This window comes from Chelonia mydas, chromosome 26 (assembly GCF_015237465.2).
Source record: "Chelonia mydas isolate rCheMyd1 chromosome 26, rCheMyd1.pri.v2, whole genome shotgun sequence".
Classification (NCBI taxonomy): Eukaryota; Metazoa; Chordata; order Testudines; family Cheloniidae; genus Chelonia; species Chelonia mydas.
This window is the reverse complement of record NC_057859.1, coordinates 11,272,482-11,540,120: the sequence shown is the minus strand read 5'-3', so window position 1 is coordinate 11,540,120 and position 267,639 is coordinate 11,272,482. Positions and strand designations below refer to the sequence as shown.

General features: G+C 47.5%; 7 protein-coding genes, 1 long non-coding RNA gene and 1 other non-coding gene across 28 annotated transcripts in view; 4 read left to right on the top strand and 5 right to left on the bottom strand.

Annotated features, from left to right (window-relative positions):
• The first annotated feature begins 63,688 nt into the window (after positions 1–63,688).
• On the top strand, positions 63,689–77,943 carry LOC102946713 (low molecular weight neuronal intermediate filament). The gene is made up of 4 exons (XM_007065484.4): positions 63,689–64,492; positions 72,654–72,971; positions 74,051–74,175; positions 76,137–77,943. Exons 1-4 carry the CDS (start codon positions 63,770–63,772, stop codon positions 76,390–76,392), a joined length of 1,422 nt encoding a protein of 473 aa, XP_007065546.2. The 5' UTR covers positions 63,689–63,769; the 3' UTR covers positions 76,393–77,943.
• Positions 77,944–82,198: 4,255 nt separating this feature from the next.
• LOC102946939 (aldo-keto reductase family 1 member B1) lies at positions 82,199–134,324 on the top strand. 11 transcript variants are annotated; one of them, XR_006287606.1, is made up of 13 exons: positions 82,310–82,781; positions 83,408–83,506; positions 93,065–93,094; positions 116,594–116,761; positions 118,674–118,790; positions 120,056–120,133; positions 121,673–121,789; positions 123,368–123,474; positions 124,385–124,472; positions 124,685–124,768; positions 125,655–125,743; positions 127,881–128,054; positions 132,137–134,324. XR_006287606.1 is itself a non-coding variant. In XM_043536496.1 (12 exons), exons 1-12 carry the CDS (start codon positions 82,728–82,730, stop codon positions 127,918–127,920), a joined length of 1,050 nt encoding a protein of 349 aa, XP_043392431.1. In that variant the 5' UTR covers positions 82,310–82,727; the 3' UTR covers positions 127,921–128,333. The 11 variants fall into 11 exon arrangements, 9 of the variants coding, with proteins under 9 accessions (XP_043392436.1, XP_043392435.1, XP_043392434.1 ...); XR_006287605.1 differs by having other exon boundaries at positions 131,387–134,324; XM_043536496.1 differs by lacking the exon at positions 132,137–134,324 and having other exon boundaries at positions 83,429–83,506; positions 127,881–128,333.
• A 53-nt stretch (positions 134,325–134,377) lies between these two features.
• Positions 134,378–149,807, bottom strand: C26H2orf42 (chromosome 26 C2orf42 homolog). Its single transcript, XM_037886518.2, has 8 exons — positions 148,964–149,807; positions 146,084–146,194; positions 145,640–145,744; positions 142,096–142,200; positions 140,038–140,145; positions 137,105–137,205; positions 136,095–136,257; positions 134,378–135,053 (listed from the first exon to the last, which is right to left on the bottom strand). Exons 1-8 carry the CDS (start codon positions 149,805–149,807, stop codon positions 134,845–134,847), a joined length of 1,746 nt encoding a protein of 581 aa, XP_037742446.1. The 3' UTR covers positions 134,378–134,844.
• On the bottom strand, positions 146,104–184,353 carry TIA1 (TIA1 cytotoxic granule associated RNA binding protein). Of its 9 annotated transcripts, XR_006287604.1 has the most exons (15): positions 184,018–184,233; positions 175,619–175,715; positions 175,052–175,150; positions 174,480–174,534; positions 174,274–174,306; positions 172,905–172,992; positions 168,870–168,945; positions 167,661–167,769; positions 166,688–166,783; positions 166,507–166,591; positions 165,721–165,844; positions 165,006–165,148; positions 159,151–159,247; positions 157,368–157,629; positions 146,104–146,194 (listed from the first exon to the last, which is right to left on the bottom strand). XR_006287604.1 is itself a non-coding variant. In XM_043536491.1 (13 exons), exons 1-13 carry the CDS (start codon positions 184,041–184,043, stop codon positions 149,768–149,770), a joined length of 1,062 nt encoding a protein of 353 aa, XP_043392426.1. In that variant the 5' UTR covers positions 184,044–184,233; the 3' UTR covers positions 149,660–149,767. The 9 variants fall into 9 exon arrangements, 6 of the variants coding, with proteins under 6 accessions (XP_043392426.1, XP_037742447.1, XP_037742448.1 ...); XR_006287603.1 differs by having other exon boundaries at positions 157,368–159,247; XM_043536491.1 differs by lacking the exons at positions 146,104–146,194; positions 157,368–157,629; positions 159,151–159,247 and adding an exon at positions 149,660–149,798.
• On the top strand, positions 179,053–206,634 carry PCYOX1 (prenylcysteine oxidase 1). Of its 2 annotated transcripts, none has more exons than XM_043536489.1 (6): positions 179,053–182,824; positions 191,050–191,256; positions 201,465–201,639; positions 202,598–202,809; positions 203,216–203,368; positions 203,756–206,634. In XM_043536489.1, the coding sequence occupies exons 1-6, from the start codon at positions 182,698–182,700 to the stop codon at positions 204,412–204,414; spliced, it is 1,533 nt and encodes a 510-aa protein (XP_043392424.1). In that variant the 5' UTR covers positions 179,053–182,697; the 3' UTR covers positions 204,415–206,634. The 2 variants fall into 2 exon arrangements, with proteins under 2 accessions (XP_043392424.1, XP_043392425.1); XM_043536490.1 differs by lacking the exon at positions 179,053–182,824 and adding an exon at positions 187,895–188,088.
• On the bottom strand, positions 184,545–184,615 carry TRNAG-CCC. The gene has a single exon. It is a non-coding gene; the product is annotated as a tRNA-Gly (tRNA).
• A 1,630-nt stretch (positions 206,635–208,264) lies between the features above and the next one.
• On the bottom strand, positions 208,265–210,403 carry SNRPG (small nuclear ribonucleoprotein polypeptide G). The gene is made up of 4 exons (XM_007065469.4): positions 210,262–210,403; positions 209,662–209,684; positions 208,882–209,006; positions 208,265–208,461 (listed from the first exon to the last, which is right to left on the bottom strand). The coding sequence occupies exons 1-4, from the start codon at positions 210,291–210,293 to the stop codon at positions 208,411–208,413; spliced, it is 231 nt and encodes a 76-aa protein (XP_007065531.1). The 5' UTR covers positions 210,294–210,403; the 3' UTR covers positions 208,265–208,410.
• Positions 210,404–211,402: 999 nt separating this feature from the next.
• FAM136A (family with sequence similarity 136 member A) lies at positions 211,403–218,018 on the bottom strand. The gene is made up of 3 exons (XM_037886233.2): positions 217,834–218,018; positions 215,339–215,479; positions 211,403–213,626 (listed from the first exon to the last, which is right to left on the bottom strand). Exons 1-3 carry the CDS (start codon positions 217,918–217,920, stop codon positions 213,438–213,440), a joined length of 417 nt encoding a protein of 138 aa, XP_037742161.1. The 5' UTR covers positions 217,921–218,018; the 3' UTR covers positions 211,403–213,437.
• A 49,113-nt stretch (positions 218,019–267,131) lies between these two features.
• LOC122463878 overlaps positions 267,132–267,639 on the top strand; it is a 3,668-nt gene continuing 3,160 nt past the window's right edge. The window contains exon 1 of the long non-coding RNA XR_006287583.1: positions 267,132–267,639. This exon is cut by the window's right edge and continues 322 nt beyond it. This is a non-coding gene — a long non-coding RNA (uncharacterized LOC122463878).

Genomic DNA, 267,639 nt, shown 5'->3' with positions numbered 1-267,639 from the left:
GTGTGAAAAATCAGGACGGGGGTGGAGGGTAATTGGCACCTTTATAAGAAAAAGCCCCAAATATCGGGCCTGTCCCTATAAAATCAGGACATCTGGTCACCGTACCTCAGACTGTAGTGTAGACATGGCCAAGTGTTAACTTCCTCTCGGAAAAAAACATTTTCTACATGTTGGTACTGGCTTCCCACTGGGAAAAACTGGAAACCGGTCAGCGAGGAAAACTAGGCCCTGCTCCCCATTTAATGTCTCAAATGCGCCTGCAGGAAAAGCGATTTCCTAACTGGAAAAATCTCAAACGGGAATTTTTGCATTTTCATTTTTGCAGGAAAAATCCTCCCTTTTCAGCCCCGTTTTTTAATTTCCTCCTTAAAAGACCCACTTTCACTGTGCTGCCTAGACTGGACCAGCTCCTTGCCTGATTTTACTGGGTCCACGGGTTGAGGAGTTGACCCAGTGAATTATGTTAGGGATTAAATAAAAATCCCTAGTCGTTCCCTGTCCCCCAATTTCTGTCTAGTTGTCTGCCTGTCCTGAGGCTGTGAGCTCCTTGGGGCAAGGGTCATCCCTTCTCAAATATCTGGAAAGCAGCTAGCACATCATGAGTAACTAGTGGGGCTGAGTGTCGAAAGGAATTCCAGTTGGCAGAGGACTTTCTCGTTTGTCTTTTCAGTCCGAATTAGTTTTCAGTCCACACTTGAAAACCCCAAACGCTGAAATTCTCTGAAAGGGAAGGGAGCCCTGGGGCAGTCTTCAGTGGAAGGCAGCAGGTGGAGTTAGGCTGGAAGCAACTCAGCCACATGGACAGTGCACAGAGTTTCATAAAGCTCAACTTCACCCGCATTCGGCTGCGTTCTTTGGTATGCTCATGGTGGGATGGCCCTGGATCTGTGCAACCTGGAAGCCCCGGGGTAGGTTGGCTGGTGGGTGAGCTCCAACAACCCCTGCCTCTGTTCTACTGGAACGTCAGGAAAATCAACAGCTCCTGCACAATGTTTAGATTGCACCGATTTGGCAGATTCTCACCAAACAATGTTTCCTCCAAACTTTTCCAACCAGCTCTAGTAGCTACCATGTGCTGCTAATCATCTTTTGTACCCACTTCCCCTTCCAAAGCACTGGCGACAGCCAGAGAGTAATAACAAAACAGCTGCTCAAAGACACTGAAAAGAAAAAAAAAAACCATCTGTTTCAACCCGCATTTCTCTCTGTTCCAACTGGGAGGGAGGGGGATGGGGAAATGTGGGTTGAACAGAATGAGTTTTTGATCAGGTTGCTACGTGGGGGTGGTGGTAATGACCCCGCAGGCCTGACCCATAGGGGACACGCATCTCGCCTTCTGGTCATGTGATGCCATTTCTTCTTGTCACCGCTGTTCCCTCTCAGCTGTGCGTGGGTGCGCGCGCACACAGATCCTAAACCCCACGCACATGGAGAAACACCGCGCGCACAAACATTTGCACAGAAGCACAATTTGCACAGAAGACATTTTTTGCGCACACGGCCTGTCAAAAATGAGAGGGAACGTTGCTTGTCCCGTGATGTCCAGTCTGGCATTTTGTTTTTCCGCTGGTGAAAATAGACACAGGCTGCCTCTCTCTCTCTTTTCTATGTTTAATGCCAGCCCATTGCATGCTCCCAAAACATAATTGCTGACTTAGAAAACTACATAAGGAGGGCCCTACTGGGTCAGACCAAGGGTCCATCTAGCCCAATATCCTGCCTTCCGACAGTGGCCAATACCCGGGTGCCCCAGAGGGAATGACCAGAACAGGGAATCATCCAGTGATCCATCCCTTGTCGCTCATTCCCACCTTCTGGCCTAGTGACACCCTCCCTGCCCATCCTGGCTAATAGCCATTGATGGACCTATCCTCCAGCAACAATAGAAACTCCCCCTTGCATTTTAACACAGGAAAGGGATTATGAGAGCACAAATATGTGGGACAGCTTTTCTGAGTAGTTACCTGTACACGCCAGAAGGAAAATATTAACACCTCATTGAAACTGGCCCCTTTCACTGCAGAATGGGAAATTCTTAGTTCCCAGGAAAAACAGACTTGGAGACAAGGTGTTTAGGAGCAAATTCTCCTCTGCTGGTGTAAATCAATTCATGCTGATAGAGCTATGCTGCGCTACACCAGCTGAGGATCTGGCCCACTGGGGTTACCCTGGTATAAGGGAGGACAGTATCCCGCCTATTAAAAAAGCAGGCGGGATATGGGTGCACATTGATACTGAGAGCAGACTTCATGCATGGCTTCCTCACATAGAATCATAGAAGGTTAGGGTTGGAAGGGACCTCAGGAGGTCATCTAGTCCAACCCCCTGCTTGAAGCAGGACCAATCCCCAATTTTTGCCCCAGATCCCTAAATGGCCCCCTCAAGGATTGAACTCACAACCCTGGGTTTAGCAGGCCAATGCTCAAACCACTGAACTATCCCTCCCCCCTGGTCAGAGCAGCGCTAACTTGCGTAATCTGCGGTGTCTAGGAGCCATTACTAGGCCCAGCATTAAGCACCCACATGTATTGACAGCTTTCCTGACCCACTTTTCCTAGGGCATGCCCCATGACACCCCGGTCTGTTGGCAGTCGTGGAAAGCCTGTTGTGGAGTGGAACTCCATACAAGAGTCTAGTGAGTGGCTTCCACTCCTGCAGCTGGCACTCCTTAACTTTCTGGTGCCCGTGTTGATGCTGCACTGGCATGAGCAGTGCTGGGAACTGGTTTGCGGTAGCTGTTGATGGGGGTAATTTGCTGTCTTCTGCTTCTCAAGGGGAGATTTGTATTTCTCCTTAACCTGGAATAAATCCTCCAGACTGGAAGCACATGCCTTGCTCTCTTCCAAAACCACGATAACCGCGCCGAGCATCCACGAGCCCATGCAGCATGCTACTCGCTTTTTAGCTGACAATTTGAATTGTCTTGCCACACTATCTCTAGCTGGTCAGGCAGACCTCTGGGGCCTGGCGTGTCCTGTTGCTTATTGTGGTTCTACACTGGTTGAGCTCCACCAAAAGCAGTGGGAGCCACTCCCACTTTATCCTGGAGATTTGGGCCCCGGGTACTTACAGCTGGGATTTTCAAATGGTCTTAATGGAAGTAGGTGCCCAAATCCAATTGAAAGTCAGTGAGAGCTGGGTGCCTAACTCCCTTAGCTCTCTCGAGAATCCCAACCCCTGCCCGACAACCCGCATCGCCGTAAGCTCCCCAGAGCTGGAGTTAGAAGCTGCGCTCTCAAAGCTCTGTACGTGCAGCTCACATTCGCTCTGGCTTGTGACGTTCGTTTCCCGGGACAAGTGGACACTTGAGTCCAGCTCTGCACCGTGGTTTCTGCTCTTACACCTGGAATGTGGCTTGGGGGCAAAACACTTCCGTGGATCAAGTACTTAAATATCAAATGACCCGACTGGTGTGTGCGTACGCACCACTTGTGCTCCCAAATTTGGGGGGGGTTGCACCTGCCGAGGGCTGTACAGACAAATCTGCCAGTGTAAATAGAAAAGCGGAGCTGAGGCCCCTTGAATAACACGGCATGATACTCACTTCCACAGCCAGGAAACATAGCATAAGGAGGAACCCTTAAGTGGACTTAAAAACAGTCTTAGGGCATGGAGCCAGGAAACGGAGGGTGGAGACAGGTAGCATGTGAAATGCCACAAGACACAACTGGGAAGGCTTGAGCCAGCTGTGCATATAAATGGCTTTTAGAAGAGGGTATAATTTCTAAGGTGGCCAAAACCGGCTGGCACCGCTGGAGGCCAAGGTGCGGTCAGTGAATGCAAACAAAGCCAGGCTGCATGAAGAGACAGCGCGGGGGTGGGGTGGTGGTCGGGCGTTTGTATCCATAGCCCATTTGGGCACTTGTGCGGCCTCTGGTGTATTTAGAGACGGGGCCGACTAGTAGCGCTGAGGATCGCTAAATGGGTGAATATGTGTCTCAGAAAGTCTCGACTCGGCATAACAAGCGCGCCCACCGTCCTCTTCCCAAAATCAGGGGCATTGTCCAGGCAAACCATCATTGTCAAGAGCTGGCTCTTGTGGGTCCGCTGCGCCCTCTGGGATGGAACTGGCATTGTTCCCCTGTGGGTCATGGGCCCTACACTGGTAACAGCTGCAGTCAGGTTTCTTTCAGCACCAATGGTAGTTGAAGCCAGATGAAATCAGATAGGAAATAAAGCATAATTTTTTAACAGCGAGGGTAGCTAACCAGTGGAACTACTTACCAAGGGTTGTGGTGGATTCTCCTCACAGGCAATTTTTAAATCAAGACTGGATGTTTTTCTGAAAGATCTGCCCTAGCTAAAACAGGGATTATTTGGGGGAAGTTGTATGGCCTGTGTTATGCAGGAGGTCAGACTAAAATAGATGATCACCCTGGTCCCTTCTGGCCTGGGAATCTGTGCATCTATAGGGCCCTGTGTTTATGGTGTGGGAGCCAGGCTTCTATCCCCACCGCTGTCAGGAAGTTCTGGGTGGCCCTGCTGTCCAGCACAGCAACACCCACAAAATTCTTAAGTGGCCACAGACATAGGCGCCAAGTCCATGGGTGCTCCGGGGCTGGAGCACCCACAGGGAAAAATTAGTGGGTGCTCTGCACCTACCGGCTCCCCACCCTGCCCCACCTCACCTCCGCCTCCTCCCCTGAGCGCGCCGCGTCCCCGCTTCTCCACCTAACTCCCAGCGCTTGCCGCCGCAAAACAGCTGTTTCGCAGCATAACAAGCTCCGAGAGGGAGGGGGGAGGAGCGGGAACGTGGCACGCTCAGGGGAGGAGGCAGATCCGGGGCAAGGATTTGGGGAAGGGGTTGGGAGGGGGCAGAGTTGGAGTGGAGTCGGGGAGGAGCCGGGGGCGGGGGGGGGAGTTGAGCACCCACCAGCGCCAGCAGAAGTCGGCAAGGGAGCTGGGTGGCATAATGGGATGATGGAGTGCCTGGCGTAGTGACCTGGCACACAGCTTCACAACACCACTCCAATTTGGCCAGTGTGGGATCCTTCCCTCTACCCCTACACTTTTGCCATCCTTCCAATGTCCCTGCTTCAGGGGCACTAACCACTAACTCCATATGGCACCTCAAGGCTTTTTAAAAACCAACATGAACGGCTTTCGATACAGATAATGGCACCTTAACTCCTGCTAAGCAAACTGGTCTCTGCTGGTGGTACTTTAACTACTGTCCACAGGGTGTGGTCTGTTGGGCTGAGTTACCTTAGACAAACTCAGAATGAAACCTAAGCTTTACCCGCTCAGGTTTCTTGTTTAAAAGCCAGACTCAGACCAGGAGTCTGGCCTCCAGCTTATCTCAAGGTATTCTCCCCACAGCTGTCTGGTATGTGACAGACGTGCCTACAGAGAGGAATGAAATATTGGCTAATCAGCGGTGAATCAGCTGCTGCGTGTTATCATGTAAGCTGCAGTCTCCTCTGGTTACAGGAAAACATGAGGGGAACTGTGGTACATGTCACCTTGATTGCCCTTATCAGAGAAGGAAAGGAAGCTTGCGTTCTCTTAGAGATCCTTGTGTTTGTGTGCCCCATGTATGCTATTTTTCTCAGACGTGTATAATGTATATATAAAGATGCTATTAGATTTTTGGAACTGGTTTAGAAAATAGATTTTCAGCATTTTCATTTCCCAGATCTTGTAACAGGCCCCATTTCATTTTTTGTGATGCTCGGCACGACGGTTTTCTGAAGCGGACGCTACCTGCTGACCGGCAAGCCCAGTGTTTGGTAAACAAACACCAGAACGTTTTGCTCACTTCTGCACTTCTGTTTCACAAAAGCTCCAACTTCAAGTCTACAGCTCTTCTGTGAACTTTTCTTGAGGAGAGCTTTGTCAAAAAATGAAAAGGACCCCTGGCTCTACTTATGGTGTTCGTCTCGCAAATCAAGGTGAAGCATGGGGTTGAATGGTCAGAAGAAGCCTGTGACAATGTCCTGTCTTGCATGCACCTAATTCTTAATCTTGCTGTGAGTTTAAGAAAAATAGAGAAGTTTCTCATCTAAATGGAAAGCCTATAAAGACATTGCCACTGTTCCCTGCTTAAGGAAAGTATGGTAGTTTCTCTGTCCTTGGGTGAATATTTCAGCCTTTGCAGGCTGTCCTCCGTACAGAACTTAATTAAGAATGAGGATTGTCTACTAGAAACCACAAGATGAGACAAAGGGTAAAACTTTTCAAAAATGCCCAGGCCCCATTTTCAAAAGTGGCTGAGTGCCCATGTCACTTTTGAAAATGGGACTTAGGTTCCTAAGTCTCTTATGCACTTTTGGAAATCTTAACCCAGGACATAGAAATTGTCATAATGAGATCCAATTCATCAGCCCGATCCGCCCAACTGAAAGCAATGAGTTCATGCAGCCATTGAACTCTGCCTTCTTCCAACTAGAATTCTATATTTTGGGACCCGAAGGAGCATCTTCTAAAGGTATCCTTCATGGCAGTCTTGCCTCTCTCTCGGGCTGCTGCTGCAGAGAATGAGCAACTGACTTCAAGCCGACGCAGAACAATCAGATTCCTCTCCAGCAAAACTAAGGAAATGTCCCCAGCTACATCAGAACAGCGGGCAGACATGTGCATGTAGCTAGCTCACCTGTGTCTCATTTCCTGCCCCAAAGACTTGCAGATAGCTATTTGCAATGAGTTCATACTGATGATAAAATCCACCCAGATAACTGATTGCCCCCTGCTGCCCCTGATCCCGTTGTTTTCAGGTCACCAGATGGTGATGTCCCAGAGCTCTGCAGTTGATAGGATTCACGATATTTCTTGTCACCCTGTAGGACAACATATATTTTTCAAATATTAACAAACAAGCCAACCCTCCCTCTTTCTATAGAGAGGGAAACTGAGGCATGGCAGGTGACTTGCCCATGGGACAAAACTGGGAATAGGACCCAGGCCTCCTGCTGCCCATTTTAGAGCCCTGTTCACTGGGCCAAAGTGCATCAGCTATTTTGAGGGGGGGGTGTCAGGCAGTTCCTGTAGAATATTAGAGCATTTTGGAGACTGACTGGTGCTGCTGGAGGATAGACCTGTAGCCAGGAATGCATGTATAGATAATATCAGTGACTGCCGTCCATCTGTCCATTCCAGCTAAACAACCTACAGGGAAACCTCCCTGCGGCTAACGATAAAGCAGATTGCCAGCAGGCTCCATATGCCAGCAAAGAGATTGTCCACTAGCATTGGGACCTTCCATTAAGCCTCAACCCAACATTCCAAAAATGTATCCAAGAAACTAAAACCTTCTGGAAATGAGGGACTTCTAAGGTTATTGAAGCTCTGGTCATTGCAGGACTATTACCTATAGGTATCGAGTGCTTTGTCCGGTTTCGTGTTGAGTATTGTTATGGGATGGGGTTTGGGTGACTTCACAGTGTGGCAGCTGCCAGCTGGTGCTTGCAAACATCTGAGATATAGGAAATCTCTTCATGGAATGCGGTACCTGGCACTCACCCAGTGTGATCTCCACCCCTCCACCTCCACCCCTGTTATCTGCTGGTCACTGCCCTTCCATCTTTTACCTCTGGCTGCGTGGGACAGTAAATCAGTTTCACTTGCTGGTCCCTTTTCTCAGCAGTGGGTGGGTACTGATGTTGGAAAGTGACGCCCACGGTTGCTCCAGGAATGGATAGGCAGTCTCAAAGTCCAGAGGTGGGGCATTTGGTTCACAGAGCAGAGTGCCTGCTTACTACTCCTCTGATTGTGTTCCCTTCTTGCCAACACACTGACAGTAAAGCTGGGATCATTTTCCTCCTATCCAGCTTGTTTTAACAAAGGACAATAAAAAATGAAACTGGCCTAAAGCAAACTTCCCCACCTACTTTGGATCTAAGCACCCCAAATCGTAGTACACATGGGGAGAGGGACTGAGAAATGTTCCGTGTCTGGATCACTGGTGAACCATGTAGCAAGGGGGCAGGCTGCCGGTGGCTGACAACCAATGAAGGAGAAAAGCCGGATACTCCAGATTTACACAGGTTCAGGAAGAGAAACTCCATTGAAGCCAGGGGCGACACCCGTGTAACTCCAGCAGGCGAGAGGAGATTAAACTTGGAGCGAGCTGGATGATGCGAGGGGGCTGTGTCACTGTGGGATGAAAACAAGCAAAGGCAAATATGGGGAGATCTGGTCCTAACATTCTGTGATGGAAGCACTTCCACGCATGGTCCCCTTCTTGAAACTCTAGCACAGCAAGATGGCAAAGAGGAGAACAGTGGATGATCCACCATCGCCTGTGTTCTCCTGGAATCCAAGCCAGTTCAAGCATCTGAGTAGAGAGGGCCAAATTCTTGGCTGGGGTCAGTGGGCCTGATCCTCAGCTGGTTCAAATGACAGCAACAACACTAAATTGTTTGACAATTAGCCTGGGCCAGAACCTCAGGTGGTCCAATCTGGCCTAGCGCCACTGAAGGCTTTTAGGAGATCAGAGTCCTGGGGGTCAGGGAAGACACATCACTGCTTCTAAGGGGGAAAACATCTTAGACGGCTGGTAGACCATAGTATATTCTGCCTAATCTCTCTATACTTACCCCTATCTATAGGGAGAGCAGGTCATTTGGAAAGACCCTTCTTCTGCAGAAGAGAAGAGTGAGGGGGGATTTGATAGCTGCCTTCAACTACCTGAAGGGGGGGTTCCAAAGCGGATGGAGCTCGGCTGTTCTCAGTGGTGGCAGACGACAGAACAAGGAGCAATGGTCTCAAGTTAGCAGTGGGGGAGGTCTAGGCTGGATATTAGGAAACACTATTTCACTAGGAGGGTGATGAAGCGCTGGAATGGGTTCCCTAGGGAGGTGGTGGAATCTCCATCCTTAGAGATTTTTAAGGCCCAGCTTGACAAAGCCCTGGCTGGGATGATTTAGTTGGGGATTGGTCCTGCTTTGAGCAGGGGGTTGGACTAGATGACCTCCTGAGGTCTCTTCCAACCCTAATCTTCTATGATTCTATGATTCCTCCCCCTGTTTGGAACAGTAGCTGGAGATGCATCAAGAAGGAGAGTCACGTGTTCATATTATGCTTCCCCCCTTCCCCCATCCTTTCAGGGTAAAGGCCAGCACTTCAACTACGTGACTTCTCCACACAGCAGACTCCTAAACCCATGAGATCAGGAGTTTCCTGCCCAGAGATGTCATGGGGTGACTGTAAAAGGGGGAATGGATAGAGGCAGTTCTTCTTGAGAAGCTGGATCTGCGTCACACTGATGTTGCAATGCCTGTTTGTGCAGCCCTTGGAAGGTGTGGCGCGTGTGACTGAGCTATTAGGTGTCATCTTGGGCTCTCAGAGCAGCTGCTGATGTTCCTCCATGTCTGGTCAGTAGCGATCCCTAGTGACTGCTGTGGTTCATCGGTGGAGCTGCCAGATAGGGTGGAAGGATGAGTAAGGAGCTGGAGTGGAGATCCAGGGTAAATTCCAAGCTCTGCCACAGACTCTCGATGTGGCCTTGGGGAAATAGTGTCCCCTTTTTGCCGCAGTTCTCCAGCTGTAAAATGGGTACAATACATACACAGCTAAAGTTGTGATGTTAAAATTGTGAGCTGCTCAGATATTAGAGAGATGTGGGCCTGCTAATACCTAGCAAAGTACCTACCTAAGTACCAAAGTACCTAAGTACCTACCTAGTACCTACCGTGCTCCTGTTTGGTTTAAACTACGTTTCCAACCCAGTGAATTTGCCATGCAGGACAGCTGTACCGCTCTAAATTCCAGGTTCTCATGTGTCTGTGTCTAAATCATAAAGAAATCAAATCTTCAGGAACGATTTAACATCTTTAGTCACGGACACATCTCCTTAAAAGATCCAAACAATTACCAGAAAATGTGCACCCATTACACGTATTTCTGGTTTGGCGGCACAAGCTTTGTAATTATTGTTCTGGTTCAGACCCAGACACAGTGTGGCAAAGTATAAGGGTGAGGGCAGCTAACCATGGGAACAGCTTAACAAGGGATATGGTGGATTCTTCACCATTTGGAGTCTTTAAATAAATCTTGGCCGTCTTTCTGTTCCACCACAAGCTAGTAAGGTCAATGCAGGAATCACCCTGAGTGAAACTCTATGGCAGGGGTGGGCAAACATTTTGGCCTGAAGGCCACATCGGGTTTCCGAAATTGTATGGAGGGCTGGTTAGGGGAGGCTGTGCCTCCCCAAACAGCCAGGCGTGGCCCGGCCCCCGCCCCCTATCCGACCCCCGCCTGCTTCTCGCCCCCTGACAGCCCCCCCGGGACCCCTGCCCCATCCACCTCTCCCTGTCTCCTGACCGCCCCTGGGCCCCCCGCTGCCCGATCCAACCAGCCCTTCTCCCTGCCTGCCCCCGGACCCCCCACTCCGCCTGCCCCTCGCCACCCCATCCAACACCCCCCCTTTCCTGATTCCCCTCCCCGGGACCCCTGCCCCCATTCAACCCCCCTGTTCCCCGCCCTCTGACCGCCCCGACCCCCATCCACACCCCCGCCCCCTGACCACCACCCCAAACTCCCCTGCCCTCTATCCAACCCCCACTGCTCCCTGCCCCATTACCGCGCTGCCTGGAGTACCGGTGGCTGGCGGTGCTACAGCCGCACAGCCGAGCGCACCAGGACAGACAGCCACAACGCCCGGCTGGAGCCAGCCACGCACCGTGCAGCACAGAGCACGGGGTCCGGCCGCGGCTCTGCAGCCCCGCCGCCCAGAGCATTGTGCCGGCAGCGCAGCGAGCTGAGGCTGCGGGGGAGGGGGAACAGCAGGGGAGGGGCTGGGGGCTAGCCTCCCTGGCCAGGAGCGCAGGGGCCGGGCAGGAGGGTCCCGCGGGCCGGACGTGGCCTGCAGGCCGTAGTTTGCCCACCTCTGCTCTATGACCTGTATTATGTAGGAAGTCAGAACAGGGATTGCCAGTCAGGATCAGACCCAAGGTCCATCTTGTCCCGAGTCATATCTCTGACAGTGGCTGGCACCAGATATTTCAGTGGAAGAACCCGACGGTGCATAAACATGGGATAATCTCACAGTTTGGTCTCATTCATATTTTAGGTAGGCAGAAATTGGTTTAAGCCCTGAAACCTGAGATTTAATATCCTTTCAAAATATGTTAGCATTAAATGTTATATAACTTTGAATATTCATATTATCCTTCTAAGGGTCCAATCTTTTTTTCTTTTTTTTAATCTTGCTGAATTCTTGGCCTTGTCTCTTTCCTGTGGCAATGAGTTCCACAGTCTAATTCCACTTCGTGTGGGAAAGTTGCCATTTATCAGTTTCAAATTTGTCACCTCCTTAATTTCATTAACTGTCCACTTGTTTTTGTGTTATAAGAAAGGGAGAAGAGAAGCTCCCCTAGGTGATACAGATTAGATTCTCCTAAAAATTCCCTCTCAGCTTGATCCATAAAACAAATGCGTTTTCTCATCTCATCTACAGCACCGGCCTCATTTGGACTCCTTTTTATAATGTCCCCAAGAGTCAATTGTAGCTATCCCTCCATTTTGAAGTGCACCATCTAGGGGTCCTGATTAGCATGGGTGGGAAACAATTTTCCCATCCTGGGCTAACTGTTGAGATTTTTTTTAAAGATCCTGTTCTGCATTAGGACAAAACAGACTTCTTGAAATTTTTGAGACAGATCTGTACCAGAATAGCCTGTAGCCAGATAGAGCATTTGCCTGGGATGAGGGAGGCACATGGACTCAAACTTGGGTCCCCTGTGTCCCCAGTGAGTGCCCTAATCCCCAGACTAGTGGCTATTGTGGGGTGGGTGTCTTCTGTGGTTTTGACCAGAAATCCCATTCTGAGAACCCTTCCGAGCAAAAGTTTAACTGAAACCAACCCTTTCCCCTGGAAAGTTTCTATTTTGATGCATTGACAATTTCCGATGGAAAAACTATTTCATTCATTCATTCAAAAAATCCCCACTGGTTCTAGTCCACATCCTGCAGCCTGATCAATACGGGTGGACCCCGGTGCCGACGCACCACTCCATTGGCTTTAAGAGACCTCAACATGAGCAAAAGGACCTGCCTGCACAGAGCCCCATGACAGTCTGCAGGTGTCCGCTCATGCCAGTCGTTGCCTGGGAGTGAAACTGAATAGCAGCCCGCTCTTCTTGCTGTTTCCTTCGTTTTTCCTCCGCTACACGGACGGGCTCCGAAAGCACATTACAGCCCGAGGGTGTGTTAGACCAACAATCTTCGTCCTCTCACTATGTACTGGGCTAATTGCTAAACCAAACAGCAGGTGAGCTTGTTGCGATCCAGATGCCAATGAAATCTGTAGGAGCACTGCCATTTCATACAGGGTTTGAGGCCCCTGTATGAACTCACTCGACTATTTTTGGTCCTGGACTGCATCAATATTTGCAGGGAGAGGGAGGCCAGAGCAGCTGGCTTAGGTACACACTGGTTTGGAGGGACATTCCTTTTATTTTTTGCATGCTACCGAGGAAGGAGTTGTGATGAGTAGCCGAGCCACCTAATGACTCATAAAGGTGTTTCCTCCCATTGGGATAATGACATATAAGTAGGGTTATGGTTTCCTTGTTTTATTTTTAACCTGTACCTAGGCCCTTCCCACCAGATCAGCCCACTGATGATGGAGCCCTTTCTTTGTAGCCAGAAACAGACGGTGCCGTTGGATTGGCTAGTTCAGCGTTAAGGGATGGAGGCTAGACCAGTTCTTCGACGTGGTGTTTGCTGAGGGATAAGGAATGTGGGTGGTTCTGCTGCGGGGGAAATAACTTGCTGTGCTATACAGAGTGTATGACCTGTTGCTTAGAGCAGGAATCTAGGAGTAAAGAGATCCGGCATCTAATCCCCTTTCGGCTGCTGAATGCCCTTGGGCAAGATGCTTAACCCCGGTGCCTTCTCAGCCTGTAAAAGTGGGGGTTGGTGAATAGCTAAGTCAAAGAGCTCGGAGTTCACTGGTGTCTTTCATACATGCACCCTCCTGTTGTATACGGGAGCTTGAGTTTCCATTAACTTATTTCAAATCTATCTTTGTACGGCTTCTCTTTAGAGACCGAAGGGAGGGTGGTGCACAGCAACAGGCCTGGACAGAGTTGGTTCAAAAAGCAAGCACTCCTTTACATATCTGGTAAACCTGGGTTTATCAATTGCTGGACTTGGGTCTCACAGCCATGCTAAAGCATCCAGGCTGCACTACACCGACCTTCTGACTCCGGTCTGCAGCTTGAGTGCGTCCTCACTGCAAAATGACAGGGTTTGGACCAGAGTCTCAGCTGGACTCAGGGTCTGGCCACCTCCTCGCAAGGTTCTAGGACCCGGGTCTGGACGGCTTGCTGAACCAAGTCAGACTGACTAGTGTGTGGATGGAAGGGGGCCTTGGACTCAAACCTGAGTCAGAGCCTGAACTTAGAGTGGGGAGTAGACATACTGTATGTGTGTGTGTATGTTGGGTGTGGGGGGGTATTTCCCCTCCCTCCCCCCTTGTGTGCATGTCAGTATTTCCTTGTCTTCAGCTTTTAAAATGCCTCCCCTTAATGATGCAAGTTAAATGTCAAACGAGGTGACGGATAGCACTTCGTCCTACACACCTTGCTTTGGAAGGGAAGTGGTAATCACCTGATGGTGTCAATTGCCTACGAAATTACTCATCCCTTCTGACAGTCAGGACAGTCTCCTACGAGAAACCCAGTTAGTGTTTGGGTGAGACAGCCGCTGGATGAGGCAGTGTCTTGTTTGGTTCACTTGCAGCACAGCGAGAGGAGAGAGATCTTAACCTTAGAGGTCATGCGTATGCATGAAGAGAGGACTACTCACCCCACGGTTCATGACAGTTCATGACAGCTTTGAGTACACACCCGACTGAATGGCATTAATCATCTGTCTGTCATGCATACACACGGCATCAACAGGATTTGAACGCAGATCTGAGTAGGCCTCAGGCTGCTTAGCTTGTGAGACGGGAGTGGGCCTGCTCAGTATTTGGTTGGGTCACTGAGGGAGAGGCTGGGTGTTTCTGGCAATGGTGTAAATCATTCAATAGCGGCGCTCTGCCCTCTAAGTAGGTGTCAGACCCTTACCTCCACTCGGTGTCCTAAGGGTATAACTACACTGCAATAAACAAAAAAAGCCAGTACCAAGTCTCAGAGCCTGGGGCCAAGAGACAGAGCCAGTCACAGACTGGCATCACGCTGACTTCAGTGGGGTGATTTCAGCGTCACACTGATATAATGGAGATGGGAATCTGGTGCTCAATGTGGCATAAGAGGAGCATCCCCAGTACGTGGCCTCTGGGAAAGGCTTCTTTGGGCTACAGTCAACAGCTTCCTATAACAAGCTCAGGCATCAACATAAAGCTGAGCCCTGTTCTCTGCGTTCAGGGAGCGGGCATTGACGGTGTGGCTAAATGGGTCATGGCCTAATGAGCATACTGGCCTTAAACCAGTCAGGGGTGGGGAACTCACCGATTCCAACCCTTACGACCAGGCTGGAAGAAATTTAGCTGTGAAACTCTTTTCTTTGTCGGTGTATGTGTATTATGAGAAGATTGTAAATTTAGGGGCCTACATGCTCTGAGGGGGTCCGTTTTCATCCCCCAACAGACCCCCTCAGAGCTGTCTGAGAGGTTAACATGGACATTTGTGTGTGTTGAACCAGAAAACAATTTTGCCCTTTATAGGAATTGGATAGTCTCCTTTTAAATTGTTAGGTTTCAGAGTAATAGCCGTGTTAGTCTGTATTCGCAAAAAGAAAAGGAGTACTTGTGGCACCTTAGAGACTAACCAATTTATTTGAGCATGAGCTTTCGTGAGCTACAGCTCACTTCATCGGATGCGTACTGTGGAAATTGCAGAAGACATTATTATATACACAGACACCATGAAACAATACCTCCTCCCACCCCACTCTCCTGCTGGTAATAGCTTATCTAAAGTGATCATCAAGATGGGCCATTTCCAGCACAAATCCAGGTTTTCTCACCCTCCGCCCCCCCACAGACAAACTCACTCTCTTGCTGGTAATAGCCCATTCAAAGTGACCACTCTCTTCACAATGTGTATGATAATCAAGGTGGGCCATTTCCTGCAGAAATCCAGGTTCTCTCACCCCCTCACCCCCCTCCAAACACCACACACACAAACTCACTCTCCTGCTGGTAATAGCCTATCCAAAGTGACCACCTTGATTATCATACACATTGTGAAGAGAAGGTCACTTTGGATGGGCTAAACCTTGCATGGTTACGTATAGCTAGTAAATGGTTATCAAGACACAGCCATGTCTGTGGCTTCTTCATATTTAACTTGTGTAAAGAGCAAAGAAACCCAACAACGGGTGACCAGGATGGGGAAAGGTGGAACAGAGTGACTGGAGATGCCAAGTGAGACCGACCCCGTTGGAAATGTTCTTTTGGCTCTGAGCAAAGGGAAAAGTCCTGTTGGAGACGCCTTCCCTTGTTGTCTGGTGACTTTGGAAATGTCGTCCGTGGGGGTAGCGTGGCATTTCCGTTGGCTGCCGTGTCAGAGGCCAAAGACTTACGTAGGCTATGAAGGCTGGACTGCTTTTTCTATCCTTCTAGGGTCGGGAGCTGATTTGCGGAATCTCTTGTTCAAAGCTCCAGATGTTCTGCTCTCTAGAGTGACTCGCCTCTGAGCTATGACTGTGCGTGCATGTCTTCTTAAAAGGGCCAGATCCTTCGCTGGTGTCCATCGATAGAACTCCATGGATTCCAATGGAGCCATGTGCAAATTTACACCACTTGGGGCTCTGCCCTGAAGGTGATGTTGGCCTTATCCAAACCCCAGGCGGCTTTGTTCCTTTCGAAAGATGTTAAGCAACAACTTCCGTGACAGAGGATTGGCTCTGGCTTGTCAGATGAGATTGTTGCCTCAGTGTTGCAGATGTTGCTTCACACGCTTTCAGAAGTGTTTTTGTTTTTCCTCTGTCTCACTGATAGTTGGGCTGCAGAAGAGCGGCTGCTTTCAGTGACCTCACTGTGAGTTAGAGGTGCCGTCGGAGAGGTGGAGGGAGCCTGAACCAGCTGACTAACCTCCATGTCAGTCCCCCTCCCCTCCCTCCACCAGCTTTCACATTCCTCCTCCAAACCAGTCTCCAATCCCTTACCCAGCCTGGATTCCAGACAGGCCTCCACAGGGTCCTGGTGGGGGACAAGGTAGAGGGATGGTACATGGGACTAGCAGACTCCTTTTCCAGGAAGGGAGAGCCATGCATGGAAGTTCCTCTCCAAGCGCAGAGCTAGGGGTGCAAGCCGGTCCCATCTGCAGACCTTTCATGGATCCTTCTCATCACATAGCTGCAGATGCAGCTCCATAACTTGGCCAGCTACCCTGCCTGTGACCAGTGGTCTCAGTTGTGTTCACGGCCGTCTGCTCTGCACTAGGCTCATGAAACTCTAATGTCACCTCTGAACCGGGTCTACCAGAGAAACAGACAAGGGTTCCATCCAGTCTGGTACCCAGTGCTTCATATGGGATGTGTTAGAGGGAGATGTAAACATAGAAAACTGTGAAATACCTTATCAAAGGAGAAGATGGATTTGTTCCTGATCACCAGCTTATCCCTTGAAGCATGGAGACCAATAGCTCTTGTAAGTCTTCCTACTGTATAAATGCTGAATCCATTCCTTTGAAAACTCATTAAGCCATTTACCCTGTGGCATTGAGTGAACTGTCGCACTGGGTCTCTGAACGCTTCTGGTAGTGAGACGAGATATTCCTAGTCATCATTTAAGAGACAGTATCCGGCACCTAACACAGTGGGGTCTTGGTCCATGACTGCGACTCCTAATAGCTACAGCAATACAAAAAAGTCTAAACCCTTGGCAGTGTAAGTATTATTATGGCCCACATCCTGAGATCCTTGACCCGGATATTCAAAGGGGACTAGTGACTTTGGGGCTCAACTTGGACTCTCTAAAGGGCCCTGTTTCAGAGGGAGGATGTTCAGCGCTTTCTGTGGAACAGGCCTCTGTATCTCCAGTTGAGCGCCCAAAACCATGAGTTTGGAAAATCTGGCTCATTGTCTGTGGCAAAATGCCCATTGGATGGACCCCATTTTTGCTCTTGGTTAAATAGATAGCAGGAAACCCACGGGCTTAAATACTTCCTTGGGACTGACATCAGTGTGAATGAGAGAACAATCTTGACCTTCTGACTCCAAATGGAGTTGGCTTGAGTTGCGAATTGCTGGAACGTGGACGCATGAAAATAAACCTTTTGATCTCTCAGCTAGCGAGAGTGCCTACACACAGCTAATTAACTCTGGCTCGCAGTCAGATGTGTTCAGAATTAAACGGGCATTAATGGAACCGCACAAAGGTTGTATACAGAAGAAACCTTTTGTTTTATTTGCTATAGAGGTTCTGAAACTTTCTGCAAGACGTTTTAGTCAATTGTATCTAATGGGATTTCTTAACACTGACCCAGGCCAGCTTCAGCATTGGCTCTGCTTATTCCTGATCAGTAACGCTGTTATGAGCTTGAGTTTAGGGCAGGATCATTTAAATTAGCGAAAGGATCTCTCTGTAGCTTCACTTTGATGATTAACAGCAAGCATTTGGAATTTTCTTCCCCCCGAGGTACCAGCAGAATCAAAGGGGTGTGGACTAATAAGAAGAAGGGGTGTGGTCCAAACACTGACCTGGGAACCAGGAGCTAACCGCTTCTAGTACTGACTTTCCTTTTTGGCCGAGAGCAAGTGATTCAAGCCCACGCTTCCATATAGGTCCATTCATTTTGATTGTCTCCCTGTCTGGGGCCCCAACTTGAGATTCAATAAAGGAATTTCATGTTGACCATCCCAAAACTGAGGGATCTAAATTGAGTGGCCATGGCAGAAAATGTTGGCGTGGGTGCCTCTGCCTCAGTTTCCCCATCTGTAAAATAGGGAGAATAGCACTTGCCTACTTCGCATGGGGTTGGCATGATGAATCGCTTTATGGTTTGAATGCTAGCCAAATGTGGCTTCAAAGAGTTTGGTTGCCTCATGTGCTTGCAATATTTAGGCTCAGGAAGTTACTGTTTTACATTTTTGTTGTCGTGAGGGACACTGGGTTGCCCCCTCCCACACACACACACACCACTACTGGATCAGTTGTTGGGCATCCACTATGCCTACCTCACATGATCAGCTGCCTGCACTTTCATTGTACTCTGATTCCACTCAAGAATGTTTCTTGCCCCTACAAACAACCTACAGTCCTTCTATGAGTAACACATCTGGAGGGAAGCTGGATAGAAAAGAGCCCTTGCCCTGCGACACTTGGATTATACCATAATCCCTGATGCTTTGTGGAGACATGCAAAAATATAGCTGGAATTGAAGGGGTTTTTTTCCCCCCCACCGACACCATTGCGGTTAGCTCTGCTGAATGGGCAGCGAGATAGTTTAGCTGCAGAATGGAAATGTGCTGTTCAGGAAAGACAATAAGACAAGGTCTCGATAGGACATAGGAATGCCCATTCTGGATCGGACTGGTGAGCTCAGTTTCTGTTCATCATTTGTGGGGGAAGAATAAAACCGTTCGCAAATGAGATGTCTGGGCGCATCTTTGATTTAAAACTAACAGGGCCAGATCCTTGGTCAGTTCAGTATTGGCCTGTTTATGCCACTGCAGATTAGATCCCCCAACTTGCATGTGCATTAGCAAGCTGCCATGAGAGGCAGCAAGGTCTAGTAGATGGAGCGCTAGACTGGAGAGTTGCGTTCTAATCCCCATTCTGTCACTGACCATGGTTAAGTCACGTCCCCTCTCTGTATCGGTTTCTCCCTTCTACAGTCTTTTTTAGACTGTAATCTCCTTGGGGAAGACACTGTCGCCTGTGATGTCAGTACAGCTCCTGGCATGATGGGGCTCTGATCCTGGCTGGGGTTTCTAGGCCCTGCCATCATACGACAGATAAATTGCCAATGCAGCCCTTGTTGCAAAGTTTCGGCTCCCCTGCGACATGAGTGAGACGACACTGCTTCGTTCGGTGACATGCATTCAAAGCAGGCCTAGTAGCAATGAGGACACTTTACACCCACTCTCGAGAGATCCGAACGTGGCAGCAAAGCTCCCCGGCTTTTGAAATGAAAGCAAGCAGCAGCCACGTCTAAAGGAAACCCACATGTTGGCAAACCACCAGGCGGAAACACAAACAAAATGACACTGCAATTATCCGCTGCCAATCTCCTCCTCTACGTGCTGCGAAACTTGGCTCCCAGGCTGCCTCCCATCCTGCTTTAAAATGTAAAACTATTTTTAAACTGGCTGAATCATTTTTCGAAGCTGGAGCTCGGCCCAAAATAGATCCACTTCTCGGAGTCTGAGACAACCCAAGCACACTGGCCAAATTCCAGTCTGGGGAAACACATCGTGCCCACCTAAAAACTCCAGTCCCATGGTTTCAACTCGAGAGGGTATTTCTCTGGCCTTGGGAGTTGTGTGGTGTCTGAGTTAAAGGTGCGGTTGGGATGGTTGCTTCACAAATGCATAGTAAGATGATGTTTGCACTGGAAAGCTTGCAAGCTATGGGCTTGCTCCTGCAGGCACTTACAATTGTTCTTGTATCTTGCTGAAGTCTTGCTCAGGTCCTGTGATCAAGAAAGCGTTTCGATGGGCATGTGCCGGACAGCAATGCTTTCCTGCATGAGGGCCCAGGTGAACATACCTCTCCAGGCTCAAATGCAGGACACTGTGATTTAGACCCCAGATGACAGAGACAGACATTCATGCAAGAAAACTGAAATATCTGTGGGATTCCCTCTTCCTGCGTCAATAACTCTCCATAACTTCTGTTTGTCTCTCTTTCTGAGTAGGACACTGGGGTGAAATCCTGGCCTCACTGACGTCAAGGAGAGTTTTGCAATTAGCTTCAACGAGGCCCAGATTTCACCCTAAATCTGTGTGGAGCCTTGGAACTGTGAGACCCTGAAAACGAGGGTCATTGGAGACTCGTGTGGACATGTGTGCGGGATTGGGCCCTAATTTAAGACTGATGGGTGTAACAAGCAATGCGGGAGGGAAGATTAAGGCAATGGAGATGGGAATTCATAGATTAGCCATGGGCCTAAGGCAATGCTCATCGAAGTTAAGACTCAAAGAGCTCTGGATTTGTCCCCATGAGCACAACTAGCTGGTCTTGAATCACCTGAGTCGTGAATCAAAAGTCAGCGGCTGTTTGGGTCTGTGGATAGGATCTAGCCCAGCTCTGCCACTGCCCTGCTGCGCCCTTAGGTAAGTCTCTGCCCCTCTCTGCCTCAGTTTCATAGAATATAGAATCATAGAAGGTTAGAGCTGGAAGGGACCTCAGGAGGTCATCTAGTCCAACCCCCTGCTTGAAGCAGGACCAATCCCCAATTTTTGCCCCAGACCCCTAAATGGCCCCCTCAAGGATTGAACTCACAACCCTGGGTTTAGCAGGCCAATGCTCAAACCACTGAGCTATCATCAAAACAAATCATCTCACACCCTTTATCTAAAGTGTTACCCGTGATGCTGGAGGCCTGATCTGCGCACCCCCATGTACAGTCGACTGATTCCATTGGCTTTTCAGGAAGATCAGCATTCTGCTGGGTTAGGTCAGTGTCAGATAACTCCGCTTGGTGTTGAGTCATTGAGAACACATTAGCAAGTGCTTATGCGGTAGGTAGAAAGGGAGAATGTCTCTCTGCGTAGACCACTGGGCTGGAAAAAGAAGAGGCATGGGGTTGTGTTTCCAGTGGTGGCTTTGGGCAAATTGTCTTCCTCCTCTGCTAACAATCTTGGCCCACCCTTTGGGTAGTGGGGTGAGACCTACAGATGGACAATCCAGATCACAGCTGAGCATTATTAGCAACAAATGCGGGAGCTTCTCCTGAAATGTGCTCATCTTGGTCTTCCTCTTGGAATATTAAAGCCTGCCTGCAGATGCCTCTTTAAAAGAGAAGTAATTAGGGTCAGAGCCGCTCCATACGGGTTTACAACCCATGAGTCACTTTTACATGGGTTGTTTTTCACACCGCATCAGCATGCCCCACGTGCGGCTGGTATGCAATCAGGAAGTGGCGGTTTACGAGAATTGATGGGGCTTTTTCTTCTAGAAACAAACAGCATCAGCTGATTTCAAAGAAATGACTGAGGAAGGGCTGGGCCTCCTCTATGATGGTACAAGGGTTGTTTACAGTAACAATACCGAGCTCACAGCCTTTTTCATTGGTAGATCTCAAAGCGCTCCACAAAGGAGGTCAGGATCATTATCCCCATTTTACAGATGGGGAGTCTGAGGGCCAGGGGGAGGACGTGCAGTGAATTGGCCAAAGTCACCCAGCAGGAGAGCTGGGACTCGTCCCAGTCATGTGCGTTATCCAGTACACCATACTGTCTCCCTTAAAAATGTCTTGTCCCACAGAGCAGGTGTGAGAGATGAATAGGTCATTTTTGCTGTGTCACCCTAGAGCAGCTCACTGAAGCCAAGTGGAAGTTGAGTCGCAGTGGTGTAACTGAGAGAAGAATATGGTCTAACATTGGCCTTCGGGGGTGACAGTTACAAGGAAGCAGAGAGTCCTGTTCCCTCTTGACGCTCCTGGCCATGACTTTGGCTCATCTAAAGCCAAGACCCGAGCCCGGTGATATTTTTTGGCCAAAACTTTTTTTGCTAAAAAATGCAAATTCTGGTTGACGGAAACATTTCAAGAATTCATATTGACTTTTGGCAAATGGTTTTTGTTTTTTTAAGGGGGGGCTAAGACCACAAAACAGAGCAGGTGGTCCGGCTGCCTACTTTTACGCAATAGCCAGGTGGCTAGGGCATTCACCTGGGAGAGGGGTGACCAGGGTTCAAGTCCCTGCTTCAGAAGAGGGGTTCAAACCTGGGTCACCCCATCCCAGGAGGAGGCGGTGTTTGTGTCACTGCCACCTCTATTGGGGGGTGCCACCTTGATTTTATGAATCTACCCCAAAATTTCATTTGTTTCATTAAAAAAATTTTTTTTTAAATGCCCAAAATTGAAACAAAACATTTCAGTTTTGACCTGAAATGAATTTTTTTCTCCCATTCTGATTCACCGAAAAGTCTGAAATTTCAGTTCAGGGTTGAACCAAAGCAAACTTTTTATTTTATTTCATTTTGTTTTTTCAGAACGGCTAGTGAACCGAAAAAAACCCAGTTGTTCACAGAGCTCTGGGTAAACCAGTTCCTAAAGAATCCATCCCAGAGCCAGGGTCTTATCTGGGGTAAATCAGCATAGCTCTACGAAGTTAAGTGGATTTGCACCAGCTGAGTATTTTGCCCTCCTTTTTTGAGTGACGTTTCATTGGGCTGTTTTATATCCAGTTTCCCTTCCCAAGTTTGAAGAAGACTGGTATCTGGCTTGAATTACAGCTGGGAGATTGAGCCCACGTGCTGTCTGAGATCTTGGAAAGTCTTCCTGTTAAATTCTCCTAGCCTCTTTATAGGTTTCTAGGGCACTAGAGCTGTCTATTAGTCAGACACATTCAGTAGTGTTACATCAGTCTATGAAATATCTCATTTTGCCTGTCAAATCACCAGCTGCATAAGCCAAATGAAAACAAATCAATGACATTTGGTTTGGTTTGGAAAAGTTCCCTTGAAGGCACTTAGACCTGGATCCACAAAAGTGAGGTAGGTGCCTAAGTCCTGTTTTTAGGCTACATTGCGATCCACAAAATTCCCATTTTGCTGCCACCGAACCTTGTAGGTGCCTAAACTCGCTCGGCTCTGAAACAGACAGAATAACAGTTTCCCTCGACGCCTGTGTTCCTGCTCGCTATGTATCCAGCACAATCATCTGCTAGTAACAACTTCTGGGGAGAGCTGGTCAGAAAACAGAATAGCAGCCCTGTGGGGAAATGCTGACATTCTGAAAATTTGTTTTTGTTCCAAATGGTGGTGGGGGGGGGGCTAACCAGAAATTGGAAATGTAGCAGAATGGAAATTCCAAAATTTTTTGATTCTGAAGCTTTTTGATAGGGTAAAACCATTATAATAGCAAATATTCAATATATTTTATATATGGAACATTATAATTATTGTAAGTCAGAACTATTTGTTTTTACCTTGATTAAACAATTAATTTCCATGTAAGATGATGTGTTCCCCTGAAAGGATTAAATCTGAACAAAACTGCTTTTTCCAATGGAAAGTGGCTCCATCGACATTTTTTGACTCTCTCTACTTCTGGGCAGGAATGACCTAGGCTACTAATCAAACTGGAGATTGGGGGCCAGATTCTTCTAATTTACATCACCCGTAACTCAGCTAACTTGGAAAATGCTGATGAAGGCAGAGCAGAATAAGCCCTTGGAGGTCAAACAATGCTTTGCACTCTTGGAGTCATAGAATTTAAGTCCAGAAGGGACCACTAGATCATTTTTCTGACCTTCTGTGTGTCACAGGCCATCAACACCACCCAGCACCCGCTCACTAACCCGACACCTGCAATGAGACCAAATTATTACAGTCCACAGGAGACTAGAGCATTATATGTCACAGGCAGAGAGTAGGAGGGACCGAGGTGCACCAGCGCTCAAGGACCCTGCAATGGCAAGGAAATGATTGTGAGATATACCTAGATAATCCTGGCAAGTGACCCACACCCTGCAGAGGAAGGTAAAAAAAACCCCAAGGTCACTGCCCGGGGGAACATTCCTTCCTGACCCTCAGTTAGACCCTGAGCATGTGAGCAAGAACCAGCCAGCCGAGCACCTGAGAGAAAGAATGCTCAGTGCCACCTCAGAACTCTGGCCCACCCCATCCAGTGTCCCATCTCCAGTCGTGGCCATCCCTGATGCTTCAGAGGAAGGAGCTGGGGAACAAAAACAGAATACGTTGGATGGGGGGAATACCTTCCTGACCCCTGCCAGTGGCCAGCTGAACCCCTGAATCATGAGCTTTTAGGAACACAAGACATAACCCCAGGGTTCTCAAAGCACTCCTAGCCCTCGAGGTGGGTTGAGGAGACTAATCCAAACTAGTAAGACCCTGATCCAGCAAAGTGCTTAAGCACTTGCTTCACTTTAAGCATGTGGGTAATTCCATTGAAGTCAAACCTGATCTTAAGCCCTGCTCCAGCAAAGCACTTAAGTTAAGACCAAGGATGGCAGTAGAGGGATTGTTTTAAAGTGGTACAAGTGAGTGTATCTAGAAGTCAGGGGATGAAATGGAGCAAAGGGAAATGCAAACTGAACTCAACACGTTCTTGACAGTGGGATCTGCGAGGTCATTGAGCAGAATGCCAAGCACTTGGAAACCCCACTGCTAAGATATGCAAGACTAGACACAAGGACACACACAATTTAGGATTGTAGTATATATGAATAGAGTAGTATCTCTTTAAATAGTCTGAGTTCCTTAGTGGCACTCACCACTTACCATTCCACCAGAAACTAGTCCAAGCCAGCTATATACATCATGCTGGCTGGATCATGTTAATAATCATGTTTGTGTAGAGGAAACATGATTATTCAGGATCCAGCTCTGCCCAGGCCATTCCTGCATATTGTTAGTTGTCACCTAGGGGGGGACCTAGGGGTTACAGTGGACGAGAAGCTGGATATGAGTCAACAGTGTGCCCTTGTTGCCAAGAAGGCCAATGGCATTTTGGGCTGTATAAGTAGGGGCATTGCCAGCAGATAGAGGGATGTGATCGTTCCCCTCTATTCGACATTGGTGAGGCCTCATCTGGAGTACTGTGTCCAGTTTTGGGCCCCACACTACAAGAAGGATGTGGAAAAATTGGAAAGCGTCCAGCGGAGGGCAACAAAAATGATTAGGGGACTGGAACACGATTTATGAGGAGAGGCTGAGGAAACTGGGATTGTTTAGTCTGCAGAAGAGAAGAATGAGGGGGGATTTGAAAGCTGCTTTCAACTACCTGAAAGGGGGTTCCAAAGAGGATGGATCTAGATTGTTCTCAGTGGTAGCAGATGACAGAACAAGGAGTAATGGTCTCAATTTACAGTGGGGGAAGTTTAGGTTGGATGGTAGGAAAAACTTTTTCACTAGGAGGGTGGTGAAGCACTGGAATGCATTACCTAGGGAGGTGGTGGAATCTCCTTCCTTTGAAGTTTTTAAGGTCAGGCTTGACAAAGCCCTGGCTGGGATGATTTAGTTGGGGTTGGTCCTGCTTTGAGCAGGGGGTTGGACTAGATGACCTCCTGAGGTCCCTTCCAACCCTGATACTCTTTGATTCTATGATCTCTTGCTCTTTATCCAAAGGTGCAATCTTGCACTGACTGAGAGAAAGCTGGATGGGGTCTGTTAGGATCTTGTCCAGTTCTAATTCCAACAGCTGCTCATTTTTGTGTTTAAATATGGGGCTGGGTGCCCAGAGCTACAGCCCAGTCAATGGGGACGTGCTGATTTACACCACCTGATGATCTGTCCCTTCGTCTCTGAATCGGACTAAAAACTGAACCTCAAACATGCTCCTCTCCAGTTACCCCAACCTTAAGTTTGGAAGAAATTTGTTATCTGTCGTAGCTGAATGTCTGGATGAAACCGCTTTCAGAGGGAAGTGGTTAGGCCCCGTGTATTTGCATTCAAATGAGCACAAGCAGTGCAGCAGTTGGTTTCCTGTGTTGCCTTTCATGAGCGGATGGAAAGAACGCCCTTTTCAAGTTTGGTGCTTTCATGGTGAACTCTCAGCGCCTGCAATGTTTGCCACGGAGCGTAATCTGACGAAGGATCGCTCTGAAGCATGCACTCTGCAGTGCGGCGGCTTTATGTAAGGAAAGAGGGCAATGCCAACCTACAGCCATCTGTCATCATTCTATAAATATACCGTATGCAGAGTAAATGCACAACACCCGAGCTGCTTAGAGATTCCCATCCAGTCTCACCCAGTGCTCTGCGTGGCAGGAGCATGCGGGAATGTGCCATAGCTTGGGTTATCTGGACCCCATTTGACCTCTCTTCTTTGCCAGCTCTGCAACGTTCCTGCATCCTCAGCTCCAGAAGTTGGGGGTGGTTTAGATCTGGGGTGTTGCTCCATCCTCGCCTCCATCCTCAGGGGGTGTTTTAGATCTGGGATTCTGATCCTGTCTTGCCTTTGCACCAACTTAATGGGCCCGAAATCTGGTTTTGCTTCATTTAAAATGTGACTCCCAAGAGAACAAGCCCAACTCTCTTCAGCTACAGAAGTGTAAATGGGGTGTGCCGGCAGGGCCACGTTCTGATGACAGTTATGCCCGTGTCATCCTGGAGTAACTCTGTTGAAGTCAATGAGCTCACTCTGGATATACATGGGTGCAGCTGTGAACAGAATCTGACCTAAGGGAGTCACAGCAGGGTACGTGCGATCAGAACTGGCCCTGGACGTATAGAATACAGAGGGCTGCCTGTTGGCTGTGTGATTGGCACTGCCGCTGGGCAGCTTTACAGAGCAGTACTGTGTCCAGTTTTGGGCCCCACACTACAAGAAGGATGTTGAAAAATTGGAAAGAGTCCAGTGAAGGGCAACAAAAATGATTAGGGGGCTGGAGCACATGACTTACGAGGAGAGGCTGAGGGAACTGGGGATGTTTAGCCTACGGAAGAGAAGAATGAGGGGGGATTTGATAGCTGCTTTCAACTACCTCAAAGGGGGTTCCAAAGAGGATGGATCTAGACTGTTCTCAGTGGTAGCTGATGACAGAACAAGGAGTAATGGTCTCAAGTTGCAGTGGGGAAGGTTTAGGTTAGATATTGTGGTGCATGAGCTGAGCTGAGAAATGACCTTATGGGCAAAAAAAGCTGGAAGCTAAAGTTTTCTGATGTTTTTGCCTGATAAAGGTCCAGATCCTTCAGCTGGTATAAACCAGCAGAGCTCCTCTGAAGTTGAAGCTAGACAGACTTCAATCAGTTGAGGGTCTGGCCCGGTGTGTTTTCTATGCCTTGCTCGGAGCCATGAAAATGTAAAGCCCTTTATGAAATGGTACGCTTAAGCTCTTGAGGGTGGAAAAGTCTGTAAAGCCAGATTTGATGGCGTGGCATATGCAGTACGCTAGAGGAATAATGATGGATTCTTTCCAAAGGTTCTAGCAAAGTGTTTACCCTGGGCTGGGTGAATACAGTGGCGTGACAAAGAAAACAGAGCCCTGCCCTACACACCGAGTGCGTGGTGAGCTTGCCAGATCTGACCTAACCCTATCTTTTTCCAACAGCAGCGAATGTAGTAACCGAAAAATAATTGCTTCCACCACAGAGTTAACAGGCTGGACTTCACAACTCGGTAACCTGATGCTTCTTCTGTAGAGAAGTGTTCAGAGTCACTTTCAATACTGGGCCAAATTTTGCTCTTGGTTACAACTGTATGAATCTGGAGTGGCTCCCTTGGCTTAACCTGAGCTCCATTCTAAATAGGAATAGAATTTGGCACTCTCATATAATATATATAATATCTCGAAAGCTACGGGGAGAGGGGACTCACTCTGCTCTTCATGATCCAGATTCTCATCTCAGTAATACCAATGTGAATCCATTGACTGATATGAATCAATCAGGATTTGCACCATTGGAAGTGAGCTCAGAACTTGGCACTGTGTGTTTAACTCTCCATCGATGGACCTTTGAATTTACACATTCAAACAGAGGAGAACGGCCGCCTGGCACACGACTGATTGCGGCTATCTTCATTTACCAAAAAAATCTGTTTTCTTTATTAATGTGGTTCCATTCTTATAATTTGTGGGTGGGGGTGGGTTGTCTGCTTGTTTTTCCCTTGAAGTGAAAATGGAATTCTTGCAGAGATCTTGCCCCAGTAGATTTTCAAACGTGATGGCAAATTTGAAATTGCCGAGAGGACTGGGCGCGAAGTCCTGAAACTGCAGCGTGGTTGCAAACTTTTGCATAATCCTGTGCAAAAATTCATGATGGCTCTCATGTTGAGTGGCTTGCCCTTCGGAGCTTTGAAGGGGTATTCCCAGCTCCCAGACTCCAAAATTGAGTCAGGACCCCCAAATACAGAGATGAAAAAGAATCTTTCATGTGTCTTCTGGTTTTTTAAACTTGAGGGTGCATTTGGTCACTGGCGCATCTCAGTCCATCCTGTTCTCTGCTTGTGGCACATAATAGTCTCATCTTCTTGAGGGTTGTAAGACTTTGGTCTCATTTCGATTGGTGGGTTTAGTGTGCAGGTGCTGGGTGGGGTCGGTGGCCTTTGTTTTACAGGAGGTCAGACCGGATGATCTGGCGGTCTCCTCTGGCCCATGACACTCAGGTCAGACTTTCCAGCTCCCCCCCGCAATGATGAAGGCTAGAATTGTGATATTTTACCCCGAAAGCTGAGATTGTCACATGGTAACATGACTGCTGTAGCCGGGGCTTTAAGATAACATCAGGTATTATGAGACTTGTGATAACATTTAGCCTTGTCGACACTGCTAGAAGGGCATTTAGCTTGCAATGCACATCCTAGGGCTGTCGCTGCTTTGGTATGATTTCACTGAGTAACTACCCTGATTCTCATGAGGGTGAGCGCAGAATCCGGCTTTTTGTCTGCTTGTTTCAGTGGAGGGTGGTTCCTTCCAAGCTGCCAGCTGTGAGGCTCTTGGTTTCTGAGCCAGGATCTCATTAGTGGGTGCACCAATTGCACCCCTCGCTCTTGCACCCACCTCTGGATACTTGGGCACACAACTTTTGCATAAGTTAGGCACTGCATTCATGTGCATGCAGTCATGGGCACCTGGCTCTGATATGGTTAGGGGGAGTAGTAACAGCAAAGGGAAGGAGAGGTCAATCCTGGGAACCAAATGGAGCTGTCTAACAAGTTCTAAGCTTGACGTCACCATGACGGATAACGTTCTTCTTTTTACCGATGACTATATACTGGCTTCTCTATTCCTTTAAATGCCGTCAGCCTCTTTTTCCCCCAGGATGTGCTCTCATGTGAGTAATATTTATCAGATGGACACACTCAATCTGTGGTGTTTAGCCATGTATCTGTGGTCCGTACTTGGGTGGGAGGCTTCTAAAGCTATCTCTGGTTACTGCAGCAAGTGGTGTTGGTGACTCAAGCACAGAGGAATCTCCCATTGGAGTCTGAGGTGAACCAGTGCCCTCGTGTGGTGGTGTGCTCCTCCAGGTAGCACCTCCACTAAAAGATGGCAGAACTAAGGTCCTCCTGACTGTTTGTGACCTCTTGTGATGACTTTGGTCGATGACTCTTCTATAAATTCTTCCCAGGCTTATGCCGATTGGCCAACAAGGAATCCACCCACCCATGAGGAGGTGCTGAGCTGTGGACATCATCTCCAGTGTCACTCCCACAAGCCCTATTGACCATCAGCTGCAGAACATCAAGGAAAGTCTGCTGTGGCATTTGCCTGCATGACCATCTGACAAGGGTTCATCCATCATCATATGAGGAGCAGCTTCCATGACTGGCCCACAAAGCTTGTACAGCATCAGCAACCATGGAGGGCAATTTTTTCTGGTTGAGACACTTAAAAAGGCCAAAGTTTAAAGAAGAGACTTATTGGAGGGACTGTATATTCTACTTGCCACAGCAGGAGAGCGGGTGTTGGACTGCTTGTTTCGCCGCTGACTTGCTCTGTGACCTTGGGCCAGGAGTTACTTGTCCAACTATTTAAGAGCTGCTCTGAAACTCAGGCCACTAGCTTTGTCACTCCCCAATATTATAAAATGGGGACAATAAAATTTCCCTGGTTCAAAGGGAACCTCTGAGAAGAGCTCAGTGATTTTTTTTCCGGCAAATAAACTATTCCTCCAAAAAATTTCATCCAGTTCTAGTTCTGAGGCTGATAGGTTTGCAAATGGCTTGGAGAACTGCTAGAGAAGCACAGTGTCTGCTAAGCTTTTTCTCCACTCAGTATCCTGAGCATGTCATTCATTTACATGAAACGTGCCCAGTTCTCCTAGAGGGGCTGAAAAAGCCTCTAAACAACGGGATGACGCTTAGTTGCTCTACTTCAGAGCAGGCCAATCAGATGCTGCTTCCTCATACTGCCTACAGCTGTTCTAAAGTGACAGGAGATACCACACTCCTTGCAGCAATCGCACTAATTATAGAAAATGGGTACTGCAATAAAACTTAAAGCAGAGAGTACAAAATGCCAGGCACGCCTTAATAACACACTTAGCTTTGGGGAAAAGCCAGACAGTTGAAGAGTTCAACTCAAACAAGCTGCCAGGAGTTATAAAAAAAAATATGGAATTTCCCACAGTGGGGAAACAAATAACAGGGTGTTCTTCAGTGAAGAAAGCAAATTCCTTTTATTCAAATAATACCTGGTGCTTACTGGAAGTCTTGTCTTCATTAGTGATCTAGAAGGAGGAGTACAGTAAAACCTCAGAGTAACGAACCTTTCGGGAATGGAGGTTGTTCGTAACTCTGAACAAAACGTTCTGCTGGTTCTTTCAAAAGTTTACAACTGAACATTGACTTAATACAGCTTTGAAACTTGACTATGCAGAAGGAAAATGCTGATTTTCACCATGTTAATTTAAATGAAACAAGCACAGAGACAGTTTCCTGACGTTGCAAATCTTTTTTTTTTTTTTTTGAAACTTTCCCTTTATTTTTTAGTAGTTTATGTTTAACACAGTCAATGTGCTGTATTTCCTTTTTTTGGTCTCTGCTGCTGCCTCATTGCATATTTCCAGTTCCAAATGAGGTGTGTGGTTGACCGGTCGGTTCATAACTCTGGTGTTGGTAACTCTGAGGTCCTTCTGTATTTGGTGCACTGGCATCACTGATCCTTAACGAGGAGGAGCTGCAGAGAAATAATGCAAAGGGATCTGGAAAGCATAGAAATCTTGTCAGCCTGGAAACAAAGTGATCTGAAACATGTCACTCCATCAAAAGGAGAAATCTGGGAAGCAGTAACGCTTTCTTTCTTTCTTTCTTCCTTTCTTTCTTTCTTTCTTTCTTTCTTTCTTTCTTTCTTTCTTTCTTTCTTTCTTTCTTTCTATTACATGGGGTAGCACCTATAAGCCTTGCATTTAGGCACCACTCTTGCAAGAACTCATCCCTCTGTGTTCATCGGGCATTTGTATAGCCCTAGCTGCCAATAATTCTCTTTCCTGCTGGTTCGAGGTTCATGAGGGTGCAGGGCAGGGGTTCCTGATGGTGGGTCAGGAGAAAGCAGCTTATGAAGATCTGGCCCCTAATTAGATGCCAGAACAGGAGAAGAGAGCTCTGCCAATAGTGATATGGAACACACCCCTTCTTCTCTTTTGGAGCAGTGTCCTCGGGTTTGAGACCTCTGCCTTTTCTTTGCTGTTTTCCTTTTGTTTCGGTTGAAGCGCTTTCCAAATGCAGGGTGTGGAAGATGCGGCTACTGCCCCGGGGCAGGGCTAGGTTGTGTCCTTGCCAGTCACACCACTGGATGTAAGCTTTGGCTCTCACCTTTACTGTGCCCATCCACTGGAAGAAGAAGTGCAATTGTATAATGGGCATGAATACCCTTTATATCAGGAACTTCTGGGGCTGTGCCTCCCCTTCTCATGCACAGTAGAGATATGCAACTCCCTGAGCCCCGTGGTTGCATTACATCTTGCAAAACGCAGCCTTGTGGGTGACATCTAAATGGGCATAGACAAAGGATCTGTTGATAGGAAAGGTCAAAGCCCTATAGCCTCTGACTTGATTTGCAAATATCATAGAATCCTAGAAGATCAGGGTTGGAAGGGACCTCAGGAGGTCATCTCGTCCAACCGCCTGCTTGAAGCAGGACCAATCCCCAATATGTGGGCATACCCGGTATTAGAGCTGGTCAAAAAAAGTTGACCACACTTCTGTCGAAAGATGCTGTTTCATTGCACCTGAAATGTTTTGCAGACACATACTGGTTCTGATGAAAACTTTTCCAGGTCTAGGATGGAATGGAGAGGAGAGACCCATCCCAGAATTGCCAGTACCCACAATTGCCAGTACCCAGTACCTTGGGTCTTCCCCATCCTGGGTGAGTGCCCTAACCGCTGGGTTTCTGGGGTGGGTTAGCTCTCATGCTTTTCACAACAAATGTTGAAAAGTCGCTGGTTTTGTTCCGCATCGCAACAAAAACGCGTTTCGAAACCTCAACGTTTTTTGCGCCACGGAATTGTTTTCCAGCCAGCCCTGGCCACAGCTCCCACGGGGTTGGTGTAAGGAGCCCAGGACCCTTTTTGTGCCTGAGTCAAAGATCAGCTAGTTCAGATGGCCCACATGCCAGAGCCTTCCAGTCCTCTGTGCACAACGGTCTACGGAGCACCACTCCCATTCCCAGCATGGCTAGCTCCCTTGCTGTGCTGCCGGTGGTCATGCTTGTAGGACTCCTGCAAGGGGATTATGGGTAACGGAGAGGCTGTTAAAGCTGTTCTGGACTTGGGGTGGGACAGGGACAGTCTCTCTCTTACTGTAGAATGTTGTAGTGATTTATTTAGTATGAGGTAGCACCGGCTTAAAGAAATCAGAGTGGAAGTGGGGAGGGGGTGATATCAGAAAATGGTTGGTAATGTAAGAGCATTTCCCAGAATCTTGTGGTGTTGTCAGGCCAACTTCCCAGCTGACCACAGGGTACATTTCAACAGGCCTGACACGTTACTTACAGCGCGTTACTCCACATCCCAGGAGTGATGCAACAATTATAAGGCCAGAAGGGACTACCAGATCATCGAGTCCAATCTCCTGTATGTCACAGGCCACCAGCCCCACCCAGTGAATGCACGCTACACCCGATAACCAAAAGATTGTAGCCCACAGGAGCCTATTCTGTGCCATGGGCAGAGAATAAGAGGGGCTGAGGTACATCGCAGTCTGTGTTTCTTTTCTCTCTCCCCCACCTGCCCCAGGGAAGTGTAGGGGCGCAATCAGCTACAGCAAATGCCAGCCGCTAGATGGCACTGGCAGATCATCAGCTTGCAGGGGCCTGTGTTTCTGTCTAAGAGGCAAAGGGTCCTGTGGCACCTTGTAGACTAACAGACATATTGGAGCATAAGCTTTTGTGGGTGAATACCCTCTTTACAAGCCAGGTTTATGCTGGAAAATTTTCTAGGAGAGCCATCTCCAGCAGGGCGTCCTGCATTTCCTCCCAAACCCAAACCACTCTGTTTGAGCAACCATCGTTCCCTGGCCCGAGACTCTTGTGTCCCTAGTTGTCAGTAGTTCTCTAGCATCCTGGCTGGACGCTAATGAAGGGACCAGGATTCTGATGGTGAGCTCCTGGTAACAGGTCTTTTTCCTGGCCCTTCCTGTGAGCCTCTTGGTTTGTTGATTGTGCCACATGCTGAAGAATCACATCCCTCTGAGGCAGAGATGGTTCCAGGCAGAGATGGTTCCAGGCACCTCCAGAATCCAGCTACCTCTAGGAACTTCTGAAGGCTTCTGAAGGCTACTTCCACTGGCCTTGTTGACCCCTCCATGTGGGAACCGCTCCAGCTCATGTTCTTTGTTTCGTTCTCCTTTCCTGTCCCATTGTCAAGAGGAGGTAATGGAGAAAGACATGTCACCTTGCAGGCCAAAGGTTATTACTGCTTCAAGTCAACCATTTTTAGATCCCAAAGGCTGGGGAATTGATGTTAGCCCATATAGCATGAAAGGAGGAGTGAAAATCCAAGAGAGAGGAATAGGAAGTGGGGGGAAACTGGCTCAGGGTACTCAAAGTCTCCTGGCCTGTCTGGCGAATAGCCCGTATTTTTCACTTGCCTGGTCTTGAATTACTGGGAGTAGAAACTCACTCCAGCTTCCCAACGATGTGGAGCAGATTGTTCAAGCTCGAGCAGCTCATGAGATATTGGCCCTTACAGTTGGAGCTGGCTGCAAAGTGCCAGTTATTATGGGAAAAAATTCATTTTCAAAACTTTCTGCAAAAATGTGTGTGTGGGGGGGTGTTTCTTGCAAACCAAAATTTTGGGGTGAATTTTTGGCTTTTTGAAAACACAACCCCAACTTTCTCCTGCAAATGAAACCTAAACAATTAAGAATCTTATCCGGAATATTCCATTTGTTTTTTTAAAATCTAAAATGTCAGCCATAAAGATGGTTTCCTGCAAAAAATGTTTGCAGTTTGTCAAATACCTTGATGAGAGTACGTGAATCGTATTAGCTGAATTACTCTTCCGCATGTTTGCTTTGTCCTGTGCTTACAGAATAAAATCTGGGCGGTTGGCCCAGCTGATCAGCCCTGATGGAGAGAGGGATGAAACTGATCACTGCAACTTTTAAAATACATCTTGTGGGGTGGTAATTTCCAGAGCTGCCCACCTGGTATCGTCTCACCAGCACGTAGGGATGGATGCTGTCATAAATATAAAGGGAAGGGTAAACACCTTTAAAATCCCTCCTGGCCAGAGGAAAAACCCTTTCACTTGTAAAGGGTTAAGAAGCTAAGATAACCTTGCAGGCACCTGACCAAAATGACCAGTGAGGAGACAAGATACTTTCAAAGCTGGAGGGGGGGGAGAAACAAAGGGTCTGTGTCCGTCTGTATGCTGCTTTTGCCGGGGACAGAATAGGAATGGAGTCTTAAAATTTAGTAAGTAATCTAGCTAGGTATGTGTTAGATTATGATTTCTTTAAATGGCTGAGAAAATAAGCTGTGCTGAATAGAATGGATATTCCTGTCTTTGTGTCTTTTTGTAACTTAAGGTTTTGCCTAGAGCGATTCTCTATGTTTTGAATCTGATTACCCTGTAAGATACTTACAATCCTGATTTTACAGAGGTGATTCTTTTTACTTTTTCTTCTATTAAAATTCTTCTTGTGAGAAACTGAATGCTTCTTTTCATTGTTCTTAAGATCCAAGGATTTGGGTCTGTGGTCACCTATGCAAATTGGTGAGGATTTTTATCAAACCTTTCCCAGGAAGGGGGGTGCAAGGCTTTGGTGAGGATTTTGGGGGGAAAGACGTTTCCAAACGGCTCTTTCCTAATAAAAAACCCTGTTAGACATTTGGTGGTGGCAGCAAAAGTCCAAGGGCAAAAGGTAAAATAGTTTGTACCTTGGGGAAGTTTTAACCTGAGCTGGTAAAAGTAAGCTTAGGAGGTTTTCATGCAGGTCCCCACATCTGTACCCTAGAGTTCAGAGTGGGGAAGGAACCTTGACAGATGCGTAAAAAGAGCTCAGCATGCTTCTGAAAATCTGGCTGCAGTTGCAGGTGCCAAGTGCTTGCAAACCTTCCCCTTACGTTTCTCTCTTAGAACAGGAACAGCGTATGATGCAGTACCACAGACTTCTAAGCTGTGCTCTGGAGGGATCTTCCACAAAGTAGCTCAGCCTTTCTAGCCCCACAACTGAAACTACTATGGATGGACCTAGCGCAGCTCCTGCTGAAGTCGATGGGTGTGTGTTGCTATTGATTTACATACAGTGTGGCAAATGATCTGCTTGCTAGAGAGGCAGGTGGGATTCTCTCCCAGGCTCCCAGCAAATCTTCTCTGCACGAGGGGGTCCCTCTCAACACAGCCATCGTGGGTCCTCCTTTTGCACAGCAGTCAGCAATATGGAGAAACCACGCTGGCACGGCTCAGTCCCCAATAACTATATTTACTAAGCTATTTGAAGGGACGCTGCCCTATTCCAATACATGACAGCTCCCAAGTTTGGTAGCTCACACTCTTTGAAAGTATTTCATTGGTTCTGAGAAGTCTCCAGTTTGCCCCCCATGGAAATTCCCAGCTGAGAGACGTGAGTGTTTCATTTCTTCTTTGGAATTTCTCCAGCTCTGAGATTTCCCCTGTAAACTCCAGTTCTCGGCAGGATCCTACGTTTCCATTGGGGACGTCCTTTTTCCAGCTTCCATTTTTACTTTTGTTTTCATATTCTCACCTGGCTGACTCAGGTGCAGCTGATGCACCTCACCTGGCATTTACTACTAAGATAACACTCAAAACAAAACTTAATCAGGCAGGACAAGGCCAGTCTAGGTTCAAGGGCAGAGTAGTGACTAGAGCCAGGGATGGAGTCAGGACTCCTGGGTTCTACTGACATTTTCTGACACTCCCCATAGCTGTGAAAATTTAACTCGACACAAATCAAAATGAAGCTTAAAAACAAACCTCAACATTATAGATTTAAATTATTTAAAAAAAGTTTGAAGTCTATCCAGCTGAGTTATACTGAGCTGAGAGGTTATTCCCTGGCACGCCCACCTCCGATCATCACAGATTGCAGGGCTCTGTACGCTCACTAATCTCTCATCTGATTGACGAGGGAGATAGCAGTCTCTCTTCTTGAGTTGTTTATACCTAAAAGCCGTGGGCCGCACGACCTCCTCGGGAGAGATGCCGCTGTTGCAGTGGCCTGTGTTTGCGCAAGGAAACCTCTGGCTTCTGTTTGAGGCTGAAAAAGAAAGGGCCCTCTCCAACTCATGCCGCTTGCATGGGCAAAGGCAACTCATGCACGCCAGCGTGGCAAAAGCTAAGAGGCTGAAATGAAGTCTGCCAATAAGAGGCTGAAATGAAGTCTGCCACTGTGGACCAAGGCTGAAGGGCTGGACTGCCGTCAGGAGGCGTGATTGTAGCCCGTGTAGACGTACCTGAGCTATCTTTGATCTAGCTAGATCAAAGCTAGCTTACTGAATGATAGCAGTGAAGTGACAGCAACCCGGGCAGCTGCCTGGGCTAGCCCTGCTTGCTCAGGACCCTGACTACTTGCTCGCGTGGCTGCCACCTTCACAGCTATCTCGTACAGACGTACCCGAAGTTCTGGGAACTGTCACCCACCCCTATGCAGAACGCCCAGGCCTATGTGCCTCCAAATCCCACGTATGGCTCATTTAGGTGAGTGTAAGTTGTCTAGAGGACTCGTGCTGGCTCTCTGCTGTCCCATGTGTACGTAGTGGGGGGTTTTACAGTTCCGGGGCTCAGTTCCCATATAGTCAGTAAAATCCAGCCATACGTGTCAAAGCAGGAGCTTGCTGCAAGATGAGGTCTCCAAAAAGCCTGGCCCTGATGGCAGGTGCTGAGCGTTTGAACATCTGGCCCTCCAGCGACTGACGGCCCGAAGCCCCTTCTGCCTGCGCCAAGTGGCTGGGACAATGATACCGTACCAATCCCCACGCACGCTGCACCGATATAAGTGACTTCCCCAGCTGCAAAGCAGGAGGGGACTTTGCAGGCTACCGTGTGTCAGTTTCTCCACTGTGCTGGTACAAAGGGATGCAGCGACGCAAGCATCCTCCGTGCTATGGACCACAAGGCTGTGCTCACGTGAGCCGCCCCACTCGCTTCGGTGGGTCACTGCGCATCAGGGAGGCTGGACCCAATCCAGCAGCCCTTAACCCTGGAAGCGCTACTTTGGGGTGAGATGTTGTCTCCATGATCCCTCTGCTGAGATGGCCACCAACAGTGCCAGCTGGGATGGGCAGTTGCCTCTGTGGTTGGGGCATTTGCCTGCTGGGAATAAACAAGCTGACAAAAAGCCATCAGAACCGCACTGCTCTCTGGGGCCAGATGTGCATGGCTGACCTCAAGGCAAAGGAGTAACTTTTTGGGTGGCAGTCTGCATTTTTATCGCAGTTGCCCTCTAGGATTCCCCTGCGCTGACACTATGCCAGCCTCAGAATTCTCCCTTGGACATGGATTCAGGCAGACCCCTTGTTTCACAGGTGGGGAAACTGAGGCATGGAGGTGCAGTGATTTGCCTGTGGTCACCCAGGCCTTGTGAGTCCTAGCCCTTCAGAACACAAGAGACACAATGAAGCCTATGGAATTCCAGCCACCCTTGAAGCTCGGCCGTGGTGAAACCGAACGTTTCGACAGTCGGACTGATGAGGATTAAAACGGACGGTACGGCAATGTGGCATGGAATTCAGATTGCACCTCTGCTCGGAGCCACGTTATGAATGACTGCAGCTTCCTGGCCCAGCTGCTGTCGCAGGAGTTAATCAGGTGAGGCAGAGCAGCTGACGAGTAGCCTATCAGGTTTCACTGGTTGCGGGGAGAAAGAGTCCAGTGTAATTTACTGGGCAGGGCACAGAGTTGTTTGAGGTTCTCCTGTGCTCGCAATTAATTAAAGGAGGCCAGGGTTGCAGCCAGGGGGCAAGAGGGCTTGTTCTCCACCTGCAACTGGCTAGGAGGTTGCAACCTGCCAGATGAGGTGCTCGCCACCGTGTCTCTATCACCGCAGTGAGCTCCAGTTGAAGATCGCTCTGGAACTCCTGCTACCTTGTGACACGGCTGGCTGCCAGCACACCATTGCTCCTTCCCCGGAGCATGTCTCCCCGTTGCTCTATAGACTCCATTGGTTCAGCCTCCAGAGGTCTCTGCGGTTTGTGCCTGGTTTAATCTGAGGTCGCTCCTCTTTCTTCGTGTTATGAGATAAGCTGAGGTCCTTCAGCAGGTGGACCCTGTATGTGTAAGTAGGGGGGCTAGGAACCTGCCATTCTCAGTGGAGTGCCCTTGACTTTGGGGTATTTCTAAGACACCTACCTCCTTGGTATCTTAGACTCGACAAACCACTCCATCCCTCTCCGTCCAGCTGAATTTGTGGCCCTACAGGGCATGCGGCAAAGCTTCTCTCCTAAGTGAGGCTTGTAAAGAGTGGGAAGGGTTTTATTCTCCATGGGATGGGCAATGCTTTCTCTGCCATTAGACTTTTCAGTTGAATGCACCTGTTTTTACTGCTGAGCTCTCCCTCGGTGCATCAGGGTGAATTTCACCTCCAGAGAGCCAGGACCATGTGGTGCATAGTGGAGCTGGCTGAAAAATGCCAATTCGTCGAAAGCAAACCATTGGTGGGAACACATCTCTTTGGACAAATCTTGTGAAAGAACACAGGCAAGGTTCGGAGGGAACTCTGCCTGCTAAGTAGGTTTCAAAACTTGCAAGTCACGCAGGTTTTCCTGCCAGGGCATCTGCCCAGATGCTCTGCAGGCGCCTGAAGGACTCTCCTGGGGTCAGGGACCCCAGAGCTTCTAGCCCCCCTGCTGCAGAGCTGGGGCTCCCAGCTGACCCAGGAGTTTCAGAGCAAAGGCACAGGTGGAATTTTGTTTCAACATTTTCAAAATGAAACAGTCTGTCTTTTAACCACAGGGTCATCCTTCTGTTCCACTCCTACCTCTGTGTGTTTACCCTACACTGATCCAGTGTGGGGAATGACCTATCCAGCAGTTCTCCAAGCCACCACCCTCTCGTTGCTGGAGATAAGAGGGACATGACAAAATGTCCATAAGAAGTGAACCAACCCAAACTAAAATAGGAGGTCCAAGCAATTCCTTTCCTGGAGTGCCCCAGTTCCACGCTGTTCTCTCTGTGTCTATCTTGGACCATAAGTAGCTATCACTGGGGATTGAACTTTGGAGCTTCCAGAACTAACATAGGGCAGGAAGAGGCCTCGAGATGTCATCACGTGCAGCCCCCAATGCTAAGACAGGACCAAGTAAACTCTCCTAGAGCATCTCTGATAGGTGTTTGTCCTCAATGTCCAGGGATTCCACAGCCTTCCGTGGGAACCTATTCCAGAGCTTAACTACCCTTAGAGTTAGAAAGTTTTTTTCCTAATAGCTAACCTAAATCTCCCTTGCTGCAGATGAAGCCCATTATGTCTTGTCCTACCATTGACATGGAGAACAATTGATCCCCATCCTCTTTATAACACCCCTTAACATATCTGAAGACTGTTCTGTCTGCCCTCATTCTTCTTTTTGTAAGACTAAACAGGCCCAGGTTTTTAACCTTTCCTCACCGGTCAGGTCTTCTAAACCTTTGATCATTTTTGTTGCCCTCTTCTGGACTCTCTCCCATTTGTCCACAGCTTTCCTAAAGCCTGGCACCCAGAACTGGGCTCAGTACTTCAGCTGAGGCCTCACCATGCTGAGTAGAGTGGGACAGTTATCTCCTGTGTCTTACATACACCACTCCTGTTAATATATCCTGGAATGATGGGAGTCTGTTTTGCGGCCGCACCACTGTGTCGGTTCATATTCTATTTGTGATCCACTGTAACCCCCAGATCCTTTTTAGCATTACTGCTACCAACCAGTTATTCCCCACTTTGTAGTTGTGGATTTGATTTTTAGCTTGTGAAGTGCTTGGCACTTGTCTTTATTGAATTTCATCTTGTTGATTTCAGATCAATTCTCCAATTTACCAAGGTCATCTAGAATTTTAATCCTCTCCTCCAAAGTGCTTGCAACCCCTCCCAGCTTCATGTCAGCTGCAGATTTGGTGAGCACACTCTCCACTCCGTTATCCAAGTCATTAATGAAAATATTGAATAGCACCAGATCCAGGACTGACCCTTGTAGGAGCCCACTAGATACGCCCTCCAAGTTGACAGCCAACTGTTGATAACTACTCCACTGCAACCTCTTGAGCCCGGGTGCTAATTCCCCTAATGGGGATTTGTAGCAGGCTTTGTAGGGACCCAGAGGGGTTCCCGGGCCATGCACTGAGCAGCGGGTTACTGTCCGGTTTCATACATCAGGCAGATGCATTTGAAAGACTGACTCGTTTGGGGGCAAACCTGTGTCCAGTTCCGATTTCAGCCTGGGACCAGTTTATAGATCTGAGTTGAAAATGCTTGAAACTCAGCAGCTCTGAAAAAGCCTCTTGCAAGGGGAGACTTCAGAGAGTCTCTGAGCCAGTGACTGCAAAGCTCGACCTATGTCAGTCAGAGAACGATGATCTCAGTGAGCTGGTCACCTGCCACACACAGCAGCCTTTGCAGAGAATGGATCTAATCGCAGCTGACAAGACAGAGGCCAGTCAGATAGTCGATAGATGGAGAAAAATAACCCATGAGAGAAGCACCTCTGATATAAGTGAGAACTGCTGCCAGGTGACTCTCTCCCTTTGCTGGGTTGCTGCTGATGGCTGCTGCAGACGGGTTAGTTTGGGGTGTTAGCTTTGTGCTCTTAACATGCCTGGTACAGAGGCTGTGTCCCCTAGCGGGTGCAGGGCATTGCACAGGCAGCCAAGAGATCTGCGATGTGTTCTCCGGACCACTCGGCTGTGTGACCTCGCACATGTCACTTCCCCTTTCTTCCCCTCCCACCCTTTGCTGCCTGGTTAAATCAACACGTTCTATGGGGCAGGGCTTCTCTCCCGTGGGGCAGTGTTTAGCACAGGTGGAGGGGCTGTTAGGAGTGGCACGAAGCTCATTTGCAGTGCAACACAAAGCAGTACTTGGGATGTTCAAATCAGGAAGGGAACATGGCCCCCCCCCCCCTGCTGTGCAGAGGGCCCATGTAAGTTTCCCTGGTCCTGCAAAACCCAGGGACTGCCATATATTGTAGTGGCCCTTTATGTAGGAGCTCTTTTCAGCTATACAGCCTTGACATTCCTGTAACCGGCCACGATCTTGGCTCGTTTGGGGGCAGACACTACCATAATACAAACAATAATTTCATCTGGCTTGTCTTTGACCAATATATAATGAGACCTGCTCAATGAGCCAGGAGATCTGCCCAAGGACCCCTCCCCGTGAGATGCTTCCATGGGATCTGTAATCCCCCTCTATCGGACTGGGCAGTCATCACACTGGTGCACAAGAAAGGAGTCTTCCCTCCCCCTTGTACTTTGCATTCAAGGATCAGCCACCCTTGTACCCCCTGCTCTGCTTAGCGCAGGTATTGCTGTCTGCTGGAGCATGGGGCGAGGTAGCGTCTTAGCCCCACTCCCCCATTCTCACTGGCCAGCAGAGGAGTATGCACTTGAGAGCTTCTGTGGGGCCTGCAAACTGCTGGATCTCCGCTGGGGTGATGCCACTCTGCCCCACCTCCAGCCTGGGAGCATCCCCGCAGGCCTGCGTGAATTGCAGCGGTTGACTGGAAGAGGTGACCCGGCTAGGTTCTCTCCTGGCACTGCCCAGGCAAACATCAGTGAGCGGCCTGCGGGGAGCCTGAAGCAAGGTGGAACGTGGAGCAGAGAATCCAGCCGAGGGCGAGTTTGCCTCCCTGGCAGCTTCAAGCAGAGCGGGCCCGTGCTTGAGCACGAAGCAATACGGAGACCCATGATGTCATTCTCCGGGAGTCGCTTCTCGGGCCACCACTGCAGGAGAGGGCCTGGAGAGTCCAGCCGTGCTGCGTATGGAGCGCAGGGATGCTACGGCATGCGGCTGGCACTTGGTGTTCTGCAGCATAACCTGCTGGAGGGAACTGCAACCGGCTGCCTCTAAGCCTGGTGTTTACTGCTGAGCACGTGGACGCTGAGCGGAGGCTGGGGAGGGGAAGAGATGACGTAATCTATCTCAGGGAGAGCATCTTCAGACTGGAGCGTCTAGCACAAGCCTAATATCCTCCTGAGCTCAGAGGGTCTGTCTACACTGCACACTGACCCTGGGCAAATCAGCCAGACTCAGGGCAGCAAGTACTTGGGGGCAGACACTACCATAATACTAAAGGCACCTTAGAGACTAACCAGTTTATTTGAGCATGAGCTTTCGTGAGCTACAGCTCACTTCATCGGATGCATAGCATATGCTATGCATCCGATGAAGTGAGCTGTAGCTCACGAAAGCTCATGCTCAAATAAACTGGTTAGTCTCTAAGGTGCCACAAGTACTCCTTTTCTTTTTACGAATACAGACTAACACGGCTGTTACTCTGAAACCTACCATAATACTCACATCCTGCTAGGTGGGTGGGTCAGAGCCCGAGTCCCGCTGAGACTCGGGTCCAAGCCCTATCATTGTGCAGCATGAATGCAGCTCAAGCTGCAGACCCGAGTCACAGGGTCTGGACAGTGCGGTATGGACACGTTAGCACGGCTGTGAGACCGGGGCCCGGCAATTGTAAACCCAGTGTGGATGCTCAAGTGCGGGCTTGGAAACTCTGAGTTCACATCCCAGGTCCCATAGACCCGGGGTTACAATGCCGTGTAGATATTCGCTATGTCTGCTGAGCGCTGGCTGCCCAGGGTCGGCTGGTTGGACCCCTTCCTGCAGGCCCAGGGTTACAATGCCCTGTAGATATTCCCTATGTCTGCTGAGTGCTGGCTGCCCAGGGTCGGCTGGTTGGACCCCTTCCTGCAGGCCCAGGGTTACAATGCCGTGCAGATATTCCCTATGTCTGCTGAGCGCTGGCTGCCCAGGGTCAGCTGGTTGGACCCCTTCCTGCAGGCCCGGGGTTACAATGCCGTGCAGATATTCCCTATGTCTGCTGAGCGCTGGCTGCCCAGGGTCGGCTGGTTGGACCCCTTCCTGCAGGCCCGGGGTTACAATGCCGTGCAGATATTCCCTATGTCTGCTGAGCGCTGGCTGCCCAGGGTCAGCTGGTTGGACCCCTTCCTGCAGGCCCGGGGTTACAATGCCGTGCAGATATTCCCTATGTCTGCTGAGCGCTGGCTGCCCAGGGTCGGCTGGTTGGACCCCTTCCTGCAGGCTTAGGCTACATAGCTTTCCCCACAGCCGTCCTGTGCCAGAGTTGGGAACAGAGCCTGGAGCTCAAGTACCGGTCTCGTGCTCTGCTCTCTGGATCACACTGGCTCTCAGACACATGGGATGGGTGAGGGAACCCTCCCGGATGCTCTCTGACCCTCTGCCAGACACACTATTCGCTCTCTTGGGACGCTCCTGAATGCTATTACAGAGCCCAGTCTGCCTCTCTAGCTTCCCCACTACCCAACCCTGGCCCCTCCCCTGGACCAAATCCACCTGGAAGGCTCTGGATGTGACTCCCAGGAAGAGGTTAAGTGTGGAAACTCCTAGAGGGAGCAGACCGCATTCAGGACAACCCCTCTGCGGGTGGGTGAACTATGCAGGATAACAGGGAGGAGATGGCTGCTCCTCAGGGCAGGCCGGGGGATAGGAGGAGACGACATGGTGCCTAGGCCTGGTTTTGCAATGGATATGTTAGGATTCTCACCTGTTGCTATGAACTGGCTCGGAGGGATTGTCTGGTTTTTGTTTTCGCCTGCGCTCTTCCAGAGGCCACCAGTGAAGGGACCCACCTGCGCAGGACATGCTGCCAGCTAAAGGATCTAACATTGGAGGGGTGGAGGGAGACTCGAACTCTGACACTGGAGTCTGATCCCCTCTACATTTTGAGTGGGGGGTGGCTCAAGTCTCTGGATCCAAACTTGCTTCCTGGGGGCCTGGTCCCAGCTCAGGTCTGAAACTGGCCAGCGGCTCAGTATTCCAGTGGGGGTTTGGAGGTGCCCGAAATCACGTGAGATCTGCTATTCTCCTAAGGCTTTGACCCAAGCTGGCTGACAGAAACGTTGACAGAAACGTACTTGTGATGTTCACATCATGAAGGGTGAAATTCATCCCCGTGCAGAGAGCCAGTGCACGGTCCGTGCACCACTTAAGGCCTCAAAATAGCACTTGAGTGGTGCTTGGGCCTTGTGCTACAGGACGAACTTTGCCCTAAAAGAAGAATGTCTGAAAATGCTGAAACGACAGGTGCCTCCGAACCTGGGATTGCTGCTGAGCAAAACGTGTCACGCAATGCCGTAGGTTTATAGGTAGACCCTAACTTGCTGTAAATGGAGTCAGAGCTCGTTTACACTGGCTGAGGAACTGCCCCGCTAAATCTGGTTTTAGTTGTTTTTCTATCTATTAAACACATCCACTTTGTCCACACTAGGTGCACGTACAGGGGCCTTGATGGGGCCTGTTGTCCGGATTGTCTCCTGCCTCTGTGGATACCAGCGTCGACCTCAATGCACAACTCTGCTACTTTTCAATAAACAGTGCGGTTTCCAGGCTGTCAGCAGGAGGCACCATTCGTCTGCCAGAACCAGCCTCCTGCGTCATTCATAATCCTCCTTTCTCACCTGGTCTCCAGGGCTCTTGGCTACCTCATCAGTTCTGCTTTGCGAGAGGGAAGAGGGCTCCGTTGAGTTTTGTATTGCAAACAACGTGCGGCAGATGCCTTGCGTCATTCTGTACAGCCTCAGCGGCAAACAGGTGGATGGAAAGGGAAAAGTGACCTTGAAAGATCTGCTGTTTGCAAGATGCACATTATTAAACAGAGGCAAAGACTTTCCTTTAGGGGGGAACAAGGACAAGCTTTTCTTTTGTGATAAGAACATAACACTTTTCAGAGCACTTTGAGATTCCCAGATGGAAGAAGCTAGTAAATTAGATCTGCAGCAAACACCCCAGTCAGGTAAGTAGATGTTTATTATTCCTGGGGAAACTGAAGCCCAGAAGGGTTAAAGTGACTTGCCCGAAGCTGCAAAGTGAGTTGGAAGAAATATAAAAGGTGAGGTTTTGATCACGAACAATCGCAGGGAATTTGTGGTAAGGAATATTATTAGCCTGGGGAAACTGAAGCCCAGAGGGGTTAAAGTGACTTGCCCGAAGCTGAAAAGTGAGTTGGAAGAAATGTAAAAGGTGAGGTTTTGATCACTAACAATCGCAGGGAATTGGTGGTAACGAACAATGAGTTAGCTTTGTCACCCCGGCCTACTGCCAAGTGGCTTTGTCACCCTGGCCTACTGCAAGTTAACCCCTGAGAGCAGATCAAATGAAAGTGAATTTTTCACTTGAGAAAGGCAAGTGCATTAACCTTGATCAGAATGATGTGCTCCCTAGATCTGCCAACAGGGGTCAGGGTAGGCTAAAGCAAGAATTGCTTGGGGCCGACAAACTTGGCCTTACTGATTGTCTAGAGACAGGGACTGTAGCCAAGTTCGTGCACAAGCGCCAGGTATATGCTGCTAAAGTTACACTCCCAGACCGGGGACCGTTTGAAAACAGGGGTTTTATTATACTTGGCATCCAAAAACAAACACACACAGCTCGCAAGACCCCGTTGCTGCTGCAATCACACGTTGTCTTCAGAGGCAGAGCACAGCACAGCTCAGTGCAACCCTGGCATTCCCTTGGGCGTGCTGCCCAAGCGTCCAGCATGCCTCTGGACTGAGCCATACCCGATGTGATCAGGGGGAGTCGCTGTTTTATGACAGGTTTAACTCTGTGGAAGGGTAATGTGAATGCAGAAGCAGCTTGTTAATAACATCCAAGGGACAGAGCCTCCGCTGGTATAAATCTTCACGGCAGAGCAGCTGCATTAGTTCACATCTGCTGAGTGTCTGGCCCTAGGTTTATAGTTGTTGCGTTATTTGGAGGGAACGGTGGTTGCATTTGGGGATTTAATGACACGTGTTCCCCTCACAGCTCGGATTCTCATCCATGGTTTCCTTTCCTCCCTTAACTCCTGCAATTCCCATCTGGGTGTAAGGAGGGGATCAGTCCGGCTTCCTATGTAAAAGTATCCCCTTTACGCAAGCAGCTATCACCACAACAGTGTCTTGAGAATCCAAGGCTCCAGAGCAGCCATTGATCCCACCCTGAGGAGGGAAGAGAAGGGGTCCCTCTGGGGCAGGCATGAGGCACATTGGTAGAGGCCTGAGGGGGTTCAGTAGCTTGCTGACACACTGAGCATGCTGTCCCTGTTAGGTGGCTTGAGATTTTCAGGTTCCCAGGCTGTCAGTACGGCCCCACTGAATTTACTTACTTCTGCAAGACAAAGGGGGCTGAATCTAGTCATGCCCTGTGGCCAGATCAATGCCCTGACACACTGCGGAGTCTGTTACTCCTTTGAGTGATCCCTACAATTTCAATTTAAATCATGGCTAAAGCCGTAACTGAGAGCGTTTCCGGAGTTCACGGCGGAGGGACACACAACGCAGGTGCTGCAGTGGTTCTGAAAGCAGCCCTCCCTCCATAACCCCCTCGCACCTGCGACACACAGCTTCAAACACGCCTCTGACATTCCCCCAACAAGGGGCGGGGGAGGGCAGAGGCCGGAGGAGAAGATCCGTGGCCTGCAGCGCAGAGCCCTGCTAATTGGCATGAAGCTTGGTCAGAACAGGGAGCAATGGTCTCAAGTTGCAGTGGGGGAGGTCTAGGTTGGATATTAGGAAACACTATTTCACTAGGAGGGTGGGGAAGCACTGGAATGGGTTCCCTAGGGAGGTAGTGGAATCTCCATCCTTTGAGGTTTTTAAGGCCCGGCTTGACAAAGCCCTGGCTGGGATGAGTTAGTTGGGGTTGGTCCTGCTTTGAGCAGGGGGTTGGACTAGATGACCTCCTGAGGTCTCTTCCAACCCTAATCTTCTATGATTCTAGGGGTGCATACGTTGATCTGGCGGAGGTGCGAGGAGAAGCTGAGGGAGTCTAGGCTCCATTCAAGGTGTGGGGGAGTGCAGGACCAGCAATGACGGCAATAGAAAGGCCTTGGGGTCATGCAAGGCGATGCAGAAAGAGGCCAACGGGCCAGATTTCCACATGCACGTTAGCCCTCCCATGTCAGCAAGGAGGTACTGCACCGAACTGAAGAGCCACCACCAGGTGGCCTTTTCCCCCACGGAACTGGCTCTCAATCAGTGCGGCCCTTCCCACGTCCCCAACCCAGGGGTGGCGCTGATGCCTGCCGGCCGCCGCGTGGGAAGGAGGTTGCCTGCATCAAAGCAGAATGAAATGGGGGAGGTGGCATCACCAGCCTGGAAAGGGGGCAGCAGCAGGGGGAGGGAATGCTGCTTATCCAAGCCAGGGGGGCGGAAGGAGAGCGCTCCTCTGTCGACTTTAACCCCTGCGTTGCCGGCACTTTGCAGTGCCGCAGTGGAGATCCTGTCGCAGGGCACGTGCTGGCGTCTGCCAGTCTAGACCCTGGAGTTAATCTGGCCCAAACATTTTCTCTTGTTTAATAACACTTCCCCTTCTCCTTGAATGAGGAAGGAGGGAAGGCTGTGGGCTATTTAAACTCCAGCTGACCTACAAAGTAGATCTATGAGCACTCGACGTTGCTGTAACAGTGTGTACGGCCACGTGGCCTTTCGCAGTGACTATTTTGCTTTCTAATGTTGATGGCACACAGTTATCGCAGCCCGGACGTGCGTGATCACGCTCATGGGGGATAACTGGCCCCATAGCTTCTGATGACCTTCCATCAGTTTCAGAGTAGCAGCCGTGTTAGTCTGTATTCGCAAAAAGAAAAGGAGGACTTGTGGCACCTTAGGTTAGTCTCTAAGGTGCCACAAGTACTCCTTTTCTTCTTCCATCAGTTGCAGCCCACTGCCTGGCAATCAAGACTTGGCTGCGTGCTTTATGCAGGTCTGAGTGCAGCATACATTTTTTACAACATGTAAATTAGGTTTGCTTTGTTCATCCCCACCCCAGCTTCTCCTTGTCGCTATGTAGGAGTTTATTCCCTAATAATCAATCCCTTAGACAACCTCCTACATACTCCTAGGGCCAAATCCTCAGCTGGTGTAAATGGTGTAACTCCATCGATGTACACCAGCCGAGGATTTGTCCCCAAGCCTTTGTTGCAAACTGGCTATTGTATGGGACATAGCAAGCAAGCTGGACAGGATCTCGGTCGACACGAGACAAAAGGATCTGAGCGCAGACACAGTTCAAGCAAGTAATTTCCCGAGCGGTGAGATGAAGAAAGCCATAGGGTGATCAGACAGCAAATGTGGAAAATCAGGACAGGGGGTGGGGGATAATAGGAGCCTATATAAGAAAAAGACCCAAAAATCGGGACATCTGGTCACCCTAGAAAGCCATGATGAAGGCATCATTTTGCTGCATGAAAATGTGGATTAAATGGCACTAAAGGCAGAGAGCAGGGATGTTTGAAAATGGGAATATATGGGCCAGATGGTCAGCGAGTGTAAATCTGTCTAGCTCCACTGACCCCTTTGGGGCTGCTCTGATTGACCCCAGCTCAGGAGCTGGCTATTAAGGTTAGAACAATAAATCCCTGCGATTGTGTGTCCTAAGATTGGCATTATGTCCGTGTGTCAGTACAAGCAGTACGTTGCCAGCACGGTAAAACGATTTCAAAAGCAGCCGCTAGCAATGGGAGTTTTCTAGTGTGCTCAGTAATGTGTTCTTTTGTCAATTCTACCATTGTCCCTGGTCAGATGACTTCAGGGACAGTCACAGAAATGCAGGGCTGGAAAGGACCTCTAGAGATCATCAAATCCAGCCCCCTGTGCTGAGGTAGGACCAACTAAACCTAGACCATCCCTGACGGGTGTTTGTCCAGCCTGTCTTTAAATCCTCCAGTGACGAGGATTCCACAACCTCTCTTGGAAGCCTATTCCAGAGCTTAACTCCCCTTAGAGTTGGAATTTTCCCCCCAAATATTTAACTTAAATCTCCTTTGCTGCAGATCAAGCCAATTACTTCTTGTCCTACCTTCAAGGGACATGGAGAAAAGTCGATCACCATCCTCTTTATACCAGCCCTTATGCCCTTAAGGCATCATTCGTTGATTTTAAAAAATGCATAATTTGCCATCTCATGAAAATGTACAGGAGAGTTAGGCTCTGTGCAGTGTGGTGAACTAGTAACCATTTTAAATGGTAAGTGACGTGAATATGGACGAGACAGGAATTACTTTGTGAAATGATATGGCCTGCGTTATGCAGGCGGTCGGACAAGACTATTGTTAAAAACTAAAAAGGATTTTGTTTAGTGGCAGTTAAGGTTGCATCAAAACACTCCCCCAACCCCGCCAAACCTTAAACTCTAAAAACACAGCCACCACAAGGGAAACAGCCTGTGTTCCTCGCCACGTTCACACTGCCTGTAAACCGAACGGGTAACACACTCCATAAGGATTTGCTTGCTCCTCTAGCAGATACCACAAAGCAATTTGCACCCTACCTTCAACCACACTCTTGAGCAAAACTTTAACAGAGACCTCCGCAGCGTGACGCAGATCATGAGCAAATGTGACCTCTTGTCACACAAGACCTCCAGTGAAGCATCTAAGAGGGAGGAAACCTTGTGCAGCTTAAGCGCCTCTTTGTATTCACCATGGAGCTGACAATAGTGTCAGACACGTCAATTACTCACCCCCCCCGCCCCCCGCCCCTCCCATCTACCTTAGCTGGCCTGGGATTCATCAGTTATTTTCAGTGTCTGTTACCAGGGTAGTGATGTAGGCTAATTAATACAAGTGACGGTGATGATCTGCCTACATGAACTCCTAGGTAGATCACTTTCTTCCTAATGTTCCCCCCCCCCCCCCCCCAGGAATGAGAGTCTTAACAATGTAGTTTTATCTAAGTGAGACCTGTACAATGAGACTGACCCCATATGGTCCTAATAGGCCCTTACAAGGGGGCATTATTCCTGGCATGACTTAGGCAGACAAGGGCTGCTCCTGTGAAGGCTGCTTACAGGCGTTTGTGCTGCGGGCAATGAACAGTTACTAAGGTGGGGCTTTTTCAAAGGAGCTTAAGGGAGTTGGGCACTTAGCTCACATTGGATTTGCGTGGGATGTGGGCAACTTGCTCCGCTCTAAAGATCCCACCCTGAACTACTTGCACCCCCTGGGGAAGCGTGACAACAACTCAGATCCTTCGGCTCTAGGGCAGGGCAGTAATTCCATTTCACGGAGGGTTTTGACATTTGGTTTCATTCCAAGTCAGAATAAAACTCCCAAAATTTCAAAAACTTCCTTGGGATGGGAGCCCCGAACCTGGCAGGCTGCTGAGGATCCATGAGCTCCCAGGGCTTCCCGGCTCCCAGTTCCCCGCCAGCAACTTGGATACGAAGGCTCCCCAGCAGCGTGCCAGGCAGCTTGTCGAGGAGCTAGGCAGGCAAACTGGCAGGGAACCTGCCTGGGCTCCATTGTAATTTTGTCCAAATCAGCGCATCTCTGTGGAATGTTTAGATTGCAACAAATCGCCAAATTTGCCACTCCCTCCCCCAAAATGTTTCATCTAAATTTTCCAGCAAGCTCCAGAAATACAGGCCCTCCCTTTGAGCGGTAGCAGATCCCAGGTCCTCGCTAGTGGGTGCCCTCCCAAATTAATTCATGCACTCCAAGGCAGTGAACTTGCAGACTGGGCACCCCAGTGATGGCTGAGGGTGCTGATCACCTTACAGGATACAACCCCATTGTAGTGCACGGCTGTTCTCTAACAGGTCTCTTGTATACTCATCCAGTAAAGTGTTGATTGCCTTACAAGCATCTTGCCCTCTCGAGAATGGAGGATGTAAGTTGCATAATCTCCCACCATGAATCATTAGTAGGGAGAGGCCCCGCAGCTTCAATTTTAGAGCACAAGCCTCTAAACTCTGAGCTAAAGGAGTAACTCCCTTAGCTGGCGGTAGTTGTAGGTTCTTATCCTCTGATGACCAGCCGTTAGAGAGCGAGATGACACATTTAGCTGATACGTTGCATACCCACTTTTCACCTTCTCTTGAAACATCTGGAAATGGCCCCTGCTCTGGGCAGGATGGCTTGGTATGGTATGACAAATCCTCTGCACTATCTAGAGCTAATACTGATTCTCTTTCCACTCAAGTGAGAGCGGCCTGTAATTTTGGATTCAACAGCCACGTATTTGGCCACCAACAATGCAGCTATATGGTTAAATGAAGACCCGGCTGTCATCCATGAATCATTCCCTGCACTGTAGCTGGGGATGGCTAGTGTAGGAGTCCGCTCTAGTCTAGCTGAAAATTTGCCTAATGGAAAATTACCACTACAAAAGTTATTTTTCCTCCCTTGGTATCCTACTGTTAATTGAACTGTCTCGTTAGACTGACCTCACACTTGGTAAGGCAACTCCCATCTTTTCATGTATTTATACCTGCTCCTGTATTTTCCACTCCATGCATCTGATGAAGTGGGTTCTAGCCCACGAAAGCTTATGCCCAAATAAATTTGTTAGTCTCTAAGGTGCCACAAGGACTCCTTGTTGTTTTGGCTGATACAGACTAACACGGCTGCCCCTCTGAAGCCACTCTCCATAAACATATCTCATCTGTTCACACACAGAATAATCCTGGATTTATTTTACTCTAATCCCAAACAGATAAAAGTCCTGTCTTGTATTCTCTTCTGTGGTTTTTCTCATCCCCTTCCTCTCTGCTACTAGCTGCTGGGAAGTACCGAGACTCTCCCTTGCAATCACAGGAAATTGAGCATGTCATCCCCTGCTTCTGATCCTAACAGATGATTCCAGCAACCACTCCAGCTGCAGCATTAATGCCTGCACTTTGGATTTGACTGTATTGTGGTCGCAGAACTCTCGGTCCTGATTCTAAATCAGCATAAAGCAGTGCCGCGCTTCCTGCTAAATGTGGTTTCTCCCCTTGTCATGTGTGGTGCTCATCTGTAGCATGACAGCAATGCATGTGGCTATCCAGCAAGAATCTCTGAGAGTCCCGCAAGTTGGATGCGTCCCTGAAGTTGCAGGTCCGTCTTCAGGACGGTGCTTGATAGAATCTGTTTGGTCGTTTGTGCAAATGTCTCATTTTGCAACACCAGCTGTCAAAAGCATCATCTAATCTATACGTTCCCATTGCCTTGCCTCCACTTTGTTCAGATGCATGAAGATGACAGTGCTGACAGTTTGCATTTAGTTTTTGCATCTTTCTGCTCCGCCAAACCTTTAGATAGCTGCCAGAATTCATTGCTGCCTCTTACCATCCTGGAGCCAGAGTTAGTCTCGATGTAACTCTATTGCTGGCAGCAGAGTTACACCAGGGATGAGTTTGGCTAATGGACTTTAAACTTGATTAACCAGATCCAGTGCTGATGGAAACAGGTCTGACTCCTACGGATGTGTCTGGGGCAAACTGAGCAGTTACCTGAACAATCATGTCCGGTTACATTGTTAAGTGTGGGTTGGTTGGAAAACTTGTGTAAGTGGAAAAATGGTGACTTCTTGTGTCACGGTGGTGCAAAACAAGTGTACCTTTCAAATCAGGGGGTGGACACGAGATAAGTTAATGGCACTGCTAACTTAGGAGGTGGAGTACGCTTCATCCCTACTAAAACTTGGGGACATACAGGGCTATAACTTAAGGATAAAGAACAATCATCTGTACAAAGATGTGCAGAAAGGGGAGGCTTAAAATTATAAGGGGATAGACTCCTCAGCCGTTCTCAAACAAGCTATTGCCTAATTGGAAGATTCAAATAATGGGTAGATTTCTTGCTGAAGCAATTCAAAAGCATCAGATCTAAAAGGCTCATGGAGACTTACTGAGACCCCAGAGTTCCCCAGTCTTATTAGCTACATTTTAATTATCCTTCATGACATATGCACCTGCTGGGAAACAGCCTTGTTCGTTACCCTCCGTTGCTGCTCAGGAAGGTACAACTGGAGTTGCAAAATTCCTGTTTCCTTTGGTCCTGATCCAAAACCCATTGAAGTTAATGAGGATCATTCCGTTGATTTCAGTGGGCTTCAGATCAGACACTTTAAGGTGATAGTGGCGTACAAGGGAGCTTTTACTCAGTGTAATATTTAAAGCAGGAAGCTCCGATCACATTCATGCATCTTCTTTGGTAGCCCATAGATGCATGAATGTGAAATGAGCCTTGAAGCTGTCTTTTTCGTAGCAATGCCATAAGACACCCAAGAGTTCTGAAGGAACTCAAATGTGAAATTGCAGAACTACTAACTGTCGTCTGTAACCTATCATTTAAATCAGCTCCTGTATCAGATGACCTGAGGGTAGCTAATGTGACACCAATTTTTAAAAAGGGCTCCAGAGGTGACCTCGGCAATTACAGGCATAAACCTGACTTCAGTACCGGGCAAACTGGTTGAAACAATAGTAAAGAACAAAATTGACAGACACATAGATGAACATAATTTCTTGGGGAATACTCAACATGGCTTTTGTAAAGGGAAATCATGCCTCACCAATCTACTAGAACTTTTTGAGGGGGTCAACAAGCATGTGGACAAGGGGGATCCAGTGGATATAGTGTATTTAGATTTTCAGAAAGCCTTTGACAAGGTCCCTCACCAAAGGCTATTAAGCAAAGTAAGCAGTCACGGGATAAGAGGGAAGGTCCTCTCATGGATTGGTAACTGGTTAAAAGATAGGAAACAGAGTGTAGGAATAAATGGTCAGTTTTTAGAATGGAGAGAGGTAAATAGTGGTGTCTCCCAGGGGTCTGTACTGGGACCAGTCCTAGTCAACATATTCATAAATGATCTGGAAAAAGGGGTAAACAGTGCAGTGGCAAAATTTGCAGATGATACAAAACTACTCAAGATAGTTCAGTCCCAGGCAGACTGCGAAGAACTACAAAAGGATTTCTTAAAACTGGGTGAATGGACAACAAAATGGCAGATGAAATTCAGTGTTGATAAATGCAAAGTAATGCACATTGGAAAACATAATCCCAACTATACATATAAAATGATGGGGTCTAAATTAGCTGTTACCACTCAAGAAAGAGATCTTGGAGTCATTGTGGCTAGTTCTCTGAAAACATCCACTCAGTGTGCAGCGGCAGTCAAAAAAGTGAACAGAATGCTGGGAATCATTAGGAAAGGGATAGATCATAAGACAGAAAATATATTACCTCTATATAAATCCATGGTATGCCCACATCTTGAATACTGCATGCAGATGTGATCACCCCATCTCCAAAAAGATATATTGGAATTGGAAAAGGTTCAGAAAAGGGCAACAAAAATTATTAGGGGCATGGAGCGTCTGCCATATGAGGAGAGATTAATAAGATGGGGACTTTTCAGCTTGGAAAAAAGACGACTAAGGAGGGTCTATAAATTCATGACGGGTGTGGAGATAGTAAATCAGGAAGTGTGATTTACTCCTTCTCATAACACAAGAACTAGGGGCCACCAAATGAAATTAATAGGCAACAGGTTTAAAACAAACCAAAGGAAGTATTTTTTCATACAACGCACAGGCAACCTTGTGAATTCTCCAAGACTATAAGAGGGTTCAAAAAAGAACTAGATACATTCATGGAGGATAGGTCCATCAGTGGCTATTAGCCAGGATGGGCAGGGATGGTGTCCCTAGCCTCTGTTTGCCAGAAGCTGGGAATGGGCGACAGGGGGTGGATCACTAGATGATTCCCTGTTCTGTTCATTCCCTCTGGGGCACCTGCCATTGGCCACTGTTGGAAGACAGAATACCGGGCTACATGTACATTTGGTCTGACCCAGTCTGGCCATTCTTATGTAAATGAGATTTGGGCCCAAGAAGCTTCCTGCCCCCCCAGCCAGACACTCTTAAGGAATTCTCCCAGCTGACTTCTATTTCAGTGAGTCAGTGTTAGCTTATAACAACACCCAGCAGTGTAACTACTCCTGATACAACGGCTCCTCGAGTCCATTTCCTAGTTTGCTCGCCTGTTTCTTTCGGTACAATACAATCAGGACTTCTCAGCTTTCTTGTTGCCTTGGCAGCAACAGCAGGATGTGCGAAGCTGTGAAAATGGCAGGTGTCTGTGCGTACAGATTGATATCCCCTCAAACCGTGTGGTCTCCAGCGTGGCTGAATGATCCAAGGCATGGGACTCGGATAAGCCACTCGGAATATCTTGTCTGCAGATTATGGAGTCCAACGCGTCCAAGCCACTGCCTTCAGATCTGCAGGATGGACCTGATTCTCATCTCCCTAGTGCTAAGTACATCTAAATCGGGTGTAACTCCTTTTGCAGTCGGTGGCATTACATAAGTGTGAAAGGGATGTGAAATCTCCGTCTGTTCAAAGCGCTTCAGCGTGCAGTTCATGTCGGCTCGTTGTTCAGACGGTTATTGGCATAAAACAGAGAATGCATGTGAAATGCAGCTGAGGACGGTACCTGACGGCCCTGTCACCTGTGACACAATGCTGTTGTTTGCTTGCTTTCAGGTATTGTCACCAGCAGTGTTTCTCCACCTTTTCGAGACCAGGGACCGGCTTGCTGCGTTCCTTAACTGTGTCAGGGAAATCTCAGGGAGTGGCAAGGAGGCTGCCATGGACCACCGCCAATTGAGAAACAGTTGCCTAGAAGCCAAGGCCCCGTTGTGCTAGGCACTGTACAGATATAGAACAAGGACAGTCCCTGCCCTGAAGAGTTTACAATCTAAAGTGGCTGATGTTGCAACATCGAACTATTTCTCGGCTGGTTATCAACTGTAACCTTGTTCCATTTCAGTGTACTGTTCTCTGGAGGGTATGTGAACTGTAAAGGTAGCTTTCAAGGTGATTATTGTTCCCAAAAAGGACCTGATTACCAGCCCTAAAGGTTCACATCCTCTCTCCCCGTCACTGGTGCGAACCAGATTCCAAAGGATCCAATGATCCTGTCTTAACCCTCCCTGCCATACCCCAAGGAAATAACTGCAATGTGCAGTCAGGCATAGACGGCGTCTTGTTATCAATAATAAAGGCGCAATGGATAGAGCCCTTCCCTGGGATCCAGAAGTGCTGGGAGGCTATCCCCAGCTCTGCCACTGCCCTGTTCTGTGACCTTGAGCAAGTCACTTTGCCTCTCTGTGCCGCCGTTTCCACTCCCCTTTAATCTATCTATCACTTATGCTGTAATTGCTCAGGGGCAAGGACTGCCTCTCATTGTGTGTTCCTACAGTGGCCAGTACAACAGCCCTGATCTCAGCCGAAGCCCGTGGTGCAAATAATCATAATCCGTGCAAGGAGGTGCTAATACAAAGACAGATCCAGTCTTGCTGGTCTTCTTCATCCCTTCTTCCAATATCACTCTCAGGGTGAAATTCACCATGTGCAGGGAGATGGAACAAGTACTATGCACCATTTAAGTCCCGCAAAGGCCTATGCACCACTGGCTTGTGCTGGCCCCGTGCACAAGGTGAATTTAACTCTCACAGCTACAGGCTCTGTCTGTGCCTTTAATCACGGCAGTGGGGTAGGGTTTTGTCCTCTCACTGGTACTTTGAGTCCCCAGGCACTTGCCCTGCCTTTGTTGGCTGTGTGGGAACAGCAAGTAGCTTGGCTGAGCGTTGAAGTAAATATTAAAAAGGTCTGACAAAGCGGAGAGAGTTTTCTTTTGTAACTGTTCCCAGGAGGTACAAATGGATGCTTTATGAAACTGACACTGAGTGAGTATGTCTCTATGAGCAGTGACACAGAGGTCACAAAGTTCTTGGTTGGCAGCCGTGGCAGGTTTGACTCAATATCCTCCCACTGGGTATTTTAATCTCTTCCCTTACTCTGTTGCCACTGCCCCTGCTTGCTTCCACTGTCTGAGATTCCCCGTACACACACACAGACACACACACACACACACACACACTCCCCGAAAGCCCCAGTTCAGTCAGAAATTGTCTCTTTTTCATCTCTATGTAACCATTTCTTGCCCTAAGCCATTGTGTAGCATTGCCTTGAGGTCTTACACACTTACCATGTTCCACCCCAGAGGTGGCTGCATTTCATGGATGGTGACGTGTTTCTTGCATTTACTGATTATCACTTCTATAGTGCAGTAGCACCAAGAGGCTTTATGTGCCTCATCTATGTTAGTTAGGTGTCTTTATATCCCTTCTCGTACCCCCTTCATCTCCACTCCTGGGGCAGCCAGGGCTTGGTGCAAGCTGGAGCAGCCTTGGGACTACTCTGACTTGCTCCAGCAGTAACCGCCCCACAAAGGGGAAGGAGATTTGGATCATAGATGGTAAAACTCTTTGGGATCCCTTGGGAATAAGTGGTCATGAATTAAGCTATTGGATAATATTTTCAAGAGTGACGAAGACTGAGGACCCTCAATCCCATTTTCAGAAGTGACTTAGACACTTGTCACTTCTGAAAATGGGACTTAGGCACTTTTGAAAATCTTACCCATTATCTAATGCCTTATGCAGTATTGAAAGACTGAAAATTAAATGCAATCTTCTAAAGCCAAAAATAGTAATAGAATAGTAAATACTAACCTGTACTTAGAGTGTAAGCTCCCTCGAGTGGGGACTGCCTCTTTGTTCTGTGTTTGTATAGCACCTAGAACAATGGGGTGTTGATCCATAAGTGGACCTCCAAGGTGCTACTGCAATATGAAAAAGTAAAGTTTTGGGAGACATCCTGCTTTAGGGGATAAGCCAAGCACTAGTTAATGGGAATTAAGAGGAACTTGGGGGGAAGGTTATTCATCATTGCCTGTTGCAAGGTTTTCATGCCCCTTCTGCTGAAGGTGAACACTGCTAGAGGCAGGATACTGGATTAGACGGATGCCGGATCCAAACCAGTCCTGCAATTCCTTTGTAAAAACTTCAGCCTGGTTTTGCGGTGCTGCAACAAAATTCCCTGCCTAGGTATCCTTAAAGTCAGCTCTCACCTTGGTGTGAGTGATGCCCGTGTTTCAGTGAGGACACCCTGTCGGCTCCAGGTTTGCGTCTTCCTGAGCGCCAGTCTTAACCGATTCTCTTTATTCTGACAATTTCTTGGCTGGACTCTGATAAGTGTCACTGGAGAAAAACGTGCGTTACCCCAAACAGGTTGAAGAGAACAGGAGTGTGGGCTGTGTAGCTGCTTAGGAGAGCTCGGGGAGTTAGAGGACTGGATGGCCCTGGGGAAGGGGTAATGGACTATTCAGACTTTTCAACCTAGGGTTGCTGGTAGTCATGGGAGCTCATTACCATTTGCTGGCGGTTTGGCTTTTTACGTGAAGGGACTTGGTGGGGCCCCAGTCTCATTCCTGCAGGACAAAGTGGCATTTTCCAAAGCATTCAGCCTCGACGTACCTCAGATGTCTTTGAAGCCTATGGGGCACTTAAACCTGAGATGAGTGCTTTTGATTATTCCATAACCTAAAGGCCACCTCTGCAAGCAACACCTAAAATTGGCAGTCTCAGCAAAGAGGCCAAGGACCGAATGGGACAGACACACTGGACTGTGCAGTGGGGGAGGTTTAGGCTGGATATTAGGAAAAACTTTTTCACTAGGAGGGTGGTGAAACACTGGAATGTGTTACCTAGGGATGCGGTGGAATCTCCTTCCTTAGATATTTTTAAGGTCAGGCTTGACAAAGCCCTGGCTGGGATGATTTAGTTGGGGATTGGTCCTGCTTTGAGCAGGGGGTTGGACTAGATGACCTCCTGAGGTCCCTTCCAACCCTGCTATTCTATGATTCTATGACTCCCACTTAGCCACAGAGAATGGCTCTTCCTGGTCATGGGTGCAGCACCCTGGTAGGCCAGTCTCTACCTGTATTGTAGATAAACAGAGGACTTCTGTCAGCCTAGAAACTTTTAACTCAGCCTAAAGCTTGAGCTAAAGGGTTAAATCCCCTCGCTGGCAGCTGTAGTAGGCGCTCAACCTCTGTTGATCCAGGTGATACACAGAGCTGGCCAGGAATTTTTTGATTAAACTCTTGTTTCATCAGAAAATGGTGATTTGTCAAAACTGAAACCTGTTTGTGGGAAAAGGCTCGGCTTTGACAAATTTCTTTTTTGAAAAATTTTTTGGAAAAAAAAATCAACTTTTGAAATTGTCGACATGTCCTGGTTTGACACTTGTGAGATGAAAAGTTCTGGAGTTTGGAATGACATTTTGTTTCAAAATTTAAGTTAATTTGTAGGTGTTTTTTTTAAAGATGAGGACGAAACATTTCAATTGACACCAACTGGTTTTGGTTGTTTCGGGGGGATTTTCGGTTGGTGAAAAATATTTTGTCCCAATTGACGACAGGAATTTTTTTTTTTTTTTTGGAAATTTTGAAAATTTCCCTGGGTTGGCAAAACAGTTTGCTGCCTACTCCCATGACAAACAACATCCGCCGAGCAGGGATCCACGCTCTCTTGCCCGTGCTGAAGTCACCTTCTTGGAATGAGACTGCAGCGTGTTCACGCTGTGCTGGACATTTTGAGAGCGTGTAACCTTCCATCAGATCTCCAGCATCCCTCCTCCCCAGCGACATGACACAACACACACGTGTTAACAGTACTTTGAGAATCGAAGGCCAGATTTTCCAGCCAGGCTGTTTGAGAAGGTATTCGTTTGCTTCTTTCTGCTTAGGAGGAAAGACGCCATGTGCACACGGCAGTCTGAGGTGTGGTGGCAGTTTGGGCAGATGCTTATGCTAGCCTGACTAAAAATAACTGTGTATACACAGGGGCACAGGCTAGCAACACAAATCCATACCCAGGGCTCCCAGGGGGCTTTTACCGCTTCCGCCACCGCTTGGGTAAAGCTACCCAAGCTGCAGTCACACCTTGGATTGCAGTGAAGACATACCCGCCATCATCTAAGACCATGGGCCATGCCTTTGAGTTAACAATGATGGTTTCCCCTCAGTGAAATCCCAGTCGAATTCCCACATAGCCAAGTTCAAGGGCTGCCTTCCTTTCCAGCTGATTTTTTCCACCGCTGAATGCAGTCGCTTTATGCATTTGAAGCTTTTTAAAAACATCAGTCTGACAGCGAGTGGGGTCATGTCGAGTTGCTGATGTCTCCGGCGAGGGAGCTGTAGTTTTTTTTCCCCCTCCTCTTTTTAAAAAACGCTTTGCTCAAGCGGTATGAACAACACGTTCTCTGAAATACCACACAGTCTTTGGGGTTACGGGGACCAAATATTTAGCAACGGGCTCTCCAACCTGGCAGACAAAAGAATAACAAGATTCAATGGCTGGAAGCTGAAGCTAGACAAATTCAGACTGGAAATAAGGTGTACATTTTTAACAGGGAGGGTAATTAACCATTGGATCCATTTTCCAAGGGTTGTGGTGGATTCTCCATCGCTGGCCATTTTTAATCAGATTGGATGTCTTTCTCAAACAGATGCTCTTGTTCAAAGGAATTATTTCGGGGACGTTCCTTGGCCAGGACAGCGAATTAGATGATCACAATGGTCCCTTCTTGCTTTGGAATCTATGAATCTAGGTTGTGCACCTGTCCCACAGCAGAAAACTCGGAACAGTCTTGTACAGAGAGATGGAGGCTGACGCTCAGCACCTTGCAGGATTCAGGCCTCAAATAACATGAGAGTCCTTTGCTCTTCTTCAGGTCTGTGTGGCTCAAAAGCTTGTCACTTTCACCAACCAAAGTTGGTCCAATAGAAGATATCACCTCCCCCACCTTGTCTCTCAAAGACCCCACCACGGCCACAACACTGTAAACAATATTGAATCCTTCTCCCCTAGGTCTTCTGGCAAAGGTGCCAATGAGCACCAGTCATCTAAGTGCGGTGGATATTTGCCGTCTAAGAACCAACAACTCAATTCATGTAGGTCACCGAATACCCATGAGATCATAGAATCACAGAAGATTAGGGTTGGAAGAGACCTCAGGAGGTCATCTAGTCCACCCCCCTGCTAGGTGATAACAGTTTTTGCTCACTGCCAGCTTGGGCTGGCTCTGATGAACAATTGGCATCTCATTCTGCTGCTAATCCCCTGAGGCCCCCAGCCCATTGGTGTAACACACTGTGCTGTTGCTTATCCGGAATAACACCCAAGATCAGAAATAGAACCAAACCTACTTATCAAGGGCCTGATCCAATGGAAAGACACTCATTTACTTCGGTAGGCTTTGACTCAGGCCCTAAGGGACATGATAAGTGTGCAGAAAAGTGGCTGAACATCCATCCTCTTCAGCGGCGTCTGGCCACGTCCACCAGAATCTGGCCTCAACATGCTAGTGGTTTTGACATGAATGCAGGAGTTACATTTTTATGTGTCACCTAGCAGTGTCTTTATCCTTATGGAACTCTATATCTATTGTATTAAGACCCAAGCTTGTGCCTATTGAAGGCAATGGCAAAACTCCTATTTGATTTCAGTGGGAATAGAATCTGCTATATGAAGAGTTGCAAGTGCTTCCCCCCCTTCTCCTCCCACCCGTGATGCATTGCTTGAGTGAATTTCGATCTCTTTTCCAGCTCTTTGAGTAGCATGAGAATTTAGCTTCTTGCATTTAGCTATGTTTTGCGCAATTCTGTGATCATTACAGAACATGAAAGCAACAAAACTAAGAAATGTTTTGTTCATTAAAGAGGCTACAGATGAAAACTCCCTTCCCCTAATACATCATGGATTTGGCCCATTCCGCCTCCCGTTTCCTCCATGTAAAGAGACAATGTGGATTCTCTACAATCCAATCCTCACAGGGCAGCATCTCTCTTGTTTTTAAATCCTGTGCCTCATCTAAGGGGGAAACATCAATCTACTACACAGGTGCAGCAAATACACCTGAGTCAGCATAAGTGGATGACTTTGGTTTTACCCGATGGACATGGTCTGCATAATGGAACATTGATTTCTGAAATAAAGGTGAAGAATTTAATTGGAAGCAGCCAAGCAGCTGACAAACAGAATGCTCTGCAGGGTGGGGACAAAGCAGGATGAGCAGTGAAGTGTAAGAGAAGGTGAGTGAATCCTTTCTCTCTATATTTTGCAATGGCTCACTTCAGTTTCACGCTGAATTCAGCTAACTTACATTGACAAATCTTCTGTCCTTGAAAACCAGAAATAGATCCGAAGCACTGCTCCTGCGCTTTCCTTGGCCATCAGGTCCCCCACCTTCCCTTCACCCACGCTGTCCCACCTCTCTGTTGCTCTGCACTAGCAGAGAACCAGTAAATGTCAGTAAATCTACCCCTTACAAAATAGGGTCAGAAGGCCGGTCCGGACAGCTGTGTGTGTTCTGGTGTTATCTGAATAAGCAGGCAGAGCAAAGGGACAGCAGCCAATCTGCAAGGCACATGCAAAAACCAAACTGCAGGCTTGACCCTCATTTACATCTGTGTAACCCTGTTGGATCTGGAGGTCTCTTTAAAGCAGAGAGGGGCTGAAACCACACTCTTTCAATCATGATCTCAAACTAGCCCAAACTGCAAGGACTTAGACCTAGGATTTTGGTTCAGCCCAGTGTGAAGAGAGCGGTCATTTAAAGAATTCCAATGGGGAAGTTGGCTTTCAAATTTATCCCAGTTCTAATGCAAAGCCTGCTTCACTCTAAGAAAAGGAGGACTTGTGGCACCTTAGAGACTAATTTCAGAGTAGCAGCCGTGTTAGTCTGTATTTGCAAAAAGAAAAGGAGTTCTTGTGGCACCTTAGAGACTAACCAATTTATTTGAGCATAAGATTTCGTGAGCTACAGCTCACTTCATCAGATGCATTACAATCGGATGCAAGTGAGCTGTAGCTCATGAAAGCTTATGCTCAAATAAATTGGTTTGTCTCTAAGGTGCCACAAGTCCTCCTTTTCTTTTCGCGGATACAGACTAACACGGCTGCTACTTTGAAACCTGTTTCACTCTGGGTCTCAGTCTGTTCTCACAGCAGATAGCCCAGTCTGCATTTAAGCAACCACCGCTGAAAGAGAAGTTGGTCTTAAATGCATAGGCCTACATTTTAAGTGACTGGGTGTTTTGATTGCCTCTGTTTTTGGATTGGCAACACGAGCCACCTTTTAAAAGAAGCTGATTTTCAGAGGTGCTGTGCCCTGCCAGTGGACAGTTCCTGCAATTGCAGTTGTAAGTGGTGACGCCATTCAAGTCAAATTGAACACTCAAAATCACTAGCTGTTTGGAAATCTTGGGCCATAAAGATGACAGGTCAGTGATTTGTTGGGGGAAGGGTCAAAGCTTGAGTAATAGCCCCTCTTCTTGGTCTTCCTTTTCCCATTCCCATCCCCAAGGATGAAAAAAAAAACAACCCTATATGTTCGCTTGCCCCATTCGATCGCATTTTTCCATTCGGTCGCATTTTCGTCAGGGCTCTGCCTGGTCCCTCGCTGACTCTTGCCCTGCGTGAGCCCCCAGCTCTGAGATAGTGGTGGCGTCCCACCCGCATCCCTTCCAGGAACGGCAGCGATCTCTGACAGCTTTGCCTACACCTTCCCTGCTCTCCCCCCACGGCCCACCCCTCCTTTGTATCCTTCACCCTTTCTGGCGATGGTTGCAAGCAGCTGCATCCTCTGCCAGCCCCGTGGGGCCACCTTGCCCAAGCACCCCCCCTTCCCCTGTCAGTCCTGGGGAGACACACACATTGATTCGGTGGCAGGCCCCAGCTGCAGCCAGCACTTGCTGATGGAGCGAATCTCAGGCAAGGAGAAAGGCAAGGGCCTCCCTTTCAGCCCCTTCGCTCCCTCCTCCCTGCCAGGCAGATTTGCAGCTGACTGGGCGTTGTTAATTAGCAGGAGGAAGAGGATTGGTGTTTGCGGGGCTATATAAGGGGAGAGCCAGGCGCATTGGCCTCCCCCCCATTTCTGTGCATCACCCACCCAGCCTCGTCCCTTCCCTGCCTGCATCTCCCCCCAACCCAGCCTCACCATGAGCTACAGCAGCGACCTGCTCTACCCCCCCTCCTCCTATAAGAAGATCTTCGGGGAATCCCCTCGCCTCTCCAGCAGGGTCTACAACAGCTCAGCCGCTCCCCGGGCTGCCGGCTACCGCGCCCCCCATGCCAGGGACTCCTACTCCTCCTCCTCCTCCGCCTCCTATCGCAAGCTGGCCGTGCCCAGCTCCGTGGACCACCTGGAGCTGCTGTCCCAGTCCAGCGCGGTGAGCAACGAGCTGAAAATCGTGCGCACCAACGAGAAGGAGCAGCTGCAAGGGCTCAACGACCGCTTCGTGACCTACATCGAGAAGGTGCATCAGCTGGAGCAGCACAACCGGCTGCTGGAGGCCGAGGTCTCGCTGCTGCGCCAGCGCCAGGCGGAGCCCTCCCGCCTGCAGCAGCTCTACGAGCAGGAGATCCGCGAGCTGCGCTCGCAGGCCGAGGGGCTGCGCCACGAGCGGGACGAGGCGCACCTGGAGAGCCAGCGGCTGGCGCAGGGGCTGCAGCGCCTGCGGGAGCAGGGCCAGGAGGAGGCGCGCCGGCGGGAGGAGGCCGAGCTGGCCCTGCGCGAGTACAGGAAGGACGTGGACCACGCCACCCTGGCCCGGCTGGAGCTGGAGAAGAAGGTGGAGTCGCTGCTGGACGAGATCGCCTTCCTCCGGAAGGTGCACGAGGAGGAGGTGGCGGAGCTGCAAGCCTCGCTGCAGGATGCGCAGGTACCGGCGGCCTGCCCCTGCGCTCCCCTCCCTACCTCCCCCTGCCTGCCCCTGCGCTCCCCTCCCTACCTCCCCCTGCCTGCCCCTGCCCCTGCGCTCCCCTCCCTACCTCCCCCCGCCTGCCCCTGCCCCTGCGCTCCCCTCCCTACCTCCCCCCGCCTGCCCCTGCCCCTGCGCTCCCCTCCCTACCTCCCCCCGCCTGCCCCTGCCCCTGCGCTCCCCTCCCTACCTCCCCCCGCCTGCCCCTGCCCCTGCGCTCCCCTCCCTACCTCCCCCCGCCTGCCCCTGCCCCTGCGCTCCCCTCCCTACCTCCCCCCGCCTGCCCCTGCCCCTGCGCTCCCCTCCCTACCTCCCCCCGCCTGCCCCTGCCCCTGCGCTCCCCTCCCTACCTCCCCCCGCCTGCCCCTGCCCCTGCGCTCCCCTCCCTACCTCCCCCCGCCTGCCCCTGCCCCTGCGCTCCCCTCCCTACCTCCCCCCGCCTGCCCCTGCCCCTGCGCTCCCCTCCCTACCTCCCCCCGCCTGCCCCTGCCCCTGCGCTCCCCTCCCTACCTCCCCCCGCCTGCCCCTGCCCCTGCGCTCCCCTCCCTACCTCCCCCCGCCTGCCCCTGCCCCTGCGCTCCCCTCCCTACCTCCCCCCGCCTGCCCCTGCGCTCCCCTCCCTACCTCCCCCCCGCCTGCCCCTGCGCTCCCCTCCCTACCTCCCCCCGCCTGCCCCTGCCCCTGCGCTCCCCTCCCTACCTCCCCCCGCCTGCCCCTGCCCCTGCGCTCCCCTCCCTACCTCCCCCCGCCTGCCCCTGCCCCTGCGCTCCCCTCCCTACCTCCCCCCGCCTGCCCCTGCCCCTGCGCTCCCCTCCCTACCTCCCCCCGCCTGCCCCTGCCCCTGCGCTCCCCTCCCTACCTCCCCCCGCCTGCCCCTGCCCCTGCGCTCCCCTCCCTACCTCCCCCCGCCTGCCCCTGCCCCTGCGCTCCCCTCCCTACCTCCCCCCGCCTGCCCCTGCCCCTGCGCTCCCCTCCCCGCCCCGCCTGCCCCTGCCCAGCCCTGCGCTCCCCTTCCCTCCCCCCCTGCCCAGCCCTGCGCTCCCCTCCCTACCTGCCCCTGCGCTCCCCTTTCCTCCCCTGCTGCCCCTGTGCAGCCCTGAGCTCCGCTCCCCTCTCCGCCTTCCCCTGCGCTCCCCTCCCCTCCCTGCCTGCCCCCCCCTGCCCCTGCGCTCCCCTCCCCTCCCTACCTGCCCCTGCGCTCCCCGCCCCGCCTGCCCCTGCCCCTGCGTTCCCCTTCCCGACCCGCCTGCCCCTGCCCCTGCGCTCCCCTGCCAAGCCCAGCCCTGCGCTCCCCTCCCTACCTGCCCCTGCCTGCCTCTGCGCTCCCCTTCCCTCCCCTGCTGCTCCTGCGCAGCCCTGAGCTCCGCTCCCCTCCCCGCCTGCTCCCCCCTGCCCCTGCCGAGCCCTGCGCTCCCCTCTCCGCCTTCCCCTGCGCTCCGCTCCCCTCCCCGCCTGCCCGTGCCCAGCCCTGCGCTCCGCTCCCCTCCTGCCCCTCCACTCCCCTCCCTACCTGCCCCTGCGCAGCCCTGCGCTCCGCTCCCCTCCCCGCCTGCCCCTCAGCTCCCTTCCCACTGTTCCTGCCCAGCGCTCCCCCCACGCTGCGCTCCCCTCCCCTCCCAGCCTGCCCAGCCCTGCGCTCCTCTCCTGCCCCTGTGCAGCATCCCCCGGCCCTGGCCACCTCTCCCTGCGCTTCACTCCCCCTGTCCCTGCCCAGCCCTGCCCAGCCCTGCCCTCGCCTCCCCCTACCTCGCTGCGCTCCGCTCCCCCCGCCCCTGCTCAGCATCCCCCTGACCTTCTCTCCCTGCACTCCAGTCCCCTGGACACCTCCCAGCCCTGTGCTCCCCTCCCCCTGCCCCAGCCCAGCCCTGAACTCCCCTCTCCCCTCCTCCCTGCCCCTACCCTTCTCTGCGCTCCTCTCCCCTCCTCCCTCCCCCTGCCCAGCCCTGAACTCCCCTCTCTCTGCACTCCCCGCCCCTACCCTTCCCTGCGCTCCTCTCCCCTCCTCCCTCCCCCTGCCCAGCCCTGCTCTTTTCCTCTCCCCTCCCCTCTGTTCCTGCCCAGCCCCCTGTTCTGTATCCCCCACAGACCAACGCTGCTGCACTGCGGTCTTCCCCCCCCCGTCCCTGCCCAGCGCAGCACTCCCTGTTCTGTATCCCCCCACAGACCAGCACTGCTGTCCCCCCCCATCCCTGACCAGCGCAGCACTCCCTGTTCTGTATCCCCCCACAGACCAGCACTGCTGTCCCCCCCATCCCTGCCCAGCGCAGCACTCCCTGTTCTGTATCCCCCCACAGACCAGCACTGTTGTCCCCCCCCATCCCTGCCCAGCGCAGCACTCCCCTTTCTGTATCCCGCCTTCCCAGTGCTCCCCTTCCCGCAGGATGCCAAACAGCAGCCTCCCCAGGGTGGCACATACCCCCAAGGGCTCGGTGTTCACCTCCAGGATTCAACCACCCCATACCCCCTTCCACCGCCTGCATCCCCAGGTGCCCAGCGCCCTTCTGCCCTCTGCATGCCATGTGGATAGGGCGTGCCTTCGCTCACCCCCAATATCCATCACCCCCTAAGGAGGGCTACACACACACGCAAACCTCCTGTGTGCTGGACAGAGTGTGTGCTACACACACGCACCCCTCCTTCTCTGTGCTGGATAAAGTCTGTGCTATACACACACACGCACCCCTCCTGTGTACTGGATGAGGTGTGTTATACGCTCCGATTTCTTCGCTTCTGTGTGTGCTAGATGGATAGGGTGTGGCATACACGCACAATACTGCCCTCCTCCTCTATGCTGTGCATCACACCACTGCCCTCACCCCCACCCCATAATTTTATACTTCCATAGGCTGAGCATATAGGACTGTTACATACACTCCCCCTATTCTCTTCCTCTTATATATGCTGAATGGATCGATTCTAGATCCTTTGCACTGGGCACAAAGCTATTGCAGTCGGTCGGTCATTGGAAGGTTATCTTTGTTAAGGTAGACATTTGACTGGCTCACCTCATGGTGTTGGATAGCTACAGGATGCAAAGGCACTGTGTGCCGGCATGACCGCAGTCCTCCTTCCCTATACTGAATGGGTAATAGGGTACTTACATCTTCTGCTTTTCTGATTACATTGTATTTGGCATAAGATCGCCTGGAAGGTTAAATCAGCCCCGGATCTCCTTTGTGTTGAGTATTGGATTGTCTCACATTAGACTGTTGGAAGTGTGATTCAGTTCTTTGAATACCATAGCAAACTGTAGCTTGATTACATTATTGCTAAGCCCTGCTGGGAACATAGCATCCTGTGCTGCAGTGCCATGGGTACAATAGGTACCTCGCGCCCACCCTGCAGAGCACACACAATGCCCATCTTTGTGCCTGCGCCATGTGCTAGTGGAATGAAAGGACCGAAGCTTAGAAAAGAAGGAAAGCTCGGTCCTGGCTTCATTCATCAGTCTGCGTTTCAAGTGAAGTCGTGGGACTGTTTCCGTACGTGTTGGGAGGAAAGAATGAAGCCTGCGTAATGCAAAATGTCGCTAACCCACGTTCATTCTCTGGATGCACACGAGAATAGCGGTTATCCTAATGAGCTTGTTATATGGAAGTTTAATGGGCAGCTCAGTGACAACTCTTTTGTCATGATTTAACTGGGAGGGGGTTCGAGCAGGGGGTTGGACTAGATGACCTTCTGGGGTCCCTTCCAACCCTGATATTCTATGATTCTATGTAGGTTTCGTTAATGTCCACTTTTGCAGGGTGTTGTCGGACAAATGTTAAACTGCATGTAAAGGTATTAAAACACCAGATCCATAAGGACAAACCCGGAGCAGCTTAGTGAAGCGGCTTTAGAGCTGCAGTTGCATTATTGATGGAAACGGATGGCTCTCCTGAGCACTGAAATCAATAGCTGGTGCCGAGGTATTGTAATGCAGCCTTGATTATCCAGCTGGAATCATAGAAACATAGGGCAGGGAGGGAGTTGAGAGGTCATCAAGTCCGGCCCCCTGTGCTGAGGCAGAACCAAGTAAACGTAGACTGTCCCCGAGAGGTGTTTGTCCAGCCTGTCCATTGGAGGTTTTACAATGGGGACTCCACAAGCTCCTTTGGAAGCCTCTTCCAGAGCTTACGACCCTTAAGCCTGGCCTACACTAAGGGGGGGATGGATCTAAGATACGCAACTTCAGCTACGAGAATGCACGTATCTTAGATCGACTTAGAATCACTTACTTCGCGTCCTCGCGGGGCGGGATCGACGGCCGCCGCTCCCCCGTCGACTCCGCTTCTGCCTCGCGCCGTGGTGGAGTTCCGGAGTCGACGGCAGAGCGATCGGGGATCGATTTGTCGCGTCTACACTAGATGCGATAAATCGATCCCCGCTAGATGGATCACTACCCGCAGATCTGGCGGATAGTGTAGACGTGGCCTTAGAGTTGCTGCAGATTAAGCCCATTGTGTCTTGTCCTGCCTTGCACATGGAGAATAATTGATCACCATCTTCTTTATAACACCTCTGACCGTATTTGAAGACTGTTATCAGGTCCCCCCTCAGTCTTCTTTTCTGAAGACTAAACTTGCCCAGGTTTTTTAACCTTTCCTCGTAGATCAGGTTTTCTAAACTTTTGTTGCTCTCCTCTGGGGTCTCTCCAACTTATCCGCATCTTTCCAAAAGTGTAGCACCCAGAATTTGACACACTGCTCCAGCTAGGGCCTCACCAGTGCCGAGTAAAACAGAACAGTTACCTCCTGTTAACTGCATCACACCATTGTCTCATGTTCAATTTGTGGTCCACTACAACCCCCATACCCTTTCCAGCAGTACTGCCATCAACCAGTTATTCCCCATCTTGTAGCTGTGCATTTGATTTTTCCTTCCTCAGTGTGGTTCTTTACACTTTTCTTCCCTGAATTTCATCTTGTTGATTTCAGACCAATTCTCCAGTTTGTCAAGGTCACTTTGAATTCTAATCCTGTCCTCCAAAGTGTTTGCAACCGCTCCCAGCCTGGTGTCATCTGCACATTTTATAAGCACGCTTTCCACTCCATTATGCAAATCATTAATAAAAATATTAAATAGTTTCAGACCCGGGACTGACCCCTGTGGGACCCCACTGGATACACCTTCCCAGTTGGACAGTGAACCATTGATAACAATTCTTTGAGTATGGTCTTTCAATCAGTTGTGCACCCACCTTCTAGTAATTCCAGCTAGACTACATTTTGCTAGTTTGCTTATGAGAATGTGATGTGGGACAGTGTCAAAAGCCTTACTAAAATAAAGATATATCCCATCTACTCCTTCCCCCCATCTGCTGGGCCAGTAACCCTGTCAGAGAAGGAAATTAGGTTGGTTTGGCATGATTTGTTCTTGACAAATCTATGCTGGTTAGTCCTTATAATCCTATTATCCTCTAGGTGCTCACAAATTGATTGTTCAATAATTTGTTCTGGTATCTTTCCAGGGATTAAAGTTAGGCTGACTGGCCTATAATTTCCAGGGTGCTCTTTGTTGCCATTCTTAAAAACAGATCCTATGTTTGCCCAGTACTCTGGGACCTCACCCACCCACCATGGATTTTCCCTGAGATGTCATGAGGGACGCAGAATACATTCCGATGACCAAAGCTTTGGCTAATGAAGGGGAATTTTCATTTAATTTATGCAGAGGAAAGTTTGGTTTTATGGCTACAGCGCTGGACTGGGATTTGAGATGAGCTCTGCTACAGATTTCTTGGGAGACTTTGGCAAGTCGCTTAGTCTGACCCTGCCTTAGTTTCCTGTCTGTAATATCAGGACAGTACTCTCCCATTCTTTGTCTCTCTAGATCATAAACTGTCAGGGGTGGGTAGGGAATGTCTCAATCTTTGTATGTACAGTACTTAACCCATTGGGGCACGTAGATATAATTGTGATAATACCACAAATAGATTTTGGGGGGGGCGGGGCAGAGAAGGGTACAACCCTGGATATAACAGGGAAATTTGACTATGGCTGCAATAATCAAGGTTGTGCTGTATTCTCAGAGTGCGTTAAAACCTAGAAATATGAATCTTCTTCCACTTTGTTCTTTCTTGCTTGTTCCTCGGACAGCGGCGTTCAGTCCCTCCTTAACTATGCTACTTGCAGTAAATATATATGTTTTAGTGCTTTGCTAGATTGGAGCCAGGGGGCTCTGCACATTACAGGATCAAGCCAGCATAATGAGGCCACTTCAGCCTTGGAGTTGCATCTGCTTACACTACAGCTGACTTTGACCCAGTACATTCCTGAATACATGAATATTTGAACTTCTCCTAGACAAGGAGCTGAAGCCGATTTCATTTAAAGGGGGACTTTCCCATACATTTGCAATTAGAGGTTTGATTTCACTTGTGACCCCCCCCCCCCCCCCCCGTGTAATGGGGTATTAATGATACTGGCAAATGCCATTCGTTTTGCAGATTTGCTACAATGTCCTTTGTTTGCACGGTTAAACTCCACTTCCGGAATGCCATTCATTTCTAATACATAACTTACCTTCATACATAGGACTAAATCCATTGCGAGAGTTGCACTTGCTTATTCCATATTCTGCGGTCCATGTTCCTCAGTGAGGAACTTCACTGGCTGTATTATAATATGTGCAGGCATCTGATGAGCAAACCCTAAAATGAGCTCCTATATCATGGCCATAATCCACCATCTGTATGAAAAGTCACTGACAGACCAATAACTTTCTGGCTTTCCTAATACTTTGCAGCATACGGCCCTGGGGGTTGTGGAAAACTCTTTCAGTGGGTAAAATCTGTAATCTGCAGAGCTACAGAAAATGCAGCAGGCCCTGGGGGCTGGACTGAGAAAGCAATGCATCCTGTTTGCCCACAGTTCTGTCATTTTTCTCCATCAAATAGGGGAGCAATAAACCAGTTACATTTGCTCCTTTAGATTCAGATTGAACACTGACCGAAGGCCAGCACTATACAGAATTATGCGGAAACACTGGACAATTTAAATAAATGAGTCCTTTCACTCTTGGATGGTGGTATGGTAGCAATACGACAGCACTTAGCAGAGCTGTGTGAAGGATCGAAAAAGAACTTTAATATAAACTATTTTGCTAACCGATCCTGCACAACTTGTATGTCTAAAATAAATGCTGTACCTGTCAGTCTTTGCTCCTCTGATGCATTTCTCTGAACCCAGGTTAATTTGCTCTGTTTGCTCTGAGATATTGGTCAATATCGATCTCTACCAACCTATCTACCTCCCTCCATACACACCCTTTCTTTCTCTATCTACGCACAAGAGAGAATGTCTGTCAATGCAGCTATCTAGCTATACCTGTCCATCTATGTGTCTTTTGCCTCTCTGGTCTTTCTGCATACATATTTACTCACCGTGTATGGCTATATAGGCACGGGGCACGGCAGATGATGAGCTGGTATAAATTGACATCGCTCCACTGACTTCAGAGGAGCTATGCAGATTTACACGAGCTAAGGATCTGATCCCATATAATTTTGTATTTTATAGCTATGCCATGTCACGCACATGTGGAGGTGAGGGTTCTGCAATGTTTCCCCGGCTATGTGATATTCTGTCATGCACCAGTGACTGCCCGCTTCCTGTCCACCAATCCATTTCGTTAGGGCTTATTCCTGCCCCAAGTATCTGAATAATTTGGCTAGCTGCTGAGGAAACCCCACAAGGGCAAGCAACATCTCCCCCTGCCCTCAGGACTTCCCGTGATGGCAGATGAGCTCCAGGACCGTGCATGCCTGTGGAGAGAAGAGCTGTGTAGCACTAAATCCCCTGACTTCATTTCTACCTTTTCCTTAATTCAAAGAGCCTCTGTATTGGGACCGCATGGTGCTGGGCTCCACCGCTCACAAGAGGTGTGGCCCTCCATATGGGAGCCCTTCATCCTCCAGCTTGCTCCATGCAGAGGAAACACAGCTGTTCCATTGTGTCCTGAGCTCTCCGACTCTGCATGGGGGACAAGGGGAAGGATCTGAGCCTTCATTCAGGGCGTGCAACCTAGGATGGCAGGGAACAGCCCCGAGCAGCTTCAGTGTCTGTATTCCTATCCGTTTCCCCAAATTTCATGCTGTATGTGTGTGGGGTGGGGTCCCTTCCTTCTGTGCCCTCTCCAGGTCTCTGTGGAGGTGGACGTGAGCAAGCCTGACCTCACGGCCGCCTTGAAGGAGATCCGCATGCAGTACGAGGTCCTTTCCGCCCGGAACCAGCAGTCCGCCGAAGAGTGGTACAAATCCAAATTTGCCAACTTCACCGAGGAGGCGGCTCGCAGCAGTGACAGCATCCGCCAGGCCAAGGAGGAGATCACGGAGTACCGGCGCCAGCTGCAGGCCCGCAACATCGAGATCGAGGCACTGCGGAATGCCAACGAGTCCCTGGAGAGGCAGCTGCAGGAAGCGGAGGAGAGGAGCAGTGGGGAGATCCATAATCTGCAGGTAGCTGACACTTGCCAAAAGACACTGGCTTCTTATTTGTTTCCAACTCAAGAGCTCACTCACAGCCCTACGCATCAGAGACTCAAGTGGCAAAATGCCAGATATGCATCTAGCAAAGATTATCCTGGGGTTTTGTCTTTCCTGATAGCTTGTGCAGGCCACGCTTTTGGGTGTGTTTGCACTGGGAAGAAGACCGTCCTTACACAGAGATGGGATGTACTTAGCAAACCTTGCACTGAATGGTAGGGGGAGAGATTATGTTAGTAGCATTTCTATAATATCTCCCGCCTGTGATCTTCAAACACTTCGAAAACATTCATTCGCTACCCTGCCCTCCAGCCCCTGGTGAGGTAGATTGTAAATATTATTAGCCCCACATCTCAGCTTGGGAAACTGAGGCGCAAAGCATTCATTGATCTTTGGGGGCCTCTGTTTTTTGGGTGTCCACTGCGGGGCTGATTCCCAGAGGTGCTGGCCTCCTCAAATTCCAGTTGCACCTCCCAAATTATTGGACTTGTTTGAAACTGTAGATCTAAGCGACTTGCCCAAAATCAGGCTGTGAGCTAACAATCGAACCCAGGAGTCCAGGCTTCTAGTCTCCTGATTTGACTATTAGACAAAATAATAGTCACATGAACTCCTTTGGTGAGGTACAAAGCTCATTTGTTAGAACAGCAGATGTCTGATGTGCTGGGGAAGGGACCAGCCAAACGAATGTTTGTTCGTATTAGTAAATGTATAGGATCGCTACTGAGATTTGGGACATGCACTGTATAAACACATAATAAGACAATCCCTGCCCTGAGGAGACTGCAGTTGAAATAAACAAGGCAGAGGTGGGAGGGGAAAGAGAGGTGAAATGACTTGCTCTGCTCAATCAGCAAGTCAGTGGCATAGCCAGGAATAGAAACCCAGTCCAGTCTGAGTCCCAGTCCAGCACTCTAATCCACTGGACCACACTGATTTCTCCTGCTGAGATCAGTTTGAACAACACATCTGGAAGGAGGGGCACTAAAAGCAAATGAGAGGGAACTATTGACATGATCAAAATGTTCTCCCTTCCACTTTTTGTTCTGCAGGAGACTATTAACCAGCTTGAAAATGCTCTAAGGACGACCAAGGGAGAGATGGCTCGCCACCTCCGAGAGTACCAAGACCTGCTGAACGTGAAAATGGCCCTGGATATTGAAATAGCTGCATACAGGTAAAACAATACCAAGAGGCCGCCTTCCCCGGTGGCTTTGGGGATGTTTGATGCTGGCGGTCACACCTCTCCGTTTGCGTAGAGAGAAACAAATACCCGGAAACATTGTACCCCTGGATGTTCTGTAATATTGTGTAGCAATCCAGCTGCGCAGTTCTGTAATGAGAAAAAACAGATTTATTGCATCAGATCCCCAGGTTTGGCTCAGGGTTAGAACTGGTCAAAAGTCGCGCGCGCGCCCCCCCCCCCATTACTCCTATTTACTCCTATCCTCCTCATACACATACACATTTTAAAGTTTCTAGAGATTAGATGATCATAATGGTCCCTTCTGGCCTTAGAATCTGTTAGTCTGACCTCCTGCATAACACAGGGCAGAGAATGTCCCCAAAAATAATTCCTAGAGCAGATCCTTTAAAAAAACATCCAAAAAGGAATCCACAGTAATATGTATTAGGAAACCTAGATCAAAATGCCGTCTGTCTAGGTCTTCAAGCTGGGAGTTTCAAATGACCGAAGGGAGTTAGGTGCTCGTATTCCATTTTAAACAGGAATATGGTATCCAGCTCCCTTATTCACCTTCGAAGATCCCTGACGTATATCCCTGTCATCACCATGTTGCCTGGACACTCGTCTCCATGGCATCTGAGTCGTGCATCACACTCTCGTCAGGGAATACAGAACCCTAAGCCTCTCTTACCCTTCTGCCTCGACAAGTGAGAGCTTTGTGGCTGCTAAACTGGGCATCAGCTCCCTGATGCTCCAGTGTGTGCCTTGCTAACGAGCTCCTCCAGACTCTGCCAGTCCAAATCTGGCCCTGCAGGTAAGAATCCGTGAAGCCCAGGTCCCGAGTTCCGCAGAGACATCTCCCCGCAGCATCCAGTCCTTCTCTCCGGCCATGCTTAGAAATTATGAAGTTTGCTGCCTCCGAAGAGACAGAGCACACACCAGCCTGTTTGGCTGAGGACTAACACATCAATATAACAGGGCTGAGGTGGTTTTGTATAAAACAAGAATAAGTTTAATAAAGAGCACAGATTTAAGTGATATAAGGCAAGAATAAAGAGAAAAAAGGATTAAACAATACAAAAATAACATGCTTTCTAGTGCCTAAAATTTAATTCTAGCAAGCTACATCTTTGCAGAAAACAGTTCCTTGCGTGCAGCAAATTATCAGCAGGGCTCTACCATTCACAGGCTCAGAGGGTGCTGTACCATACGTCCCCAAGTGATGGATAACTAAGGGTTCTTTCCCTTTCTTTTTATAGTCCCGTGAACCTTTGAAGTGTATCTCCATGTAAAGTTTTTCTCCGCTCCTGCTTGTGCAGATGCCAGGCTGTCTCCTTCCTCCTCTGATCAATCTGTTTCTCTGCTTGGCTTAATCACTTGTTTTCCCTTTGATGTAAATGTCTTTCCATTGTCTCTGGCCTCACCTTGCTCAATATGCATTGGGGATGTAGGCAAACAAACAGCCAAGACAGCATTCCTTTGTCAAGGGCAGGCTGCCTCCAAAAGCCTATTTAGGAACATATTTCCAGCACACATCTGTAACGCTATCTACGCGACCTGGACACGCACCCCGCGATGATATTCGTGACCAGCGTGTCACCAGTTTTTATCTGATTCCTTCCAAGACACGGTTTGGCTGGATAGTCTAACAGTGGTGTATGGAGTGTGCCCGTGAAGTAGCTCTTAGGGTCTCAGTAGCCTTCTGTCGATAGTGTGTAGCAAAATGCTGAGCCTGCGGTAAAGGCTGTTCCTTCCTGGGGGCAATGTGCTGATTGATGCCTTGGCCGCTTTCCCATGGGGGGCGGGGCGGGGTGAGGGGGGAGTTCTTGTTGCCACAGCTCAATGAAAACTGATCTGGGGAGGATATTTTAGAAAGGCGAAGGCAGGGATCTAAAATCTCCAGCAGCAGCTTCATTGCACCTTTCTTGGTGTTTCCCTCTTCCCACCCCCAGGAAATTACTGGAAGGGGAGGAAACGCGGCTAAGCACCGTCAGCAGCGGGAACACCTTCGGCCTTGGCTACACATTCTCGTCTAGCCCCTTCTCCGGCGCAAAAGCCTTCTCCACCAGCACGGTCACCGTCAGGAGGGAGGAGAAGCGAGACCTGCAGGAAAGCATCAAGGATCCCAGACTTTCAGAGGAGCCAAAGCCCGCTGAGGAAGATCAGCCCGGAGAAGAGAAGGTCGAAGCCGCCCCAGCCAAGAACTAAACTGGAGTGAAATCACTATGCGTCTCCCCAAGGGGAAAAGGAGTCCCTCACAGGCGAGAGATTATGTTGTGTCCTAATGTAGCCAATTACAGTAACACTGAGCGGCAGCCTTGTCCAGTGGCTAGAGCTCCGGACTGGGACTCAGAGACCTGGGTTCTAGTCCCAGCTCTGCCACTGGCCTGCTGGGTGACCTTGGGCAAGTCACTTCACCTCCCCGTGCCTCAGTTTCCTCTCTCACCGTGTCTATGTAGATTGTAAGCTTCTCTGGGCAGGGACTGTCTCTGGCTATGTGTTTGTACAGCGCCTAGCACAATGGGGCCTCGATCTCCGTTGGAATCTTTGGTGCTACTATAATAATGCTTGTAGAACAAAGGTATGTATGTGCGTCCCCTGCCCTCTCCAGGTTAGACTTCCAGGTCCTCATCCCCTTCACACTGCACATGGTGGTAAAACATTCCAGTGACTTCAGCGGGGTCAGAATTGGGCCCCTACATAAGTGTCCAGGGCGTCAGAGCCCTGACCCCTCGCTCCCACACTCTGCAGTGCACCGTTAGCTGCTCCAACCCCCATTCTCTCCGTTGCAGTTTATAGAGTAGGCTCAGGTGAATGGGAGGTTGGCTGGTGCAGCTAGACGCGCAGGGCCAAACCTTGGTCCCTGTTGAAGTAAATATTAAAACTCCCATAGATTCCAGGGGACCATTTTATTGGCCCAAAGCCTGGCAAACTTGGTCCAGTTGCCTGAAAGGGTTGGGAGCCAAAGCCAGTAAATACCCTATGGAAACCAAGTGGGTGTAAATGGTTTGTTGAAAGGCCCCTAGACACACCTATTATTCAGCAATAGCTAGAGCAGCGTTTCCCAAATTGCAGGTACCACCCTGAATAGGGACGGGACATCAGCAGATGGCGATCCCTAGTGTTCAGAGGACACCCTTTTACGCTGCACAGCGTGACCTCGCACATATGGTGCGTACAAGGTCACGATGCCCGGAGGGCGCCATTTTGCTCTACAAAATGGCTTCCTCCGCACAGTGAGCCCTCACATGCACTGTATGGATGAGGTCACGCTGTGCAGAGGATGCTATATGGCTCTTCAAAATGGCATCCTCCAGGCTGTCTGGGGTTCTGGGAGGAAACAATTCATTAAAATGGGGTGATGCCAGCAAAAAGTTTGGGAACCCTCACTCTACACCTCTTACACCTTGTTCTGCCTTTTCTGGGTCGTCTTAGCTATACCAGCAAACCCTTTCTAGTGTCAATAAGGCCATGCATGACAAGAGGAGAGAGAATAGCTCTGCTTTAGGGCCAGATTCATTGACTCTCACTGAATAGCACCTTACTCCATAAGTGGTCTCATTGGGGTACTAGCAAGGGTATCAGTGTTTAAAAAAAAAAAAAGGGGGGGGGGTATTAAGAATCTGGCCCTTTAAGACAGATTTTCACAAGAGCACACTTGGCATGTTTGATGGTGAGCTTTTCTGCCAATCCGGCCAGGATTTTGGAATTTGCAAATTTAGCCCTTCTTGATTAATAGTGGATTTATAGCTCTTCTTTAAGAAAGCAGGATTTCGGGAGCGTAGGGCAGATTGCATCAGTAATATTTTCTGGGAACAGCCATCTGAAGACGTGTAACATCTGAAACAATGAAGATGTCGCGGAAATTCAGGTGCTGTAATTATGATGCAGAGAGACGGTCTGTAAACACAGTCTGATATCTTTCAGTTCACATCCGGGTGTTATTTGTCTGTCTCTCTTCCAACCCACGAATGTACCCAGGGGGCAGAAAAGAATTGTATCATAAAGTGAATGTTCTGTAGAAAGAACTAGCTTGATATTGGGGGGAGGGATAGCTCAGTGGTTTGAGTATTGGCCTGCTAAACCCAGGGTTGTGAGCTCAATCTTTGAGGGGGCCATTTAGGGATCTGGAGCAAAAATTGGGGATTGGCCCTGCTTTGAGCAGGGGGTTGGACTAGATGACCTCCTGAGGTCCCTTCCAACCCTGATATTCTGAATGTAGGGGAGACCGCAATTGATCGCTGGGAACACTAGAGTTCGGCTTGAGGTAGGCTTAAAACTTTAATCTAGAGCTGGTCATAATGCTTCCGAATTTCAAAACTTTGACAGTTTCAGAATTTGACCTTTGAAGGGGAAAAAAATTGGGGAGAAACTTTCTCCCCATTTTTCAATCAACTGGAGATCGGTCGAAGTGTTGCGTTTCAGAACAGAAAAAGAGAAAAAAATATTTCACACCGTTCTTTTGTGAATGATTTGACCACGTCAGCTTTAGACCGTTACTGAATGCAGATGCCTGGCCTAATCTAGAGTATGTATGTGTAGTGGAATGTAGACTGATCATAAGACAGTGGTTATTGCAAGTGTTCTTTAATAGATATGACATTTTGGATCGAGGTATCCTTTTGCATGAAGCTACCTTTCAGATCATTTGAATGTGACTTTCCTCTTTTTCCATTAAAATATTCTTTGTTTATTTGGCAGTTAAATGAATAGAAAATCGAACCCCCAATAAACAGTGTGTTGGTGTCTGAACAAAAATGTTATTTGCGGCTTGTAAACTCATCTGCATGGCATCCTAGGCCCGATCCTCAGCATGTATCTCCATCAATGTCTGTGAAGCTACGAGGATTTCCCCCAGATGAGGATCTGGTCCTGTATTTCTAAGACTCATTGGTTTAACACATGTGCCGTACTCTAGTCCAGGGACCATGATTTGGTTGTTGGCTTTGTTTTTGTCAGTTTCTTTTCCCATTTGGAAATACTGGGCCAGATCTTCAGCCGATGTAGATCGGCATAACTCTGCTGCAGGCAGTGGAAGCCCACTGATTTACACCAGCTCAATATCCGGCTCTGTATTTAAGCCCATTGCAGAATGTCTGGGTTGGGGGTACATTTCGGCAGCAAGTGCAAGGCCTATGCACCGGTTAAGCCTTCAGAATTGGACAGATTCTTTGCAAAGGGGTGAGTTTCACCCCTAGGCACCGATTGTGACAAAGGAGTTGGGGTGGGAGGGAACAGCATTCAAACAGCAGAATGAACACAATCTCTATATTGTAACACAGGGCACTCACTTGTGCTAGCCAAGCTTTTGGGGGGCTCTCTTCTCCATAATACGGATTACAGGCTGCAGTGTAGTAAGAAGAGCATGTTTTGCTCTTGTTTTTAATTGAATCACGCGGGGGTTGGAGTGGGGGAGACGTATAATTTTAAATCACAGAGGGTCAGGGGAAAAAAAGATTCATGAATTCAAACTAGTTATTTTAACCCCCCAAAATAAGTTGAGAGGTTCTGAAAACTTCTAGCTCCCCCGGGGCTGCCTTTCCCTAGCTGCTTGTGCCACTTTGTTCTTTAAAATAGAGCTGCTGATCGCATAATGAAGTTATGAACACATAGAACTGCCTCGGCACCCAGCAGCGAGCTCCTAGGTTGAAAGGCCTGGTAAATATCCTCTGCCTGCCTCCTCTGAAATCTCCAGTGGCTGGATCCAACCCCTCTGGAAGTTTAATGCTTGGAGGCACATCTAATTTTGAGTTAATGGGAAGACTTCCAGGGGCAGATCCTCAGCTGGTGAAAATGGTCCTAGTGCTATTTGGGAGGCAGTGTTGCCTAGGAGATAAAGCACTGCAACTCACAAGACCTGGCTTCTATTCCCCGTTCTATAGTTGTACCTGTACAAAAACTGCGTGTGTAGCCCAAGCTTTACTCAGGCCGAGTATTACTTAGAACCCTAAGCCTCAGTGCCGGGTCTCAGGATACAAAGCCAAGGGCGTAGGCCCTCTATTAAATTTGCCACCGTTACCTCTCTGCTGTCCGCTCTTCTTCCAGGACTGCTAAAAGGCCCACTTTGTGTGTCATTTCCCCCACTTGTAGAAATGGGAATAATGATGTTATTGTTTTGCCCATCTTGGGAAAGTGCTTTGAGCTCGTCAGGTGAAAAAGACTCTTGGCGGACGTTTGGCTATTGCTTGAATGGCACTTTATGCATTGCACTGTGGTTCCCTGTGAATGGGATTTCAGTATATCTGATCCTACTGTATTCCTCTCCCCATAAAACCTCTACTCCATCATTTACCGCTGCTGGTCACGCAAACTCTTTGTCTAGACGCATCCTAGATATGAATAACGGCAATAGCCTTTGCTTGACCTCTTTATTAGTATAAGTGACTATTAACTGTATTGGATTAAAAACACAGGCTACGTGAATAAAAAAATCCCTTCAAGAGTTTACTTCCAATAACAATCAGGCACCGGGCACTTTCTAGGAACTAACAGAGCAAGCCAGTGGCTCGTTAATCCCCAGGAGGTTATTGCTAATATCATCTGAACATGGAAAAAAAAAGTCATAAGGATTTCTTAGTGTGTATTTCTAAAGAGTTAATGCTCTTTATGGTACATTGCCCAGTCTGATCAATTGAATCATTTCCCAGTATTCAGTTAAATTAACAATTTCCAGTAGCAGTTATCTTTGGGGGTATTTATTGTTTCCTGTGGAACTCAATAAAAAGGATGCGGAACTTTCTGTTAATGAGGCCACTGATTAATTTCATCCTCTGTTTTATTGGATTAAAAGCCTCAGGTACCAAACCATTTCTATTAAAAGCGATATGATTTCTACCCTTTATACAGGTTGGTTTTGATAGCCCTAGGCAGTTAGCAGCGGGTAATGTTACACAAAGCTGCTGTTTACCCTAATGACAAGGAAGGCCACGGCGGTGAGTTTAAAAAAAGCTTCTGTGCTCATGAAATTTGCCGATATTGTGTTATTCAGACATTGCTGTCGAGATTATAAGCACTACCATGTGCTGGAGGATAAGAACAGCTGTTTATTTGAAAGTGATAGGTAAGCATTTGATTTAAATTAGACGGCACTACACTAATAATAGGAGGACTTGTGGCACCTTAGAGACGAACCAATTTATTAGTCCGCTGTAGCTCACAAAAGCTTATGCTCAAATAAATTGGTGAGTCTCTAAGGTGCCACAAGTCCTCCTGTTCTTTTTGCGGATACAGACTCACACGGCTGCTGCTCTGAAACCTACACTAACAATAGTACTTAATAACTAACAATGAAGTCTGGGATTTTCAAAGGAGACCAGTGGAGTTAGGCACACATTGAAAGTCAATCGGAATTGGGTACCTAAAGCTGTTAGGCCCCATGGGAAGCCCCAAACATTTTGCATTTCTAGCAGCACCGTCAGATCTCAAAGCTTTGGTTTCCCAAGGGCTTTGTTTCTGCCATTTCACTGCCTTTTGGTAAAGCCTGAAAACAGGCAGCGACTCAGTCAGGGTTTCCCCCATATCCTCTTTGGAAAGGTGCAGAGCTTGAAAACCCTAACGATGTGTATACAAAGCCCGGCCCAATAAAGGCGGTGGGAAATCACACAAAGGCTCCCTGCAAGCCAGCTCTTCCCAAGGAGGTAATTGGTACAAGAGCCGACAAACAAAGCTTTGCGGATGGCTTAAAACACACAGGACCAGACGCACAAAAGCAGTTAGGCTCCTGACAGCCAGGGACCTTTTAGGAATACAGCAGAGCCCGCTTATAACTTGGTCATAGTGAAATGCTACTTTGTAGTGATGTCCCATGGTGCTTCACGGCATTTCAATGGACTTTGGCTCAAATCCTCAAAGGTACTTCAAGGCGTAACTCCCAGTGGGGAGTTTGACTTTGAGGCTCTGGTTCTTTCATTCCGCTGTGTTCTCATTTCACTCATATTCCACTCTACTAATTCCCTTCCAATAAAGCCATTGGGCAGCTCCTCATGTAAAGTCAATGGAGCACAGCCGGTGTATATCAGCTGAGGATCTGGCCCATCATCAGCTCGCTTAGCAGTGAAATGCTGCATTCGGAGGGGTCTCTCTTCCTGTGAGCTTGCCAGAAGGACCCCTAAATTCTAGGTTTGTCTATAGTTGCTCCTAGACCTGGTCTATGCTGGGGGCCTGATTCTTTGCTGTTCTCCAGCTTGTGCAGTCACTGACACCCGTGCAAAGCGTTACCAGATCAGGCTGGTAGTGTTTTCAATCCACGTTGCACAGGGGTGAATGGCTGCACCAGGTATAGGGTGAGGGAGAATCTGCCTCAGAGAAGTTTAGGGAATTCCTCCCCCACCACTGTAGGGCAGGTGCCGCTCCACTGCCCAAGCCCTGTCTATGCTCCCAACTGTGGCTTGCATTAGTAGAAGATTTCTGTAAAATTCTCAGTAGAGCTGCAGCCCTGGGGAGAGGAACAGCTTTTGTTCCAGCTGTTCTCCCCTGGGAGTGAAAACGTGGTTCCCCAGAGATGTCTCTACAGTTGCCTGCACCCCTTGAGATCTCAAGGAGCCATGAAAAGTCCTGATACTACTCCCAGCATTATGAGGTGGGGCTGTTTTTGTCAGGTAAGGTCTTTCTTTGTGTGCATGGATAAACTCCAGCTCACCGTGCAGATGGCAAAGGCTCTGATCCTGCAAACACTTAAGTATGTGCATAACTTTGCTGTCCTGTGGAGTGTATGAGGGTTATTTACATGATTAAAGTTCCCTATGGGCTTAAGTGTTTGTAGGTTCAAAGTCTAGGGGCCAGATTCTCAAGAGTATTTAGGTGCCTAACCCCCATTGATTCTAATGGGAGTTAGGTGCCTGAATACCTTTGAGGATCTGGACCTAAAGCTTCTGTTAGCAGAGCATTTGCTATCTGGAGTGGATACAATGGGAATGGAGGAAAATAACTGAATTGGCTGGTGATTTATTTTACGGCTGAGATATAAAATTCTAATTAGTGGCCTGCACTTAAAACAATCAGGGGTTAAAGCCCTTTCTGCGTATCAACAACACTGTGTGCACTAAACTCGATTTGATTAAATGTTTTAATGAGGGCGAGACAATTTAGGAACATAGTTGGAGACTTTGGAAGCAGCGGGGAAAATGCCCTCCGCTAAGGCAATGCTGGGTGCTATGCAGGAGCAGTGGTGTAATGACTTGGGAGGCTGATCAACATTGTCATCTGTGATTATCAACCTGATTAGCCTCAGCTGCATTTTGCTCAGGCCCTGGCTGTCTGCAGTAATCCTGTCGTCAAGGAGCTGAGCTTAACTCCTGGGGAAGAGAAGGATCCAGTTTGGCTGGTGAGTGAGATGTAACGCTGCGGAGTCTGGGTCTATAGAAACTAGGCTAGAAAACCCAGATGCAAAGAAGAGCAGTCCTCTAATGCAGAGGAGCAAACGGCCAGGGAAATACAGGTATCTATGCTTATTTACTGGTCTCTTCCTGGAAGGGTGAGATCAGGGGTGTTCTGCTTCTGTCTCTCTTCTTCTCAACCTCCACCCCTCATACCACTTGCCTGGCATCAGAAGTAGTGTAGTCTCTCCTTTATTGCCTGCCTCCTGCAAACCAGGGGTGGGCATGACTGATGTAGCACCCATAGACAGATGTATCATTGACACCCCCATCTGCCCAAAGCTGACCCTCCCATGTGCTCCATGCAGGCAGACCTATGCTTGGCACAACCCCACTGAAGTCAGTGGGGCTGTGCATGGCTGCAGGGGGCTTTATGTATGTGCCAGAGCAGGGCTTTAAGTGTGCTGAAGGGGATATTTCCAGGGGCAGGTACCTTCCACTGCATGCAGCTGGCTCTGGGGTGGAGTAGAGTGGCTCTTCAGTGATGCACAGCAGTGTTACGCAACGGCTGAGAACAGGAAGTCAAGAATACAAATCATCACTCGTGCAAACTGCATGGGGAATTCCAAGGCCAGAAGGGACCGCTGTCGTCAGCTAGTCTGAACTCCTGTATAGCAGAGGCCTTCCCCAAACCATTTCTCGAGCAGATCTCTTAGAACAACATCCCATCTTGATTTAAATATTATCCGTGATGGAGAATCCACCATGACCCTTGGTAACTTGTTCCAATGGTTAATTACCCTCCCTGTTAAAAATTTACACCTTAGTTCCTGTCTGAATTTGTCTAGTTTCAACTTCCAGCCGTTGGATCACGTTAGACCTTCCTGTGCTAGACTGAAGAGCCCCTTATGAAATATTTGTTCCCAATGTAGGTGCTTATAGCCTGTAATCAAGTCACCCCTTACCCTTCTCTTAAAACAACATACCATCTTGATTTAAATATTGTCCGTGATGTAGAATCCACCATGAACCTTGGTAACTTGTTCCAGTGGTTAATTACCCTGAAGTGAGCTGTAGCTCATGAAAGCTTATGCTCAAATAAACTTGTTAGTCTCTAAGGTGCCACAAGTCCTCCTTTTCTTTTTGCGAATACAGACTACCACGGCTGCTACTCTGAAACCTAAATAGCTGGAGCTCTTTGAGTCTATCCTAACGGATGTTTTCTAATCCTTCTTGTGGCTCTTCTCTGAACCCTCTGTAATATGTCAAGATCCTTCTTGAATTGTGGGCACCAGAACTGGGCACAGGATTCCAGCAGCGGCCACACCAATGTCAAATACAGAGGTGAAATAACCTCTCGGCTCCTACTTGAGATTCCCCTGATCATTCATCCCAGGATCTCATTGGCTCTTGTCATGCTGGGAGCTCATGTTCAGAGTCACCACTTCCCAGGATAGAGTTCCCCATCCTGTAAGCATGGCCTGTGTTCTTTGTTCCTAGCAGTAGGCATTTACATTTTAGCCATGTTCAAACACCCATTGTTTGCTATGCGCCCAGTTTACCGAGGGATCCAGATCTCTCTGCATCAGTGACCTGTCCTCAATTCTAGGTGGGCAGGATGAAAGAGGGATTTGGTGAGGGCAAGAGGGGTTAAGAGTTTGATGCTTTTTATAAAGGGTGCTATGGGACCTTGACTAAACAAGTGGGTCTGGGGACCTTTGGTTTCGGTCTCTTTCAGTAATGATGCTGCTGAGGATTTACCTAACACTTTTCATCAGGTCATCCAAAAATGTGTTACAAAGGATTTGTGTTCTACTGCTGGGGAAACTGAGGCATGAAGCAGTGAAGTGACTTGGTCAAGGTCCCCCAGTAGGCCAGTGCCAAAGCTGGGAATGGCACCTGGGTCTCCTGAGTCCTAGCTCAGTGCTCTGTCCACTAGGCCATGCTGCTTTCAGTAGCACACCGAACCACGATACCATGCTGGAGAACTCGTTCACTGTTGACTCACTGGATAGACAGTTCCTTACTGAGACTGGGACTTTTGATAAAGCTTGTATCCCATGGGATTTCAGCATGGAATTCCCTTAGGCTCTCTTGCAATTCCCAGCCTGCGACTACAACCCCACTTCCTGAAATAAACTTCAAACTAAAATGGAAAAGAGAATGTGTGAATGGCACCAATGCAGCTCCGCAAGATTTGTGGATATAAGTGGCCACCTAATCTGGTAGGCTCAAGAGTTTAACGTGGGTGAAATTGCTGGAAAATAAACTAACCGTAGTGGGGGATCCAGTCCTGAAAATGAGATCTTAAAAGGGTTGTAATTATCCTATGTGAAACAATACTAGCTTTTTGCTTTTGTCTCTGGCTACGGTTTATTAACGTTAGGAAGAGAAATCCTGTCTGTAGGCCTGTCGGATCTGATGCTTGCGTTAATGATTACCAGGATGTTATACATTCTGAAATTAACTTTGCAAAGTGGTTGTAAGGAAGTGTGGTAGAAGGCTTAACTGTTACAGTAAATCTCTTTATGCAGAAGCAGGATGCTAGGAAATCATTAGCAATGTCCATAAAACAGGATCCTGTCACTATTCTATTCTAGTCCTACTGTATTGTCCTTTGAGTCACATCTGGGTGATGCTAAACCAAAGTGAAGGATCCCGACTCATGAAATAAAACAACTGATTTTTGCTGAGTGGCAAGATTTCTAGATTCTATGGGCTATTTTCTGACTCATGGGAATGAGAGGTCGGATGGGTTAGTGTCTTTTTCACATAGTCATGTAGCACTTCGTCTAGCTACCATAACTTGCTTTCAGGCTAAGGAAACCAAAATACGAAGAACAAATATAAAGCTTCCATAAAAGAGAGTGTGTATATATACAGTGATTCAGTTTGTAACATCCTGCATCTGAACTGAACTGCTTCACAAAATGGCAGGGAAATTCCTCTGTGTGTAAAGAAGCAGTAGCCAGAAAACACCCAGACATCCTTGTCCAGTTACATAGCTGCCCGCAGCTCAGAATCCCTCTAATCCATCCTTAACCCCCCCAAACCAGGCCAAAAAAGATCTCCTTGTCATTTCTAATTCAGTCCCTTTGACTCCTTAGGGTATGGCTAAACTGCATTCTAACCCCAGGCTCTGACTCTGGTTTCCACCAAGCCTGCTTTCCATCCACACATAAATCTGCCTGATTCGGGTCAGCAAGCACTCAGGACCTAGGTCCCTGCAAGGGCATGGGTCAGAACCCAAGTCCTGCTCTGACTCTGGTCCATCCCCTGTTATTTTGCAGTGTGGATGCAGCTGAAGCTGCAGATCCTAGTCAAGACTGGCTCGTTCAGGATGGCTGCATTAGCACGGCTGTGAGACACGGGTCCAGCAAGTATAAACCCGGGTTTACAATGCAGTGTGGACACTCCAGCGCAGGCTTGGAAACACCAAGTCCACGAGCCCAGGTTCCACAGATTCAGTTTACAAAGCAGTGGAGACAGACCCTTAAAGTCAATACCTTTCTGATACTTCTATGTGTATTTAGTCGGCTGCAAAAATAATAATCAAAAAGCACTTTCTCTTGAACTGTTTTGAAGAAAAGAAGCTGGTTGCAGTTTTGGAAAATTGACATCTGTTCAGGGAGAGGCTCGTAGATCCTTAAGGCCTGAAGGGACATTTGTGATCATCTCGTCTGACCTCCTGTATAACACACAGGCCAACAAATCCCACCTTGTCATTCCTACAGTGGAGGAAATCCTTCTTCTCTGCTAGGTGCAGTTGTTTCACCCACAGCCAATAACCTTTCAGAAATGTGGTGAGGGTCAGGTTGCTTTGCAGAGAAGAGAGGGCTTTGATATTTATCCCATTTATGATTGTTGTTTATTTTTTAATACAAAAAATGGATTCCTGCTCAGCAAGCTCGGGGGTGTGTGTGTGTAAGAGTGGGGAAGGGAGAAATATCACTGAAAGACAGAAACAATTACAGAGGTGATAAAATAGGGGCATGCAGATAATTACACCATAAATCACCAGATCACCGCAAAAGTGAATGGAAATACTGTTCCAGTGTTAAGCAAATGTTACTTAGGGTTTGAAGCCATAGAAAGAGGCTGAGTGGGATTAGGTTGGTAAGAAGATTGGAAAGTAGGTGACAAGGCAGGATGGTCTTAGGGTTAAGGCACGGGAGTGGGATTTCTTGTGTGATCTTGGGCAAGTCATTTAATCTCTGTGCCTCAGTTTCCCCACTTAGAGGAAATATTATGCTAATTCTCCCCCACCCCCATCTGTCTGTCTTGTCTGTTTAGACTGTGACCTTTTTGGGGCAGGAGCTGTCTCTTATTTATGTGATTTTTACAGCACCTCGCACAATGGGCCCCTGATTGCAGTCAGATCCTCCAGATGCTACTGTCATAGAAATAATAGTCGATTGTAGAATACAGTATCTGCCTGCAGACTTTAGATTTGTTCAGTTGGGTCCAATCCTGCCAGTGCAACTCCCATGGCAGTCAATGGGAGGCCTGCGTGTGGAGTGCTTGCAACACAAAGTGGGAAGAACTAGGCGTGTGTAACCCCCTGATGAATGTGTGTGTTATAGTTCGGGGTAACTGTGAGGATAGGAGTTGTTACAGCCCCAGCTTTGTTCTGTAACAGCTCGTGCTTTTAGCTCTGGAAGTCCCTGGTTTCGTACCTGGTATATTGGCCAAGAAGGCAGATGTCACACATGGAATGTGGAATAGAGTCCTTGCGCCAACTCACCATGAATCCTCAAGTCATCCATTCATGGCCCTTGTATGTCTGCCTTTGTGAGATACATCTGGCCCGACGGATGTATGTTAACTGAGGTGGTTTTGTGCACGCTACCCATGTTACCTTAGAGCTGCTGGATTGGAAAAGGAATTGTATTGTGTAAGTAAGCTTACTAACTGCTTTAGTATCCATATGGCAAACGCATTTACATGTCAGAATTTATGGCAGACTGCTTGAAGTAAACGCTCTCTCTCATTCATTTATAATCTAGAATATCAAAAGCTTGAAAATAATCCACTGCAAAAAGGAGTGTAAATATTTTTCGGCACAGCGTAAGGATCCTAGTTGCGATACATGAAACACAAGTCCTGCCACAAGCTACAGAGTATTTGCTGCTAATGCAGGGAATTAAATTTTTTATAAGCCACCACCAATGAGATCATCATCTAGCACTGCCAAAAAAAAAAACCCAGAAAAAACCCACAGCATTAGCAGCAGCAGAATTAGATCACAAATTCAGTTTTGAAGCCCAGCAAATGATTCCTCTGAGTCTGCGTTAATGGCTAGGAAGAGCAGGCTAACAAGGTTAGTTGAGCCATACATATTCGGTTCCCCTTTTTTAGCTTCCTGCTTTCCATTCTCTGCCATTTCTCAAGTTACGCTCAAGCAGTGATTCGTTCAGGAAGAACGCCAGCTGTTTAATGATTTATGATGCATGCAGCATAGTAGCTGCAAGAAGTGCTTGGAAATGAAACCGGGCAGACTTTCTTTCCCTTCCTGTAGTCCAAGGCTCGATGCTTCACTGTGGTACTTCAAATTTCAGGCTGAAGGGTCTCTACTGAAATCAAATGATGATTTCCTGCCTCCTGCGGGCATTGTGAGGGTAAATTATTTCATGCACGGCACTTGAGGTATTGTATTCCACAGCTATTTGGATTTGTTTGTAATGTTTCAGCATTACAGTGACTAGACTGCATGCTTTAGAAGCCGATGCAAACCTATCAAAATGCAGCCTTAGGAAAGAGATCCGGGCAGATGACAGATCTGAGGAAACCAAATGCCGGGCAGTTTAGAGTTACTCAGCAATTCTGTAGCACTTTCTGAGGTTCTTGGGTGAAAATGCTCTGGAAATATTAAATCCTCCCCATCCAGAGGAGGTAGGTTATTATCCTCCTTCTCTATGGACAGGCAATGGTAGTGCAAGGAGTGGGATCCAGGAATCTTGTCTCCTAGTACTGCCCTCTAACCACTAGAGTGTACTCAGGGCCTGACTCAGTGCAAGTCTTTCCATTGACTTCAAATGGGGCTGGATGGGGCCCTAAATGACTAAACACAGGTCTACTGTCTCTTATTACAAACCTCCGTCTAGTGCCATCTGGGGTAACTTTCATCTCTGTTATTGTAATCTAGGCAACAGAGAACTTTATCCATGCTGAAAAACTGCTCCCATATCATTTGCAGATGCCCTTCTTCCACCCTGAGTCTAATTGTCCTCTTTTCACTTACGCCGTTGTGGATCAGAAGTAACTCCAGTGACTTCAGTCCCCACACCGTCTTCCGTATTCAAGTGGTTGTAGGATTAGAATAATAGAATCATAGAAGATTAGGGTTGGAAGAGACCTCAGGAGATCATCTAGTCCAATCCCCTGCTCAAAGCAGGACCAACACCAGCTAAATCTTCACTTCTTTTCCTAAACTGCTGTGCCCTGTTAAAACAGTTGCCAAGGTGCATCTCAGAGGTGGCTGCTGTCCAGTGGTGGACAAAGCAAATCCTATATTGTGCATTTGTAGAGTGCTTTGACATGAAAGGCACCACACAACTGTAATTAAGTAGCTTTATGCTGGCAGTTCGGTAGCTCAAACATGAGGCTCATGTCTTCCATTAGAATGAAGACCGCCAGGCTTTCATCTGAATTGTTGCTGAACAAGTCTGAGCCATAATGACCGATATTTCATTAGCAGAAGTTCTCTAGAGAGAGGCTTTTCAGTAGCTATAGTTACTCTGTATATTAATGGAGACCGGACTTGCAAAGGGGCTATCTCCATTGCAGACTGAGGTTTTAGGAAATCCATCACAGCTCAATTTAACTTGATCTAAGGCAGCCGTCACCATGGAGAATGGATAGACTGGGATCATACCTAGGGATTCAAATTTGAATGATAATGGAAAGGAGGAAGAAGAACAAAGGGGAAGAGGGAAATGAATTTAGCTGTCAAGGCCTGAACATGCTTACTGCAGATTAAGTTCTTTTTGATTTCCTTCCCGTGCTGGTTGCATCTTAAAGATGGATCTGCCACCAGAGAGACTGGATGCTGCTGAAGGAGAGTAGATCTTGAGAGAATAGCTGGCACTATGACCTGTTTGTCCTTGTTGTGGGGTAGGAGGTGGTGGTAGCTAGATACGTAGCCTGAGCTTTGCAACAGTGGACAAAGAATTATTTTATCTTGAATCCGTCTGAATGTTGTTCTGGTTCTCAAATCATCACTGTGGTGAGGGAAGGCTTTTAGGAATGTTTCTCATCGCTGTATATTTTTGGCCAAATAGAGTATTTATTTCTTTGTGGTAGCACCTGAGAGTCCTACACCAAGGCCCGGTACAAATACAAAACCAAGTCTGAGACTTCTTTATGGAGTTACAAAAATTCTTGCTGCAGATTCATGGTCATAAATGTAACACACTGGCCAAGTGTGGCTTTCTCTCCTTCTAGTGTCTGGACTAATTAAAGAGTAGAACTGATTGGGAAACGGTATGCCTATTTCCCTGGAAAAACTTCAGAAGAAACTCATTGTTTCTTCTGAAAACTTTAATGGAATTTCTATTTAAATTTGGTTTTCAGGACCCAATTTTTTGTAAATGAAAAACTTCAACCATCTTGAACAAAGAGGTTTGAGTCTGCTACTGCCTCTGAACAAATGGAGCTGGTCTTTTAGCTCAAACGGTAGAGGTTCTGGCCTTTACATCCAGAGCTCCAGGGTTCAATCCCAAAAGGTGGCCTCCCCAGGGCCTTGTTACATGAAAGGGGGGGTGTTGGTTGGTTGGTTGGTTGGTTTAAATATTGCATAAATGATCTCTCTCGTTTGAATCTAATCTGGTGTCCTATTCATGTCGAGTGGGACACTCTGCAATTGGGACAAAAGGCGTAACTCTGGCCTAACACAGGACCCCATGCAAAGCAGCATTTAGGGAATATAAGGCTTTTTTTCGTAATGACTTCTTTATCACTGCAGTGGACACAGTGGGTCCCCAAAGTGGCTACTACAGGAACGCGCGCACCCACGCTTTGTTGATTTACCCTTTTTCATGCTACCCCGCTGACCCGTTGGACAGCTTCTCTGCAGGAATGCAGTTTGAGACTCTGATGCAAAAGAAAAAGGGGCTTTGAACCGCCTGATAGATGGCTTCTGCTGGCTAGGAATAGGTTATGCTGCTCCTGACCTTGCGAGCTGTGTTGCCCCCCCCCCCCGCCCCCGGGTTCACTGAAGCTTTTGAGATGACGTGGCCAGAAATCCAATTATTCACCCACTAAATCAAACTGCCAGTCTCGGAGAATGAGTATTTCCAATCCGAACGTGTCAGAGCGGTGCGCCCTGGGGACCGACTGCCGGGGAGCGATAGCAAATAGCAAGGCCACTGCTAGGCCTCGCACTTTAGACTGCTCAAAAGTGACTTTTCAAAGGAAGGCCTCTTCTTTTCTTGTGCAAACAGGATTAAGTTAAAGGGAGACGGTTTTAGCACAAGTAACCTAAATAGCAGCCCACTGGGGAAGGTAGCTTGGCTTAATGGGCTGAGCACTAGAGTGGGACTCAGAAACCGCAATTCTATTCTTGGCTCTGCCACTTACTCGCTATGTGACCTTGGGCAAGTTAAGCCTCTCTCTGCCTCAGTTTCCCCATCTGTAGAAAGGATGGGGATGATATTTTTGTAATGAGATCAAGGCATGAAACGGGCTTATATTATTAGAGATCATTGTATCTTAATGTCCCTGAACTTTTGGTGGTGGTATCAATCCAGAGCCAAACTCTGTGGCTTGTGCCGGTCTCTATGGGTATGTCTACACTGCATTGAAAACCCGTGTCTGTGAGACCTGGGCTGGTGGACGGTGTTTCCAAGCCTATGTTTGAAAGTCCAAACTGCATTGGGTTTATAGTTGCTGGCTCTGGGTTTCACAGCCATGCTAATGCATCCATACTACGCTACGCAGATCTTCCCACTCAGGTTTGTGGCTTGAGCTGCATCCACACTGCAAAATTAAAGCATTTGGACCAGAGCTTCAGTGGGATTTAAGCCCTGACCCACCCCTTAGCAGGGTCCTAGAACCTCGGTCTTTTGTGCTTGCTGACCCAAGTCAGACTAAGTGTCAGCGTAAGTGAGTCTTGGGTCAAACCTAAGTCAGAGCCTTGGCTTAGTGTATTGTGTAGACAGACCCTATGTTCTTCTCACTCAATAGGTCATGGTTATCTTTGTGCTAAACTGTTTGGGGCTTCCAGGAACATATACCAAATTCTTGTGATACCCAGTCTGTGTCGGTTGCTTCCTAGCCTGTCTTTATGCCTTCTCTTCCTTTTCTATTCCCTTCGGTACTTTTCAGTCGCAAGTAAAAATAACCAGTCACGTGTACGGTGCAGAGAGCACTCGGTGCTTATGGTTAAATTTTTATTTCATCTGAAAATGATGAGCTAGAGAGTTCAGCCCCAAGTCACACAAAGTAAGGTTTAAAAGCTCCCAGCTTGCACACAGAACCAAGCCAATGCACTACAATTTGAAGCCAATCGGTATGTTTAACCAAAATACAGCATTATTTCTTATTTTTTGTGATTATTTTTGTTTCAGGAAGAAACCGATAAGGAGAAGTACAAAAAGATAAATGACTGACTTTTTTGTGTTTCCAAATACTGTGTGGTTTTGCCAATAGAATTATGCAATTTTACAACTTGTCAAAGCTGCAAGACCAGACAATAGTGTAGACACACATTAGGGGGCGTAAGAGGGGAGCGTAAAAGTAATAAAATAAAAGACCTACATGAATAGGGAGAGGAGGGAACTGGGAGAAAGGGAAAAAGAGGAGGGTTGGGGGAATGTTGAGATGGATCAAAGAATTCCAGATCTCCATTTTTATCCAAGTGTATCTAGAAATAGGGTCCAAATTTCTTCAGAGTAATAGAATTGCTCTCTCTGGAGATAAGCTGTTTCTTTCTTTGGCCGATAGGTCGGACAAGTGTGAATACCATTTCTCTGTTCTGGGCATAAGCGTCCTCTTCCATTTTTGTAAAATGCCTGGTGATCATTACAGCCCACCAGAACGGCGGTGGAGTTAAACCCAACTCAGCAGGTAAAAAAAAAAACCTAGGATATCATTTTTGGCAGAGGTTTGGCCGCTGAAGCTGGGCGCTATTTTAACGTTTGTGTCCCCCTCTTTCTGCAGCTGTCTGATTTGTTGGACAATCCTATAACACACGCGTCAGGGTCTCTTTTTCTTTGTTACAGTGCCCACAAATATCCAAGGATAAGGTCTTTATCTTGTCCCATTTTAAGGGACTACTACTTATAATGCTCTTCAGTTCTCTAGCACTTCAGAGCCAAGGACCTCAAAACATTTTGTAATATCGTCTAAATAGCAAAAATACCAAGACTGCAATGTCACGAGGGGAGTGTGTTCTAGTGATGGAAGCAGGGGACTGGGAATCAGAACTCCTGACTGTTCCATGGACTTGCTCTAAAGTCACGGTTCTATCAATGGGTTGGCTGCTTCTTAAGGAAACTGATTCAATGCTGGAAAATGTTTTTATTTCAAGGGCACACGGCGGCTTTCTTGCTGCAGAATGCTATATATTGACAAGGTCACGGTTCCTCCTGCTTCATTTGATTTCCATTTCTAAAGTGCTTTAACTGTGATGAATGGCAGTGCTGAAGAATGAAATAACATGGTACTGACCCTTTGCAAATGGGAAAGCAAGCCTCAAGGTCGTTGCATCTGAAGCTCTCAGAGATCCTCCGTCCCCCTTCATGCACTGAACTTGCCGTGTGTATGTAATGCCGACAGACTCCGGGCGTCAGCGGGTGGGATCAAACCCGGGATCTCTGGAGCTTAGTGCATGAGCCGCTACCCCATGAGCTAAAAGCCAACTGGTGGTTAGCTAAGGCTGTCGAGCAGACTCATTTTCTCTCTCTCTTTAAGTGGTCCCGGTGTCACTAGATGGGACAGAACACCCCACCCAGAAGGTGTGTGGGTTACGTGTACAGAACGGAACCTGTGGGTTACTGCAATGGAACCTCATGGAATATTAACCAAGGTCCAGGAAGATCACTGGGAGTGAGAGCAAATTGGAAATGAGTTCAGTATGTGGTAGGGCTGCAAAGAAAAGCCAATGCACTGTTCTGCTGCCAGGACCCGATCCAAAGCCCACTGACCTCAGTGAAAGTCCTTCAGATGACCTCCGGCCGCTTTCGCTCTGGTTCTAAAACGCAGGAGCAGCACAGATTGATGCAGGGATGCAATAGCCTCGCTCCCGCTGCTGGGAAGCTGCATCTTGTTCTGGGAACCTCATTACTAGGAAGATGCTGGTGAATTGGAAGGAGTTCAGAGAAGGCCAACAGCCATCTTGATGCATCTTGTGATTTATGAGGCGCTGTGAAGGGGTCCAGTTGTTCTTGTCTAAGTCAGAATCAGGCTGATTTGGATAAATGGGTCTGCGTTTGGATCATCTCCTGGAATACACAATTATGTCAGTGAAATGGAGATAAATCTACATGGGCATGCACATCACTTAAACAAAGAATAGTTTCCCGACCAAACACTGGACCAAATTCCTCCCTGGTGTAACTGAATTGGTTACAATTTTGAAACCCCCCTCAGATCATTTATATTAGTAAGAATGGTCTCAAGCTGACAGATTTGGATCCAGCTATGGAACACACCAGTTTGGGGGTGTTTGGACCTAGGATCCTGTTACAGGATTAAAGGACCTTATTTTCAATCTACTGGTTTTATGACAGTGTAACTCATTTAACTTGTACGGAGTACATCAGCATGTAACCAGCGTAGCAGAGTGGCTAGTCGGAACTGTGCTTTATGGGTCTGAGCCTGAATAAAGGCAGGCCTGCAGTGAAGTAAGCTCTCTGGGGAAAGCTGATCTCCTACTTTTGTGACTGTATAATGTTGTTCTCTTGGCCGGTTCCTAGACATTACCATAATAAACATTGTACAAGCAACTGCCTGCCTTATTCGGATGCACAGTTAATGTGTTTGCTTGCAAGGCTGGCTGAAATAATTTCAACAGAAGAGCTTTCCGGCCTGAGCCAGCAAGCCCGAATCAGCAGGCACGGGAAAGCCATAGGTGTTTAGACATACCCTTTATTCCACAGGCCCGAGCACAATGGGGCCATGAGCAGCATCAGGGCCATTAGGTGTTATGCAGATGCTTGAGCACAGCTGGTTGGGAGGTCTTGTAAAGATAATGCCCTTCATCAGCTAATCACACACCTACCCGCGATAGGGTTTTGGAGCATTCGCTAGAATTGCAAATTCATCTCAGACAAACGATTCCTGTGTCACTTAATATCTCTGGAAATCTTTCTTTGGGAACCACGGAGTTTCAAATCAGCAGTCGCCAGTGCCCACAGTAACAAAAACGAGTGTTCTGCTAATGAATTTCAGCTCGGAGTACAATTATTAGTCTCATTATCGAGCCCTCGCACAGCTTGACTGAAGAATTTTATATCGTTTATAATTTATTTCTGCAGGTTGCTCCAAAGCGCAGTTCCATCAGCTGAAATAAACAATTTAACATTTTTTTCTGAATGCCCCTTGGGTCAGAATGGAGGGGAAAGGATGCTAATGACTTTCATTTCTTCGTGGCACCTCTCAGCCTAAAGGCTAACCGGAAGTACCTCACCAAACAGGCAAGAATTGCTTTGCCCCCTCTGTGAAGTGTCCCCACTTTTCAAGGGGGAGTATGGTTGAAGAGTGCATGTAGAAGCACGCCGACTGATTAGGACAGGACAGGAAGAATGTTATTGAAACTGCAGAGGGAATGGAGAGGAATAAAAAGCCTTGTGGTTAAGGCACTGGACAGACACTCGGGACACCTAGGTTCAATTACTGGCTCTTTGTGTATGACCCTGGGCGTGTCTCTGTGCGCCGAAATTCCCTATCTTTCAAAATGTGGATAATTCTAAAAAGATTGTACGCTCTTGGGGCAGGGACTATATCCTTCTGTGTGCGCACAGAACCTAGCACGCTGGGGCCTTGATCTCAGGCGAAGTCTCTAAGCGCTACCATCAAGCAAATAATAAATGTAAGCAGTAAGAATGAGGCTACCTAACTTGAAATTTGGCTATTGATATTAATAGGAGCTGTAAATGTATGAGGTCAGCAGAATCGTTATGTAGGTGCTGATTCAGGAACCTACTTTAATGCATTCAAAAGCTGTGACGGGCTTTAAGGGCCTTCCTGAATCAGGGCCCGGAAGGTCATGTAATAAACATAATAAAAGATATTTGCAGTGTTGTAGCTGAATTGGTCCCAGGATATGAGAGAGAGACAAGGTGGGTGAAGTGATCTCTCTTATTGGATCAACTTCTGGTGCTAAAAGAGACAAGCTTTCGAGCTTACACAGAGCTGTGTCCTTTGACAGCTTGTCTCTTTCACCGGCAGAAGAGACTCATCTTGTTTATCTCACAATAAAAGACGGCAGACCTCTACCCCTGGATCCTGTGAGATCCACCAATGAAGGCCGAAATCTCTCCTGAGCGCAGCTTCATATCTGAGCCCCGGTCCTCACTCCACCTGGGCTATGTACTCTCTGAACCCGAGCCTCAGTCCATTCCAGATGCATTGCTAAAAATCCAAGCCTTCGCAGCCCGTCTCGAAACCTGCGAATAAATTGGGAGCAGTTGAAATGCAGCCCGTGCCGGAGTGGAAAGCAGTGGCTTTGAAATAATGCAATAACACTTCCATGTTGTTGGTTTATTAGCAACCCTTTTATATTCATATAATTTTATACTCTGTGAGAGAGCCTTTGTAGTAGTCTAAGAATACTGCTGGCAACCTAGTGGAATGCTTAGACAAGTTATACAGTCTCTCTCAATAAACTATCACAATATATGACTATATCTATTCAGTTGGAACAAGCCAGAGAACAATGGTCCCAGGTAGGAATACTCAGGCACAGGCTTGACAGACAATGGGGGAAGCTATTAGCTTCAAGGCTCCTACCTCGTGTTCGCCAATGCTGAGCATTACCAGATCAAAGGGTTATAAGCAGTTACCCTTCGCAGGAATCGAGGGTCAGTTGCCAGGGGCTGGCCAGAGTTTTGTCAACTATCTTTGGCATGGACAAGTTGATGCAGAGAGAGAGAGGCTCAGCAAGGAGTTGATGGGGCGTCAGACTTACCAGGGATCCCGTGTGGAAGATGGGTAGACACCTAGTAAACTACACACGCGCTGTCTGTTTGTTGTGCTAAGATCTGTTTTGTCCTAAATAAATAATACTTGGTTTAGAGAGAGCTGTCTGGTCACTGGTTGCACCTGTCAGTGCTCCGGGAAAAGAAAAGCAGTTTGGACATAAATCAGGTCTGATTTAGCTAATCCTAGTTGATACACTGGGGGGACTGCAACCAGATTCCCTTTACGTGACCCTCCCGCAAAGAGGTGACCGTTTGAGGCCTGAAGGGTGGTGGTGGGGTGGAGGGGTGTCCTCTAAGAGATGGGGAAGGGTCAGCGGTCCAGTAAACCCAGCAACTGTGACAATTTCCCATTACCCCAACCCTGTGTGTGGTAGGAGAGCCCCTATTGAAAGGGATAACCTAAGAGAGAATGAGAACGTCTCTCAAGGGTTTTTTAACCATCCTCTGTGGTTTAATGGAGAGAGATCTCTACTATAGATTTCTACAGGATGGTGCAAAACCCTATAGCGAGAATCCTGTTCCCTCTAAAATTCTTTAAGGTTTTAGAGTTCCTTCTATAGAACCCTATTTTTTCCCGTCCCTATTAAGTTTTATAGGGCTTTAAATAGGGAAGTGGCTCAGCCCTCCAGCAGAGGGGAGGCATGCACAGTCCAATTTGGGAGGCTGAAGATGTAGAAAAGTGTCCATAATCCTGGGGCCATCAGTCTGGGCCCTGGTGTTAACTCGAGCAGCCTCAGGGCTGATTACACGGAGGTTGAATTTTGCTCAATAGACTGAAATAAAATGGCAGTCGATCAAACATCAGTCCTGGGGTATCCGTGACGGTCACCACTGAACAGCAAATGTTACGTTCTACCCAGTAAATACTGCAGTGCTTGGTCTCATTTCCCCCGGGCCCTAGCTTCAGCTGCTGCTAAATATAGACTCCTGCATTGCAGACTGTCTGGTCTGGTTTGAAAGTAATTTTGTTTGGAGTCAAATTCACTCACTAAACTGACAGCCCCATTGGCAGAACCGCCGTCGTGACTAGCCCGCTGCTGGCATCCCTTTAATCTCCCTCGCAGTTGCTCGCCTGGGTCTTATTTAGTAAAGTAGTAAGTGGCTTGCACAGTGGGTCTTCAGTGCCTTCCTGAGTTCTTCATGGCCGCCGTAGTGGCAGAGTTCACTTCTCACCCAAAGGCTTTCTGCCTAGACACTAATTGGTTCATCATTTGTGGCTGCTTAACAGAAAACAGCCAAAAGATTTGGCAGGTTAATAATATTCTGGTAATACCTAGCAGTCCCAGCTGAGATCAGGACCTGCTGGGATAGGGGCTGTGTATACACATGGTCACTGTAATGGCTTCAGCGCAGGGACTGTCTCTTGCTATCTAAGTAGATAAGACAAAGGAAATACTGTTGTCTCCTTTGTACAGGTGGGGCACTGCGGCACCGGGAGATGAGGTGAGATGCAGTATCCCACACAGCAAATCTTGGAGCTGGCCCCAAATCCCAGACCTGTGCTTTAACCAAAAGACCATTCTTCCTCTCTTTATTTGAAAGGGAGCACACCTGCTATCAGATTTTGTCCTTTGATTATTTTTTTTTTTTTTTTTTTTTTTTTTTTTACGTGTTGGGGCGGGGAATCTGGGCTTGCCCCCAAACCAGCGAACAGTGATTGGATCACCTTATTTCATTGTGCGTAGATATGTGGCTTAGATCAGCGTTAGTAACACCTGAGTATATCTGGGATGGGACAGAATCTGAGATACCTCTGAACTCTAGGGAAAGTTAATACCCAAATCTTCAAACTTGGAGGCAATTGGATCTGGAGATTTGGATGGGGACTTTGCTCTAAAGTCTTCTCTTCGGCTTACGTTGATGAAAAGGACTTGGAACCTAGTTCTCCGCTCTTACCTTCGTATAAACAGGAAGAGACTCCACTGAAGTTACTGGGCCTAGTTCTTTCTTTTCATGCCCATCTGTGAGAATTGAGAGTAACTTCAGTAGAGTTAATGGGTCTGATTCATATCTCACTTGTGCTGGTGTAAACTAGGAGTGGTTCCACTGAAGCCAATGGAGTTTTATTGGTGTAAATCAGGGGTTCTCAAACTTTATTGCACCGTGACCCCCTTCTGACAACAAAGTTACTACATGACCCGGAGAGCGGGGACGGAGCCTCAGCCCCACCACCCTGGGTGTGGGGGCGGGGGGGGGGGGGCGGAGCTGGGGAGCCCACAGCCTGAGCCCTGCCCCCCTGGGTGGAGGTGGAACTCGGGTGTTAGCTTCAGCCCCGGATCCCAGCAAGTCTAATGCTGGCCCTAGCGACCCGATTAAAATGGGGTCCTGACACACTCTGGGGTCCTGACCCACAGTTTGAGAACCGCTGGTTTAAATGAAAGAATTTATGCGCTAGATCTTTCATCAGGAATTGGAACTCTTTGCCAGAGGATGCTGTGAAGCCCAAGACTATAACAGGATTCAAAAAAGAACTAGATAAATTCATGGAGGCTAGGTCCATCGATGGCTATTAGCCAGGATGGGCAGGGATGGTGTCCCTAGCCTCTGTTTGCCAGAAGCTGGGAATGAACGACAGGGGATGGATCACTTGATGATTCCCTGTTCTGTTCGTTCCCTTTAAGGCACTTGGCACTGGCCACTGTTGGAAGACGGGATACTGAGCTAGATGGACATTTGGTCTGACCCAGTATGGCTGTTCTTATGTCAACTGCTCCAAATTCCTAGTCTGGCCTAAGGCTGCCTTCCCATATTTGACCTTCCTAAACCCTTCTTGCTAGGGTGACCAGATAGCAACTGTGAAAAAACGGGGTAGGGGGTAATAGGCACCTATATAAGAGAGTCCAAAAAAACAGGACTGTCCCTATAAAAACAGGACATCTGGTCACCCTACTTCTTGTCATTCCTTCTCTTTACAGCCCCAAGCCTAATATATCTACCTGTGGTCACAAAATCCCTTGCATGGAGGAACATTCGGCTTTAGTTCTTTTGGAGTGAATTGATAGGTCTTGCCCATGTAGCTTCTTGGTCTGAGGTGGAACACCAGACCATTAACCTGACTGTACATACAAATATAGCTCAAAACATGGTTTTAGCTGAATAAATTCAATTTGACAAGTGATTAATCCAGAACGGGGGTCTAATTACTTGTGGGATTTAAAAAGCAAACAAATGGAAACATCTGAGGCATTTAACGCCAGCAATCAGGGGCTGAGCACGCAGGGTAATTAGCTTGCATCAGGCGTTCCACCATGGCATTCTAATCTGACTTCCATTGCAGGCTTAAATATGCATCTATACGAATTGCTACACCAGAGGAGTAAATAATAATTTTGTGTGTCAGGCTGGAAATTACAGATGGTTGGGAAATAGTGCGTTGCTTTTTTGGGGGTGGAGGGCTGCCAAAATTTATGACTTGACCAAAAAACCACTTTTCATCACAAACGTTTCAACCAACTCTGCCATGAACGCAGCGCTGGGCGATGAGTCGAGCTGGCTGGCGTTTTCCATCAAACAATTCCCAGTGTGTTGAAACGCAAACTCTTTTGTGGGCATGTACCTGTGTTAATGAAACTGCCATGGGAAAATGGTTTCTCAGGTCCAGGATGGAAGTTTGAGAGCCATCCACCCCAGAACAGCCGTGTGATGAGGGCACACACCTGGGAATATGTGTCCTCCGGGTTCTGCTCTGCCTGATTCAGACCATGGACTTGAGCTTGTGTTTCCTGCATTCCCAGGGAGCTCTCTGACCATTGGGCCACGGAATCTGTGTCTCTTCCCTTTTGGCCCAGTGAATATTTAAATATTTATACAGCGCGGAGCGGCTCCAACAGGAGAGACTAAGACAGATGCTACCTACCAGGGCTATGTGGGAGAATGGAAGAGCAGGGATATGAACCTTGCTTGTCCCTAACCAGTCAGTGTTGGGCCTGAGTCACTGTGTAAATGAGACCTAGGAACCGAAGTCAGCTGGGTGTTGCAATGCAGAGTGGCTCAAGGCCTAAAAGCCTTTAATAAGTTGGGCCTTAGCAACGTCCCAAGGACTCCCAGGAGGTATAGTGGAGCAGGGAATTGAATCCAAGTCCCAGACTGATGTCCTTTCTCTAAGAGGCTAGCCGTGTTCTATTCCTGACTCTGCCACTGACTTGCTGTGTGACCTTGGGAAAGTCACTTCACCTTTTACTTTCCTGTGGGTCAGTCTTATCACTACTAAATACTCCAGTAGGGAGGCAGAGGCTGATTCGCCCCTCACCTGAGCCCTGTGCATGTCAGGAATAACTCTACTGGTGTTATGCTGGCTTAAAAGAGATCTGAGAGAAGGCTTGGGCCAGAAAGCAAGAGGGAGCTACCAATGTTGAGGGTTACCTAACTCACATTGACCAGGCTGCATTAATAAATAACTTGTTTCTAAAATTTTCATGATCCAAAAATAAATGTGGAGAAAAAAAGACTCTGACCTTTTGAAACATTTTGTTTAACTTTGCAAGTGTTTGGTGTTTGTTTTTGACTGGTTACGTTTTTTTTGTTAAACTCCTTTTACTCCAAATGATTTAGATTGCTAAACAAAAAAAGTCCTTTTGAACCAAAAAGCAACAAACTTTTCATTTCAGAAATGTCCAAAGAGGACCAGTTCAAAATGGGAATCTTGTGGAAACTGACCCTGTCTTGTAAGACATTTTGATGACTCGGTATTCTTCGACAGAAAGGCGTTTTCTCCGAAAATTCCCCGACTGTCTCTAGTTTTCAGAACCTTCAGCTGTAGGAATGATGAAAGGGTCTAGGTGACTCTTCCCTTCCCCTCCTGCATTGCTCCCTGTCAGGTGACCCCCCCCCCCCCCGGTAGGATGCTTCTGGAGGGTGTGGGGGGCGGGGGGGGGGGGGGGGTTTGGTTTTTTGGCAGGACAGAATTTTTTTTGTTTTAGCTGCTCCTATAAAGACTTTCATTCCAGGACTCTCAAGGCCGCAAAATATCCTTAAGCTTTCCCATTGGCTGCTCATATAGCCAGTGACTATGAAGGGTGTCGTCATTTTATCCCCTGACCTGTGGGCATGTCTCGGCTGCGTTAGCTGACGCATAAAAAGTCCAGTCCCTGAAACGGTGCCGCCATGTGTCAGGAGCTCCCAGACGGAAACGCTGAAAGCCTTGTGATGAGTTCTAAGACGGTAACGCTGCTCTCTGGGGGCCGCCTACCTTTACTTGGCCTAGGGACCTGGCAGGTAAGCTCCATGGCAGCAATTCTCTGGTCTCGTTCTCCTTCCAGACTGGGCAGGGCGGGATTGATCTACGTTATGCAACTTCAGCCACGTCCGGGGTAGGCAAACGTTTTGGCCTGAAGGCCACATCGGGGTTGCGAAATGGTATGGAGGGCCAGGTAGGGAAGGCTGTGCCTCAGCAAACAGCCTGCCCCCCTCATCCATCCCCCGCCCCCCACTCCTTGTCCCCTAACTACCCCTCCCCCAGGCTCCCTGTCTCCTTCATGTTGGAGTCTGTTTTTTTTTTGGCACAACTGCTCCCAAGCTCTATTCAGACCTAATCTGATGGGATCCAGTTTGCAAAATTAATTCCAGTTCTGCAGCTTTCAAACTTCAAAACCAGACTCCAACGTGAAGCTGCAGAATCGGAATTCATTTGCAAACTGGATCCCATCAAATTAGACCTGACTAGAGCCTGGGAGTGGTTGAGTCATTTCAAAACCTAAACTTAATTTCCCCCATACTAATTTCTCCCTACTGTTACTCGCACCTTCTTGTCAACTGTCTGTAATGGTGTCAAGTATCAGAGGGGTAGCCGTGTTAGTCTGGATCTGTAAAAGCGGCAAAGAGTCCTGTTGCACCTTATAGACTAACAGACGTATCGGAGCATGAGCTTTCGTGGGTGAATACCCGCTTCATTGGATGTATTCACCCATGAAAGCTTATGCTCCAATACGTCTGTTAGTCTATAAGATGCAACAGGATTCTTTGCCGCTGTCTGTAATGGGCCACTCTCTTACCACTTCAGAAGTTATTTTTTCCTCCCTTGTTAATCGATTTATCTCGTTAGACTGACCTCACACTCGGTAAAGCAACCCCCCCCCCCCATCCTTTCATGTATTTATACCTGCTCCTGTGTTTTCCACTCCATGCATCTGATGAAGTGGGTTCTGGCCCACGAAAGCTTATGCCCAAATAAATGTGTTAGTCTCTAATTGATTGCTTAAAAGGCTGGTGGGTCAGCTCTCACAGGGGGCCCGATTTTCCTAAGAGCCCCGTTCTCCTTTAAGCGCATAGATGAAGAGAGAAACAGGAGCCGCTGTTGGCTGAGCGCACCTTAAAGTCGGACCCTGGGCTCCCCCTGCAGCCAGCTGGGGAAGGTGTGCCAGGTGGGCCATCTTTCTGCTCTGTCTCCACCGCACAGAAAGCAGTTACGCTGGCAGCTAGCGAATCTGGCTCTTCAGCTCTGGCTGTAGCCGTCGATGCCCAGGGCATTGGCCAAATCGGCAGTTGGCGCATGCCCAGCGCTCTTGGAAAATAACCCTAATGCAGACCAGATCTTGGGGAAATCACTTAAACTTTCTCCTTGTTTGGGGCAGGGAACAAATTTGTATGATGTTTGTACAGTGCCTAGCACAGTGGGGCGCTGATCTTGGTTAGGGATTCGGGGTGCTACCACAATATGAATCATTAGACTTGCCCACTAGCTATTAAATAGCAGCAAACCGCTGTATATCAAATGGCTGTAAAACTGCTGGAGATCTCTGGCCAAACAGGGTTCTTGCGATACAAAATATTATATCTAACAAGGGAACCCAATGTCCTCTTTCCCCTGCTGTTCGTGTTAAAACACTGGGTCTTCAGCTGGTGCCAGGCTTGTCTGGCGCTATGTTGGGTAGCAAGCAGTGGGCAGTATGTGACCGTCTCTTTGTCAGACAGGCGAGATAAGACCGTCTGCTTAACTGGAGATTTTCAGTGTGCATTGGATTTTTTTTTTAGAAGAAGTTAATTACATGAAAATAATTCAAATTCACGGGGTCTCCCGTAGCCCAATCCATTTAAATTTCCCTACCACGGTGCTCGTAAGAGCTCGCACCGCAAACCCAGCATTGCTCTAAGACCCAATCGTCTTCCAGTGAGCTATATGGACTCCTCGTTGAAATCTCTTGAGTAGCACCTACCGAAAGAACCCTGTTATCAGCAGTCGGAAGGGGAAGGAGAAAATGGAGCTGCTGAAACACAGAATAGCTGGAGGCTTCTGCTGCAATGGGCAGCCCTGGAATAAGGAGCAAACTGGCATTTTACTTGGCCAGTAGGCTTCAGAGTTAACCCACAATTGAGCTGAATGGGGCATCCACCTCTCTTGAAATTATTGCTTTACAAATATTGCTACCTGAAGACTCAGGAAGTCAGCACTGAGGAGGATCGGGTGGGGAAAAGTTTCTTCAACTAAAACTAGAATGTTTTAAATATAAAAGCTTACAGTCCACAAAAAGCTATGGGGCTACTAGCTAACTACTGGCGCGGGGTGCTGGCCAGTATCGCATCAACCTCCCTCCTGCCTTCCACTGCCGAACGTGGGAGCCAGATGACGTTCTGCAAAAGCAGGGAGTCTGTCAAAAGACAGGTAGCCATGTCAGTCGATGGCTGGGAATTCAGCGAGATACCTGGTATACAGAATTTGGCTTTGTCATTCTCTCAAAAGGAGAGTCTCATCTGCCGGGGAAAGGCATACGTCCCCAGTGTCAAATGAGCCATGTTATCTCCTCCCCTTTCTTTATTTTTAGCTTACCATTTTGGACCCAATCCTGTGGTTGCAAGCTGAGGCCCTTAAATACACCACCTGCCACTACCCCTAGAATTCACTTTACACACCAAAATATTCGCACTTTAATAACCCCATAGAAGTGTTTGCCACATCTCCCTTAATCCCAAGGGAGTGGATGACTTATCAAGAAGGTCCGTAAGATTTAGAACTTTGTTGCTGATGGATTGGTAGCTATCTAAAGGATTATAATAATTATTTGGATTATGGTAGCATGTAGAGGCTTTGTCCACGCTTGGGGCTGTATTAAACACTTCTTGTTCCAAAGATTTTTACAATCCAAGGTCCCAGTCTTGCAACTCTGCATGGGCAGAGAGCTAGTGGCTTCCTTGGCGGTCTGTATTGGGCATAGCAGCCCACCGTTTGCAGGACCAGGGCGTAACTAGATAAGACAGGCAAAGGAAGCATTTTCTCCATTTGCAGAGCAGGAGCTGATCAGAATGACTTGCTCAAGATCGCACGGCTGGGGATTGAACTCACAAGTAACAGTTCAGTGCTTTACCCACTAGGCAAGGTGTCCTGTCTTTTTTGGGAGGGTGGGGGTGGTAGGGATGAGTTTGAATTTTTCTAAAACTTGTTTCTTCAGGAGTTATAAATGTGACTAGTTTATGAAATGACATCTTTCAAGCAATTGTATAAAATACTCCTTAGCACATTTGAGTTTGGCTTTTAAAGAATTAGCCTTTGATTGTACTCCAAGTATTTCATTTTTACTACAGCGACCTGGCAAATTAACAATGTTGTTAGGAATGCTTTTCCCATGCTTGTAATTTAAAAAAAAATTTTTTTTAAGAAAGGCGACAAAAACATTACTGGAGTGGAGAGCTTCCTGGAAATTGTACGTTTTATTTTGGTATCAGTTTGTTTTGGCAATTGGGTTTTCAAAGCAGATTCTCTCTGAGGTTAAATTTTGACTGGGAGGCAGTGGAAGCGTGTAGCCAGACAGCCAGCCCCCCCCCCCCCCAGACCAGCATTACTGGGAACACACGGGAGCCAAAACAACAGGGCACTCCAGCACAGCCTTTGAAGCTGTGAGAAGCACAGGTGTGCTGCTACAATGTGCCTCTGGGAACATATACAACGATTAAGCTCACAGCAGGCAGAGGCGCTGTGACAGACATGGCTCTTAGCCCCTACTAAATAGCGTGATGCGCACACACACCAACATCCTAGGTGGGAAAATATTTACCCTGATAAAAGAAATGTCCAGTAGTCGAAACTTATTGTTTCTCCCTTGCAAGTGTGAACTACTCTTGCGAGAGCTGGCGTCACCCCGACAGACCAGCCCCAATTTGGCATAGAAAGGAGAAAGAGAATAAAGGAGTACAGAGGTATAAGTAGGGGACCTACAGCACCATGATTTTTGAGTGCTTTTCACTATCTATCTGCTGGTCAGATAAGTGACAGCCTCCCAAGGCTTCTGCAGCTAAGAGGGTCCCTAAGCCTTGTCCCTTATTCGTCTTTCCGCGGAATTGAGTGACCGATCCTGGCTTGGCACCGCTGGAATCGAGAGATGCAAGGAGGGTAAGAAACACCCACACCTGATCTCCTATCTTTAGCGTACACATATTTTGAAATAGAGCTCTATACTTTGTTTTCTTTTTGTTTGGGATTGTGGCTTCAGTTTTGTAACTTGTTTGTGTGTGTAACATCTCTATATTTAAATAAGTAGGCACTAGCAATTTTGTAACCACATGATTAGAATCTAGTTTAATAAATTTTGGTAACCGTTGTGCATAAGCCTGACTTGTTTTCTCTGGTTTACTGTAAAGCAGCCAACACAATTAAAGAACCTCAGCCGTTTTGGCTATAAAGCCTGGCCATTAGGTGAGAGTACTAAAAGCCTAGCGTTGAGTTGTGCCGCCTCCATGGGGCAAACTCTTGGGGTGCCTGTCAGTCAATCCTGACTGCCCGCTGCGAAGGAGCTCTGAGCTCTAGCAGTTAAAGTCACGGGTGGTTAGGACCTTGGGGCATCCGTCAGCCTAGCCCGGGCTGCCCGCCGCGAAGGGACAGTGCGTCCTAGCGGTTAAAGTCACGGATGGTATAAATGGGCATAGCTGGCACCTCACCAAACATCCCTGGCCATCGGCTAACAAAGCGTCTGCTTGTTTTGCAGTGGTTCTCAACCAGGGGTACGCGTACTCCTGGGGTCATGCAGAGGTCTTCTGAGGGTACATCAGCTCATCTAGATATCTGCCTCGTTTTACAACAAGCTACATAAAAAGCACTAGTGAAGTCAGTACAAACTAAAATGTCCTCTAGCCAATGACTTGTTTATACTGGTCTATATTCTATACACTGAAATGTAAGTACAATATTTATATTCCAATTGATTTATTGTATACTTAGATGGTAAAAAGGCCGGGTTTGTGGGCCTGTGGATGGAGGAGACAAATATTTTTTGCACAGCGCTTTTGATATTTCAACGCCACTTTAAACCAGTTGATTTTCGTAAGGGCTGAACGACCACAGTTCTCACCTGCCGTGTTGCAGAATGTTCCGTATTGGAGATGGATCCGTTCTGTATTGGAGATGGATCCGTACTGTGGGATCCAATTCTGGGATCCAAATGCTGCAAAACTCAAGGTGTTAAGTGTTGGGATTCTGATTCCCACCCCACCCCCCATAGCGCTCATGTGCTGGAGAGCTAAGCAGGGAACGCTAAGATTGGGCAATGCTCCAGTGTAACAAACTAGTGTCATCCCTATACATGTCTCTTTCCCCATCTCCGTATGTCTTTCTGCACGTTCCCATAATCTAACAAACAAATCACTGTAGGAAGGAGCCCGTTTTGCTGAATTTCTGCACACTTGGGTGTGCAGAGCATCCACTGGACGCGAGTTTAAAGCCAGCTGCATGGCCTGCAACTTCTGGGCATAGACCACAGCTGTCAGCTACAAGGTGGTTCTCTTAAAACCAGACCGTGGCACAGGGAAATCTACATGTTTGCAGAAGGGACCAGAATCTTGTCACACCTCTGTGCTCCACGTGGCATGCAGAAGAAGGGGCAGAGAGCTGTCCACGACAGAGCGTGGGCTGGAATTAAAAGTCAAAGAAGCAGGTCATGTATCCCACGTGGCAGCTGGTATCCAGGCCTGCAGGGTCTTGTTCTGATTTGCCCAGCACCCAGCCTGGCGCCCAATAAAGGGGCAGAATGGTGATACACACGCTTAGCAGGGTTTGAGAGTGGTTGAAAATCTTTTGTTGACTCTTTGCTTTGATGAAAAATTGGGGTTTGGACAAAGGTGAGAAATTTCATGGAAAGTGTCTGGAAAAATCAATGTATTTTGAATGTTTTTTTTTCTTGGAAAACCAGTCGTTTTGGCAGAAAACCAAATGGTTTTGCTAACAGTTTTTAGCTGAAGTAATCCCACAAATCACTACCCCTCACCCCCAAAAAGAGAACATTTGGAGAAAAATTGCCAGAAAACTTTTAGGTTTTGGTAGAAAATCTTCAGTTTTGGAGGCTGTTTGATTTTCCTAAGTAAAAATCCCAACATTCACTGGGGATGGGACCCAATTCCCACATAGCTTTAGTTAATAGAGCAGAAGCTCGGCTCCTAAAAGCAGCTTTTGGCTAAGTGGGAGGGTCTTTACTGTTATCGGACCATTGTTCTATCTTGTCTCAAACTTAGCATTTTCCCCCTACCTATTGGCTGACACTAAAATCCCAAATCCACCACCGACAAGGTTTGGAGACACCCCAAGCCACACCGTTTGGATCTCATTTCTTGGCACCGCTTAGATATTTGGCCCTTAAGACACTTAGCTGGAAATCTGACTTGCTATATGGAGGAAGAGGAGGGGCAGTGGTTAGCATGGGTTGTGGCAGACCTAGATTCAATTCCTGCTCTGCTGCAAACATCCTGTGAGAACCTGGGCAAGTTGGCTTAGCCTCTCTGCCTCAGTTTCCCCCATCAGTACAGTGGGAGTAAGAGCACTGCCCTGCCTCACAGCGGGGTTGTGAGGCTAAATATATTAAAGGGTGGGAGGTGCCCACACCCTACAGTGCTGGGAACCAGCTAAGTACCTCTGCTAGATAGCCATGGAAATCACACAGGGTCAAAATCAAATTCCAAGCATGAAAAGATTAATTTAGATGCTGTAGATGACCTATTGACTTCATTTTTTTTTTAAGGCTTACCCATAGAAAGCTTCCTATGCATCCATTACATAATCCCACACCAATACTTCTAATCCATACGTGGTACAAAATGTGCCCTGTTAGAATTAACTTCATATTTGAGTTGCTTAATGCGCAGAGCTGAAATTGCCTGCGGCTTGTTCCCCCGCTGAGTGCCGGGACAGTAGTAATAACATTACACCCATGGAGATCAGCGGAAGGAAGGCAGGTCTGCCCCAGGATTGCCGGGTCTGTGTCCAGCCCCTGCCGGGACTGGGCAGCTGGCACAAGGAAAAGCCACAAAACTAATGAGTAAATGCAGCTGTGTCCCCACCCCCGGCTTAGATTTGCTCCCCTCTCTCCCCGTCGCTAGCTGCGTCTTGGTGAGTTTCCACCCCGGCTTTGGCGAACCTCCATCTTCTGTCTCCTTATCAGTCATTAGGGATCATCCAAGTCTAAGCGTTCGCCCAGCCAGTTGGATCTGAGTAGCGGCTCTCTGGAGGCACCACCAAGTGTTTGGATTACCAGTGGCAGCCCCAGGCGAAGGGGTATGGGGTGCTCCCCCTTCTTCAGTGAAATTTGAGAACTATTGAGAATGGCAAATTCCTCCTTTGGGGGCTTGTGTTCAGCCACGTGCTCCCCCTCAGAGCAGCTCCTTCGAGAGATCGGTGATGGGTCACGCTCCTCTAGGGCGCAATCCAGCAAGATGCTGGAGTGTTCTGGTGAAGGGCTGGTTTCACAAAGGGACTTAGGTGCCTAAGTGTCTCTTTAGGTGCCGAAGACCAACCGCTCAGGCCCACGGACCTTCACAAAATCACGGCCTAAACCCCAGTGGGATTCTCCAGCTAGGATTTCCTCCGCCTATCTCGCCTGCAGGGCCTGATCTGACAGATATGCTCCAAGCACGCCAGACCCACCCACAAGCCACTCAGGCCGCGGTGTGTGTCTGTGTCGACCAGGATCCAGTAGCCCAGTGGCCGGGGCACTCACGGGGGTTGTAGGAGACCTAGGTTTGAAGCCCTGCTCTGCCCGATTTGAAGCAAGGGCTTAAACCTGCCTTTCCCACCTACCCAGTGAGCGCCCTGTGGTGTGGATGCGGGTGTGGGAGGGGTAAAGGGGAAGCTTTTTTTCTTTGTTTTTTTTCCTGAGAAAGGGCTCCGCTCCCAGAGAGGGCTCACAGCTGAGGATCCAGAGAGGAGAGAGACACCGCCCTCTGGCCTGTCACTCAAGTGCCTGAGCCCCAGATCAGTGGGAGTTAGGCACCTGGCTCCCTTTATGGATCTGGGCCCTGCCCTTTCCCTCTGCTTTTCACTCCGAGCTTACGTAGGCTGCTCCCTGCTCAGCCCGTTCGATTCTGAGAACCCCTGTGTACAGTGCCCAACTTTCACCATACTATGCGGGAGGAGCCCTGGCACCTAGCAATTAGCTACTGCAAAGCTCAGCATTGCAGTGCCCTCAGCCCACTGTGAATCTAGCCCCAAATGCTCTCGACTCCCATTGACGTCGATGAGGCTTGCCGGTGCTCCACACAAGCCGGGATCAACAATGTAGGGCCCGAGCCTGCAGCGTGCTGATCCCAAAGCAGCGTCCTCGCCGTGAGTTGAGGGTACAGAGTACGTTCCAAGGGGCACGTGGCCCCTTTCGGGATAAGGCCTCTAGACCAAATCTAAACAAAGGTGGCTTTAATCGAAAGCAACTGAGTTGTCAGGCAGGGGGCTCTGCTTTGAACAAAGCTGAAGCTTAGCACAGAGACCGGTCGAAAGCAGAACCGTTGATCCAGACCGCCTAGTTTTGCGACCCACTGGGCTCCTGGAACTCAGAGCCAACATGAACACATCTGCCTTTATTTCAGTGCCCCCACCCCGCACTCCATGTTTCAGTGTAATCTTAGCCAGTTTCCTCCTGTCCTCTCCCTTTGTGCATTTAAAATCAAAGCTGCTAGAACAAGCGAGAACACAAGCCCAGAAGCCCAAGGGCCTAATGACCAAGGGGCATTAGAGACTGGCGCTAGCTGAACTTCAGTGCTATTGCTGGAGTTCAAATAGAGTTTAAACCCTGCGTGGCATCTCGCTGTCTTTTCAGACAGCAGATTCATGTCGGCTCTGACAACACCGACTCTCACACAGCCTAGCGGCTGGAGCTGTCCCGTCCCCGCAGATATGCTCAATGTTTTGATGAGGCATCCGCCGGTGTATTGCCAGGCAGCGAAGGCAGCCGTGTTCTGGGCTGCAGTTGGGTATTTCTGGGTCTTTTCCGAGGGGCAGTTCAGAATCTGGGCAATGCAATCGTATTTATTTATAACCTGTTACAAATTCCTTGGGCTGCGGACACTCCCATTCTCAGAGTCACGTCTTTGCTAGACTCTTTCAGCTCCGGGTCACTGACTCACTCGAGGTACAGAAGGCGTTTTGTGAACACTAGTCAGGATGTTCCCCTCACGCTCGATCCAGCTGTGGTACGTGATTGTAGTTTACCGTCCGCTGATCCCTCGAGATAGCTCTCTTGAAACAAAATCCTGCTGGAGACCAGGCAGTGGTAGTTTTTACCTTGATGCAGCTAGTTGAGGTCAACCCTCTTCCCCACCCTTCATCCCTCAGGAGTTTACTTTAAGGGGTACAGTGGGGTAAAAACATAAAGCCCTGTGCCTTGTCTCCACTTGGAATTTACATCGAAGTAGCGATCTCTGTGTAAATGCGCCTCTTGCAGTGAAGACATAGCACCGAGTAAACCACAGACATGATGAGATGTGTGGGGAGTGTCCATACTAGCCTTTACAAACATGTTAAGTACCGTTGCCCCCTGAGTCCCAGCACTGAGGAAATTTTCAGCATCTGGCAAGTCTGTTTCAGTTAGGAGGAGAAACTGATGATAGGTATTTGTTTGGTTGGATCCTGTTTTGTTTACAAAGAAGGCACACGCCAGTTTGCTTGTTTTCCCTGAAAACAATTAAAAACAGACAGCAAGCAGTTTCCTGGCTTTCAGTTTCCAAGCCTACCTCTCCAGCAGTTCCAGGAGCTCGCTCTCTCTGCTCCCCCACACAACTGCTTCTCTCTCTGTCGGCTTGCTTTCTGCTCAGATACACCCCCCCACACACACACCTTGCCAAACAATTGCCAGGGCCTAGCTTCTGTGTTTGCAATCAGCGAAGCCCACATGGCTCCGCTTCTGATCTTGCCATTGACTTGGGTGGTGGCTTCTACTGTTATCCGGTATCTGATGACATAAAGGGGCTTAATTGCTCCTTCTTTTGAGCCTGGAAGAAAGGTGCTTAGCACATGCATTGGCTTTAACCAGGTCTGTGATTGTCTATAGATCAAAGATCATTAACATCCTCCACATAACAGTATTTTGAGTTCACTGGCAGTCGATTTACAGGAGGCAGATACTCATTTGAGGACCACTTTCTAGACCCACTGAAGTCTAATGTTTAAACTCCCGTTGACTTCAGTGGTCCTAAGAGAGAATGGAAGTTGCAGAATGAATGCATAACACCTATGTCAGGTGCTGGCTTGCCAGCGCTGAGAAGCACTGTCCTCTGTTTGTTGTCATTGGGTTCAATCAAAGCTATTAAAAAAAAAAATTAATAAATCTGCATTTGCTGTGAAGTACAAGGTGTTCCTACAACTCTGGCAATCCTGACAGCCCAAGTGGCTCATGTGGGATGTGGGCAGGCAGGGTGCAATTTAGAGCAAGCCTCGGTGCAACTGTAACGTGCCCAGGGGGCAAAGAAGCCGGAGTATAAGAGAAGCACCAAGTGTGTAGCGTGATGAGTGGAACTTGAGAAAGAGGGTCAGGTTTCCGGAGGGATCTGGTTTGGGGAGGCATCAGGGGCTTAGCAAGGCATGCTGGGGCATGCACAAACACCGGAGCTTCGGCATGTAACACTGGCCTCTTAGGCACGTTTTGATAAAGTCTTGTCTCTTGCAACTGTGCCCGTCTTCCTCATCCCTTATTGTTAATGGTCAGACCTTACTTGCAAACTGTGAACTGATTTGAGCTAGAATCACTGCAAGCCAATAAACCTGGCAGCTCCTGGTGCCGTTTCAGTCACTTTTCAGAGCACTTGAGCATTTTTGACTTTGAACATCAGTATTTCTTTCTGCGAGCTGGTGGATCTTCTGCTCTTCCCTGAGGCATGAGGCTGAATAAGTCTCTTAACTTGGATCCTGGCTGGTCCAACGGCCAATGCTCTTTGTGTCTAATTCTTCCCTGAATTGTGTCAAGTGTTTGAGATCCTTCAGGAGTGAGTCCTACAGGCTAATCACGCACAGGACTTGCCTATACTACAAAATTGTGCCAACTCAAACTATCCTGGTACAATTTTGAAGTAATACAATTCCCCTATAAAGATCAGGGCAGCTTATTCCTTTTCCTGTGTGGTTAAAACCACACTAAGGTAAAAGGCAAAGCTACATCTTTGTCTGGTCTGACTATTTTGGAAGAAAATTGCACCAAGGAAAATCGTTTTACTGGCCTCACTTTCAAGTGTTGATGAGGTCTTAGTGGGTTGCCCTTCTGCAGCGATAGTGTTAGCCTGTACCAAAAAAAGGAGCCAGGAGAAACTGGGTGGGAGGTTGGATGAGAGGGAGAAAATAAGAGAGAAGGGACTGTAAGCGGGGGAACCAGTTCCGCTGCTTTTGTTCTGAAACTTTTTTGCCAGAGTAGAACCGTTGGCAAATACTTGGATGTTCTGTTCTGTGAAGAAGCTAAAGTCAGCCAGTCAACCCAATGTTTTCACTGATATTTTTTGGATTTGAATTTTTTTTTTTTAAATCCCGCTCTTGTTTTGTTGCTCAACAAATTTGACAGCAGTAGGTTTTTTTCCTTGCAAACGTCTCCATTTCATCCCAAAGGCATTTAAAACAAAACACAGCAAACTTCAAACAGCTGACCCAAAGCCCATTGAAGTCAATGGGATTTGTTCCATTAGGATCAATCCATGAAACTGTTGGCTACTGAAGTGTAAAGAGCGGCCAGCAAAACTGTTCCTTTTGGTAGCCCACTGGGCTACTGTGGTCACAGGACAGATGTAGTTACTCCCCAGCTATGGTCCTTACTTTCACAAAGGATCATTGGTCCTCAAGGCGGTTTTCATGTCTCCGTGCCAGGGCAGAGCTCCGTTTGTTATGGAGGGAAGCGGCTTCCCATCGAGGCCGATCAGGATCAGTTTGCTTTGTTGTGCAATTAAATAATCATTGTAGGTTTAATCCTTTAATAAACTTCCCTGGGACACGGAACGCTTGTGGGGTGCCCCATGGCTTTGTCAGCCTTGTCTCAGGCCTCTGCTGCCAGCAACGCTCACGAGACCCGAGAAAGAGCTGGGAGAGGTAATTGTCTACCTTAATCTCCTTTCAAAGAGGTCTTTGATGGGAATTGAATTCTGATGAAAGACTGCTGGGTTGGCAGCCTTGGAGATCAGATGTTCTCTGTCAGCCCCAAGGGGGAGGTCCAGGGTGGGTGTCGTCTGTGCCAACGCACCATGGCGCAAGCCCTGATCTTGTCGAATAGGTGTTTTAGGATGAGCGGGGGGCGAATTTCCAACCAGGGCCTGAGATCTAAAGCCCAGCATTGGCACACGAGAGTGCAGGAGACGGGAGAGCACAGCTAGAGAGAAGAGCAGGACATTAGGGAGCTGGGAGAGGAGGGGTGGTTTGACTGAGGACTTTAGCAATGTGTTGGCTAGATGGGAGAAGGAGGCAGGGAGTCCACCCGACTGTGGGCTCTCTCATTGGACGGTGCTGTGGCATGATGTACTGAGCATCCGATATCGAGCGCAGGTTAAACGCTGATTGTTTTCAAGAACAAGAGAGCCCAGGCACTACAAGGGGTGGGTGGAGCTGTGATCAATCTACCCCAGGGATCCTGCCTCTTGGCATAACTCCTGCTGGGCCTACACTTCCCCCCATCTGCTTTCCCTTTGTTCCAAGGCAGGAACAACCCTACATAAGTGCCGGTTCATCTGTTTGGGTCGGACGCCGCGGTTGCTCTTTGTCTGCGTGTTCTTTGCAGGCAGGGGCATGCCGGCCTCCACTCTTGGGTAAACGCTTTAATTAAAGCAGGCTTGGTACAGAGAGGGTTCTCGGCGGCTCTGTTTCCCCACACAGCCAGGGTGCGGCTGGGTGTCAGCAGGATGCCGCGGCCCAGATCAGGTGAATATGTTTACAAGGCTGAGTTAATGCTCACGCAGATGTTAACAGCCCATGAAGTTAGCAGAAAGAGGCCCACTGAATTCAGCGGACATAGGATCAGACTCCTTGTTCAAGGGAGAACGTGGTAATTCCCGAAGACTTTGCTGGGGCTGGTAGCAAAGAGAGGGACAATGACTCTTGGCCTATTAGAAGTGTGTGAATGGTTTCAGAGTAACAGCCGTGTTAGTCTGTAGTCGCAAAAAGAAAAGGAGTACTTGTGGCACCTTAGAGACTAACCAATTTATTTGAGCATAAGCTCAAAGTGTGTGAATGTTTATTGCAAACCCATGAAGGGCAAGAGCACGTCAAAACTAATGTTTGAAGTGCCTATGAGCCTATGGATGTTGGTAGTTGGCGTATGAGTCCCCAGGGATTGGTGCAGCAGAGGACAGCCTTGTTATCCCCGTCTGTGCGTGTACCCAAAGCCCTTTTAATCTCCAAGGCAACAAAATATTCCATAAGTCTTGGCTCTGCAAAGTTGCAGCTGAAGCTCTCTTGCCTGGGGAGCTGTGGGACCCTTTTGACAACCGAATGTGGGCTGGAGCACCGCTATGCACCATAGCTGAAAGGTGGCATCGTGGGCACCACAGTGCAATGCTGGGGCCTTGGTTTAACACCGACTTGGAAGGATGAGCACCATGTGTGGAATTTGCAGCACCTAGCCATTCCCTGGGGGTATCTCCTACCCAAGCGTGGACAAGGCCTGGCCCTGGGTTTGGCTTGAGAGATCTCAAGCTATTGAGCATGTCTTTGACTGGTGTAAATCAGTGTAGCTCGTCAGCCCCAGGAGTGTGGCTCGGGGGAAGATTAGATAGCAAGCAGTGATGTGTCTATTGCTTTCTTTGCAGTGTCCCCCGGATGCTGTTCAGGAAGCCCTGCAGGTAGCGTTAGATGCTGGATATCGGCACTTCGACTGTGCTTATTTTTACCAGAACGAGGCCGCGATCGGAGCAGCCTTTGAAAAGACGCTGGGGGAAGGGAGGCTGAAGAGAGACGACCTTTATGTGGTGAGCAAGGTGAGCCCCGTTTCCCTTCCAGACAGAAGCCCAGGATTGCTAATTCTTTCTAAGTTCCCCCAAGACTTGGGATACTGGGTGTTGTGTTTTTTTTCTCATGGCCTCTGCTCCTGGACACATGATACGGTGAAAATTTCAGCCTCCGTTAAATAAAAAAATGATTTCCTAACCCTCTCGGTTATTCACAGAAGCCGCAAAATGAGATCCCCCTAAAGGCCAGAAGGCAAATAAGACCCTATGGCTTTTTAAGCCAATCTCATGGATTCTGGGGGGGCCTGACTCATGAAGGCTTGGTGTTGACTGTACTGTGTGCCTTGTGGATTGAAACACAATTGTCAAAGAGCTGCCATTCCCAGTGCAGAACAACAACGTTATTAAACTTTCTAACGTACTAGAGATGATCGAAAATGGACAATGGGACAGTTTTTTTCCATTGGCAAATACAGTTTTGTCGGAATCTAAACTATTTTGCAGAACCATCTCAATTTTGGCGAAGTTGCAATGGAAAAAATGTCAAAACACATCGTTTCGACTTTCCCGTTTTATTTAACTTCCACTTGCATATTTTTATGTTAGTCCAGATTGTATTATTTTTGACCTGAGCAAACTGAAAAGTTTCAATGTTTCCAAATAGAAACTTTTCTGAATTTTCACCCCACTAGAAATTTCAATTTGTTGGAATTTTCCACAGGATTCAAATTCCATTTTTTGCCCAGTAGTGCTAAGTGTTCTTATATGCCATTTGAGAACACTAATTCTATTGTCTACCTACGTATATACAAACATCTCACTTTTGTGGAGCACACCCATAGCTACTATAGAATCATAGAAATGTCGGGCTGGAAGGGACCCTGAAAAGTCATCAAGTCCTGTCCCCTGCACTGAGGCAGGACCAAGTAAACCTTGACTATCCCAGACAGGTTTTGTCCAACCTGGTCTTAAAAACCTCCAGCAAGGGGATTCCACGACCTCCCTTGGAAGCCTAAATAAATATCTAACCTAAATAGCCTTTCCTGCCAGTTTACCCCATTACTTTTTGTCCTACCTCCAATGACCATGGAGAACAATTGATCACAGTCCTCTTTATAACCGCCATTCACATATTTCAAGACTGTTATCGGGTCCCCCTCAGTCGTCTTTTCTCAAGACTAAGCTTTATTTATGATATTATCTAAGACTCCGTTTATGATGCAAGTAACAAAGACCCATGGTAGGTGCCGACAACAATCAGCAGCAATGAAATGCTAAATAGAAGGGATTTCCAAGCTGGGTGTACCTGAGAGCTGATTGGTCACATGGTGCTGGCTCCTCCTCCTGGTTATTCGCTGAGAAGAGCAGACCAATAGGAGCGGGGACATGGAATGAAGAGCAACATTTGACTTATTGCTCTAAGGCCTGGTGGACACACGTCATTTGTATAGAGTAAAATGCTGGGGAAAGGGATGTCCGTTTTTGATCTTTGAGAGGAAGGATGGTGCTGGGGTGAAGCTCCTGGGATTCAGGAGATATGGCTTCGGTTCCTGGCTCTGTCACACCCTCTCGCTATGACCGAGTCACAGAGTCTCTCTGTGCCTCGGTTTCCCATCTATACAGCTCATTATACTCCTGTTCTCCTACTCTTTCTCTGACCATGCCCCCATTTTACAGAGGCAGCCTGGTCCAGTAGAACAGACAGTGGATGGGGAGTCTAGAAACCTGGGCTCTGTCTCTCGCTGTGTGACCTGGAGTAATGTACCTCCCCTCCACGTTTCTCCTCCCACCCTGTGTCTGTCTCTTCTATGTAAACTGTGAGCTCGGCAGGGCTGGGACTGCCTCTCTCTCCATGTGCGGAGGGTGCCCAGCATAGGGGGCCCTCATTTTGGTTAGGTGCTCCTGGAATGCAACGAATAATGCAACTATCTCCTCTGGGCAGCTATGGAACAGTTTCCACGCCCCGCAGGATGTGAAGCCGGCTTTCCTGAAAAGCCTGACGATGCTGAAGCTGGATTACCTGGATCTGTATCTCATGCACTCCCCAATGGGCTTTCTGGTAAGGTGGCTTCTCACTGAGCTGATGGCATTTAGTTCCCTTTCTTCCCCACACAGCAGTTTACATGGTGAGGAGTCAGTGCAGGACAGAACTGGGTTTCCGTTCGTAATTATCAAGAGGCAAAAGAAGGCAGGCTGGGTTGTCCCTCCGTGGCAGGTCGGCAGCCCCTGAGGGTGTTGTCTGGTTTCCTTTTGCGCTTCTAGGAAGCGTGTTCTCGTGGCTAAAATGTGAAGCTGAGGCTCACAGACTTAAAACACGACCTTGGGCAAGTCACTTGATAGACCCTGGGCCTCAGTTCTCCCTGTGCCGCATGGAAATAATAGCACTGTCCCGCTCCCCAGGGGCAGGAGGTGCTCAGATATTACGGTGATAAGAGCCAAGGTAAAGGTTCTATAGCTACTTGGATGGAAGATGCAACAAGGGCTTTAGAAACGTGGCATAACCGGGCCACGTTGTTTGACTTCCATGGATGGGTGGCATAAACCGATAGAGAACTTGACTCATGTAGGTCCAAGGTGCCATTTGGAGACAATAAAGGATCCCTTCCCTGGCACCTGGAACGCTGCCACCTCTGGGGTGGCACACAGCAACTGTTTAACAGCAAAATAGGTTAGGCTGGGAAATGAAGAAAATGAGAGGATCCAGTTGGAGCTGTAGGGGAAGTTGAGGGCAATCGGGCGCTGGGCATTGTGTTACTGTAGGTGGGCCTCCTGGGTAGGACAGAGAGTCATCCTGATCAATGAGGTTCTCTGGGCGATTTTGGTAAGAGGAGGGGGACCTGTGAGAACACCAGGGTTAAACTCCCTTGGGGCAATTACGCTTACTGCTGACTTGGATGTGTGCCGGCTCGGCAACACCACAGCAGGAGAGTCTCCTAACCACGTTGAGACCCAGCCTCATTCTCCTTTGAGCTCATGAGCCTGGACTGCCTCCCCGTGACTGGAATAGTGGGAGAGGGGTCAAGCAACCAAGCCGGGATATTCGCTCTCTAGAAAAGCCCCCTGCAGACCTCACTGACGCTGCATCATCCAGCTCAAAAAATCCAGTGGCCCTGGCTTTCTTTCGCACTTCCTCCTGTTGCAATAACTCTGACAGAAGTGGTGGGCGTTCCCCGGGGATGAACGGGCCAGCGGGGGTGTTTGATGCCTGGCCGCTCGTTAATTCTTGGCAAGTCAGGTCAACTTGGGGCAGGACTCTCAGCAGTTCCAGAGATGCCCATGGGATGCTTCACCCTAGAAAGTGGCTCTTGGTCTGTTCCCCTGCAGAATATCAACGAGGAGCTAATGCCTCAAAAGGACGGGTTGCTTCTGCAGTCGGATGTGGACTACGTGGACACCTGGAAGGTAAGAGGCCACACATCAGGCCAAGTGTCATGATGGGTCACGAGCAGCGACAGAACCTGGGACCTTTTGCTCCTCATCCCAAGCTGCTACCGTGTGAGCTAAAAGCGCAGTAGTGATGGGATAGGGCAGCTGATCTACATGGGGGTATTTAGGATGGAGGATCCCTTACCAGGGGAAGCCCGGATTCCCACCTCCTGCATGCCTCGGTGATGTGCACCATTGATGGAGACCATAAGCACACAGGGCCTGATCCAAAGCCCTTTCCAGCCAGTGGAAAGTCTCTCATTGGCTTCGATGGGCTCGCCCATAGTGCTCAGCGAGCAGGGAAAGAGCAGCATAGGCTGCCCATCCCCCTCCAGTCGTAACGATCTCCACGGCTGACTCGTGTTCCTCACGTATATTTCCCATCAGCAGCCTCTGCTGTCTGGCTGCAAGAGACAGAGAAGCAAGCTGAATGCGCCTGCCACCGTAGCAATTGGTAATTACCAGCAAGGTTAAGAGCCGCGAGCCGGGGCAGGTTTTTAGTCTGGCTGGAGACAATGGAATGGCCTCATTTAAAATGCACAAAGGCCCCAAGAAGGAGCTAATTCTTCGCGGGAGGAGAAAGGCGGCGCTTGCGTGCCGACAGAAATATTTTTAAACCCGTTCCGAAGGGGGGAGAGAGCTACGATTCCAGTCGGCTCCCGGGTGTCAGAGCCACTGGCTTTCCAACCCAGCTGCCCTTTCCCTCCGGAAATGGGAACGCCCCTCTGGGACGTTGAACGAGTGGCTTTTCTGCTGGGCAGCCCGCTTCCCGAGGGGCCTTTCACCTCCGTCGTTCTGGGCATGTGCAGAAGGCCGAATTCGGGCCCGTCACTGCAGCTCGCCTGGCAAATCTGTCCTGTGTGGGTGCCCAAGGCAGAGGCTGGGTTTTTAAGGCGCTCCGTTCTCGGCACTGCCTGAAGGTCCAGCCTAAGCACATGGAGAGATGGAGATCAGCCCTTTGCCACTTGAATCCGATTGATCACAATCGTCCCAGGAGCTGCACGCCTGCCCTGGGTGGGTGTGGAGGACCGAATGGTGGGCAGGACAATCGGGACCCTCTTCTGCCAGCATAAGTACTGGGGCAGGATCTTCTGTGGCACGTGAGAGCACCAATCCTCTGGGCTTGGTCCATGAACCTGGGCTCACCTCCTCAAAGGTATTCAGGCACCGGTGCCTCACTCCCTTTGAGGATCTGGGCCGACGTCCCTAAGGAGGTGGTGGGCTTTGGGTTAGTTTGACACAGGTGCTGAGCACCCACAGCTCCGGGTGAAGCCGGTGGCAGCTGCAAGCGTTCCAGCACCCCGGCAAAGCCAGCCAGTGCATTGTCACTTGCCCGTTATTCCAGCAGCCCCCTGCGTTTCCCCAGCTGTGTAGGCCCAGCCCATGACCTGCTGCATAGAATCCTAGAAGATTAGAGTTGGAAGAGACCTCAGGAGGTCATCTAGTCCAACCCCCTGCTCAGAGCAGGACCGCTCCCCAACAAAATCACCCAGCACCTCTTTGTTTTCCTGGCAGGCGATGGAGAAGCTGGTGGATGAAGGCCTGGTGAAATCGGTGGGGGTTTCCAACTTCAACATCTCCCAGCTGGAGAGGCTGCTGTCCGTGTGCAGGATTAAGCCTGCCGCCAACCAGGTAAAGGCGTGTGAGTTACACCTGTAACGAGGTCGTTTCCTGTGGTGGTGTAGGCCGCTCCCAGGATATGAGCGAGACCAGGTGGGTGAGTCTCCTTCAGCTCTGTGCAGCTCCGAAGTTTGTGTCTCTCACCTGCTCTGCCTGGAGCAAGGGTGTCTCCGCTCCAGGGAGCGCTCCTGCTTGCTTTGCATCGCGCTGCTTACGGTTGCAAGCAAGAATTGGGAACCTGCAGCTGTGGCATCCTCCGTACTGTGCTAAGCAGGCTTTGGGGGCTTAATGCATCATTCGAACGCCTGGGTTCGCAGCTTGAGCGGAGCCAGAGAGGTTGTGCTCGCTCTTCGAGGGCTTGGCCCCAAAAGGACTCCCAGAGCCCAACCATGCACAATTACCATTGTGGATAAATTGGAGAGAGTCCAGCGAAGGGCAACAAAAATGATTAGGGGTCTAGAGCACATGACTTATGAGGAGAGGCTGAGGGAGCTGGGATTGTTTAGTCTGCAGAAGAGAAGGATGAGGGGGGATTTGATAGCTGCTTTCAACTACCTGAAAGGGGGTTCCAAAGAGGATGGCTCTAGACTGTTCTCAATGGTAGCAGATGACAGAACGAGGAGTAATGGTCTCAAGTTGCAATGGGGGAGGTTTAGATTGGATATTAGGAAAAACTTTTTCACTAAGAGGGTGGTGAAACACTGGAATGCGTTACCTAGGGAGGTGGTAGAATCTCCTTCCTTAGAGGTTTTTAAGGTCAGGCTTGACAAAGCCCTGGCTGGGATGATTTAACTGGGACTTGGTCCTGCTTTGAGCAGGGGGTTGGACTAGATGACCTTCTGGGGTCCCTTCCAACCCTGATATTCTATGATTCTATGCTTGGGACCCCACTGTGCTCAGTCTGAGACAGTCCCTGCACTGAAAAGCCAGGGGTCCAGAGAGACAAGACGGGCGAAGGGGAAACAATCCTGGAGAGGGGGAAATTACTTGCTCAAGGTTAATGGCATAACTGGGAACAGAACCCAAGTCTCATGGCTCTGAATCGCCCCTAAGTAGGTCAAGCTGCCTCTCTAACATGGGGGTAGGGTGTGGCCTGGAGAAGGCTGAGGACCACGGGCCTAATCAATTAGGTTCTGCCTCCCTGCGGCCGGTCCTGTGTCCGTTCTCCAAGCCAGCCACTGTCACTGGCCAACAGCTAACGCTGCAGAAGGAGGCCCCGGGGAATGCTGTGCAGGCAGAAGGGGGATTGATTGGTCCTGATCTGCCAGAAAGCTGCAGCCGGAGCCTTGCTTCCTCTCTCTTAGGGTGTGGAGGAAGGAGGTCGCATCTGATGCTCGGTCCAGCATGCTGGGAGAAGCATGTGGGGCTGGTCAGAGAAGAGGAGGAGACTTGCCCGGGGCAGGAGGGAAGCTCACCTGACCCTGGGGCTACGGGGGCTCATGATATTCAGCAAACCAGGCCCCAGCTTTGGGTTTTCCGATGAAAGCTGCACCCGCTCGGGAAGGACTTCCCGGCCCTTCAGAGCCCGCTCATGAGCACCTTGAGGCAATGGGACGTGGGCGTGAGAGACAATAACTGTTTCTCCACCAGGTGGAGCTGCATCCCTACCTGACCCAGCCCGAGCTGGTGGAGTACTGCAGGTCCAAGGGGATCGTCCTCATCGCATACAGTCCCTTCAGCTGCCCTGCTCTGCCCCGGTCAGTCCAAAAGTGACCTGTAAAGGGAGAATGACCAGTGAGCTAATCAGAGAAGAGGGGGAGGTAGAAGGTGGGGTGTTCTTGCTGCCCCAGAGTCCATGCTGATGACTCGGAAAGCACCCTTCTGGGGACAGTAGGTACCCACAGCTACAGCACAAAGCGGCAGTTCTGCCCTGAACCAGCATCACAGGGCTCAGTGGTGACTGGCAGATGGAGTGAGTGTGAGCTGGAGTGCCTGAGAGGTGTTTCTTCCGGCGGCCACGGCTGCAAACTCAGCTGGCTCTGAGACACAAGCTGGGTCCTTCTCTTCTCGAGCTTCGTGGCCGGTAACCCCGGCCCACCCGGCCAAGGTGTGGCTGAGATCTTCGATACGCTAACTGAGCTGGATTCTGCTCTCTCTCCGGTTTGATTTCACTGGCTTGGGACTTACGCTCGTGTGAGGGGGAGAAGAATCCAGTAGCATTTACTGGATTCATTTATCTTGGATAAATATCAGGGGGTAGCCGTGTTCGTGAAGAAGAAGTGGGGTTTTTTACCCACGGAAGCTTATGCCCAAATAAATCTGTTAGTCTTTTAGGTGCCACCAGACTCTTTGTTGTTTTCTTGGATAAATAGTTAACCAAGAGCCAGGCCGATGTAACAGGGGTCCCTCTGCGTGGTGAGTTCTGGCTGCCACGTGGTGACAAAGCAGGGGAGAGGCAGAGTGAGCTGGGCCAGGGAGGGATGCTGGCTGTTTTTAGCAGCCGTTGTTTGCACAGCAGCACCAATGGGCATTCGTCGACCCTGTCGCTGGCTCAGGGGGAGTGACTGAAACCCTCAGTGCCTTCCCTTCCCCGTTTCTCGAACCCACCAGCCTTCTGTTGGCAAAGGGCTGCCCATTGTTCAGAACTCTCCAAATCTCTTCCCTTAGCCCTACGGGGAAGAACAGTCCGGTGCCCCTCCTGGAGAATCCAACGGTGAATGAGATCGCGCAGAAGCACGGAAAAACCAGCGCTCAGGTGAGGGGGGACAGCACTGGCCCTAGCGGTGTTTGTCTATAGCCGCACGACATCCTATCTAATCTACACGGGGCGGGAGGTGGGGGTAGGGGGTTGTGGGTGCACTGCGGAAAAATGTGTGTGTGTCTGTCTTTTCCTGCTGGCTGTGTGCCTCCTGGCCACCACGCCAGCCACGTACCTTGGCTCACCAACTCCTCCTGCCCTCTCTGCAGGTTCTCATCCGCTTCCACCTTCAGAGGGGCATCGCCACCATCCCGAAAAGCATCACCCCATCCCACATCGTGGAGAACGCAGAGGTAACGGGGATGGCTAGTGAGCCAGGAGCCCTCTTCCGCTCCTGGCGAATGGCTGAGGTGTTAATGTCATCAGAGCGGGGTGAAAAGCTTCACACAAGCAACGGCTGGGGACTTGTACCAAAGCTGAGCTGTACCCAGCAGGATTTGAATGGCTAGTTCAAGGGACCCTTAAGTATTGCTAGGCTGAGGGTTAGCCGCTCTGTTCGGTGATACGTTTGTAGCTTGGAGACCTAGCTGGATTTGCTCCTTGTAGAACACACAATACAGAGCAAGGTCTGGCTATTAAACAGCCTTGATTGGCATGCACGGCCCCCCTTGTGAGAGGTGGGGTCGCGCAGTACCCGGGGAGCCCGTTAACAGAGTTATTTTTAAGCCATCACAGCCATTCTTGTCCCGGCTCCAGCTATGACGATCCGGATGAAAACACGTCCGGGCCAGGGAAGCAGCTGTGGGAATAGATTGTGGCCCGTACATCTGGGGGTGGGATTTTTGTCCTTTCACTGAGGAGTTGAGGGGGTGGCCATGCCTGTTTGGCAGAGCTGTGCTGAACAAATGGGCCGGGCCAGGCACCCAGTAGAAGATCTGCTCTTCACCTCGGAGAGAGAGAGACACGCAAAGTGTCTGGGCCTGTCTGCTGGGGGGCAAGGCAGGGGGTGAATTTCAGCACAGCAACTTGCCACGCAGTAACCTCCCGTGTGCGTGCTGGGGAAGTCCTACGCCCACACCCTGCCATTCCCTGTATCCAGCCTCCAAGGGGCTGCATTTCCCAGCCTTGCAGAATATCCGCCCGCGACTTCCATGCTCTGCTGGGGCCTTGCGTCTCCCTGCAGACCTCCGAGCCCAGAAAGCCCTTGGCTCGGGTTCAAAGGCTGTTTCTTCTGTGTAGGTATATGACTTTCAGCTGACACACAAAGAAATCCAGACGCTGGAAGGACTAAACTGCAACATGCGATTTATTAAATGGAAACTGATGGGGTGAGTGATTGAAACAGGCTCGTCTAACTAAAAAAATGTATCCGTGTGCAACTGTGCTCTTGCCTTCGGGGCCCGGCTAGTGATCATACACAGGGAAGCTTGCAGGCTAGGAAGCAGTGGATGCTTTCAGTCATGTGGCCAAGGGGCTAGCGCACTGGATGGGGATGCAGGAGACCTGGGTTCTATTTCTAGCATTGCCTCTGCCCTGCTGGGTGACCTGAGGCCAGTCACTTCCCACCCCCTGCCTCAGTTTCCCTACAGGCAAAATGGGGATAATGAGCCTTTGCTTTTCATCCGCAGGGCTTCTATAGGAGGTAGATATTGAGTCGCATCTACTCATGTAAGGATCTCAAAGCACCTTCCCAACATTAATTAATTAACCCACAGTGAAGTAGGTAAGGGACCAAACCCAGCAGCGACTGTCCCCATTAGCTTCAGGTGGGGTTGTTCCAGTGTGGGTCTCACCTGTTATAAAGGGAGTTGTTTCCTCACGGATGCTAACCCACTCCTTGGCCAGGGATCAATCACGAAGGTTTGAGCAGCACGTTGAAGATCCAGTGTAATACGTTTGAAGCATTGCGATTGTTTAAGCACGGACCCTATTGGCCCCTGTGCAATATGCACAATCCAGTCTTCCCTGGTGGCAGGGCTCGCAAATCGGAAAGGCCAGCATGGGACCCAAAGAGACTTCATCTGGGTGGAGGGCGGGGTCAGTAGTAGCATAACCTGAGCTAGGAGAATGTGGATTTGATGCTCTCTAGTGGTGATGCATCCGTGGTGAAGCTCACGAAAGCTTATGCTCAAATAAATTGGTGAGTCTCTAAGGTGCCACAAGTCCTCCTGTTCTTTTTGTGAATACAGACTAACACGGCTGCTCCTCTGAAAGATGTTTCAATCAGCCACAGAGCTGGTTAAAAGATAAAGCTGTGTCTGTCTTTCCTTCTGAAAATATGAACAAAATCACCCTGCAGAACTTCTGTCTTTTGATGATAGGAAAATTTAGAAAAAATTCCCCTTCCTCCTCTTCCCTGTTTCCACTGAAAAGAGGGGATGGGCCCCAAAAAGAAAACTTCTGGTTTTCAACAGCTGAAAATTTTCAATCCAATGACATTTTCATTTTGATCAAAAAGCCATTTTTAATTGGGGAGGCAGCATTTTGGGTGAAAAATGCTGACCTGCTAAGGCATGGGTTGTCAACCTTTTCCCTGCTGGGTCCCCTCTCTCATCTAATAAAATCTAGCTCCTTATATAACACTTTTCAGCAGTAGATCACAGAGGCCCAGATTCATGAAGGTACTTAAGCGTTCCAACATCTAAACCCCTCCCTCCTCCCCCCCCCCCTCCCCCCCGCCCATGGTGCCCTGCCAGCAAGTGGAATTCTCAGCCCTAAGCTTTGTGAATCTAGTCCAAAGTGACCTGCTTCAGAGTCCTCCAAGCAAAACCCACATCTCCCAGTCCACTCACCCATGCTGCAGGAAGGGCAGGGGTTTCACAACCAAACTCTGTTGGCGGCCAGCTAAGTTGAGCCTCTTTTCGTCGTCAGAGGTTGATATTGCCCTCGGGAAGTTAATGGGAGTTTTTCTATTGACTTAATTGGGAGCAGGATCAAGGCCCTTATGTCTTTGAATGCCACAGGAGCTAAAAAGCAGGACTGGCTCATCCTTTTAGTTGGAGAGATTCTGGGTTTAAACACCTCTGCTGGCGCAACCCATTACTAGCAGATCCTGTTGCAGGATGGGCGGCTGACGGAACAGAACGCACCAGGAAATCCAGAGAGGGATGGGCTTGGTTTATTTGTGTTTCTTTTAATTAAACTCCTGGGTTAATGCATTTTAAATTAAAGGTTTAAATTCCCTATTTTGGCTATTCCTATTACAGGAGAAGTGGCTGGCTACTGCACTGTATTGCTTCTTGAAAAAGCTTCTACATGGAAGATTCTGAATGTCTGTGATTATTGGAACCTCCATCCTTAGAGGTTTTTAAGGCCCAGCTTGATGAAGCCCTGGCTGGGATGATTTTAGTTGGGGTTGGTCCTGCTTCCAGCAGGGGGTTGGACTAGATGACCTCCTGAGGTCTCTTCCCCCTAATCTTCTATGATTCTGTTATTTACTTAGGCTGTATTTGTCTCTTATTCCAGGATGGACACACACAAACACTTCCCATTCGGTGACAAGTAACTATCGCGGCCTAGAGAAATGGCAAGTCAATCATGGAAGATCCGGTTCCCAGTAAATCAACTGCATATATTGGCAAGCTTTTGAAATGATCCATATCAGCCTCTCAAAATCCTTATGGAAACTTACTAGGCAAGGTAAACTAAAATCTACTTGCCTACCTGTACACCGGGGCTACACCTAATTACGTTCTATTTGCCTATTTAAAATTACATGAGAATGGAGGAGAAGAATTTTACATGGGTGATTTTAAATATCCGCTTAGCAAAGGGAAGGGGGGATCTTGATAAGCTATTTGTTCTCTTGAGACAGTTTCTAGATGTGGGGGTAAAGGATTAGACGCTTCTGTAATGTTCCCTTGATTTTCTTTCAGTAACACAATAAAAACCAGCTGCCCAATGACAGCATTTAGCATTCCCGGGGCTCCGGTTCAAGTCCATGTGTTCATTTCTCAGGGGACTTTCACCAAGCACTGAACAACTGGGATTTTGTTAAACAGCAGACTGAACCAAAGCGCCTTTAACTTGATGCAACCTGGGATTTGCAGTCTCCTGTTCAAAATCTTCAGCAATTTAAATGCTTCAGCTATGTTCTGCCCCGCCGTGTTAGTTTACAGTGCGGGGGTAGAGTCGTACTAACTGGAATATTTCTATCAATTGGAGTCCCAGACGTTTTTACTGTGGGCAGAATGCACCCCGTACTGAAGACCAACCCGATCGCTTCAGTCCCACTGAGGTTGTGCCTATTCTGGCCCCTTACTCCTAACGAAATGGGATTTAAGCGAGGCCTCGCCCGTGTGCTGGGTAGCCCTCGATGCATCGGTGAATGTCTGTTGGAGACAAGAGTCACTGTTTTCACTGCATGTTGCTTACCTTTTGAGGAGCACCCTTTCCCTTCAAGTGCTCCAAACAGGCTAGGTCACTGTATGTATGTGCATAAAGTCAGCATGTTCTGATGGACTGCACAGCGCAGCAAGCTGACCTTGACAATTCACTGGTAACAACAGTTTTGCAGTGGACTTCAGTGAATGTATGGTCAGGCCCAGTATTAACTTTGAGAGACTTAAACCCTTTAATATACATTAGATTTATGTGTATTTGTGTTTTTTAAGATGCACAAGTTCACATGCCTCAGGGGTTACGATACACTAGCCCCTGCTTAGTGTTGGCCGTTCACTTTGTTTGCCAGATGATGATCATTATGTGTGTTGAATGGCTTTAGCATAAATTTACACTCTTAGAATATACGTCCAAAGCGCGCGCGCTCGCTCTGTGTGTGTGTGTGTGTGGGGTGTTAGAATAAAAACAAACTGGAAAGATGTCAGATGAAACTTTCCTATGGACCTAGTTGAAATAACTTGCTTATAATTAGTTATCACGGCTGTTTCACATTGAATTGGAAAGGAAAGGATGCATTTAGATAACCAATACGTAGCAATATTTAATACTTTGCACAGGGCTTTGAAGATGAGATCTCTTTAGCTGAAATCTCACATTTAAACTACCCCTCCAGCGTCTTCAGTTTATGTTACTGTACATTGTTCTTACTGGGCAGTTTGTTTTAAATTGAGAGGTTATTTGTTCCCTTAATTATAACAGATGTGCAAAACCAGCTCTCCCGGTTGCCCTTCAGCCCTGTCTGTTAGTGCCCTCTAGTGGAGTAAAGGTAATTCACTCTGTGTCTAGTCTAAAGTTGAAAAGTTTGAGTAACAGCCGTGTTAGTCTGTATTCGCAAAAAGAAAAGGAGTACTTGTGGCACCTTAGAGACTAACCAATTTATTTGAGCATAAGCTTTCGTGAGCTACAGCTCACTTCATCGGATGCATATTGTGGAAAGTGTAGAAGATCTTTTTATATACACACAAAGCATGAAAAAATACCTCCTCCCACCCCACTCTCCTGCTGGTAATAGCTTATCTAAAGTGACCACTCTCCTTACAATGTGTATGATAATCAAGGTGGGCCATTTCCAGCACAAATCCAGGGTTTAACAAGAACGTCGAGGGGGGGGGGTAGGAAAAAACAAGGGGAAATAGGTTACCTTGCATAATGACTTAGCCACTCCCAGTCTCTATTCAGGCCTAAGTTAATTGTATCAAATTTGCAAATGAATTCCAATTCAACAGTTTCTCGCTGGAGTCTGGATTTGAAGTTTTTTTGTTGTAATATAGCAACTTTCATGTCTGTAATTGTGTGACCAGAGAGATTGAAGTGTTCTCCGACTGGTTTATGAATGTTATAATTCTTGACATCTGATTTGTGTCCATTTATTCTTTTACGTAGAGACTGTCCAGTTTGACCAATGTACATGGCAGAGGGGCATTGCTGGCACATGATGGCATATATCACATTGGTGGATGTGCAGGTGAACGAGCCTCTGATAGTGTGGCTGATGTTATTAGGCCCTGTGATGGTGTCCCCTGAATAGATATGTGGGCACAGTTGGCAACGGGCTTTGTTGCAAGGATAGGTTCCTGGGTTAGTGGTTCTGTTGCATGGTATGTGGTTGCTGGTGAGTATTTGCTTCAGGTTGGGGGGCTGTCTGTAGGCAAGGACTGGCCTGTCTCCCAAGATTTGTGAGAGTGTTGGGTCATCCTTCAGGATAGGTTGTAGATCCTTAATAATGCATTGGAGGGGGTTTTAGTTGGGGGCTGAAGGTGACGGCTAGTGGCGTTCTGATATATGCCATCATGTGCCAGCAATGCCCCTCTGCCATGTACACTGGACAGTCTCTACATAAAAGAATAAATGGACACAAATCAGATGTCAAGAATTATAACATTCAAAAACCAGTCGGAGAACACTTCGATCTCTCTGGTCACGCAATTACAGACATGAACGTTGCTATATTACAACAAAAAAACTTCAAATCCAGACTCCAGCGAGAAACTGTTGAATTGGAATTCATTTGCAAATTTGATACAATTAACTTAGCCACTCCCAGTCTCTATTCAAGCCTATTTCCCCTTGTTTTTTCCTACCCGCCCCCCCCCAGACGTTCTTGTTAAACCCTGGATTTGTGCTGGAAATGGCCCACCTTGATTATCATACACATTGTAAGGAGAGTGGTCACTTTAGATAAGCTATTACCAGCAGGAGAGTGGGGTGGGAGGAGGTATTTTTTCATGCTTTGTGTGTATATAAAAAGATCTTCTACACTTTCCACAGTATGCATCCAATGAAGTGAGCTGTAGCTCACGAAAGCTTATGCTCAAATAAATTGGTTAGTCTCTAAGGTGCCACAAGTACTCCTTAAAGTTGAAAAGTTAGCCCAATCCTGCTCCTCAAGGACACCCTTTGCAAGATAGGGGTCCTACTTACTTGATCCTGAAGGCTGTAGTTTTCCTCCACCTCTTAACTTGAAGGCCAGGAGCCCAGCTTTTCCCATGGTGCCCTAATGCAAAATGTCCTGGGGGAAACCCAGCTCCAACCAGTGTTAAGTACGCACCTTCTTCCCTTATTCCTTGCAGAGCCTGCTTCTTTAGAAGCCAGAAACAGCTTTGTTGGACTTAATTGGATCCAGAACAAGGTCTAAAGCCAGAGGAGTTGCTTTGAAAGGGTCTGATTTGTGACAAATGCAGGAATTAGACTTGTTTACATGGCAAGGAGGACAGAGTTTGGGCAAATGCAAAGAGGCAATTCCCCCTTCTCAAGCACCCAGCATTAACCTTTTAGCCTACAGCCAGATTTAAAAAGGAGTCTTATTAATGAATTAGGGTAACCCATCAGCTAGAAAAATGTCATTCTGGTCACACATTAGGCGCGTAGCTAGTGGTCATCACTAGGGTGGATGGAGATGCTGGAAGTGGTGCAGTTTACCTCATCACATAATGTTTAAAGGTTATCGGGCATCCAACCTGAAAAAGTCATAAAATCACACAAAGGGCCATAACTGGAAGCAACACAGGCTAATTTTGACCAAAATTGGCAGAAAGCTTCTAAATATAATTGATAATGCAACTAGGTACCTAAAATAGTAGCGGTTTAGAACCTGTTTAGCCCCAGGTCACGGGATTTTCTGCATTTCCCTGTCTTTTTTTTGCCTTCCGTTAAAACAAGTCTGTAATCCCATGACAGTAGGAGCCTCTTTGCTCCACGTATTACATCGACATATTTGCCATTATGATCTGAGAAGTTTTCTATCTGCTATTTTATAAATATTGGCTACTGCACCAGCAACTCATGTTAATACAGCGTTCACCGTGATGAAATATTTTCAGGCTATGGTCCACTTTCTGGGCCAACACTGGACCTGTGTCATCTATGATGAAGCAATCTCCTGCAAAGCACGGTTGATGAAATGGAGGAATCCAAATGAATTGGACAATGACCACCTCCAGATGGGAGGCAAGCATTGTGCAGTGAAGTTCATGTGTGATCGAGGCTGTGTGAGGCAAGACGGTGGGTTTGAAGACTCCTTGTGGAAGGCAGCCTCTGTGGTGCTCCAGTCATCAGCCATGCTCTAAGAGGGAACCATGTAACCGTGGCGTTAAAGTCCACAAATGTATGAATGTGTTGACGAATCGACTGAAATGGATGGCACGGGGTGATTCTGTGAACAATAATGCTGTCCCAGAAGATGAAAAAGAGCCAGCTTGGAGAAAATGCAAACGTGCCCAGAAGCATTTGAAGATGTGGAGAAAGCACAGGAAGAAAACAGAGTGCTTTGGGGGGCTTCATGAACCAAGCCCGATCACTCCACTGGCTCATGGACACTTACCTTACAGTACCAGTCTGGGGTTCCTACCCTGCTGAAACTGTTATACTAATGCAGTCTTATTAGGGCTGACAAAAACCTTTCTCTCCCTGTATAATGCAGGCGATAGGCTGCTCACCTAGGTACCAGGCCTGGTGGGTTCAAACCTGCCCTCTACTTCTCATGAAGGACTGTGAACGGGGGCTCCAGGAGTATTGCGTGGTGCCTGATGTATAGGGATGGGGAGCTCCCTTGTTTTTGCCTGTGGAAGCTGTTCCACATTAACTTTTGTTTGGGTGACCGCAAAACCAGTACTCCCACTATAGGCCACGTGCTTGGGTTCTGGGAGCTGCAGCTTCAAATCTGCCCTCTACCTGTGCTCAGTAGGGCTTGGGGCAGGTGTTGAATGCAGCTCTGGTGGGGTGTGCCCTGAACTTTGGGCTCTTGCCTGTGGAAGCTGTTCCACTTTAATTAAATGGGAGTTGGGCCAGCAGCTCCCTCTGCAGTCCAGTGGTTAAGCTATGTGCCTAGGGGGTGGGAGAGGTGGGTTCAAACCTGTCCCGTTGTTTGTATGCCCTCACCTTTCTGTTAGCTTCAACAGGTAAGAGGGAGGTTACCCCCCTCAGTCTGTTTCACATTAATTAAATGTGATTTGGGCCAACACAATACCCACCCTCTCCCTCTAGTCCAGTGGTTAGGATACTTACCTGGGTTGGAGGAGATCCTGGTTCAAATCCCCCAGCTGCCTGTTCAGCAGGGATTTCCTGCTTCCTGGGTGACCGTCCTTTGAGGTGGGCCATCCTTCTCTGAACCCCCCCTCCCCGCTCTTTCTCAAGAGCCCATTGTCTTCTTGGGACAAGGAGGGGATTGGGACAGGAATCGCCCACCTGTGACTCTCCCTGGGAGGTGGGCAGGGAGTGCCCTGGGATTTGCCACAACCTGTGTGTGTATCCTGATCACGGTGGACAAAGTGAGTGCAGGGGGTTTTGCATCCAGCTGCAATTAATCTTTAATTAAAAGAAACAAGAGGCCCTGTAAAATGGCCCTTGTCCAGGGCTATTACCTCATCAGCTAGAGACCCTCTGAGCAGGTAGAGTGGGGATTTGAACCAGGATCTCCTACATGTTAACTAAGCACCCTAATCCCCCACCCCATAGGGGGCTTCAGCAGGGTATGTTGGCCCACTTAATATGCAGTGAAAGTGGAACAAATTCAACAGAAAGGATTAAGGCAGTTCTCCCATCAGATTGGCTCTTAGCCCAGCACTGAGGCCATTCCTTAGAGTGCTGAGGTTTCAAATCTAGCAGAAGAGGGAAGCGAACCTAAACCTCCTACAGCCATTGAATACTTCCTGTTTGAATTTGATTTTGATCCTACCGCTCTTGGTTGGCACGCTTGAGTGTTTTGCACACAACCGAGCTGCCGTTGAATAGGAAACACGTTAGCAGGGCTTGGAGGAGGGGGCCCGTGCCAAAGCTCACTGAGGGCTGTGGAAAGACCCAGCCATCAACAGCCTTTGGATTAGGGCCTAAAACTGGCAGGAGAAGAAAAAGCAGCAGGAGGGCAGTGCATTGCTTTGTGCGGCTGCTGCTCTCTGAAGCAAGTCTTCCGAACCCTTCTGTAGCTCACCAGCCCATCACTGGCATGATGGGCTAACAGTATTGTAAGTCCGGAGAAAGAACGGCCAAAGGGAACCTAGTACAGGGCCTTTTCTCCTTTTCAAATTGCCTTCCTCCCGCCAAAAGAGGTTGAAATCAAAAAGCAGCACCGTTTTCCAGTGTGCTTTATTTAAAAAAAATATTTTAAAGTACGGCATAAAATCAGACACTGCCATGATGGTTCATGTAGTGACACAAGGACCTAACTCCCTTCGTAATATACTGTCTTCTCCCAGCTGTGAGCTGTGGAATAAGTCTGTTTTCAAGGGGGAAGTGACAGAAAGGAACTACACCCCAAAGGTTTCAATGCATCCTGGTGAATGGGAATGCAGAGGTGTGTTCAGTTTGAGTGAAGACTACATGTAAAGCAGCATCAAAATATGCTATTTAGAGAGCAGGTGAGGTGTTTTTCGTCTAGTGTAGGTCCCGTGGCTATTTAGAAATCAGAAAACTTCAGATTTACAGAGCAGTTCAGTACGGAACCCCGTACAAGTTCAATGCTAATAGTGCCCCGGGCAGAGAGGCCACGGAGCAGGGCTGTGCAAACTTAGCTGGAGAGGGGCTGTGTGTTAGGTCAAGGAAAGGTGATGGTGGTTAGAGGGGTTAGCTCCAGGGTCTGTTCTAGTGAAGGGCGTTGCTCCTGGTATTCAGTGGTATGTCCATTCCTGTGATGGCCATATTCAAACTTAATCCTCAGCTCACCAATCTTGGACTGGGGTAAAATATCCGGGATCCACTCAATAGTGAAAGGTGTCGGTTCCTTCTGATCAGGTGATGTGTTGCCTGGGGGGAAAAGAAGCAAGAGGCGGTAGCATGTCAGCTGTATCACTCTAACAATGTATTAGACGGAGGTAATAAAATGACCTCACATACAGGGCTGGTTAAAACTAGGCTGAAAATTAAGGATGAGTAGCTGTGGGTGTAACTGGTCCTTTAGATGGCCAAGTACCCAATCTGTGGGCACACCCAGGCTGCCCAAATGGCATTAATTGTGCCATAATGACAACTGCTTAAAAAATAAATCCCACAAACGCTGGCTCAAAGCAGAATTCCTGGCCGTTTCTGCCACAGAATTAAATCATGTCACCTGAGGCTCCATGCCCCGCCCCTTCATTAGAATAACACTTGCTTTCTTCCATCCATTGTCTTGTCTGTTAGCTTGTAAGACTTTGCGTGGGACCTGTCTCAGGGCACGATTATACAGCATCAAACACAGTGGGGCCTCTCGGTACTCCCAGGATGTAAAACCAGCCCCATTTTGCAACGAAAGGGTTTTCTCAGAAGTCTTTAACAGAACGATGACACGAGTCATGGAGCTGATAGTATCTGGCACTTGATTTCATCCAACACATTTACAAAGGCAGACAAAGCATCACTAGCCCTGTCTGGGGCCACAGAGAGGTGAGGCGACTTGCTCAGATTCAGGCAGGGTGACATTTATCAGCATGAGGCCTGTACGCTCGTGGAAATAAGTGGTGCATAGATCTTGTGCTGACCCTCTGCACGGATGTGAATTTCACCCACAGAGTCAGTGGCAGAGCTGGGAAATTACCCCGTTCTGTTCACTTCCTCTGAAGCATCTGGCCCTGGCCACTGTCGGAAGACAGGATACTGAGCCAGATGGACCATTGGTCTGACCCAGTATGGCCAGAACTAAGGACTCCTCACACATAAATGAATCCAGGGTGTCCCGTCTGTCCCCCACCATGCTCAGACCACTGGATGACAGTTCTCTCTTTTCTCAAACAAGAGTGGTAGGAACTGGTCAGGAGGTAACAGCTGCTTGGGTTGATTTCACTCTTCTTCCCTCTGTTATAAACTTACCAACTTTGAGGAAGGTTTTGAGTTCCAAAGGCCGGATAATCGGCTGCTTCTCCAGGCGACCGTACGTCTCCGCGATGCTCTCCACCTCAACCTTGGGGCACTTAAACAGCTCGTAGGTCCCATCCCGGTTCTGGATGAAGCTGCGTGTGATTTCCAAGGGCATCTTGCAACAGAAGCCAGGCACAGATGATCAGCAGAGAGCCTTAGGGGCCGTCAACCACCACCAAGCTGTATTTGGAACTGACCCTTAGCCTGCAGGCTCTTGGCAGAGCTGGGGCGTGCAGTCTCAGCTTCACAGGTGCCTGCCAACCACCTCTACAGACCCGGAGAGTGGGGGGTAAGCCCATCTGAGCTTACAGTCCCTGCCCAGTGCTCCAGAAGAGAGAATCCACCACCACCACCACCACCAAAGCCCTTGCTTCTAAGCTGTAGGAGTGATTCTGAGTGTGATCCCAGCTGTGGTAATCAGTTAGTCCCTCTAGCTGAGGCTGGAATATGCTCGCCTGATCCCTGCTCAAATGTTCCCACCGAAGGAACTCTGCCAAATAAAGCTTTCCGCTGCTAGAATCGATTGCAGACTTTCCAGCTCAGAATCACTCCGTTGCAAAGCAATCGAGGGCCCCAATTCTGCAAACTCTACGGGCTAGTCTACGCTATACAGGCTTTGCCAGTATAACTAAACCAGCAGCGCCTCCTAGTGGAGATGCAGTTCTTTTGCAGGTATACTTCAGTCACCTCCCGTCCCCGAATGACACAAGCTATACCAGCAAAACGACAATTGCTGGTATAAGCCGAGTCTACATACAGGCTCCTAAATAACAAAGTCATGCTGATAAAACTTGGTTGCACAGATCTGACTTTACCCAGGTGAGCAGCCCCCATGAACTCATGCGTGTGTTTGCAGGAGCCATGTCTAGCTCCGCCCTCTTTCCTCCCCAGCCTGCTGACCTAACCGACTGGGCTCCACGCTCGGTCTTTAGAGAGGAATCAGGAGAACAAACACGCCTTACCTCAGGAGTGTCAAATATTTGCTTGACCTGCAGGATGTTGGTAATGTGCCAGGTGTATTTGGAGAAGGTACCCAAGGGCAGTGCATCTTTCCGGACAAAAGCTGTGAACAGGAAGACCATATTACAGATGCTGAAACCGTAGGGCCACCGCTGTTCTATATCTGATGGCAAACTAATCTAGTAACAAGAGGAGGGAGGCTATTGCATGGGACACGACCAGCATAGTCGAAAAACGCAATTTAGTTGAAACCAAACCAGTTGGATGATGACGACACTGGATTTCTTCCACTGAAAGGCATTTTAAATGAGAATTTGTTTCAAATTGAAATTTGTTTAATTTGGGTTTAATTAACCACAATTTTGGGACGGGCGGATGTTTGTTAAAAAAAACAAACAGATTTTCACACATAACATTTCATTTTTCCATCCGCTCTAGTCAAGGCTGCTGGGTTCTGTCCCTGGCTCTGCTACTCACTCCGTGTGTGGCCCTAGAAAATAACTTAACTTCCCTATGCCTCGTGTCACTCCCCCGTAAAACAGGGATAGTAACGCTGACTGGCTGTACCTCAAACGGGTGCCCCGAGGCTATAGTTCCAAAGAGGGGCAAAGAAACATATTTCTTACAAGATGTTGGTAAACTTGGAACAAAAAATACCCCTGAAGCCACAAAGATAAAATATGAGGGAGGAGCTGCTGAACTGTAACAAGTCTGGGCACTTGAATATTTGCAACAGCACCATGCTAGGCCATCTTTCTGCTGTGACTAAATGCTTCCACGTATTGTTCCTCCTACTGTTTTCTGTGACGGAACCGCACCTCTGAGGTCAGAAACACAAGCTATATAGCCTGGCCTACAGGGATACTGAAGGAGAATGTAGATGCAATACGCTCCGTGTCTAGGAAACCAAGACAACATTGTTTTGAGGCATCTGTGACGCCCCTGAAACTAGTCTCCTGTTGAGGAAAGAACTGACAAGCAGCGTGATAAATATTTACGAAGAGGGGTTTGCCCTTGAACTATTTCACTTTAACATCTCCAAGTAGTTAGACATGAAAGCAAGCCTCAAACCACGCCTGAGAATTAGGTCAGTGTTATTACCTGTAACTTGGGTGTGATAAACTGATCCACGGAGAGGCCAAGCAACCTGCCCCACGTTCATGCAGCAGAGTTGTGACTAGAGCTTGCTTTTCAGACCCAGTGCCCTGCCATTCGACTGCACTTCCTCCTCTAAACATTGTGGGTGGCTAGAGGTTGGAGGAAGGGACTTAAAAACCTTGCCCATGTAGACAAGACCTACCATTTACACCGGTGTACCCTCTCTGAGGACACTCTTATTGCAGCGTAAGAGCTTTTGTGGTTTAGCTTTTCCCAAACCGCACAAGCTAAACCAGAAAAAGCTGCTCACACATCAGAAGAGAGTGTCCACATGGGAGGTTGTATAGCTTTACATTCACACCTTAGATTATATCGAAAAAGCTTTCCCCACATACACAAGGCCTTAGAGGCAGGGAGGTCATGGCTTCAAATTGGCTGAAGCACCATTGAGACTTTGAGCAAGTCACTTGTCAGACAGTTCCAGGTAACAGGTAAGTTACACTGCTATGTCAGCCAGAATGATTTTCAAAAACCCCGTGCATCGTAAAGTCTTTCCCCTCGTCACCTGATTTACTATTCTCTTCTAATCAAGGCTGAAGGCGAGCGAAGATTCACACACAGATGACACACTACAGGCTACTGCCTCCAATTAAGCATTTTTAAACTAAAAGAGCAGGAAAACAGTATTTACACAGCTGTTACTGCTCCGGATGAATGAACATGGTGTGAAATTCACCCCTCAGCAGAGGGCCAGCACAACACCTCAAGAGAGATTGAAGCCCTTTGATTATGAATGAATTCCTCCCACTGGGCCTAAGGACTGTTAGTATGAATGCAGAGAATAGTCCCTGGAATATATGGAGTATTAATTACACTAATGCGTGTTGCTAGAGGAGATTGTTACCATCTGTCACATCAATAATCCACAGCCTTAAGAATCGTAAATACGCATTGACATAGCAGCTCAGAGTGGCGCCGTCCCAATCTGCGGACTGACCACCAATGGGCACTGACCAAGTGGACTGGATTGGAAAGCCACCACTGGCCTTATGTCTGGAAAAGTTATAACCATGTAACTGTAACCATTCCACTGGCCTTATTACAGGGTCACAGCGAGTTTGTGTTGTAACCTTTCACCTCCTGGCTTTGGAGGTTTGAAGTCAGGTTGATACTTAAAAAAAAAAAAAAAAGGTAAATACACGATTTTTAAAGTGAGCGTCAAGTTGATGTGAGGAATTGCCTGGCCCTGCAGTCTGGCCTCCTCTATTCAAAGTACAGGGACAACATGGGCAGTGCAAAGCCTCCCGCACGCTGCCCAGCCACTGTGCTCCACTCTTGAGCTGCAGTGAGCACCTCTACAAGGAGGAGGGGAGGTGGCGTCTGTCTCTGTGGCCCATTCAGTCTTTAGCCTTTCTGCTGGGGCTGGCTGCAGAGATGTCACTTAGTGCCCAGAGGCATGATGGATTTTAGTGAGGTGGGTGGACACTTATACATTGGGAACTGGACAGTCAACTAATTTTACAGACATCAGGTAGCCACGAGTGACTTTTGCTCACTGCTGACCTGAGACAGGTGATCTAGGCTCCATATCCCACCACCAATCCCCAGAGATATCCAGTGGTCCTTTCATTTTCTTTGTAACCTGGAGGAATCACCACGCATCGCAGCCCGGCCAACAGCGTACCCCCAACCTCACCCATAACTTTTTATACCTCACACTCCCAATGCATGGCCCCAAAACACTAAACTAGACAGATTTTTGCATGGAAATCACCAGAGATTACCCAGTGTTCAGATTTCCAAAGGTTTGCGCTTATGAGATCATAAGATCTTGTACCTGTAGTGGAATTAGGCAGCCGTTTCTTTGTGCTTCCTATGGAAATCCTCTGCTGCAGGGCATCGAAGAATGACTGAGGTATATGGAACACCAGTGGCTCTGGTTTGCCTGCACAATAAACCAAGAAGGTTTTAGAGGAGAGAAAAAAGGAGCAGTTTGACTGGAAACAGGTGGTATGGGACATGATATTAATAAATATTCTTAAGTGCTTCTACAAGGATTTGGTCACACTAGCACAAGAGGTAATCAGTTTTGTTTTCCCTTTAAGGTCTTGTCAGATCTCACAAGCTAGGCAGGGTCAGGACTGGTCAGTAAATGGGTCCCACTTTACAATAAGATTCCCTTTACAAATGGTTTATAAAAAGTTCATAAATGATTAACAGGTGTAATAAACAGTTAATCAATAGCTGTAGAGTCCAAAAAGTTGCTTATAACCAACTACAATACCTTCTACTGATGGACTTTTGTACCCATCCATAGCACCTTCCACCCACACCCGTAGCATGCTTCTAACACCATTTTATGAACCCATGTACCAAGTGTGAACAGCAAACGGTTGTAAAGGACTTTGAGACCGCTCTGAATGAAATGCACTAGACTGAAGTGACCTAGTTCTCATTAACGTTTGCTGTAGCAGACCCTGACTAGCCAGGGTGCATCCCCACAATATGGCAACAGTGGAGACGTACAGCCTACACATGAGGTGCCAGTAAGGGATTTTTGTTTTAAAAAACCTAGAACGCCTGCGAGCCGGAGGAAGTTATTCAGCCAGTGGATCGTCTCACAAAACCTGCGCCAAGGCAGATCATTCACCCAGCCCCACCCAGACTTTTCAGCAAGAAACTCAGCGATAAGGTTGGCATTCCCTGCACCTGAATCTCCCGAGTGCTGGAAAATCTTTGGTTGCCAAAGGTCACAATGTTTAAGATCCCAAATCATGAATGGTTAGATTGTCCCGAGTGCTTCCACAGCAAAGCACCCCACTGCCCTGCACAGCCAATAAGGCCTACCTAGATTTTGGGTCCAGGTTAGGTGCAGAGCATATCCCTGTGAGCACATGGCTGGGGCGAGGACAGAGAAGAGCTAGGACTGGGTGGAGCTTTGGCTCAGCTCTACCCGGTGCCAGGTGTCAGAGGAACCGCTAAATGCACCCTTGTAAGGACTGCAACAGCAGCTTTCTTTATTCCAGACACACCTCCTAGAACAAGAGGGGAGCAGGGGAGGAGTCTCCACGGCACAATGCATCCTGAGGCACTGCAGCTAATGCACCACCCTTTGCCTAAAGGCACAATCTAGCCTTAAGGGCAAAACTCATCCCAGTGCAAAAAGCCAGCACAAAGCCTTGTGCAACGACTCAGACCACGTTTGATGTTTACAGCCGTGGTTCTCAACTAGGGGTACACAGAGGTTTTCCAAGGGGTACTCAACTCATTTAGATCAGTGTTTCTCAACCTGGGGGATTGTGACTCCCCGGGGAGGTGGGGGGTGTCATAGGATGGGTTTAGGGGAATCGCAAGTGCAGGGCTGGCGTTAGGGGGTGGCAAGCAGGGCAGTTACCCAGGGCTTCATGTCACAGGGACCCCCGCGAAGCTACGTTACATGCTTCAGCCTCGGGCAGTGGGGTCTGGGCTTCAGACAAGGCTCACAAGTGAAAAACAGGCTCAAGTATCACACTGAAATGTAAGTACAATATTTATATTCCAGCTGATTTATAATTATATGGTAAAAAGGAGAAAGTCAGCAATTTTTCAGTAACTGTGCTGTGACGCTTTTGTATATTTGTGTCTGATTTTGTAAGCAAGTAGCTTTAAAGCGAGGTGAAACTTGGGGTACGCAAAACCAATCAGACTCCCGAAAGGGGGACAGTAATCTGGAAAGTTTGAGAACCACTGGTTTACAAAGAGAATCAAGACTGAAGAAAATCGAATTAAATGCTTGCCCCACCCCAAGCCACATGCTCTTCTCTCTTTGACCCAGCAGATAGTTCAAACTGATCACAACTTCTGCTGCTTAACTAGCAACAAGACAAGATTCTAGGCTCTCCCATACAACACTTACCATCAAATTGGTAATGCATGGTTTGATGGATGCGTTCGGTGACACTGGCCAGCCATTCTTGGAAGGACAAGGTCACCTGTGACTCATCCAGCAGCTGATTACAGGCTAAAAGAAAAGGAAACCCTTCATCAAATACAAATGCTCTCTTTAAACAGAGTGGATAAGCATTCTTCACTTCCACAATGCTGTTCCCAAAGGAAACAATAAGCAGCGAAAGGCCAGATATATGCTGGATTCACACCAGAAGCTCTCTGTGTGCATACATATATATCAAAGTATATTCAGCATTACATTTATCAGACAGTTTCCAGAACTTGATGCCCTTCACTAAATGCAAAGCAGAAATACAGGGTACACAGTATATAAGAGCAATGAATAGCAGTGTTTCTGCTGTGATGAAGAAGACATTGTTTCCATTACACATCTCATTTTCAGGGGTTTATAACTACAGTTGAGTGAATGGTTTCTGACTAATTGTTTTTTTGCTGAAAAATGCATTTTCGGGGTCTAAAACTGTTTCTGAATTTGACGAATAGCCTTGGCTGGGGAAGAAAATTCAAAAGAGTTGAAACATTCTGTTTCAACAGGTTCATTTCAAGCCCGAATTTAAAATCAAAATGTTGTCAGCTTTAAAAAACAAACAAACTTTTGTTTTTAAGGTGAAAAACGCCCAAATCAAAACAAAGAACTCAAAAAGCATTGGTGTTGGTTGACTCAAAACATTTTGGGTCAATTTGATGAAAAAATTCACTTTGTTTCCAGTCGAACCAGATTTCTTCTTCAGATTTTTTGGGGCAGCTCCCAACCTAAAAAGCCATTATTCACTCAGCTCTACAATTAAAAGTCATTGGGGCCCGACAGTTGGCATGCACTGCCAAGTGTTTGTGTAACTTACACACACACACCCCTGCAACCTTACACCTTATTTTCAGAAGTGTTGAGCTCCCTCAACTCAGTGGGAGCTGCAGGTGCTCAGCTCCACAGGAAAATCAGGCCTTTCATATTGCGTATGAACTTTCATATAAACTATATCCCAAAATGAGAGTCGGAACTCAAACCGGCACAGACTTGCAGGTGTGGTTCATTTTACATGCTGTGAGAAATTGTATTGAAGTCTGTGGAACTATACACAGGGCATAAAGTTAGGCAAGCAAGTAAGTATTTGCAGGATTGGGGACATAGTTACATTTTGCTTAACTAAATCCTCCCTGAAATGTCAACTGGCTATGGTGCTTTTTGCTTCTAAATGTCCTAAATGGCTGCGTAGTGTCACTGTGTGCTATTAAACAAACCGCTATAGCCAATCCAGAGTTGAAAGTACTTTCAGTAAAGGGTAAGCAGCTGTTATGAGCTGAGAGAAACCTTGTTACGGGATGAGTTAAAAACCCCATTGAGATTGATAGGTGCAAACTCACACTTCAGTCAACATAACTGTAAGCATAAGCCTCCACCTAAGACAAAAAGTGTGTGTGAACCTGCCCAATGACTCCTATTTTGGCTGAGTATTGTTTCGGGGGCGGGGGGCGAGATGAGAGAACTGAGAACGGACAAAGGCAGAGGCAAAAAGCAGGATAACCAACTAGGAGCCTGTATGAACAGTGTGACCCTAGAAAAAGCTAGAGAGAGTGTTTTTGGGTCTACTGTTGGCCCAAGAGGCTTGAGGACTAGAAGCTAAGAAACTGCTCCTTTTGTTCTTGGTTCCTCTTGCATTCACAGGAGCAGGGCTTTGTTCATTCCTTGTGAATAAACATGACTGCATCAGAAAAAACAGCAGACTTCATCAATGTCTATTTCCAACTGGAACATTCCCAGGGCCCTGAAATCTAAGTAGCCGATCGGGTTAAAAATGGACAAACTCCTCTTACTACTGCTCGTAATCCCATTGGACTGTAGCAGGATCAGGCCCCAAAATAAGAAAAAGTAAGATGCACAGACAAGGAACAAAGATATTTTCAGCTGAGAGTTGATGAGATACAAGAGGGAGTCAGAGATTGCAATAACTGCTTTGAAGCAGAGAAAAGGAAAACTGATTTGTTCAGTCTTTAGCTCTTTCCTAGAAAAAGTAATGAGAGAAGAGTGCTAAGAAAAATCTAACAAACCACTGGCAATCATGAGTTTCAGGTGAATAAGGAAAATGAGTAAACAGGAAAAAAAAAGTTTATTTTATAAGACCCTGATCCAAATACCATTAATGTCAATGGAAAGGCTCTCTCAGGTTTCCATGGGAATTGGATTGAGCTTTAAATCCCTAAGTATCTATCATGGTAAACAGAAATAATCCTAAATATATAGAGAAATAAGCGAGCCTACAATGAAACAGTTCTAAAACATACATGTATAAATACCTCAAAGAAAGCCAGGAGTTATTTGAGTTAGTGGCGTTTGCGCTTGGTGTGTCCCCAGCCAGAACGACAGTGTTGGCTCTCCCTTACTTAAATTACACTGGTGTAGCTCTGCTGGATTTGATGCAATTATACCGGTGTTACTCAGGAGTAAAGGGGAAGAGAATCAGGGCCCCGGGCTTTAGAAGAACAGGAGACAGAACCTGGCTTGTCTTTTTGCACAAATATTTGCCACCCGGTGGTTGTAAAATGCATCTGTTCACTGATTCTGACAAAGAATCATCTCACACAAACATGCAGCTGGGAGACGCCACAAAGACAGTGACAAAGGCCAGAATAAAAGCTCAAGTCAGTTTTCTATTCCTGTTTGGCCAAACTGTTCAGTTTCATCTTAAACCATTTTTTATTTTAGATTAACACAACACTATCCCCTTCACAAATGCTTTTTTTTTTTAAACTCGGAATGAGAAGGAACAAACCCTAGCAGTTACACAAGAGAGTGAGTCAGCACCATCTTTCAGACAGACACTGGTATTCAGGTGTATAATTTTGCCAATATGCAGGAGGAATTACAGAAGAGCAGCACAGAACCATCAGTTGCAATAGATTCATAGATACTAAAGTCAGAAGGGACCATTATGATCATCTAGTCCGACCTCCTGCACAATGCAGGCCTCAGAATCTTACCCACCCACTCCTGCGAAAAACCTCTCACCTATGTCTGAGCTACTGAAGTCCTCAAATCGCGATTTAAAGACTTCAAGGAGCAGAGAATCCTCCAGCAAGTGACCCGTGCCCCATGCTACAGAGGAAGGCGAAAAACCTCCAGGGCCTCTTCCAATCTGCCCTGGATGAAAATTCCTTCCTGACCCCAAATATGGCGATCAGCTAAACCCTGAGCATATGAGCAAGATTCACCAGCCAGATACCCAGGAAAGAATTCTCTGTAGTAACTCAGATCCCACCCCATCTAACATCCCATCACAGGCCATTGGAAATATAGGGTCTGATTTTCATCTCACTCCATTGCAAACCTGGAGTTATTCCAATGGAGTTACATCAGCGTAGGTGAGAGGAGAATCAGGCCCATAATGTTTCTTTCATGGCCCTTGGTTTGCAGCATTTTTCCCCACTCACTAGGTATTTTTGTATTTCTGCTGCTCTTATGGCTGAGTGAAAGAGACCGCAGAAATGAAACTTACCTTGCCTTTTTAGTGAAGATGCAACAGCTGGCTTTTTCAATCCGCTTTTCCTCAGATTGCAGTTGGCCGGATCTTGAGCCAGGAGTGGGCTATTTCCTTGGGTACCTTAGGTTCAATTTAAAAAAGCTTTAGTTTCCAGGCTTTAGCAACATATTCTTTGTAACCTGCAGAGCTAGAATAGTCGCTTCTGATAGTCAAGTTTAACAACTGAGATACCCAGGGGCTCCATCCTTGCACAGGGATGGAATGGACGAGGTGCTTTCCACCTCTAACAACCAGCACCTCACGTGCACTCAGAGACAAGACAGAGGAAACATCTAGTTTCATTGAATCCCGTTAAAAAATCATAGGCTGGTTAGAAGATTCAAATATTCCTCCAAATCAACCATGACCTGATCCAACACCCACTGAAACCCCTATTAAAGAACTGAAATGGTCCCTTACCAGATGCTTCATCTTTTTTCCTCTTTTTTGACTTGGAAGCAGTGGGCTCGCCAGCCTGCACGGTGGATTCAGGATGGCAAACTAACTGGGGCACTATGATCCCTTTGAGACCTGGAAAAAACAACCGCTGAGTCTTTATAACGAATCAATTATAACTAAGCGCAAGGTTAAGGCAACATTCTGGCCCCGATCCTGGAGACATGTATGTGCATGCTTAAATTGACAGACATGCACAATCCAACTAAACTCAGTGGGGCTACCCATGTGTGAGGTCCCTCACCTGAAAGTGCAAGATCTAAACTTAGTCTGTACTTCAAACGTCCCCAGCTTTGTTCATTTCTAACCATTTCTCCCTCTCCACGTTTGGGGCCTGTTTCTGCAAATCCTTCCTCACCACACAAGTAAGGATCTCGGACTGTCAATAAGCCACATACCCAGAGTTCAGCTACGCTGAGTTACAGGTGTGAAAAAAATAAGTAGCAACTTTTAGAGTGAGAAAAGAGCTTCTTTCCCATGTGTACACAACTGTAAGAATTAGAAAAACAAATGGGAAAATCAAAAGGAATACAGACATGGATAAGATGTCAGTGTGAGCTTGGGTCTCCATTGCCTCTGTGTGCAGCGGCTTTTCCTTCAATATTAGCGATCCTAACTAATATCAAACCACAACACACTTCTGTACGGCTGGCACAACAGCTCCCGTATTCAAGGCAAGATTAATTCACTCCCAATGCAAACAGGGACAACTCTGACTCCAGTAGGAACGGTACATGCTTGCACCAGGGTTAGCTCATTCCAAAACATTTGGCTGAAAGGATTGCTTTGTAATTTAAGAGGTAAAGAACTCAATAGACCAATTTCTCTCATGGGGTAGCGCCACCAGGTTAAATGGTGTTACATGAGAGATTAACCTGGCCCAGTATGTACTCCTTGGCAAAGTGGTGGTGGAAATGGACATGGTAACAGCTGAACAATAACCATAATACCTTGCACTTCTTTACCACTTCTCACCCAAAGATCTCAAAGCACTTCACTAGTTAAGCCCCAAAAGTTATTAGGTATTATCAGTTCTATTTTATAGATGGGGAAAGTGAGGCACTGATGGGTTAAGTGACTTGCCTCGGGTCACACAGCAAGTCAGCAGCAGCGTTAATGCGTGTTAATATACTTTGGCCAGTTAGAGCCTGGTTCTGATCATACACCAATTTCACAGCACCCAGCAGAATGCGACCTTGATCCGTTACTGGGGCTCTCCCCTGCTCCCCAGTACAAACAATAATTTACACTGGTGTAGCGCCAATGCCTGATCTTAATTACACTGGCATAAATCAGAATTAGTCCCGTAGGGCCAACATTTTTAAAGGTATTTAGGAACCTAAATTCAGTAAAGGTATTTATGCTTGGTGTCAACTGGAATTTTCAAGAGCACCTTGGTGCCTAACTCCCTAGGTCTACCTTTAGGTCCCTAAATAGCTAGCAAAATCAAGCCCTTAATGTTCACATAGCCAATTTGGTTTTGCTAGACGTTGGAAATAATTTCCCTAATTAGTTTACTCAGCTTCCACACAAGTGTTCTTTTATTAGTCCAAAGGCCACTTGATGTAGATTACATCCAAAATTACCCCCTTTTACTCTATGTCCAGTTAGAAGCATTAGCCAAATACTCACAACAGTATACCTTGGGAGATATATTCACGTCACGGCATGACTCCAGAAGGGGAAAGAATAGCTCTGACAAAGAAACCCCTCAAACCTTGCCTTTTATACACTATAATAGACAAATGACATTATTGCTGGTTACTGCACCTTAGCTAAACCCACAAGGGGCAGTTTGGGGCTGAATTTTGTCCTTCCCCCTCCACTGAAGACAAGATGAACCTCATCAAGGTTTTCTGTCCAATTAAGCGTGTTGTCTTTATTTTTATTATCTCAAGCCAAACCTTAAAGAAGATAACCTTGATATTTCAGGGGTCACTACCGAGTAAACACAAACAATCCTTTCCCATCATCTCTTCTTCTGGCCACATACTTTGGGCTTATCACTTGTGCTAACATCCAAACGTAGGTTAAAACTGTCGTTCATCCAGGCCCAATGTAGGTCTATATTCCTACCCTACTGAAATTTTTTTAACTTCTCACAAACCAGGCATCCTTCCCTGCAAAATAAAGAACTCATCCACTCTAAACCAGGCGAGTAAGGAGCTTTCAGAGGCCGCGAGAATAGATTCTTTCAAAGCTGTATTTAAGCAGGGTTGATTAGACAGTCATCTCTTAACATACACCACTTAAAGACCCAAATCCACCTCCCTACCCAAAAAACCCCTTTAAAACCCATTAGTCTTGTGTACCCCTCACCCCTGAATGGAGAGATGCTCCCTCCCAGTTTAGCTACCCCAAGAGAAACTCTTGTCTGCCTCCCACTCCTGGGTTCTTGATTTTCTTCCACATAAGGCAGCCCAGTAATGATCCACTGTGTTACTGCCTCTGATTCAGTACTCCCACCCAGACCATCCACATAAAGTTTCTGCTTCCTCTTCTAAAGTAAGTTGCTTACATGGGGATGAGGTGAGTAATCAAGCCCGGGGTGGGGGAGGTGGGAAGGGGGCGATAGCCCCCTATGGTTCTGATCTGCTGCAGGCCACATTTGTTTTCTGAGACGGAGACAGAAATGCTCTGTGGCAGGCATGGTTTAGCAGTCGTCAGATGGGGGAATGGACAGCAGCTTTCAGGCAATCCATCCTCATGCAGACACTACCCATCAGTTGGAATATTGCTCACCAAACCCTGGGCTCTCTCATTCCCACTCACCCCCATCTTTTTTCGCTCGCTTCGTCATTCTAAACCTCCCTGCAGGCCCACGCCTGCCCTAGCCCCGCTTACCGCTGGAATCGTAACTCAGGAAGTCCGAGAACTCCTGCGCCAGGGTCTCATCACTGGCAAAGGCAGAGATGCAGGCGAAGAAGTGAATGCATCTCTGTGCGGCCTCTTCCTTGGCAGAGCTGGCCTTGCTGGATTTCAGAGTCTGGCATGAGCAGAGAAATCTGTGCTCTGGCACATTCTTACTGCTCATCTTCTGAGCAAAGGAGGCGTGGAGATACCCCAAGCTGTGCTTCTGACTGGCCTTGCACTTCACTACCAGGATGTTCTTGGTAATCCTTTGCACCAGGGGGCCGGTGGGCTCCGTTGCCAGCTGCCAGATGGTTTGCTTCGTTTCGGGGGAGGCCTGCATGGAGTTTAAGATGGAGCTTTTCAAGGTCAAAGGGGTGGCCTCGGTCTGACAGTTCACAGCCAGCTTGATGTGCTGGCACTGGTTTTCCACCACGCCTTGAGTGGCTGCCTTCAAACACGAAGGGACGTAGCAGCGCCCAGAGCTGAGCTGCGTGATGATGGTTCCATCCACAGTCTGGATGGTTGTCTCTGAAACCCCCAGCTCCACAAAGCACCGGTAGTCTGGCCCCCTGTCTCTCTGCCGTACCGAGTAGATCTGCAGATCCGAGCCCGTGATGATCTTCACGGCGTCGACGCCGGGCTGCTTCCGAGCGCCGTAGCGGAAGATCGTCCCGCAGGTTTTGTTCTTGCAGCTCAGCCCTCGGGTGCCGTTGTAAGTGCCGCACCGGGGACATTTCCTTATTCCCCTGAGCGTAGCTTTTCCCAAGTCCGATAAGAAAGCTGGGACTTTAGTCCTCACTGAGTTCGGGTCCATCCTCGAGGGAGCCTGAAACATCAGAGAAGTCAAGAACTCAGTCAAACTGGATCTCCTGCTTCGCTCCCTTGCTGCTCATATTATGATAATTTGTATTACAATCGCACCCAGAGGCCCCAATGGGGCTCAATGCCCCAGTGTCCTAGGAGCTGTACAAACACATAATGAGACAGCCCCTGCCCTCAGCAGCTCAACAGACAAAGCAGACAAAAGGTGGGACACAGAGGCAGAGAGAGGGGAAGTGACTTGCCCAAAATCACATGACAGGTCAGGGCAGAGCTAGGAACAGAATCTAAGTCTCCCCAGTCTCAGTCTAATGCCCCATCCGCTAGACCATGCTGCGTGTTTCAAATCATTTGAGTATAATAAAGGATTAAAAATTATACTTCAAAGAGCGTCCTTACCTGTGTTGTTCATCACAGCTTCTCTTAATCAAAGAATTGAAAAGAATGTAGGATTAAATCTTCAAGGGGCCCCATAGATCACAGAATCATAGAATATCAGGGTTGGAAGGGACCTCAGGAGGTCATCTAGTCCAACCCCCTGCTCAAAGACGCAGTCAGCCTCATGCATACATAGCCACGTTCCAAGCTGAGAGACTCGGACTGCGTGAAGTGGGGCACTAGTATGGAGCAGCCATCAGCATGTTCGTCACCATGCCATCTAACCCTAAGAGCAGCACTGAAGGCGGGGTGGTGTTTTTGAAGCCATGTCAGGGATCTGGATGCCCTATTGCAGTACATTTCCTTGAGAACTGGGTGTGCAAACCTCTTAGGCAGCTCTGAAAATCTCAGTCACATTGGTTAAAATAGTGGTGGCTGACTGATCCTAGTGTTTCTTTAGCTGGAGGTGATGGGTGGGCGCTCTTTCAAAAAAAGCTCTGGAGAGACAATGCTCTCTCTGTGTGTGTCTCTCTCTCTCTCTCACACACACACACACACACAGCATCATGTTCAATCTATACGCTATTTTAAGTCTCTTCAGTCCAGGAGAAAGTAAAGTTTAAAGACACTTACTATATCAATAGGGCCCTTCATTTTTGGTTTTTATTTTAATTTTTCCCGGGAATTTATCGGTGTTTATTACTACAACAACAAAAAGAGGTGAAAATCAGTAGAAAAATCTATTAATAATTTTTCTGGGTAAATATCAGGGTTTATTTTGGTGGACGGAAGGAGAGGGGAAAAGTATTCAGTGGATGAATGTTTTGATGAATGGAATTTAATGTGGTTTTCTGCAGAACTAAAACAGAACTCAGAACACAATTTCTCCTCTGAGTTTAAGAAAACAATATCGCTCTAATCCCCAAATAAAACTTTTCATTTGAATAAACAGTTTACAGTTGTACACCTAATACTATTAGCCAATAAATATTTACATTTAAGAATTGGGCCACATCACTTGCAGCGCATACACTCAACTCCATCCTTTTCTCCTGGTTTTGTTTTTTTAAAATTTTCCTTGTGTTCCGAAACGCACTCTGATACAGATTTTTGTTTTCTTCCCATTTTAGCGGGTCAGATCTTTAAACCGTTCCCTGTTAACGGCTTGAAATGTGTCCGGGGTGGGCGTGACGGTCGTCAGTACGTTCAGATGCGCCGGCACTTCAGGGCTTGCGTGCGTGCCTGTTTGTTTATTGTGTGTATCTTCTAGCCTGGCTTCCACAGGCAGCTTTGCATAGACACACAGACTAATGTATTCTCGTAATACGATGTAATTCATGCAACATACGTATTTTCCTAATAGAACAAGTTATTTTCTATATGTTTGAATGATACAAAAGTAGGGTGAAAATCGGGGAAAAAAATGAATAGTACTTTTTGTAAAACCCAAGATTTTTTCAGTAAAAATCAGTTTAAACTGAAAACAAAGAAGCCTATATATCCATAATACCGTTGTACCCACCCTGAGGCCTGGTCTACACACAGTTTTTATACTGATATAATTATTTTGATTAGAGGTGTGTGAGTTTTACCAATTATACCCGGAGTTACATAGTTACATCAACATAAAGGAGCCTTATACCAGTATAGCTTATTCCTGTCCCTCTGTCCCATATGGGAAAAAGCTATTCCAGTATAAGCACTTTAATACTGGTATAAATGCATCCACACGAGGAGGGTTGTACTGTATTACTTATCCCCGTATAATGAAAGTGGTATAACTTTTGTGTGTAGACAAGGTCTGAACTTAAAACCCTGATCAGAATGGCATTACAATGATATTCTTACTATGTAGGGATCTCATCTTTCAGCAATAACTCAGACGTAGGTCTGCTAAAGACAAAGAGCCTCCCTCTTCCGGGTGTAAATCAGGAATAACTCCATTGATGTCAATGGAGTTACACAAGTGTTAGAGGCAAATCAGGCCGCACGAGTCAACTCAGAGTTAAGGCTGCAAGGATCAGGGTCTTTATCCCTTGCTAGCAACCTGGGGACTACTTTAAGCACCAGGGCCCAGAGCCTCAAAAGGATAAAGGCATCTAAATGGGATTGCAATGCAGGTATCTGAATATCTTTGATGTTCTGGGCCCAAGGGTCAAATTCTGGCAGGGTTGTCTCAGCTCTTCTAAGGCAGAAACACTGACTTCTATACTGCTTGTTATCAGGGGTCTTTTTAATGTGTCCTTTGAATATATATAAAATCTCCTTTCTCCTCTGCATGGACATAAAAATCCCCCAGCAGCTTTCAACGTGTAAGGGTTTGCTCCAGGCTCATGGCCAAAATCTGCTTACTCCCCACAGCTGCACAGTGAGCTATGCACTGGCTCTCTGTAGGACAGCTGGCCTCCTGCCCGGATGGTAGCCTCCCTTCAAGTGTGAATGCCTTGTTCTTGCCGGTCATGGGGCTGAGAATGAGAGTTCTGCATGTGGCTTGCAGGAAGTGGTCAATGGCAAACTGAATTGGGAGGAGGAAAGGCACATAGAAATGTAAGGGTACGTCCTTAGTGGTTACTAAGAGAGTGTGAGTTAGTTCCATGTGTAGGAGTGAACAGGGGGATGACCTGAAAGAGAAGGGGAATATGAGAGTGGGAAAACAAGATAAAAAAAGTCACTGAGATGAGGGAACAGTTGTGCAGAGCCCTGAAGGTGAAGATATGGGGTGATCGACTATTTTCCACAGTTGATTATAGATATCTGTGGGCATTACAGCTGGAGTTCCCAGCATGCTGGGAAGAGCAGACAAAAAAGTCAACGTTATATACCACAGATTTATAAATCCCATCCCTGCCTCCACCCACACCACCACAACGTTACGCAATAATGCTGCTGACGGTTCCTTCAGAGGAAAAGCAACATAGGATGTAAGTTGTACTCACATCTTCAGCTAAGAATGTCTCATGTGGGCTCTGTGCTTGGGGGGATGGGAAAAGGTCAGATCTGATGCTTTCAAGTCTTCCTGGAATTCTGACCAGTGTCTAGCCTCTAAATTTTAGAGGTGTCATAATAAAGAAGTTCCGTTTGATCTGTTGGTGGCAGACTGTCATGCTGTTGCTGTGAGAGCACAATAGATCCGAGCTGCACAGAGGGTAAGACCTAGGTCTACAATTAATGCAGCAGAAAGTGACCTTTGGAACATACTGGACATCCCAGGAGTAGAATGTATAAGGCTAGGACTTGAATGATGTGGGCTAGGACTTTGGCAAAAGAATGAGAGGACCAAGTGATCTATTGGCTTTTACTATACAAAATGAAAAACTAGGCTAGGAGACTTAGATTTGTATTTATTTATAATTTTGACTGGTAATATCAATGGTTCGTTGTAAGCTTTTTTTATCTATTTAAATTTTTCACAGTTGCAGGAAATTATGTGGGGGGGGAGAGGGGAGGACCAAAATGATTTAATGACAGTAGATGTTGAGATTAAAAGTTAAAGCTTTATAACTGTTAAACACAAATTGTCAACGTCACATGTCAAAATACACAAAATAAATACCCTTAAGTCAAACTCTAGTAAGTTCTCAAATAGTTCTTTTCTTTCTTTGCTTATCTGTACATTCTGATCATCAATGAAAATATTTTTGCATTGACTTCAATGTACAGTGAAATCAACATTTACCCAAAAAAATCTCATCGTTCCAAGTCTAGATATAACCAAAATAACTAGGTCAGAGAACAAGTCCTTACTGAGACCATTAGCAATAGCCCAGCGAACTTTGTAAGAAAACTGAAATCTGCCGATGTTTTGTAGGTGCGAAACACTATGCAATGAGAACTATTCACCTATTTGTGCTCAGAGCTACCTTATGATGGAGCAAAGGATGATATCAATTTATTTCGCAGGATGTGGACCTTGTCATAAGTGTTATTATTTGTTCGTTCAGTGCCAGCAATGTGCACGACAGAAGATGAGACACAAAAGTAAAGCCATTTCCTGCCCCAATGAGCTTCCGATCTAAGCAAGACCGAGTTGACACTGGGAACCAGATGAAGAAATAAGTTGGATGTTTGTTTTTATTTGTGCGGTAATATTGTTGACTCACAAAGAGATGAGTGGTGAGGAAGGATTTTAATGTATGACAGATTCACCCAGGACTGAATGAGACGTTATGGAACTTTGAAGAACAGCTACCAAACATGTACAAACTTGGCTATGTAAAGTAATCCCATAACGTTACAGATTCAGAGGAATCTCTATGTTTTGTTATTTACATGTAAAAACAAAAAAAGCATGTAGCCGATACACAGAGATAATAAGAGTTCAGAAAATACTGGAGAAAAAAATGTCATAGCATTTGAAAGACTCGTTAGTGGGATTATTTGGGTTGGTCTTTGTTCCTTGATTTATATTTAAAAGATGCAGATGAAGAGTATAGAAGTATTATATAAGCAGTGTGTCTGAATGCAGTTGTTTGCTAGGGGTCTTTCCTTCCTTAATCACACAGGGCTTGAATAAAATAAAAAGTTAATTTACAAGCTAGGCTGAACAAATTGATCCAAATCATTTACAGCTTTTAGACCTTTCTAGATTAAGTGAGTCCAAATTTTGCTGCACTGTCAATATGCCAGAAGCCCCAGGGCTGTCCCTATGTAGCATGATCGGGAAGCAGCTTGCATCCAGCCTCTAATACAGAAGGGTGGTTGGTACATCAGATGAGTCACAGCACACACTATCCTAATCCAGCATTCTTCAGGATGAAGTTCCTTTCGCTTTGCCACAATGAATTAATTACACGAACATGACGCAAAAATATTGTTCTCTAACAACCTCTGCACCATCACATCACCAAATATTGAAGAAGCTGTCGTGCAGAATGTTGCGTCATAATATCATGGTAACTCAATGGCTACCCTAGGCATTTCTGGCAAAAAAAAATTCCCACTGTTGCTAACACTGGCGTGCTGGTGTTAACAACAGTAAAGACACTAATGTAGACAAGGGTCCCAGTGTTTTTAAAACCCTATCATTTGGCAGGGGCTCAGATCAGGGTTAGACACGACAATGCTCAAACTGACCGCAGGTGATTTGTCTATCCGCGCTAAAACTATCACAGATCTGCATCACTTTTAACAAAAAATGAGCAAGTTTTGCCAACCCTCCTGCCCCCAAAACCCTTGGGTAGTCACAGCCTCTGATGGTTGGAGGATGTCACATTACAGCACAGGTTGACCTGATAGTGGCATTTCATGGTGATGCCACATCGTGATACAAAGATTTGTGATTTCCCAATGGCAAAGTGTTTTGATGTTTACAATGTAGCAATGATGCACAGAGATTTTGCGAAGTTACCATAAAGATGCAAATTCTGTGTCTTCAAGGCATCATCACATCACTATGCCAAATAATATGACATCACAATACAATGACGCCATGAAGACAATAAAGGACCCACAACCTGGTCACGTGCACCTTTACATCATCGCATCAAGAGGCCAACACTGTGATGTGACACTGATGTCATACTACAGTGACTTCACGGCATCACTTGGTCTACCAAACGCAGCCACATGTGCTGTGGCATCCTTATTTTGCGGTGTCACAGTGACTGCAGAGATGACACAGCACAGTGTCACAAAGGTATGTGTGTCGCAGCACCATGGCTACACCAGTGTCATAGTGACACTGATGACATCACACAAGTGGTATCACAGCACCACGGTTATACTTCTGTGTCACCATGGCACTGTTGACATCACATAAGTGCATGGGCCGCAGCACCATGGTTACACCCCTATGTCACAGCACCATCAATGACATCACATAGGCACATGTGCCGCCACACCATGGTTACACCTCTATGTCACAGCGACATCGATGACATCACATAGGCACATTGAATCATAGAATATCAGGGTTGGAAGGGACCTCAGGAGATCATCTAGTCCAACCCCCTGCTCAAAGCAGGACCAATCCCCAACTAAATCATCCCAGCCAGGGCTTTGTCAAGATGGGCCTTAAAAACTTCTAAGGAAGGAGATTCCACCACCTCCCTAGGTAACGCATTCCAGTGCTTCACCACTCTCCTAGTGAAAAAGTTTTTCCTAATATCCAACCTAAACCTCCCCCACTGCAACTTGAGACCATTACTCCTCGTTCTATCATCTGCTACCACTGAGAACAGTCTAGAGCCATCCTCTTTGGAACCCCCTTTCAGGTAGTTAAAAGCAGCTATCAAATCCCCCCTCATTCTTCTCTTCCGCAGACTAAACAATCCCAGTTCCCTCAGCCTCTCCTCATAAGTCATGTGCTCCAGCCCCCTAATCATTTTTGTTGCCCTCCGCTGGACGCTTTCCAATTTTTCCACATCCTTCTTGTAGTGTGGGGCCCAAAACTGGACACAGTACTCCAGGTGAGGCCTCACCAGTGTCGAATAGAGGGGAACGATCACGTCCCGATCTGCTGACAATGTCCCTATATATACATCCCAAAACGCCGTTGCCAAGAAGGCCAACAAGGGCACACTGTTGACTCCTATCCAGCTTCTCGTCCACTGTAACCCCTAGGTCCTTTTCCGCAGAACTGCTGCCGAGCCATTCGGTCCCTAGTCTGTAGCGGTGCATGGGATTCTTCCATCCTAAGTGCAGGACTCTGCACTTGTCCTCGTTGAACCTCATCAGATTTCTTTTGGCCCAATCCTCCAATTTGTCTAGGTCTCTCTGCATGCATGCGCCGCAGCACCATGGTTACACCTCTATGTCACAGCGACATCGATGACATCACATGGAGGCATGCGCCGCAGCACCATGGTTACCCCGGTTGTGTCACAGCGACATCGATGACATCACATGGAGGCATGCGCCGCAGCACCATGGTTACCCCGGTTGTGTCACAGCGACATCGATGACATCACACAGGCACGTGCGCCGCAGCACCATGGTTACCCCGGTTGTGTCACAGCGACAGCGTCGCTGATGTCACGGGGTGCACGTGATGTCAGGAGGGTGCTTGTGACGGCACCGACGACACACGCTGATGTCACCACCTCTCCCACACCAGGGCCCGGGGAAAGGGGCCTGAGACCCCCCTCCCGCCCCACTATTTCCCAGTAGCCTCTCCGGCCTCCCTGATGTCATTTCCTGTTCCGGGGGGGCCACAGCGGGGCCCCTCCAGAGCGAGACTTCGGCCTCGCGTCGGCCTTACCTGGGCGGCCGCCCCGGGCCCCGGGTCCCAGCCGGGCCGCCTGCGACGGGAGTCAGCGAGCGGCCTCCGCCATGGCTCCTTACAAACGGCCAGCGGGCCTCGGCTGTAACGGCAGTCCCCATTGGTCCGCTGTCCGTCACGTGGTGGGCAGGCTGAGCATGATGGGAGATGTAGTTCCGCCTGGCAGCAGCAGGCCTGCCAGCTCACTTGTAATTGACTAGCGCGCTGGGGTGAGCCTGCTGTGGCTGGAGCTCAGGAATGCCTGGGAGTGTAATTAATCTAATTAATGAATGGGCGTGAATTAGTGTGCCAGTGAGTTAATGGGTGCCAGTGCAATTAGCAAATGAGTGGATGAATGAGCCCCTACGATCAGGGTCCTAACTCCAGAGTATCCCTAAACCAGTGGGTCTCAAACTTTTGCACAGGCGACCCCTTTCACAGAGCAAGCCTCTAAGTGCGACCCCCCTTTATAAATTAAAAACACCTTTTAATATATTTAACACCATTATAAATGCTGGAGGCAATGCAGGATTGAGGCTGACAGCTCACAACCCCCAGTTCGAGAACCCCTGCCCTAAACCTACCAGAGGCTGAGACTAAACAGGGGCTAGGTCACTGGAAATTGTCCTGTTCTGTGCATTAGCCCTGAAGCATCTGACTCCAGTTAGATGACAGGATCCTGGGCTCCATGGACTGACAGCCAGTCTACACTAGGAAGTTCACTGGCATAGCTATGTCTCTCAGGGTGAAATCCACCCCCCTGCCCCCCAAGACACATAGCTATACCACCGGCATAGACAGGGCTAGGCCACTAGAAGAATTATTTCATGAAACTCCCTCCTGCCTTTGGGGGAAGGTGGATTACCTGTGCTAATAGGAGAACCCCTCCCAACAGCAGCTACACTGACACCCTTAAGAGCATTACCACTGTAGCTGTTTAAGTGTAGATGTAACTTTGTCAGTGAGTTAATGGCTGGGAGTGTAACTGAGTGTGAATTAGTAATCATGTTACAGTAGGTGTGCCGAGGTATAGATGTGAATTTGGGCCTGTCTAAACAAGAAAGTTTTACTATTTATATGATGCTGTACCAGCATAATTAAGCCACCTAGCTCTACCGCTATAAAACATCCATGAACACTTGTTCCAGAATAAGTGGCTTTTTGCAATTTAGCTTAATCACCACCACCACATGCTCTTAAGGATATGCAGAGGGGCAGTTATAGTGACATGGGGCTTTAACTTCACACCTTACATGGGTGTAAACTTTCCCTAAAGAGACCAGGATTGCACAAGTTTAGTGAGAGAAACACTCATTAAAAACACTTTCACTTATGTGTTAGTGAATTACACATTCACATTGGACTCAGGGCCAGATCTCCAAAAGCATTTAGGCTCCTAACTGCCATAGATTTCACCTAAATAACGCTGTGAATCTGTGCCTAGGTAGTCACAAGTATTGCCAACCCCAACTATTCAAAAATCATGGCAGGTACTCCTAAAAATCATGAGATTGGCTTAAAACTAAATATCTTAAAAATAAAACGTGTTCTCATTTGACTTCTAATATTTGACGTTTACTAGTACAGCTTGGTCAAGCTTCTCTCAAACACTGAGGGCTAGAATTCCCCCACTCCCCCCCCCAAATGAAAGCTGAGGATTCCAAGAGCTATGGTTTCAAGAAAAACAAAGCAAGACTCCTTGTGAAGTCATGAAAGGCGGCAACAGTGTGACCCTTTCTAAAGCAGTATCACCATGTTGCAGTGTTTAGATTGTGAACATTACATGGGAATGTAGTTTTTTCCTGTACAACTCTCCAATGCATCACTCTCTTCGGCTGGTCCTCAGATATATTGTTATAGGAAGTCATTCACAAAAATTCCTGTGGATAAATGAAGCAACAATTATCCAGCTACACACTTACCTTGCAGGGAGCGGCAAAGCTACTGCACATGTAGGACTGGAACGAAAGTTAAGTTATATTAAGTGGGTAATAGAACATGGCCCTGAGATTTACAAAGGACCAGGGTATGATCAAGAGCCTCTAAGTTCTTATGCTGTTAGAAAAGTTTCAGGTTGAAAAAATTCCTACTTCTAATTCCCCCCAATTACCAAATATTAAAACAGTGTGCCACTGATATATCCCTTTTAGCCAGTGGTGCTGATGAGCTATTTTACTTGCTAGATCCTAGCAGAGAGTCTAGTCTGGTGACAGTCAAACACAGGCCAAATTCTTATTGTCAATGGGAATTATGCCTGCAAAAGGAATGCCAGATCAGCCTCCTCGTATGTGACAAGTTAGTGGTCATCAGTAGTCGCTTGGGCATGCTCGGGACTAAGCATTGTCAGCCAATACCACCTACATGAACAAGGGGATTTAACGTTTTGTGAATACAGAAGCAGAGACTATTAATTGCTTTAAAGTAAATTCTATTACAGATTTTCTACATTGAAATTAGTAAGTAGTGCTCATAAGCTGATTTTAAGTAACCTGGAGAGGAAGGTAAGTGACAGACTGGTTATTTGATTACTTCTGACTCTAAAAAACACCTTGGGGCACTAGAAATACTTAAATTAGTTTATCCACGACCTCTACCCTGGACACATGCACAAACCATTAATTCATTAACAATCCAACTAAAAGCTAACAAATTGTGAAAGTGACATCAAGCTCACACCTTTGGTACGGTACTCCTACCGTACTGGGTAGCATTCTTTACTAATATCACTGCATAAATATTTTGTTTGAAGAGTAGAATTCCATCCAGTAGGATGCACTACATTACTAAACTGCTGTATATAGCTATTGGTGAGTCATGTAATAAGAGTACTGGGCAGGCATGCTAGAGCCAAAGGGAACACAAATATGAAATCAAGAAAATTATATGTATTAGCACAGAACCAGGGCTACACCTTTAAGCACAAACAAATTCAGAGCCAGTATGATCTCTGAGGAAACAGGAAAAACAACTCACTGCCTGTATATACAGCCCTACTGCATTCTGGCATAAGGCTTATAACAAAAGGAAGCATCCTCTTAGTGCCTGCTTTCCCCCTGAACTACTGGAACCTCCACTGTGACAAGCAAAATAAAAAAAACTGATAAGGTTGGGAATATGCAAGTTCACACAGTTTTATTAACATCCTTAACAGCTTTAAAAAAAAGTCACCAGTCGTGGAGTTAAGAGTCTTATACCCCTAACCACAAATATCAAAATACATTCATTCAAGTGTAATTTAATGTTTCATACAAATCTGAAGTGGGCTGCTAATGCAAAAACCATTCCAGGGTGCTACCTTGGAATTAAGCCATTTATCCTTTTCTGTTGTGTGTTTAGGATTCTGTAACGCATACCTTACATATCAAGGCAGCTGTGTCATTTCTGTAAACACCAAAGCCTGGCAGAAGTGCAAATACTCAGAACAAAAAATAAAGGGAGGAAGAAAGGAGAGCACTGGTAGGGCAGAGGAACGTGTTCAAATGATTGTCACCTCAATATTGCTTTACGTGTTTTGTGGAGTGGGTGGGGGGGACAAACGGGATACAACACTAATACAAATATCACTTACGGCCCTCTCTGGCTCCCAATGCAAAACTCATGAGAGCACGACACAAGTTATTTCACTTAGTAGGTTTGTTTTAAACGTTGGTTGATAACAAATAGCATGGCGTAACTTCCACAATGTACATTTAGCAAGCTTTTTATAGAGCTGTTTACACTAAGGCCATTGCAAGGAAAAATACAGTGCAGTGGAAGAATTCAAGATGTGTCTCATTCTGAGAATACACTTCACAATTCTAGGCCTCAGAGAAATAAAGATATCTTCTCCATTTACAGATCAGATTTTCCCTATGCATGTGACCTCTTATTGGTTCATTTAAAAAAAAAAAAAAAGTGTCCCCTTGTCTCTTGGAGTCTATAATTCAAGAGGTATTTCAGTTCTCAGCAATCAGCATAGGAAGCCCTCCCGCACTCTGCTTTTAATTAAACCAAGCAGTAATGTGTACATTTTAATGACAGGAATCACAGTACATTTTTTAAATTTAGACAGATGCTGTTCATGCAGTCAAAATAAAAGAGGTAAAAATACACATTATGCATATATTGGTTTTAAAATCTGTATTCAAATACAGCATTGAGTGAAACTCCAGAGCCTACTCACAGATATGGATGTTCTTTGGGCAAAATATGATACAGCATAGCTGGTCAAGCAGAAAGTAAAAATGTATGTTTGCATAATTAAAGTCAGAATAGAGCCCTAACCTAGAGTAATCCATAGAAGTGAAAAAGATAACTGATATACTTTGTGAAACATTTCACTTTTAAGCTGTTTTTTTGTTTTGTTGTTGTTGTTGCGAGTCCTATTTGCAAGAGTTACAAGGGGGAAAACATTTCCAAGTACAAAAGTTGGTTTGTATTCACCTATCTTTAAAGCCAAGTTTTAAAAACAGCTGCATAGAATAGTTCTCCAGAGAGTCACACACACTCAGGTCCTCCACACCTTACAGAACGTTGGCTATGAGATACAGGCCAACACAATCTCCTAAGAGATTTGCCCTATACCCGCCTTCCCCTCCCCCAACCCTCCCATTTTCTAATAAAAATGTTCAAAATTTTAAACAGTCCAATATTACATCCCTAATTGGGGGGGAGGGAAGCCTGACCTCATTCCTGTCCCACTCCCCACTATCCTCCATTATTACTTCATATAAGACCCTGAAATATATTGTCACATGACTGTCAACATAGCAGAACTTTAATCCCTTGATACTCTGAGTTGCCCAACGGCAACTAATGGGGGAAAAAAAAGGAATATGGGAACTCCAGAAGCCAAAGCTTAATAGGGATAATAAATAACCTTACACAATGAAGAAGTTTTTGCTCTTTGAAGGCTGGTCAAGGAGGTAGGATAGAAAGTTTTTTGGCCTTTGAACATTTAAAAATGCTTTGCCCAGCTGGTCCTTCAGGCTAAATTGGAGCATTCCACATACCCCCCGCCTGATGCTTACACATACAATGCTACAGTTTTCACAGCTCTAATTGTACATGTTAAAATCAAGTCAACTTACTCTATTTGAGTAAAATTTACTATCAGTAAACAGCAAGACTGATTTGCTTTCTACATACAACTTTGTGTCTTTTACAGTTTCTTAAAAACAAGAGCGGATGACTTTGTATTCAAAAGACTACCAAAGTGTATATTTGATATTCACATGCAAGACCCAAAAAAACCCTTAAAAACGTTACGCATAAATCATGTGAAAGGACTCTGCAGCCTACCTTTAAATAAGGAAACATACAAAGTTTGCTAACTTTTGTGCAAAATATTAGTTTGCTAAAATATTTTACATGATAATGGATATGTGTAAATATAGACTGACAGAAAAAAGCTGGTTCTTAGGAATTTGTCACATTGTGGTATTTGTAACAGGATTTTATATTCCCTAGTACACATCAAAGTTTATCACTGAAGATAAAAATCCTATAGAACAAATCCAACAGGGATTTCTCTAGGCACCTTCTCATGTAGAACACAATGTGACTTCAGTTAGATCCATCTGAGAGTTGTGCACACAATTTTATGCTGAGCATCACATTTTCCTCATGTCATAAGGCAAATTCAACTGTTTGAAAAATGTCTAGATACAAAATGATGTAAAATAATTTATATTTGAAAACCCTGGTATAAACAAAAGTGGAGAGATGGACACTTTATACAACAGGCTATTTTTAAAACAAATTTGTGCACAGGCTGAAGATTGTAAAGAACCTTCAGAATTCACACAGTTTTGGCTTTTTTGTACAACTGTTTATAATACATTTTAAATCATTAGGAATGCAAACTAAAACTGCACACTACTTCAGAAGAAAAAAAAGTTTGACTTTGTGCAATTTTCTGCCCCAATTTAACGGTGGCAGTAATCCCTGCATTTGTTGTGTTTCAAACAAGGATCTTAAGAAACACACATCAAAAGGAGGAAAAGAAGGCAAAAGTTGGCAGACATCCAGCATCTAGTTTTTCCTGTTTTTTTTTTTTTTTAAAAACAATGTGGATGACAAACAGTTTCATGATTAAAATGATTTCTTTAAATAAATACACTGTATCTGACATTTGCACTGACTTGATAAATCTAAGTAAACAAAGGCTTTACAGCACTCCTTGTTGCCTCAAGTCACTGGTGTTAGGTTCCAGAGTCCTTTTCTCTCACTGAGTTTCAAAACCTGCCATGCGATATCCAGTTTGATTAGTTAACACACTTCCATTCTGCCCCTGAGGTGGCGGAACTCCGTAATTTGCACCCATCCATGCGGCAGAAGACTGTGTCTGACTGTTGTGGAGGGAGGGGGAAAGAGAGGTGATTACAGAAAATGTATAGTTCTAAGAGACTGAATTTACATAAAGAGATTGGAGAGGATAAGAACTGCCACACTGCAGTGAAAGCTAATTAGATACTTTCCAAGTTTTGGCCAACAGAATCTTAACCAGTAAATAGAAAAATTCCTAAATGTAACCCCAGCTCTGGGCACTGATGTTATGGCTTTGGGCAAGTCATTTAGGACCTTACTTTAAGGCATGCCGAGCACTATTGAAGTCAACTGGAACTGTAGATGCTCAGCACTTCTGAAAATAATTCAGGCCAATTACAGATGGGAAAACAAACAAGTTCAGTGGAGAGAAAATCCCTCACAACACTTGTCAGTTAGATTGGTGTTACTTAAATGTTTATAAAGTGTAGCTATGAGTATAAGCAAAAGAGGAAAACTGTTAACAAAGGGCAGTAAATGTAAAAACAAAGAATTCAAGCAGGAATTCTGCTCCTGTATGTAGCTGAATTTTAAAGAGGGCCAGATTGTTTTATAAACAACACCTGTAGTTATATTAAGAGGAGGATGCTATACCTCCTTGTCTGGGCTGGCATGGGAACAGAGGGGAGGAAAGCGTAGAGCTCAAGTGGCTTGTTGCCACCAGACCCCCTCAGAAGGGGTAGTTCAATGGATTTCGGTCAGTATAGTAGATTTGAGTTTTACTACTGGTTAATGGATCCAGCATTTAAATCCTGAAGTATTTTGCGTAAGAAACCAATTTTCAGGTACATACTTAATATAGTATCCATCATCCCAAAACATGAGTGCATACGCACAGACCTCACTTCACCCACAACTGGGAAGTAATGGCAGCTGTTTGAAATAACTAAATACTGATCTAAATTTAAAATTCAAAGGAATTGTAAGTAAGCATAGTGTAATTACCAGAGTCAGAATTTGGCTAGGACAAAGGAACAAAATGTGCCTATATTTACACAAAGTTCAAGATGACCATTAATAAAGAGAGAGTACTAGTTTGACCAGGACACTACATTTTAGAGTAGGTGATGTATACAGCAGTTCCGGCATTTTTCCCCAAGGGTAGTAGTCCCTTACACCTTGAAAATATTTCAAGTATGGTAATTATTCTGCCAACCTAAAATTCCTCTTGTACTTTCAGATAGATATGGGACCTGATCTTCTTACACCAGTTTACAATGGTATAAAACTTCCTTGGACTTCAATGAATCCCAATTCAACTGATGATTTCCCCCAATGCAGCATCATTCTTGGCAATTTATAGAGCACAGATCAGTTAGCATGCATACTCACTTAAATCCCTGCTGATTCCATGCCTGTCCATACATTCCATATGCAGGGACTTGCCAACCATTAGGCATGTACTGACCAATTTGCTGTGCATTTCCATACCACTGGCCCCACTGGCCATAAGCCTGTGGATATCCAATTTGATTCTGCAAAGAAAGTTGAAATACTGAATACACTACACAGTCACCTATTGATGTAGAAACTCCTATCTACCAAGCTAGTCTTTCACCAAGAACTTAAAAGGTCTTATATTCTAATACCTCATTTTGAAGGTTATTATAGAATTTATCTGGGCAACTCCCTCTAACACTATATATATGAAAAATCACCCCACCTCCTGCACACACACATTTTGCTGATTATTCTCTGGAGTACAGCAGTCTAATATTACAGATAACTCTTCCAGAAAGAGCTGCAGGAAAGAGCAAAGTTGAGATTTAGTCAGAAACTTAAAGCTCTTCCCACTCTTTCTTTATCATTGACCAAAGCAGGTTTCCTCAAGTTCCAAACAGTTTAATTTTGATCAAGTATCTTAAAAGGCAGATATCAGGGACCCAAGAATTAATTTGGGAGGTCACATGAGCCACGTGACCCTGAAATCCACAAACCACCACCCTGAAACTAATATGTATTTCTGTGCTAGAAATCTGTTAAGAATCTCATTAATAAGATCACACTAATCACCATCTGACAAGGCAGTGTAAGTCTGTTCTCTGACCTGCTGGATTGGATTGATCATATCTGGTGTTTCTTTGCCCCAGTAGCATTTCACAACGTGCCCTTCTAGAGCCGTTCCATTGACAGAAACAATTGCACGTGCTGCGCTTTCATGAGAATTGAAGCTGGTAAGAGACAAAAGGAACATCAATATAAACCCACCCTCCATACACCTACAGACAAGACACTTGAAAGGAGACTGTCAGCCTAAAAGTGTGCCTGCACTTTAAGAAGTTTTAAGAGTTTCCAAGTTTGATTACAAAAAAACCCAAAACAATGAAAATAATTGTTTGCAGGAGAAACTAGTCTTTGCAAGGGAACTCCAATACTGCAGCATTTATTTGTACAGAAGATTCAGAAAGCAAAACTGACCTATCTAGTTTCACTGTCTCACCCTGAGTGAGGGGCAAAAAGTAAGTAGCACACAGGATACGTAAAATCTGAAATTGTGTTAAGCTGCATTGTTTGATTATCTACAGCGCTGTCAGTGAAAATAAAGAAAGTGCATTTAAAAATAGGATTCTGAATCTGCAAGAATCATATCCAATACGTACAGCTAAGAAATGATAAAAAGAAAAGTAGTACATCGTTGTTAATTCAGGTCAACATTACCACACAAACAAGATGAGACTATAGTTGAAACTATAGACACTGAAGGATAGTCTAAGTCTGTCTAGGCTAGTTTCCTACTAGAAACATTCTGAGGCCATTTGACACCAGTGCTTAACATTTTTGCAAGGGAAAGGTAAAAGTCACATTTTTAAAAGTGAGCAAAAATGTAACGTACCGTATAAAAGAGTACCCTTTGTCTGGGAAGACTCGAATTTCCATTATCTGCCCAAACGGAGAAAAGGTCTGGCGCATTAGCTGTTCTGCAGTGTAGAAAAGGTAGACAATCAAAATTAGGAAGTACTTCTGATTTTTAGATCGTTTTATGAGGAAACCCCAAAATTTAGAAGATGCCATACCTGTTAGTCCTGAAGTAACACCACCACAATATACAGTGCAGTTGCTTGGGCTGGACTGATTTACAACATCATCGTAAGACAGCTGTTTGGTGTTTGCTGTAAAAAAAATTTTTTTTTTAAGTTTTTCATTTAAGCAAATGATTTACTTTCCTCCTGTCTTCAGAAGTCTACAAAGAGCAAGGATCCTAAGGCTTTTTTGGGTGATGCCTAAAAGCATACCAATACATTTTCTCCTGTAAATCTTTAATTTTACCATTAGTCTTAGCTTACAAAATATACAGCTGTAACATCCTCCCAAGTGCTAGTTTAGGAAGTGAGAGAGATGTAAAGCAAAGAATTGCAAGCATTAAAAGGGACATGAAAAGTCAGTGAGGTTTCCCAACTGAGTCATTTTCGCAAAATAAAAGAAACAAAAGTGCACGCCAAAATGAAAGCTACATTCAAAATACATGAGGATCTCAAACAGGAGACATGTAAATCCCAAATGATGAATGGTATGGATTATTGATGCATAAAATGTTTAAAGAGATGTCATTTAAATTAAGCCCAAAATTCAGGTTTATAAATCTACCTTTAAATACACTTAATGGAAATACTTCCTTCCATCAGTTTAAGTCTAAACACACTCCTCCCCCACCCTGTATCTTCACCACAAAAGATGCAACACTGGCAGTGCATGAAAACAAGTTAAATCAAAAAACACTACTTTCATTGTCCAAGTTGACTGAAATGCAAGATTGAATAAGTGCTGAAAAGTAACTGAAGGGTTTTTAAATACTAACATTGTTAAAATGTAAGGAAATTTGTGTAAAGTTATAATTTAACATATTTCTTCAAGCAAAATCTTTACTTCTGAATTCTACAGGGCATTGAATTTTTTCATGATAGAAGCGCTAATACTTAGAACTAATACAAGGTTTTATTTGTTCCTTATTTGGATGGGGGCAAGGTGGACAGAAAGCTAAAAACCTACATTCATATGTACTCTTTGGAGCTGGAGGTTTTCGTGTTGCCCAGTTAGTTCTGATTTGTCTTCCACCAAGCCACTGTCCACCCATCTGCTGAATAGCATTTTCTGCATCCTGTCCATAGGGGAAAAACATTTTTCAAATTCTTTTTGAGCAACACCATATTAAAAGCGAATCATTGTAGGTCTGTCAGACTCAGATATTGCCAACTTATAACAAATATTGAAATAAAATCTGTGCTTCAAAAAGATGTTTAAGACAGGATTCAGGCAGTTATTTTAGGCCAAACTGAACGTATCCCAAGAAGAGTTATGCACTCTTGTATAGCATGTTCGTTCAGTTGCTCCACTAAGCTGAAAGGCTGTAGGAACATTCCTTCAGCTGAGTCTCTAGCTCTCCCTCATCTGCACTTAGAATAAATCTCTCAGACCTAATATTTTAACCTGGTCTGGCCTAACACCAAGAAAAGTATGTGGTTTGTTTTTTTTTAAACTCCCCCAATCTCCCATTTTCAAAATATACTGAGACCACATAATGGCTTGCCCTACTTATTCTTCTCTCCAAAGTGTATTATTTCCGAGTGACTGAGTGTGAGAGAGAGAGAGATTTGGAGCCATAACAAGTTATTAGTACCCTGCCCATAAAGAAGCTGTAAGTAGGAATGTTTGATTATTCTACGTTTAGTACTAAACTGGTTAACTCCACTTTCCTCCCTTTATGTTGAATACCCTCCACTTCAGGCCAATAATAAGGCTCTATAAAAACTGACTAATGATGTAATACAAATCCTATAAAGGTAATTCCAAATAGAAGTTGCTCTAGAGATTAGTGCACCAGACCTTTAAGCACTAAAACACTGCCATTCTGTCAGAGCCAAATAACTCAGTCCAAAGTAATTTGTATTTAATGTAAGAAGAAAAGAGTAAAATTTTCAGGTACAAGTATCAGTCTCAGTGAGTATTCTAGTTTTCATCTCTGTACATAAATACTTTGCACTTACATAGGGATAATGCTTGGAAAGTGCTAAGTACTTTATAAACATGAATGAAGCCTTATAATATCACGCGAAAGATGGGGATAATACTACTTACCTATTTACAGGTCGGGACACTGATACAGTACCAGATATAAAAGGGACCAAAAATGTTCATGTTTTACATAGCTGTTCTCTTTAAAGCAACTACCAAGATTTTACAACTCATGCCATCACTTACCCATTTATTGAAGAAGGAAACAAAGCCATATCCTTTGGATTTCCCTGTTGCCATATCTTTAACCACTCGTGCATCTCTAAAAAGCAGAAGCAACAGCCAATTTAGCATTTTTAAAAAAAACTTGATAAAATGAAAGTGAGTCACACACAGAGCTCATTTTCATGTTTCACCTTTATTAAAGTGAACTGTTTAATGCACCAGCAACATATTCAAAACAAATTCCTCCTTTTCTAAACAGAAACATTACTAGTGTTTTGTCATGTAGTAGCAAAATTAAACTTAATTTTGTAAACATGCAAATCAATAGTTTCTCTAACAAACACATATTTTACAATAGTTGGTTCCCAGTTCAAAATGCTTTTACATATTGTTAAGACACTAAGCATGGTCAAAGCAGCTATTCAAATGACTCACTTAAGCCACACAGCTGACTAACATTAGCTGAATGGCTCTCTTTAACCATGCAATTTATAGCTTGCTAATTGCCAACACATTCTACCTACTCATTAAAAATATAAAATAGAAAAATGAAAAATAGGAATTAAAAGGCATACGTCGCCTGTTAACTGAATTCTTTAAGTTTCTCAGGTCAATTCGTTACCCCCTTTTTGGACTGTGGGCAGCTGTAAATTTTGAAAAATTGACATTTTCAGAAATGGTTGCATTATCGAAGGAAATAAAACACTAAAGACATTTACGTTTTAAACTATATACTATTATAAAGAATTTAAAACTGCATTCGCAAACAGCAATCATACAGGATTGATTGGAAACTACAAGATATAAAAGCAAAATTTATAAAAAGTAAGAAAGAAAACTACAACGTTTGTCCACTGTGAACTGTAGCTTGTAGTTAGCCATGGTAATTCTGTCCATTCTTCAGAGACACTCTGCAAAATAACCAGAGGCCTATTATTTGAGATTGAGTAAAAAAAAAAAAAGGAGAGACCCGGCTACAATAGCTAAACCCCATTTGTGGAAAGTTTGATTTTATTAAATGGTGTTTCTCAGGCAATTCGTGTACAATTAGCCAAATATCAAGTACACACACACACACCCCTATCCTGCCCTCCCCAACCCCACAAAAACACAGGCACTTTTGAAAAAAACAAGACAAATAAAACCAGTCAGCAAGTCATGCAGTGTAATGTAAAGTCTTTATAAAATACGGTTTAGATCAGCTAGATGCACAATATTCAGTACTCCAAGACTGGCAGAAAAATCATAATGAGAGTTCTATGATGCCAGTTTTAAAACCTTGTAATAATTGCATTCTGTATTAAACCTAGTTCTTCTACACATACGGCTATAGAGAATATGCAGATCACTGAAAGACTCAAATTAAGACCACTTCCATACACTACAGAATGAAATGTACCTTAACCCTTCATGAAAAAGTGTTAAACTCCTTGCAATTTTCTGTGTTAAAAAAGTTTGAATAATAAGTTACAAATTGCCTGAGAACAGTCATTTATGTAATCTTAGATCAATTTGCTCTGCACAGCCTAAAAAGGAAATAAAAAACTATGCTATACTTACCCTCAACTGAAAACTTTGAAAATAAGACTTGAACAAGTGAAAACATGCATACACCAAACATAAAGGGAGGCCACAATAAAGATGTATGTATTTACGTTAGAGATTACGTTGTACAAAGCTACCAAAAATTCTTAAGTGCTAATCATGTGTTGGTTCAACTTTGATTATTTCACAGAAAATCAGGAAAAAAAAATCTCAATCACATTTTCAGGAAATAGTCAATAACTAAGAAGAGTTAAATATACAAAAAAATATTTTTGTATCATTTTACATATATGGAGCATTCTTCACACATTTAATTGAGTAACTGTGTGAAATCAAAGTCCACTATTACTATTAACCCTTACTTCTTTAGGACAACAGTTTACAACAAAGAGGGCTCTTAAATCCTTTTTTTTTTTTTTTTTTGCACGAAGAGTCAGCTTGAGCCAAGGTGACCTAAAAGGTTTTTCAGATAGTTTGCCCTACAATTACGTACTGAATACCCCAAAGAGAAAGGATAAGAGGGTCACTCACACAAGTTATTTGAAACCTGACTTTAAAAAAACCAAACCTTTCAGCCCTGCAAAGTCTGGATAATCAACTCTCTCACTGCAGAGTAAATCACCACTACCAGAATCTCTCTTGGAACAAAGCGAATGATATATAGGAACCCAGTAATCCTGTCGTTTTTCAGACATGTTGTACACAGTTTTAAGAGTTATTTTATACTATTACAAACGCCCCTCAGAGGAACTGATAAAAAATTAAGGAAGCACGTTTAAAATAGCCTATGTTTGGAACTAACCCCCCCCTTTACACTCTTGAGTATCAGGATATAAACTACAGAGTAAGGCAATGCCTACACTCAAAACACTAGAGTGGCACAGCTGTGCTGGCACCACTGTAGTACTGCAGTGTAGAACTAACCAGTGACAGGAGGGATTTTCTTGTTGCTGCAGATAATCCACCTCTCCATTAGGCAGTACCCTCGGCTGTCTACACTGAGGGTTAGGTTGGTTTAACTACATCTTTCAGAGGTATGGATTTTTCACACCCTTGAGAGATGTAGTTATGCCAACATAACTTTTCAGTGTAGACCAGCACAAAGCCAGCTCTCAAAAAAGCCTTTTGCAGTTGACTGCTAGACCAGCATTTTGGGGTGGAAAGAGGACTGCAGCTCTGAAAGAAGATCTGCCTAAAACTATCCCTCCTACATTTCAGTGTACCACTTCCTCCTTCCCAGACTCTAATCCTTCTGGACGAGGACAGATAAGACCTACTTTAGAAGCCATGTGTCATTCAGGAGAGCAGATGTTCAGCTATGTGAAGCACTGAACCTCCTCCGCAAGTAAGTATACCTGCTACCTCTACAGAGAGAGACAGTGATTAAAATAAAATAATCTAAAATATAAATGAGTGTTCTCTAAAATGAGACCCTCCTGCAGATCAAGTCTGAAAACCCTATCATAATAAGAAATGAAACTAGGATTTAAGTCCAATACATTGGACTTCATAAGAAAAACTTGTTTCAAATAAAAGCATCACTACACAACACTTCAAAGCACTCTTATCTTGGTTACCCCCGCATCAAGGAGCAGCAATCCAAGCACAAGTAGTTAGTTACAAGTAAATGAATAGTTTAAAATTGGAGGAAGGAACAAAAAAGCTGCTCTTAGCCCTGCTACAAAGCATGTATTTTTATATGCTTTTCAGACTATAAGCACTACAGCTGTATGTTAATACAGCAAATAGTAATGAGTAGGCAGATAAAGAGCTGTGATCGCTACTATTGATCAGCTAAGTCTTTACACATATTGTTCTACTTGTTAACCCATCTCCCCACCTCACTGTAGCCCACTTGTTTCTCTCATCCACCTGTTAAATCTTGTCTTTCACACTCAGCTCTTTGGGCCAGGGACTCTTATTTACTATGTTTGTATAGTGACTAGCACAATGAGGCCCAAACTGGTTGTGGCCTTTAGAAGCTACCACAAGACAAGTGTTGCACGACCACCAAACTGATTAATAAATTAGAAGTATAAACTATTTTATTTAACAGAACTTTCATATTAAATACCTAGACTATCATCAAAAAGCCAAAATCTGACTGGACCTGAATATGCACATGGAATTTGATTCATATTAAACTATTTTTAAAAGAATGATTACATGTATGATTACATTTAGTGGCAAAAGAAATACAAGACCCAAATCAAAAACTACCCAGTATGTCACCCTCCAAGTTACATGAGGATTTCTACAGTATAAAAACAAAGCTAGATGTACAGTGAATTTTTCTAAAAAAAAAGAAAAGAAAAACTGACTGCTGGTGGGTAATTTTATTATGTATCCCTACTTACTCAAGTAGAAGAACTCTGAATTCTCTTTATGAACACAAAAAAGTGTATGTTGCAGTCATTTCAGCAACTTGACTGGACTTTTACTTACTGTAAACACAAGCTTGCCTCCAGTAAAAGGTAACGTTTAATTTATTTGCCCTAAGAAATCACTTACGATATTCTTCCAAATGGTGCAAAAGCTGCTTTTATATCTTCAGTTGTAATTTCTGGACTGAGGTCTCCAACAAAGACATGGAAATGGTCTTATTGGGAAAAAGAGAAAAAATAATTTACAAGTTTGAAGAATGTTCCTGGAAACACAAGTAGTATAGCAACTTTATATTGCATTAACTTCCATATATCTGAGCGCTACATGGGAAACTAAAATCCTTTACCTATCAAAGGTAACATTTGTCACTGCTTCAAATATAGCCATCACTTGATGACAGTACAACAAAAGCAATAATTTTAAGGATAATGTTGTGATGTACAGTATTTAACTCAAATTTTGTATTTTTGTAGTTATGTTCATAACCAGTCACTATTTTACCAGAGAAAGATTGCAACTGTTTACTTAAAAGCCAAAGCTTACTTTGAAATCTAAATGTTACAATAGTAATGTTAAAATTCAACACATTTACAGATAGTTCATTAACTATCCAAAACTTTACCAACTAAAGCATTTAGTGGTTTTGTGAGCAATGTAGAATAAAATTTGCTTTAAAAGTAGGATGGATATTGAACCTAGCTACAAAATATTTGGTGTAAACCATATTTTGTGAAGAACAAAGAAATACCTTGCATTGCAATAGTTTGATGTTAAAGAATTTGACAGTTTTCTCAAAAGTCAAACAGTTTTGGTTGCCCAGCCATTACATCATGTGAATCCATGTGTATTCAATATAAGTGAATCCATGTGCAAGTGAACTAAGACTGAAGGCAACAGATGAAAAGAGTAATCCTTCACTTTATGTCAGAGCCATTAAAAAGAGCACTGGAGAGAAATAAAGATCCCACATCTCAGGATTTTTTCCACTTTGATTACACAATTTTTCATAAAGCATATTTTAATAGTTAACACTATACAAACTAACTTGTATTAGAGCAGGTGTGAAACTTACAAATCCACTACAATACTAGTTTGGTTAAACCGCAAATTCTTAAAAGCAGTTTAAGGCTGGCCAAGTACAGAAGCAACACACTGGGTTGCCATGAAGGGGGAATTTCAGAAGCAATTTAAGTACTCCAAATGAGTTTGTATGGAGCCTCACAGACAACAGCCTTGAAGGCAGCTGATTATCTTGCCCTCATAGTGGGTGAAATTCTAGAATAGCAGTCATGACTAATGGGGTCAAAGGACTATAAGAAGCAGCACCAGAATGAAAGAGTGGACAACAGACCACATTCTGATGCAATGGGGAAAGGAGAGGGAAATCTTGCCACAAAAGAAAGAACAAAACAGAACAAAAACCCCCAAAATAGCTTCAGCTGGTTAGTGAATACCCTCGAGAGATTTCATTTTATGTTTAAGAAGATACAATTACCTTGTGAACGCAGTGTGCTGACAACGGTACTACCTGATGACAAAGATTAGATTTGTTCTTAAGTTTATTAACACAAACACATTTAATATCATCTTAGGATAATGATCAAAACATTACTGCAAACATTTGTATGGTGCTTATTGCTTACATTTAAAAACTACTTGTGCAAATAAAAAAATTACTCAGAAGCATAAAGGGGCACTTACTGCTGGTATCTTTCTTCTGGCTGCTGGGGGTTGTTGCCCAGTTCACTTTGACCTCCTACAAATAATATTTGCTAAAGTTATATCCAAGAAAATTGGAACCATATTCCGATTTTATTAGCAATTAATTTCTATACTGCAGGTGGAGAAGGTACACAAGTTTGCAGTGAAAGACATTAGTGGCTGAAGTTTCTTGGTTAAATGTTCTATTTTCAGCTACATTAAGCCATTTTACAATGAAGATAACTAACCTATCTTGCTTTATTGCTCTGCTAGTCTCTCTCACCTTCAAGATCAATGGCATTAAAATATTTATTACAATCATTTTGACTTCTTCCCTGCCCCACTTCTGTGCCCAACCCTCCTATGAACTGTCACTATCCAGTTTTTACCACCACAATCAAAGCTCAAATGAAGTTAAAGTTCTTCACTTTACAAGATAAAAAAAAAGGAGAAAGTGTTTACCTTTTGTGGCTCAGTTCTGCTTGGGGTTTTGTTTATTTTAAAGATGTTTCATCCACATCATTGTATATATTATTTCCACTGCAACTCACCCTTTAGACATGACAGCTTACCTTACCCATTATCTTCCGTCCATTCATAGCAGCTAATGCTGCAGCTGCGTGACGATGCTCATAAAACTCCACAAAACAGTATGGATCATTTCCAGCTGTCTGTTAAAAAAAAGCACATCTTATTAAACATCATCACCCCCTCAAATTTTACCCAAAGTATAGCTGGTGCCCAGTTATATTTATGTCTGAAAGTCTTAGCAATTTAGAGAAAGCTTACTGAAACAGCTTTAAGCCAGTCACAACATTAACAACATATTAGAAAAATATTTTAAAACTATGCTATGGTAGGCATCTTGGTTTGCATGTTTTGTGCCTCCTCATGCCCTTTTGATATAACAAAAAACTAGCAACCAACATTTGAGTCCAATTACATCAAATGCTCTACTCCTTTTAAAATGTCATACCCATCACTAAAGTTATACTGAAGTTTGCATCAACAAGTTAAGCTCCTCAGCATCCTTCTTTAAATTTCTTCATTGTACTCATGAAAAGTTAAACGTTTGGGAATGTCTTTAAACTGACATGCTACAAGGAGTGGGAAAAGTTATCCAAGCAAAAGGCCCTTACATCCATGATCATTTTGCAGTTTTTGCATGGTCCAATCTGGCTGAACAGCTGGAGGATTAGTGCCTCAGTCACATCTCTTGACAGGTTCCCTACATATCTGTAAGATTAAAAAAGTTTATTTATACGTTCCTTTCATTTTCTCCAGTCAGCATTATTAAAAACGAAAACAGGAACTTCTTGCTGAGCCAAGCATAATCCCTTAATTTAGCAAAATATTTTACTACGAGTTAGCAAATTCAACAGTTGTTCTGAAAGCTTTTCATTTTTAATATATTTACATGCAAACTACATTCTAACTTCAGATTATGGAGATACTCCAATATTAAGACCTTCAGATACTACACTGATGAGTACAGTATAAAAACCTAAATAGCATAGATTACATTTTCCCATTCAAACCTAATCCTTGCAAGAAATGTTGGATTGATAGCTTTGGAGACTGTTGTCATCTGCTGATTAATGAACAATTAGGCCCAGATGTTGCAAGGAACTCCATATGCATATACGTGTGCCTGGGAACATCTCCATTGACTTCAGTGGAGCTCCATGCGAGCACAGGACTCTCCAAATGAGGAGCTCCTTGCAGGATTGGGCTGCCTCACCAACATGCTTCAGCTCTGGCATGGATGAAAGCTACAGCCATCTCCACACATATTATCTGCATTATGGTAGCGTCTAGTCCTCAACTGAGCCCCATTATGCCAGGTACTGTACAGACATACAGCAAAAATATAGAAGTCCCTGCACTATTGAGCTAACACTATAAATAAATAAAACAAAGGGTTGGAGAAATGGAGCATTATCCCCATTTACAGATATGAGAGACACAAAAAGCTGTATCCACCCTGTGGAGATAACCCCATAGCATGCAGACAGCCTACGCTGACAGCAGGGATTTTTCCCATCTGTGTAAGACCACCTTCTCCCTGAAGGAATTTAACTAAGTCTACAGAAGCATTCTTCCATCAACATAGCTGCATCTACACATGGGGCATTGGGGGGAGAGGTAGGCATAGCTATGTCATTGAGGACCACTCCCAGCCAACTGTAGCTCACGAAAGCTTATGCTCAAATAAATTGGTTAGTCTCTAAGGTGCCATAAGTACTCCTTTTCTTTTATAGAATACAGACTAACACGGCTGTTACTCTGAAACTTGTTACTATTCTATGAAAGTTCTAAAGGCCACAAATTTCTATCATCTGGATAATAATGGAAGACAAATTAGAACTTAAAAATTATTAAAATCATTTCAAATTCATTAAATAAAATCAACCTGCTTTTAATACATACTCAAATTCCATTAGCAGAACCGAAAATGGTTACTAATGTAACAGTTTAACAAGTTTCTCTATCAAGTATTTAATAGAGTATCAGAAAAACATAGGACATGAAGGTACCTCAAGAGGTCTGCTAGTCCACTCCCCTGCACCCAAGGGAGAACTAAGTATTATCTAGACCAGGGGACTGCAACAATTTTTTTGGTGGCCTTGCTAGCTAGTAAGTCTACTGCTATGAAAAGTGATATTTGTACGTTTGTTATATCATTTTTCACAGTAGCAGACTTGCTAGCTACCTAGGAGGCAGTGAAAAGTGATATTAACAAATATACAAATATAATTGTTCACAGCACATTTACAAAGTCCCAGCAAACTGGGGCACAAATTAAGCCCTGGATGGTGAGGTGGGTAGTGAGGCAGCGGAGGCCAGGGTGATGGATGGGGGCTGGAGGAGGCATTGCGGGCAAGCGGGTCCGGGCTGAAGCCCTGCGGCCAGGGACCAGAGCCCACCGCCCCATGGCTGGAGCCTGCCACCCCAGGGCTGAAGCCAGAAGCCCGAGCTCCACAGGCCCCAGGAAGGTGGGGAACTCACACAGGCTGCCAGCTCCTCCAGAGTTTCTTGCTCCAGAGTAGGGGGCAGGACCCAACCTTTTCTGGTGGCCCCGGGGCAGGGGCCACTGCTTTCCTCTATCCCCCCTAGCCACCGACCAGGTGCCTGTGGCCGCAAGAAAAGTCCATGGTGGCCGCAAGCAGCCATGGTGGCCGCATTTGAGAAACACTGATCTAGACTATCCCTGACAGGTGTTTGTCTAACCTGCTCTTAAAATTCTCCAATGATGGAGACTCCACAACCTTCCCAGCCAATTCATCATGCTTAACTACCTTGACAGTAGGGGAGTTATTCCTAATGTCCAACCTAAACCACCCTTGCTGCAATTTAAGCCCATTTTGTCCTATTCTCAGAGGCTAAAGAGAACAACGTTTCTCCCTCCTCCTTGTAACAACCTCTTATGTACTTTAAAACTGTTAGATTCCCCCTCAGTCTTCGCTCTCCAGACTAAACAAACCCAATTTTTTCAATCTTCCCTCATAGGTCATGTTTTCTCGACCTTCAATCATTTTTGTTGCTCTTCTCCGCACTCTCTCCAATTTGTCCACATCTTTCCTGAAATGTGGAGCCCAGAAATGGATACTACAATCCAGCTGAGGCCTAATCACCGCAGTGTAGTTCAACATAGAGCATAAGATCTATCATTCTGACCCACAAGCACGCGAACGAACTGTATGAAACACAAAGTATTTGCTTTTCTAGACAGAGGGAATAGATGCAGTATTGTGTTTTAGAACCTGACTTTGGTTTACATTTGAACAAAAGATAGGAGATGAGCAGTCTACAGCACATGCTAGTTAAACAAGCCGACTAAACCTATCAGTTGATTTTTGTACATACGTGTTTCATAAGGTAATTTTGTATGCTAATTGTTCATTTACTTCAGTCTTCCTTGGGTCTTAAACAACTCCATTTGACATCATAATCAAGATGATTATGCAAAACAATCAAAAATGGTAAGATTTGTTAACTCCTTTTTGACAGGAGTCCTGATTTCCATAAAATTTGCTTCACAGCAGCTATTGCCAACATATTAACACTAAAAAACCTGGGACTCCATCTTAGTTCTGTGTTTGAGAGGGCCAGTCTAAAATGTTCTTTATAATATTCAACTGTGTCAGTACCAAGTTTCTTTAGAATCGTGCCTTTATGGCATTTTTGCAACCTCAAGAGTTAAAAAGATTCCTATGACAGCACCTTCCCACAAACTATAAGTTAACGTGGCAAACCTCAGTGTCAGAAAATGGTGCCAGGCACAAAATACACTAAATAAAACACAGGCAGGCAATACAAGCAGCAAATTTCCTGCTCAGTCTGGGTTTTTATACCAACAACCGCCAGCATTGCAGCCGAGCACCACAATATGCAGGTTGTGTTCTATTAATGATCTGATGATAAAATGTAAGTTAAGGACAAAGTGACAGCCTCCTATTAAACTTCCTGCACTTACAGCAAGCTCAAGATGGATTTGTAGCTTTAATTTCTTCATTAGGAATCCTATATTAGAGCTACTTAAGGTAGGGTTTTTTTTTTACATTTTTCTAGATAAAAGGGCTTAAATAACTTATAAACCACAACAGAATAGGAGCTCAGTATATGAGACGTAGAAGGCAGACACTTTGTCCACTCAGCTACCATGCCTTTAATTAACTTCTACTGGAATTTAATGCCTTTTGGCCATCTGCAAGCATGAATAAAAAAGTAATACATTAAGAAAAATGGCAACCTTAAGTATGACCCAGGGACTATATTTTAAAAAGCTACACACCTGGAAAATTTCATCAGGATCAGATTGTAATGTGTGTGCTGATGTTTTGACTAAAGCAAGGATTTCTCTGCATCTTAGTGATAAAGATTTCTCTTATAAATAGTGCAGCTATTATAATGTTTACAGTGATATTAGGTGGAGTAATTTAAATAAAAGTTTTGGTAGAAGAGTCCAGATGTTCAGTAATCAGTTGAGTAACAGCCCCACCCCACATCAAATGTAGTCCTGCACCAGTAATGGCTAGTGACTTATACAGCGTTGCACTTAAATTATTACTGTACATTAAATTCAGTTATTTGAGAACTTATAGCCTTGCACTGCTTTCAAAGTTAGCTTTATTAACAGCATAAAAGTCATAATGTTTCCTAAAAACTGAATATCTACAAATTGAACACTCAGTGAATAACGTTTCCTTTTCACCTGCATAATTACATAGCAATCTAAGAAGTTTCTAGGATGTTGGATTTAGTTGTATAATCTCTTGGCAGCCATACAAAACTTTATATCAGCTGGAGCTGCAAAAATATGTTCCCGCAGGATCAATATCTGCAACATGAATGAATGGTGCTACAAGTTTTCTGACATCTTAGTGTCAGTGACGTCTAATATCAAAACTCAGTTCTTCGTGCATATGTGTCTAGAATATCCAGTTCTTCGTGCATATGTCTAGAATTCTGTATACATATGCAGAATGTCTTAATGGACATGCAAGAGGCATAACATCAGAAAAGCAAACAATGACTCGCTAAATGGTAGTGATGGTTAATGGAGAAAGCCAAAATGGAAGCTGTAAAACATGCAAGTAGTCTCAGAAATGTGAAGTAGAAGAATGGGTTAAAGATATCAAATTTCCACTTCCCTTACTTTTCATTATAGCTTAACTCCTACAGTTGTGTACCTCTGCTACCTAGTCTCAATGGCTAATAACTTTGCAGATTCTTTGGACTTATTGGCTAAAGAAAGGCATGCAAAGTTCTGAGCTGGTATCAAACATTCCTAAAATATTAAAAGCTCTGGTCAAAGAGTTAACAAGAAGCAAAAGGCTGAAAGAGTTCATAAATGTAGTGTTCATAAAATGGACCAGCTACTATCATATTATTTGGGAAACTATGCTTAAAAATTATGCATGCGTAGTAAATCTAAAAACAGATTTGTTAGAGAAATATTTCATATCCATTTGAAATAAAAAATTCCCAAATTCTATTTTCAAAAAAACTGGCACTATGCCAAGCTAATCAATATAAGACATAGTAGAATGGGTGGTTTTCCATAGCTGCTGCTTCAGTAGACCAACAGAGAAAAACTACGCTATTCTAAAGTGGACAAGTCAATATTCCTAGAAGTGGACTGATTTTTTTTTTCATATTTATTACTGAAGTCAAATATGCTAAATGAATTCTCTAACATGTTAACGGGGCAGTTTAGTTTAAGATTTGGGGGAGCAGCAAAGGTGTAATCATAAAAAATGTAGCTCTGAAGACAGACAGTATTGCTTGGTGACAAACTAGCATCCTACTAACTATTCAGCAGTTGTCAGTAGTGCCAAGTTTAAAAAAAACTAACTTACTACTAGTGTTACATTTGTATGCACGTCAAATTCACAACAAGACACAAAATGGTAGTACTTTAAAGTATGTGAGGTGTATTACTGGGGGATGTGATGGCTTTATAGAAATAAATTAACAATACCTTATGTGGAGTGATTGCTGGCAAAATAAGTTGCTAGATTGCATTTACATTGAATACCCCTTACAAATACACTAGAGAAGTCATAATTTATTGGGAATCAAGTTAAGTACTGAATAACTAGTGAAATTTAAAATGGAACTTAACTGTGCTGTGTGCCTGCAAACTGAAAGCAGCATCTCTGGTTTGAAAAGGACACTATGCTTTCCTGCAGTGGTTCTCACCAATGCTGTCCACCCAAGACCCATCTCCCATTGAGCAAAATGAGAAGGACACAGTGGTTGTGACATCGCTTCACCCTGACTGAGAACCCCTGCTTTATTGGCATTGCACATGTATACTGGAGTGTAGATTAGGCTCACTTGCTACATTATAACTCTTCATTGTGTTAATCTAAATATTAACAGTCATTACCCATTGATATTTCTATACTCCACTATCATTTCTACAGGCTTTTTTCACAGGGAGACAAAGCTACAGTAAAGCTACTGTGGAGAGGCAATGACAGATTAAATACATTAAGGGTCCAGTCCTGCACTCCTAAGTGTAACACAACTGAAGTCAGAAATAAGCATGTACATGCAACAATCGCAGGAGCAGGCACTAATATCAATGATTCTTCCGAGCTAGACTGGCTAACAGTTCCAGCAGAGGAGGGAAAGTCTCTCCAGATACGGGAATATTATGGTTTTTCATACCCTCCTAACTATACTCTTCATTAATTAACTGGTACTTATTTCCTCACTGTAGGCTTCAGCTGCTTCTGTGAAGTTCTGCAAGTGACCCTAAAACTTGAATGCTCAAACATTTATTTAAACAAAATCAGTGGTTACATACCTTACTATGTAAACATAAATAGGCTACTCAGGGATTGAGTTACTTAAACAATATAGCTATCAATCCAGCTCAGCTGAGCTTCAAAATATCAAGGCTTTAACATGAATATCTTTATAAAGAAAAGGCTGTTTAAAAACAACCTATGTTCTCCAAAAAAAGCTACTAGAAACAACTATTCTAAGAAAACCAGAAAGATAAAGTTTAGAAGTTGGCAAACACCCAAGGACATGAGTGTTCAATCATACTGTCTTGCTGCAGTTGGATAGAACACTAATTTAATCCTTCTATGGATGAAGGTTTTAGGATTTTTGTGTACAGTTTTACTAATGCTATCAGCTATTCCAAATAAACTCCAGACTCATATGTTGGAAAGTGTCCTTATAGTCAATATCTTGAGCATGTGAATATCGCAGACTGAAATTTAAATTAATGGCACAATATTCCAGATGATCTAACTGTAACTCCCCTGAAACTGACTCAAAAAATTACTATTCTCAGAATATTGCTCAACCGCTATTTTTTGCAGGTCAGAAACACATTCAGGCTTTTGCAATAAGCTGCATGTATTGAGTGCAGCTAATTCATTCTTTAAAGCAGAAGCAGTACACTTGAAGTAACTGGTGAGACCATTAATCAAGACTCCATATGAAAAAAATCAGTTAGCGGAAAAATAAGAACAACAATAGGAAGTTAAAACCTGAGTACGGGGCTGAGAATGTTCTGAAAACGGATAGGTCACATGTTTCAAGCAATTGAAATGGATAAACTGAAAAGATAATGGGACCTTAGTATTTTATAATAGCTTGTTTACTTTATCACTTAGGAAAACAAACTAGAAAAGTTGGCGCAGGTCACAAGAGTCCCGTTTTCCTGAGCAGCAAGTCAGCCAAGACATTTATCATGCCCATGGGACATGTGCAAAGCATCATTCAAGGGCAAATGCAGGAACTTTACCCTCACTTTTGGAAAGATCCCCTCCTTTTGATTCCCCTTCACAACTCCTACCTAAACATCAATACACCTAAAGGTAAGACATTATAGATGGTGGCAGCAGCCTAGCTGGGAGAACAAGTTAATAGAACAGCAAAGCTAGAGATCAGTGAAATCATGAAGTCTAAGCATTAAAAATCACTCCAGATAAAAATCTGTCAGGAAGAGGAAGGGGGGAAGAAATGTAGACAAGAGTTATACCTCCAGCTCTCCCATGTATTCAAATGGAGCCAGTTGTGTGAACTGTTGATTGCTTTGAAAAAGCTACCAGATTTTCAAAGCAGTGTGTTAACGACGCCCACATTACAAGGAAAATTCCTCATAATTTACAACCACCCCCCCATCTCAGTTTATTTTAACAGTACATTGCCCTAGTATAGCAAATACTTCTGAATTTATACAGGATTTACGCCTCCTGTACATTTCCTAAACAGCTTTAGGGTCAGTCTTCATGAAATGGAATCTACTGCGAAGTTGGGTGGTGGCTGTAGTTGTTTTAAACTATACAGGCATTTGATTATTGTTTGGAGGTGTTCACTCAATTAGAAATCAGGATTATTTTGAATCCATTTAAAAGGTCAGGCTTCGCGTTTGCAAATTGGGTTAATACAACTGTACAGATACAAGCAGACACAGATTAAGTCATATGCTCAGGAAAAGGTACACACACAATCCACACACACACACACACACAAAAGCCTTTCAGAGAGAGAACGAGAAAGAAAGAACGAACAGAGGGAAAAAGAGAGAAAAATAAAGAGGACAGAAAAACCATGACTCGGAAGGAACAAAGCCTTAAAAACAGGAAGGGGGAAAAAACAGGGGGAAAAAAATCAGATAATCAATGGAGGGAGGGCACTGGGCGGTTTGGGTCAATTCCTCAACCCCTACTCCCCCCCCCCCGGCCCCCCAAGCTCCCTCTGAGGGAGTGGGGAATGAGGGACCCACTTAGCCTAGGAAAAAACACCCATCAGCCCCCCCCAGCCGGCCCCCCTCCCCCCACAGAGCCGCCCCAGCCGGCCCCCCTCCCCGAGCTGCCCGAGGCGGCGAGATGGAGCTGCCCTCGCCCGTGACCGGTGGCGCTGGGGGTGAAGCAGTCCCAGCTCCCCCGCCCCCGCGGGGAAGCCCCTGCCCAGCTCCCCCGGCCCGGCGTGAGGAGGGGGACCCGGCCCGGCCCGGCCCCTCCCCGCGCAGCCGAACAATAGGCGTGATCGCCCCCTCCCCACTCACAGGGTCTTGGGCATTTCGTCCTCCATGGCTCCACCGCTGCCCCTCCCACCGGGGTCTCCTGCCGCGCCGGCCGCGGCCCAGTCAGCGCCTGGGGAGCCCGAGCGCCGCCGGCCCCGCGAAGCCCACAAGGCGGACAATAAGCCCCGATGCGCCTCTCAAAATGGCGGCGGCGGGGGAAGGGGTCCGGCGCGGCCGGCTCAGAGAGGGGGGGAGAGCAACAGCGCATGCGCAGGGGGGTAGCCCGCCGACCGGCAGCAAGCGCAGGCGCATTACTAACCTCTGAGGCTCGTTCCCTCCGCCGGCTCGGGCATCGCAGACCGTATGCGCGCTACGTCATACGTGAGCCCTCTCCTTCCGCCGGTTTCTTTTCTCTCCGCCTTCCTTCAGCGCATGCGCACTACCGGCCGGTGGCGGTTCCTTCCTTTCCAGTCGCCTAAATGTTACCGCAATCTCCGGCGGTGCGCTGCTATGGTTGACTCCTCTGCTGCTATAATTAAGTAGGGGGTGGGGTGTAAAAAAAAGTTCCGTGCGCCGCCCGGGAATCGAACCCGGGTCGCAAGAATGGGAATCTTGCATGATACCACTACACCAGCGGCGCAGATATGAAGTTTGTCTGGCTGCAGCACTGATGAGCTTTGCAACCTAATTCTGTGGTCCCTACTTAATACCATCCACATAAATCAAATATCCACAGAGAATAAATATGCTCAAATAAATTTGTTAATCTCTAAGGTGCCACAAGCACTCCTTTTCTTTTTATAGATCTGTGTGTGTCATACAGACACAAACAAGTATTTGCGTAGGTGTGTTCACATGCCTTACAAACATTAATAAACAGTGCCTATATGCAAATTAATCATTCAGTATTAAGTATAAGATACACATGCATTGCCCATAAATATAGTTATGTACGGTGTGAACGTGCATTAGAGCAGCTATTTATGTAGCAAATGTTCCTATATGCAAATACAGAATTATGTATATGCATTGTGCAGAAAAGGCACAAACATTAAAGCTGCGCATGTGTGTACAAATGCATAACTGGCATTGCATATTCACATATATGCAACTGTATATTCGCAAGCAAACAGATTATACTGAATGCCATACAATAGTCACATGTATAGAATTATACTTACAAAAACATCCATTGCAGATATTTATGTACAGAAATAAACATGCAAATGATAGAATGATTACATATTAAAATGTAAATGCACATTATATTTTCAAAGGCACATGTAAGATAGAATGAAAATGTAGAAGTACATCTACAAATGCATTGTATGATATATTCCTATTTATTAATAAAGTATTATTTGCCTATGTATGTAGAAATATATCTGGTATCTGTTAACGTAGAGGCATATATCTCACACACACACATACACACGCCCCAATCCTGGAAAGATACACACATAGGCTTAACGTTATTTACTGCCTATAATGTTAAACAAGTGTGTACATCTTTGCAGGATTGGGGCCCATATAGGTATGAAAATATGAAGATTATATGTGCATAGACACTGGAAAATTGCAAATATTATATTTAATATGTATAACATTTAGGCAGATATTTTGAATATATTTATTTTATTTCATCCTGTTCTTTCTACAGGACATGTAGGCCTAGATCCACAAGGCTGTTAACTTGTGGACCCTACTGCCATGGCATCTGGGCGCTTCACACAATTTATAAACATGCACCATATACACCAACTACGCAAGATACAAATATACATACATATATGCACGTATAAATGCAAATATATCAAACAAAAACAACACATCTAGTTAAGACAACAGTTCTTCAGAGCTTGGCACTCAACCCAGTTAGGTTCCGTGTGGAAAACTAGCAGGGTGTTTATAGGGAGGGTGGGAGAGAAGGATGGAATTCACTACACCACCTAGACAGGGTTTTGGACCTCAAAAGGCACATAATCATGAATCCTGCATTATCTCCGCTACCTTCCCTCCGCTACATCAACCCTTGGGGCCACATCTTCAGTTTGTGTAAATTACGGGAATTCTCCAGCTGTGAATCGGGCTCCGCGGCTTATTTTTTGTGCATCTGAAAAAGTGGGTTTTTTACCCATGAAAGCTTATGCCCAAATAAATCTGTTAGTTTTTAAGGGGCCACAGGACTCCTCATTGTTTTGGGACAGGAACACCTGCCCACTGGGAAACAGCCAAACACCCACCTATTTCACAAGGCAGATGAGGGGAAAAAACACTTTCATTCCCTACCGGAATTCAAGTCACCAACAGGCACAAGGGCTAGACACGGTGAGGATCGGTGTCCTGGCTAGGTGTACACTGAACAGAGTTATTACCCATCCAAGTGAGGCCCAGACAGCAAGTGTGAAAATTCGGGACAGGGCGTGGGGGGTAATTGGTGCCTCTATAAGACAAAACCCTGGATATTGGGACTGTCCCTGTAAAATCGGGACATCTGGTCACTGGGAGTTTTCTCTGAGGGCCCTGTGTTGTGCCTGGAATGCCCCCATGGGACATTTAGGGGCTCCCCCCTACCCCCCACTCATCCCTTCCCTAGATCCCGCTGTCTCCCCGGCTCTCTCGCCTCGGCCCATAGGAAATCCTCCCCCCCCCCAGCATCTCCCCCAGGGCACCCCCGCCCCTTCGTGCCCACGGGAACCCCCCTCCTTCCAACACCCTCCCCCCCGCATCTCCCCCAGGGCACCTCCCGCCCCTTAGTGCCCACGGGAGCCCCCCTCCTTCCAACACCCTCCCCCCAGCATCTCCCCCAGGGCACCCCCGCCCCATAGTGCCCATGGGAGGCCCCCTCCTTCCAACACCCTCCCCCAGCATCTCCCCCAGGGCACCCCCGCCCCTCAGTGCCCAGGGCAGCCCCCTTCCTTCCAACACCCTCCCCCCCAGCATCTCCCCCAGGGCACCCCCCACCCCTCAGTGCCCAGTGGAGCCCCCTTCCTTCCAACACCCTCCCCCCCAGCATCTCCCCCAGGGCACCCCCCACCCCTCAGTGCCCAGTGGAGCCCCCTTCCTTCCAGCACCCTCCCCCCCAGCATCTCCCCCAGGGCACCCCCGCCCCTCAGTGCCCAGGGGAGCCCCCCTCCTTCCAACACCCTCCCCCCTGCATCTCCCCCAGGGCACCCCCGCCCCTCAGTGCCCAGGGGAGTCCCCCTCCTTCCAACACCCTCCCCCCCGCATCTCCCCCAGGGCACCCCCCGCCCCCACGGGAGCCCCCCTCTCTCCAACACCCTCCCCCCCGCATCTCCCCCAGGGCACCCCCCGCCCCCACGGGAGCCCCCCTCTCTCCAACACCCTCCCCCCAGCATCTCCCCCAGGGCACCCCCGCCCTCAGTGCCCATGGGAGCCCCCCTCCTTCCAACACCCTCCCCCCAGCGTCTCCCCCAGGGCACCCCCGCCCTCAGTGCCCGGGGAGCCCCCCTCCTTCCAACACCCTCCCCCCAGCATCTCCCCCAGGGCACCCCCCACCCCTCAGTGCCCGGGGAGCCCCCCTCCTTCCAACACCCTCCCCCAGCATCTCCCCCAGGGCACCCCCGCCCCTCAGTGCCCAGTGGAGCCCCCCTCCTTCCAACACCCTCCCCCAGCATCTCCCCCAGGGCACCCCCCGCCCCATAGTGCCCATGGGAGCCCTCCTCCTTCCAACACCCTCCCCCAGCATCTCCCCCAGGGCACCCCCCACCCCTCCGTGCCCAGGGAGCCCCCCTCCTTCCAACTCCCTCCCCCTGCATCTCCCCCAGGGCACCCCCACCCCATAGTGCCCATGGGAGCCCCCCTCCCTCCAACACCTTCCCCCAGCATCTCCCCCGGGCACCCCCGCCCCATAGTGCCCATGGGAAACCCCCTCCCTCCAACCCCGCCCCCGCCCGCTGGGCGCCGCCTCCCCGAGCCACCTGAGCGGAGCGCGGCGGCGGCGGCCGGGATCCCTGCCCGGGGCGAGCATGCGGGCCCGGCTGCCTGCGCCCCTGCCCCTGCCCCTGCTCCTGCCCCTGCTCCTGCTCCTCGCCTGCCTGTGGCGGGGGGCGCCGGGGGCCAGCGAGCTGCGCTACCCGCCCGGCAAGATCGGTACTGGGGGGGCGGGGAGAGGCCTGGGCCCAGCTGCGGGGCAGGGGGCCTCGGCTGGGGGCCCAGTTACTGGGGAGAAGGAAATAGGGGGTTCAGCTGCTGGGGAGAGGGGCAGAGGATCTGGGGTGGGGGGTTCGGGGAGGCTGGGGCCCAGCTGCTGGGGAGAGGGGCAGGGGATGTGGGGTGGGGGGTTTGGGGAGGCTGGGGCTCAGCTGTTGAGGATCTGGGGTGGGGGGTTTGGGGAGGCTGGGGCCCAGCTGCAGGAGAGAGGGGCAGGGGTTCGGGGAGGCTGGGGCCCAGCTGCAGGAGAGAGGGGCAGGGGATGTGGGGTGGGGGGTTTGGGGAGGCTGGGACCCAGCTGCAGGAGAGAGGGGCAGGGGATGTGGGGTGGGGGGTTCGGGGAGGCTGGGGCCCAGTTGCTGGGGAGAAGGGCAGGGGTTGTGGGGTGGGGGGTTCGGGGAAGCTGGGGCCCAGCTGCAGGAGAGAGGGGCAGGGGATGTGGGGTGGGGGGTTCGGGGAGGCTGGGGCTCAGCTTCTGGGGATCTGGGGTGGGGGGTTTGGGGAGGTTGGGGCTCAGTTGTTGGGGAGAGGGGCAGAGGGATGTGGGGTGGGGATTCAGGGAGGCTGGGGCTCAGTTGCTGGGGAGAGGGGCAGGGGATCTGGGGTGGGGGGTTCGGGGAGGCTGGGGCTCAGCTGCTGGGGATCTGGGGTGGGGGGGTTCGGGGAGGCTGGGGCTCAGCTGCTGGGGATCTGGGGTGGGGCGGTTGGGGCCCAGCTGCAGGAGAGAGGGGCAGAGGATGTGGGGTGGGGGGTTCGGGGAGGCTGGGGCCCAGCTGCTGGGGAGAAGGGCAGGGGTTGTGGGGTGGGGGGTTCGGGGAAGCTGGGGCCCAGCTGCAGGAGAGAGGGGCAGGGGATGTGGGGTGGGGGGTTCGGGGAGGCTGGGGCTCAGCTGCTGGGGATCTGGGGTGGGGGATTCGGGGAGGCTGGGGCTCAGCTGCTGGGGATCTGGGGTGGGGGTTTTGGGGAGGTTGGGGCTCAGCTGCTGGGGAGAGGGGCAGAGGGATCCCTGGCGCAGGCCGGCTGGGGCACAGTTTTTGCTGCGAAGGGGGTGACGGGGAGCTGAGGCTCAACTGCTGGGCGAGAGGGTCTAGGGCACAGTTACTGGGGAGATGGGGGCAGGGATAAGGAGTCTTGGGACAAGCTGCCAGGGAGAGGGGAAGTGGGTGACTGGGGACATTTGGGGTAAGAGGGCAGGAGGTGGACCTGGAGCAACTGGCTCCAGATGGGAACCAGTGCAGTAACTGGAATAAGCAGAGCAGCGGGTCTGTGCAGTCACTCCTCACTTAATGCCTTATCTAGGCTCTGTCTGCCAGCCTATCTAGCCCCATGGGCCACTCAAAGCCATTCCCTTCTATAAGAAGCAGATAATGGCTCTTAATCTTGTTCTCTCCCGTCTGCTCACAACCCCCCCATTATGGTCTGCAATCTGCAGTGCCAGATGCTTGTGCCTAACTTGACCCCCTTCAGAACATATTTTTTAAAGCAAACCCAACAGTAAGCAAAACAGGCCATTTCCATTTTTAATAATTGTAAGATGTTTAAAAATATAGATTAATTATTATTGGAGACATGCCTGGTGTTTGGGACAGTTTGGAGCCATGGTTTTTTTTTTCCAGCTCACTAAAATCCTGTAGGTAGCCACAAAGTTCAGGAAACTCCCCAATGTTCATAGACCCTTAAATTTCTGTGTTTGGCGTAGGTCCGTCTGTAAGAAAAGCCTAAGTGAAGCCCATGTGATATTGATTGGATGTCTAGTTTAGAAGTTTGTGAGAATCTGTTACTGAGCTTTAAAATACTTCCTGGATTCACAGTTGCTCATTACTTTCTTTGCCCTTAGGAGTCTATGTTCTCAATAGTTTCCCACCACACACGCAAACTTTGAAGAAACGAGTCTTGTGTCTCTGGTGCCTTGCACCTTGTGCAGTCATTTGCCCCAGTGCAAGGTGGTGGAACGTACGACCCTTCTAGTGTGGTAGCATTTTACACCCACTTTGCATGTTTTTATGCTGGTGCAGATGACTACTACTGAAGCAGCAAGACCGTGCAGGCCCAAGATGTAATTATGAAGCCTAGCTGACTCTGTAGTATAGGGATACCTTGAGAAACAGAGAGCCCAAGGTCCAGGAAGTTAGGAGCCTAAATACCTTTGTACCTAAGTGACTTGCCCAAGTCCATCAAGTGCTTGCAAGTCCCTTATTTTGCTACCACAAATGATAAATATGAATTACTAATTGATGCGGCAACCCCTGCCCTGCAGCAAGATTTGCCAACGTTCCTGGAATGCTAAACCAGCTACGTGACACAGCCAGCTATATTACATACACGATTCATGTTACCATGTGGATGTGAGCAACTCATAATCTTTGGGCTTGTCTGCGCTTGAAATGCTATAGTGGCATAGCTGCGCCGCTGTAGCGCTTCAGTGTAGACACTACTTCTTCCAGTGGGAGGAGATCTCCCATCGGTATAGGTACTCCACGTCCCGGAGAGGCGGTAGCTAGGCTGATGGAAGAATTTGCTGTCTACACTGGGGGTAGGTCAGCTTAAATGCGCCACTCACGGGTGTGGATAGTTCAGTTGACTAATTCTCTAGTGTAGACCAGGTTTCCTGCTTCTCCCAAATTAACGTTCAGCTGAAGGGTTGTGGTTTTAAAGAATTTAGGGTGGGATTTTCAAAAGCACAAAAGAGATTTAGGAGCACAAGTCACTTAGGTGCTTTTGAATATTCTACCCTCAAAATGAAAACTCGGTCTCTGTCGTCCCAACGATAGAGACAGCACTGGAAGAAGAGAGCCATAATTGACACTAGCATGAGGGCTGCCTGAATTGAGAGACTTGGAATGTATCTGTGTAAATTAACTAAAATGGGGAAAATAACTTCCTTTCAAAATGTATCTTCAGCTGTTATCGGAGCTGGTATTGGGGGCACCTCGGCAGCCTATTTTCTACGCCAGAAGTTTGGGAAAGACGTACGGATTGACGTGTTTGAGAAAGGAACGGTGGGGGGCCGTTTGGCGACTATAAATGTGGAAGGAAAAGACTATGAAGCAGGAGGAGCCATCATCCATCCTCTTAACCTGCATATGAAGCATTTCGTGAAGGTGCTAGGTATGTGACTTTTCCCTAAGGAGCAGAAGTCGCTGGGCTCATTTCTCCACTCACACCAATGCAAATACAGAGGAACATCAATTTAAGTCAATGGAGTTACATTGGTATCCATGAAAGGACAATCCATCAGGCTGCTGTGACATAGTGGGGTGCAATCCAGACCAACGGGGGGCTGTGTCACCCCTGCCTTCTTACCTGGAGTCCCTTGCAATGTCTTAGAATCATAGAATATCAGGGTTGAAAGGGACCTCAGGAGGTCATCTAGTCTAACCCCCTGCTCAAAGCAGGACAAATCCCCATCAAAGCAGGACCAATCTTGCTGATATAGCCTCCAACCTGGACTACTCAAAAACAGCCTTCCAGTATGCAGCTCACTCCCAGATGTGTTTGTGTAATTGCAGCTTGCCAATCACACCCTGGGTTTCACTAGCCTGGCTTATACTGCAGGGTAATCCCAACACACTCCCAGTCCTGGATTTCCCCTCAGAAACGTATGCCTTGTACTGCCCCATCCTCTCCTGGACAGTCCAAATATACTAAGTCTGTTACTCCTTTAAGGGAATAATATACACTAGCCTGTTATCTTAGAGTTACCCAGACACTTTAACATAAACACCCTGGATTAGAAAAAACAATAAAACAAGATTATTAACTACCAAGAGAGATTTTGAGTACAGGTAATGAGGCATAAAAGTTACAAAGGTTACAAGAAAAATGAAGATAAAATGCTTTCTAGTGCCTAACTTAACAAACGATATTAGATTCAAGCAAAGTTTCTCAGCATATGCTTTGTCAAAGTCAGATTCAAGACTCACTGAATTTGTCAGACCACTCTGTTTATTAGCAAAGCGCTTTGCCAATGCACCCAGATATATGTGAGCCTTCTGCAAAAGCTCAAGCTAACTTATTTATACAGATAAGCCAAAGCCAATTTAACATAGGAGACAAAAGGAAGCAGAAACTGACAGATATACATACATATCTTATTTGCATACTAACGTTTGCCAATCTGCTAGCTCAGTAGGAGCTCTAAGTTAATTAGTTTGAGGACCCATTGTCTCACACTCCTTAATGTTTCTCTTCCTGACAATTATATTTCAACAAACCTTTCAAGCAGCATTTCTTTAATGAATTATACTTTCAATATAATTCATTCTACTTTCACAATCCCTCCTTTTGGTTAAGCTACGCAATGACCAACAATTACTGGGTTCCACATATCAATCGTTCTTTATCTCTTTGTTCATCAGTGATATTTAAAATCATCAAATTAGCACTCTGGTTTGGGGCAGCTATCTGTGTAGCATGCCTGACACAATTTCGGATACAACAGGAAAGTAACTGAAAACATACAAAAATTATTAGGATTCCAAACAGGAGAGTTAGGGCTCCCTGAAACAACCTGTTTCCTGTGCCAGAGAAATTGAAAAGGTTACTTAGCCACTTCCATAAAGAACTTGGCTCTTCGTGGGGAAGATATGCGATTTGTTCTAAGTGGCTAGCACGATCTGTTACCTCATTGGTGTTGTCTGGTATATACACACAGCAGTCTTTTTCAATGAGAGCACAAGTCCCTCCTTTTGCCGCCAGCACTATGTCCAATGCCTGACGGTTTTGGAGGGCCATCTGTCGGATTGCCCCTGTTTCTTTGGCCAGGGCTCTTAAACTTTCTCCGGTTTCATTTGCCATTATTTCAACTACTGCTTGTAACCTTAGGAGCCTTTTTGCATGGTGTATTACTCCCCCTCATGGTATGAAGGAACTGCCAATGGCCTCTTCCCAGGTTAAGTGGCTTATGTTAAGTCCCTTCTTTTTCGCATGAAATTGCGGAGGCGTTCTCGAGGGAAGGTTCCTGGCACTCGGAATTGTGGGAAGAGTCGGGCGGGATAACAGATTCCTGACGAATTAGCTGGTAGTGCAGTATAAGCTCTGGTCCCACACACCCAGTGATGGCTTATTAAGGCCGGGAAGGGTCGGTTGCACCCATTTGTCATATAGGTGTTTGCAAAGGAGGAGTAGTATCCTCCAAAGGGTACAGGGTAATTCTCCTTACGAGGAGTGGTGTTATTTGCATGACATTGAAAGATTGTATTGTTTTCACTAAGGTTACTGTAGGGGGAACATGAGATTGATTTCTCTGTTTGATCCCAGGTTGAGAAAAAATTCGTATCTCCATACCCGGCCCGCCACTTTTTAGTTTTGTTTGAATAATCCCATACACCATTGGCCACAATATGCTGAAGGCAACAGCTTTTCCCCAGATCCAGCCCTGTCCCATTACACACCCAACGCCAATGACCCCTTCCCTCCACCACACTTATCCATTTAGATGCATTTATTCCCACCGCTTCCCAAGTGTCATTGCTGTTCCATATTTCGTTAAATGGAAGAGGCCCTCCAGTGAGGTCTGGGGACTTGAGTGGGATAGCCAGGACAGGAACACCAGTTTGAGAGTGGGCTGGGATGTGGCTGCAGACCCAGCAATTAGAAATATTAAGGGTCTGAGCTATCCACACCTGCTGCTGGATAAAAGAATTGTCATCGTGGTCTCCCCAGACCGTAAGATACCAGCAGCCGAGAAACAGCGTCTGCTTCTGGCAACTCTTACGAGAGCGTAGATTGTAATGTATTGCAGGCTGTTCCTCTGCGTCTTCTTCTGGAGTCAAAATTGACTCTGCGTTGTCCTGAGGTGATGATTGGTTCTCTGGGGGCGGTGCCTTCTTACACTGTGAAGCATGTATCCACGCTGTGATGCCAGATAGTTTAACAGCCGTCTGTGTAGTGAGCAGTACCTGATGAGGACCCTTCCACCGGGGTTCCAAGGCGTGCTTTCGATGAGGGCGCCGTATGTAGACCCAATCACCTGGCTCGAGGTTGTGGCAAGTGTCTGAGGTGGGTTCCATGGGCCAGGCGACTCGAACCCGTGAATGGAAGTGACTTACAGCTTGCATTAGCCCCTTGCAATACTGAAGGAGCGCACTGTGAGTCAAGTTCAAATCTGGAACGGGAGTAATGGTCGTCATAGCTCGCATAGGGCGTCCCATAACAATTTCAAAGGGACTTAATTTATGCCTTTGGGATGGAGTGGATCTCATGTCCATAAGGGCTAATGGTAAGGCTACTGGCCAGCTTAATCCTGTAGAGTCACAAATTTTAGCAAGCTTATTCTTAAGTACACCATTTCGTCTTTCAACTGCACCTGCACTCTGTGGGTGGTAGGGACAGTGCAACAAGTGTTTGATATGCAATATACGGTCCAGGTGTTGAACAAGTTGTCCAGTAAAATGTGTACCCCGATCACTGGACAGAGTAGCAGGAATTCCCTTGGCAGGCATAATATGATTTAACGAACATTTGGCAACAGACAGTGAGTCAGCCTTGCGACAAGGAAAGGCTTCAATCCAACCAGAGAGAATAAACATACCATAACCAATATAAATTCATATTGTTGACGCTTACGCATTTGTACAAAATCAAGTTGCCAATGCAAGAACGGTGCTTGAGGCAGGCCCCGGAACCCTTGGGCCACTTTTATAGGTTTACCAATATTATGGCTTTGGCAAATGGTACAGGCTGCACAGTGGCGGGCTGCAAAAGAGCTAAAATGGGGGGCCCACCATCCTGTCTTAGTTACAGCAGAGACCATCCCCTCCTTTCCGACATGTGAAACACCGTGTAGCAGGGCGGCCAGAGACGGGTAGAGTGAAAAGGGGGCTACAAAGGCTCCGGTAGGCAAGCGCCAAAGAGAATCGGGATGTAGAGAGCAACCTTGGGCAACCCAGGATTCTTTCTCGGTTTCTGGGGCCGAGTCTTGGAGCAGGGTGAGGTCAGTGCGGGACGGTGGCGCTATAGAAACAGAAAGGGAACCTAGAAATGCATCTGGGGAAGGTTCTATGGCAGCAGCATGTTTAGCAGAGGCGTCAGCAAATGCGTTACCCTTAGCAACATCAGTATCCGCCATTGAGCGGCCAGGGCACTTAACAATAGCTAGGGCAGACGGAAGTAAAACTGTATACAGGAGGGCAGCAATGTAGGGCCCATTTTTAATAGGGGTACCGGCAGAGGTAAGGAAACCCCGAGTTTGCCAGAGGGTACCAAAGTCATGTACAACCCCAAAAGCGTAGCGGGAGTCAGTGTAAATGATGGCGGAGCGTCCCTCTGCCTTAAAGCAGGCATGGGTGAGGGCAACTAATTCAGCGACTTGTGCTGAGGTTACAGAAGGTAAAGGCGCAGCTTCCAGGGTTTCAGAGAGTGAAACTACAGCGTATCCTGCAAGGAGACGACCTTGGTCGTCTCGAAAACAGGAACCATCACTAAATAAAACAAGGTCAGAGTCAGGGAGAGGCACATCAGAAAGGTCAGAGTGCGAGACGGTGACAGCAGAGAGTTGCAAGGCAGTCGTGGGGATCACTGTCATTAGGCAAAGGAAGGAGAGTGGCAGGGTTTAACTGAGAACAACGCTTTATGGTGATATATGAAGCTGATAGTAGTAAAAGTTCGTACCTGGTAAGGCTGGCAGAGGAGAGGTGGCCTGTGTTACGTTGTAGCAGGAGAGTTTCTACAGAGTGAGGGACCAGGAGGGTAAGAGGAGAGCGGAGAACAAGGGAATCAGACATTTCGACTAGGCGCACTGCAGCAGCCACAGCACGCAGGCAGGGGGTAAGCCTTGGGCAACAGGGTCTAAAGTGGCAGAGAAATAAGCCACTGGGCGGTTCTTTTCTCCGTGCATCTGAGTGAGAACTCCGAGCGCACACCCAGCTTGTTCGTGGCAGAAAAGGGTAAAAGGCTTAGAATAGTCAGGCAGCCCTAAGGCAGGGGCAGAAGCCAAACCCTGTTTGAGGGAAACAAAGGCAGAATTGGCCTCAGGGGGCCACGGCATGGGGTCAGGCACAGAGAATCGAGTGAGTTCCTGGAGAGGTTTTGCAAGGGAGGCATTTTGGGGAATCCACTGTCTGCAAAATCCAGCCATGCCTAAAAACTTCCGGACCTGGCGTGGGGAGCAGGGTCGGGGAAAGCTAAGGGTAGCTTGGACGCAGGGGGAGAAAGTGCACAGGAACCCTGGGAGAGGAGAAAGCCAAGGTATGTGACAGAAGCTTGACAGAGTTGTAGTTTAGAGCGAGAAGCTTTGTGACCCTTATTTGCTAGGGCAGTAAGGAGCACTAAAGAGTCAGTTTCAGAGGCAGACAATGAAGGGGAACAGAGGAGTAGATCATCTACATATTGGACCAGTATGGACCTGGACGGGAAAACAAGGTCAGCAAGGTCTCAGGCTAATGCTTGGGAAAAATATGATGGGCTTTCAGTATACCACTGGGGCAGTGTGGTCCATGTGTACTGTTGCCCCTTGTAAGAAAAGGCAAACAAGAACTGGGAGTCAGGGTGAACAGGGACAGAAAAGAAAGCAGAGCACAAATCAACAACAGTAAAATGAGTTGCATCTGGTGGGATAGAAGCCAGAATCGTCGCTGGGTTAGGGACAACAGGAAAGGCAGGTATGACAATGCGGTTAATGGCCCGAAGATCCTGAACAAACCGCCACGATTTACCATCAGCTTTTCAAACTGGGAGGATAGGGGTGTTACAGGGGCTGGAGCAGGGGATAATAATGCCTTGTTCCCGCAGGGCAGTCATGACTGGAGCAATTCCAGCCTCTGCTTTGGGGTTTAAAGGGTATTGAGACAGGCGAGGCAGAGGTTTGGAGGAATCAAAAATAATGCAGACGGGGTCAGTATGTAAACGGCTCACTTCAGACGGGTGGGTTGGCCACAGAGAGGATGGGACTTGTGAAATTAAGTGTTCAAAGGACGGGACCAATGGGCAGCAGGGGACCGGAGTGGAAAAGGGAGTTTCAGACAGCAGGGAGGCTACAGAATCATTCAGAGAGGACTGGGGAATTTGTAAGTAGACACCATTCGTGGAACAGTAGATGGTACAGCCAAGTTTACATAACAGGTCCCGACCCAAAAGGTTCACCGGAGTGGAATCTGAGAGGAGGAATGCATGGTCCTCGGAAAGGGGACCAACCTGGACTGGTAGAGGTTTTGAAAGCGGATAAGAGATTGGGACTCCCGTAATGCCCACAGCGGATATAGTTTTTTTCGGAGCGGGGAACCTCAGGCAGGTCGGCAGTCCGGACTGCAGAGAGCGAAGCTCCCGTATCAACAAGGAAAGGGAGAGAAAGATCATTAATAGTCAAAACACATTCACCCGTGGGCGTGAGAGGTAGTAAAGGAGCTAAAATTTCCTGAGGTTCCCTGGTGTTCTGTCATTGCTGTGGGACAAAGGAAGTCTGGGGACTGTCTGGCTGTGCCGACAGGGGGTCTAGCTGGTTGTTTACAGAGCTATTAGGCCGGCACGGACGCTCGTTTTTCCAATGTCCGGGTTGTTTACAGTAATTACAAACACCCCCAAAACCCGAAAATCCAGTTCTCCAGCCCCTCCCGTGACCACGTCCCCCTCCCGGGTACTGTTTACCTTGCCCTGAATAACGCTGTATTTGCAGGGCCATTAACTTTTGGGAAGATGGTTCCTCCTTTCCCTTTAGAGTGCGATGGCAGGGTTCTGCCACTGATTGCAATTTATCCATGGTTTCAGTTTCCCACCCAACACTTACTCGCTTTAGCACACTGCCAATAGCAGGTAGGAGGCCATTAACAAACGCATGAGCCAGGGCACCCTTCCCATTTTCACCCGGTTGCTGTATACCAGAATGTTGCAGAAAAACATCAGTCCGTCGGGTGCGCTAGTCACCCGGACTTTCTCCCTGTCGCTGTTTACAGCAATGTATGGCTGTCCAGTTTGTTTTTGGAGTCCATACTCGAGGGATGGCCTCATGTAGGTTTTTAGCTCGGTCTTTACACTTTTTCCAGTGTTCAGCGTCAGGACCGGTGTCTGGTAAAGTTGAACGGCGCTCGCTGATGGGCCAGTTGGCTGCTGTGAGCCATTTTTCGTGCTCGCTAAGGGTTACAGGTAGCTTGCCCAGCCGCAGGAGGTCTGCCTCAGAGGGTTCATGGGTGTCGCACACTAACAAGAATTCCTCTGCAAATGTGGTAGGATTTTCCAGGGGCTTTGGAAAGCCTTTTACAATTGAAAGGAGCTCTGTACGAGTCCAGGGTTTATAGCTCCAAGTGGGACCCTCTTGTTGGCCCCCAGTATGCAGGATTCGGAGGGGAGCCTGGATAGGTTTAGAGCCAGAGCGTAAGCGTTGCGCCCAATCAGTGTCAAGGCTATCTTCTTATGTATGGGGAAAAACAGAGGAGTCAGGCAGACTGGAGGGTTTCGGGAGAACGGGGGGTTTTTCTTTATGGGTCTGAGTGGTACCGGAGGAATGGGCCTGGGCAGTATTGGACGATCTGGACTGGTCTGAACTGGAGACCCCTGGGAGTTGTTGTGACCGCCTATTGATCTGATGCAAGGATGCCAGGCCAATTAATGCATCTTCCTCATCGTCATCCCCAGAATTTAACAAGGGGTTTTCTTCGTCCTTTCCCACAATGAGATGGGAGTATGAAGGGGGATGGGATCGATCCTGGTTTTCTCAGAGAATGGGATAAAGGGGAGCGCTCGGTCTGGCAGCGGGAGAGGAGGCTTCTAATAAAGCTTTTAACTTATCATTTGAATCTTTGAGAAAGGCAAGTTTTGATTCTGTCCACCTATGATTTGCCTCTTCCCACCACTGCATGAAACAATCAACCTCTCCTTTTGCCAATTTAGTTTTAGGTTGGCCGAGTTTGTCTTTTAAGACGTCTACTCGGTCTTTGTCCCAAGATCCTAACAGTGGCCACTGAATTTTGGGATTCTCCTGAGTTAGCCTAGACCATTTTTCCAGAAATTTACAGGAGTCCAGACCCTTCCTAAAATACATAAAATGAGCCGGTGTTCCTTTAGGGAACTGTCCCGACTTAGACGTTTGGTTACCCATACAGGAGGACTTTCCACACCAATCACACAAGAAGGAAAGTTGGGTTCGTCAGAGCGATGCCTGGTGCAACACACAAAAGGAGCCCACAGGCTACTGCCTCAATCGCCCTTGCTTTCACACCAAGGGTTTTACCCAAGGTGCGGTGCGGCTGCGACTGTGCAGATTTCACTCACTCAGACTGTGGGGACAGGAATCCTTTGGTCAGCCGATCCCTGGATGGAGACGACACCCAGACTCAAACACACCACAGGGAGGATGGATAGACACAGAGACAAGACAGTCCTCAGTCCGGACAAAACACAGAAATAATTACCTGACCAGATTCCTGATGTCAGATCCCGGGATCCCTACCAGAACAGAGAGGGAACCAACAGGTTCGATGGCGTAGACTTCACTGTGGTCATGCACCCTTCCATTCTGGCGGAGGACCGCTCGGGCCAAATGCCCAGGTGCCGGCTTGCCACGGCCGTCCTAAGAACGGTCAGGAGTCACACGGCCCCAGTGAAGACGGTTGCCATCTCGGTGGGACCTCCAAATTGTCAAGGTCAGATTCAAGACTCACTGAATTTGTCAGACCACTCTGTTTATTAGCAAAGCGCTTTGCCAATGCACCCAGATATATGTGAGCCTTCTGCAAAAGCTCAAGCTAACTTATTTACATAGATAAGCCAAAGCCAATTTAACATAGGAGACAAAAGGAAGCAGAAACTGACAAATATATATACATACCTTATTTGCATACTAATGTTTACCAATCTCCTAGCTCAGTAGGAGCTCTAAGTTAATTAGTTTGAGGACCCATTGTCTCACACTCCTTAATGTTTCTCTTCCTGACAATTGTATTTCAACAAACCTTTCAAGCAGCATTTCTTTAATGAATTATAATTTCAATATAATTCATTCTACTTTCACAGCTTCAAACAGTTTTATTGACCAAACTCTTCGGGTCAGGACTCCTCCCACAGAGTCCTTTCTCTTCTCATGTGCAGAGAATGAGGTGGGTAACGGTGTGTTTGCTTTTTATAGTTTCAGCCCCCTCTTGAAAAACATTTTCAGTTGAGAACCAGGAGAGAAAGTGTGTGGAAGGATGTTCTCTGCTGGTCTTTTTCACTTATGTGAGCTTTCTTTATTTATTTTCTCCATTTCCCCCCTTCTCCTTGATGACTCTGTTTACTGCTTAAATGCAAATTAAGACAAGCATACACTCCTTTATTCAAGACAGGTCTGTTTGACCAGTTTGGTGCTACGTGAGTCTAAACGTATTTTTAACGTCATACAGGGGAAATGTATAACTTTAGTCCTGTCCCCTGAACTTCATGTATAGATGACCTCTCGAGGTCCCTTCCAGTCCTATGATTCTAAGCTGTTACACACATTTTACCATGACATTACCGATCCGCAAGTAAAGAGTTTTCAAGTGACACCTCACAAGGCATATCTTATACAAAGATTATTACAATAGTGTGTATGATGTGAACCCAGGGGTGTATTCCATTACATCTGCCCAACTAACAAAACTGTTATTAGAGTCTCCTTGGGTTTGGAGGCTGGCAAGCTTCAGTTTGGTGACTGTAATAAACAAAACAAAACAAATCATATGTATTACTCACGGCTGCTACTCTGAAAGGTGTTATTTTAGAGGGTTGAAACGCTTTATATTTTTTAGGTTTTTTTGCAAGATCCTTTTGTTCCTTCTAAGTGTTTAGCTGCTCTTGACTAAATGGGATGACCACAGCAAAATATCTAAGGTATATTGTAATAAATCCATGAACTTCCTGGTTATTGCTATACTGTATACCACAGCCACTCTGAATTTTAAAGCCAGACAGAGACTAGAACGCAGAGCTTCTTGATTCAAAGTACAGGTTCATAGTGCTTGAGCTGAAAGGAAATCTCTGTTAGCAGCTCGTGGCCTGTTTGAGTAGCTTTGATTCTCTCCACTCCAGGACAATACTGAACATACACATTATCCTGCACATTACATTATCGTTCACTTGAGTTGAAACAATCCTGGTATAATCTTAGAGGAAGTCATTTTGAACTCCTGCACTCTTGGGGCACCACTCAAATTTTTCAGAGCAAGCTCTGCTGCTCAGATTTTTAAAAGGAAATAATAAAAATCTAGACAGTTTGGACTGATAAGTCAGAATTATTACACTTGTCATTGTTTATAATGATGCACCTTCTATGCTTCCTGAGCAGTACTGTGCAATAGATAGACCTGTTCCTTTTTAAATTATGCCAGCAGGCCCTGGTAGCTTATGGCAGATATTTCTCTCCTTTGCAGGACTCTCTGTTCCTGAGAACCGAGATGGCCTTCTGGGCATTTACAATGGAGAAGAGTTTGTATTTGAGGAGAGTAGCTGGTACATTATCAATATTCTGAAACTTCTCTGGCATTATGGATTCAACCCTGTGCGAATGAACATGTGGGTGGAAGAGATCTTGGACAAGTTTATGAGGTAATGATGTAAAGCCTGAACTGAATTAATTCTCCTATTGGAGTGATTTAAAAACTGGTGGGTACTGTCTATGACAATGGATGCTATGGAACATTTATTAATAAAGAGGTTTGTTTTTTCTTGGTCCTCTTTCTGTTTCTCTCCTGTGATCTTCCTGGGTCTTTTTTCCAATGAGGGTATGTCGCAATATAGCTAGGGCAACCCAGGATTCGTTCTTCATGGCAGTGGGGTGATCTCTATGAGTAGTTTTTGTTGCCTGCCCTTTTACTTTGTAAACTATTCTAATTAAAACAGGATTACTGTTTAAACAGTGCAGTAAGTTTGTAGCAGTAAGCACAAACACAGCAATCACCACTTGTACATTGTAGAATGTAGACCAGACAACATAATTTTGAGCGAAAGGAGTCATCAGTACAATTTGCCCTAATGTAGTGTGTCCATCACGCTGGCATTTGGGTGCATAAAACACAGAAACAGGCGTTAATTAATAACTGCCTGCAGTGACCAAAAGTACCCACCCACGAGGAAAGAAGTCAGAAAAGTTATGAAAAGACCCAACAGGGCTTTGTTTTAGATGGGTTAGGCTATGGTTTGGCTGGCAAGATGAGCCTTGTCCCTTGTTCTGAAGTTTAAGAGATTCTGATGGTCCCATTGAGAATCCCTTGTCTCCAGTTCCCAAGAAAGCACTTCCAAGGACTATCGGCACGAACACCACAGCTGATCTCAGTTGTCAGGAGGGAGCACTGGAACAGAGACAAAATCTAAAATGGTCAGACCCCTCCGCATACTGGTCTTTGCCGAGAAAAATGAAAAACTGGAAGTGCACTGAGAAATTCTGCTATTTCTGTAAATGTTTTGCATTTACATTAAGTCAGTGACTGCAAGTCAATTGTTCTGTGCTAATTTGTATAGTCAAGATTAGTCTTCTATTAATATGTCTTTCTCCTTTTGGATAAAGAATCTACCGCTATCAGTCTCATGACTACTCCTTCAGCAGCACAGAGGGCTTGCTTCATGCGCTCGGAGGGAATGACTTCATCCAGATGCTGAATCGGACCATTGATGAGACTATGCAGAAGGCTGGCTTCTCCCAGAAGTTTATCTATGAGGTGGTTACTCCAGTCATGAGAGTCAATTACGGCCAAGGCGCCAACATTAATGGGTTTGTAGGTGCGTGTTTAATTGTCTTCCCTTACTTACAAGTTTCATCTGCTGACAGATGAAACTATCATTAAAGGGCTGGGTGTTGTGACCTCTGCTGTGTTGTAATGGAAACTCATTCTTAGGATTCTTGCTCCCTAGGCGTGGGTAGGCTTTGAAGGCGATGCATTCAGCCCTAAGGAAAGGGGGATTACTTCTGTTGCTCACTGTGATATTCCGATAGCTACTGAACAATTTTCTTTCCTATTTGGTACCATTATTTTTAGCAAGTTTTGTGTGTCACTTTCCTAGAGACCTATAGTTTTCTTAGCTCCATTTTACTATTCCAGCCCTGAGTGAAGAGCAATCCCCTGCTTAATTCAGTGAATGGGATGTTAGAACAGTATGTTTGGAATATCATTCTCTTCCCTTGCAGGTGCAGTGTCTTTGGCAGGTGCAGACTCTGGACTTTGGTCAGTAAAAGGTGGCAACAAACTTGTCTGCACTGGCCTTCTTTATGCTTCCAAAGCACAACTTATCTCTGGCACGGTTACCTCTATAGAGGAGAGAACGCGGCCCAAACGCACAGGTGAGGCGCACTCGCTTTCTTTGGACTTAAGAGGAAAAGGCTTTAAAACTAGAGATTGGCATACGCTGAAACATTTGGATGCCGATCTCAAGAGCCCTGGTATTCAGGTCACTACGTACATATAGAGCCCATCTGATTTTTAGGCCCCTTATAAGGAGTCAAATTGAGCACCCAAAAATCACTAGTCTTGTGATTGTTCTAAATTATGTCAATAAAGGATCCGGTGTGCAACATGTGATGCAAAAGTTCTTAGTCCAATAAGGGAAAATTCCCCCCTCCGCTCCCCCCAAAAAATTCTAGTTTACAAAAGCATTAACCCAAAAAAATACACTCATGTCCTGTTGCCAGGAGGATTCTGCATTCTCTCAAATATTATCTTTTTTCCAGGAGGTACAGTTAAGTTGTATGAAGTGAGCTACAACTCTGCATCAGGGTCAACGACAGACATGTATGATATAGTTCTTATTGCTACACCACTGAATCATAAAATGTCCAACATCACCTTCCGGAATTTTAACCCGCTCGTTGCACAGTTCTCAGACCATTACCATCAGACGGTGGCAACTTTTGTTCATGGGCGCATAAACGCATCCTTCTTCGGCTACAAGGACCCATCCCGCTTTCATTTAGCTAGCATTTTCACAACCGAAAATCCCAAACTGTTTATCAACAGCATAGGTGTTGTCTCTCCTGTCCAAAACACACACGAGGAAGTGAAGCAACCCATGGGACCTGCTGTTTGGAAAGTGTTCTCGAAAGAACCACTCACCAAGGAGCAGATGAATTTGCTTTTCTCATCCTATGAATCTGTGAAAGAGAAGAAGTGGCTGGCTTACCCGCACTACAGTCTCCCAAAGAAATGCCCACCTATAATCCTCCATGATAGAATATACTACCTTAATGGCATAGAATGGGTGGCAAGTGCCATGGAAATGAGTGCAATTGCCGCCAAAAATGCAGCTCTCCTTTCTTACCATCACTGGTATGGAAACATGAACATGATCGACCAGGAGGATTTAAATGAGAAACTCAAAACAGAGCTGTGAGTTTTATCCAGGTATGAGTGGCAAACCCCCATCACTGATGGGAGTCTAGATTGCCCAGTGCTGGCCAGAGGAAATTGATGATGGTATTGATCAAATGCTACGTCCTTCTTGCCCATCTTACTGTTAAAAATGAATATATGGCAATGTTTTTCCCTGTAACCTGATACAATAATCATAAGTGTTACCTATCACAACAGTGAAGGTGGAAAAAGTCCAGAAGAGTGTAGGATTTTTAACTGGCTCCTTCCCCTATGTGTTCTGAACCCAGCGCAGGAAAGCACTTAAGCATGTGCTAAAGCCCATCCCTATTCAAGATAAGCACTTAAGCAAGTATTGAAAGTTAAACATGTGCTTAAGTGCAGTCCAGACTAGGGACCTGTTTATATATAATTACCTAGTTCCTGATCTTGCGAACAGGTAAGCATGTGGTTACGTATTTGCAGGATAAAGGCCTTAGTGTCTGCTGTGTTGTGTGTGATGGTTTTACATAGCAAGGAGGGAGGAAACTCTTAAATATAGGAAAAAGGCAGGTGGATGTGGAGCCAGGTGTAACACACATTAAAGTAATTTCATTTTAAAAATCAACAAAATCAAATTTTGAAACTAGCCTGCAAGAGGCTGTCTGATCACGTTATTGGCTCACCTCATTTCCAACTGCTCACCCATGTTAAGTTCAGTACAAATTAATTCCATGATTTCCTAATGTAGTATCAACTTTCCATGTTAAGCAATTGCTTTTGTTGCCACAGGGGTCTTATGTGAATAGAAAGAGGCAATGCCCTACCATCTGAAAGGGTTTGAGAGCCCTTCTACTAGATTTGACTTTGCCTCTTTTAAGGAAAATAATTTAAAATTGGTTTTAAAGGGGTTTTTTGTATTTAGTTTTGAGGTGTGGAGCAGTCTGGGTGCATGTTCTGTAATAATCTTGATTTTTTTTTTTCTTCATTCTCCTAGTTTTATTGTAATCTTAGCAGCCACATTAGATGGCCTTTCCTTTGGGAGACTGTAGTGTTAGGTTCTACAGTAGAGAACCTGAATATAATTTGGATAACAGTGAATGTGGCTTCTTCCCAGCTGAGGTTAATATAAAGCTCTGAAAAAGGCCATAAGTCACGGGATCACAAGGAACTGCAATTATATTTTTTAAAGTTTGGTTATTCATACATTGGAATCTTACCTTTTTTTGACAATCTCAGTACAGATTATTGGTCTGACATAGCATGTATTAACAGTACTGTAATTTATTTTAAAGCATGCTTTTCAGGTGAGTGAATACAGAGGGTATTTAAGAGGAGAGAGAAATAAAAATATTTATAGAGGGCTACAGAAGGAGAATGGTAGATGGTATAAATTCTACACATGCTGATGATAAACACATTAACGCAACAGAATCCTAACTAGTCAAGGTGGTTGAGAGACACCAGAAATGTTAGGAAAGTCAGCAGTCAGTGAACTCACAAAGACATGCCAGCCACGCAGTAAAAAGGAAGATTTGAATAATTTTGGGATTTTACTTTCTAAATAATGAGGTGGGGGGGAGGGGTCTCTTGTTTCTTTTGATTGCACAACTTGTGTAAATTCTTTTGCTTGTAGGGCACTAGGGCCATATTTTTACACGTGAGGCTAATTTAAATGTTTTTAATTCTTGATAGTTTTACAGCTTTCACAGAATGATCAAGCACAGTAAATCTAACACGTCTTAACTAAATCTTCTTTTGCTTTAAGTACCAGCGCTCCAGAGAGATTATGAAATGTTTGCAGAAATACGTGGTTGTCAGTGGTCAGTTTGTTTTTTTTAAATCAGGCTGCTTTAACCAATTAGTGAGCTGAAGTCCTACAAGTAGTGATACTCAATACTCAGCATAAATTTGTATGGGTTTTTACTCTACCTGCTGTCTAATGTCAACAGAAATTCAAGGTACCTAATGAAGCACTGTTAATTTGGGGAGGGATCATATTTGATTGAAACCTTTGCATCACCTATAAAAGCTAAGATGACTAAACAGGAAGTATTTCATTTTGAGTTTTACTGTGTGATTTGATACTTCACCTATCCCCAGGCAATGTCTTGCTGAAAAGACATCAGCAAGGAAACAGATGCCCTCCACCACCACCCCTTTCTTTTTAAAGGTGCTCTATAAAAAGAGAATTTTCTTTTAAATGGATGAGGTTTTTAATTTGGGGCTATGGTAGTTTGTAAAATTAAACTTTATGGAAATACTTCATTTGTCTTTAGATTTTTTTTCACTAACACCTGTTCTTCAACCATTAACTAGTCCCAATAGTTTTCAGTCTTTTCAACAGTAATAACCTGAGACTGGGCTCCTGATCTTGCAAACACTTATAGATGTGATTAGGCCCATTGACTTCTCATAAGACTACCTTCCACTGTTTATGCCCCATTTGTTGCTTGCATTTCTCTCCGTAATCTGTGCTTTTAAAATCTAATCTGCAGTGTTGTTAGCAGTATAAGTAAAGCCTTCCAACTGAATTTTCTATGTTTAAAGGGAATTATATATAAAAATGTCCTTTGAAACAAACTATCGGCGTAGAGGGTGGTATTGAGAAGCAAACTGTATCAAGGGTTTGATCAGCCTTTAAACAGTAGCTGCATCTCCTGGGAAGATTAGGTTATTTCCATGAGTAATATGTCTGTGCCTTCTACTCTGCTGTGGAGAAAAGTATAAAGCCACAGAACCTTCATACCAGAAAAGTGTCAAGTCTCTATACAGCCATTTTTTAATATTTATGTACATGCTAGTTATTGATAGTTTAATCTTTTGAAGATCCTTAGGACTGGCCGATTCTTTCTTCAGCATTTTTAAGTCCCGTTTCTAGTAGCAGTAGACAATATGTCTGTGAAAGTGAAAGTTATTCAGATATAACAGAACTAGTTTTGGTTTTTATATAATTAAATAGGTGCCACTCTTTGTAAAGCAAAAGGTGGGGCAAATGCTTTAGCTAAACCCAAGCCTATTAAAGGATTTCATTGTTAGAGAGGTTTTGCACTGCAGTAGCAAAATTGAAATATGAATCGTGTCCAGAGGCCAAATTATCTGCTGCTGTAACTCCACTATCTATAAATGTTAGTTTCACATGATGAGGGAACAGCTCATTGTGCAAGGAGTTCATCTATTGTACTGTGCTAGAGTTGTTCACTATAGTAAATACACTGCTGTTTCACTATCAGAACCAGCTGGAATGGTTTGAACTCCAGAAACATCACAATGGAGTAGTTTTATTACCACTACACAAGTCAAACCATGTTTAGTGTTTGATTTCCCAGGAGCCTGACGCACCCAGCTCATGTAGTAATCGCTGAAGGTGAACCCAAAGGCTTTGCTGGAGAGGCGGAGAGTCTGGGGGCTTTTTCACATCCCCTCTGGACTCCAAAAGCTGGACTTGTGATTAGACCAGGATAGGCTAAATCCTTTAAGCCATCCTGCCCCAGCGAAGGAAAAAGATTAGTAATTCAGTACCTTTCTGCTCTAAACACATTTTAAAATAGGCCAAAATGGACGGGAAAGAGGCAGACTGAAATTCACAGTCCATGATTCTGGCTCTTTTCTGCTGTGAAGACTGGAGAACTGTTCCTAGACATTTTTCACTTGAAATAATGAAGGGGAAAGATTAAAAGTGTCTAGTCCTGCTGGCCTGAAAGCTTGTGTATTAATAAAATGGTCAAATAAAAAAAGGTATAGCTCACCTATTGTGCTACCACAGAACTAAAGTCTCTCAGTTACTTCTGGTGCACTCCAGAGCCAAGACTTTCTGGAATATGCACAAGATACTTCAGCAGGCAATCGGCACCAGTTTTAAGAGGAAGTTACATTAATTTAATTTACTCAAGTTATGTTAACCATTACAAAATTTATTTAACAAAAATAAGTTTACATGAGGAATGTACAGTTCCTGAAGACTCCTCATTCGTTAACAAGACAGCTGGAGTTAAGGGGAGGTTTAATCACAGCGCTAGGCAGGAGTTCACTGGTTAATCTATACTCGTTCCAAGGCTTCTAACATAATGATGCTGTTTCCTCGTATTACCTAAAAATAAGGAATATAAAAAGATTAGAATTCTTTCGCAACCAATGTGGTTTAGCAGAACTAGAGATGGGACAAAGATCAGAAGTATTTAATGCTAGCAAACAACCCAGCTAGGAAGTGATCTACAGCATGTATATTTCTCCAGATTAGCTCTTCTAGAAACATGAACAGCAATTAACTTTGACTCATAAACCTCCCAGAGATTATTCAGTGACAGGTATGATGTGGACTATCTAGTTTCCTAGAATTCACCTGGTTCAGGCACATTTGCTAGAAAATAGTGCTCATCAAGATACTGGAATTATGGCAACATGTGGGGACTGGGGAAAGAGTCTGAAATAAGGACCCCCCCCCCCACACACACACACAAAAAACGTTTCAACCCATACCATCCAATAGGGGTGAAAACTCTCTACTTACCACCATCCCTATAGTGTTCTGTTGTCCACCTTGTGCCATCTCCACACACTCGTCTATCACTAGATTCATGAAGGGGTCAAACCCTCGCAATATCCCTTGGACATGTCGGCCACCATTTAACTTCACTAGAAGAATTATTTGGCAAATAATTAAAAAAAAAAAAAAAAAAACTACTGGTACGCAACTGTAGTATTTAGCTTTCTTGGTTAGAAAGTGATACCTTTGAGACGGGAGCTTTAGAACCATCTTTTAATGCTATGACGGTTTGAAACACTAGGCATACTGCATGTGAACGGACCATTGCTTACTAGAACTAGTATTCCCTATTCCACGGGCTTCATATACAAAAATGCAGTATAATACTGAGGAAGTCTGGATGGTGGTCAATATTAGCAGACCGTAGGCTGATATCACACATAGTACCCCTCAAAATTACAGGCATAAACCTGTAATGCAGGAGTAAAGTTACATTAGAGCTTCATAGTGGTTAGGCATTTAGTGTGCTAGTGATTGTTCTTCTGCGTTCCTGTTATCCTTGGGGAATGTTTTTGTACCATCCTTGATATAAGGATGTTTGCGTGAGTACACAGTGACTAGCACTTCTTAGGAATGTGCATTTCTGCAACATCATCCCTGTTCTTGCCAGATTCTGTGAGCAGGTCCTGCCTCATACCAGGCCTCTAATACAAGGGCTTATGTCTCAGGCTCTCTTCCTACTACCCTGGGAACTTTAAAACGACAGCGACGCTTAGAATAAATCTAGGCGCATAAAGAACTCACGTGACAGCTTCTTGTCCATGAATCTGAAAAGCATAAGGGGGAAGAGCCGCACGTTAGCGGGGCAGAAAGACGGTACGCGTTAACGCAGAACACGTATGCAGGTGTCACGCCATGGTCAACGTACCGGCTCAGTGCGGGGCTCTCTGGGCACGGTACCACGGCCCGGCAGCCTGACCACGGGCCAACAGCGCACTGCAACTCTGCGTGTGTTGGGGAGGGGGGGCGCGGAGACTTGAGTCAAGCTCTGCTCTGGGGCACCCAGGCTGATGTCACCCAGAATGGAGCGGGGGGGGGGGGTCCCTACGCACGCGCCCCTTGCCAGGGGGGATGGGGCGAGGCTGCCCCAGGGCCCTACCCGAGGTGCCACCACGTGCCCAGCACGGGGGGGGGGGCGGGGGGAGGAGTTACCCCAGAGGGGGGTCTCGCCCGCCCCGCGCAGACAGGCCCCGCTGGGCAGCGCGGTGCATGCCGGGACACAGGGGGAGTAGGCCATAAAGGTGGGTCCTACTGAAATTCTGGCCCAGGGGCTACCCCCCCGCGGGCTCCATATCTCCCCCCGCGGGGCGATCGCCGCCGCGCCCCCCCCCCGGCCGCACTCACTTCTTCAGCTCGGGCGGGTGCGCTTTACTCATGGTGCCGCCTCAGTCAGCCCCGCCACAACCGCCTGGCGCTCCTCCGCACGGCTCCAGCGCTGGCGTCACCCCGTCCGCGGCTCAGCGACCAATCAGGGATTACGCCGAGGCCGCGTGCTTGCCCGCTTTCAGCCAATCAACAGTAACGCCGGGAGCGCATGCGTATGACTTCAAATCACTGACCCAATCAGCGTGATCGCCGGTATCGCCTGCGGGTGACCTCACTGACCCGCCAGCCAATTGCAGGCCGTGCCGCTTCCTCCCGGCAGCGCCACAGGGAGGGCACGTGACTCACTTCCCCCGTATTCCTCAGAATACAGGCCCTTTCTACGTAGTGGCAGCTCGGGAGCAAGATGGTTGCAGAACGGGCATTGAGAGCGGACAAGGCCAATTCCCCACCCGGAGCCGCCCGCAGCGCGCTCGCCGGTGCACACTGACGCGCCAAAAATATCGATGCGCGGCTCCCCGCGGCAATACGACCCTGCTTGTCCCATTGAGTTGCACGCTTACAGCAGATTAGCACCAGTGACAACGTTTAGATGCAAATTCGGGTTTCAAACGCGTCCAAAATTCGGGTCCCGCTCTGATTTCCAGGGGACCAATTTTCAAGACAGTGGTGAATCAGAAATTCCAACGCAGGAGAAACCTTCCCTACCTTTGCTGCCAGCCCTTTCATGACTCTGACTCCCGGTTACATCCCCTTTCCCCTGTCTTGTCTATTTCGATTGCAAGCTCTTTGGGGAAGGGACTCTCCCCTATTCTGCTGGCAAAGCCCCTGGCACCACGGCGCTCCACTGTGCCTTGCCCCCCGGAAGGCGCGAAACAGGATTACTAACAAGCTTGCCCTTTGGTTCCCAAGCAGTGAGTTGGAACTAGAGCTGGTTTCAATGTTAGCCGTGAAACCCACGAGCTACAAGGCAAAATGAAGCGCTGGAGAGAGGAAAACCCGCTAGAACATGTACAGAGCTGTAGCTCACGAAAGCTCATGCTCAAATAAATTGGTTAGTCTCTAAGGTGCCACAAGTCCTCCTTTTCTTTTTAGTCAAAATCCAGCACTTCTCGCAGCAGAGCCATGCCAAGCCTTGTCGTAAGTAAAAATACGGAGGAAGTTGTCATCTAACATTTATTTTTGAATCAAACTTTCGGAAAATAAATCAGCTTTTAAAAAGGACAGAACAAAATGGTTGTGTTCATTATAGCTGTTCCTGAGAAGGTACACAACAGGTCATTCAGCTCACAATAAATAGAACCATCCTAAGATACTCGCTACCGTGTCTCCAGCCACAAGGACAGGACGAGGTGGTGCTGCTGTTTACTGGATGTCGTTTCCCCTTTTTATTTTGGTGGTGATCATCTCTCTGTATTGTGCTCATTTACTTTGAGGACCACAGATTCAGAACTGTCTCCTCCTGCAGCTGAGTAGCTCCACATCTGAGGCAGCCAGTAATGCTGCTCCATGACTCACGGAGTCACGCCTTGCCCCAGCATTCAAGCCAACCTCCTCTGCATTGCTCCCTCTCCCCGCTGCTCTGGGGAGGAACAAGATGTGAAATCCACCTCAAGCCTGCACTGCAACATCCTGAAGAATCTGACTGTGCACTGATTTACGCTGCTGTAAATCCAATACTTTAGCAGAAAAACTCCTGATTTATACCAGGATGAGGGAGAACAGAGACAGGCTCTCTGTGTGTTTAATTAGGAATATCAGGTCAAAAAGGAGGACAGAATCCTTAAACCTTAAATCCTTAATCCTCTATTAAAACCTTCAGTGGTTGTTTTGCAGAGGCTCAGGTGAGGACAGTTATTTATGCCACACTGCATGGAACAATGTACTTGGTATAACTCTTAAAGATAGACTTCAGGCCCAACGCTGCTGTTCCTTACACCGCTATAAATCAGGAGTAACTCCACTAAACCCAGTAGAGTCATACTGGTGTAAAACCATCAGGAGTAGATCATTAAGTGGTATTGGCCATCCCTTTTCAACAGAGCATGCTACTTCTTGTGAATCATTCCTCCAGAGAACCCATACTGGGCTGGATGACCTTGCTCTCTTAGTAGAATTAGACACTGCAGGGTTGGTGGCCTGATGAAGACAAGGGGCTGATTCTCCACTCAGTCACGCTGGATTTACACACAGGCATATCTCCATTTATTCCAGTAGCATTACTCCTGATTTATACCAGTGTGAGTGGCAGTAGAGGCTGAAGATGTTTTAACTGCAGAGACTTGACCCACCAATGCAAAAATGTTCTCCCTGATTCCTGGTGGAAGAAACATTGTAAGAGAAACAGACTGATTATCTAATACATTGCACACACTCCCTTTTGCATTGTTTCTTCCACGGCAAAAGACATCTGCACTAGAGGGACCTGTCAGTGCTAGACGGTAAGTTCTGCAGATGTGAGAGCAGCTGAGGAGGAGAAAATCCTGTCCCCAAAGCATTTTTTTGTAATCACAACAGCCTGGAGAACAAGTGAGGCAGGAATACTGGCCCTTTGAACTCTAGGGCATCAGTTCAAACCCAACCCAGTGATAGTTTCACTTCAAATCCTCCTAGCCCATCACATCACCACCATCAAAAGGACACAGAGACTGGACTTCTGGAGCCAGATCCTCAGTGGGTTTACACTGGCAAAACTCCACTGTCACTAATGGGGCTACATTGATTTACATCTGCTGAGAACCTGGCTCTTAACTCCTGCAGGGCACTATTGAGGAATATTGGTTAGGCGGCACTGGGGAAGCTTGCATTGCTGTTACCCCTGTCTTAGGGACAAAGGCCCCTCAGGCTCCAGGCCTGTCAAACTGGTGCCTTCCAGCAGGCCTAAATTCAGAGGGAAGTCAAGGTCAGTGGAGGACACTGCTATTATCAGCATGGTGTGTACATACACTGACCATTAACCCTTTGAGAACTGGGGTCTGTCCTCTCCACTACTGGTGACATCCCTCAAATCAGCCCCAGACCACCAAGCCCTTAAACCAAACCAGCTCTCGCATGGACAACTGCAATACTTGGAAAATACAAAAATCACCCTAATCATCCATTTTCATTCCTCAATTTCCAACACGAATCTCCGTGTACACGTCTCTCTTTTAATAGGAACTACACTTATCCCTCTCTCTCCCCAAACAGACGCAGTTTTATTGTGCAATGGCTGCCAAAGTCTCCTTCATTTTCTTGGTCATGCTGGGGATGAGATGCACGTGATCGTCCACGCACTTCGTCACGCAGCTCTCCAGCTGTTGTTTCACCTGCTGCTCCTTGCTCCCTGAATCCAGGGAATCTTTGGCTTTGTCATTACAGTGCATCGTGCAGCGAGCCAAACGGTCCTGCAAATGAGAATTCCAGACAGTTAGAGTTCACGCAGCTGTGAGCAAAATGCACTGGGTGGTGTAGTAGCTGGACAAACGAGCTCTTATCCACTTCTTAGATGGCAGGCCATCATGCCTTTGGACACAGAACACAATTATTTGTAATGGAGGGGATGGATGGAAGAAGAACGAAGCTTGCTGCAGGCTCGAAGTTTACCACCATTTGCAACGAGACCTCCAAAGTCATTTTGCTATGTGGTGGTCTACATGCAATAAGTCGGGCAGGGTGTCTCAGCCTAGCTCATTGGTTCCAAGGCCAGAGGGGACCACTGTGATCATCTAGTCTGACGTCCTGTACAACACAGGCCAGAGAACCCCCCAAAATAATTCCTAGAGCAGAGCTTTCTGCAAAACAAGCAATCTCGGTTTAAAATTGCCAGTGATCCATCAGAACTGGAATGCGTTACCTAGGGAGGTGGTGGAATCTCCTTCCTTAGAAGTTTTTAAGGTCAGGCTTGACAAAGCCTTGGCTGGGATGATTTAGTTGGGGATTGGTCCTGCTTTGAGCAGGGGGTTGGACTAGATGACCTCCTGAGGCCCCTTCCAACCCTGATCTTCTATGATTCTAACTTTTGGTAAGTTGTTCCAGTGGTTAATTACTCTGTTCCACATGGCCAGCAGTTTACACTGAGACCGAGGACTGAATGATGTGTATCTGACACAGGGCATTTCACCTCTAGGTCATTAGTATTAACCAAGCTCAGGTCAGCAGCAGCTTAGAGATGATGCGATGGCTGCTTGGGGGGTCTCAGCCCAGTTCCTAGTAGGCATCTCCCCTGCATAATAAAAGCTGCATCACAGCTGGGACCCCTATTGAGGTTCTCAGGAGAGAGGCCCTTGAAGATCACATTGTTCTATGACCCCCAAATGCCATCCTTCTGAAGCAGGACAGAGTCAAGTTCACTGTGTGACAAAGAGAGAAAGGACGGTCCCGGGGTTAAAACATGGGAGACCTGAGTTTAAGTCCCTGCTTGGCCACAGCCGTCCTGTGTGATCTTGGGCGAACAATACCGACTCTGTGAACTGAGAACAGCACTGCCCTACCTCCCCGGGTGTTGTGAAGGTAATTGCAGACCGTGTGAACAAGACTGCGAGGCTCTCAGATACATTGGTAACGGGGGGGCCATCAAAATACCTCAGATAGATCAAAGCTTTCCCTCTGCCCACGCCGGAGCGGCTCCAAGGACAGAGAACTCCAGCCTCCCCGCTTCCAGACTGGCACCTTTCACCAGCACTAAAACTGGAGCATCGAAAAATCTATCCGAAGGATACACCTTCTCTTTGCAGGAGGTTCTCCTTCCTGCTGACCTGAGCTTTCAAGCCTTGTGTTGCACAGTGAGCCTGGATTTAATGCAGAGCAGAACCCTGAGTATCCGATACCCCCCATCCCTCAGAAGTCGTCTCTTCTCCAAAATGAGATGCCCCGTTCATGTTACCAACTCCCTGCTTGGGTACATCCCCTTTTGTCCAGGTTACTTTTGCAACGGGGTTTGGCCCAGCACTGGCTCGCCCCACACCCGCGTGCATCCACGGCAAACCTCTGCGCCCGGCTTCAGACTAAGCCGGGATAAGATTCCGTGGGGAGCTGGGGCCCAAGAGACCGCCGCTGTCGATGCTATTTCCCTACGGGAACATTAGGGACCAGGGTCCACCGGTCACCTTCTCCTCACCTGGAACCTCTCCAGCTCTTTGGTGACGACTGCCTGGGCCTGGGCCAGGGGCGCGTGGCAGCGCTCGATGCAATGGTGCACCTGCTGCATGGTGGCCATGTCGTTCTCGCAGCAGTCGGCGCTGCACCGAAACATGTTACCCTGCCAAGGGCGGGAAAGAAAGTTGGCTTTTCCAAAGCTGTCGCCTGTAGCAACGCACATCTGAACCCCCCCCCCCCCCCCGGCAATACACCTGTCCCATTCAGTGGGGGGCCCTGTGCAGACAGTGCCGACCTCCCATATCCACCTGGGGTTTGCAGAACGGCCTGGCTTTGACCCCCCCCAACTCTCCTTGAGCATAGCCCTGACCCACCCACACCCCCACCGCGGTGTGGGGCCCAGAGCCCTGCGCACAGAGGGGCCCAGATCCCTGCACACACACACACACACACACACACACACTCACTCCAGTAGGCATGGGGGCAGAGCTCACTGACCCCTTCCCCCCCTTCACTAAGGGTCCAGGGCCCCTCTACACACACACCCACAAGGGCGGGGAGGGGGCTAGGCTCACGGGTTTGCTCCCCGCATGGCCAGAGGAGCCCGGGCCCGCATTGCAATGGGTCAGAAAGCAGGGTGCTGCTGGGGGGGCGGGGGGAGAGGAGCAGGTAGATGGTGGGGGGGGGGGGGGGGGCTGGCAGCACAGAAGAGGGGAGAACCGGGGGGGAGGGGGGCTAGGCTCACGGGTTTGCTCCTCGCATGGCCAGAGGGGCCCGGGCCCGCATTGCAATGGGTCAGAAAGCAGGGTGCTGCTGGGGGAGGTGGGGGAGAAGAGCAGGTAGATGGGGGGGGGGGCTGGCAGCACAGAAGATGGGGGCCGGGGGGGGCTAGGCTCAAGGGTTTGCTCACCGCATGGCCAGAGGGGCCCGGGCCCGCATTGCAATGGGTCAGAAAGCAGGGTGCTCATGGGGTACTGCTGGGGGGGGAGGGGAGAGGAGCCGGTAGATGGGGGGGGCTGGCAGCACAGAAAAGGGGGGGCGGGGAGGGGGGCGGGGGTAGGCTCAAGGGTTTGCTCCCCGCATGGCCAGGGGAGCCCGGGCCCGTATTGAAATGGGTCAGAAAGCAGGGTGCTCATGGGGTGCTGCTGGGGAGGGGAGAGGAGCAGGTAGATGGGGGGGCTGGCAGCACAGAAGAGGGGGTCGGGGGGGGGGGGCTAGGCTCAAGGGTTTGCTCCCCGCATGGCCAGGGGGGCCCGGGCCCGCATTGCAATGGGTCAGAAAGCAGGGTGCTCATGGGGTGCTGCTGGGGGGGGGGGGAGGAGCAGGTAGATGGGGGGGCTGGCAGCACAGAAGGGAGGGTGGTAGGGAGGGGGGGGGCTAGGCTCACGGGTGTGCTCCCCGCATGGCCAGGGGGGCCCGGGCCCGCATTGCAATGGGTCAGAAAGCAGGGTGCTCACGGGGTGCTGCTGGGGGGGGGGGGGGAGGAGCAGGTAGATGGGGGGGGCTGGCAGCACAGAAGGGGGGGGTGGGGAGGGGGGGGCTAGGCTCAAGGGTTTGCTCCCCGCATGGCCGGGGGGCCCGGGCCCGCATTGCAATGGGTCAGAAAGCAGGGTGCTCATGGGGTGCTGCTGGGGGGGGGAGGAGCAGGTAGATGGGGGGGCTGGCAGCACAGAAGGGAGGGTGGTGGTGGGGGGGGGGGGGGGGGGGGCTAGGCTCACGGGTTTGCTCCCCGCATGGCCAGGGGGGCCCGGGCCCGCATTGCAATGGGTCAGAAAGCAGGGTGCTCATGGGGTGCTGCTGGGGGGGGGGGAGGAGCAGGTAGATGGGGGGGGCTGGCAGCACAGAAGGGGGGGGGGTGGGGAGGGGGGGGGCTAGGCTCAAGGGTTTGCTCCCCGCATGGCCAGGGGGGCCCGGGCCCGCATTGCAATGGGTCAGAAAGCAGGGTGCTCATGGGGTGCTGCTGGGGGGGGAGGAGCAGATAGATGGGGGGGCTGGCAGCACAGAAGAGGGGGTGGTGGGGGGGGGGCTAGGCTCACGGGTTTGCTCCCCGCATGGCCAGGGGGGCCCGGGCCCGCATTGCAATGGGTCAGAAAGCAGGGTGCTCATGGGGTGCTGCTGGGGGGGGGAGGAGCAGGTAGATGGGGGGGCTGGCAGCACAGAAGGGAGGGTGGTAGGGAGGCGGGGGCTAGGCTCACGGGTTTGCTCCCCGCATGGCCAGGGGGGCCCGGGCCCGCATTGCAATGGGTCAGAAAGCAGGGTGCTCATGGGGTGCTGCTGGGGGGGGAGGAGCAGATAGATGGGGGGGCTGGCAGCACAGAAGAGGGGGTGGTGGGGGGGGGCTAGGCTCACGGGTTTGCTCCCCGCATGGCCAGGGGGGCCCGGGCCCGCATTGCAATGGGTCAGAAAGCAGGGTGCTCATGGGGTGCTGCTGGGGGGGGGGAGCAGGTAGATTGGGGGGGGGCCTGGCAGCACAGAAGGGGGGGCGGGAGGGGCCGGCGGGGACCCCCTCCCCGTTACCTGCATCTTGCGGATGTTCTCCCGCTCCAGCCCCTGCACCATGCTGTCGATGGCCTCCTGCATCCTGCTCTGCGGAGCCTCGGCCATGCCGCCCGCGCCCACATGGGCCGGAGGACCCCGGCCGCCGCGCGCTCACTTCCCGGGCCAGCGCTCCCCCGGGGCGGGGGGGGCCCGGCGGCGCCGAACAGCGGCCCCTGCTGCCCGGCGGCGCGCACTGCAGGCCTGGGGCGCCCGCGCCGGCTGAGAGCGGCCGGCGCAGGGCAGCGTCTGCGGGGGGCTCTGCGCCAGCTGCCGGGCGGGGCCGCGGCCTCTGGCCGGGCTGGAGCGGAGGGAATCACACGTTGCGTGGCTGCTTGCCGAGGGGAGCACCAGCCAGCCCGTGGGGAAGGACGTATCCCGCCACAGGGGTGGAGGCACCTTGCCTGCTGGAGGGCAGGGAAGGGGAGCCTTGGCAATGCCCCTGTCGAACCAACGTGCACCCTGATTTGGGGACCCCTTCAGGGCCTCCCCTGGGGTGCTTCCTCGCCCCCAGCCAGCCCCTGCATGTAGGCGTCTACCAAAGCCCGAGGCGGAAGGGAAGGAGCAAGGGCAAGACCAGCCTGCTGGTGGTGGGGCACTGCTGGTCCTGAAGGGGATCGAAGGTGGAGCTGGTTAGGAATTGTCCCATGAAAGAAGCAGTTTAGCCGGAAACGGGCAATTCATTAAACCATGAATGTCTGATGGAAACAACTGCTCGTGCAAAGGGAGCGTGCAAGATGCCCCGCCCCCCGCAGCACACGGCGGTTGTGCAATCCTGACTGCACAGTGAGGAGGGACAGCGTGAGCAGAAGCTCTTGCGTTTGAGTCCTGTTGCGTGGTGCAGGAGGCCAGACTAGATCATAATGGTCCCTTCTGACCTAAATATCTGTGAAAAACTCAAGCAGGACACTGCACGGAGCACTGCGTTGCTGCCCTTTGGAGAGAGAGGGAGCCTAAAGCTGGATACAGATTCACAGTGAGCGACTGAGAAACCGCTGGGTTTCCATCTCCAGTCAGTGCCATGCGCCGAATAACTAAGTAGAGAGCAGCTATTAATCTTAGCATGGCTTAAGCACATCCGCGGTGACAGAAACCCCCCCCCCGTCTGCGGGAAACCCCAAAGCAGGAGTGGCTAAGGCCTGGCTCCAGAGACACATGCGGCTCCTTGTGCAGTCACCAACTTTCCAATGTGCCGGGGGGGCGCCCACTGCTCAACCCCTGGCTCTGCCGCAGGCCCTGCCCCCACTCCACCCCTTTCCACTCGCTTCTCTCCCCCCCACCCCCGAGCCTCCTGCACGCCACGAAACAGCTGATTGGGAGGCGCTGGGAGGGAGGGGGAGGTGCTGATTGCCGGGGCTGCCAGTGGGTAGGAGGCTAGGGTGACTAGATGCCCCGATTTTATTAGGGACAGTCCCGATTTTGGGGGCTTTTTCTTATATAGGCTCCTATTACCCCCCACCCTGTGTCCCGATTTTTTACACTTGCTATCTGGTCACCTTATGGGAGGCTCTGGGAGTGGCGGGGTGGGGGGGTTGGGGGAATGAATGGGAGGCTGCTGACATATTACTGTGGCTCTGTACATTGGTAAATTCTCGCTCCTTCTCAGGCTCAGGTTGGCCACCCCTGCCCCAAAATGTCACAGTTGTCAATGGCCGGGTTCAGACTGCAGACCTCTGTCTCTACAAGCATGCGCCTCTGATAATGAGCTAAAAGATTCACCTTTGTTAGCAAGAAGCCGGCACAAAGCTCTGTGTGGTCCAGACACTAGGGGAAGACAGAGAGCTACACTACGTCTGCATGGGTTACAACCGTTACACTAAGGAATATTATGAGCAGGGATCACAAAGGAAATTACCCAGACAACGTTCATCCTGGAAGGGGTGGGAAAATAACCTCAGGTGGCGAGCTCAGTGTGTGCTCTGTCCCGGACCCCTGGAAAGAAGCATTGCATTCCTGGAGAAAATATTCCCTTGCATTCAAACTCAATGAAACTAGAAAGAGAAAGATCTGTCCCATGCTTCATCATGGGGTGGGGGGCATTTCTAAAGAATGGAAATTCTCCGCGTTTCTTCAGAGCAGCCAAAACAATGAATGTCAGCCCTCTGGTCAGGAAGGAAGCTGCCTCTTTCTAGAAAAGGTTTGGGGCTCCAGTTCCACAGAACAGCAGGAAATGTCTTTGCTTCCGCACGCAGATCTATTAATAGCGGTTTTGTTCCCACTGCAGCGTTTTGGTGGGCTGCTGGCCGGGCACGTAGGAGTGGGAAGAGAACAATGAAAACAAGCAGCCTCAAACATTGAGCTAGCAGCCTAAACATGGGGTAGAGGGACTGGGTCAGTGGAGATGGCCTCATGGTCTACAGCTCAGAGGCTAGAAGGGCTACGTGGGAGGGACGGCTTCAGCAGGGGTTCCCAAACAGTGGGATGCAAACTTGATGTTCCAGGCATTCACTTCACACCATTTTTAAGGTGGTGCTACCTGAACCAATCAAGTCTGGGAGCCACAACGGTCTGAACCTCCATGGATGGCCTGGTGGGGACGACCTAATAGCCCAGCCCTCAGTGGATAGGGGGCAGCCTGGTAGTCCAACCCTCAGGTGCCTAATACCTGGACTGCCTAGAACCACGGGTTCTAATCCAAGCAGTATCAGCTCAGCCCTTCGGCCCACCAAGGTAAATGAACTAAATTCCACGCCGTTTAGCTACGTGCATGCGCCTTTCACAGAGGCTCTGGGCAGACACGGAAGCCCCCAGTTCATTCCAGTGTTTGCCTGGGTGTCCTTCGCCTAAAATTCCCCCCACCCCTGCCATTGACAACTGTGACGCTTTGAGTAGGGCTCTGGGCTGCAGTTGGTGGCTACCCTCTGCCTGTGTGCCGTATACTCCTTGGGCTGGCCCTCTGGAAGGGGGGAGTTTCATGCTGGGTGCACAATGTTCTCTGCCTACAGCAGCTGGGTTAAATGAGTTTTCCGGGAGCGGTAATGAACGCTTCCCTTCTGCCCCCACCCAAGTCCCCGCCTTTATCTGAGTCTCTCCCTTCCTTGTCACCCTCCTGCTCTTCTAATGATCAAGGTCTGCTCACTGGCTCTTGCTTGAGAGGTGACATCCCTTATCCTCAGTGGGGGCTGGGTGCTCTGGTGATAGGTGAATGGAGGATGACTGAATGACGGCCCCTGATTGTCCTCTGAGGTCAGTCAATGCACCGAGCAGCAATAAAGGAAGGGTACAGTCAGAGAGATGCCATCCCCATCTCATGGCCCTTTGGTGGGTTATGTCAGCTGAGTGGGTCGTTCTCAGGCCAGTGTGTCATGCAGGCTCACTAGTGTGTTAAACAAGCATCTACAGCACAAAACCACCATCACACATAGCACTAGATGGTGAACTCATCTCAGAGCCCACAGACCAAATGGACCATGGAGACCAAAGCACCCGCTGTGAGCTCCCCTCACACCCACTACTAACCCAATAAACCATTAATTGGGTCTTTTCTACTTCCCAAGGCCAGAAATTAAGCTACCTTAGACCAACCGGTGCTTAAATTGTCTCTGGTTATGAAATGACTTGATCACTCACGTTGTAATAGAAAGAATAAATTAGCATCAGCAGCAAGAGGCCTGAGAAATGCATCGGAATACAAGACTTCCTGGGGGAATTCTTTGAAGATGAACTGTTGTTCTCGTTTCCAGAACCCCAAGGTCATGCGGTGGCAAAGAATAAAGGAACTTCAAATTCCAACTTGTTTACGTAGCGTCAGCGTCTTTAATTCCAGCTGCTTCATCGGATGTTATGGAGCTGTTTGAAGTGAGGGATTTCAACATGTCTCACTCGCCAATTCAAAGAAGAGAAAGACAGACCAGACCACACCACCAAAACTGCTACGATGGCCCATGCATGATGCAAGGAGCATGCATGGAATATGCAAGAATGGCCCACCCGAGGCATGGGCCGTATATTAAACCTTAAATAACTGAGCCTTGCACCATCAGTTTTATTTGTACGGAGGGAGGGAGAGACTGTCAGGGAGCTGAAGTGTTCTAAGAGCTTTATAATGACGAACCCAAAGGAGTATGTTTAGATGTCACTGACAGTTGCAAAATAGATGTGCATACCTGTTGCATGCCTGATAGGTGCGTTTGTTGGGCCCCGTGAGCTCCTAGGTGTGCAAGGATCCATTCAAAGACACCCAGTGTGTGTGAACCTCTTGTGGCCACCACTTACGTGCCCATGGTTTCAATTGTGACCTGGAAAGATCCCCTCTGTGTTCTGAATGTAGAGCTCCCACCCCCAAGATTGGCTGTAAGTGCGAGGGGCTCGACCTTCCCAGCTGGAGTCCTGTTGCTGACTGGTTTCCTGTCACATCACTGGAAACAGCCAGGCTGTGCCAAACAGACCCACTCCCTGCCCCAGGCCAACAAGATCCACCCTTCCATTAAAACCCAACTAGAACACGGCCCCACCCTGCTGACTACTGTACTGTTTGTACAGTAATGTCCAGGCCCAGGGTTAATGGCTGCAGCGCATTGGACTGAAGGAAAGCCATTGCTTGCACGGGAGACATTTTTAAAATGGCTGAGATCTGACCTTCCTTTTTGCAGGTACAATGGACCAGGTTTTCAGAAGATCCGAGCCCCTATAACTTCCACTGGCTTCAACTGCAGCGGGGGTGCTCGGTACCTTTGAAAACCAGCCTTGAGATGCACCAACTATTTGCACACATGGCTGGAAAGCCGAGTGCTTGTGCCTCCAGCTACCTAACTTGCACCCACTGTCAGGCAATTTGGTCCTTACAGCAGGTGCCAAAACATTGGAGCAAAAGGGCAGAAGCCCTTTGAAAAATGCATCCCTCAATAGAGTGTCATCAGGGAAATATGGAGCCCAGAAGATGCATAAGGCATTCAAGGCAGAGATGGACATGGGTTGAACACAGAACAGCGTAACCCCAATAAAGACACATCTGCAAAGTTTGATTCATTGGTGCTACTGCCTCTGGACCTATACCTATCTGCGTTATAATAGAACCATAGAAGGTTAGGGTTGGAAGGGACCTCAGGAGGTCATCTAGTCCAACCCCCTGCTCAAAGCAGGACCAACCCCAACTAAATCATCCCAGCCAGGGCTTTGTCAAGCTGGGCCTTAAAAAAACCTCTAAGGATGGAGATTCCACCACCTCCCTAGGGAACCCATCCCAGTGCTTCACCACCCTCCTAGTGAAATAGTGTTTCCTAATATCCAACCTAGACCTCCCCCACTGCACCTTGAGACCGTTACTCCTTGTTCTGTCATCTGCCACCACTGAGAACAGCCGAGCTCCATCCTCTCTGGAACCCCCCTTCAGGTAGTTGAAGGCTGCTATCAAATCCCCCCCTCACTCTTCTCTTCTGCAGACTAAATCACCACAGTTCCCTCAGCCTCTCCTCGTAAGTCATGTGCCCCAGCCCCCTGATCATTTTCGTTGCCCTCCGCTGGACTCTCTCCAATTTGTCCACATCCCTTCTGTAGTGGGGGGCCCAAAACTGGACATTATGGGAAAGGGCTGTTCAGAGTAAAGTAACAACCAAATGCTTCCCAATCCTAGTCAGACAAGCGTGGGCAGCACCATCTTTTAGTTTCAGATTACTGGAAATAGACAATTATTTTTAAAAGAGGTGGAGGTTCCGCTTTGTGAATACAGCCAAGGAATTAATGGAATGGAGCAGTTAATGGAAGGGAGGAATTAATGGGGGAGTTAGACATTCGAAGAAACCCTTGGTTTCCTGTTCTGCATTTGAGATAAGGAATCCAGCTGGGGGTTCTTCACCCCACTAGATCTGGAAAGAAAATTAGATGATGCCATGGATTATAGAGAGCAAGTTGTTGATCTACAGACGACCTGTTTCTACAGTCTTCAGAAAGCTTAGCTTTACTTTTACTGCTGGTCTTCGTCTGGGCTGATATTGAGTATGATGCAAGGTCTTAAGCCCCGATACCCCCATTAGAGCCATGATGGTTCACCCATATGGATCCAATTCCAGGACTGGGACCTCAGTCACATCCCTTACACAAAGGGCAGGCTGTTTTCCTCTCCCTTTCCTTTCTTACCCTAATACCCACAATAGCTGGCACTCTGATGGCATTTGTCATCCAAGGACCTCGCTTTGCAAACATCAATCCATTAACCCTCATAATATCCCAAGGAGATAAATACTAATTATTAGGCACAGATGGGCACACTGGGGCACATAAAGGCTAACTGACTTGCCCGTGGATACGCTGTGGGCGGCAAAGCCAGGAACGGAACCTAGGAGTCCTATCTCCAAGTCCTCTCTGTATAATACACCCTGTCTCACAGATTACTGTGGAGATGCTGATGGTACTGGACTGATGGCTCATCATGTAACTCAGTAGGTTTAATACATAAAACCAGCCTTGGAACTCTCAAAGCCCCCAGAGCCCCCAGGGACTGCAAGCACTGCAGAGTCACGGGTGGTGCGTGAACCGCCGGCTCTGCGAGGCTAGCCTCCAGCCCCACCCCTTGCGTGCTCCCCACCCACCCTGCTGGAGCCCAGAGCTCCCCCACCATGGCTGTCAGCCCCAGCCCAAGAGCACCGGGTGGGTGGTGCGGCCCCCGCGCCAGCCCTGCCTGAGCCGGGGCCATGACACAGGGACAGGGGAACTGGCAGGAGGGGACCTGGGGGCGGGGCCACACCTGGCTGTTTGGGGGAGGCACAGCCTCTCCCAGCCTATGCTACCCACTGCCCAAGTGCAGAGTGGTCTCTCTATGGGTACATCTCGAATGCACACTCCTTATGATGGTGTGTAGCGTTCATACACCTCATGCCCTCCTAGCACCTGTATAAATAGCTTTGTAGAGGGTGGGGCACTGCTTAAAGCCACACCTGCACCCTAGCGGGAATGTACCCTACAAGGCTTGCTACATGCCCAAGCAGTTCCTCCCATGCTGTTTTTAGCAGTGTCCTCTCTCGTTGCCTCCTGCTGCCAGGGCCTTTCCCCTGGCAGGGGTGAGATAGTAGGGAAAGGCTCCGGCAACTTCCCGGGGCAAGGGAAGGCTCCTGCAGCAGGGAGCTGCTGGAGACCTTCCCTGCTGCAATTAAAGACTTCGGCAGCGGGGAAAGGCTCCGGCGGCTTTCCGCTGCCAGAGCCTTTCCCCGCTGCAGCTACGCACCGCAGTGTGGATGTAGCCTACTTTTCACTGTGGCAGGTAGCAGCCCGTACTCTACACGTCGCCGCGAGTGGGGTGCAGCGTAGACGTACCTACGTTGCTTATCTGAGCACATCACAATCTGTAACGGACTGATCCGCAGAACACCCCCTGTGAAGTAGGGCAATCCGATTATGCCCATTTTACAGCTGGGGAACTACCCAAAGGCACATTGAAGTGGGCGGCAGAGGCAGGGAACTTCACAGGGGTCTCCCAAGTCCTAGGTTAGTGCCCTAACCACTGGACCATCCTGCCTCTAGTAGTAGCTTTCAGACCACACAGACCAAGCTGCTATTTAATCCCTTTTGGAGCCTGTCTACCATCTTGGCCTTGGAGCTAACGCTGCACCAGTGACTGCCGGCCGGGGGCCAGAAAACCTGCAGCCCCCCCAAAATGAATTTTTGGTTTTGGTTTTGGCGACCAAAACCTGAGAAATTGTGGCTGAAAACTGAGAAATTTTTGGTCCAAGACAAAAAACCCACTGTAGTGGTTGGATACCAAGTGTTTCGCTTTGGGGACTTGGGGTTTTCAGAATAAAGAAATAATGAAAATTTTCAAAGACGACACGACACCGTCTACACACATTTTTGTTTGGTCAAAAAGCCAATTTTCTGCTGGGGGGAAAATAAGTTTCAGTGGAAAAATTTCAACCAGCCCTCGGGAAACCCTCCCGCACTTCTGAGCATCCTCCCATTCTGAGACTGCCTTAAAGGCTTCTCCAGCCGGTTTCACTGGTCAGAACAGCGGGTAACGGAGAGAGCATGTCTGAATGCCCAGTGCCTCCCCCTCTGAAATGGAAGCAATTATGATCAGGCGGCCTATCTCTATCATGAGAGCAGTGTCACCATGCATCAAGTCTAGACTTCTTTGGCCTAATCCAATGTTGAGTGTGATGACTCATTACATCAAAAGCCACAGTATGTATGACTCACTTGACCTCAGTAAGGATGGAAAATTCTGTTCATTTTTTAAATCAAGAATAGGTTTCCAGGAGCTCTGTGGCCCAGACCCTCAAAGGAATTTCAATACAAGTTAGGATCCTAAATGTGGTGTATTTAGGGTGACCAGATGTCCCGATTTTATAGGGACAGTCCCGATCTTTGGGGCTTTGACTTATATAGGTGCCTATTACTCCTCACCTCCGGTCCTGATTTTTCACATTTGCTGTCTGGTTACCCTAGGTGTATTAGAAACAGTTAAAAATGACAAGCTATCACTTTAAGAGTGAGGGTTTACCTGGTTCTTCTTGCAGGCTAGGAGGCTCTCTGTAGGGAATGTGCAATCTGGGCCTTCAGAGTTCAGTCTACAGAGACCCTGCCTAGGACAAGGAGCAGTGAGTTCTGCCTTGCTGCCTTAGGGAGCAGCCTGCTTTGTCTCTCTCTGTTTTAGGGTTCTGAATTCTAATAAATAAAGTAGTATTACACTGCAACCTTCTGGAAAGAGTATTTATCTAACTCTTTTGTGTGTATGCTGTAAAACACAGCACTAAATACCTTTATTCTTCAAGCATGCAGCAGGAATAGTCTTGCGTTTCCACAGCTGAATTGCTTCAGGCTTGCAGCTGCTGGGAGAAGGGGAGGGGACACACACACACATAACCTTGGAATGACACTTATGCAAATACAGGAGACACCATGACGTTTACTCCCAATCCTACAAGACCAGTCAGGCCTACCTCATGAATAGAATTCCAAGTGAGCTGTAGCTCACGAAAGCTTATGCTCAAATAAATTGGTTAGTCTCTAAGGTGCCACAAGTCCTCCTTTTCTTTTTGCGAATCAGATTAACACGGCTGCCACTCTGAAACCAGTCATTGTGTGTAGTTTCAGTGATCCCTTGAGACAGTGGTAGATTTAAAGTTAGCGGGGCCCTGTGCACAGATTCATTTTCGCCCCCCCTCCCCGGGATCCAGCCCAGGAAAAGAACATTCTCTCTTATTTCCTCCTCCCCATTTTTCATTTTTTTTCTTCATCCTCCTCCTATAAGTAAGTGAAAATAAAATGAGGGACCTTGACTGGGGCAGGGGGTTTGGGGTGCAGGAGGGGTGAGGGGTCTGGGAGGCAGTTTGGGTGTGGGGTGTGGGCTCTGGGCTGGGGGAGGGGGTGAGGGGTGTGGACTCTGGGAGGATGTTTGCGTGCTGGGTGTGGGCTCTGGGCTGGGCCAGGCCGGGCCGGGGGTTGGGGTGTGGGAGGGGAGCGGGGGGGGGGTGCTTACCTCGGGTGGCGTGGCTCCCAAAGCGACCAGCACACGCCCCCCCTCCCCGGCAGTGGCTCCTAGGTGGGAGCAGGGCAGAGGGTCTCCGCGTGCCGCTGCCCTCAGGGGCCACCCCCACAGCTCCCATTGGCTCCTGAAAGGAACATTTCCTGAACCCCCTCTTCTGGCCTTCAAACTCCCCCAAACTTGCCAAGAAGTAAGCTCCCAGAAGCAAACTCCCTGCAGACATAGCTCCACTGTGAAGATGATACGACACACTTTTCAAGATCCATGGGTCCTACACCTTTCTATCACAACACGTGGGGTAGGGCACTAAATGCCCCCAGAACAACTGTATGGATGAAACCAGACAATCACGATGCTCTCAAGTGAACTCACACAGAAAAATGAGACGAGAAAAACACCTATTACCTACGAGCAAACATTTTTCACAGAATGACCACTCCACATCTGACCTCTTATCTTCGTCCTCAAAGGAAACCCGCGCAATACCATGAAAAGACGAGCCTGGGAGCTTAAATTCATAACTTTGCTAGATACTAGAAATCATGGATTCAATAAAGGCGCTGGATTTATGGCTCATTAAACCAATCTGTAACCCACTAACCTTCCTGTGTCCTATGATCGCAGAGGTGTTAACAGCCCACTTCACCTTGAATGATCTCTTGCAACATGTGCTAACTGCTTATGCTAGAGAATCTGTTCCACCTTGTATTTAGCTGTGACACTCTGAGTACATTTCCCACACCCAAGGAAGAGTTCTGTGTAGGCTTGAAAGCTTGTCTCTCGCACCAACAGAAGTTGGTCCAATAAATATTACCTCATCCACCTTGTCTCGCTAATATCCTGGGACCGACACGGCTACAATGACACTGCAAACAACAGGTGTGTCGCTGATTGTCCCTAAACAGCTTTTGAATTTCTATCTTGAAACTTGCATTGATGTTTATATGGATGCATATTTGCTGGTGTAGAAAAGGACCCCGGTATGTTTATTTGTGCTTGCTGGACCATTAACCTTTTGTGATCTAGACAAAGATAATTTCAAGGCAGATTTTATTTGTGTGAGCAGAGGAGAACTCAGAAATGAGGTATATGGACAGACAGCAATTGTTTGTGGTCATTTGTGGCAATGACTGAACCTCAATCCTGCAGCCTTCACTCAGGCCTTCACTTAATCAGTGTGAACCCCACTTTGTGCTTCTCTGCACCTAGGAGTGAGCATTAGTGCAGCTACATCAATGGCTAGCCACCAATGGCTGGAGCAGGGCTGTTCCCGAGTGGAGAAAAGCTCTGATGAAGGAACGGGAGCTCCATCAAAGGAGATGACTAGACTTTACAAGACAACTGAACATGCTTGGTAGGAACCAGTCTTGCCCTGGCAGGGAAATGCAGTTGATAATGTAAATCAGTGTTTGTAATCGGTGGGTCATGACTCCCAAGGGGGTGTATGGGGTCATGGAAGGCAACTGGTGCAAATGAGACATTAACAATTTTAGTGCAAGTGCAAAGCAAAGCAAATAAAATTTCCAGAATAACTTTCAAAATTTAGCAGGCTAAATGGAGTAGCAGTTATATTACATAGGCTTAGCATTGTTATAATGGATACATTTTTTACCCTTCCTTTTATTGTAAATGTAAGAGTGGGGGGGAATCATTACAATTTTTGATGTCTAATAAGGCACTGCCAACCCAAAAAGGTTAGGAAAGCCTCATCTAACTGGTCTTTTCCATCTCTGATTTATATCATTCTATCTTATCTCCTCCCTGACTTTGTTATTCAGCTGTTTCCAACCATACCCAGCTCTCAGTACATTTCACATTTCTGCCAACCGTTTGGGTTATTTCTCCTGGAAGGAAATAAATGGTCCATCACATCTACAAAGAAATGTGCGGTTCATTTCATTGCTGATGCCACCTTTTGCTCATCACAACACAGACGGCATGTGGGCACCCTGACCAGTTTCGGCCAATAGCTTGCGATTGTAATACTCATAAGATACTCACTGATGTCAGTGGGAGCCCGGTGCAAGGAATTAGCCCAGGATCTGGTCTGAATCCAGAGCTGGACGTATAACACTTTACAGTGCTCTAATATACTTTTCGGATAGAAACATGCCACCAAAATCTTCTTCTGCTTGGCCATGATTGGAGCAAATTTTTGACTTGTTTCCTCTGTTAAAGAAGAACTTACTGTTTCATATTTCAAGCAGCACAAAAACCAAAGCCACCAATCAAAACAGAAAAGCAGTTATTTATGTAAAAAATAAAGACTCTTTAAAAGTGAGAACAATTACATCAACTCTGTGACCACCTACAGCTTTGCACTTGTGGCTGGGCTGTACAACAAGGCTGTTTGCAACTTCAGAGTCACAGCAATGAGAGGGCTCAGCTCCTTCTGCTACAAAATCAGAGACCGCTGTCGTTCGCGCCAACTGAGAACCTTTGTCAGCTGTTTATACTATAGGGCCTATGCGGACATGCAGTTGTGCAGTTCTGATCCCATCCAGTAGAGGGCAGCGGTGCACAAGCCAGCCAATTATAGTAGGGCTAGTAAGAACAGATGAACACCTGCAGGGCGTTAAGAAGAAAAATACCATTGTCCTTGTAATGGAAAAGCTTTCACACCAAGTATGTACACAAGAGAGAATACCAAAAAGAGGATCGGTATCTAGAAGTTTGGGCACCCTTTTTAGCAATACTCAGAATTTTTAGCCATGTTCCTTGACTATTAACCTGCTCCTGAATAAGTAATAAGTAACATACAATGTAGTATGTTCACCTTTCATTGTAACTTTGCCTTAATAAAAAGTTTTTAAAAAAATCCAACCGCATACAGCATTGCACTATAGACTGGCTACAACAGCTTGTCTTTGTGAACTGATGGTCCGATCTGGGCACATGACAGAAATTACTCCTCTGTCTATGTGGCCACAGCAAGAAATTCAGCCTGGAAATCACAACGATCGCTTCCCACTGCTCTCCACAGCCCTCCGCCCCAACAGTGCAAATTGTCTCCACATTGCAAAGTCTAGAGTTGGTCACAAAACATATTTTCCAACCGGTGAAATATGTCAAGAGTTTGATTTCCACCCCCCCCCCCCCAGAATGGGACAAAAAAACCCCAAAATGTAGACATTTTCCAGAGAACCGCAGTCTGGTTTCTTCCCCCATTTTCAGTCAATTGCAAGGTTTCATTTTGACTTCAACTATATTTTACATCATTTTTATACAAAATAAAAGTACATTTCAAACCAGAAAGTCATTTCAAAATGAAAAACATAAGCTGTCCATTATGAAATAGTCGAAACAGGAAGTTTTCACATTTTCAAAGCCTCAAAAAATGTTTTTAAACGAAACGTCATCAAAATTGACAAAAAAAAAAAAAAAAAAAGTCGACCGGCTCTCATAAATACAAGGACAGGTGTAAGAGAAGAGATACCCTATATTACTTACAGCCCACAGGGGGAGATGTTCCCCCTGCGAGATATACAGTTGCTGCTATGCACAGCCCTAGCAGCAGGTCCAAGGTATCTGCTTAGCCTTTGGAGTGGCTTACGTAGCTCACTGGACCATGGATAACAGCAATTCCAGGATCTCTTACTGTACAACATGTGTCAGCTCAGAGTAAGAGCAGGTGGAATTTGCTATTTACAGAATAATGGTGAGTGTGGTTAGCCTACTCCAGGGACTCTCGGCAATACCTGTCATGAGCGGGTTGGTGCTCAGGTGGGCTAATGTCTAAATAGCCCTGATAGGAATCACTTCTTTTTCTTCCTCTCCTGCCTATGGGCTCAAACCTGCAGGGTGCTGAGGCCCCTTGGCTCCCATGCACGGCCCCAGGAGTTGAGGGTGCTCAGCAACTAGCAGAATAGCGAAGGAGAATGTACCTTTTCCCACCTGGCTATGCTAACTAGTGAATAGAAACGATTCCTGCTCTTGTAAAATCTCTTGCTAAGCTGATATCTGATTGAAACAAATGAGTCCAGCCGACACTTTGATTGGCCGCTGTTTGTCTTCGGCGGAAAGGAGCCCTGGTCGCTGTACCTCTTGTGGGATTTTAATAGCAAGGCAGCTGCATTTCCCCCTACTTGGATCACAGAGCTACCGCTCTGATTTCCCAGGGCGGGGCGCCCTCCTGGAGACGCTATCTTGCCATCTCTTTGGACCATGACTCACTCGTTCCGTGGCACAAACAAACTCCCTGTTGCAAAGTGGCATGTCCTTTCCCCTCTGATCGGGCAGGCCAATGTTAACAGCCAGCGTTGCCATGTACACCCTGGCAGGAGGAAGAATGGTACTTCTGTAGGCTTGGGTCCTAAATTCACCTCCTTCAGGAGTTAGGGGCCCAACTCCTATTGGCTTGCAATAGGATCTGAGCATCTAACTGCCTTAGACTCCTTTGAAAATACTAGCCGCAAACATTTTTGGAGAGTAAACTCTTTGAGAGATGGTCCAGGGGGGAACTTCTCTATAATTAATAGGGGGGAACTGGTTGTGACCCCTGTATTTAAGTTGCTTCACGCTTTTCATGATAAAAGATTCTTGCAACCTTTTTTTGAGAAACTCTTGCATCTCCATGGTTTGCAGCAGGCCTTTGAAATGCTGGGGGGAAAGGCCCTTGGGGTGGGGACTTGCCTTTTCTTTGGCCTGAGAAATTATTTATATTATGGTTGAAGCTTCAGTTGAAAACAGGGCCACACTGTGCCAGGCGCTGCCCAGACACAGAGTCACACAGTCCCCTGCCCTCAAGAGCTTACAGCTTGAATAGATCCCCATTTACAGACGGGAAACTGAGGCATGATGAGATTAAAGTGACTTGCTCAAGGGCCTACAGACCTGGACAATGAACTCGGATCTCAATCCCAGCACAACGCCTTAACCATAAGACCATCCTTCCTCTCCATTCAGCAGAGACAAGACTCAGGGGTTTTGCACACAGCTCTGAGTGGGGTGAGACACCCTGATGGGTCGCAAATGCCTGCAGCCCCACCCTGTGCTGCCAGCATTAGAGAAAGGAGGAGGACTGAACTGACAAGTATAAAAAGAACAAGGAGGGGGCACCGAGGTTTCTCTCCCGTGCGCTGAAACACTGGACACCGAGATACGAGCAAATGATGAGGAATGCAACAATTTCAGCACTTTTTATGAAAGGTTTCTCACAACAGCATTCTTGGCTAGCCTGGACCCAGGAGCTGAGGGTAACCCTGGCCTATTATACCCGCCGCCCACGGTAATGGTTTTCAGGTAAATTTTAGCAGTACAAATTCCCTCGAAGAATAAACAGAACATCATCTCCTGGTCCCTGACAGCAATGTACAGTGGAGGACAGAGCAAGGGGGGTGTTGCTGGGCCAGTTCCACAATAGATCCACTTACCACGGTGCCTTTTGGATCCCAGGCCAGCAGGTGTCAACCTTTTCCATGTCACAGCAGAAAAAAGTTCCAGGGGCTTCTTCATAGAAAGGAAAGGAGACTAGCAACGACCCCCTGAAACCCTTTCTTAGATTGCAAGGACCTTGGGGTTGGGGCCGTCTTTTTACCCTGTGTTTGTCCAGTGCCTAGCATAATGGGGCCCTGGTCTGTGACTAGGGCTCCTAGATGCCATGGAAACACAAACAATAAATAATATTTGCAACCCCCAGTTTGAAAACCTATATCTGAGGCAACTCTCTAGGTATTTATATGACCCTCATCACTGTAATATCTGAGTGCCCAGCAATCATCAATGGATTTTATCTTAACAACTTTTCTGTGAGGTAGGGAAATGTTATCTCTGTTTTATAGAGGGGGAAAGTAAGGCTCAGGGATGATTAAGAGACCTGCCCAAGGCCACGCAAGGTGACTGCAGATGACGCAGGAACTAAACTCAGCTTGTCTTCTCGGCACTGGCCCCTTCTTCCTTCCCTAGCCCAAATGGAGCAATCAATGGTGTTAGAGCTGGGGCGACTTTGGCTCTCCATGAAAACACATGGGGTTTTATTGGGAGAATGTTTCAGAAGTGCTCCGTGACCACAGCTCCCTCTGACTTCTCTTGTGAACTGTGGGTGCTCAGCACCTCTGATAGTCAGGACCTAGGTATGACCCAGTAGATCGTCCCCACCCTTCCAGGATAACCCCAGGGCTTTTTCCTCCTCACTGCAACCCATACTGAGAAGTTATGGATGATGTGGTATGATCCTGCTGAAGGCAGAGATTTTTAAAGACACCTACAGGATATGGGTGCCCAATATCCATGAATTTTAATGGCACTTTGGAACTCTTAATCTAAGAATACGCCAGGGCTGGACAGAAGGTATAGGGGCAGGGCTGGGTTAAATCTTTGTGCAAACCTCAAGTACCTAGTACTGAATCTTACTATTCTATGGTAATTCTGCTTCTAAAGGCCACACATTTCTATCATCTAGATAATAATGGAAGACAAATTAGAATTAAAAATCATTTCAACTTGCTTTTACTACATACTGAAAATCCATTAGCAGAACTGACCTAAAGTAAATGGTTACTAATGTAACCGTTTAACAAGTTACTCTATTCAGTACTTGATATAGAATCTTAGAAACACAGGACTGGAAGGGACCCCAAGAGGACTTCAAGTCCAGTCCTCTGCCCCCAAGGCAGGACTAAGTATTATCTAGACAATCCCTGACAGGTCTTTGTCTAACCTGCTCTTAAAATTCTCCAGTGGATGCTGGTTCTGTGAAGGGAGTGTGATTGACCGGTCAGGATACCTGCGTTCCCATCCTACCTCTGCCACTGACTTGCTGTGTGGCAAGTCGATTAACTCCCTCAGTTGCCTCATCTGTAAAATGGCAATAATAATACAGGCCAGCCTGCAGCCCTTTTTACCTTCAAATCACTTTATGGACATTGTCCAGTGATAGCAGGGTAGAACCCCTCTTAAAAGTTCTGGGGGCCACCCAGAAGTGGTGGGGAACCAGCCTCGCTGTGTCAGCAAGCAAAGCCTGTTGTCCAACTCAACTCCAAGACAGCCAGGCACCAAAGCCAGGCAGTTAGAGCCCTGCTGAGCTGGCTAGCCTAAGGCAAGCTGCTGGCCTGGTGATCGGAACCTTGTTTATTCACTCCACCCCCATTATCTGAAATGGGATCATGTCCCCAGCGTGCTAATGGATGTCAGGGGTGGTGGCTGATTGAGGTTGCCCTCCTCACAGCAACTTGAGCATCTGACCAAGGAAACTTCCAGGTAACGAGAATTCCAGCAGGGCTGTGGGAGTGAAGCAGCCTGATAACAAATGCAGCCCATCTCCGAAGTCTCTCACGCTTTCACGGTGTGCTGATCATGCCCCTGGTAGCTCCTTGGAGTTTCCCACGACCCCCGCCAGCTGGGCTGGCTAGTCCCAGACTCCCTAGGCTGCATGCCTCACTCGGTACATCTTAGCTGGTCCCAGCTTCCCCAGTTCCTCGCTTAACCAGGCCCTCGACTGACAGGGCAAGCACAAGGTTTGATGATTTACGCTTTACTGTTTGTTAACAGCCACTTGCTCTCGTCTGAGCAGTAGAGGGGCCTGGGAAGCCCCTCTCCGTCCATCCACACAGGATATGAGATGTCACAGCCCTCTGCTCCAGAGGCACGGGACCGTAGCAGCTCGTGCGTTTAGATCTGCAGCTTCCTGTTCTCATTCCTGCTGTGCCTGCCGCTGAGAGGACCCGCGTATGGGAGGGAGAATCATGGGCTGGGCAGCTTTCCCCCCGTGACTCCCGGTGGCTGGCTCTACTGTGGTACAAATGGCCACAGCCCAGTAGGCTACATGCTCAGCCAGCTAGATAAGACAGGCACTGAGCACAAATACAGGGCCTCACTGCCAGGAATATGGGGCCGCTCCCATTAAATGAAATGCCCAACTCTCACTGCCTTTGGCACGGGCAGAGCAGGCCCTGAGGTTGCCAAGGACAGTCATAGAATACAATAGAAGATTAGGGTTGGAAGAGACCTCAGGGGGTCATCTAGTCCAAACCCCTGCTCAAAGAAGGACCAACCCCAACTAAATCATCCCAGCCAGGGCTTTATTAAGCCAGGCCTTAAAAACCTCTAAGGATGGAGATTCCACCACCTCCCTAGGTAACCCATTCCAGTGCTTCACCACCCTCCTAGTGAAATAGTGTTTCCTAATATCCAGCCTAGACCTTCCGCACTGCAACTTGAGACCATTGCTCCTTGTTCTGTCATCTGCCACCACGGAGAACAGCCGAGCTCCATCCTCTTTGGAACCCCTCTTCAGGTAGTTGAAGGCTGCTATCAAATCCCCCCTCTCTCTTCTCTTCTGCAGACTAAATCACCCCAGTTCCCTCAGCCTCTCCTCATAAGTCATGTGCCCCAGCCCCCTAATCATTTTCGTTACCCTCCGCTGGACTCTTTCAATTTGTCCACATGCCTTCTGTAATAGGGTGACCAAGATAGGATGCAATACTCCTGTGGGCCAACACCAGCAATCCTTCCTCAGGCAAACTCTCCATCAAGCGCCGATCCTGCACTGGCAGGGGAGCCCTCAGAGCCCCATTGGCTTCAGCGAGGGCCCACCCACCCCAACCAGGCTGCCGGATCAGGGCCTGAGCAAAGTCTGTGACGTGCACCCCACTCAGGCTTGGAATCCTGCTTCATCCATCACCGGTTAATGCCATAAATCTGCATTCAGAGTCTCCTCAGGCCTCCGGTTCAGGACTAGTCTGGCTCTAAGGAGACTTTGAAAGCCCCAAGGATTATATTAGCAAACCTGGTAATGTGATCTCGCGGTGCAAGGCAGCTAATTTTTCCTCCAGAGAGGCTGAGCACCAAAGGCTGCTTTACCACCTGCCATTTGCCTTTGCATAATTCACTTCAATTTAGTGGCTCATAGGGATGGCTGCATTTATCACTCCCTGCCCGGCTCTCCTAGACAATAAAATAGTGACCGAAACCAGTCACCCCTTCCGCCTGCTGCGCAGATGGTAACTCACTGCAAACGGGCCATCGAGGTAAAATGAAACCACGGGAGGGAGGCGGCTCGAAATGGATGGAAAGGTTGCAGTTAAACGGCCACGGTGTGCGAAACTGGGCTCTGAGAATTTGAAAGCTCCTGGACACACATGGTACATTTACCGCTGGAAAGAGCTGAATGAAGCCAAGGCAAGGCAAAGATTTAGTCAGGGCCAATGTAACGAGTTAGTTCTTTGACCCTCATCCTGCCATGCCCAGGCAAAAAGCCTTCAAGCTGCTTCCATTAATGCAGGGTCAGGCCCTGGAAGGAAGAGTGCAGCACCAGCTGCAGCAGGGAAAGGACAAGAGGTGATAGGTCAGTTTGTACTTCGTCATCAGAGCATGGGTTGGCTCTGTACAACTGTGTACTCTTCGGCAGCTGGCATATCTCCTCCCCCGCCACCCCGAGGTGGCTGCATTTCAGTGGTGGGTGAAGTGAGCACTGCAGTTAAGAAAGGAGACAGCGGACCTGATTGTTCTCTTAACTGTCCTGGTGTAAATGGAGGATGTTACACCAGTGCAAAAGCAGTGTGAGTGATGGCGAACCAAGCCCAGTGTGAGCAAAAGAACCTTCTCTTGCTAGGCTTCTGTTTAATCTCATTGCCTCCCTTCCTTCTCCAACCCTCCCGTTTTTGGGGAGCTGGATGGGCTCTTGAGGCTCCCAATGCAGCAGTTATACAGTACTCAAAAGGTTTAGGCAGGTAAGGTTTCTCATACCCAATCAGGCCATTGGTCCATTAAGTCTGGCATCTTGCCTCCAGCACTGGCCATTAATGCTTCAAAGGAGAGAGAGAAACTTTCCTAGGGCACCGGGCCCATATGCCAAAGAGGACACATCACTTCCTGACCCTTGCAGGTGATCGCCCAGTGCCTTGAAGCATGCGATTTGACTATGGGTCAAAGCTTGTTCTCATCAGTGTGAATACAGGGCAATGACTTGAGCGGAATTACTCTGGATTGACACAGGTTTAAATTACTTTGGCCCCTTAAGTGTACATGCTTTTCTTAGTCACAGCATTCTCAACCCCCTTTTAATTCCACCACTGGGCATGACTCAATGAATTTCTGCGCTAGGACTCCGCTGGACAGAAGCAGCCAGATAAGCCTGATCTTAATTTTGGCTTGCATTTCTTTAGCTCTATGAAAACAAAATAAAGACTCCCCCAATGTTGCCTGAATACCACTGACAATTCTTCTCTACTGAGCGTTTGCTCTGTATTTCCCAAGATTCCCGTAAAGCACTTCAGGAAGGTCAGCCACAGCCAGCAAATACATTTGGACGAATTTTGCTCTACATATTTTTTTTTCCGTAAAGGAATTACTTTGTTCATCATCATCTCAGGAAAGAAGCAGCAGGATTCCTGGCTCATAGCTAAGAGAATTACTCTGGTAATAGAGTTAATAGACACAAGGCCCTGGTGTAAGTAAATCATTAACCTGATGTTATCAGAATGGAGCAAGAAAAAATATCCATTGCACAGCGTCACAGAGTTTAAGGCCAGCTGGGACCACCAGATCAACTAGTCTGACCTCCTGTATTGCAACGGCCCAGCACCACACAGCAATTGCACACTAACCCCACCACCGAAATTAGACCGAAGCATCGCACCCCTCAGCAGAATAAACTGTCGTGTCCCACAGGCAGAGAAAAAGAGGGACTGAGGGGCACCGGTGCCCGAGGCCCCCGGCAACGGCGCTGAAACGTTTACGTGAGATACACTCAGATAATCCCACGCCGCAGAGGAAAGTGAAAACCCCGCAATGTCCCTGCCAATCTGACCTGGGGGAAAGTTCCTTCCTGACCCCCCTTTGGTGATCAGTTAAACCCTGAGAGAGAGGAAACTCAATTCCACCTCAGAGCCCTGGCCCACCGCACCCAGTGTCCCATCTCCAGCTATGGCCATCCCTGATGCTTCAGAGGAAGGAGACAAAAAACAACCAACTAGAATACATCGGGGGGGTGAGGGGGGGGAGAATGTGTCACCCAGCAGGCTGAAAGTGAAGCATGAGCTTTCAGAAACATAAGACATAAACCGGAAGTGAACCCCAGGGCTGCCAAGCCCAGCCCCCCACCATCAGAAGCAGCCCTGCCATACAATCACACTCATTTGTTTGTCCATCTCTCTCTCTCAAACTAATTAAGTTGTTTGCCCCTGCAACTCCTAGAGCAGTGGTGGGCAACCTGTGGCCTGTGGGCTGCCTACCGCTGTCCTAGAGGCTTTCCCAGAACCAACCTGCACTGAGAGTGAGAAACCTTCCTCTCCCATCCAGCCTGAATTTGCAAAGGAAGTTTCCTCTAACTCACTCTGCAGTTGGGCTTGTTCAGATCCTTTGTCTCTACTTGTAAACCCGTTTTCACATAGCTAGGTCATGGGGTGAGCACCACAGCCAGCTTATACTCACATCCACGAGCAAGGGATACAATCAGGGCACCGACACAAGATTCCATGGCCATGACAGTTTCGTACAGAGAAGGAAGTACGGTCTAATGGTTAAAACAGGGCATTGGGAGTCCAGATGCCAGGGTTCTATTCCTGGTTCTTCTAGTGACTTTGGGCCAGATCCTCAAAGGGAGAGAGGCAACTAGTACCTTTGAGGATCTGGGCCTTAACCCCTCCATGCCTGTTTGTGCTCCATCTGTAAAACAGTGACTTAACCATCCCCCGTCCCCGGAGTGCTGAGAGACTTAATTAACAGTTTGAAAGAGCTTTGCTGAGGAAATTGTTAGAGTCTAGCTGAGATGAGCGTTGTCACTGGAGCTGCCTGACATTTTTGTCACGACATATTTTGGGGACCAAAAAAAAAGGCTTTTCAACCCCAGTGAAAATGTCAGCCGATTTTGTAATGTGGGTGCGATCTCCGCCTGGAGTTGCCTATGCCTGGAACCTCTGGATTCCTGAATCAGTAAGAGGTGCCTTCTCCCAGTGGAAACTGGCTTGAAATCACAAGTAAGAAGGACACAGCACGATGGGTGAATTCAGGGCCCCTGCAGATATACCAGGGAGCTGGCTGTGGTATATTTGCATAAGCAAGTGCACAGTTTGGGGTCGTGAACTGTGTCAAAGTCCAGCTTCCTCGCGCAGTGGTGCGGTTAGTCAGAGACTCTAGGGATCAGAGTACATGTGATATTAGCATCGATTTCAGGGTAATGAAACCCACCCACAGAAATTCAGTCCAGGTTACAAAGGGGCATGAAAGACCCCTCAGCCCCATGAACTGGCGTGTTTAATTTGACCAGTTCACTCATTCATTCACTACAGAATTATCAGCACTGATACCGAACTATGGGTGTGCCAAGCACTTCCCAGTGCCCAAAGCAATGCTGGGCAAGATGGGTCAGGTGGTCAGACACCACAGAGATGATCAGGGACTATGGTGATGGGTGACCTTATGAGAACTTACGTACAAGGACCCTGGTGTGTCTAGACAGTTCCAGCGATTTGTCTGGTTATTCAGAATAAACAAGCAAACTGGCAGTATATGGAACTCCTCAGACTTTCTAGGAGCTGAGTGACTGAGGCTGGTATATCATAAATGGTAGCTTGTGTGGGAGGGATAGCTCAGTGGTTTGAGCATTGGCCTGCTAAATCCAGTGTTGTGAGTTCAATCCTTGAGGGGGCCATTTAGGGATCTGAGGCAAAAACTGGGGACTGGTCCTGCTTTGAGCAGAGGGTTGGACTAGGTGACCTCCTGAGGTCCCTTCCAACCCTGATATTCTATTCTATGATTGGTTCAGTTTCAGAGAACCCCCCATAGTCATGCTTTCTCGTGCCGGTCTTTCCCAGCAGGGGGCGCTGCACAGAAAGTTATCCTAGCAAAAGATGCAAGCGGCTGAGTGCAGCCTGGATTAAGAAAAATAGCTTAGCTCAGCCTGTCATCAGTTCTGCTGCTTTCATGCCTCTTGCGAAAAGAGTGAGCAGATAGCAAGTGGGAAGAATCAGGACACTTTTTTGGGGGTGGGTGGGTGTATAGTTGTGTATTTAAGACAAAGGCCCTAATATTGGAATGAGCCCGGTATTATCAGGACGTCTGGTCACTCTACTTGGGAAAGCCTCATCACAGGGCTTTTATTTCCTTTTGGATTTTACCTTTAAGGGTGTAACTGACCTGCAATTTGGGAGTGGGGTGGGGGGGGTGTATGTGTGTGGGGGGGGGGGAAAGAGGGGGGTCCTTGTTCCAGGTTGACCAGGAGCTGGATGCGTTGTACTTGCAACTTGTCTCAGGTTTGGCAATATTTGGGAACAAGGGGTTGCTTGGCCATGCAGGTGAGTTTTCAGCAACCCACCTCCCTCCCCTGGGGAGAGACCAGTAGTTTGAAACAATTAAAAATATGAAGATCTAGACACGGCCCCAAACCAAAACTGCAGATCCAAAGAAACTTAAGCCCTCCAGATTTTTTGTGGCTTGAGTCTCTCTCTGGTCACAGGAGACAGACGTTAATCCATGCCAACTCCATGGCTTTGACTGAGCCTTGCTTTGAGTTTTGGGGTGCGTTTGATATGTGAGTGACATGGCAAGATCCGCGTCAACAGAATGCAAAGGGAAAAGCTGTCAATCAGTCCCATTAATTGAAACAGCTGAGGTCAGTGCCGCTCTCGACAAAGACCATTTGCCAAGCTGGACAAATGGAAACAGCAGCTAACACAGCAGGACCATGACCATAATAGAACCGCTTAATTCTTTATACTTGCGGACGATTCAGGGCAGGATGTACCTTGTTGTGACTGATCCTGCACACAGTTATGGGCATGCCAACTGTTACTCTTGCAGGGAATTCCCGTAACACAGGAATTGCCAGACTGGATCAGGTCCATCTATTCCTGTACCCTGGCCAGCACCCGATGCTTCAGGGGAAGATGCAAGAAATTATTCAACCTCCCTAGGGGAAGCATGATCCCAAGCCACGCAGAGCACCTGAAACTCCCATATACAGAGGTGTCCCCATTTTTTTCTGCCTCATTTCAGCTCCTTTCTACTGACAGCCCTCTGCCAAAGGGCAGACTGCCATGTGGCTGAGTGGGAATCCTCCGCCTTAACCTGCAGCTAAGCCCTTCATTCCTCTGGCAGCTCTGCGGGCAGCCGAGACTAGAGTGGGTAAACACCGTGGCAGAGCAAAGCATACAAAAGAAAGCTGGTAGCTCAGCTAGAAAGCATCTCGAAGCAGGTGGGGACATGCCACTCCTCTCCGCAGTGCCTCTCCCGCTTGGCTCAGGTGGCATGTATCTTTCTGCTCTGTTCTGCACCCACCCTAACAACAGCCCTTCAGTGAAAGGACTTGCATGAGCTTTTTCCCCAACCAGCCCTTCTGAATCACAACTGGAAGCTGTAAACGTCCAGGAGATCCTTTCAGCTCTGCTAGGGAATGAGCACCAGCATGGAGCTGCCGGCATGCAAGCAGACTTGGCCTCGGTTCCAGGCATTATTGCGCATGCAACAGATTTTACTTAAGCACCGAATTTTCTGTTCGTACAGTGCCTAGCACAACGGGGCCTGGTCCGTGACTGGGTGTGAGGCTCTGCAGGGATTAGAACCCAGGTCTGCAGGATGGCCAACGCCTCCACACTGCTACCCGGCAGCCATGATAGGGCTGTGTGCATCACCACAGAAACGCTATGGAGATAAATACCACCTCAGAAGACCAGGCTGACAGCTTCCCTCCTGGCCCCTGATTGGTCCAGGTGCCCTATTTAAGCCTAGGAGGAGTGCCAGGAAGTGTCTGTGCAACAAGGTGGATTCCCCTGCAAGCTGTAGTGACGGACTTGGCTCTGGTTCCTGACCCCGGCTCAGACCAACATTGCTCCAACCACTAGGCCTGACCTCCCAAGCCCGCATTATGACATTGGGGCTCCTAGGTGCTACTAGGGTTGCCAATTTTGGTTGGACGTATTCCTGGAGATTTCATCACATGACATAATCTTTAATGAAAGATTAATCTTTAATTCCTGGAGGGTTGGCAACCCTAGGTGCTACCGCAGGGCAAATCATAAATAATAATAGACAGCGAGGTAAACCCTGTGATATGACACAGAAATGATCTTCTTCTCTATCTTCCTCCCAAACCCACCAGGATTCCGAGGAACCATCCTCACCAGAGAAAGCTGCACATCTGGATCACGTGACCAGTGGGAGCCCACCCCTCTTGGAACCGCTTGCCTGATGGCCTCCTATCAGATGGGGTGAAAAGTCACCCTAGGGAAAGCCACTGTTATGCTAACCGTCCACTTGCAGAGCAGATGGGAATAGCAGAGACCCCAGGGCACTCGCGGCAGCACTCTCTATGACCGGAAATAGCCGACGACCTGTGTCCGCCCTGGACGAGCCCTCTCAGTGGACTGTGTCTTCGCAGCATGCAGTGCTGGTTCCAGGGGGCCCTTGCCAAGAGCGGCGAGTAGGAATTCTTGCTGCCTGGTGTTTGCCAGGTGAACAGAATGAACAGAAGTCTGCTCTGTCTGTTACATCTGGGAAGTCCTGAATGGCTGTAGCTGCAGTGAAGTCAATAATTCAGTGCTGATTTACCCCGGCTGAGGTTCGGGACCCATGAACCAAAGTGACTGTGATGTCCTCAAGATATCAGACATCCTGCCGAGGAGGTGAGTGACTCAACACAAGGCAAACAGTTACATCTTTAGAAACCTTCTTCATTACTCTCTAGATGAGCACGCTAGCCTCTCAAGGGGCTGCATAATTAAGCCAAATGCCCAGTGGTCAATGGTGAGTAATTTTCATGACTAGATCCTTGGTCTGCAGCTTATTCTTAACAGTCCATTGCAAGTGCTGGGATATCCAAAATTCAACCCAAGCTGGTTGGTTCTGATGGAACACACAGATCTCCTGGCATTGGTACCATTCCATTCCTTGGCCGGATGAGCATAAGTCTAAGTATCAGGTTTCCGACAAGAATGCTCAGTGCAAACCCTTTAATATTTGCTTGAAATTCGCAGTTTCCACCAGCCACTCCTGCCAGCAACCTCAGTCACTAAAATATTAATGGAGGGTGAAATCCGCTTTGCTTAACAGGACATCTGTCCATCGCTGAAGGTCCACCTAACCCTTCAGACCAAAGGTCTTAAGTAACACACAGACCTTGTGCTAGTTCTCTGCACAGGGGGTGAATTTAAGGCACCAACGATGCATCCAAACAGCCCAAAACAAGGTGATTTTTTTTAAATGTAAGCAAATAGTCACAGAAATGGGTTTTGAAGTATCTACCTAGCTCTGCCTCCAAATCTGAACCCATTACAGCTGTTAACTTTCCCCAGAAAGGCCCGAGGTTAGAAAATTGCTAAGTAACTAGTATTTCATCACAGTAATTCCAAGTAAGACCCCAAAAAAAAAAAAACAAAAAAAAAACCCACATCCCAGTGTAACCTCAGACTGCTGGACACCCACTGAAATAAATACACCATATTAAAAGTGGCAAGCACTCTGCTATTCCCCCTGACCAACAGCACTCTGCTGCCTAACCAAATGCACGTAACCACTCCTACTTCCTCCTCCAACCTATATCTTCAAGCTTGAAATACCTGTGCAGCAGATGCCCATGCAAGATTCCAGCCCGAGTGACCTACAGGTTAGCTGCAAACTGGGCATGCATCATACACGCTTCCTGTCTGCTCCAGTGCCTTCAAAGCACGTCCCACTGGTTCCAGTAATGTGGTTTCTGCAGTTCATCCTGGATCTGCCTGGAGCCGAACTGCCCGTGACGTTACCCAGAGCATGCTTGGTCTACCATAACTTGGCCAAACTAGTAATTTTCCTGTAGAATATGTTACTAGCTGCATAGTGCCAAAACCACCCTCGCACTGTTTGCTATGACTTTTGCCTTAAAGAAGCTGTGATATATCTTGACATTTAAGAGGTCAAAGTCATAAAATTACAGAAATTGGAGATGGAAATGGCCTACTAAAGTCACCCAGGCCATCCCTGATCCAAAATACGCAGGGCTGTAACCTGTAGTATATTCCCAAATGCTTAATCTACTCCTCTTTTGAATTGTTCAAGCAAAGGGGCTTCTATTTCTTTAACATGGAGCAACCAGTCAAGCCCCAGGCCAATACCAGAGGCATGCAAAGGGGCAAGGAGAGACACACTTAGTAGCTTCAGGCATACACAATTTAAATCTTTATATAACCGAGGAAATCTAAAAGAGATGGAGAACCAGACACCTCCAGGAGTTGGTAATTGGTTACAGAACCTTTTGCCTATCAAGCAATGGTTCAAATTTGTCCAGTCTGCTAGAGACTAAAAGCCAGTGAGGCAAATTCCACAGTAATGAACGTGGCAAAAATGCCTTGACAGATAGCTCTGATGATTGGCCCATGTGAGATAAATCCAGCTGAGTTCCTAGTACATTGCCAAATCTTACAACTTTAGGCATTTGGGGTATTTCTTAAAGCCCCAGCTACTGGAGTCCTGTGATTACATGAGAACATCAGCTTTTATTTAAAACAATCTAGCCATTGGGTTGGCCGAGAAAAGCTTGAAAACGTGAATCCTCAAAGGCTCACACTAAAAGGCTAATAATTTATTAGTTATTATTTTGTAAAAATCTCATGATTTTAGGGAGCCTGACTCATGACATTTGGATGGTTGGGGTTGGCAATACTGCAGCTGTAATTGGATTGGAGAAAGCAAAATGCTAATAACAGTATTTCTTTCCCCTTCCTGTACCTCTGTTTACTTTTCTGCTGTGGTAGAGACCACAGAGTTTGGTGTTTTCAGCACTTATAGATAGATAGATATTATACGGAGTGAAATTTATGATAGGAGAGTGACAAAATCTCTAAAGGAGAACGCTTACTAAATATACTTCCCTACCTATCGATATCTGATACATAACAGTTTTCTTATAACCCATGAAGCAATTGCAAATATTGTCCATAATGACTCTTTTAAAGACAACACTTTCAGCTCATGCTCAAATAAATTGGTTAGTCTCTAAGGTGCCACAAGTCCTCCTTTTCTTTTTACTTTCAGGGGGTTGCCACAAGTTTTAGCACTTGTTGCTACCACAAGTTCAAAAATATATGTACGTGCACACACATACACTTCCTCGGGGCACTTCACTGGGAGGATTTAACCTTCTCGGTCTCTGGGGAATGGTGGCCAAACTGTCTCTAGGCCAGGGCACGCCAGCTCCTTGTAGTCTGGGAAACAAGGGATAGCCCACAGTCCTTCAAGCTTCCTTTGAGTCTCTGCAATGGCAATCTGTAGTTTGCACAGCCTGCAGCAATTGTAATCCTCTTCTCTAAGGGGTGTGGGGTGGGGAAGCCCGCAGTCTATGTCCATCAAAGTGGAAAAGTCTCTGGAACACAACCTGACTGCAGGCCTTCCTGGTCTTTGCATTGCACCACAGCTGAGTTCTCCAGCATTGCTCCTGCTCTGCCTATTTACAAACCCTTCCTCCTCCCCTTGAGTTCCCATTTGCTCCACTCTCAGAGAGTGATCCTGGGTGAGTCCTGCCAGGCTGCTTGCCCACAATGGAAATCACCCACATCACTTCAAAGAGCTAATGAACACACCTCGTACCCATCACACCCAATTTCTGGATGAGTCTGGTCCATTCAGCAGAATCATCCCACCCATCTTTGGCACTGCAGACAGAGTTCTCTATTACAAGTCCTCCCCCATATATCCTTCCCCACTGCTTCTTCCCTTATTAGAATAATAGAATCAAAGATCTGGAAGGAACCTCGAGAGGTCATCTCGTCCAGTCCCCTGAACTCAAGGCAGGACTAAGTATTATCTAGACCATCCCTGACAGGTGTTTGTCCAACCTGCTCTTAAAAATCCCCAATGATGGAGATTCCACAACCTCCCTAGGCAATTTACTCCAGTGCTTAACCCTCCTGACAGCTAGGAAGTTTTTCCTAATGTCCAACCTAAACCTCCCTTGCTACAATTTAAGCCTGTTGCTTCTTGGCCTGTCCTCAGAGGCTAAGAAGAACAATTTTTCTCCCTCCTCCTTGTAACAGCCTTTTATGTACTTGAAAACTGTTATCATGTCCCCTCTCAGTCTTCTCTTCTCCAGATTAAACAAACCCAGTTTTTTCAATCTTCCCTCAAAGGTCATGTCTTCTAGACCTTTCATCATTTTTGTTGCTCTTCTCTGGACTTTCTCCAATGTGTCCACATCCTTCCTGAAATGTGGCGCTCAGAACTGGACACAATACTCCAGTTGAGGCCTAATCAGTGCAGAGTACAGCGGAAGAATTACTTCTTGTGTCTCGCTTACAACACTCCTGCCAATACAACCCAGAATGATGCTTGCTTTTTTTGCAACAGTGTTACACTGTTGACTCATATTTAGCTTGTGGTCCACTATGACCCCCAGATCCCTTTCCGCAGTACTCCTTCCTAGGCAATCATTTCCCATTTTGTATGTGTGCAACTGATTGTTCCTTCCTAAGTGGAGTACTTTGCATTTGTCCTTATTGAATTTCATCCTATTGACTTCAGACCATTTCTCCAGTTTGTCCAGATCATTTTGAATTTTAACGCTATCCTCCAAAGCACTTGCAACCCCTCCCAGCTTGTTATAGTCTGCAAACTTTATAAGTGTACTCTCTCTGCCATTATCTAAATCACTGATGAAGATATTGAACAGAACCTCACCCAGAACCGATCTCTGTGGGATCCCCACTTGTGATGCCCTTCCAGCTTGACTGTGAACCACTGATAACTACTCTCTGGGAACGGTTTTCCAACCAGTTCTGCACCCACCTTATAGTAGCTCCATTTATGTTGCATTTCCCTCGTTTGTTTATGAAAAGGTCATGCGAGACAGTATCAAAAGCTTTACCAAAGTCAAGATATACCACGTCTACCACTTCCCCCCTAGTCACAGGGCTTGTTACCCTGTCGAAGAAAGCTATCAGGCTGGTTTCACATGATTGTTCTTGACAAATCCATGCTGCCTCTTATTTATCACCTCGTTATCTTCTAGGTGTTTGCAAATTGATTGCTTAATTATTTGCTCCAATTATTATAACTAATTACTGCAATGCATGCCTGTGGGTCACACAACTATCTACAGTCACACACACACAAATCATATACGGTACTAATTGCTGCTTGCTGGCCGTAGGAAAACTCAACAGCAAGGCCAAAGATTGAATGCACCAGGCAAGCTGATATCCCCTCACACTGCTGGAGGCAATGGCTTCCCACCACAAGAACAAGCTCTATAATCGGACAGCTGGGTCTCTTGTACTCCACTCTGAGCTTAACAACCCAGCTGTGGCCTGTGCGCATTTATAAAGCCCTCAGCTGCTGGTGGTTAGGATAGATGCATCCCAGCACCCTGAGGTGGGAGATCGCCTCCGTTGGACTTGGATATTTGGTGAGATCTGACCCTTAGGCATCTCTCTGGCTTTCAGTTTGAGCAGGGAAGCTCTGAGTCTTCTGATGACTGAGTCTGGAAGCTGTATGCCCGGGGTTGGACTTGCAAGGGGGAGACCACCCGCAACCACAAGTGGGGCCAGTAGGAACTGCTGGAACTCAGCACCTCGGAAAATCAGGCCTGTGGATACCTAAGTCACATGGTGTTACTTGTAATCTCTAATGAGATCGTTCCAGTGCTACTCATCAGAACAAGTTTCAGAGTAGCAGCCATGTTAGTCTGTTTCAGCAAAAAGAAAAGGAGTACTTGTGGCACTTTAGAGACTAACAAAATTAGAGACTAACAAGCCTCCTTTTCTGTCTGCAAACCATTTGCTAACACTCATCCCTGGATGACCAATCTCTGCTCATTATCACCTTCAAGCTGCTCTTCTGATCAGCGGTAGCGCCTGTTAAAAGGAAGTGTGGGGACTGAGCTTGCAGAACCTAAGACTTAGAAGTTTGGCATCTCCCCTTATCCGAGACACAGGGCAGAATCTGCAGGCTGGTCAATGAGATTGTGAAGAGAGAAATGTGAAGATTACATCATCCAGGGCATGCCTGTAATTGATTTCCCCCCAAGGGAAGAAGAGCTTGGATGCAGTTCTCAGGGAGGCTCCCCCTGCTTCTTGCCCACTTTTCTGGTTGGTTTAACTGATACACAAGGTGGGGAAGTAACTCCCGCAAGGTCACAAGCAATTAGTGGCTCAACCACAATTAGAAGCCTGGATCTTCCTGGCATTCTGTCACACTGGATCCTGAAGCCTTCCTCATTTCCTAACTCAGGAGAGAGCCATAGCCAAGACTTCCTGGCAGGCTGCATGCGAATCAGGCAGGGAAACAGCCAGGTTGGAAGGCGCAGTAGCAACCTAAACTTGGAATGCAGCCATTTCTCCAGCCGGGAATAGATTTTCAGATGTTGGTTTCTTCAGACTGGTTGGAATAGCTTTGCACATTGCTTCCTGAACAGTTCAAGTAGCTGGATGTTGGGACTGCGTGGAAGGAAGGGTGTTAGGTAGAAGCAGCAAGGGTATGATCATCATCATCATCATCCAGGTGATTTACCACCAGCACCTTGTGGAGATGTATAATTCCCTCAGTTGTAGCCCAATCCAAGTCAAAGCGTTCAAAAGTCACCGGGTGTCTCCATGCAAAGAGCAAACATTCACTGAATTCTGCGCCTTGCTTATTTCTGGGTGGGTCATTGTGGGGGTTTGAACCCAGGACCTTTCCATTTAAAAGCACGAGCTGCTACTGCCTAACCAAAATATCCAAGACTAAAAGCCTACCCCCTCTGAAATCAATGGAAGTTTTGCCATTGACTTCAATGGATTTCACCCTAAGTCTATTGTCTTGGAATTTAGCAGCTGAGCCGTAAACTTCCTTATGTAACTCTTCTGCCAGGTGGAGCCTGCAGCAACAAGAGCCAGGCTCAGTATCCAGGGGTTCCTTTTCATCAATACAACACAAAACCAGCTCGTGCCCCCACCCAGTGACCTGGGACAATTACACACCATCCCCTGGGCGCCTCTAAGAGGCAGTACTTCCCCTCTCGCTAGCACAGAGTCTGAGTGTAGCAAAAACTTATAATAAAAGGAGGGAAGTAACTCAGCATTAATTTGGGAAAACACCACGAACAGGGTTCATAAACAAACCATGAGCAAAACCATGATTCCCCAAGGCTGCCATCCCACTCAGGAGTGTAGCATCACATCTACCCTCCAGGAACTGAAACATCATAAGGGAGACCAGATCTCCTGGCTCCCTGCGGCATTAAAAACGTCCATAAGGCAAATAAACAACAGCAAACAGAAATAAACACAGACGCTGGAACTTGCCATGTTACGTTCCATGTGCTGGTGGGAGCTCCATATTTAGTGTGTCATGAAAATTTTCCTGGCAGCCTAAGTAAGGATTAAACTGCTACCTGTCAGTGGTTTGACTCGGCCAGCACCAGCCAGGGTTGGTGACTGCTGTCCTGGGAAAGGGCTTTGTAAAAGGGAATAGTGGTTATATCTGGCAGATGTCAGCTATTATAATAACACGTTCACCGTGTTTATTTTTATTTAGTTAATTAAAATCAGGGGGAGGAGGGTTTGCGTAATTTATCTTCTGAAAGGTGGTGAAACCAAGGAAGAGTGCAAGGGCTGATCCTCTATGGGAATAAGAGCTGGTCGAGAATCTCACTGTTTTTCCATTGGAAAATGCTGATTTGCCGAACTCAAAACATTCTATAGGAATGCGTCAATTTCAATGACGTTTCATGTCTATGAGACATGAAGCGATTTCCTAAGAGCCTTATGGCAATAAAACATTGTGATTTTTTTTTCATTTGGAAGCGACCTTTCACTCAACACATTTATATTATAAATTATAATATAAAATTAAAAAAAAAAAGTCAGAACAGAAACAAACCATCTTGGCTGGCCCAAAACAAAATTTGAAACTTCAAAATTCTTTGGTTTTGTTCCAGTTCAGATGAAACCAGACTTAAACTCTGTGGAATTACCACAAAATGGAAACACTGGTTTCTGCACAGCTCTAATGTGAATCTTGTAGTAATGGATGAAATTCACCCTTGCGTGATTACATCTCGTGTAGGTCTTGTCCTGACCCCAGATTGGACACAATACTCCACTGAGGTCTCACCAGTACCAAGAAAAGCAGATCAGTTACCTCCCGTGTCTTACTGATGACACTCGTGTTAATCCAGCCCAGAAGTACAGGAACTGGAAGACAGGCCTCCTGGGTTCTGTTCTCAGATCTCACTCTGTAGCCATGGGCAAATCACTTACATCTTTGTGCTTCTGTCTCCCCATCTGTAAAAACAGGGACAATACGCTTTTCCAGGGGTGTCACGAGGCCCAGTTCATTAATGTCTGTAAAGCTCTGTGGGAGTTTCAGTTACAAGGAGCTTTAGAAGTGCAAAATATGACTAAAAATTCCACAAAGGAAACAGGGCTCAGAGGTCCAGTCATCGTATTTCACTGTCCCCTGAATGTGGCTTGGGAAGGCCATGACAGAAAACGGTTAGCGTCTGAACGCTGTTGGGTTTTGTGGAGATTAGGTGTCCTTCTAAATACAACCCCAGCACCACAATCTAAGACCTTTATTTCCCATTTCACAGACAAGCAATGGACTGAAGGGGCGACTGAGAATAACCTTTACTCTGCCTCTATTAGTGGCCTGTCCAGCTCACGACTGGGACCCGGCTGACGTGATGAAATACAGTTGCTCACTGGGCATGGGCGATGTCTGTTCTGTAGATAAACAGGCCACCATAAAACAGATCAGAAGCATATATACAGGGACCTGTCCCATTGATGATTCTGCCACACGTGCAGCAGAGTGTACCCCAGAACCTAAGCTTTCATGTGAAAGTTAGAGGCCAAATTACCTGCTGGTGTAAACTGGTTTCATTGACTTCAATGGTGTCACACCAAGTGACCCCAGCAGAGAATCTGACCTTAAATTCCTAGCTCTCATGACTGCAAGGAAACGCTTCCAACTATAAACTTAGCGCAAACCGCTGTCAGACAGCCTGAAATTATAGTCCTGGAGGAGGTGTGTAACGGTCCCACGCATTCTAATGGGCGGTTAAACTTTGAAACCAACTGCTAAACATTTAGATTTCAACTTTATTAACTATTTCACTGCTGATCATTTTAGCAGAAACATCCAGTTTATGTGCTTACCACAATCCCAGACGGTCTCACGCACAATCCAAGTTGCTAAAAGCTTGTCCCCACCCAGCTGCTACAGCTTTCATCTCCACCTCCCACACGTCACGGCAACTCCGGCAAGGCGGTTACGTTTTCAGTGCTAATTTATGTACCGCCTTGAGAAGGAAGAATGTAAGGATGAATTCAATTTAATATCAAATTAAATAATACAAGGAGCACTGCCCAGATTGTATTCGTCACAGTCCTATTTAATTCAATCAAACCATCCCAGTTTGTAATAATCCCTAGCTCTTATATGGTGCTCTTCACCAGTAGATCTCAAAGCGCTTTATCAAGGAATCAATATCATTAGCCCTATTTTACAAATGGGAAGCTGAGGCACAGAGAGATGAAGTGACTTACCTAAGGTCACCAGCAGGCCAGTAGCAGAGCCAGGAAGTGTAACATAGCTGAAGTTGCTGTAGAGTTTGCCATCTGTTGTGCTGGAATACTGAAATATCCAGGAACCTTGGTGCAGAATTTAGGTCAAGCTCATGTGGCAGGGGGGTGGTGGGAGGGCTTTGCAGAGATGGGCTTTTCTGAGCCATAAAGACCTGAAGTATTGCAATGGGCGTCTCCTCCTCCTCCACTGCAAATGGGTCGTATTGCCAATCTCAAAGATCAGGAGATACGTCCTGCAAAATAAAAAAATCACAAGACTGGCATAAAAATCATGAAGGTTTTATTTGCCTTCTGGGTTCTGAGCCTTTAGGCTGCATATTTGCCAGTTTTCTTCTGCAGCCATGAGGGCTAGAGATTGTTTTTTAAATGAAAGCTGAGATGATGGCATAGTCACATGACTCCAGGAGGTGGGGCTTGAAGAAAAGCCACCAACTTTATGAGAGTTGTCAGCACCCACTGGGCGAGGCTGGAGAGAGGCTGGGGGAATGGAAAGCAGCTCAAAATGTCTTTGGGCAGTGGTGGCAGCTCTGAGAGGGGCGGGCGCTGCTATGCGTAGGCTATGACTGGATTTTAAGACACCCCACCCCCACATTTGGATCCCCTCGATGCTCCTGTAGATAGGACCAGATCCTCAGCTGATGTAAATCACTGTAGCTCCATGTCACTCTAGGTGACTCTTCCCAGCTGTAACTAGTACAACACGGACCCTAGCCCAGCACCCCGAACTCTGGGGAAATTTCAGTCTCCAACCCTGGATCTAGATTGAAATGCACCTGGCTTTTCTCTCGACAGTGAGCTGCTGAGGGTCACGAACCCCGAATCCAAACACCCCCCGAGCCCTGGGATGGGTTGGGCTCTGAAATCCTGCGACTTATTTCTAACCTATTTGAGCCTGGTTCAAGGGGTTTCGTCCACTGGCCTAGAGGCAACTACTCTTCTCTGCAACTTTCTGCTGCCCTACGTGGCCACTCGTTCTGGCTGCACGGTGGGGCTGGCACATACGTGCTACCTAGTTTAAAGGCGTCTCCCTCAGCTGGCTCCATCCCTTGGGATGCCATGTGCCTTTCACCCACTCCGTCTGCCCCTGCTCTGGGTTGTAATACAGAATCCACCGCTCCAGGGATAGTTGGGGGGCATGAATTTACCTCACCCACCACCTCACATTAGACATTCACTACCGAGCAATCTGCTGGCACCCCGGGGTGGTTTCAAGTGAATCTAGTTTCTTCGCGCTTGGGCTTGCCCAGAGCCTCTGCAGGTTTTTGGCGTCAGCAACTCCCCCCTTGCAAAAACACGGCTTCGATTTCAATGTGGGGCAGGACCCCGAGACTCAATTAGGGCCTTTCCCACAGCATGGAGATGATAAGTCTGCATGTAGTTTGTTGGGCCTAATGGAGCGTCACCATAGTAATGGAGTGTGGTGACATGCTGGCAAGGGAGAATTTGCAAAGGGGGCTGTTGCTTCCAGGCCTCTGGACAAAACAGACCCTACAATACGGCGACTCAGCCTTAATGAGGCTGTCAGGCAAAATCCCCATTAGGCTGGAGCTGCTGCTTGAAGTAGACTGTGCTGTAAATGGCCCCTGCCAAAGAGGATGCATTTCGGTTACAGGGATCAATCCTGTGCAAGGTTCTGAGGCCTGGATCCTCAAGATATTTAGGCTCCTAACTTCAATGGAAGAAGGGCAACTTCCACTGACATTAGGAACCTAAATACCTTTGAGGATCTCTCCTCTCCCACCGACTTTAAAGGGGGGGAAGATGCTTGTCCCCTTGCTGAACCAGTGTTTTTTTCACCCTCTTTTCCTCAGTGGGATTCTATTACGTTTTAAGCTGGGACTGTCAAAGGGGCCACTGGGAACTGGGCACCTGACTCCGGATGCTCCTTTGAAAATCCCAGCTTGAAAGCATTGATAACACAGGGCCAACTCTGGAGTTACTTCTCTCACCACGCTGGCTTCTCCTCTCACCCTGCTGTGAGGCACTTATAGAATCAGGGCTGGATGGGACCCCCAGAGGCCTTCTAGTCCACCCCCTGCATGCCCGAGGGAGGATTAAGTACTCCTGAGAACTGCTTTGATTTCCAGAGTCACTCCCCATTTACACCTGGGTCAAGGAGATCAGCATTAGGATCAGGGGCTCAGATTATTATTTTTCCAGGAGCCAAAAATGTGCTGGGAAAGGAGAACTCTGCCTTGGAAAGTACAGCGTGAGGGTTTGGGGACACGCTTCCATCAGGAAACGTTCCAGCTAGACCACGCACAGAGTAAAGTACTATTCAAAGTGTAGCAGGCAAAGGGGACAGGAGCGGGTCCAAAATGAATCTAGGAAACAATGGTAAAACATACCATGATCAAATCTGGCTCTCAGTTACATTGGTGTAAATAGGGCATGACTCCACTGAAGTCCAGAATGGAAGGATGGTCTTGGGACAAGGCACTAGACAGGGACTCAGGAGAACTTGTCTCTATCTACACTGCAAAAAAACTCTCAGATTCTGGGTCAACTGACTGGGTTTATGGTAGGGGGAAAGGGTCAGAGCCTGCGCTCCAGCCCAAGCCCAAACATCTACACTGCTATTTTCATCCCCATAGCGTCAGCCCCGTGAGCCTGAGTCAGTTGAGCCGGGCTCTGAGACTCACGGACACAGGGTTTGTTGTTTCTTCAGTGTAGACATACCCATAGACCCCCTGGGTGACTTTGGCCAAGTCACTTTCGACCCTAATTTAAAAAATGCTCAATGGGAACCCCTGGGGGTAGAGCACTTATGAAAATCAGGGCCATTCGTCTCTCCGTGCCTCAGTTCCCATTTGTAAAATGGGGATAATAATCTGTCCTTCATCTGCCTTGTCTTCTTCAGCTCTAAGGCCCAGATCCTCCAAGATATTTAGGTGCCTAACTCCCACGGGCATTAAATTAATCCCTATGCAGAGAGACAGCACAAGGCTTGTGCACCCCTGAAGCCCTTGTGCCTGGGTTTAACTGGTGCCAGCTTTCTGCAGAGGGGGGGATTTGCACCCCCAAAATACAGTGAATAATAAAAACAGGCTTGCATTAATGGCAACAACAAAAATGTAACACCCCTCAAAAGTAAAGAAAACCATAGAGGGCGTGGAGGAGAAGAGAAAACAAAGGAAGAGGGAAAAACAGGGATGAGGCCCGTCACCAAAATAACTTTTGCTGGGGCAGCTAGTTAGTCAGGAGCAGGTCAATGCAAGCAATGACCGAGTGCCCATGCTAATACGTTATTGCAACTGCCAGAGAGTTGTCTGCTATGAAACCACAAGGGATACACATATTCCACGCATTGCTGGAAATAGAGCGCAGCCAGATCTGGCTGTAGACAGTCTGCAGAATACCTTTAAAAGAATGAGAGAGTGTCATGTTGGCTGCTGACAGCCGCAACAAGCCTACGACAGTGAAAAGCGAAGCCGAATGTTTATCTGCTCAGGGTAGGAGTGGCCCTTGAAAGGCACAGCTCTGGTTACCCTCTGGCATTTCATTCTGATCGTACAGACAGGAGCTCCCACGCCTAAATTTAGTGCAATGAGGTGGCCCCACTAGCATCCCGCAAATCTACTCTGTCTGCGGATCCTCGTGCCCCAGCGGCCCTGGCCTTACATGGGAAGAGGCTGGCCCGTTCCATCACACTGTTCACACCATCACGACATCCTCAGGGCGTGCTAATTCCAGGGCTTTGCAGACCGAGGATGCTGCTTGGTGGTGTTCTCAAAGAGCAGAGAGCCTTCCACTGAAGCGCTTTCCCAAGTCTAGCTAACTTTGTCCACTTCCTGGACAAGCGCTGCAAGAAGACGACGTAGGCTGGGATATACTGTCCAGCGCACGGGAGAACAGCCGATAGGTGCATAGATAACATAGTGATGAGCGCCGTGCAAATTCGATAGATTAGATGGCTACGTATGGGAAGATGGAGACACAAGTGAAGTTAAACCCTGTGCAGTGGGCCAGCAGGATGTCAGTGGCACATAGACCTTTGCACGGGCCCTCTGCACAGGGGTGATTGTTTCCCATAGCGAAGGAGGGAGAGAAAGCTTAATGGCTGGAATGGGTTTAGCGGAGGAGAGGGAGAGTGGCTGGTGCCCGGGGTGTGAGAGGATGTTCCAGGCAGCAGGGACTGTAGGACAGAAGGCACAAAGCCAAAGGCAGGGCTAACAGGATCAGCAGGAGATGGGAGCCAGATCCCTAGTTGGTGTAAATCACTGGAGTTGATGGAGCTGTTCTGATCTACACCAGCTTAGGATCAGGCCCCAGGCCCACTAGGACGTGTTTGCAGGAACGGGCCCTGCATTAGCAAAACTCAGGTATGATTTAGAATGGTCTATCTGGAGCTGCCAGGGATCGGGGCATGGAGTGGAACTGCACCCCCATCCCAGCACCTAGCAGGGGCAATAAAAGACCCACAGTGCGGCCGTGGCTGGCCCAGGTCAGCTAACTCGGGCTCGGGGTATAAAATTGCAGTGTAGACGTTTGGGCTCAGGCTGGAGCCTGGGCTCTGAGACCCCGCGTGGGGGAGAGTCCCGGAGCCCGAACGCCTACACTGCTGGTCTTTAGCCCTGCAGCCGGAGTCCTGCGAGCCTGGATGCTGAGACTCAGTGCCAGAGCAGACATAGCCTTACAGTTCCCACTATGTTGGCCTCAGCATCGGTCGCACATCCGTCCCATCCAGCCCATTATTTAATTACATCATCCTTTTACTGCCCTCTCCCGCTCAGTCAATAAAAGGAGCTTTCAGCTGAAAGGCAGAGGACAAGTGACTTCTCCCTCCGCCTCACAGCCCTGGCAGACTCACTAAGGTCAGGGTGGGTGGTAGCAGTGGGTGGCCCAGAGCAGAGGCTGATCAGAGGAGGAGGCAGGAATCAAAAGGAAACATGGAATGCGCGAGTTAATCCCTAGGAAGGCGTTCGAGGAGCCTGACACAGTCCTGGAAGGAGCGTGGGACGGCCCAGTGCGACCTATGTCGTGTGCCAAGGTTATTCAGCAAGTTCATGGTGTCTGGTGAAAGCGTTTTGATCTCATCTAGGGGCATTTTTCTAAGTGACCTTTGCGATAGCAGGGTGTGGGGGTTTGGAGCAGAACCCAGATCCAAACTTTCCAGCTCTGGCTGGCCTCTAAGACAAACGGCACTGGGCCCAATTCTCCAACGCCCCACACCTCAGGCAGGATTCTCCACTCCAGCCGACCTTCGCTTTGCAGCACACCGCAGCCTTGAGAATTTGGCAAGTGAGTACACACTGCTACCCAGCTGGAATGCGAGCAATGTGCAGCAACCCGGCTCCGGTGCAAATGCCAACACAAGGTGCAAGGCGGTGGAGAAGCAACCCAGGGTCATGAAGTTGTCTCTGGGCCTGATTCTGATCCCCGCTGCATCCGTCTGACACTAGTGCAGTGGTTCTGAAACTTTTGTACTGGTGACCCCTTTCACACAGCAAGCCTCTGAGTGAGACCCCCCTGATACATTAAAAACACTTTTTTATACATTTAACACCATTATAAATGCTGGAGGCAAAGCAGGGTTTGGGGGTGAAGCCTGACAGCTCGCGACCCCCCAGGTAATAGCCTCTCGACCCCCAGTTTGAGAACCCCTGCACTAGTGTAACTAATTCCAGTGATGGAGGGTATGGCCACACTGCAATCAGGGGTGAGACCGCAGCCTGTGTAGACATACCCCAGCTCGCTTTGCTCAAGCTAGTTTGGGCACCAGTAACAGGGCTGAACAAGCCCGCTTAGGACCAGACGTCTGTACTCGAGCAGCTAGCCAGTGTTGCTGCAATTTCTCTGCTGTTTTTACTTGATCGAGATCAAAGCTGTAGTCACACCTCTGGTTACAGTGTAGACACGGATGGAGCTACTCTGGATTTACACCCAGGGGAGTGTGGAATCTGGCCCTCTGGAAAAGTAACACATGGGGCTTGATTCTCATCTCACTTGAACCTGTGCAGCACCACGGAGCCACGCCTGGTTTATAGAAAGAGCTCGCGTTTTGCTCACTGCAAACCCATGCTGCTAATGAAGGGAGCGGGTTTTGAACACGCGCCTTTCTCATGAGTTCACCCTCCACAATTACCGAGCTGCATTCCTAGCCTCTGCACACAGAATGACTTCACTGGCAGACGTCCGCTTGGCCCTCCCCTGGCTGCGCTTGGCCCGGAGGCTGAAGTGAAGTGGGAGGTAGGCTTTCAAATGTCAATAAAGCCAGCAGAATGCTGACTCCCAGATGCCAGGCATATCTCGGGCAGGGACGCTGGACTCGGGCTGCTTGCGCTCCTCAGCTGCTAAAAATTCTTTGTGCACGGGTCCCCCCCACACACTTGGACGGCCACGTAAACAATCTGCACCGCGCTGTCCCAGCTCTCGTCATTCTGCTACGGCAGGTTAGCAAGGTGTGAGCCCGCACTAGGTTCAGAATCTCTGTGGAGCGGAGTTTAGAGGAGGGTTCGGGGCTACATCCAGAGAGGCCCTGCTTTAGAAGAAAGATTGGGGCCCAATAGCTCTGCAAAAGCCCAATTTTTTTCCATTTCTGCACCCGGAGCAGGGATGGAGAAGGAATGGACTCTCAGCTCCCTTTGTGGTTCCCATATTCTGGGGCTGGTCAAGGCCCTGCCTGGCCCCTGTGTAAGTCCCACCAGCTTGAGGACTCCTCTAAGGTATATTCCGTTCTCCATGGGACCTGTGAAACAAAGAAAAGCCATGGGGTATGCTGCTGCACCGTCCTCTGCACCCTATGCTGGGGAGGGCTTGGCTCCTGCTCTGAGCAATGACCTGTGCTTAATGCTGGCACTAGTGTAACTCCTGAGAGAGGTGCCCCCTGATCCCAGCATGTGTGGGAAGGTCCCCATTTTACCAGAATGATCTTGAAGCCCCTGGGTGTCCAAATCTCCATCGGGATCCATGAGCCATCACGTTGCATTGACGCCTCTGTGACCCGGCGTCTTTCGGGTTGCATCCGAATGGGTCACAGCATTACACAGGGATGTGTCATGGGTGGGACGACGGGACCCAAGGCTGCCCAAGGCAGGCAAAGACCGAGCCTCATCGTGCTGAGCCGTGGCAGGCTGGTGGAAGGGCAGGATGGAAGCAGCACAATGTAGCGATGGCCAAGCAGCAGGCTGGGAAGGTGGCAGCTCTGCCAAGGAACATACACAGGGCCGGCTTCACCAGGGCATTCCTCCTGTTACATGCAAGGAGAACACCATTGACTTTCCTAGCTTCATAGCGTTCAAGCCAGGAGAAACCACCGGACCATCTATTTGGACCTCCTGTATAGCACAGGCCAAACGTTTTACCGGAATACCCCTATCCTGTGCCCAGTAACTTCAGCTGAGGTTCAGCCGATCAAGAGGAGAAAGCAAGATTTTGGAAGCCCCTGCAAGGGGGAAAGTGCTAGGATGCCCAGCAGCAGTCTGGATCTGCATCGGCTCTTGCCCCTTGCAGAGGGGTTGTAGCCTCTCTGCCAAGCCTAAGGGCTGTCGTAGCAGAACGGCTACCCCATAAAGCATTTCAGTCTTCAGGAAACTCAACAGCTGCATGTCACAGGCAGAGAAAAGTAGAGACTGAAGCACCACCAAGGGCCCTGCAGTGTGTTTGTGTGTGTGTGTGTTGGGGGCGCAATTTGAGAGCGTAAGGGGCTGGGTTTGAAACAATGGGAGCGTAAAGCTAAGGATGAATCAGGCTCCAGATATGGCGGGTCTGATTTCAAGAGGTCAAGCCCTGTGTTATAATTGGCCATAACATTATCCAAGCGCAGCTCCAAGAGGCATCCAAACGCATGCTTGAGTCCCCCTTGTATCCCAAGAGTTGAACACGGATGTTGAAAGCCCACTCTGAAAAACATGTAAACATGTCTAAAAATAGGGAGGCACAGGCTGGATTCTGCTCGACGTTCCAGTGGTGTCAGTCTGGAGTACCCAGGCTTATTCCATCATATCCCTGTAACCGAGAGCTAAGGCTGGCTCCAAAGCTGTCAAATAGGGCCTCTCAACCCACTTCTGTTCTCAGTTACGCCGGTGCAACTCTTGGGGTAACTCCGTTCACTTTGGTGGGGTGGGGGGTGCTCAGCACCTGTCAGGATCAAGCCCTGTGTTATTAGTGGCCATAACATTATCCAGCCCTTTAAAAATCCAGGCCCTCGTATTTGTCTCAATGACCTCATGCAGCAGCAAATTCCAGCAGACGACAGTTTTGCTTGAGTCTCATGGGACTTGAGGGGCTGTTTTAAGCTCTTGCGAGCCTGGTTCTGATTTCAGTTGCACTGCTGTCAATCTGGACTAACTCCTTTGAAACTGGAAGGGTGACACCGCTAGAAAGGACAGCAGAATCAGAGGGAGCTAGAAATCACTGGCATTAGATCCCTTAAACTACTGGGCCGTAGCTGACCCTGCTGCAGAGGATGCTGTCAGCAGCAGGACTCCTGAGGTTCAGCCGATCAAGGGAGGGGGAAGCAAGATTTTAGAAACTCCCTGCAAGGTGCAAAGCGCTCGGCTGCCCAGGAGCAATTTGGATCTGCATCGGCAGCTGTCCCCTGCAGAGGGGTTGTGGAAGCTACTCCAAGCATAAGGCTGGAGGAGCAGAGCCACTATGCTGGTTGGATCCCTTCCCTGCGTTGATCCTACTAAGATCCACAGTGCCTGGGCTGATTGTTGGGGGCAGGATTTATTCCATTAATGCAACCCTAATTCCTACTCGCTTGGCTCACCGTCATCCTCACGCCCTCATCCGGTTTACACAGCGTGCGTAACCAACTATCCAAACACCATGAGGGATGCAGAATAATTCTGGAGAATCAAAAGCTGTCACGATGGAACTGACAGACAACAGGGGATGCTGTCTGTCAGTTTTAGAACACTAGGGGCTTGGGAGAACGGGGCTGTGGATAACAGAGGCTGCAGTGAAGAATTCAAAGTGACTGCAATGAGAAAGCCATGGAAAAATCTGGAGAATGTGTGACATAGCAAAAAATATCTTCTTCCCTTCTCAGTGAAGTGGGAGTGCAAAGCCCAGCCGAGTTTCTAGCTCCTACTCAGAGCGCTGGAGCTTGTTAAAGGGACAGGGTAAAGTTTCGGCACAGCTGCACACGAGCTGCCCAGGGATCCTCATTCCTCCTGCCTCAGATTCTGAGCTTAGTTGACGGTGACAATAGGCAGTCAAGCTGCTTTCTTGTAGGAACTACACCCTGTCCCATCTCCCCTGGCAGGGCAGATTTGCAAGAGCAAATGTAGGCATCAAAATAAGTGGCCATATTTTTCAAAAGTCCTATGCAGATTGGGGTGCCGAGCTCTTTGGGGGTGAGAATCTGCCCCCACAATTCCTCCAATCACATGCCACATTTTGACATGGCCTTTCGTCCAGAAAGACCCCAGCGCCCATTACACACTGCACATACATGCACAATGCTACCAGAACGTAGCCTCCTCTGGGGTGGAGCGTAGCAACTGACGGGTAGAGCAACGCAGTGAGGGAGGGGACATTTCTGGCAAAGACACCAGGTCAAACCTCTATGCTTATGAAATGGGGCAACACCACATCCACTGACTGAGGCGGAGCAGACAGGACCTTGATATTTAAGGTCTCCCGTGAAAGACCCTGCAGCTGATCTAAACGAAAACACACACCCACCAAAGCATGGAGCTACTCGAGGCAACGCATGTTCATGTTACCGCTGATCTCCAATTATTTTTTTCACTCACCTCCTGCATCTTGTCCTGAAAACTGTAAGCTCTTTGGGGTGTGGACTGTTTTTACGATGCATAGAATCATAGAAGATGAGGGTTGGAAGGGACCTGAGGAGGTCATCTAGTCCAACCCCCTGCTCAAAGCAGGACCAACCCCCAACTAAATCATCCCAGCCAGGGCTTTGTCAAGCTGGGCCTTAAAAACCTCTAAGGATGGAGATTCCACCACCTCCCTAGGGAACCCATTCCAGTGCTTCACCACCCTCCTAGTGAAATAGTGTTTCCTAATATGCAACCTAGACCTCCCCCACTGCAACTTGAGACCATTGCTCCTTGTTCTGCCATCTGCCACCACTGAGAACAGCGGAGCTCCATCCTCTTTGGAACCCCCCTTCAGGTAGTTGAAGGCTGCTATCAAATCCCCCCTCACTCTTTTCTTCTGCAGACTAAATAAGCCCAGTTCCCTCAGCCTTTCCTCATAAGTCATGTGTCACAGCCCCCTAATCATTTTCGTTGCCCTCCGCTGGACTCTCTCCAATTTGTCCAAATCCCTTCTGTAGTGGGGGTCCCAAAACATTTGTACAGTATCAAGCACAATGGGCCCTGACCAGCCTGGAATCTCTAGGAGCCACAAAAGACAAACGATAAAGTGTGTTCCACGCTGTTTACTGTGTGTCTTAGTCACCTACCCTGGAAAGCTGAAGAGCTAAGTGGTAGGATTTGAATCCGCAGTCCCAGGGATTCTGCTTTTGCACCTGCAGCTTGAAACACTCAGCCATTGCTTCCAGCTCCGCACCCTCGCTCTGCTTGAGCGACCTTTCTGTATAACCTCGGTGATAAGTATGTAGCCACTCTGTATCCTGCCTGAACAAGCAGTTAAAAAATCCTATTGTAAAGCATGTGGGAAAGGGACAGAGCTAAGATGGGTGTGGAAATCTGAGATACTTTTCCACCCCCATTACTCACAATTTTAATGCACTTTCCCCATAACACCCCTGTGAGGCAGGGCAGTGTTATTACCCCCTTTTTACACAGGGGAACAGAGGCACAGAGAAGCTAAGGACAACCAAGAAGACTGTGGCACAACAAGGATTTTAACACAGATCTTGGCTCGCGCCCTAACCACTGGACCATCCTTCCCCTGAAAGGTAAGCTCGTCTCATGCAATTAAAAATCTCAACCTTTGGGTCAGCTGGCATAGCTCTGCATAGCTCCGTTAACGTCAGTGGACCTATGATAGCTGAGGACACGGCCCTTAGTGTGGATTTAACACAATCACAGGCAAAACGCCAATGAGAATCAATGGGAGTTGGCCCAAATGAGAACTCTGATGCACTGGACCAGAACCTCACTTGGTGTAAATCAGCCTAACTCCACTGACTTCTATGGAGCCATTCTGATTTACTCCAGCTCAAGATCTGACCCACAGTTTTCATGAAAACAATGCTGCAGAAAGCACTTAACGAGGGAGTAACTGGGAGCTTACCTGAGGCTGAAGGGGCCAAAGCCTGGAGTCCTGACTCAGCCCTGATGCTCTCTCCCAACACTGAAGTCAATGAGAGTTTAGCCTCAGTAAAGGTTGACTAATTATTGAGGGCTAGATTCTAGGATCTTACTCCATGAACAGCCCCATGTGATGGTGTTCGCTTTGGGGTGCGATCCAGACCAGTGAGGAGCTGCATCACCACTTGCTCTGACACCCGGGGTACCTCACAATGCTTGGCTACTGCAGCTCTAAGCCAGGGCCACTCAGAACCTGCCAACGAGAATGTGGGTCACTCCCCAAGTATCTGTGTTTAGCTGAAGCCCAGGTCCAGCAGAATAGGACTCTGCAGCCTGCCAGTGACCCACCAGCCACACTGGCTTTCAACAGCCTTGATTACAAACAGCAAGATGACCCCAAAACACTCTCCCAGTCCTGAATTTCCCCAAAACCATGGGCCCTAAAATGTCCACCCTCTCCTGGACAGTTCAGAGAAATTATAAGGTTCGTTGCACCTGTAAAGAGACAAAAACCACATTACAACTTATTAACACAACTGGAGTAAATACACCCTTCCCTTTAAACACAGCGCTGAGTTGCTTTTTAGTAAGACTAAAACAAACGAACTAACAATAGGACGTAGGTTAAATGATGCCAAGTAAAAAGAATAAAGTTAGAAAGGGTTACAAGCACAAAAGTGAAAACATGCATCTAGAAGTCTAAAACTTAATCGAGCAAGAACCATCTTCAAGATGGTTCTCTCACCAGTCATTCTTCTGCCCAGCCATGGCTGATTTTCTGTCAGTCAGGACCGTCCACAAAAAACACACGGGGAAGGTTTCCCTTGTCTTCCTAGGTGAAAGATCTTTGCCTAAGGACCCATCTTTCTCAGTGTCTGTCTAGTGATGGATGCCGAAGATGGCTTCTCTCCTTGCTTATATCTTCCAAAGTTCAATGAACTTGCTTCACGAAGCAGGATGACCTCATGCTGTTCTTTCCTTGATGTGAGCTTCCCATCCCCCTGTATGATTTCTACGTAAGTGGGGCTTCCATTGTTTCTGATTCTACCATGCTTAATTTACATAGGAGACAGCTGTGCCGTTCCTACACCCTAATATCAATGAGTATCCATAATTCCTTACATAGTGTTCATACATCCATTTCACAATGATATTAATCACCAGTGTCATCAGCTTTCAAAAAAGATCTCACTCTACACTTTTATAATACAGTAATATTGTGTGCTATCAGCCGATTCAATTGCTTCAGCACCCCCTGTCTTGATAGCCCGGTAAATCTTTGCAATGTATTGTTTGAAAAGTAAAACCCAAACCAAACGTCTCTCTCCTGCTGAACGTATAGGCTAGGTCTACAAGGGCAACTGAACGACAAAACTTTTGTCTTTCAGAGGTGTTAAAACTCGCCCCTCCCACCCGTTAAAGACAAAACTTTTGCTGCAATAAGTGGCAGTGTGAACAGCGCACTGTCACCCGGAGCGCTCTCCTGCCAACAAAGCTAACCCCGCTCGTTGCGGGTGGACGGTTTTTGTCGGCAGGAGAGGGGACAAACAGCGGCTACACGGCACGCCTTTTAGAGACACGGCTGTGGCGACACAGCCATGTCGCTAAAAGCTGTGTAGTGTAGACAAAGCCTTAGTGTGAGCTTTGCCTCCACCCTTTGTTAGGTCGATGGGTCCGTTTACGCGACATGTAAATACATTCTCAGTCTTTCAATGTACTTTGGAAGTATCTCCCTGGTGGGGAAAACACATTCCTTTGTATGGGGCAGACTGGTTTACCAACCCCCTTAAACACACTTTAGTAATCCTTCCAGCATATGTCATAACTCTTAACACCTTTTACATACATACATCATGCAGGAATATTAATGATTAGGGAGTTTTAGTTTTCAAATAATACCCCCCCAGGCGCGTTTCATACAAAGATTATTATACAATCGTGCGTGGGGTGTTTGAACATAGGAGAGCTTAGTGTCACATCCTGTTACACTCCAAGCATCAACTTGTGGAGTAAGATGCTACTCAGTGTAAGGGGATCAGGATCAGACCCTGAGTAAGGACTGAGTAATTAGTGAGTAAGGAGCATCAGCCCCATATTTTGTGCATTAAGCCTCCTTCAATTGCAAAAGATTCCAATCAGCCTTTGGTTACTGATCGCGTTGTCAATGATTCCAGGAAGCAGCACCGATCTCGGCCCTCATCCCCCCCGCACCCTCAGCTCTCAGGAATGATGGGAAGGAAGATGGATCTCGGCATGGCCAGCATCGGGGTAAAGGCTGAGCCGCTCCCAGCACACTCCCAACAAGAGAGCAGAACCCAGAAATACATTGAACCAGACATATTAGCTCACATAGCTCTCCTGAAGCACTTTGCATGCTTCGATCCCCAAGCACTTTACAAAGGAAAGAGATGATTAATTATCCTCATTTTATTGATGGGCAAACTGAGGCACAAAGAGGTGAAGTGACTTGTCCAGGTCAGTGGCCGAGTTGGGATTAGAACTTGGCTCTCCCAGTGCCTAGCCCAGTGACCAATGCTGCCTCCACAAAGGGAGGGATGCTTCTTTCCCCATGAGAAAGGAGTGGTGCTAGGCTGTATGGAGATCGTGAGTCAAATGCCAGTAGCATATACTGCTTCTCAGTCAGCACCCTACACCTTCTCCACCTTCCAAACACCTTTGGAAATTGACCACAGCAGGAGCCACGGGGGGTGGCTACAAGGTAGGGGCTAGAGCACTGCAAAAACCCAGCGACTCTCCGGTTAGCTCAACAGCATCAGCTGAATGCATGGCCTGTCTCAGGGCCTCCTCACTGCTGTATCTGAGCAGCTGACAATCGCTACAGGATTTTATCCCCTCAGCACCCATGTGGGCGAGGGAAATATTATCCCCATCTTACTGAGGCACAGAAAGACGACGTGACTTGTCCAAGGTCAAACAGGAAGTGTGTGGCTGGACCAGGAATTGAATCCTAGTCTTATAGATCTCACACTTGCATCCTCACCACTAGGCCGTCCACCCTACCACAGCACTGTCCTATAGAGCCTCCCCATTCAATCCTCCAGGACCACGGTCCCCATTCTAAACTGCCTTACACCCCATACTGTCATATACAAATGGGCCACAAAATACCTCCAGTGGTACATAACCATGCTCTGATTTGTTAGCATTTTACACCCCACTTTACACAGGTGTAAACAGCCTGCTTTTCGTTGGTGCTGAACACCCACAATTCCCATCCAGATCCATGGGAATTGCAGGTACTCAGCACCTTTGAAAATGAACGGCATAATTAGACTGTGGAACTCAATGCCACTGAAAGTCACAGAGGCCAATAATTTAACACAATTCAGAAAGGGACTGGATAACAAGAATACCCAGAGCTACATAATTAACTAAAATGATTGAAGAGATAGAAACTATTAGAGATCAGGATGAGACCTAATGTTGGGAGCGGGGAGATTATCTCATAGATGCTACTGTGGGAATCTTACATCTTCTTGAAGCATCTGTTGCTGCCACTGTCACACAGGATACTGTACTAGATGGTTCTTGGGTTTGCTCCAGTCTGGCACTTCCTATCTTCCACACTGAAACTGTACAGTTTCATTCCTAGAAACAAACAACGTGGCTGGATAATTTTTTACGACCAACAATACTATCTGCAGCGATGGATTAGGGAGAAGAAACCTCATGCACCAGGGTGTCAGCTGATCACAACAGGGGGTCAGGAAGGAATCTCTCCTACCCGCACAATCGGCCAGGTGCAGTATGGAGAGCCAGAACAGATACCAGCCTTGATGGGCCAATGTTCTGATCCCGTCTGGCCGTTGCAGTGTCCCATAAATGATGGCACAACACCGTGAAGAATCAGGCCCCACATGTGGCCACGGCGGATACTAGGGTGATTAATAAATAAGGAGCTGAAATAGATTTAGGTCAGTGGGGGATGGACAATTCTTGACTAATCAAAGGGCACAGCATTAACTATTGGAGCAGGAAACACAAAACCCCGTGTAGAAAGGAAGGGTTTCTTCACACAATGTCCGGGATGCTAAGGAAATAGTTTTGCTGTAAATGTTGATTTCACAATATTTAGCACTTTGGATGCAAGTAAATTACAGTTAAAAAAGGAGGAACTAAAAATATTAACTCTGGATAACTGGACCCTGCACTGTTATTTATTTACTTGGAGCTGCCCTTTGCACTAGGTGAGCTGTGCTAAACAAGTTTCTACCCTGAGGGGCTCACAATGAAAGGTCATGGGCTGGCACAGTACAAATAAAGCTGGCTCAGAGAGATAAAGGAGAGGGCAGGAGGGGAAGAGATAAAGGAAGGACAGGAGGGCATGAATGTTCCTCCTTTGCACCCTGGGGCTCCTTCCCAGCTCACACTAGGTAGGACCGGTCTGGGATGCGTCCTGTGGACTAGTTATCCGGGCGGGGATCAGGGTTACTGTGACTGTGTGCTGGAATCAAAGATGAGTCAGTACCCTGGTCACTTAAGCCCCAATTAATTCCTCCCAGGGTGGGCATGATGGGGGGGCAATGAATGGATTAGAATGGGCTGGGGGAGAATTAACGAGCCAACTGGTCCCTTAACACAGGAGGTATAAGGCAGTGCAGGAAGGGCGCGTAGGGGAGAGAGACGCAGGTTAGCAGAACCAGGACGGCTCTCTGGGCGGAGAGATCTTGTTCCTCTCCGTGGCAGAGAA

Coding starts and splice junctions, on each gene's coding strand:
- TIA1 (XM_037886519.2), bottom strand. CDS start 184,043: ATGGAGGACGAAATGCCCAAGACCCT. Junction 167,770..168,869: donor TTTCCTTCTTCAATAAATGG/GTAAGTGATGGC, acceptor CCCTATGGACAG/GATGCAGAAAATGCTATTCA. Junction 165,149..165,720: donor TGATCAATCCAATCCAGCAG/GTCAGAGAACAG, acceptor CTTTCTTTGCAG/AATCAAATTGGATATCCACA.
- FAM136A (XM_037886233.2), bottom strand. CDS start 217,920: ATGGCCGAGGCTCCGCAGAGCAGGATGCAGGAGGCCATCGACAGCATG. Junction 215,480..217,833: donor AGAACATCCGCAAGATGCAG/GTAACGGGGAGG, acceptor CGCCCTTGGCAG/GGTAACATGTTTCGGTGCAG. Junction 213,627..215,338: donor AAGAGCTGGAGAGGTTCCAG/GTGAGGAGAAGG, acceptor TCTCATTTGCAG/GACCGTTTGGCTCGCTGCAC.
- SNRPG (XM_007065469.4), bottom strand. CDS start 210,293: ATGAGTAAAGCGCACCCGCCCGAGCTGAAGAA. Junction 209,007..209,661: donor CATGGACAAGAAGCTGTCAC/GTGAGTTCTTTA, acceptor TAATTCTTCTAG/TGAAGTTAAATGGTGGCCGA. Junction 208,462..208,881: donor AGAACACTATAGGGATGGTG/GTAAGTAGAGAG, acceptor CCTTATTTTTAG/GTAATACGAGGAAACAGCAT.
- LOC102946713 (XM_007065484.4), top strand. CDS start 63,770: ATGAGCTACAGCAGCGACCTGCTCTACCCCCCCTCCTCCTATAAGAAG. Junction 64,493..72,653: donor CCTCGCTGCAGGATGCGCAG/GTACCGGCGGCC, acceptor TGCCCTCTCCAG/GTCTCTGTGGAGGTGGACGT. Junction 72,972..74,050: donor GGGAGATCCATAATCTGCAG/GTAGCTGACACT, acceptor TTTGTTCTGCAG/GAGACTATTAACCAGCTTGA.
- C26H2orf42 (XM_037886518.2), bottom strand. CDS start 149,807: ATGTTTCAGGCTCCCTCGAGGATGGACCCGAACTCAGTGAGGACTAAA. Junction 145,745..146,083: donor GAAAAAAGATGAAGCATCTG/GTAAGGGACCAT, acceptor ATTGAACCTAAG/GTACCCAAGGAAATAGCCCA. Junction 142,201..145,639: donor ATCTTCACTAAAAAGGCAAG/GTAAGTTTCATT, acceptor CTTTTCTTTTAG/CCTGTAATCAGCTGCTGGAT.
- LOC102946939 (XM_043536494.1), top strand. CDS start 82,728: ATGAAAAGTCCTGATACTACTCCCAGCATTATGAGGTGGGGCTGTTTT. Junction 82,782..83,407: donor GGTGGGGCTGTTTTTGTCAG/GTAAGGTCTTTC, acceptor CAACCTGATTAG/CCTCAGCTGCATTTTGCTCA. Junction 125,744..127,880: donor ATTAAATGGAAACTGATGGG/GTGAGTGATTGA, acceptor CTCTTATTCCAG/GATGGACACACACAAACACT.
- PCYOX1 (XM_043536489.1), top strand. CDS start 182,698: ATGCCCATGGGACATGTGCAAAGCATCATTCAAGGGCAAATGCAGGAA. Junction 201,640..202,597: donor ATCTTGGACAAGTTTATGAG/GTAATGATGTAA, acceptor TTTTGGATAAAG/AATCTACCGCTATCAGTCTC. Junction 203,369..203,755: donor AACGCGGCCCAAACGCACAG/GTGAGGCGCACT, acceptor TCTTTTTTCCAG/GAGGTACAGTTAAGTTGTAT.